The sequence below is a fragment of the Cheilinus undulatus genome, linkage group 13 (assembly GCF_018320785.1).
Source record: "Cheilinus undulatus linkage group 13, ASM1832078v1, whole genome shotgun sequence".
In the NCBI taxonomy this organism is placed as follows: domain Eukaryota; kingdom Metazoa; phylum Chordata; class Actinopteri; order Labriformes; family Labridae; genus Cheilinus; species Cheilinus undulatus.
In genome coordinates, this window is record NC_054877.1 from 30,192,438 (window position 1) to 30,480,795 (window position 288,358).

At 39.6% G+C, this 288,358-nt stretch overlaps 4 protein-coding genes across 4 annotated transcripts; 3 read left to right on the plus strand and 1 right to left on the minus strand.

Annotated features, from left to right (window-relative positions):
• The first annotated feature begins 12,924 nt into the window (after nucleotides 1-12,924).
• Nucleotides 12,925-16,128, plus strand: LOC121519675 (C-C motif chemokine 5-like). The gene is made up of 4 exons (XM_041802487.1): nucleotides 12,925-13,007; nucleotides 13,100-13,220; nucleotides 13,758-13,835; nucleotides 15,396-16,128. Exons 1-4 carry the CDS (start codon nucleotides 12,926-12,928, stop codon nucleotides 15,538-15,540), a joined length of 426 nt encoding a protein of 141 aa, XP_041658421.1. The 5' UTR covers nucleotide 12,925; the 3' UTR covers nucleotides 15,541-16,128.
• A 12,756-nt stretch (nucleotides 16,129-28,884) lies between these two features.
• LOC121519677 (C-C motif chemokine 2-like) lies at nucleotides 28,885-29,714 on the plus strand. Its single transcript, XM_041802488.1, has 3 exons — nucleotides 28,885-29,041; nucleotides 29,178-29,286; nucleotides 29,398-29,714. Exons 1-3 carry the CDS (start codon nucleotides 28,897-28,899, stop codon nucleotides 29,531-29,533), a joined length of 390 nt encoding a protein of 129 aa, XP_041658422.1. The 5' UTR covers nucleotides 28,885-28,896; the 3' UTR covers nucleotides 29,534-29,714.
• Nucleotides 29,715-37,397: 7,683 nt separating this feature from the next.
• Nucleotides 37,398-38,591, minus strand: LOC121519819 (eotaxin-like). The gene is made up of 3 exons (XM_041802820.1): nucleotides 38,375-38,591; nucleotides 38,163-38,277; nucleotides 37,398-37,906 (listed from the first exon to the last, which is right to left on the minus strand). The coding sequence occupies exons 1-3, from the start codon at nucleotides 38,439-38,441 to the stop codon at nucleotides 37,651-37,653; spliced, it is 438 nt and encodes a 145-aa protein (XP_041658754.1). The 5' UTR covers nucleotides 38,442-38,591; the 3' UTR covers nucleotides 37,398-37,650.
• Nucleotides 38,592-72,180: 33,589 nt separating this feature from the next.
• Nucleotides 72,181-234,450, plus strand: epha4b (eph receptor A4b). Its single transcript, XM_041802821.1, has 20 exons — nucleotides 72,181-72,352; nucleotides 103,096-103,160; nucleotides 113,721-113,921; nucleotides 117,026-117,133; nucleotides 119,269-119,620; nucleotides 154,809-154,964; nucleotides 161,325-161,660; nucleotides 164,313-164,425; nucleotides 167,473-167,635; nucleotides 171,782-171,890; nucleotides 194,440-194,507; nucleotides 199,402-199,527; nucleotides 199,691-199,876; nucleotides 208,937-208,945; nucleotides 218,009-218,061; nucleotides 223,754-223,963; nucleotides 226,736-226,885; nucleotides 227,035-227,228; nucleotides 230,179-230,319; nucleotides 230,544-234,450. The coding sequence occupies exons 1-20, from the start codon at nucleotides 72,235-72,237 to the stop codon at nucleotides 230,641-230,643; spliced, it is 2,958 nt and encodes a 985-aa protein (XP_041658755.1). The 5' UTR covers nucleotides 72,181-72,234; the 3' UTR covers nucleotides 230,644-234,450.
• The last annotated feature ends 53,908 nt before the right edge of the window (nucleotides 234,451-288,358 follow it).

Here is a 288,358-nt window from a genome sequence, read left to right on the forward strand (position 1 = left end):
TACTCCTAAGGAAGTTGTGTTTCTCTCAGTTTATTCCTAAATGTCTACACAATTTGCTGGCATTTTTCCTTTTGATCAGGAGTCAGAAGTTTAGGCACACTTATGTCAAGTTCAAATTTTCATGCAAAACTTTACAAACTCTTTTTATCAATGAGACCATTTCTGCTTTCATTGTTATACTTACTCTTGATGATTTCAAACAATTTGTTCATTTTTTTTGAATGTATTCAGAAGTTTTTGATGTGCATCGGTGTCCAGAATGTTTGTCTTGGACATCCTCTTCACAAAATCTTTTGTGCCATACAGACACACATGCATGTTACATACAGTGTTCCCAATACACCTAAGTTACTGTCCAAATAGAATTGGCTGCTGTTTTGTTCAATTTCACAAAAAATTTCAAGTTTATGCATTTTTTTTTCAACTTTTAAGCTAATAATTTTCTGACGCGATAAACAGTTGAACTTCACTCAATAGCCAGCAGTGGTCTTATGGAAAATGTACAGCAGTTGTGCCTAAATACCCAACCTTTAATATAAAACCCCCAGTGTGACTGTTTACCCTGTGGTGTCATCCTCATAAGCGCAGTCTCATTATTTAATATCCATACCTTGTATTCATAGATACAATAACCAGACAGAATCATCTATATTCAATAGCATATCAATGTATTGTCTTTATCACGTTGATACATGCAGACTAACATCTATATCTATTTTAATTATGCCTAAAATTCAATAATACCATGTCTACAGCAACAGATGATCAATTTCACTGGCAATGACCTCACCATCAGCAAGATGCAGTCTGACAATGATTTATTTATTCATGAAACTCAAACAATTCTCCCAAGTCAGTGATGTTTAACAATTGCTGACATCAGTATGGGAAGCTTGGGGGATGCGCTGTAGCTCCCAGGCACGATAAACCCCCTTAGGGCCCTTCAGATAGAAGGAAAGGGAGAAATAGAGAAAATAGATGGGAGGGAAGGGTGGGGAGTGTGAGAATGAAAGGGAATGAGATGGTCAGGTTTGAATTTATGGAAACACAGGAAGAGGAATGCTTAAGATATGGTCCTGCTCCTGAAACTCTGCTATGAGCACCACTCAGAGTAGACCATTTCATATATATAATTTAGATTGCAGGGATATACTTCACATCTATAGTCTATGTTCGGGAAAAGCAGAACCTTTGATAAACATCCTGGGGGGGTCTGTCACATTCATTAGAGGCCAATCAGAGCAACAAGACATGAGCAGCCCTGGTAAGTAGACAACATAACATGAGGTCAACAGGTTCTGGAGCCTGTTGGTGAATCAAAGTCATGCCAAAGCCGGTCAGGAGAAGAGCAAAAACACTTATTTTCCACCAAGTTTGCTCATCTTTTACGTAAGAAACGTTACAGTTCTGACAAAATTGCTGCTATAGGTTTACTGATTTGCAGTACAGTTAAGCCATGTCTGTAATTACTACACACTCCCAGAGTGCTGGTCGGGGAGAGCAAAAACATTTTTTCTTTCAGTTTGGTTCTTCACTCTTTTTGAATAAAAAATTCTGTTAAGTCTTGTAGAAATCGCCATTAAAGCTACATCCAAGCTAGTTGCTTCACCAGCTGACATTGTTTACCAGCTTGCAGTAGCAGTAAGCCACGCCCATAGGTACCACCCAGCTCTCCTCAAGTGATGCTCATTCGTCTATCACTTCTAAGACCAGGCATAAATGTTTCAGATCTGTAAGATGATCTGCCAGATGACAGACATGGAAGCTGGCAAATCTACCATCTTTGAAGGTTAATACTCTATGCTTCAGAGAAGTTTTCACTCTTTCTGCTGTTGATTATTCTGACTGCTTTCAGTGCGTAGGCTTAATCTGTTAGCTTGGATAGGTTTTGCTGCCATCTTACTAGTGACATTTGCAATGGCATGTTTATGAAATTAGTCATTTCATTAAGTAAGAAAGAAAGCAAAATTTATTTGTATACAGTAGTGCATTTCACAGACATAAGTCACACAATGATTTACAAAGACAATATCCAGAGAAAAAACAGGGACAATAATGCAATCACAATAGGAATAGCAACAAGATAGAGAACACAATTGCAAAATTAAAAGATATGTCACACATCTTCAATGAAAAAGCAAAGGCTCCAGAAAGAGCTCTGCAGTACTCAACATGACGGTGGAGAGGACTCAGAGACTCTGTCACCAGTCTGTACTGAGAACGCTCTGTTAGAAAGATTCAAGGAAAGCACTCCAAAGCTGTTCCTGAGATGCCTGTCTAACCCTGAAGCCTTTTTAACAACAAGCAGCAGTCCATAGAGTTGAAGGCAGAACTAATGCAATGACAAACAAGCAAACTTTCAATACACATGAAAACTACATGTCAAAAAGTGTCAGATTACGTTAGAGATACCATTAGGTTGCTCATACATCACCAATAAAATTACATTCATTGCAGTAATTGTATATGTTGAAATGACCTTTGATAACATCTGCATCACACCAGTGAAAGATGCTGTTGTGACAGACAAGTAGTGAACGGCGCTGGTCCCAAGCGTGCCGGTGGCAACAGCATAAGATGCTAAAGTAATGGCATATATGCCACTGAAACAGCATATGCCTCCGGTGTTTCCCACAAGAATAACACTGTACTTGGGCAGTAGAGATGGCCATCCCACCCTGCCTCATTCAGTAAATTGATTTTTTTGTGTGTCTGTGGAGGGATTGTATTTCTCTATCATAGCAACCTATACTGTCGGACTGTCTTGGTGAATTTTCAACCTTTGAATACTTAGCTGTTGTTATTAATCAATATCCTGGACACATTTGAATTTACACAGCATGTTACCGGACCCACACATAGGCATGGACACACCCTCGACCTGGTTCTATCTAAAGGTCTCAATATAACCATAACAATCACTGATATTCTGGATATCGCACTCTCAGACCATTTTTGCATCCTTTTCAATATGACCTGAAATGACAATGTGGTCAGAACAGTTAACAAGCGTTTCATTGGTGAAAACGCATCTCATATGTTCATCCAGCAGTACAGAAGTCATAATTTGCCCATCATGTCATCATGCAGTCATGCATGTCATCATGCAGTGACATGATGGACAATTTCAACAGTACATCAGTGACAATATTGCACCCATGAAAACTAAATAATCAACAAAAAAACAAAGGCTCCTTGGAGAAACAGGGAAAGAGCAAGCGTGCTAAAAAGATCCTGCAGAAAGGCTGAAAGAAAATGGCGAAAGAGCAAACTGTATGTACATTATGAAATCTACAAACATACACTAATCACCTACAATAAAGAAATCAAAACGTCAAGACAGCAGCACATCTCAAAAATGATCAGTGAAAACAAAAATAATACCTGCTACCTGTTCTCTACAGTTTATAAACTAATTAATCCCACCAGATCAACCCCTGCTGACTTTCTCTCCTCAAACCAGTGAAATGAACTTGCAATGTACTTCAAGGAAAAAATTACCAAGACCAACATGTGCAATTTTAAACCTGTGAACATTAGTGACCTCAAGGAATTTATCAAACACCTCAGGTTCTCTTGACCCCATTCCTACAAAATTATTTGTGTGTTTCATGTAATGTTACAGTATCTACTCTATATTATGCATCTCTTCAGTCTGGTGATTTCCCCATTTCTCTAAAGCACGCCATTATCACTCCACTAAAATGACAAGCTTGACCCATCAATAATTAGCAACTACAGGCCCATCTCCAACCTTCCGTTTGTTAGTAAAATCATAGAAAATGTCATCTACAATCAACTACACAACTACCTAACCCATAACAGTCTGCATGATGTCTACCAATCAGGATTCAGAACCAATCACAGCACCGAAACAGAACTGGTCAAGGTTATCAACGATTTAAAACTCAACGATTCAAACAAACTCTCCGTCTTAGTGTTATTAGATATAAGCCCCACCTTTGACACAGTTGATCATAACATCCTACTCCATAGACTTGAAAATTCCTCTCAGGATCTGCCATTCACTAGTTTAAATCATATTTGAAGGAAAGAACATTCTCAGTTTCACTTGGCAATTTCACATCAGTAAATTTCAGTCTGGACTGTGGGATGCCACAAGGATCAGGTCTTGGTCCACTGTTGTTCAGTCTTTACATGTTCCCACTTGGTTCAATCATTTATCAACATAATGTCTCTTACCATTCATATGCCGATGATACACAGCTTTATGTCTCACTCTCCCCTGGCAATCTCAATCCCATAAATCACTTGGTCAAATGCATCGATGAAATGCACCACTGGATGTCACAGAATTTTCTTCAGCTTAACACTGAAAAAACAGAAATCCTGCTAGTTGGTCCACAAAAACAGAGACAAGAACTCATTTCACTTTTATCTTCATTTCCTTTTAAGTACAGTGAGCACGTCAGAAATCTTGGAGTTACCATTGATACAAACTTAAACTTTCAACATTATATAACTGCCATCACCAAAACAGCCTTCTACCATTTAAAAAAGATTTCCAAACTTTGATCATTCATTACTCAATGTGATTCAGAAAAACTGGTCCATGCATTCATATCCAACAGATTAGATTACTGTAACACTCTCTATGCTGGACTTCCAAAAATGACAATAAATCGCCTCCAACTATCCAAAATGCTGCAGCCTGCATTCTAACAGGAACAAAGAAAGTAGAACACATCACTCCCATTCTGAAAAATCTCCACTGGCTTCCCATCCAATATAGAATTGATTTTAAAGTGCTTCTTCTTGTTTATAAATGACTGAATGGTATGGCACCCCAGTACATTTCTGACATGCTCACTCACTATCACCCAACCAGATCACTCAGATCTTCAGGTATGGGCCTTCTAAATGTGCCTAAAGTAAAATGCAAATCAGGTGAAGGTGCATTTAGCCACTATGGTGCTGTTCTATGGAATAAGCTGCCAACTGACCTGAGGTCAGTGGACACTCTTAAGTTCTTTTAAGAGTGGTCTGAAAACACTGCTTTTCTCTTATGCTTTTGACTGTTAGATAAAGTACAATATAGTAGCATTTGCCTGTGTACTCTAAGGAGTACCCATGACTTGCACTGTATGTGTGTGTGTGTGTGTGTGTGTGTGTGTGTGTGGGTGGCTGAGTCGGAGGGGTGGGGTTCGCTTGAATTGCTGATTGTTTTTTTTTGTTTGTTTTTTAATCTTCTGTAAAGCACATTGAGTTACACCTGTATGAAATGTGCTATACAAATAAAGTTGAATTGAATTTTGATAGTATCCATCAGCAGTATGATGTACAGATGCTAAAATAACATCAGTCACCTTTCAAAATGTTTCACTTGATAGTCCATAATCACAGCCAATGAGATGTTTGTGTGAAGGATTACTGTTGCTGAGGCAGCACATCAAAACAATGGAAACAATTTCAGTGTTTGAAGAAACAGACATGTTAATTTACTTCTTTTTCAACTTTAATATATTCTGTGATAAATATCAATGGACTTGACAATTCTGTCTTTCCTTATAAAACCAGCCATGTTTATCAGGCACTGTGGCGTGTACAGTTATAAAAACTCAATTCATTGCCCTGCACTAAAATTAGGACTACAAATGATTGTTGGCAACTTTTTCCATGAGGAAGACTAGACTAAGACTAGCTCAAATCAATCTTGGATAACTAACACTGTGACTAAAGTCATTTTGCGTTCTGTCAAAGACAATAAAATGAGATTTAAATATAATTTAATTTTTTCATTGGACATTCAAAATACATTTTATTTCTTAACTGAGGGTAAATCTGTCAACACAACATACACTATATTGTCAAAAGTAGTTGCTCACCTGCCTTGACTCACATATGAACTTAGTATCATCCCATTCTTAATCCTCAGGGTTTAATATGACGTCAGTCCACCCTTTGAAGCTATGACAGCTTCAACTGTTCTAGGAAGGCTGTTCACAAGGTTTAGGAGTGTGTTTATAGGGATTTTTGACCACTGATGTTGGACGAGACAGCCTGGCTCTCAGTCTCTGCTCTAATTCACCCCAAAGGTGTTCTATCAGGTTGAGGTCAGGACTCTGTGCAGGCCAGTCAAATTCATCCACACCAAACTCTCTCATCTTATCAGAGTACAACGCTGGAATTCACTGAGCTCCTGAGAGTGACCCATTCTTTTCCAAATGTTTGTAGAAACAGTCTGCATGCCTAGGTGCTTGATTTTATACACCTGTGGCCATGGAAGTGATTGGAACACCTTATTTCAATTATTTGGATGGATGAGTGAATACTTTTGGCAATATAGTGTATCTAGAGCTCTTCTGCCTCTCAGCTTTAGAAAGCAGGGATCATGGGTTTGGCAGAGTGTGCAGAGCACACAAGTAAGATTTGGATTCAGGCTAGAGAAATAAATGTTCTGACCAAAAGTTAAGACCAAAATGTAATCAGTTTCTTCAGACTAAAACTGGACTGATACGCTTTTGAGTTTTCAACAACTAAAACTAGAAATGTCCAAAATGTGACTAAAACTAATGAACATTTTATCCTTCAAAATAAGACAAAAATAGCTGTTAAAATTAACACTGACGAGAGGATATTATTTCCCTGTATGGTTGATCTACTGAAACATAAAGTCTTGATTTCTTTTAAGGTAAAAACAAGAGGAGTGAGAATGGAGTGGAGTTCAGATTATAGTCTATTCATGACTAAGTGAATGCTTGTGGTAGCAGTAAGAGCAGAGCTTCATCTTGTTACTTTATTAACACAACACTACAGCACCAAACATTTCTATAAATATATTCCATCAGATGAGTATCTACACTATCACAGGGAACATCATCAAGATTTAATTGTTAAAAGACAGCACTTTTCAGCAAACAAAGCCGTTCACTGCTTACTCATTACTGATTCCTGTCCTGAGTTTGCTCTTTTTGCCACTCCATGGCATGAACTACAGACTCCAGCTGACTGTGACAACATGCTGACACCCTCTATTAATTCTTTGAGTAAGTAATGGTGTTTCAATATGAACACACAGTAGAAAAAATAATGTTTTTATGCTGTTATCACTTTCTAATGTATCGTTTAAGATTTTAAACTGATCACTTTATGTAACTGTTTCATTAGCTAACATGTCATTTCCTTTCTAGGACATTATTTAGATATATAATCTTTCTTTCTTGCACCAAACACTCCAGGAAACAGTATAACTAAATAAAGTTAATACTTAGAGAAGCATCTTTTTTCACTTCATGCATCCAAAGTTGTTTTTTCTTTTGGCTTAGTGGATTACAAAAATTGGATATGATTTATTTCTCTCTTATATCAGGTCCTTTTCTCAGTTTTGAATCACAAATCACATGATAAAAAAGGGACACAGCGAAATGTTCAAAAGAAGAACAAAGTCTGTGCATGAGTCACAGGGTAAGAAATGATAGTGATGAGATTTTGTGTTTTGTGGAGGATTAGCAGGGATTAGGCTGTAAACAAGATGACTGTCCAGGTAATCATGTCACCTTTAACTTGATCACAACAGGTCACACAAGCATATACACACAGTGAGAGAATGAATTAAAAGCCATGATCTAAACTGTCCCTGAGCTTCTGAAAATACTGAGACCCACTGGTCTTTGTGGCATGGTTTCTGCTTGCCTTGTTAAATATCCATCAGCGGCTCATACCAACACTGCCCCCCTATGGATGAAGGAGGCAGGGAGAAAAGATTGCTGTTTGACACCGTCAAACATAGCATGGGTTTGTGTGATGCTGTGCTAAACTGAGATATGTGTGGGCCGTACTTGCCAAGTGGGAGGGCAGAGGAGGTTTCGAGGAGGCCACAAGTTGGGCAAGTCATTACGGGAACATAATGAGTCATGATCTCTGAAACCGTCACGAAATGACAGAGCCCAGAGCGGTCACAACTAATTAAGGCCCACAAGATCAGACAAGGATATGTTTAAAGGCTGTAACAAACAAAACTACACTCTTAAGTCTAATTATAAAGGCTTAATATCAATATAGATCACACCATAGTAATTTAAATCTGAAAGAAATCAGAATGAAAACAAAAATAAAAAATAATTGACTATTAAGCATCCTTTTTACATCACAGCCAAATGTTCAAACATTTAAATTATGACCTGAATTCAGCAAATGCTCCATTCAGAGAAGCAGTAGGGCATCATTTTATTATGTTATTCTATTTCATTTAATTTATTTATAAAAATTAAATTCAACAAATTTAAGGAGAATCTGCTCCATGTGATGATTTAATGTGTTGAATTCAGCAGATGTCTAAAATGAATAAATACAGCAACAAGACAAGCAGCCAAAGCCTCAGGTCACAGTTCACCAAAGTCACAAACAAACTAACATCTTGTGACAGCAACGTTTTTTTTTTAGTTTTTTAACCTTATAGATAAACTGAGAAACAAGGAGAGAGTCACGTTTGTTATTAATAACCCTGATTGTAGAACTTTTCTCCCTCCTGCTCCTGCACCACAAGAAACAGGAAGTACCCTGTCCCTTTGAATTTACAGATACAGTGTGTCTGGATTATAAAAGAAACAAAAACGGACATTTTCTGCTCTTCAGATGTGTTTGAGTCTAAACACTCTGTTGTTTGTCAAAATCTTGAGGGGGATTTGTGTAAAATTGGATGGCTAACTAGCTAGCTTTGTTGTTTAATGCACTGTTGATTCAGATCTGTGTGCTAATGTTTTTGACTAGACGTCTTGGTAATGAGCCTCGGGCTCTCTGAGCTGACGCCAACTACAGCTAGAAATCCTCTTTTGATGCAATAAAGCTTAGACCTGCTGCCTTAACTGAAAATGGACAGAGCTTATATTTTCTATCTTGGATTACTCAAAGCAGTTTCTCACTACTTGTAAGATTTACCATTCCCAAAGTTATGCCAGAGAATGTGATGAAAAGTGGCTGTCATTATTAAAAAGATACCATTAAACACAATTGCAGCGTTTCCACATGGACTGCCCTGGCACCTGGATTTCACTGAGAGACTGTGGGAATCACACAAAATTTTGAATTCCCACAAGTCTCCCTCTCATAATGTGGGAAAATCCTAACTTCACACTTCTTTTTAAAGTGCCACCATGTCATGTAATGAACGTCTGCATGGTTGAGGAAATTATAATGTGTCACAGCAGATGAGCGATGGATCATTAGACCATCAGCTCTTTTTTTCTCCCTCTCCTCACACATTCGTCAGGGCAGGTGTGAGCGGAGGTTACTGTGTGTCATTGTAACGTCCCTCAAAAAGAGGATGCAAGCCTGCCAGCGTGCAGCCTGTCCAGGTAGGCTGTAGTTGCTAACATCAGATGTGTGATTGACAAACTAATCCATAATCACTTTAATCCCCTCTCTCTGCACTCATTTGCATGCGCACAGTGTCACATGCTCTGCATCCCGAAATGTTTCGGTCCGTTTTAAGTCATAAGCAAGGCTGGTCTTCGAGCAGGCCGTTGACCCACAGGAAACATTTCACAAGTTGCAAACAAAGCATTTTATTAAACATACTGCTGCTGAGAATGCATGTACATAAATAACAAAGGGAAACCTTAAACTTAATATTGATCTATAATACAATAACTGACTCTAATGGTAATGATGCCAGTCATGTTAATCAGGCATAAGAAACTGAAATGATTAGGTGATAAGATGATACAATGTTTATCAGATGTGACTGTTAGGTTGACTGTTGGAGGTCAAACTCAAACTGAGAAATTACACCAAAAGTTATTGTCAAAACCCTCACTTTTGTGTTAGTTTTAGTGACCCCTACTAACAAAATGTTGCATCTTGTCCTGTATTTACACACTGTTTGTGGATGAGCAGTGATCTCAAACTGAGTAAAAACATTCAGCTGAATTTTATCATCAATCATATAACTCACTTTGAATCCTGTCTCTGGAAATTGTTATTTAAGGCCTTTTGGTCTGTGTGGAGTAAATTTTAATTTGACACTGACAGACACAGAAATAAGCAATAATCAATTTATAATCTTTTGATGGCTTTGTTGGATTTTAAAGGCCAAATAGAGGCATCAACATTGTATCAGTCTGTTTTTTCATAAAGGTGTATGAGCTTCCAAAAAAATCCACCCCATGTGAAGAATTAAGGAGGAAATCTACAGAAGAGGATTAGGGAGAAAATCATTTTTATGCAAGTCGAGATTAAACTCAAAATAACGAGAAAAAAATCAAAACTTGCTATTACAAACAGTGGTTCTTAGACACTATGTGTTTATGGGCTAAAGAGGAATAATCTCTTTGTTGTTAAGACCAATCATGAGGTATAATTTCACATATTCATCGATATAAGGCATTAGGCATTTTGTAGAGACAGTTACAATTCTATGTTATTGTCTTAAATACTCATACATTAACAAAGGAGACACAACAGCTCCCGTCTCTCTTCCTCTCCATCAGGTGACAGACCCAACCTCGGTAATGGGAGAGCGATGGGAGATTGATCACTCGTTGATCACCTCCATGACCATGTGTCTCATACTGACGAGCTCAGGAGAGCGAGGATGGACGCTGTCTGATACAGGAAAGGCAGCTGTGATTTTATGGGCACCTGACACGCTTTCCCAGGCCTGATCCAGCTCACATACTGGGCACCCAGGACCTGGTGGGCTGATCCAGATGCCGGGACAAGCGTGTGCATTGTGTAAGGGGTACCTGGAAGGATACCTGTAAAGATGGGGCATGGGCCTGGCGCAGGCCTGAAGGATGGCCATCAGGAGGCCAGAACAGTACAGGACCAAGGTTGATGCAGCAAAGTGCCAAACCGGAGTATGCTCATGTACCTGGCCTCACATAACGTGCTGTAACACACACATAAGTGTGCCTAATATAAAATAAATATGGTTAAAAGTATTTGAAAAAGCATGCATTCAAATCAAGACACAAATTTGGCCATTCATCATTTATTTTTCCTCTGAATCCCTGTTTAAAATCTGACAAAGTTACAAGCATTGGCAATTCAGTGGCAGGTGAATATGGATGTAGAATTGTCCTCAAACATCCCTTCTTCATCAATCAATCAATTGATTAAATCCATCGTTCCACCTTCTTGGCTATGGAGCAGAAAATTTGCAATCAGATGAAAACATTTTCATCTCTCCTCTTTCTTCCTCTTTGACCACTTCAATTTTTAGTCTTCATAAAGTATACCCACTTCAAAATAAAGAGTATACCCAATAAAGAGTATCTGAATTAAGAGTATACCCACTCCTACATGCAGTACCACACCACTGGAGCCGACTATGATACAGCGCCACCATCAAGTCACCATAGTGCCAGAATTGCAGCTAGAAATGACAAACTGACCAGTTGCTATCCTTGATAAACTGTGATATGATTGGGGACACTTGTCAAACTCTGACGAGAGCCAGGGATGGTATGAAATATGCTGGAGAGGGCTGCCTTGCAGTTTTAGATGCAGGTCTGCCTGTTCAAGGTACTCAGAACATCAGGTGTTACCTATGAAAGCTGACTGTTATAAAGTCTTTAAACTAGAACATAAAAACTGTCCTCATTTTTTCATAGACATGGCCATGATTTAATCAGGATAATCCAGACCTAATTCTTGAGGGTGGTACAAGACCCCTCTTCTTGTTGACTCCACAGTAGCCCACAGATTATCTTAACCTTGCCTAGAATTAGTCATTATTTCTTTTAAGGTACTATGGGGCCGAGATGTCTGATGATTGGCGGCACAGGAGGTAAAATAATCCACACGTTTCTGGCATGTAAAGACGCCTATTGCTCAAAGCTACTGTTCATCTGTGGAGACCTTGGAGACTCAGTCAGCAGCAGCACAGCCTTCACGCTTTGACAGCGAGCAGCAATGTTTCTGAAGTGCCCTTGAGCCAAAAACAAACAATCACCGTCAGCCGTAGTGGGCCCAATCTCCTGCCGCTGGCCTTCACACTCTTTGATTTGTGTGTGCAAAGGGCCAAAACCACATGTATTTCTCCTGAGTATCACCCTGTGTAGCGTACGAATAAAAACGCTTGTTTCAGTCAATGGCGAGCTGTAAATGGAGTGACAGAAACCCGTGGTGACTAGACAGAATCCACTCATTCATGAATGCTGCTTACACGCTGTTTACTGTTACATCTAGTCATTTAGAGGTGCTACATGAAGTTTTGTGACATGTACAATACAATACAAAGCATTTACAACTCCAAGATGTTGTGTCTATCTAGGTCGGCTGAGCTAGATTTGGAGTCGTCAGCTTTCTGCGTACTAAATAGGTCATGCTAACGAGGAGGGGGTTTTGACAAGCTGCTCATACTTCATCAGGCCTCACCACAAAACAACCTCGAGATTGCTGATTATGTTAAACACCCCGACTGTAGCTTTAAGCTACAATGCCAATTTAACAAAATGGATATCAGAGTCCTTTTCTCAGCAATAGAAAATAGATGAAGCAGAAAAGGGCAATATTTTGTGCAGCAAATTTCATATAAGTGTAATTATGCATGCATATGCACTGAGAGCTAAAGATGCAGTAATATACTGCAGCAAAGGAGAAATCTAAATGAAGTGCAGAATGTGTGGAGGGGCCTGCACTCTATATGAAGAGCTTCACAGCGTGATTATTAACCCAGAAAGCATAAATATAGATGACAGCCCAAGGAGACTGTGCGAACCCTAATGCATCAGTCCACAGTGAAACTTTCACAGGCCCACACAGACATCAAGGTGGAGAAAAATGGCACAGGGAGTTTTTAATTTGTGATCAAAGTGCAACTTCTGCATATTCTGCTGCCATGATGCAATAGTGGGCTTCCTGTCCTCAATTTAGGCACCACGGGTTTTTAAAAAAATGAGAACTACCTGGAGTATAAATATAGGTGTGACTGTGTTTTCACTAAGTTCTTCTTACCATCGAGATGTCTGCAAGAAGTCTGATCGCCGTGACAGCCGTTCTCCTCTGCATCGCTCTGGGTCTGGTCAATCCAGCTCAAGCTGCCAGTAAGTTTCATCACATTTCCGAGCTCACAATCAAACTGAAAATACAGGATAACGTTTTAGGCTCATGTGTGATAAATTATTTTTATGTGTAGGAGTTTCCAGCAGGTCCATTCCTTGTTGTACAACATTCAACAAGAAGCCAATTCCACCTAAAGTTGTTGTTGGCTACAGAAAAATACCTGCAACTAGAACCTGCCGCATGGAGGCGATCATGTAAGAGTCTTTACAATTAAACCAAGTCCAGTCAAAATCACCGACTAAAATATGGGAATATCACTGTCCAAAATTGTCAGACTTTTGTGAGACAGTTGGTGAAAACTGATTGCGATATTGGATTTATCACAAAATAATCAGAAGAAACTGATGATTGAGTAGAGGAATAAGTTCTGATGCTGTATCTGCAGAATTCTTCTGCCATTTAAGTAAGCTATGTGATAAGATAAACACAACAGTTTGCTAAAAAATTCATAACTTTAAACAGCCTGTTATTCAGTCTGAGCCAAATCTCCATGCATTGTGTTTGCATACTGTCTAATCTTGGATACACAGATGCACTTGATAAACTTTTATTACTTGGTAAAAAAAAATGGTAAAATGAAAATGATATATCAGGTTTCTTTATGTTTTTTCAAACTGTTTTTTTACAGCATTTTTAAGTCATAATACCAACATGTACTGACACATATATGTACATTCTATTAAAATATAATACTCTATGTGTGAGTCTTAAAATATGCCTCTATTTTCTAGTTTCTACACCATAAAGGAGAATGTGATATGTGCAAGACCAGAGGATGAGTGGGTGAAGCCAATTCTGGAATTACTCAGGTATGACTCTACCGCTCCCTTTTAGGTGAGACAAGGCAAGGCAGGGTTACTAAGAGAGCATAATTCATACACAAAGCATTTCAAAGTGCTGAAAAGATTTACAATTAAAAACTTTTATGATATAAATGGCATTAAAACAGCAAAAAAGCATTAAAATAAATATAATTAAGATTAAAACAAATACTTAAAATAAACTCATCAAATTGGACCCTGATAATTATTCAAAGCCTGGTGCATTTTCACCTGGACTTTGACTCAAAGTCCGTTCGATCTTTGTCAGGCATAGCCCTAAGCTGGTCTGAAAACGCCCTGCAATAGTGGGGGACAATGCATTCACAGCCTTAAAGTTTCATATTATGGGTGCCGGTGTAGCTCAGTAGGTAGAGCAGGCGCCCATGAGCAGAATAAAGGAAAAAAAGATACAAAGAAAAAAAAATTTAGAATCAGAATTTAGTGGCTGTAAACTAGGGTTGCACAAAATTGGTTTTATACAATAACTGATAAATGGTGGTAGAGCTGCGAGAGGAGCTGGTGGGAAGACAGTCTGCTAGCTGTTTGGAGCTTCATTCAGAATGTTCATGGCATGTTGGGCATCCTTGGGTGTGTTGTGCCCTAGGCAAACAATGGTTGTCTGACTGTTTAGTTGTAGTTATAGATTATATAGTATATATATATATTTTATATATATTTTGCTGATATTTAAGATCCATATAAGATACACACTGCCAATAAGTATTTCCAATACATCAGCTGTAAATATTACAAGAAATTGTTCATATCTGCTGGTACCTAAATTCAACTTTTTAAACTAATGATGATGATGATAGTAATAATAATAATAGGCTGCATGGCAGCGCAGGGGTTAGCGCTGTTGCCTCACAGCAAGAAGGTCCCTGGGGTCCCTGTCTCCCTGTGCACGTGTGGGTTCTCTCCGGGTACTCCAGCTTCCCCCCACCACCAAAAACATGCTCATTAGGTTAATTGGTCACTCTAAAATTGGCCATACCCCGCCTCTCCCCAATGACAGCTGGGATAGGCTCCAGCCCCCCGCAACCCCAAATGGGATAAGTGGTATAGAAAATGGATAATAATAATAATAATACTAATAATAAACAATGTAACCCTAGCATCATAGTTACCAAACGAATCACATCATAAAAACCCAGGATCATATCAAGTCATTAAGAAAACCTAGAAAGATAAAAATCCAGCAGAAGAATAAAATAAAAATTACACTAAAACCCAGAATATCCTAGAAGAATCCAGGCAACACAGGGACCCAACTACATAAAAAGTGATCAAAGGGCCAAAGATGTAAGAGCATGTAAGATTTTAAGAAGACACGGAATAGATTAGATTTGCTGGCATATAATTGTTCATCCCCACAACCTAATTCTCTTTTTAAGAATTTTAAGAATTTTTTTTAGCAGTTATTTGTCTTTTAATCAAATTAATAAGTAAATATTACCGTGTGTCGGGTCTGTCAATAATACTGAACATAGACAATGATGGCTTTAGCTTTTTGAGTAAATATGGATTTCACTTCCTTTCTCCTTACAGTTTAAAACTGAGGAAGTTGGCCAAACCCGCCACTGATGAAACTCAGACTGAGAGAAGCGTAACTCCAGCAGTCCATGATGGAAGTGGACCTTTTTCCAGCACCACCGACATCAACACCGACAGCACTGAAGGTTTCTACTTCTAAAAAGGAAGGATTTTTTTTTTCAACAAAAATGAAACCAGCTTGGATTCAGTCATACTGTGGATATTATCTCTGCAAAAGTACAATACTGCTTTATACATTTTTATTCTTATACATATCCAGCATTAACAAGTAATCCCAATTTAAGGGGAGACTGGGGAGAGCAGATGTGAGCATGTTGGTTTAGCTTATATACTTCATCTGTGCCAATAGTTAGGTTTCATCCACTAGTTTTTAAGAAAATTTTGCATGTAAAAAGTCCTAATTAAAAACACTTGCCGATGTAATGCACAAGACAATCAGGCTGCAGACTGCTATTCTCAGACACCTGCCTCTGCAGATGACAAGCTTTCAGACTCCACCACTGTCAGGACAGAAATGCACACAAAAACTTACAAAACAAACAGAACAGACACCAAAACTTTGTAAAATAATCAGATCACACCTCTGATTAGGATTAGGGTAAGGGTTAAGGTTGCGGCAGGCTGGGCTACGAATGGCCTGAACAGTAAAACTGAGCATTTTTGTTGATGACTTTAAGCCTTTTGCATCAAAAGTAAAAAAAAAAAACCCTCATCCTTCATGAAAACACACTAACACAGATATCGTAGCTAAAGCTAGCCGCTGTTTGTGTAACTACTTCTAAAATGGCAAATACCTCATACCAGCAAATAATGTCACTTCTGAGAGCAGCAGTCTGCAGCCAGATCCCTCTCAAGTAATCACCCTGAAGTTCTCCAAAACTCTCAATTTCCACTGATAAAATCCACCTGCTCCACCTGTTGACTCCTTATACTTGCAGAACGACAGTGTACGGAAACACAAACAAACTTATATTTTATTTTGCAGAATGTCTGAAAATGTTTTTAAGTTGTGCAGTACATTTGGATGGAACCCCCACTATTCAATGCAAACCTGTCTGCTTAATTACCATGATTTTATACAAAGCCTGTTTTTATTCTTCTGCTTGTTCAATTTACTGTGCTAAAATGTGCAATTACAATCCACATAAATAAAAATTTAGATCATAATCCAATGTTGTCCTGATTAATCTAATGGCATTACACTATCTCACTGAAGTGTGGCATGTTGTTTTTCATGAAGCTTCTATACTTAATTCATTATAAACAGTGTGTAAAAACTGATGTTATATCATAATGTTAAGGAAAAGCTCCTTATCACCACTGAAAGACTGTGCTAAATGAGCAGGCTGCTGCTCTGCACGCTGTGCCTCGCTGGCGTGACATGTTTGCATGGTGTACTCTGAAAAGGATGCTGCCAGCACATCTGCTCGAAGGTGTCTGAAAACTTCTCGATGAGCTGTCCTGCTCCCTCGAGCTCATGCAAATGCACAACATGACTGACAGGGAGGCTGTCTCTTGTGCTATTTCAGATCAACACCCCAAGGGGTTTTCGGCTCCAGTCAGACAAGGTGACTCCCTCAATGACACACTCCTCTAAAGTCAGGGAGTGCCATTATGTCTCCACTAGATGGCACAATTGATCTATAGAACCCCACATCACCAGGTCTTGATCATCAGCTTATCAATCATCCAATAATCAACAAGAAAATAGAACATGTACAGAATAGATAAACACATTTATTCTTATCAAAACAAAAAAAAAAACAGTCAATTGTTATAATTTAGTTCACATGTTAAACATTTTTGTATCATCTACCTCTGTTAGGCAGAAGATTATCATACCATAAAATATTGGAACAAATAAATACAGTAAGAAATAAATAATAAATACTTGTTTTTTAAACTAGAAAGATCTTCAAATAGTATAAGTTGAGCTAAGAAGTTGTTTTAAATTACATTTTTAAGAATGTTTTCAAAGGGCTGAGGTTGTTGAATTAGACCTCGCAGTTGTGGCATTGGCAGATGTGGCAGATGTGGTAGATACAGTAGGAGCACCATTATTCTTCGCTCTGCGTGCCTGCCTGAAAAAACACAAAAAGAGAAACACAAGTTAGAACATCAATTCATGCTGTCCTGAGCAAACCTGATTCTTCATGACTAAGAGGAGAAAGGCCGACTCACTCAATCTCCTTGATCTTGGTGAACACCCAGTCCTCCTGGAAGTGGCTGCACACTTCTCCCTCTGCGGTCTCAAATCTGCTTAGACAAAAATAAAAACACCAATCACAAACTCATGCCTAGTTTTAAAGTAGATTTTTAACAGTGTACAACTTCTGATCATCTTTTCTAGTTGAAATTAGTGTGTGATTCTTACATGACTGCTCGGACACATGGAGGATTCCTCCTCTGGATCCTGTAGCCCAGAATCGGAGCGGTGACAGGCTGGATGCTGACCTCTGTGCAGCACTTGCCAACCTTAATTGCTGGTTTCCAGAAAACAGACAAGGATAAGTCATTATGAATGTACATTTCTTTTGCTTTCAACATTAAATCTTACTTAAAACCCATACTGTTGGCTTTGATTCACTTAAAAAGTAACAAAAAAAGCTCTTAGCTGAACAGAAGGTTCATTCTAGTTTGGAGGATTTAATATAGAAGACTTACGAGCTGATGCTGCTGAGACCAAAATCCCAAAAAGGAGAGCGAGGCTGGCAAGTCTTGGGATACACAGCTGCATGGTCACTGAGATGTTCCAGAAGTTCTCCGCAGTAGCTGAGGGTTTGATTTAGTGGATGAAGATGACTGATTTACACTGACCAGATGGCTGGCTTTTATACAGTGAAAAGAGGAACCAGGGAAAACTGACCAGACGTGTTGCGACTGAGGGCTTTCTACGGACTATCTGTTAACAGGAAAGGACGCACTTGGGTGCCACGGAAGTCCATCATTTCCTTTGTTCAATTACATCATGACTCATGGACTCATGAAGAAACTACGTATGTTTCTTGATCTCCTTTTACCATCATCAGTAACAAGATTGCAAGTCATATCTAGGTGATTACCATCATTGTAAGACTTTTTATTTGGGTTTTCTCTTGTTGTTTCCTTTTGCAGTCCAAAGACACCATAGCCTAGTGGCTATCCTGCAAACATGGACTACAAGGCTGTAGTCCTTAAAGTGGGCAGCCTGGGTTCAACTCTCACCCTTCGTTGAGCTATATTTAACGCCCATCTACTGTCCTGTCTCTACATTCAGGGCAGGTATGAGAGCATATGCTGTTTCTGCACTTTGCCATGTCAACCTTGGTCCTGTAGTGCTCTGGCCTCCTGATGGCCCTCCTCCAGTCCTGCACTAGTCTCATGCCCCATCTCTCCTGGTATCCTCCCAGCTACCTCCTCCACGACACACGCAGTCTCCCCTGGCATCTGGACCAGCCCTCTGGGTCCTGGGCACCCAGTATGTGGTGAGGTGGATCAGGCCTGTGAAAGTGCACCAGGTCAGTCAGTCTCCTGAGCACGTCAGCAATAGTCACATGATCTTGCCAATGAAACCCAAAGATGTACCAAAGAGAAATCATCACAAAGGAGTCCAGTTGGTGCCACTGGCCATCAGTCAGCACGCAGGCTTTCGCCCACATGCTCAGGTACTCAGAACAGTAGATGCTCCGTAATGTCACTACATCAAAAGTATTTAAGCCCACAAAAAACACGTGTTAATGTGTAATCCTTTCTGCTCATGGCCCTCCAAATCTGATCGTATCCACACTGGCCAATGCTGTGGTTTCCCTGAGAAAGGTTAATGCCCAAAACCAACAACAACAACAACAAAAATTCATGGCTTACATTAGGAGGTACATCATAGTAAGCATTACAATAACATCTACATCTTTGGATTAAAAGGGACTTAATCTTTAGCCCCTTGAGGTAGGACTACTTGTGGTCACCAGATATGCTTTGAAGTATTGTGATGCAAAAATGGTCAAATACATTAAAAGAAACACGCGTCCTGTTCTTGTAGTGCTACTTTAACAGTTTTGTCTGTTTTTAACCTACTTTGTTTAACATAAGCTCCATTTGATTGTGTTTTACATTTTGGCAGTCAGCTACGAATCCTGCTGATGTCAGCAGTAATGTAAGGAAACATGCGCTGGTCACTCCCAGTGTGTCATCTTTCTCCTTTTTTTCTCTCTGATTTCTGTTAAGCTGACTGCTGTGCTCCATGCAAAAGAGGAAGGAAGGGGATCCTTCAACTTTCAACCACAAACCACAAATTTCCGAGCATCCGCTACCCAGATTTGGTCGTGTCCTTGCATGTTCCTTCACTGCTGTTACAAGTCTCAACTTGTTAAAAAGTGACCTCTGTGATTTTAAAACTAATCAACCTATTTAAAAAGTTGTCTTCTAAAGTAGAAATTTATTTCACAATATATTGAATATCTGTTTAACTAAAAATTTAGAGGGCAGAATTTGTGTATGCCAGTTTTCTCTTGCTTTTTAAAGTCTGCCAAAACCCCAAAACTGCCAAACAGTTAATAACAGACTCAATCAGCCAGTAAAATCAGGCTGCCAGCCTTTTTCAAAAGACATGAGGTGGTTTTAATTTGATCTTAACAAGTATTTTGTTCAATGTTTGACTGTAGAGCTATAAACAATCACAGCTACATATTTCTAAAATCTCATGAACTAATCATGAAGGCATTACTGAAACTTTACTCAATCTCATGGCAGACTCAAAGTGAAGGGTTAAAAAAGCCTTAGTATCAGAGTTATGAACTGCACCTAAGTATTGAAAACCATAATTTTTGTTGCAGAATTCATGTGACAAATCCAATGGCACTTGATAAATATGTACAGTGCAGTGAAAAAGTATTTACCTCACCATGTTTGACTGTTGGTATGATGTTCTTTTATCAAATGCTGTGTCGTTTTTTTGCCAGATGTAACGGGCCGCACACCTTCCAAAAAGTTCAACTTTTATCTCCTCAGTCCACAGAATATGTCTCCGAAAGTCTTGGGGATCATCCAGATGTTTCTTGGCAAATGTGAGATGAGCCTTTGTGTTCTTTTTTGTCAGCAGTGGTTTTGGCCTTGGAACTCTCCCATGATGCCATTTTTGCCCAGTGTCTTTCTTATGGTTGAGTCATGAACTCTGACCTTAACTGAGGCCCGTGAGGCCTGCAGGTCTTCAGATGTTGTTTTGGGTTCTTTTGTGACCTCCTAGATGAGTCATCGTTGCACTCTTGGATCATTTTGGTTGGCTGACCTCTCCTGAGAAGGTTCACCACTGTTCTCGGTTTTCTCCATTTGTGGATAATGGCTCTGCCTGTGGTTCCCTGGAGTCCCAAAGCCTTGGAAATGGCTTTGTAACCTTTTCCAGACTGATAGATTTCAACCACTTTGTTTCTCATTTGTTCTTGAATTTCTTTGGATCGTGGCATGATGTGTTTCCTTTTGGGATCTTGTAGCCTACTTCACTTTGTCTGACAGCTTCTATTTAAGTGATTTCTTCATTCACCAAATCTGGTGGTAATCAGGCCTGTGTGAGGCCAGTGAAACTGAACTCAGCTTTCCAAGAACTGTGGTTAATCACAGTTAACTCATGATTTAACAAGGGGGGGAATTACTTTCCACCTGGCCAGATAGGTTTGAAATTTCTCCCCCTTAAATAATTAAACAATAATTTAGACACTGCATTTTCTATTTTCTTGGGTTGTCTTTGTGAAATATAACAATTGGTTTGATGATCTGAAACATTTAAGTCTGATAAAAATGCAGAAAACTCAGGAACCAGAAAGGCAGCAAATACGTTTTCACAGCACCGTATATTGTATAAAAACAATACAACACCAGGGTTGACACCAGTCAAGTTTTTAAGACTTGAAACATTTTTGTAAAAGCATTAAATGCAATGCAAGCTCCACTCGTTATGCGTTAGTCTGGCTTTCTTCTCTTATAAACTTTTTTTATAAAGCATTTTGTGGTAATACTGTATAACCAGAAAAACCTTGAGATAGTTTAACATTATCAAAAAAAAGTTTCTGTCCAATCCTAGTCCATGCCCACCTTTATGGATTGAATAAACTGGATTCTTACACAATCCACAGTAAAATAATCTGTGTGACACACACCTACACCTTATAAACTAAAAAGAATGCGACTGTATGCTTTTACAATGTAAGTAAACTAAGAAACACTGTTAACTTGTGTTGTTCAGGCACCTTAAAACACAAAGTCAGTTGAGGCTTTGTGGTCAAGCTGGCAGTGTCAGCTGATTATTATTTTAAATGGAAAGACTTTCCTGTATGTGTTTTTTTCTGAAAGAAGCAGAAGTGTTAACTAGGAATGAGGAAGGAAGCATGAAAAATGTGATCCGCTTCAATGAATGCAAAACTATCAGCAAAATTTGAAGCTTGTTACTTGGTCTTGAGTGAGAAAGAGGGTTCTCCTTTTAACGATCCCTTCACACTTTCTATTTGACATTAACATTGCAAACTAAGAAATAAATTCAGTTAAAACCCCAAACTGTTTCATGTATGTGGAGAAAATTCAACGTAATGCAACTAAAATATAAGAAATACTGTATGGTAGAGCAAGCTAACTTAAACATGCTTTTAGGTTATTTTTAGTAGCTTTTACTTAAGTTTACAACATAAATAATAACAAAGGCCATATTCAGTGTTTTAAGTACTTACCTGAGGATCAGTTGAGAAGTTTTAGTCTTTGAGTCATCCCTGCCCTTCATTGTGTCTTTTTTATCTCCGTGTCACTCGGGCTTTCACATTGAGCTTGCTCAAATCAACCTGAATAAGACATAAAACAAATCAATTCAATCCATTTTTACTAATCAAACGGTGGCATAAGCAACTGCAGGAACTATACTTCTAAAATAATCTGACTAAGTAACATGCAGCTCCATTTCTGTTACATAAAGTCTTAGTTCAGTCTCTACAAATGCAAAATCTTTCCCTCACTCTAACAAAATATTTCTATCAGTTGCTTTAACCCCTTTACAGTCATTTCCTTCAGCTTTCAATCCTTCAAACAAACCACTGTGCTCAAAATGTTTCAAAATTACATTTTTGTAATTTCAAATACTGACCAAACTAGTGTTTGGAGTCTTTCTCTGCTCTAGCTTACCTCCATCAACTTCTTGCTTTCTGTCTCAATGGCAGTGTTGCCAGATACAGCTGATAGTTTCCAGCCCAAATCCTGTCCAAAAACCGCCAGAATAAACAAAAAACTGCCCAATAATCAATATTTAGTGTTTTTTTCTTTTGATGAAGGTACAAAACTCCATAAAAGTCCACTGACAGCTTAAGTACACCAAAAATAACTCCTATAAAGACAAGCAACAACAGTCAACCATCACAACATACTGATTTCAGGTGCACCACCACCTGCATCTCTATTCCTCCAAAAGCGGCAGATCTTAGGAAGTTCAACAACATAACAGAATTAATCTGTGTATTTCATATCATCAATACAGCAACTGGTTAGGGTTGTACAAACACTCCACTTTCAGAGAGATAAATAGACTTATCATAATTATTATAATTTACAGGTGACAGACATGATTGTATTAGCTCACCTTTAGATGCTGGGAGTTGCTCCTTTAACACACTGATGAAGAGCACAGAAACATCTGATAATAACAGCTGTCTTCATCAGCGTATGTGGCAGATGGGTGTGCAATACAATAACATTAGTCTAATTCATAACTCCTCTCATCAGAATGTTTTGCTAGCTATAATGTGCATTACTGAAGCGTTCGACTTTTTGTTTACTTTATCAGGACCCCCACTCTTCCTATACAACAGGATGTTTTCCAGCTTTGTATAAGCTTTCGCTAACTCAGTGCAGGCTACTGTGGGCCGTAGCCAACGCCAAAAATAACAAAATTTGCCGTCTTTATAGGTCTCCGAGAGTTTAGCTCTCAGACACGCACACACATAAAAACACAACACGGCACGACATGCACAAAACTATCCCTCGCTCGCTTGCGCGCGCTCCCTCCCAGTCACATCACGGCTCCTTCCATTGAACTCTACAGGATACTCAGAGTGACTGACAGGCTTCAGAAGCGCTGCAATAAGTTTGATACATTCACCGACATCAAGGAGAACTCACTTACTGTCATAACTGTCATTTTACTTAATTAAACAAAACAATTAAGGATGTAAACAAGTCTGTTAAGATGCAGTTAAAAACCCGCCTAACTTAAGGAAAACCAGCACTAATTATATAAACCCGCCCGAGCCCATTTTTACCCACACAAATGGCTGTAAAACCGACCAATTGGGCGGAAAACCGCCCAATCTGGCAACACTGATGGCTGATGTCTTTGAATGTGCTAGCGCCCTCTGCTGGAGACCAGATTGTACCAAACATCTATGAATAATGAGAGCAAGTTTCAAACTACAGGTAAGTCAACAAATGTTCGCTAGCTCTACTGTGCAATGTTCTGCCATTATTTTAGCAAAGTGGGCCAGCCATGATAGCACTTAAGAACTTGTCAAACTTGTTATATGCAACGTATGCAAGTGTGTTTATGCTAATGACTGCTACTGAAGCTTCCATTCAAACCCACTGAAAAAGTTGTCCTATAACTATATTTTTCTTAGAACTGTATCATTTGAACTTTGGTAGTTTGGTGCTAGCAATGTCTTACCCTGTCCTGTTTAGTTTCTTATTTTTATTCAAACTATGATTTTTTTTGTTTTTTTTTCTGCAACTTTGTTTCCATTGGGCTATGTAAAAAGCAGACGTATACTTCTTTTTAATACATCTTTTTTCACCTGCTTTACAAATTTCCCCAAAAAACATTAAGTTAAAGATCTAATTGCACTGTAATTTCATTATTTGCCCAATAAATAAATTTAAAAAATAGTGAAAAATTACAAACCCCAATTCCCTAAAAGTTAGGATGCTAGATAAAATGTAAATAAAAAACAGAATGGAGTTGTAAATCCTTTTAACCTGTACTCAGTTGAATATAGCACAAACATTTGGTATTTTATATACAAGGTGAACAATGTTGTGTTTTTGGTAATATTCTCACATTCTGAATTTGAAGCCTGCAACATGTTTCAAAAAAGTTGGGACAGGAGCACGTTTACTTTTATGATACATCACCCTTTCTTCTCACAGCACTGTAAGCATCTGGGGACTGAAGACACTAATTGCTGAAGTTTTGAAAGTTGAATTCTACAGGTACATCTTAAAGTTTTCAACAGTGTGGTTTTCCTCATGTCATATTTTTTGCTTCATAATGCACGATGCATTTTCAATGGGAGACATTTCTGAACTGTATCCAGACCAATCCAGTACCCCACTCTTTTACTGTTAAGCCATGTTGTTGTAACTCAGGCTGAATGTTACTTGGCACTGTCTTAATGAAATAGGCAGATATGTCTGTGAAAAAGATGTTGTCCAGATAGAAGCATATACTGCTCTAAACGTGTAACTACCTCTACAGATGTGTTACCCATGTCATGGGCACTAATATACCACCACACCAGAAGATGCTGACTTTTGAACTTTGCGTTGACAACAGTCTGGTGGGTCTGTTTCTTTTGGATGTTGTTAACAGCAGATGGTTTTCACTTTGCATTGTAGAGTCTTAACTTACCTTTGTAGATGAACCATTTTCCAGAGTGTTCCCAAGGCCAATTTTAACCCAGAGTTACGTGCAGGATCTAAGGTCAGGGCATCCAGTGCTGGTCTTTGGTCTTGCCACTTACATGCATAGATTTCTTCATAATTAATGATATTAGCCGTTGAGAAATGTTGTTCATATGCTGTCGTACTATTTTTCCACTCAGTCTTTCACCAGGTGAAGAACCTCACACCATCACTGCCTGTTTACATCTGAGCCTTTCAAGAGTGTTTCTTTTACACCCAATCATGGAACTATTACTGGTTATTAATGACCCTGCTTACCTATGGACTGTTCCAGGTGTTCTTTCAGTATTCTACAACCTTCCCAGCAATGTTCCCTTTAGTTTTTAAAACTCCTGAGCCAGCATTCAACTCCCCTGAGCACCTACTTCAGCAATTGTGGGCAACATCTGACACATGCACTACGTCATATGGCAGCACCAGTGCATCACCTCTCCAACAGCAAAATTCATTATTACTATAATGATAAGTAATCATCTACAGAGCCTTTAATTAGCTTTTTGACTTTATGAACTGGGAGCTGGGGGTGTCTGGTCTGCCCCTCAATTTTATCTTTATGAAAAAAACAGACTGATGCAATGTTGGTGCCTTTATTTGACCTTTAAAGCAATAAACACCATCAAAAGATTGTTGATTATTTCTGTGTCTGTATTTAAATGCTTGTCAATGTCAACATTTTGTTTACAAGGGTCACCAAAACTAACACAAAAGGTTTCTGACAGTAACTCTAACTTTTGGTATCATTTCCCAGTTTGACTTTGACCTCCACCATAGTTTCATGTCGGATACACACAGTCATCTCCGATCAGCCTGGAATAATGTTATCACATTTTTCATTTAAGTTTCCAATATCTGATTATCATGACTGGTATCATGGCCATCAGTGCCATTTATAGATCACTATTAACTTTGAGACTAACCTTTGTTATCTATGAGGGCATTTTCCATACAAACAACATAAACATAGAATGAACAAGGTAGTCTGGGAAAAAAAACATCATAGAAATAGACGTCATCACCCAGCTCATTCTAGTTAAAATATTTGCATGACATTATATTACACATATACAACACCATTATTATTGCATGAGATACCTCATTCTTTAGTTTTAGCAACTGTTCTTTATTCTAAAAGGTCTTTCGGGGTTTGATCACAAACAACTTGAATCTACTCACCTTTACTTCGACTTCCAACCCCGCACACATCTACCTCATCTCTTACTGCCCGCTCTCCTCCTTCCTCTCAGTCCTGTCTGCGTGATCTTTGACCATTCTCAGCAGCAGTATGTTCAGTAAATGTCTTTATTTCCAGCTTGTGAATTGTCTCTCGCGGGACTATGGCGTCTGAAACATTTAAAACATTTCAGGATGCAGAGGGCATGACACTAAGTGACAAAAAATGATTGAGGAAAAAGAGAGATTATGAATGAGGAGCACTGTAAAAAACAATCTTTAAGTTATTATTTTATGTGCAATTTTGCTCCATAATGAGAGTTACACCTCCGGGAATTCAATATTTTGTGAGCGAGTCACGCAATCCAGCAGCCAAATTCAGGCCCTAATGTTTACTATTCAAGTCATGAATTTCACAATTTGCAGTGCATATTAAAAGAAAAAAGCGAAAAGACGTGTCTGGGATATTTGAGTGTGAAACTTTCTTCTTCTCTTTAAAAAGGGGGTGGTGGGCTATAAAACACCTGAGAGGGAATAGGAGTGGGAATCACTAGTGATCCCATGATTTTTAGGTTATGATTGGGGGTGGGACAAAAAATCAATAAACTAAATTATCCTGATATTATAATATTTTAAAACGCAGTATTGATATTTTATTGATTTATAATTTACTTTGATGGTGTGGCAGTTTGTGGTGTAATATCACCCCCTGGCCACCAGTTGGCGGCAGGCATTGGACTCTTCCCTCTTCTCCCCACAAGACCACAGGGGCCCTCCAGTCTGAGCCAAGCGGCAACCTCTGGTCCTGAAAAATGAAGCCAATGCAGAAGTGCAAAAAATTGCAGTACAGCGAGTGTCCACTTGAAGCTGGCTGCAGGAACACTGGAAGTCCCGTCTGGACACATGTTAAACAGCCAGTTTTTACACTAGAAATAAACTGGTTTACAGCCTGGGTCAAAAAAAAAAAAACCCAGATGTGTCTCATTAGCTAGTGTCTTATGTGCTCTCACTGTACGGGGGGTGAATTTTTTTTTACCACGATCATTTGGATTATATTTAGCATAAACCTCACTTCACAGCGTTTGGCGCTTCTCATTTGATTGACAGATAGCTCGGCAGGCAGAAGCTACGTTTCTGTCAACCAGAATTCTAGCTAGCTAACTGACAGGAAGTTGCGCTTGGTGAGCAGGCCATTAGGTTGATCCAATGTTCAGTTGAGACCGCGATTTCAATATTGAAGCCTCCACGGATTGGCTTCAAGAGCCATTTGAGTCTGCTTATTGTAAGCAGACGACTGACATCACAAGGGGTTTGTCCAATTCTTTCTACAGTCTATGGTCTGAGCGAGCCGGTTGCTCGTGCCTACCCCGCAAAGTGACTTCTGCTACATTCGTAGCAGATATGTGGACTTATTTTGGCTTCCAAGTTCCAAAACATTAGAGACAGTACAAACTCAGGCATGAGTCAAGTCATTTGCAAGATATGCCACGCCCAGAATGAAACATTCAGACAACACAACGAATCTGCGAGGTAGACATCATAGCGATAGCATTACAGCTAACAGCTAACGTAAAACAAGCTTGTTAAAGCTACGGCTGGTTTCTACTCGTGCAACCAGTCACTATTTTGTTTCATTTCTAAGGATTTGCGCTGTCTTAGTGTCTTTAAGAAGGATGGCTTCCATAATACAATTTAAAAAATTGTGGCCTGTCATGTCATGCCCTCCCCAAAACACAGTCCATCAGTCCTTAAAGCTGGACATGAGGATCAGCTTTTCCCATAGTCTCCCTCCACAAGCACCTTGATGTTATGTTATGACATAAAAACGGATAGAATGTGAAATATAAAAGTTTGAAGTCTATATTTGTTCTCCTTTTCTTTAAGAAAAATCCCAACAGCATTTTAATTCAGTGCAGCAAATGTGTGTGTAAGAGAGTGAGAGAGACAGCCGTGAAATAAATCAGCCTAAATTTCAGGTCAAATCAAAAGGATTCCTTCCATGAATGACAGACCATGTAACAACCAACCTCGTGTGTTTCAATGGAACAAAAAGAACCATGGTTTTTCATATCCATGCACAGCCTGTGTGCATCTGTGTATGCTGAGTGTGTTAAGTTCCGTGCATTCAACTGTCATTACTCATGGTGAGGGGAAAGTTTTTTTTTTCTACCTCTGCATGAACTGGTGGTTGCAGAAAAGAGTATGCTAGCACTAGTAACACAAAGAAACCTCAAAAACCTTACAGTAGAAAGTTTCTGTAGTAGAAAGAGAGGCTCATAATAGACTTGAATTAAAAGAAAGAAGTTACAAACTAATGTTTAATGTTTACCCTCTGTGTTTCTATAAGGTACGTTTAGAACAGATTTGTGTAGAAAGGACTAATGCAGATTCCTTGACCCTTTTTAAAGTCCTGCTGCAGAACAAGAGAGCAGGTATTTTTCCATGCATCGATGTATATTCTCACAAAAGGCTTTGAATATGCAAGACTTCATCCCCCAGTAGTGGAAAACATATCAACACCCTCAGACCACCGGAAATTAGTGAGTAGAGGGGCGAGGATCACGCTTGGAGGAAATATGAGCGCTACTTTCCACCGCTGCTGATCTGTGGGTGCATCATGCTAAGACTTGCAGCGTGCATAATCATGTCATCAGTGTCGGTGGGCTTTAAAAGGACTAGCAGTGTAGACTCTCTTTCATTTCTAATACAAAGACGCACAATGACAAGTCTGAACATATTTGTCTTGCTATTTCTTGGAACCATCATGCTGTCCACAGCCTCAGCTGGAGGTAAGATCATTATGAAGATTTTCAAAGTCTTTGTTTTACTTATTTTGGTGACATGTTATTAATTATGTGGTGTATTATTCTATCTATGACTCTGAAAATGTGTTGATGCTAACAAAAGCTATTTTTTTTTTTAAAGGTGGCACAGCAAGTTGTTGCCGAGCACTTACATCCACTCAACTCCACCGAGATCGACTACAGAGTTACTACAAACAGCACAAGTCAACATGCCCTATCGACGCAGTTGTGTAAGTCTGAATTTCAGCATAAAACTAGATATTTTTTTCTTTATTCAAAAATAGTTAACTGACTGTATTTTTTGCTGGAATTTTGAATAGGTTTACCACTGTGTTTGGTAGGAGGATCTGCTCTGACCCCAGACGAATGTGGACAAAGACCAGCATGGCCTACCTGGATGGGAAGAACAGCGTCCTACATGGACACCACCGGGCAAACAACTTCCATCCTAACACAGAAAGACCACACTTAAATTAGTCTAAATAAAAGGAAATGTTATGATCAGTTTGATTTATACAGACTCTGAATGTTGTCTTATTTTTCTTACCTCATTCTTGTGAAGCTGAGATTTTTTAAGGATTTATCAGTTTTAATGATCAGATCGAATGTAAATATTTGAACTATGTGTTTCTGTTATTGTACAATGACGCTCAGTGACTTTATATATTAAATGGTCTCAATGTTAAGGCTGCTTTCTGTTGGTTGTCAATTGACTACATCTAGATGCATCATCTGCTCTTTGTTCTCCCTATTTCACCTCTTTATGTCTTTTATATTCACTTAAGGTCACACAACACACACTAACCATGACTACACTTTTGAGTGAGCTCATTCTGCTCTCAGCACAGAGACAGATTAGAGGGATTCTTGTGCCAGACGGCATCCAAAGAATCTCATAGGATATTAAGAAAGTGAGCACTGAGATTTAATTGCATTAAAAAAAGACGTACCAGACAGTAGAAATATTTAAAACATCTCTGAAACTTCAGTAGAAGTATGTGATGTGATCAGCCATACATCAGTATCAAAAGTGAAAGTATTCAGCAAAAGTCAACGTCTCCTTGGACAGCAAAACTGCCAGAAAGGCACAGGTTAATTTGTTGTACCTCCTAGGAAGGCTGATGTACAACTGTTAAAGGAAATCAGTCCACTACTAGACTACTGAAATGCCTGATCCTGCAGTCACTTGGCTGACATCTCTAGAGCAGGTTGCAGAAAATGCTCCTAACACTGAGCTTTAGTTATTTCAAACCAGCATCTAGACAACCCATCTGGATTTTGTTTAAAAAAACATAATCTTTACTTATCGTCAAAAGTGATGCTATGATGCACTCCATAATGTTGAAAACAACAACATAAAACTCCCAACTCACAGTGAAATACAACTCAGACATTTCAGTCAAAAAGCTTTAGTTGTTCCAGGATTACATACCTGACCCAGTTATATCCACCATGTTTGGAAATTATTATGCGAATGATATTTTGCTCTGATTTTCTTAAAGAGTTGATGCAAATGACAGTCAGTATAATTTTCAAGTCATCAACCGTTAGAGCATAATTCAGATTTTAGATTTTTCAAAAAAAAAAAAAAAAAAAAAAACTCAAAAATGCACTGTTCCAAATTTTTATTCACAACAGAGTTTCAGAACATTTTATAGGTTGGAAAGAACAGAAAATGGTCATTTGTTGAATTTGCAGTATTAGGAGGTCATATTTACTGAAATCAAAAGCTATTTAAACAAAAAACATCTTAACAGGCCAAATTACATGTTAACATAGGACCCGTCATTGATATCACCTTCACAATTCTTGTGCTCTTCCCAGAGCTGCTGTTTTGATGTGAACTGCCTCCCACCCTCATAGATCTTTAGCTTGAGGATGCTCCAAAGGTTCTCAATAGGGTTGAGGTCAGGGGAGGATGGGGGCCACACCATGAGTTTCTCTCCTGTTATGCCCATAGCAGCCAATGGCAAAGAGGTATTCTATGTAGCATGAGATGGTGCATTGTCATGCATGAAGGTAATTTTGCTATGGAAGGCATGATTCTTCTTTTTGTACCATGGATAAAAGTGGTCAATCAGAAACTCTATATACTTTTTCACACCTTCAGGGACCCTAAGGGGCCTACCAGCTCTTTCCTCATGATTCCAGCCCAAACATGACTCCGCCACCACGTCGCAGCCTTGTTGGGACATAGTGGCCAACCACTAACCATCCACTACTCCTCCATCTGGACCATCCAGGCTGGCACGGCACTCATCAGTAAACAAGACTGTTTGAAAATTAGTTTTCATGTATTTCTGGGCCCACTGCAACCATTTCTGCTTGTGAGCACTGGTTAGGGGTGGCTGAATAGTAGGTTTATGCATGACTGCAAGCCTCTGGAGGATCCTACACATTCAGGTTGGTGGGACTCCAGAGGCACCAGCAGCTTCAAATACCTGCTTGCTGCTTTGTGATGGCATTTTAGCAGCTGCTCGCTCAATCCGATGAATTTGTCCGTCAGAAACCTTCATCATCATGCCTTTATCTGCAAAAAAACCAAACTAGATTTTGCATCATGTAATGAACATCTTGCAGACGAACACACCACAAATTACTTATGGCCACATGCATGAGACAACCACACAACTAGGGCCAATCTCTTTGTTTTAGGTACTGTCAGCAACAACATTTCAAAAAACTAGGATAACATAAAAATGCATTGGCATTTGCAACAGACTGACCTTGTATATTATATCAAAACCAACACCAACTGCTAGGATAAAAAGCTTGAGCCAAAACCTTATAAACTGAAAAGAACAGAGAAATCTGCAACACAAAACACACAAATGCCATTGTGGTCACTGCGGTTGCTTATGTATGCTGACAATGACTTGGCACAATCTAAGAGCATTAAAACAATATGATACGCCCTACTAGGAAGCAACATTCAACACAAACACCAGGGTTTGAGCAGTTTTCTAACTAAAAATGCTGAGCTTTTTTTTACCCAGTTTGGAGAGGTAAACTATATATGTATGTATACATGCACACAGTACCTTATCACATAGTATGCTATAATTTTAATATACAAATAAAGTTTGTTAACCATATGAACCCACTGATCCATCTCTAATCACACACAACCTTTAAAGGGCAATAATGAAACATACTTAAAGCCACTGAATTAAATGTCAGCCCCGACCCTTATTAATAAAACTTCACGGCTGAGTCACTCCCTGTCTTTTCAGTCTGATTAATCTGGTTTTAAGTTCCACTTCTTGTCATGGCTATGGTGTATCATGGTGGGCTTCAGACTGACCATGGTGGAAATTTTGGGGACTTCCACTCAACATGTTTCCATCTACTGGTGGTGTTAACAGTACAGGGTGTGATTAGGGACTGTGAAACAAAGTGTTGCAACATGTGGGAAGAAAGAGAAAGTACATTTCAGTATCTGTGTGTGTCTGTGGTAGGGTTATTGAATGCATACTCAAACCACAGTGCAATGGTTTTTCCCCCCACCCATCGGCTAAACTAATGGCCCACCATTGTTGCTGTGTATATGCTGTTCAGCCCACAAGAATAAATTAAAATGTATTTTAAACTTTAGAGTTAACCCACAGCTGCACTGCATCTTCACATGGTGGTTATTTCCCCCTCAGAATCCAAAAACTACGATTTTATCATTATGCTTCATGTTGGAAATTGTTATCAGTGGGAACCAGACAGACAGTTTTCATCTAAATTCTCCTCAAATGGAGAGCTGCTTGATTTTCAGGGCTAGTGAAAATTTTAAGGAACCTCAAGCCATGTTTAAAAGCATACCATGTATAAAGGCAACACATTACATGAATCTAGCTTTAAAAAATAAACAGCCAGCGTTAAGCCTGACATGCCAGATAGATGGCCTCATACGGGCTGTAACTGACATCTTTCTGGGCAAATCCTAGTCGTTGTTTGGGAGCAGCAGAACCTTTCTTCGGATGAACGCTCTATATTTTCTGTTCATTACAGGCCAGTCAAAGCCACAAGATAAATGACATAGTGCTCTGGAGAATAAGCCTAATAACACAAGCTCAGAAGGTAACCGCTACTATCAGTGGAGCCAGTTGGTGAATGAAATTCATGCTGAAGCCAGTCAGTAGAAGAGCAATGGCATCTTTCCCCCAAAGAAAGCATTCAGGGCAGGTTTTTAAAATAAAGAAATATCCAGTTCTGATAAAACTGCCACTATAGCTACATCCCTGTTAACCTTTAAGTGGTGGAAGCTTGCAGTCCAACCAGATCATGCCGCTACCATTGGGTTCTCATCAAATAATGCTGATTGGTCCATCCATTCTTAGATTGGGCACAAATTTAAGACTGAAGCTTTTGAAGATGGATCTGCCTGATGATAAACATGTAATCTGTAATCATGTAATCTTTCATTCAATTTAGATCTTACAAAACTGTTTGCTAAGTAATGTAACCCAACAAGCTAACATTTTTGTTAGCTTAGATTTTAACCAATAGCCTACCTGTCTTACGTGACTGTTAGCTAGTTCATATCACCCAGAAGCAAACAAGCTAAGGAACATAACAGCAATAAATTCATGCCCTCCCCATCATGTTACATATTCAAGCTAGCTTGGAAGCTAGCTTGGAAGGTACTGGTTGTTGACGTATGGTGTTGTAGCTCTTAAGTGTGTTAAGTGTGAAGTAACTTAAATCTTTTTCTGGTGACCCACTATTTACAAGGTTCAAGCCATCAAGACCCAACATCTTTGTTTTTATGCTAACGGCTGGTGTTAGCTTTGATAATGTTAACTCCAGACTCAATCTGGCCCTGACCTAGCTCCTTCTGTTTTACAATCCTGGAACAATGTGTTTCTTCTTATTAGCAAAGCATCAATAACTGTGACGTTAGCTCTTTTGCCAGTGGCTGGTAGAGCCTTGTTGTTGTGTGTTTTATTTTGTTGAAAAGGGTCGGTGTTATAGGGCAGAGCACCTCATGTGGCTATAATGTGTATCATAAAATTAAACTCATTTGGTGACCCCCAGAAGGAAGGCTGCTCCAGTGCAAATTGTAGATTGTAGATATTTTTTGGTATCCTGTTGATGTGTTCAAATACAGTAACCTTTACTACACTCTATATTTTAGTCAAATCAGTACTGCACTGCTAGTACAGTAGGTTCTTACCAATACAGCTGGAGACTGTGATTCAAGTTGCTTTGCCATGTTTGCAAAGGATAGTGGGTCTTCCTCAGCTCAACTTTGAGCTATGTTAGCCCAGTCCTCAAGTAATTTACGTAGCTGTGGTCACAATAGTCATTCGCCATTGATCATTACACATCTGTGAGACTCGTGGGAATATTCAAATGCTTTGGCTTTGTTCAAGTGGTGGGAAAAAACATTCTGAATGTCTACCAATAATCAGCAATCAAATAAGATGAAGTCAGAAGCTGTGTGGTGCAGAGAACGGTGAGTGAGATTGCATTTCCCTCTTGACAGGTTAACCACAAAGAACATATCCTGTGTATGAACACATCCTCCCACCCACACATTCTTACACATACACCCATCTGAAGTCACAGGAAATGTCCAACCATATCCCCAGTAAGAAGATTTATTATTCAATGCAGTGATGCTTATGTGTTTCAAATTCATGCACAGTGGTGAAGGGGTTGGTGCTGTCACTTTGGCAAGAAAGTTCTTGGTTCAAATCCCCATCGTCCCTGTGCACATGTGAGCTCTCTCCTGGTACTCTGGCTTCTTCTCTAGATACAGGATGGTTCTGTGTTGAGTAAACTAGCCCCTCCCATTCCATACAGCCCTGAATGTCTCTGAGTATATTGCAGAAGCCCACAAACATGGTTAGGGTTTTGGCCCTGTAGCTGTAACCCTACTTGTTTGCTTTCTCATGTAAACCCATGCATCATCTTTCTTTTAATGAAATAAAATCCCTTTGACTTGTAATTCTGCATGTAACTGTAAGACAATGAAAACACAGAATGCGTCCAACAGTTGGAATTTTTGTAAAATAAAGCCTCAGTTAAAAAAATGACATGCACAAGTCCTTCCTACAAACTGCTCAGTTTTGTTATTGTTACACTATTATACGGGGCATGTATCATAGTGATATTTGCTTTAAAATGGATAACATTTCAAACTCAACTTTATATATATATATATATATATATATATATATATATATATATATATATATATATACAAAACAGTGAGTTTAAATGCTTCAAAATTTTATTATTGGTCTGTCAGAGGTGCTGGGATGTTTTTATTTAGTTATTGCCAAAAGAGGCACTGAGCTGACAGGAAATCATTTCAGATGGTATCACTATGAGCACCTGTCACATTACAGTTATACTGCCGGCTATCAAAAATGCTTAATTAGAAAAGCTTTTTGAAATATATTTACTTGTATGCTTTCAGCTGCAGATGTATAAAGTGCATTTAAGGTTGATCACTCTGCAATACTGCTTCAGTGCTTTGTGTTGTATTTAGTTTTCTAAGAATAAAGGAAAAGTCCCCTCCATGTCTTATCTGATGAATGACCGCAAACAGGCAGAAAGACGCTCAGATGGGTATGCAGGAAGTGGTTTTAGTTTCATGGTGCCACCTGGTTTCATGTAAAACCAAAGAGAAAGACAATCATGTCAGTGCTATTATTTCACCACTTACTTTACTAGTAGACTCTTATATACTTCGTGGAAATACGAGCGCTGTTCTTTTTTAATCAGTGTTTTCTTGTGTCTAAATGCGTCTTTTTGCCATGGAAAACCTTTAGTAAATTATTAGCTGCAAGCACTCAAGCTACAACTGAAAATTTTAAAAGAGCACACAGATTTAGAAAAGGTTGTTTAAAACTCTCCATTCGGCCCAGTCCTCTTTGTTCTGAGATATAGACTATGGACTACATTGCAACATGACTCTGAGCACTCAGAGTCTTTTTGTTTGTTTGTTTGTTTAATTTTTTCTCGTGTAGTGCTTCCTACTTACTCCTAATCCTTGAATACCTGCAGTGGATGGATAAACAAAATTGTGCTTCCTTTGACAAATAAAAAAAATGATAAATTTTGTGATATTTTGGATGAAAATGTCATGTTGACCACGGTGACTAAACCCTAATACAACAAATTAACTATGTGAATTTGCTATGTTAAACTATATGTATAGTTTTATTTCAATTATAAAATGGCTGATGGAGAAATGGTGTTTGACTACAGGCTATAATATATTATTTTTGGTGGTGCTTAATTTATATTAGCACAGCATGTCAGGATCAACTGTTGTGTGTTACACAGAAATGTACAGGGGGTTTCTGTGGTGTTCTGTGTGTGCGTCATAGTTTGTTGGAAGGATGTTGTGATGTGTGTACTTACAAAGACATCAGTTTGATTAAATCAGTAGAGAGTTTGTGTGTTTGTAAGTATCTTAATGATGGTTGCAACCATGGAGTCAGAGTCCAAACAGGACTTAATTTATCATAATGCTGACCAGTGTTGGGAGTAACTCATTACTAAGTTACATGTTATTGTTACTTGTTACTTTTACAGCCGACAACTCAGTGATAAAGGATAGCAAACATCCATTTCAGTGGACTAGGTGACCGGACCATAGGCACAGCAGCACTCTGGGAGAAAGAACAGTGGTGCTGCAGAGACACAAACCTGCAGTCACTGAAATGTACACACAAACTTTGGCTGAGCGCTCGAGCGTGAGCTCTATAAGCTCATGAAGTACCAAGTTAAACCACACACTTTGGCTAAACTAGTTTCCAGAGAGCTGGTCGCTACAAACCCAGCTAATGAAAATAGAGGCAGAAATGGGTGGCAAATGAGGTAAGATGGGATGTAAAAATAGTAATTATGGGTTAAAAGTGGACCGGAAAGGTGGTAAAATGGGATTTGACAGGACCCAACTCCTGTATGACAGCCAGATCCTCTTTATTCATTTTTGTTGGTGTTACAGACCTAAAAGGCCTAAGAGGTACATAAAGAAGACGTTCTGAATCAGAAAGACCAGCTCTTACTATTACTAAATGATCTGGACCACTAAAATGAGATGAACTCTCATCAGGCTGGACTGACTGAAATGCGAGATGTGGGTTCTCTGCACCAAACCAAACCAGACCATTTGAGGAAATGCTAATGTCCTAAAGTGTCTCTTTTGTTCATCTGTGTTGGCTTCCTGTGTGTTCTTTGTTTGAGTGTAAACCCACTCCAAGCCATCAAACCACTCAAATTCCTTGCATTGTATGTGTTATTATACAGTATTATTTAATTTTTTTATGACAACATGATATGGACATAATGTTTACTAAAAAATCAGACTCAGACTTACTTTAATCAATTCTGTGTATTTTATTATTAAATCTCTTGAACAGATAAATGAAATTGCTGTAGATTTACATGCACACATTCATAACAATAAGCTTGAGTTAACATATATATTCTAAAATAAACTGTATATGATGTGATCAATAAAATAATATATATAAAGTCTGCTGTTTCTGCTGTGTAAAGTGTCTTTGCTACTGAAACTTCAGATCAGGACAAGTCCAATGAGAGAGAGGAATACTTTTTGACTGTGTTAACCATCTTCTGATTCCTCACACACATTTTCTCTGACCATTCCTTCCTCCTTTGCACCTTTTCCCCTGTCCTCTTCTCCCAGTCCTGTTTTTCTTCTGTTTGGCCTTCTGTGGTGCATCGGCTGATGCTGGTGTGATATCTGCAGACCCGTCTTCCTCACTCTGTGTCTCCTGGAGCAATGCTTTTGTCTCCCTGTCCACTTTCTGCATGGCTCTTTTAGCCCAGCCACTGTCAGGGTCAGAGCAAAGCGTTGTTCCTTTTTTTGTCTGAAACCTGCAAACAATTTTAGAATTGTTAATGAAATTGTAATTACTTGTTATATGACATTTATTTGAATAATTAGTCAATTCTAAGGAAAATAACACGCTTTACTGGGATCAAGCCATGATGATAATCATTATAATTCAGATTCAAAAAGGATTCTTTAGCGTAGTGGTTCTCAACTGGTGGGTCAGAACCCAAAAAAGATGAAGCTATTTTCAACAGATCAAAAGATAAAAACTAACAAACAAATATAAATAATACTTACAATACAGCTCTGATTGGACAAATGCCCCCAGACTGAATGGTGTAGTTCATAACTCGCTTTACTGGGATTTTGGTGGTGGACCATACCTCACAGCAGTTTGTCACTGGTCCAGGGACTAAACATGATGGTCGAGGAGAGAAAGATTAATACATTTCATTTACCCTGACAGATTCTCAGTCATAACTTTCATAAAGGTCTTTGGCAGTACTCACCTGCATTGACCAGGCTGATCCAGGTGATAAGGCAGAAAAGAGCGACGGACACCAGGCTGAATCTCATCTTTAAAGTGAAAAGCTTTTTATCTATGTATCTATGAGGATAATTGTTTTCAATCAGGATCAGCTTGGGCTGTCTGCTTCTCTAGTTGTCAGAGTTCCCTCCGTCTTTCTGATCAATCAAGTTGAGATCTTGTCTCTTTTAAAACCCTACCCCTTCCGCCTCTCCCCCTGCTTCTTAACAGAGACGACTGAGGGGAAATAATTAGTTCACCTTTCACAAACCAGAATGAGAAACGGACCCCCCACCACAGACCTGCCCACATCTCAACCTTTACAGCTGAAGCATCACTCAAAAGTACAAACCGTCATAGAGGGTTTATGTGTGTGCTCACATAGCAACACTTTCCTTTACACCACCCCTGAAAGCCACAATGAGCCTCGACTTTTAGTCACTGCTAGTAACAAAATGTGTTTTAGCTGAAAGGTGAGTTTAGCTCTAAGTAAACGTTCATAGTAGAATGGCTTGACCACATTCAATTCATATAAACTATTAAAAGAGAGTGAGTGAAAGTGAAAGTTCAATCACACTTGGTTCAACAGCACTGTGTACCTTCACAGGTAGTATAAGATATTTCAGGCTTTCTCGCAGCATTCAAAGGTGTTAAGAGACTGTCAGATAACATGTAACTTGTTGCAAATGTTTAATTCTGGGGTGGTTTAATGCACAAGCTAGAAAAGGCTGCAGGCGAGGGGCTCCATGTGTACTTGGCTTCTAGACTGGCTCAGAATCAGAATTGGGTTTTATCTCCAAGTACATTTCCACATACAAGGAATGTGACTTGGTGTTTTTGGTGCAGAACATATGATGTAGAAGAAGAATACAAATATGATAACATGCCCACAATCATAACGTTTTGATCAAATTCTTTCTGCCGTGGTAGAGTTTTTGCACTAATTTGGCAACAGGTGTGTGGTCAGGACTTCTTGGTCAAATTTTGATAATTTTTCTGTGATTTTTCGCACTTAAATCTCATTTTAGTGACAGATCAAAGGTCAGTAAGGCCTGTGTATTGGCATAAGTGTGCATGAAAAGAAACATTTTATTTGTTTTCTTCCCCCCCCATCAGTGCGGATAGTTTAGAAACAGAGATCTTAGTAACATTTTGGACTTAGTCATTATTACCTACTATATTAGAGTGCTTATTGTTTTTTTTTTTAAATTGTATTAATTATTTGAATTTGTATTAATTGAGAGCTTGTCAATTTAAAGATAAAAAATCACCCTCATCATGTGTCAACATTTAACTTTGTGTTCCTTTTTCCTTCCTTGCAAGCTCAGCAACAAAAAGATTGGCCTTAAATGAAAGAAAATACTTTTACAGTGGACAGGAGAGGTACATTTATTGCCATGTACTCACAAATGTTCAAAGATTGAAAGATTAATGTATTATTTCCAAGCAACATTGTTCGTCACTCAATTTAAAGTTGTTATCAAGTAATGCAAAAAAAAAAAAACCCTGTATCTACAAGAAGGATCGAGCTGAACTTTTTTTTCTCTGATTTCTTTTCGTCATTGTTATAATGGATAACATTAAACCATATGAAGGGGCTCAACAGTTATTGACTACTAAATTCCCTTGTCATTATCATTGTAGGGTGACAGCAGAATTTCATAGTAAATACAAACAAATATAAAAACAAAATGCTTTGCTTGCTCAGTCTGGTTATAAGGCTTTCACACTTGGGCCTGCCCCCGAATCCACTTGAACTTGAGCCCAAAGTCGGGTTCGTCTTGATCAGTGTGCAAATAAACCACGCCCAGGGCCCGGGCTCACATGGGAAGGTGGTCTCGGGCACAATTCAAATGGACTCTTGCACGGTTTGGATGAGATGTGAATGCAACCATGTCAGGATACGGGACAGGGTGTCCTATCAGGAATATCACGTCATCATAAAAACAAAACTTCTTTCCCCAGTGCAGCAGTTTATTCACATTTTTCATTGATAAAAAGTGGAAACATCAAAGTCAAGTAAACTAACAGTCTGTGACTATGGATGAACACAAGCTGAAGTCAGTAAGATAAGATGCAAAGGTAATAAAGTCTCCTGTCACCTCGTAAACTGCTGTACCTTGGCGGTGCAAGCACATTTAATCCACTGAGCTGCACGTAGATGTGTAGATGTGTAGAGCAACGTTGCTGGCATCCTAAAAGGTAATTTTAAACCATCCATGTTGGCAGGATGGATTTCTTTGTCAGGATAAAACATAAACAATCTTGGAAAAAAAGTAGAAAAAAAGGTGGGTGAGTGCTACATGGGGTCAGAGTATCCAACACTGTCGTCAGGATCAGGTGCACTTCAGGAAATGGACGAAAATATGGTTTACAAAAAGGGGAGCGATGACTTGCCTGTTAACTTATTAATAAAAGTCCGTAGTATAGATGGCAGTCAGAACTGAAAGCCTGAGGCACTCTCATGTTATAAAATCCTTTATAAAACAGGGAAATCTACGCGTTTCGATAAAGGTGGTTCACTCTGGTTTATCTGCCCTAGGATGGTGTGGGTGTGTCAGTTGAAGGAAGCCACACCCACTCATATGAAATACAGAAATACCATCCTCTCACATTTTAATAAATACTTCTGATCAGAGCGCAGCTGCCTGGCTCTGTGCCAGAGCAGAGACAGAAGTTGGGGATTAAATTCACTGTTTTCTGGCACAAACATGTCTTTTAATGACCTGTAGGCCACCGCGGCCGATAGATTTGGGAAATTTACCTCCCACTGAAAAAAAACACAGCATGTAGCCGGCTGTTAACTTAAACCCAAGGCAGTGACATCAGCTAACAACAGACTGTACTGGTTTTATATTATTGTAGTCTTAGCAGGGTGGAGACCTTTGTTTATTTGCCTGGCTCAGATAAAACCAAGACAGGAAAGAGGTGAACAACTTCAGTCACACATAAATCTCAGAGTTCTCACATGTTTCCAGCAACCTTATTCAAGCATATCTAGTGTGTTTAGACACAAGGTTTGGATTTCACTTTACAGGGACTTTAAAGAAAAACTGAAGCTAATGGAGGAGTTTGTGTGTGGGCCTTGTGCAACATCATTATACCTACTCAACAATGACAGCAAAAATAAACACCTGATTGGCTGTCCACCTGCTGTGAGGATGGAAAACAAATGTTAGCTCGCCCTTGAGTCCTTCTGTCAACAGCATCAAATCCTTGGACACACAAGCGCTGTGACATCCCGAATGTCTGGTCATTAAAACCGCTGAAAACCTGCCTTTACTGAACATGAAAACACACACAAATACACACAGAATATAACACAAAGGTGAGCGGTAGCACATACATTCCTCTGCACTTAACTTCCTGTCCTCATCATTATCATCCCTTTGGCAACCTATTCGTCCGAGCAGCAATGCCTGCCCGGATTATTTGTTCCTCTTTTATTCATTAGTTGTTGTCCTGGGCAGCAGCCCTGGCTGTTGGTTGGCCGACAGCGCAGCTGATAGAAATTAGTCTCCTGATAAAGCCAGAGAGTGGAACATAGCGTCGCAGGAAATTACAATCAATACTGACTCTCATATCCTCATCCGATATTGACCACAGATGGGAAAGAGAAGCACATATTGGAGGCCTGTGCAGGCACATTAGGGCATGCTAAAGAACATATTTGCATATGGATGCTCTTTTTAAGGCTGCGTTTACTATGGTGAATGTTTAACAGACCCCTCATTGCTGTGAAAAGAACAAAAGGGCAAATCAAACTTCTCTCTTGAAAACTTTCTGATCACACTCCAACTCATGCATGATTCACACCCCCTGAATCCTGGTTAAAGCCTCTATGAATCTTTGATGCTAAATTTTAACATTAGATAAGGCGCTTTTAGGATCAGGCTAAAGTAGAGGGAAGCATTTCCTGATATGAAAATCACAGCAGGGTAGTACATTATAGCAAACACACATTTCTACAGGCAGAGACACATTGTGAGTGGCGTGTCTCGAATTAGCTCGGTAATGAAAAGCAGCGTCTCATCAGATGGATATGTTTGACTTTGTCTGCTCTCCCTGTTTAATAAAGAATCCGCCCCAGACAGATCAAGGTTTAACTTCATCCTTAATCCAACACTGAGCAGTTTTATTGATATATTTTGAAAGATAAAGATATGAGTCTCTTTTTTTTCACTGAGAATTATGAGATCTAACAACCTGATTAACTCCCACTATCTCATTTCTGTCTGTGTACACATGCTGAAAAGTTCATCCTGAGATAGAAAAAAAAAAAGAGAGAAAACTTCCACAAAAGCTGGGTATGGTGTAAGAAAGAACTGTGTGTCTGCTGTTTGAGTCTGTGAGATGCTGGATTCTCCACATGATGGGCCAAATGTCCATCTGGGGATGGGCCGCCGTAAAGAGCAGTGCACTTCAGGTCGTCTTAAGAGACGTGTTGGGAAGAGCAGAGATGTTTCTGATATGTAACAGCGGAGACATGCACGCCAATCAATACACCGACCTTTGTTGGAGTGATTGCATGATGTGTTGCTTTGCCCCCTGCACCAGTGCCCATCAGAGGTCCAACAGACATCAAACATTGGCGTTCCTTGTTTCAGCGGGGAAGATAGAACCAGTTTTGCTCTTGTTTTTCTTTTATTTCACCTTAGGAATTTTATTTTTGTATGCTCATATCTCTGTACTGCACTTTTCTTTACACATGAAAACAAAGGATACTGCATAAAAACAGAGCTAACTTCTTTGACAGTTCTTTAGCATAATAAACCACATGGTTAGCCATGTTAGCTGTCTTATATTTGCCTGAAAAATATCCCAAAAAGCTCCAACAACAAACAAAAGTTTCAAAGTCGAGGAGCAGAGCGACTGAAGGCTCCAGAGCCTATGGTGGTCAAGTGAGCGGGTGGGACAGTGAGGTAGAGAGAGGAAGAAGACCTAAGAGCCGAGGGGGTGCGAAAGGTCAGACAGGTATGGAGGGAAGAGGTTATGGATGGCTCTGAAGGTCAGGAGCATCGGAAGAGACGGGAAAGGAGTGTGATTTGAATGATTCTAGTTGTATGAACTGAGTGTGGCCAGAGAGATAGGATTTAAACTAGGGGTTCTCAGCCTTTTCAACCCGTGACCCCCAAAATAAAGGTGCTAGAGATCGGGGACCCCCACTGTACCTGAAGGGGGTTGAACACAGCCATGCACATTCAAAAAAAGTCATGTGCAGACAACGCTGTCCATAAGGGGGTATAAATGGGAGAGCTTTCTTGGGCCCAGCCAAACTGGGGACCCATGGAGGTCAACAAAATTATGGTCTATTGTGAAGTTAAGCTGTGATATCCATATTTTATATTTAACCTGAAAAAATAACCACTCTTATCAATGAAACAAATCTCTTTTTTAAAATAATTTGTGTAGTATATAGCCTTCTTAAAAAATGTAAATCTATTTTGTTAAAACAATACAATACAATACAATAACTTTATTTATCCGTGCAGGGAATTAAAAAGGAATTAAAATGGAATTAAAATGGAATTAAAATGGCAAAAATTGTGAAAAAGTGGTGAAATTGGATCTTAAAAGTGGCAGAAATGGGTTAGAAATGGCAAAAATTATATGACAATGGCAAAAATAGCAGAAAAAAGGCAAAAGTGGGTTACGGTTGCAAATGGACATACATAGTGGTAAAAGGAAAATTAAAAAGTTGGTGAAAATGCTTTAAATTGGCCAAAATGGCATGGAATTTGGTGAAATGGAAAGAAAATGGATATAAATTGACAAAATAGTGGTAACTGAGGAAGAAAAAAATTGAAGAAATTGGTCAAACTGGCAAAAATGGGCATATCAGATAGTGAAATGTGGTCAAAATGGGAAAAATTGGGCATAAAAGTGGTAAAATGGGGTTAATAGTGGCAATTATGGGTCAACAGAGGCAACATTTGGCTTATGTGGCAAGAATTGGTTTAGAAGTGGCAAAAGCAGGCAGAAAAAAGTGGTGAAAAGGGTTTTAAAAGGTATAATTAAGTGTTAAATGGCAAATTTGTGGAGAAAAAAATGATAAAACTGGTTAAAATTTGGCAAAATTGGTGCATAATGCAACAGTGGAATTAAAAAAATATTCTTAGTTATATTAGGGAATCTGGAGACCCCCTTTTAGTTTCTTGTGACCCCCAAGGGGGTCGCGACCCCAAGGTTGAGAACCGCTGATTTAAACCAGTGCAGAGGTGTGTTTGTAATCCTGATTGAAGCCAGTCTAGCAGGATGTGATGAGAAATGGTGTCAAAGGCCGCACTCAGGTCAAGGAGGATGAGGCTGGTTAAGAGTCCGGAGTCAGCTGCCATGAGGAGATCGTTGGTGATTTTAACCAGGGCTGTTTCTGTGCCATGGAGTGGGCAGAAACCAGACTGGAGTTGTTCAAAGAGGTGATTTTCAGATAAGTAAGTGTGGAGCTGAGATTCGACTGGTTTTTCATGATAGGTTAAAAAAAAAGAGTAACATCAAAATGAATGTAAGCCTGACATGCCCTTGTATTTTGTGTTTTTCCTTTAAAACAAATATGTATTTCATTGCTTTTCTCTGCCCACTTCATGATCAATAATGTGAGTATATTAAAAAGAGCTGTTACATCATGTCTGTTATTGGCTGCAGAAATACAAATTATGGGTTGTGAACTAGACTGTAGAATGGCAGCAGAGACGCATTCAAAGGCAGACAAACAGTAGGAAATCTGAACAATATCATCTACATGTAGGGTGTCACAAAAGGGTTTTGATTTTTGCAATGCAAAAGTACTCTTATTTATTACTTTTCTCACTTTGTCATGCTGTAACATAAGTTATTTTATAATGGCATTAATCTTGTAATGTAACCAGTTGCACATTTTAATGTGGGCCCTGATAGAGAGTGACTCACTTTTGGATACAGCCTCTTGTGGTCACTTCAGGAACTGCAGTCCTTGGCTTCATTGCTTTTTTGCTCTCTTCAGTGGTGTGCAAACATAAACACAAAGATATTTATGCCTTTCTAAAACCATCAAGATGTTGATCCCCCCAGAATGAGGGTCTCCTACCCCTTCCCAAGGGCCTCTATAGATGGATCTTGTGTATTTCCACTCAATATCAAGGGATGAGCAAAAATCCCACATGGGGTTTTAAAATGTCATTTACTTTCCAATTAATATTTCAATTAACAAAGTCATTTCCAATTCATTCCCTGAACCCGTTGGAGTAGAAATGAAACTGACCTCCTGCCCCGGTATCAATCTCCTCTCTATTGACCCTCCACACAAAGCTTCAATTGTGGATCAACCGTCCATTTAGGGCAGGCGTCAATAATCGACTTAAACCGGGGGGCTGTATTACCATAGACATTAGCATAGTGAGAGGGAGTGACCCGCCCCGTGCCTCCGGCTTACGGTCCAGAAGACACAGGAGCGCGTAAAGTCTAATCAATAAGCGCTTTAATTATGGCGGTGCTCGGGCCTGCAGTTCTTCACGGTTGGGAAACGAGCAATACCACAGCTGATCCAGCATGATCATTTCAAACGGAGAGGGGTTTCACCGCCTCAGTAACCTGTCTCCTTAGGCCAGGGCTATTATAGACAGCAATTTGTCCAGCCCTCTCCTTAGATTTGGTAAAATGGGTCGATTAGTGAGGCGGTGGTGGACACTTCTTTCTTTTGTGGAACTGCTTTGTGCTGTCAGAGGGGAGAGGGCTGATTCTCTCTTTTGTTAAAGGTACGACACCACTCTTTTTGCTCGTTCATTTACCCAGGTAAACTTTTAATGGTTTTAAAAAGAGGATTAAAGTTGTTCACAACCTCCTATTAAAGGATGTTGGGGTTGAAAGAAAAATCAGTCTTACACTACTCTTTTTTACTTCTACTGTTATTTTACCTATCATATTTTTAAAGATACTTAGTGATTTTTGTTTTGATATTATTCAATCTCTCTCTAATACCGGTGTGTTTATTCCAGACAAGAAGCTGGAGCCAAGAGAAATAAGCTGGTGCTCTTTCTATTCTGATTTAGTAAAAGAACAGCAGATAAATAAGCTTAAGCATAAACATAAGCTAGATCAGGCTCTTTGACTGATAAATATAGTATGTGTTTGACTGTATGTATCATGTCTACAAATTAATCTAGAGTTATTTTCCAGTCCTGGTAAACCAAAGTACTGCTAAACAGCTCAGCTAACAGCTAATGCCACTACAGTGTAGCCTCCATTCATGGTCTCAAAAAAAGCTTACAAGGTATTTTGATTGCTGTGCTTTTCACAGAAATGAATGCTTACTAAATGGATGTTTACCTGAGATGTCTAATTTCTCTGTGTAACAACTTAAAGAAAATAATCTCACAGGCATCTGATTTGCATCATAGCACTGTAAATGTTAATGCTAACAGGTTGTTTGCAATCACGTGATCCATAAAAAGTCCATTGAGAGTCAGGTAGTGGGGGACAGCTATTAGGAATGAATGGGAACGGAGGTAAGTTAGTACTTAACAGTTCTAAATGGACTTGTACACTGCAATTACCATGAGAAAATTACTTTATACACTGATGATCCCTACACTTTACAAAACCGTGATTTTTACCACAGTTAAATATCACAGCTCCTGCAGAGAGCGTCTGACATGGTCTTTCAGATGAAGGGAAAAAAGAGTCATGAAGAGTCTTGTACTGAGCCAAGAGGGTAGCTGAGCTCCTTAAACCTATCAGAAAATCATCATTTTGTCTCAAACAGCTTTCAATTGAAACAGTGATACACTATCAACCAAACAGACCTTGCCGGGTAAGAGAACGAGTGATGATGTGCTGTTCACCAATGAGACCGTACCGCAAAATGGCTTTTTAATGTTAGCCGCAGTAGCTAGCTCCTGTTTGAGTGCCAGTTTCCTTTCCTTCGTCCCTCTTTAATCCACACTTAAAAGAGCCAAACTGGTAACTTATGAAGAGTCGTTTGAGAGCCAAACAACCGGTTCTTCCGAGCTGAGCCAAATGATCTGGATCTCAAAAAAGAGACAGATTTACCGTCACAACGATTTCCCATCGCTTTGCAACAGCAGACAGCACCCAAGTGGCTCGTCCAGGCTTTAGAAAGGCTTTTTTAAGTACTGCACTCTGCCATGTCTCCATAACTTTTTTAAAACATGTTTTTTCTTTTTACGTGAATATTTCACCACCTTTGTGACACAAACAAATCTTAAAAATGAAGAATGAATGGTGGAATAGTCATACACAGCTAAAAACAGACTTTTTGGTAGCTTTTCTCTATGTAGAAATTACTTCTTGCCCCTAAAAGGGTGTTTTCTGCTGCTGGGTGACATCTCCTGTAAAGAACCTATAAAGCTAATGTTGCTGCCATAGATACATACAGATACATACAGAGAAACATATAATTAAGTCATATAAATATATAATAATGGCAAGCAAAAAAACACCAACATATTATTGGAAAATATGCTCAAAATAGTATAATAAATAAAACTGAACTAGTCAAAAAAATAAATACAGATAAATGATTTCCTCAAATTATCTGTTCTCCCCGTGCATGAGTGGGCTCTGTCTGGCTTCCCCCCGTGGTACAAAGAAATACTTGCTGGGTTAATTGGTAACTCGAAGGGTGCTTTCACATGTGCAATGCTTGGTCTGTACTTTTGGACTTTTCAGTATGAAACCTCCCCCGAACATGGACCAGAGCAAACAGCCAGTCCAAGAGGCAGTCTCAGCCCAGAACAAACTGAGCCACCATCCAGTCTATGCCCAGTGTGAGAGCTTTATTTTGAAAGGTTTGGGCCTTCATAGCAAAGACAGGAAATGACTACATGAGAACCAGAAAAAGGAAATCCAACACCAAAAGAAAAAGAGCCATGGAAGCATAAGGAGAGAAGAGGACAGCAGATGTTTTATTGACATTAAGACTGCTCCATTGGTAATTATTGCGAACAGTTCAGGACTTTTGAAAATATTTATCTTCAGTAAACTAAGCTCTTGTTCTGAACATGTCTTGCAAATGTTGCTCATAAAAAGCACAATGGGAATTTTTAACTTGAGATTGGACGGGAAACTAGCTGAGATTTGCTATGAGACTTGGATATTTAAAAAAGGCTCTAAAAATAAAGCTTTTTACATGAATTATGCACTGGAAGAGTGATACATCATCAACTTGTGTTCCTCTTTAAGATGAACATTTTTATCATATGTATCAGTTATTCTTGGAGGCTTAAAGCAGCAGCTCTGAATCTTTAAATTCTCATTATGTGTGCAAGACAGGAGCTTTAAAGTTTAGCAGAGCGTCTTTTCTCTTCACCAGCTGATTTATGCTCACAGTGATCACCTCTGTGTTTTCATTTTCCTTTGTAAACCTTTGCTTCAGCCCACTAGATGGCGTACTCCCCCTTCACTGAGTGAATGGAGCACCTCAGCCTGGCAGGCTTTGAGAGAGTCATCCAAATCCAGTCCTGTGGTCTACACTGTGAAAGATACAAGTGCTGCTACCCTGAGGCTACAGCAGACATTATTCTGCTCTCTGTGACAAGACAGTAAACTGTGAGGTTCAGAGATTAACTGACAGTCAGCCTTTGGTAAAATATATGTATGTAAAAAGTTCTAAATACAAGCTGCTTGTATGACATTGTGCCTACAAAAGTGTTAAGAAGCCAGACATGTCTTTTCACAGTCAGGTGATGAAGCCACATATTGATTTGTGCGTCTGCTCGTCACTCATTTGTCTCCCTTTGGCGATGGCATTTCAGTGGACACTGTGCTCAAGGAATATTATTAGAGGAGGGATCAAAGAGCCTGTGTCCCTTTTAGACCACTGATTTCATTCATCACTCACTGCGGCAAGGTCTCCCTCGCTCTTCATCTCTCTATTTATTTGTCTGCTTTGATCTTACAGTCCATATCGCAACCTCTTGCTTCATGTTTCCTCTGTCTTTTAGCTTCCTGCGCCTGCTCGCTCTCTCTCTGTCTGCTTCCTGTCTGTCAAGCACATGTCCAATGATTACCCCCTTTTCATCCCTGCCACAACCACTTTTTCTTGTCTTTCTGCCCATGTAGACCCCCCACCTTTAGAAACCTTCAGCCTAAAGCCCTTTCTTCCCTCCCCCTGACACCCCGCCATTCGCTCCTCTGTTGGGTTAAGCAGGGTCATATCAAAGCCTTAACGCCTAGATGAGTGCATGCTCTTGTGTGTGCGTGCAGGAGAAAGCACGGTCCCTCCTGCTCCGGCTAGATTATTCTAAGTTCCTGACCTCTGGGCGCAGAGAGGGGCCTGTGTTTGGAAACACAGTCACTTGTCTTTGTCTCCTGAGCCCAGTGGGGGAGCCTCTCTTGTCAGGCAAGTCCATGGCAGACTGGGCCAGTCCTGCCGCTGCTGGGTCCCTCCTATGGCACCTTCTATACATTAATATGCCGTGAATAAGCAGACAGCTGGCTGGGCAGGCAAACACTGAAACACTAAAACACACGCAACAGAAGGAGTTTGGCTTGTAAGCAAAAACATTGATCCTGCATCCCCTTGCTGTGAGTCAATCTGGCCCCAATAGCCATTGGAGTGTATCTGCTTGATCTGATGTTTCCCGATAAGAGAGATTCCTCCCAGGGAGTGTGTATGTGTTTGTGAGAGTGTGTGTAAGAGATATTGATTGTTGAGTGACATGGCAGTATAGATTCCAAGCAGCTGCTAAGAGTTTAAATGAGGCCTAAAACGAATCATTAAATCTCTGTGATAACGTCAGAGGAAACTCTGCTAAAGTGTTTCCCTTTTTAACTCCCTGAAGTATGTGTATGTATTGCATTGTTTTAGGGGGCTTTTCAGATCAGAGGTAAGAAGATGATAAGATCAATAACACTGCCTTTGTTTTGGGTACACTGGCTTAGGCCTTGTAGGTTCAAAAGCCCAGCTAACTTTGAACCTTATATCACTTAGTCGAGTTCCCACTTTCCTACTTTTAGTCCACCAAGAGAAATGTAAAAGCTAACTCCAAAACCCCTACCATGCTGATACAGACCCCTTACTGGTGCAGGAGATCATTCAACACATATGGTCAATTTATTCACTAACGAATATTACGAAGAAATGTTACTATATTTGATAAGTTACTGAAAGAAAGATAGTGAATATTTAAGTAAAATGATGAAGTATTTTTTTAATTTCTTACAAATCAAGGCAGTCTTTCAATACCCTATCCAATTTTGATCCCTACAACCTCTCTGTTTATGAATGGATTCCTGTTTACTAAAATAGATAAAAATAAAAGTAAACTGTTTAAAGGTCACATATTTTGCCCCTTTAAGACAAGTTTATATTGGTCTCAGAGGTCCCCAAAACATGCCTGTGCTGTTTGTTTCTGGAAAAAAAAAAACCCTCCAGTATTGGATTTTGCATGTCTAAAAACCCCTCTGTTTCAGCCCTGCTCCGAACGAGATGTTTCTGTGTCTGTGGCTTTAAATGTATCATGCAGTGTCATGTCATAGTGTACTCTATATCATATCACACCATATCTTATCATGTCATAAAATACAGTATTATATCGTATCGTATCGAACTGTATCATATCGTATTGTATCGTATCGTTGTATCGTTCGTATCGTTCGTATCGTTCGTACTGTACTGCATCGTATCGAACCATATCAAACCGTATCACATGGTAACGTATCGTATTGTCGTATCGTATCGAATCATATCGTATTTTCGTATTGTATCGTAACGTATCATATTGTTGTATTGTATTGAATCGTATCGTATTGTATAATACCATATTGTATCACATTGTTTTATATCTTACTGTATCTTATTGTATCATATAGTATAATGCTGTATCATATAGTATTGTGTTGTCATATTGGATTTCATTTTATCATATAGTATCATATTATATGGTATTGTAAAGTACCAGATGGTATAATATTATATCATATATTGTATAGTATCATATTGCACAGTATCATATCACATTATATTGTATCATATGATATGTGTTTTAACATTTTGTACCATATCGTATGGTAAAATAAAGCTAACACACTTAGTTGTAATCAATGGGACTATTTTTTTTATCATATAGTATTTCATCATAGTTTATTGTATACAGTGCCTTATAGTGTCATGTTATATCCTATTGAATAGTACATAGTGGGTTTTATTGTATTGGACTGTATCATTCTATATGTTGACATAAACTGTTTCATATTGTATCGTATCCTATCATATTATGATATTATTTGTATGGTATGATACAGCATTACTAAAGTTCTATGGCTGAGTTTTTAAGTCAAAGATGACATGTGACATATTATTTAATAAAGCCATCGAACAAAATCAAAATCTAACCTTTATCTTGGTACTTAGGTTGCTGATGTTGATGTAAATCATGTAGTCTGGTCTCACAGCCTCACTTTTTTGTTTGCTTTGCATTCATTTCAGTGACCCATCCTTGTAATGCATGTGGTTCATTTTCAAAGCTTTCTATTGACTCTCAGAAACATTAACTGGGAATGATTGAGTTAGCCGGTACTTTTTCACCACAACATCATTTAGAATGCAGTTCACTGATGTTTGAATGTTATTTCTGTTAGGGTGCTCTCTGACATTTTTTCTTAAATGGTTAATTCACCAGTTTTAATTGAGGGCTGGGCAGGGTGTGATGTGATGGAGTATTTAAAACATGATCTATGATAGGAACTAGAAGCCAGAATTTCTCAACCTCAGTTGCATTAGATTTAACTTTTTTTATAATGAAATGTCACTTGAATGATTCCCTCTACGTAATGAAAATGCAGTGCTAAATAACACACTACTGCTCCAAACTTTCTCCCCCTTCAGACAAGTGCAAGTGAAATCAAGTTTATGGGTATCATTATTGGGATTATAGCAATGTTTATCACAGCGTGGTGGAGTTATTCAGCTTCCTTGATAGACAGAATGTTCTGGATTTGAATTTAAAGATGAACCCTTTCCTGATGAAGTCTGCTGCAGTCCTGGCATCTATGTGAGGCTGAACTTTGAATCCAATTCTGACACAAGCTACAGTGTTCAAAATGACACTGCTTAAATGCAGATGAACATGTTCTTTATCTTAGCCCCCCCCCAAAAAAACCCCTCTATGTCAGGCACTAATTTACGATGCAGCTTTTGCCATTTTGTCTCCTTCCGCCTTCGTTCACTGTTATCCTCTGATCAGATGTGTGGGTCTGCGGGGTTCTACAGGAATTATAACACTACACCAAGCAAAAACAAAGATAATATGAGTGATTTCGACTCGAGTGATGGTGATGTGCCGTTTGCAGTGGATATGAGAGGACAAATTTGTAATACAGGCGAGCCAACGTATTTTCTTAGCCCATTTTTACGTAAAACTCGTTAAAATATGTGGATGAAATGTTCCCATCCATAGCCACTATGCCCCGGATCTCTCTGAGTTCATAACAACCACAGGATCAACTTTCACATTTATCCCTTTAACATGGGAAAAATGGTCATAACAAATTGTAAATTGCTGTTTAAATTGGCAATAATAGGTCAACAGAGAAAACAATGATAAAAAGTGGCAAAATGTTTTTTAAATTGGCAGAGGGTGGAAAAGGTGGTGAAATAGGAATAGAAAATGCAAAAATGGCTATGAAGGGGCAAAAATAAATAAAAAATGTTGTGAAGTGGAAATAGGGATTTAAAATTGGCAGAAATTGGCATAGAAAGCGGTGAAAGGAGGTTAACATGTGGGAACAATGAGTGGAAATACACAAAAATGGTATGAAAGTTGGAAAAAAGGCAGAAAAGAAGTGAATGTGTTTAAAAGTGGTCAAGATGGTATCAAAGTGGCAAACATGGCTGGAGTAGGTGGTAAAATAGAATTAAATAGTGTCAAAAATGGGTTAAAAGTGGTAAAAATGGTCATAACAAATTGTGAAATGTAGTTAAATTCAGCAAGAATAGAGGCAACAGTAAGCAGAAAGTGGCAAAATGGTTTTAAAGTGGCAGAAGTGAGTGCAAAAGGTGGTGAAATAGGAACTAAAAAGTGCCAAAACGGGTATGAAGTTGCAAAAAGGCATTAACAGAGGCAATAAATAATTGACAGAAAGTGGCAAAAAAAAAAGGCAAACATTGGCATAAAAATTGGTGAAAAGGTTAACTGTGGCAATAATGGTTCAACAGAGGCAACAGTGGGCGGAAAAGGGCAACAAAAGGGCAGAAAAAGAGGTTGAAAGGAGGCAGAAATACATTTTTTGAACATCAGCCAACATTTTTTCACCCAATAATAGTTTGACACACTTTTCAGATCCAAAATGAGGGAACTTAGCCGAATGCATGCTGGCTGAGGGCCCATTCTCTGGGTTTGTTTCTGGCCCAGCCGAATCTGTGGGCAGACCTGACAATGCCAATATTGAAATTTCATCCTTTCTCCATATAAATTACTTTTTTGAGTCTTTATTAAGCAGAGGACAGAAGAGGCTCTCAGGCATGGGGGGGGGGGGGGAGAAATATATCATAGGAGTCTTTGCAGCTCTTCAGAACAGGATATGAGACTCAATGGAGGATTTTTCCAAAACATCTCTAAATGTAACATTTCTGAGGAAGATTCAAAGACCTGTAAATAAATGGCTTCTTTCAGATTTCTATTGCCTCACCAATATTTTTTCTGAAAGGCTGAGATGTCTCCAGGTGAGCATTTACAGGAACACTGTGAGCCTTGCTTAAAATTGGATTTTCAATGGGTGGTCTTGATAATATCTCAGTATTCACACAGCATGTCAGTGCTGAAAAGCATCAACCTCCCTCTTCACATGACTCTATGTGAGCGTAGTAACACCAGAGGAAACATTCAAGGCCACTACAGTCCGCCAACACAGAAAAGAAAGACCTCGTGGTTCTACTTTCATTCACAGTCACCATACAGGGCAGGTTTCTATATGTGTTTCTGTGGAGGAGCAAACACAACCACATGCACAAAGGCGCACACCTGCAGGAGGTGGAAGTGCTGTGGTTGTGGGGGGATTAACCACAGGTAATGTAATCAGAGTGATGTGTTTATGATAAAGAGCGAGACAGGAAGAGGAGTATAAAAAAGAGGAGGATAAACATGACGGCTAAAAGGTGGAGGAAGCATGGGGAAGAAATGTACAGAGCAGGAGGAGGCGGGAGGGGTAATGTGAGAAAAATGGATGATGAATGATGAGAAAGTGAGGAGAAGACAGTGAAGAGGAGGGAGTCTGCCTGTCAATCAGATTATGAGCCAATCATTTGACAGAGGATTGCTTTGACCTGGAACCTGGCGGATCACGTTTGCTCCGCATCCAGAGAGGCACTCAGCATCGTTTCCACACAGTTGCATGGAGATAAATGTGTCTCGCTCGCATCCAGTCTGGTGTTAAGTGCACGTATTAGGGAGTATCAGCATCCATGTATGTGCTCCATGTGTGTGTGTCTGAGTGTAAGTAAGTAAGTGAATGAGTAATGAGTGAGTGATGGATGGACGATAATGCACATTTAGCCCCTCTCACCAGGGTTTAGTTGTCATGCTCAGCTCACATGTACGCACTCGCTCAGAAATGTGTTTGATAAGATGTCTTCCTCTCTCATTCATGTGTACCAAACATAAATCTCCTCTCTGCTCCTTTTCCTCTTCATTCTCACCTCTCACTACATTTATCTTCCTCCATATCCCCCCCTTTTTTTTGGACCTTTGCTTCTCCCTTTCCCTCTTTATCTGTCCCTCTCACCCTCGCTGCCTGTCTCTTAGTAATGGAGCTAATTTGTTTAGCACACAAAGAGTGTCTGTCCATTAGCGCAGGCCTGTCCGTGCCAAGAGAGATGGTGACAAATCACACCAACGTGCGTGTCTGTTCTGTGTACATAATTGTGTTTGGGTGAGTGAGAGGGAAGGTGGAAAAGAAGCTGTACTCTCTGGAAGTGTTTATTTAAAACTAGGATATACTGGTTAGGATCTTCATATTTAGATATATCTTCCATAAAAGCAGCTTTTAGTCACTTAAGGTCGCTAGTTTTTTTTTATTTTTGCAAACACAAGCTAATTTTCCTCCTGACGTAAAGTACACCTGCACTTCATTTTATTAAGTTATGTAAGCATCTGAAAAAGCCCAGCCGCCTTGTTTGTACCTTTAAATTCATTTATTTTCTATTTACTCTTAAGTAGTCAAAGTAACTTAATGCAACAAGTTACTTACAAATCATGAAATTAGATTTCAACTGTCCTTTGCTCAAAACTTTGAAGCCTGCTTCCTACTATAAATAAACCTAGCACAAAAAGTAAGGACATTAGTGTCTGGTAGATTATTTTTTTGTTGTAATAATGCTTTTTGGCAATAAATCTTATACCACTGGAAAGCTAGTTGATGTCCCTTTAAATGGTGCCCTATTTGTAAGGAACATGCGTTTGTGGGATGAGCAGCAGAGCTGAGTATGTGGCTTGCTCCAATGCCAAACAGTTTATTTTGCTGTTGCTACTGACTGTTGTTTTGAGCTTCTGGTCCCCCTAGGTGCCTGATTGTCACCTCTTTCTCAACACCTGTGAGCATGAGCCCTGCAGTTGTCAGTGGGTGTCTGCCCCAAGAATGGACATGTCCTGTTCTACTGGTCTGGATAAGGCAATAAGGCAACTTCAAACTAATGTTCAGCGAAACAGTTATTTAGTTGCGGCATTATTTGGAGTGACCCTTAGTCTCATCTTTAAACTGAAGACCAAGTTCCATATAATGGGAGATGTCAGAGACAGGCTGAAAAGTGGGCATCCCAAGAAGATGACATCTCAAGAAGGCCATTTCCTCACCCTGTTAGCATGAATGCCGGCCTTACACAAGAGGACTTTGCTAAAACTCTTGAAAGGCTCTAAAAAGACTGACACCTGAGACCCTCTCACATCTAAAGACAGTTTGTCAGCAAGTCATTGAGTTTTTTGTCTCAGACTGAGATTTTGCAAACACTGGTGGTCACCACCTACAAGACTAGAATATGATTCCTTTTGAGATTATTTCCCATCATGCATCTGGTTTGAAATTCACACCAAAAATTTATGAGCAGAGGATAATATGTGGAAGGAGATCGAGTTCCCATCTGAGTTAATATCTCTTACAATCCAATGTTTTTAAGTCATTTGCATCGAGTAGAAACGAAAGGAAAGTTAAACACTGAAGCAACTTTGCATTTTACTGCAACAACCAAGGAACTATCCCGGAAACACTTCAGAAAAAAAGTACTGTATGAAAACGTGAGTCGTCTCACCACAGAAACAAACTGATTGGGCTTTTACTTTGAAAATCCCAGTGGTGGTTTACCGTACCTGTCATGTCAGCCAATTGACAGACGAGGCACACAAACACACAGATGCAGAGATCTGACTGCAGCTCTGAGCAGAAAAGTTTTTCAATCTTTTGAGTTCTGAGCGGACATTCAGTGGCTCTAGATTGATCTAAACTCACGTTCATATTTTGAAGAATGAAGTGAATCAATGTGCTCACGCATAACACCAGCCCCCATTGGTCATGGACGGTAGTTGCGTCACTGAGAAACACTGTTTGCATACGACCAGACTTAAGACGTACAACAATACCAAACACATTTGATATTATCACAACACCAAGACTGAAGAAAGACCCAAAAAGGGTCAAATGTGGGAAAAAATGCAGCAAAAATGGGTGTGAACTGATGAAAAGGCACAAATAAGTAATTTGCACAAGGAAAGGCCCTGACTGGGAATTTGCGGTGACTTGGGGGATTGTCCGTGGGTTCCATGGTGGCCCCACCTGAAATTGCCCATGTGAACTGCAAGTGTGAATCAGCCCATCAGTGACCCATGTAGGCCCCATTAAGAGATCCTTGTGATTTCCCATGTTTACTAAGTAGGGTCTATCTTGGATTTGATGGGGCTTACATTCACATGGCTATCACAGGTAGGGCCACCATGGAACCCATGGACAAACCCACATGGGACCCATATTGTAGCCCGCATATAACCCATATGGGGCCCACACGGACATGCTGGCTGGGTGTGTTTGTCAGGGGTCCAGTCAGTTCTGTGGCAGGCCTGACTTTAGCAGGTAAAGTACAGCAGGAAATATACTTTGACATTTCTAATATGCCTATAAGGCTGATGTTGGTCCATGAAGCAGTTTTAATTTGGTGGATCCACACCAGCAGGCTGTCGATGTCTATAATAACAGGATAGTGCCAAAGTATATACTAGTACTACTATACTACTGTAGGTAGCTACTATAATGATGTTTGTTAAGCTGATTTGATTCCAGGATGGCGTATTATATCACGTATACATACCTGTGCTTTTGTTTCTCCAACATGTCAAAATGTTGTCTTTAAAAAGAGCTTCTTATTGCATTCAATACTGTTCCCATTGACTGAAATAATGGCCATTTAAGGCAGATATTTCCCTCAGCAGCTGTCTCATTCCTCTGCTCTCTGGCACTACACTGGGCTGAGGATTAACTGTCACTACAGCATGAGCAGCTACAAATCCTAATAAGATTGGAGACCTAATGACATCAGTTCTGTGTGATCCATATGTATGACAGCGAGGCCTAAATCCCTATTCATATTCTCCGTGATCTCGGCCAGCATATCGATGTGAAGCACTAAAGCAAGCACAGAAATGATTGAGCTCTGAGCAGGGCATGCCTCCCCTCCTCTCTCACTCTGCCAACAGACTGTCTCTGTTTGGGTGAACTCCAATTCGTCATGATGAGTCCATACTTGCTTTTATCCCTCCATCCCTCTCGCTTTTAACGCCTCTGATATGATGTGACACTGGCTGAAGCACATGACATAAAAGTCCTCAAATGCTCCCAGATTTTTTTTAGAACATTCAAGATAAATCTATGAAGGTTAAAAGACAGGTTTTTCCTTATTTAAGGGAAAAAAAAAACTCAAAATGTTGTCGTTTTAGATTCATTAGATTAGATTTTGTTTGAATTGACATGTCCTCTCCTGTGGTTAATCTGCATGTAGTTTCGTCATTGACAAATAGATCAGCTCTGACAGGAATGTGATACAGGAAGGGAAGGTCGGTTTTCATTGATTGTTAAATCATTCCTCTGTTTGAGAAGGACACGATTGAGACGGTAAAACACTGACTGCTCTTCCCTCCTTATAGGCTTTACGGTAAATATCTTTCCTCTGGGCTCAGCCAGAAGCCAGACAACATTCACTTTGCCATTGAGTCAGCAGTTAGTCTATGTGTGTGTTGTCTGTGTGTGTATGTGTGTGTACCCCCAATATTTCCTCTCTAGCAACCACAGGGAAATCAGGTGCAGAAAATACAGCCTAGATGAGAATAGACTTGGAACGGCATGAATACCCCCTTTTCTATCTTCCGTCTGTCTGTTTGTTTTGTTTTTTTCACCGTCTGCAACACAGGTGTCACTCTCAAGGAGATCCTCCTCCCCTCTCTCTTTCTTTGAGCCTCAAGCCGGCAGAATTTCCTCCCTAAATAACCATTTTTATCTTGTTTTCCCTCCCTCCGTCCCTCCGTCTCTTCCTCCCTCTATCTCTCTGGATGAATGGCCGTCTGTACCGAGCTAAAGAGGTTTTTTTTGGGGGGGGGCTCCAGAGACTCGATGTTGAGATATTTTGTGGACAGTATCTATGAAGTCATGCGTTTTAAGATTGGTGGCTAGAGCAAAAATGTTAACCTCACTCTGGTGTGAGTCTAAAAATACAGTGCAGCCACAGAATCTAAAGCAGAAATAGGGGAATAGGTGTAGCAATTTGTGATGCCTAGCATAGTCCAAAAGTTTTTCAAAATAGAAACAGATGTTGAAATTGTGAGGGTTCCCATACATGACAATAAATAATGCTTGCTGCAACAGTTTTATTCATTTAGTTTATAGACTGTAAGTTAATGGCCAAAGCAGCCCACAATATGAAAAGGCTAAATGGGTTCACTCAGACTTTATATTGATGTCATTCTTGCAGTGTCCTGGTAAAATATCCCTGTAAAGACAGGGTGAGCTGATACAATCAGAAGAGGAAAAAGTATACAATTATTGTACTCAAGTAAAAGTGCAGTTACCCTAGTTAACGTTTACTTCAGTAATATTAAAAGTACTGATCTATAAATCTACTAGAATAAAAATAAAAAGTTTTGAGTTCATTGTTTACTTAAAGTACTGAGTCCTGAGTGGCTACTGAGGAGTTGTACGGTAAAATAAAGTCTTTCATTATTGACATGAACAACAAGACAATAGATCTCCAACCAGGTTGTTCAGGTGATGTCACAACTCTCATAAAGTACAATACAAAGCAACATTGCCAGTGTTAATTAAACTCATATAGAGTCAGATATAACACTTTAGAAGTCTACATATAGTTACACGTTTGAAAATGTTATATATTTGACAGCATGACAGAGCTGTAGTGAAAATCTGTGGTAAGGAGGGTCTCTTCTGAATAGAGCAAAACAGAGAGTCAACCTCATAGCAAGGAAAATCATACTAAAGAAGAATACGAATTTGTGTCCTTTAGGAATGCCTAAAGTCACAGGTGTATGCTCTAACTCAGTGGATAACTTCACTCATGGTGCACACACGTCAGCAAAAGCAGCAACATTGAACATGAAGCATGGCCCAGAACCCCAGTAGGGATCACTGTACAACAGGCATTATCTAAACACAGCTAAACACATGTAAAAAAAATCAAAACACTGCCCAAAGGACATGATGGGGGACTCACCCACGCATACTGACAGACTTGAAAGAGCTTAGATCAGTTGACCTTTTACAGAGCTGAACTTACCCTGGTGGGTCAATACTGTCAAATGACTCCAACACTGAAGACCATTTTACTCAGATTTTAGTCAAAATTACACTTTGGAAGTTTAAATCAACTCCAGGTTTAACCCTGAAATTTCAACACTCTGGGATGTGATGTGGAATCATTCAAAAAGCACAAATACCCCCCAAAAACTACTCAATTACAGTAATTTGAGTAAATGTTGTTAGTTACTTTCCATCCCTGGATACAATATGATAAATGCAATGCAGTGCGATACCTTACCACACCATACCACAAGATATGTATATTATACAATATGATGGCACATGCTACATGATACTCAATACAATACCATACAACTGGATATGATACAATACAAAATTAAATGACATGAGATGCAATATGATACAAAACGTAAGAGAAAATAGTGCAATATACAACATGGTTTGATACATGATACCATACCAAAGGACATGAAACTGTTTTGTTTCTTTGGAGAGAAACAATATGATCAAAAGACCACCCCAAATTTTCCGATTCTATTCGAGAACACTGAAAATCCTGACTCTAAAAAAGTCTGATGGCTTCAACCTGACTTTATCCACGCTTTTTCTTTCTACTGTCTTAGTTAAATGTCTATGTAAAGTAAGGTTACACTGCAAATTATTTGGTGCTTACCAAGATTTAAAAACTTAGATTAAGGTCATGAGTGCAGTAATGATATGATATGATACAATACATGAAAGAATAAAACAATACCATTCAACATGATCTGTGCTAAATATTTTTGCTGAGGCTTGTAGTGAGAAGTTTTCGAACATTTCAAGATTGATGATGACATGAATGCTAACCTCATCCTGGTAATGTAAGAGTCTAAAATTATGGTTCTATACATCCTCAAAATCAAAAACAAAACTAAAGAAATATGTTAACATGTTAAACCTGGCAAATGCAAAAAGAGGTTGTAAAATTGTGAATCCCTCCATCTACAGTACATGATATTATCAAAATATTCGGAGAGTCTCGCAAGAGACAAGCACAAGGGACAAGGCCGAAGGTCAGTATTGGCTACTCATGATCTTTGGGCCCTTAGGTGCATTAAAGCAGACACGCTTCTGTATTCCCTGTATGCATATAAATAGGCCACATACAGTAATACCTGCATGGACTAAGGAACACTTCCAGAAACCACTATCTGTCAACATAATTCCCCATGCTATTCACAAGTTGCAAGTTAAAACTGTATCATGCAAAGAAGAAGCCATAGAAATGCTGGCTATCGTTTCGTTCCACATGACAATCCACATAGTGCATGCCCAAAATCTGCCTGATTATCTTGTAGTGTGTCCCCGCTTAAGGAGATTGTTTGTGTTTTCGTAAATGGAGGCCTTGGATGGGGGGGTTGATGGAGGAGTTCTCTGTCCGCGTATGCAACCGAGACAGGAAGACAGACGGGGGCAAGGAGGGCTTTGTGCACCAGCCCTTTCCCACACTCCCTTTCACCTTTTGTTGTATGGCAGCACCGCGGCTCTCTGACATGACGAATCGCTCCGGCTGCTTAACTGAGAGCTGGAAGTAGAAAATTGAGAGTGTGGAGAGGAAGAATGATGTACGTGTTTCCACTGGAGTGTACTGTATGTGTGTATGTTTTTGTCCCTTACTCTTGCTGCCTGGGACTTCCTGCGCCTCCCATCATCTATCCTACAGCTCTTGGCTTGTCTCTCTTGGTTCTGTAGGTGTAAATGTTTGGAGATCGACATGGGCAGATTCCACAGCGGATGAACCATGCACACACTTGCACACACAGTCACACACACGCTCATACGCACACTAATGCCTCTGCCCAAATGCCAGCACCAAGCTGTTGCCCATAAAGCGCTCAGGATGTCACAATAGAGACATTACCACATGAGTGAGTGGCTCTGAATAGGGACGAGGGTGTGTGTGTATATAGAGGGTGGTGACTACGGGGGGAGTTCCTGGCAAGGCAGACGACCCTGTCATCACCTCTGCCCCTTGTCAAACAAGCCCCCGCCGTCAATGGCACATGCATGCAATTCACACACACACACACACACACACACATACACTGGCACAAACTCTGCTGCCACATCTGAGTTTGATCTCTGCATGCTTACAGTCTTTTTATTTTCCTAGATGGGAGCTCATGGTAAAATCTGGGGCAGGAGGGAGAGAAGAAGTGTGGCTGATGAAGAGACCCAATACAGATAATCACAATGAAGAGAAACTCTCACACAAGCAATGCACGCCTAAAATTTCCTGGGTTGGCTCGATGAGTAACCAAAAATGCAGAATTTTTTTACATCAATGGACTTTTATCTACCAGTAAAACATCCAAGTAAAGGTGGGTCGGGGTGAAGAGTGAATGCAGCAGGTAAATGATTAATACCATACCATGCCATGCCAGACCAAACCAGTCCAGACCAGACCATACCATACCAGCCCATACCGTACCGTACCATACTTTTTGAATAGATTAGTCTTTGTCATTCCATTGTACTTGTAAAAGACTATTCCATTCTTTCTATTCAATATGAATTGATAAGATCTGACAAGACATTACAATACTGTATAATATGACACAATGTGATGCAGTACAATATAATATAATGTCCGTTGTGGTTCAGGAAGTGGTGGACAACCATTAGAAATAAATGGAAGCAGAGGAAACTAAAGCTAAAGCTCTAAATGGACCTCTATGCTGCAATTAACATCTGAAAATGTATACATTGACTATGATCCCTACACTTCACCAAAAAGTGATTTTTGCTACAGTTTAACAGATTTGCCTACCATGGGGCCTATCAATATCACAATTACTCAGTCCCGCAGACCTTCTAATGTCTAGCGTTGTCTAGTCAGATGAAGGGATACAAGAGTTTTTTGGTGTCTTGTTCTGAGCTAAGAGGCTATCCGAGCACCTTTAACATTTAAAAAAAAACTTGTTTTGTCACAAACATGCTTTGATTGAAATGATGATATACTTTTAACCGAATAAACCTTGACTAGAGACCAAGTGATGACGAGGAATGAGCCTGTGCTACGAAACAGCTCTTGTTTGTTAGCCATGGTAGCTAGCTCCTGTTTGAGTACCAGTTTCCTGTCCATTGCTGTTATTTAATTCACAATTAAAAGCCAATCTGGTACCAAAGGAAGACTCATTTGGGAGCCAAAAACACAAAACAACTCTACTGAGCTAAGCCAAATGAGCTGGATCTCTTTAAAGAGACGGATTTCCTGTCACAACAAGAGAGACTGGAGATTGGTGAGATGGACATCAACTGATGAAACATGGGAAAGATCCATTAATGAACTAAACCATGACAAAACCGCACTGAACCAAACCGGACTGCTTTGTGGAAACAGACCATACACGAGCACTTGTCCAGGCTTCAGATGGAGGCTTTGCTTTTTAAATTCCTGTCTGCTGCCTTTTTTCCATAACCTTGCAAAGCAAATGGATTTGCCTGTTTCCTTGTTTCTTACTGGCAAATCCATCTTGCAAAGCACCCGTCTGAACTGTTTGGGCCTGGTTAGAGAGTGACAGGACCAATCAGCGTCTAGGGGCAGTACTTTCAGGCGCGGCAGAGTCATGATGCATGCAAACAGCGAGAAGAGGCCGGTGCAATTATGGCGGAAGAGATTAGCGTCGATGTTGCTTAAGCTTAAGCAGAACTTGATGACATTTCTTCGTTAAAAGAAGAACAAAGAACAGCAGTGAATGAGGGTTTTCTTTTCAAAAACGACAAAAGTAGTGTACTGACATGTCTACAGTCGCCATGGTTCATATAATGCAGTTCTCTATGGAGTCTACTCCTAAGGGGCTATGACGTGTTTTGTTGCTCTCATTGGCCCGTGAAGATGTGACACACAGAACGTTTATCCAATCACCCTCCAAGTTATTTTTCAAAGGCTCGGCCCTTTCCTAAACACCGTCTATGGAAGGTTTTCCAGATGGATGTGTGGAACAAATCCATCTGGCATGTCAGGTTATCTTTTTCTGTGAGTTTTTAAAAACTTGTGGCTGGGCTCAGCCTTAGAGATAGAGTATGGAGTTCAGACATTCGGAGGGAGTTAGGAGTAGATCCATTGCTCCTTCACATAGAAAGGAGCCAGTTGAGGTGGTCCTAACATCTGATCAGGATGCCTCCTGGTTTCCTCCCCATGGAGGTATTCCGGGCACATCCGGCTTGGAGGGGACTCTTGCTGGAGGGATTACATAACCTGTCTGGTCTGGGAATGCCTTGGGATCCCAGGAGGACTTGGAAAGTGTCGCTGGGGAAAGAGACGTCTGGGTGGACTTGCTTAGCCTGTTATCCCTGCGACCCAGCTCTGGATAAGCAGATGAAGATGGATGGAGGTATGGATGGACGGTTTTTAAAAACTTTTACAATTTTTTTTTTTTTATTTGCCTGAATATTTCACTACTTTCAGGACACATATTAAGCTTAAGAATTAATAATGTTTATATTTTCGCACTCTGAACGCTTGGCATAATCATAAACATGGTCTTTTGGTGCAGAAATCACCACTTGCCCCCCAAGGGTAGATCTCTGAGAAATGTCATCCGCAAAGAATCTATGGCTGTTTGCCAGAAAGATCAAGACCTGCCTCAACTCCACTTTTTCAATTAGAAACATCTCATTATACTTATTTAAAGCCACACTCACCTAGTAAGTCACATCTTGTTTTATCTGTTGTGTTTATGATGCAGAAATGTACTTTACAGGATTAACACAGATAGAGTCTGTATTTAGGGTCATTCCTCCTCCTCCTTCTGCTTAAGCTTGCTAAGTTCATGTGAAAGGAAGTCAATGAAAGTCATCAGACCTTCATGAGGGAAAGTGGCAACAGACTTAGAGAGTAAAGTGTGTGTAAGCTCAGGGCAGTCCTGCTGTTTATCCTCAAGTGCACTAAGAAGAATCTGCAGAATTTAGTTTTGAAATTGCCAAGACTGTATTGCAAAACTGGGGATGTGAATAATGGCCGCCCAGTCTCCAGATAACTGAATGTTTATGCTTGTTTCCAGGAACACAGTGTCATAACAGCACGCCCCACACTTTTTTCCTTTTTTATTACTTCAAGCTCTCTTTGACTTACAAACTAAGGCAACATCAGTTGGGTCCATGAGGGTTTAGCACTCAGGCATTAGGGTGGAAATTTGGACTGGCTCAAAGAATAGCTGACCCATCCAGGCCAAGCAGGGTGAAGGGGTGACAGTCTAGGGGTCGGAAAAGGAGGGGAGTGAATGAACGAGGAATTCTTTTTTCAAATGAAAGTGAAAGAGCGAGGAAGAGATCAGCAAATTCTTGTGGAAACAGCCCAGCAGAAATATGTGGATAAAAGCAGAAGTATTTGAATACTGGTTGTAGGCTACTGTCTGTCAGATCTGTCACTGTGCGTGTCTGAGTGCATCCTCCAAATGTCATTATGTAAAAACAGTGCCAAACGCTGGCGAGACCGCTCTTCCACAAGGCATGCCGGATGTGTGTGTGGGGGTGTGTGTGTGTGTGTGTGTGTGTGTGTTTGGGTGCATGCATGCGTGTGTGGTAGAGGGAGTGACAAGGGTTTAAGGGGCCGTGTCACGCTGTCACTGCTGGAATGCATGACAGCGATGTTTTGTCACCGAACGGATGAACGCAGCGTCATGGCAGCAGAAGAAGAAGAGGAAGAAAGAAAATGGAATAGGAAGGGGGAGAGGAAAGAAAGGGAATACTATTTTTTTCTTCCCCCTCAACTCTCAATGAGGAAATTAGGTCATCCTAGTAAAGCCATTGCAGGGAACAAATCATCATCATAATTGGAGCCTTAACAAATCTGTGGAGGTGGCTGCTTCACACACGCGCGTGAGAAAAAAACACACAAAAAGCTGATACACACGTGTGCAGCTACACACACTGCCGAGAGCGTGTAAAACAGAATTTCAGCATAAATCAGGGGATGTTTGACAGCTTTATAGCTCTACCAGGAGCCTCATTTGGGACAGAAGCGTGATAGAAGAACGTTACTCGTGGTAAATATAATTGTGGTCATGATCCTAACATAAATCAAAGCGTTGTTACATCATAAAGCGCTAAACTGCAAGGAGAAAAATCCCACTGTTTTAGGGACCTATGGCATCTCTTTATTCTATTCTATCAACTGTGAGCAGCATTCACAGCAGGAGACATTAGAGAGAAGATAAGCTCTGATTTCACCCAGTCTACATTTTATTCCTCACACAAACTGTGCTTGCCAACGAGGAAGTATCTGCACCCAGCCAAGAAATAGTCTAGAGCCTAAGCCAACAAAGAAAAAGAACGTTTAATTTGCATAGACCATATAAAGATGGATGTAGCCTCAGTGATGTCACTTTTTCTCTCCTGAGGAGCCTTCTTGAAACCAAAGGACTTGGTATTATAACCCTAGTTTATACTTGTGTACAGTTAACTTGTGCTGCTCCTCTGAAATGTTTTGCCTCCTCCCCTGAAGTCAGTGTGCTTACTGTAGTTGTGAGTGTGACTGTTACTAGGTGCTGTGGCTGATTGCTTGTATCAAGAAAGTGCTGCTGCCTGATTGCATCCAGACATACATCACAGACTTTACATTTCAGCTGCTGCAGTCTGCTCACCTTTCTCCTGCTATTTCCATGACGCCAGCATCTCTGTGATTTGTACCTGTATATTTATGAGTTGTAGGCTCTGATTATTCAGACTTTATAAACTGATTGGTTTGTGATTTGCTTGATTTTAAAACCTTGTAAATATATTCATGTTAAAGACTGAGCTACTCTCAGACTAAGTTGGAGCTTTTTTGTTGTAATTTTTAGACTGCTTTACTCTGAATTTACTTGCCTTTCTGGCTTTCTTGGCCTGGATGAATGGGGCCATGCATAGTGCCCATAGTGCAACATCCCCTACAACCAGGGACGTAACAGTTATCACACTGAAAATGCAGACTTCAGCCAACCAGTTGCTCAGCAAAGATTTTAGAGTTTTTCTCCTGGAATTTGTGCCCATTCACTCTGTAGAGCATTTATGAAGTCAGGCATTGATGTTGGACAAGAGGGCCTGGCTTTCAATCTCCGTTCCAGTTCATCCCAAAGGTGAATAGAAAAGGGTCTTGCCCAAACTGTTGCCACAAAGTTGGATGTATAAAATGTCTTCAAGAAGGTTGCCCTCACCTGGAGATAAGGGCCTGGCCCAAACCCTGAAAAACAGCCCCATACCATTATCCCTCCTCCAAGCTTCACAGTTGGCACGATGCAATCAGGTAGGTAATGTTCTGCCAGCATCCGCCAAATCCAGACTTGCCCATCTGACTACCAAACAGAGAAGCCAGTCCAGGGTTAGTGTGCTTTACATCACTCCATCTGACGTTTGGCATTGATGTGAGGGTTGCATGCAGCTGCCCAGCCATGGAAACCCATTCCATGAAGCTCTCACCACACAGTTTTTGTGCTTACATTAATGCCAGTGGAAGTTCAGAACTCTTTGGAATCAACAGAGCGGTGGTGACTTTTATGCACCATGCATCTGCACCCCACTCTGTTATTTGACATGGTCTTCTGCTTCGTGGCTGAATTGCTGTTGTTCCTAAACTCTTCGACTTTCTCCACTCACTCTCAACAACATTATCTACAGCTGTCAGAGCAATGCTTTACTAAAGGGTTTACCCGGCTTACCTTTTGTCAGTTTTAATGGTGTTATATTTGTGTCTTCCCTACCAACATGTGATAAAAGAGGTTAAACCCAATGACAGATACTATCACAAGAGAGTCTGGCTGCAGACCACCTCTCTCAGACACCTGCTCTGCAGATCACTGCTGTCAGAGACCACCACTGTCAGGACAGGAGTACAAAAAAACCTTTCAAAATAAAGTTGAATTAAACTTGTGGTTAGGGTTGGGGTAAGGGTATGAGTTACGACACCAAAAGTTACAAATTATAGAATCCTGACCTGCAGAACCTTATTATAAAACCTTTAATATAGTCGACTAAACACTCTGCTCACAGATTAAAACCACCATGAAAATATTCTAATGAAGCTAAATCTAAAGCTAACTAACCTAGGTTAGCTATGTTAGCTTCATTATCTTATGCTACATTGGCTAAAGCTGGTGTATGCTAAAGCTAATGTTGCTAAGGCTAACATAGCTAATGTAACTTTTGTTACTAAAGCCAATGGTAACATAGCTACGTTGACTTGCATAATAATGTTAGCTACATAGCAAACGTTTAACTACATTGCTAATGTTAACATAGCCACTGGAATATACGTTATACCAGCAAATTTCATCACTTCTGTCCTGATGGAGCTGGTGTGTCTCACAGTCCTGATCTGCAGAAGGGGCGTCTGGGAGTTAAACCCCTCTCAGTACTACAGGGATGAGCGGCACAGAATCCTTTGTATGAACACAAACACACATGCACCACTCCAGTGGTTAAGCGAGAGGTAACACTTCCCTCTTAAAGGTATTCTGTCTCTGCGGGGGGTAGAGGTTTCAGAGGCTGTGTTGCAGAGAAAGAAGATTGAAGGGTTGACCTTGCACATCCTCTCCTCCTCGCACATTTCATATGACAGGCTGCACATGTTATTTATTCATGTTTAAACACAATCTGCACAAGGCAAGCCAACAGTGAGATTCACACACACACACACACACACACCCACACACACACACACTCACACATTATTCCTGATGTCCAAACTGCATTCAAATACATGTAAAGGCTGAATAAATCTCCATAAAGTGTTTGATTGGGATCTGTTGTGCATGTCAGTGTTGTCTGCTGTTGGAAGCTTTTGCAGGAACCAAATCAACAACGAGGACAGACAGAAAAGCAAGCCTGAGCTGACACTAATCCAGTAATTGTCATGTGCCTGGGCTGCCTATCAAAATAATTGACAGTTTTTTTATACAGTGAGACAGAAGTGTTTATCCTGGTGCTACAAGCCTTTTCTGTAGATCCCAACAACTCTGCATCAGTAATGACATGGATGGATGTGTTTGGTTTTGTTTTACCCAAAAATATAGTTTCCACGGATTCCACAGTTTTCACTCAACAGTCTGTATTTCTCTAATTCAAGCTCCTGTGAGGAACTTTGAGGGTTTGTGCTGATTTTTGCAACCCCTGTGGACGAAACAGTTCCTTTATCTATGTGCCAATTTTCTGCCACTTATTTTCTGTTGATGTCATTAAAGAATATCGTTTTGTTCACAAATGACTTGAACATGAACTTTTACATTATAATAAAGGTTATGTGAGGGAAAAACTTTTGAAACAGACTGAATTTGATACTGATGTCTCTGATGACCCACAAAAGCAAACAATAACATCAGCAGTAATATTGATTATTTCTATAGCCTTTAATAATTTCTATGCTTGGAATCACTGCCGGAGGGTGGGGGTGTCAGACAAAGTGTTTAGCTGCAAAAGCAAAATACACCCACCAATACTGTCCATACCACTTGTTCTGTTAAGATTCACAGGGGCGTGAGCTGATCCCAGCACCTATTGGGCGAGAAGCATGGTACACCATGGACTGATCACCAGTAGGGATGCACAGAAGCATCAGTTTGATATTCATAACTGCTGATAAGGCCCTGTTGATAAACATCGGCCATCAGCAAATAATTTGGCATGGATGCATATCAATAGCTAAGGTTCATCTGTCATGTCCAGTCATTCTAAAACTGGCCTCTGCTATAACTCTGTATCAAAGAGTTGTTCTTTTATTACCCCTAATTTCCACATACTCCATCTGCACAGCGTTCTGCTCGCCAAGTGCACCCAATGCAAATTGTTCCCTTTCTAGTCCATCTTTACAGTTCCACTGCACACACTCTGATTTCTCTCTGACACATGCCAAAAGTGCCAATCCGCTCTGCGTCACTCGAGTTACACACCAGGATATCAATACTGTGTATTCATTTATGTTATCAGTGTATGTGTGTTGGATCAGTGGCACTGGTGCTAGTCTTGGTGCCACTTTTCATCATTTTTTTTTACATTTACAGATTTTTGCCTGTTTTTAATCCATTTTTGTTACATTTTAAACTCTTTTTGTCACTTTTTCCAGCTAATTTTTGCCACTACTAATACGTTTACCACTTTAACCCATTTTAAAGCCCTTTTTCCTGCCTGTTTTAGCCACTTTGTACCAATTTTTGCTATTTGCTGCCTATGTTTTTTGTCAGTCGACCCACTTTTTGCCACTTTAAACACATTTTGGCACTATCAACCCATTTATACCTCTGTTAAATCCTATTTCAGCACTTTTTCTGCCCATTTTACCACTTATCACCGAGTGTTCCCTCTGTTAACCCATATTGTTCACCACTAACCCATTTTTAACACTTTTATGGCTTTCTTGTCAATTTTTAACAGCATTTTCATAGTTTTCATAACCATTTTGCCCCTTGTAACTGCTTTTAACCACTTTTTCTGCTTGTTTTAGCCACTTTTTTAACCAATTTTTGCCACTTTCTGCCTTTTTTTGCCTCTGTTAACCATTTTTTGACACCCAACAAACATTTCTGCACTGTAACTAACCCTATGGATGGGCACACCAAACTTAACAATTAGGAAAGTCATGACAGACTTCATAGCATGGCCATAATATACACAAACATCTGGATGCTGCAAAAACAGAGAGCACTTTAACAACTTAAATGGAAAACCATTACATTATTCTGTAAAAAAAAAAAAAAAACATGAAAAAAAAAACCCATTAAAATACATTAATAGTGGCATTGGCAAAGAGTGGCAACAATGGATGGAATATGTAACAATTTGTTGAATATTGCACAAATGGGCAAAAGTGGCAAAAATGTAGCTTTAAGTGGCAAAGAAATACGGCAAACATGGGTGAAAAGCAGCAAAAAAAATGATGCTGGCAAAATGGCAAAAAAGGGCATTAAGTGTGACAAAAACTGGACATAGTGCCAAAAAAAAAGTGCAAAAATTGACCAAAGGTGGCAAGATAGTGACCAAAATGGCTAAAAAAGGCAAACATGGAATAAAGTGCCAAAAAAAGTGTGGAAGAATGGATGAAGAATGGAAAATCTGGGATAAAAGTGTGGAAAAGAGGTGGCAAAAAAAGCCTGGAAAATCTGGGATAAAAGTGCCGAAAAGAGGTGGCAAAAATAGGCCCAAACCGGAAAATCTGGGATAACAGTGCTTAAAAGTAGTGGCAAAAATAGACTGGAAAATCTGGGATAAAAGTGCTGAAAAGAGGTGGCAAAAATAGGCCCAAACTGGCAAAAGTTTGTGTACAGTGGCAGAAAAATTCCCAAAGTGGCAAAAACGGCAACAAGAATCAAAAATGAAGGAGCACAAATGGATGGAAAAAGTGGTGAAAATGGGTTAAAAACTAGCACAAATCAATAATTCCAACATCAGAACCCAGTACTAGTTTGACACACTTTTCAGCTCCAAAATGAGGTAACTGTTAGCCAGAATGCTAGCACCCATGCCAGTGATGTATACACATGCATTGACATCATCAATAAATCACAGCTTCGGAGGGGCTCAGTCAGTTCTGAGGGTAACCTTGCCAGGGCTGACATATAAACCATCAGGCACATTCTGTGGACATTTTTATTGTCCACAGACTTTTTGTGATCATCAAATAAATTAATTAAGTATGAAAAGTGCTTAATCACCAAATCCTATAAAACGTTGAGTACTGTGCCATCTATTCCCAGTCATTAACACTGAAGCTAAACTGTGATGTGTGCAAGTCCTTGAAAGGGAAACAAAATGCTGATTTTGTCCTTGAAGCTTTAGTGTAGTTCATGTTCCTAGGCATAAACATCTTTGTCTTTACATTCAAAATTATGTTTTTAAATTCTATGAGCCGAAATGTGTAGTTTTTACAGTGTAACCTCGCGTGAGGAGTCACCAAAGGCTGCTCCACCACCCGAGAGTCTGTCAGCTGATTGACACGACTTGGCTGACTGTGGATCCTCCTTCCCTCTCTCTCTCGCTCTCCCGTCTTCCCCTCTCCTCTCCTCTCTGCTCTCTCTCCTCAATCGCAGGGCTGCGCTCACCGACTCGACACCGCCGACAGGGATGCAGCGAGGGCGCAGCGCAGCCTGAAAAATGGCACCACCACGCGTACTGTGGATCTATCCATCCTTTCCCCTCCTGTCCTGCTTGCTTCTTCTTTTTCAAGCGTTGTCGCTGAGTCGAGCTTTACGGAATTACCCAGAAAATGAAGGTGGGTGCCCTGACGGGGTCGTGTGTTGTGTTGTCTTGTTGTGTGAGTGCGCGGCATTGGATGGGGAGCCCGGGCATCCCGCGGTTCCTCTCGCCGGGGAGGGAGCGCTCTAAGGCGGCGTTGACTCCCATTAAGTGTTCGGCTCGGTTATGAATCATGCATTAAGAAAAGCGGAGAAAAGGGAGGGAAAACACAGTTGGTCACGTTTTTTTTCTATTCCGAGGATATTGACATTAAATTTGTATGACATATACACACAGGCAGCTCTGCCATGCTGAAGATAGAGGACCCTGATGTGGACATTTTTACTTTCTGACGTTTCATTAATCCGCAGAACTATTTTTCTTCCTTTTAAGTCGCCTAACTTATCATATAACACAATTAGGCCTGAACAACATTGACATCTCTGCCAAAATCTTTCTTAATTATAGATATCTGTATTAAAACACTGTGGACTGCTTCAGTCTGCAAATGAGGAGCAGAGATTACATGAAATTTGTCACACGCTGCTGCTGAGCCTCTCTCACTTATTGTATTAACATTGATGCTCAGCCTGAAATGAGCCCATGCATCCAGGCACTAACTACTCCTGACTGCTTGCTAGGCTGAATCATGGAGGGTCGGTTTGCTTAATTTGGTGGGAAGTGGCACTAAAAAGAGCAACAAGCAAAAGTTAGTGGGATATCAAGGGTTGGCTCAATTGTGAGCAACTTCGAAAAATTTGGAAGCATTTTGTTTTTCACCCAGGAAGCCTCTGTGTTCGGCAGAAACAGCTGTTCAAGGCGGAAGGACACCTAGCCAGTAGCGAAGCTTGTACTGCCACAGTGCTAAACTCAGAGGCTTTCTGGGGGGAAAAATAAAACACTCCAAAAACTTGTGAGGTAGCGTACAGTTGAGTTAACATTTTTTTTTTTTGGCCATTTTTACCTTAAACTTGATAAACTGTGTGGTGAAACTGTAGCCATCTGCTAGCTTCTCTGTTTGAGGGGGCAAACCCTCTCTGAAACCACTGGAGGCTAATGCCCCTACTAGGATCATGGTTATTAAGCACAGTAACTCATCAGTTTTTATTCAACTTAAACACTATTAACAAATGAACATAAATGGGTGAAAAACATGTCAAGCTGTAGTATATAAGAAATATGAAAAAAGGAATAGATAGGCCAAAATATCAGGTATGAATTGAGCATAACATGGCATGTGACCTATTATGTTCAGTCATGGTTATCTTGTTTCCATGACCGTGGGAAGCCAAAATTGTGATTGAAATCAAGACCCAGTACTAGTTATTGTTATATCAGAATTTACCTTTGAAGGGGTACTAGTTCAAAAAGGATTTTGATGCTTGTCTTGATAGCATGGCACAAAAAAAGAAGTCATTCCCCCCTTCATTTTTTGACTTCTTGTTTTCAGTCAACAAAAACTGCAGTGTTGCTGGTGTATTTGTGCTCTGTAGGCATTCTAAAGGAGTTTGCTTGCAATTTTTGATGGACCCTATCAAGAATATGTTTCTCTTTTTAAATGCTTTGGTCCTTTTTGATAATCTTAAGTCAATAAAGTGACAGAGCTGGTCACAAATGTCGACTTCTTTGCGTCCAAACTCTCCAAATTAGACCCACACACTGACAGACCACACAAGCCTCCCATGATACCTCCTGTGTGTTCGTACACATGGCGCTGAATGTATGTCACAGCCCTGAAGAGTTTGCACAGAACAAAGGAGGCTCCTGAGGATAGATAGGGAGCGAGAGAAGGAGGAGGAGTGTTTTTGAACAGCAGGAGACGACATGTGAGGGAGACACGGTGCTGAAATATTTATTAAAATGAGCAGGAGTGATGAAACCGACTGGAAGCTGCAGGAAACTCCTGTTGATTTAGATAAACAGATGAGAGGGGGGCATCTTTATCTGTGTTTACATGAGATTTCCACAGGTGACTGAAAGGTTAGAGACAGGTGTCTGACTCTTTCATCCTCTGCTTATTTCTTCATCCTGCTGTGTCACTCTTTTGGCCTAATTGGCACCTTTCAGTCTCAGCCTGTGCGTGCATGCGGAGAGTATGCGTGCATGTGCCCCCAATGGGACAGTAATCCATGAAAGCCATTTTTGTCCGCTACGCACTCTACATCGTGCCTTTATACCTTTCGGCCCTGCCAGTTTTCCTGCTGTGACTGCCCGCTTAGCAGAGGGATTGCTCTCTTTTGTGGCAGTGTGTGTGTGCGAGTGCGTGCCTACCTTGTGTATGTCTATGAGTGTGCATATTCTCCACCCACGCATCTCTGTATTCGTGTTATTCCAGGAAATCCTCCCTCTGAGTCTGTCTGGTTGCAGAAGCGGGGCTGTCATAAAAAGCTGAGATACAGCTCTCAAGGCTCAATTAAGAACACAGGCCCTTTGATAGAGCTGATACTGTTTGCAAGGGAAACAGTGTTAAGCTGTCAACAAGCTTAGTTTACTACCAGAGCTGTTCATGTGCACCAGTATAGTCAGTATTTGTGAGAAATATAGCAGTGAGAGTGGACATTTTTTGGAGAATAGGTGGCCATGCTTGAAATTGCTGCTAATTGCAGACAAGGGAACATGAGATGAAGTGGAAATGGGTTCATTCAGAAGCTGCTGTGATGAAGAGCCTCTTTTAAAGGTCTTTGTTGAAGAGCAGATAGAGTAGTGGAGGAGTTTTAGTGTACCAGCAGAGGGAGCCCTACACCCCATTCTGTCTGCACCCTGAGGGCACACTGATGTAAGAGCAGGGTGGGTGCTCACAGGTCTCCCACGGTTCCTTTTTGTCCCACTGTCCGCATCCCCAACTCTGAACACAGAAACACAGCATGCGTCTCTTTTATATGTTGTTTTTTGCACCTTTTGTCCTCCTTTCCTTTTTTTTCTTTTTGCATCCTCCTCATGCAGAAGCCGGCTGGGGAGACGAGCATTCTTTCTATTTTCAGGTCTTCCCACTGACTCTAAATATACCCCCTCAATCCTAGAAAAAAACACGGGAGCAGCACAAATAGAGAGCTGTGCTTTCTTCTACTGTGAGTGTATGTTTATTAGAGTGTATAGAGGTGAATGAAGGATTTAAGTACAGATTCTGCCTGAGTGAAGAGTGCCAATCCATTTATACTTAAATTAATAAGAAGAGAGGGCTGACTTTTAATTCTAACCATTTAAAGCTTCTCTGAGTAGATTTTTTCTTGATATTAAACAGGCTGAGATGAATTCTAATGCTTTGAAATGACCTACAAAAGCAAACAGGATTACTACAAATCAAACACACTATTACTACATGTTTTTAGAGTATTGTAGTCTTGTATGTTGCAGGGTCGGCGCCGCATTAAGTGATTTCTAAAGCAGATTAAATTTTTTTAATGTGTCTTTTTTCCATCTCTTTTTTAACCACAAAGTGTTATTTTATACTCTGTCAGAATAATTTGGTTTAAAACTAAGTATTAAAAACATAATGCTCCATTAAAGGAGTTCTGTGGTGTCTGCTTTATTAGCAGTATCTGACAAAAATACCTCAAGTGCAACTCACAGTGACTCTTTAGTGTGAAAAACATGCTTTTAATAGTGAGCTGATAAATGCCTCATCTGACAACCTACTGTTGGGATGACATGCATATAGAATTACTCATGAGAATAATCTCTGAGCCTGTCTTGTGTGCTTTTTTAGGTCACAGAGAGTGTTAACAAATGACTTGTATATACATATAAATATATCAGCACATTTTAAAAGTAACTTTTTCTGTTACATCTGTTGATAAAAGAGTTAGAGTATTTCTGCCTAACTGAATATCAAAACCCTTTAACCTCACGTTCCACTTTTCGGTTGTAAAAATGATATATAGCAGTACGCCTGTTTTTGAGTGTGCCTAATTTACAGCCCATAATCTGTAACACAACAGCCTGATAACACCACTAACAGATCACTGGCATCTAGGGCTGTCAATATTTATCTACAGTCCCATTCGAATTTCATTTAATATTTTTTACAGATTTCAAATTATATTTGAATATTTATGCACATTTTATTAACACGTATGTAAAACGTTCAGTTGCTTCAATCACCGTGTAGTTACACGAGGCGATCCACGTTTTCTGAATCAAGAACAGAGTGTTTTTTATTCACTATAGTCCCACCCATGGAGAAAACTCTCCGCCCTGACGGAGGTGCCTGGGATGCACAGGCAATGGTGTGCCAGCTGGGACAGGAAAGGATACCTAGACCCGAATGTTTTCCACCACGACTAGTGAAGTCTCACTTGCCAAATGACCACCCTGGCGATAAACATCCCCAAACATCTGCAATGGCGGCCATTGCTGCGCCTCCATGTTTTGGTGTGCAAACTTTATAGTTCATCATGTCACGTCATGTGACGAAACATTTGGTTCCTACACCTACATATGGGTGAAGCAGAGGCCAAAGAGAGAGGGGAGAGACACAAGAACGATTAGAAACAGCAAAAATATGTAAAAACACGCTCAAATAGTAACTTCAGCTTTTGAATATGAATGAGTATTTAAATATTCAAATTATATTCTAACCCCGAAATTCATTCCAACAGTCTTACTGGAATCTCTATTTTTCATTATTTTGATTTTTTTTCATAAATCACTACTTTTGGTCACTCTTTCATCTGTCAGTGGGTCTAACAAATTTCAAGCCAATAAAGATGCCTACTTTTGAAAAATACATATGTTTTTTAAATTCCCTGAAAAGTAATGATTTCAGAGCTATGACGTTTTGGCCTGACACCAGCGAGACGTAAAAACCTTTACAGCTCTTTAACTTGCTCACAATCTGATAACAAACTGAGCAGAGGCATACAGAATCATAAAAATGCTGTACGTGATAGTCGTGCATAAGGGGACGGCTGCACAACTGTTTCAGTGACAGAAAAACAACAGGGGCTTTTAAATTTACATTTCACTGTGATGTTGTTCTTGCCCCTTTCCTCCAAAAATCCGGCATAAAGAGGAGAATCCCACCGTGTAATGCTGTCCTCTTTGCCATCTCACTAGCTCAGTATGCTAGTGAGATTCGTGCACAGACACAGTTGTGTTTGCTTTCCGTTGCTGCGTGACAACACAAGAAAGAAATTAGGGATTTTTTTCAGTATCGGATCACTTTTATGAACAAGGTAGCTAGGAACGGATTACTTGAATGATAAAAATAGCGTGTTAAGCTGCTCGCTATAACAAAAAAAAAAATCTTAGAACTCTAACGGACTTTGCAACGATAATCCTCAACACTGGTGTGGATAATGTGTCGTGACAATCATCCTTAGCTGTGAGAGCAGAACAACATGGCAGCCACAAAAAATCATTAAAATGACGGAACACGAAGTTAACATGAGACATCACAGCTCAAAAAAGTAATTGGTCAGACTCCTCTCTTTCTCAGGTAACACTGATCTGTATCATTTGCAGCTAAAATGATCACTAAGGCTTAAACATACAGACTGGAGATTCGGGTTTGACTTAAGTTACAGCTCTCATTTATTTACGAATTTAAAGCTCCTCTGTGGAGTATTTTTTGTTGTTATGAAACAGGCTAAAATGATCACCAAGGCCTTCTGTTGTATAAATGTATGTATAAAACTGTTGTTTTATACATTTTTATCATTGTTTTGCCTGAAAGAAGTTTCCAAAATCGCACAGGAGCTTTGAGCAGTTTGTTTTTTCCTTTGCTTTATGGTGGCTGTTCATTTTCATTTCTGTCTAATCTAAATGTGTACATATTTTATTCCTTTCAACAAGTATCAATATTAATACTAAAGATGAGTGATATGCTTATATAAACAAATTATCCCGGATAAGTCGAGGAAAAACTACAAACTGTGTGAAAAATATGGCCCATATTATAGTATGGAGGTTCCTTTTAATCTGTAATTGGCCTTCAGTACACCCTCACAGGATTGGCCTCAGGGTGCTTAGAGAGAGGAAACTGCTGTATTGCTTTGTAAGGTTAACATGAGGGTGAGCAGTTAGTGCAGAAGCAAGCATATGTAAAGCTTGCCCTCTTTCTTATGATTCACACAAGATCCTGACTCTGGTATAATGTTGGGTCAAAGGTGGCCTCTGGTTTAATTGCTTTAATCTATAATGGTTGCTTGTAGTTATCGGCAGAACCATACCTCATTAAGTGTGTGTCAGCGTGTGTATATGTGTTCGTCTCAGTTCTCACACGAAACAACCGTGACCTTGGACAGGAGAGGATATAGATCTCGGTTCTCATCAGGGAGAGACAGCAAGCATGAGCACCCTCCTGTTATTCTTTTCTACCTCCTCCACTTTAATCCCCTTCTCTATTTTCTATCAGCCTCCATCTCTCTCCCTGCTTGTTTTTTCCTCTTTAGCCTTCGTTTTCTCTTCCCTCTTTTTCCATTTCTGACCTCCAGCTGCAGTGTAACAGTTGGACAGGAACCGAGAGCCATGATGGAGCGGCTATTTGTGCTTAACCAGACCCTTAAACACATGGATATATGTGCGCATGCATGCACACCCCCACACGCACACTCATGCTATCGTAATGTACGGCTGGGGGGCAGTTTGTCGGTCTTGGTCCAGAGAATCGTGTCACGTATTCCCGGAGCTTCCTGATAGATGGAGTTATAAATACAGCTCAGTGACAGAGAAGGATTCTGCTGCGAGGGCTTCACCTCGTGGATTCAGCATGTGGGCGTGGGTGGGTGTATGTGAGGAAGAGAGAGAGACTGGAATTACAGATAAAAGACAAAATACAAATCCACAGGAGAGAGAATCTGTGAGACAAAGGAAAAGTGTGAGGGGGAAAAAAGAACAAAGACACAGATGTTATAAACAGAGAACGCTCTATTGAGCAGAACACCCAAAACAGCACCCATGGAGCTTTAATGATGTGCAGTATGTTTTTTTTTTTAATATATCCCAGTCTAATGTATTTTTTCTGTTTTGGATTTTGTTTTTTCGTTGTTACTCGGTGTCAATAGATCGATCCCATGTTAATGTATATGCTAAATATGGATCGTTTAGCTCAGCCATGTTTAGACTTTACAAAAGGAGAAAGCAACTTAAAGGTCATCTTGCAACCATACTATCAATGCACATAGAAAAAACCTAACAAAAGCCTGTACAAATTTAATTTTTTAAATACTCTCTTAGTTTTTATTTATTTTCTATATTTAATTTGTATACATTTAAAGCAAAGATTACCCAAGTCAAATTTCTTCTTGCTTCAGCATGCTTAGCCAATAAAGCTGACTCTGATTCATCTATCTAGGCAACCCAGTGATGGTTTTTTGGAAGGGTAGAACATAAAAAAACTCTGAGGGTGTTTGGATGAATGTTCTCTCTATCATAGTAATTACGGGCCAATCAGAGCAAAGATGTGACGTTGTAGGTGCACTCACCCAGGAAGTAAACTACAAAACCCTTTCATTGTGGTTCTTTGCGCTTCTTTTAAAAAAGAAATGTGGTCCACTTCTCATAAAACTGCCACTATAGCTGCACCAATCATAATCTCTTCACCAGATGCCATGTTTTCAGGCTTGCAGTACACCTAAACTCCACCTGTAGCTACAGCCGTGTTCTCCTCAGATGATGCTGATTGGTCCATTGATTTTCTGACTAGGAGCAAGCATTTCATACCTCAGGTTTGCAATATGAATCAGTTTAATGACAGACATGGAATCTGACCAATCCACCTGCTTTGCAAGGTTATGGAGCCTTGTTTAGTGATTCTTGCCGGTTTGCTATACAAGTCAATTCTGGTGAATTACCCTCCATAGTGGGAATCGCCAGAGACAATTTGATTCAATTCAATAAGATACACACTACGAAACGATACAATATGTTGCTGTACGATACGAAACAAAAAGCAATACGATATGAAACCATACAATACGAAATGATATGAAATGTTACCTTTTCTCAGGTTAAAAGGTATTTTGTCCCATCCCTGGTTTTACTGTAATGTTGTAGAAAGTAGGGCTGGGAAATTAATCGCAAATTAGATTAAATCGCAATATGGCCTGCTGCAATTTTCTTTAATTTAAAATGTGTCAAAATACCAGTTTAATACATCAATTTTTGCAGCGGCAGAGATTTTATGCACATTATGCAAGCATTCAAGTGTAAATTTTTTTATAATGGTTTACAAAAATCCTCCTTTTTTGTGTTTCAAGTTTGTTTTTCTTAATCAAATTGAGGGACATAACAATGGCAATGCCTTTGAACAAAGCAAATGACATCACATTTGCAATATGACCAAAACTAGTTCGCTCGCTCTGTCTAAAACTGATAAAGCTTCACGAAAGTCATACCCCACCTGTGATCATCTGGTAGCCAGCCGCACCTCTCCCACCCCAGCCACCTCCTTTATAGCTTAATTTAAAGCTTGTAGCATCCCCATATTCAGATTCATGCTAATATGGATTAATTGCCTATGGAAATAATTTCATTGTTTTCAATACACATGGTCTTACTTTTGGAATTATTTATTGCTTTAATTTGTCGAAAAATACATGAGATTAACCCAAGAATATTTGCATATTAAACTGCAATATTTGTGAAAAAAATTGCAAAATTAATGTGGAATGTAGAAAAACAGGCAAATATCTCAAAATGCTGCTACTCCTAATGAATTTGAAAAATGAGACATATATATATATATATATATATATATCTCAAGTGCTACATGAAAAGAAAGGTGGATATTTAAGGTGAAAATCCACCATTTTTCCCTTAGAGTTCCTGTGTTTATTTTAATCGTCTCAAGCCTCCCTGATTTGCTTTGCATAATTACAGCTGAACACATTATTGCAGTTTCTAGGTTGTCAATTAGGGTTAACATATGTCTTTACCAGCTTGAATTGAGCTCTAACAGTCTTTGGTTTTTCAGGCTTGAATGGTTTCTGAGTTCATTAAAGTCTAGAGAAGCTTCTCTGATCGCTGTAGTGAAGTTTTAGAGGAAAAGGGCCCCCGCCATTTCTCCTGACCCCTTCCCCCTCTGAACAACTCTCTAACTGCTGGTCAAATCACTGATCACTGGGCCTTGACTGTTTCTACCCACCACTCGAACTTATTCTCCCGTTCTCCCTCGAATCCTTCAACTGCTCCTCCTCAATCCCAGATCTGCACCCCCTCTGTCTTGACCTTTAATTTTGCTAAATTGAATTTGGTTGTTTCCCTACCTCTCCCCCTCATTCTGTTTTTCTCTTCTTGTTTGCTCTGTGGACTTGGCTGGTGCAGCTGCTGTGAAAGGCTGATTTAACCAGCTTTATAAACAAACAGCCGAGGATTTGGGTCAGTGGCAGATAGAGTATGTGTGCTGACCAGTGCTCCCATCTTGTCTCTGCTGATGACCAACTGTGGAGGTATATTTTGTTATAAGAAGGGATGCTATTACTGCAGATGCATGGGGAAGTAAAAGATGGTGTTCAACAATGTATATACAGAGCAGATTCATAAATGTGATATTAGTTTATGTACATCTACGTATGCTTTTCATGACTAAAACTGCACAATATCTTCTTTTTCAAGCTGTAAATTACTGTCTTTTAAAGTCCAGTTGTAAGAAATAATCTGTCTATGCTGTAAAATATCTTGCTTGAGAGACAATAGCACTGAACCTTTAGCATTGGTCGGTGCTCTTTAAGTTTACCTAAGCTAACAGCTTCATATTAAAGTGTAAGAAAGACTTTACTGTCTAGGCTGGAAGGTAACCAGACATATTCCTCATTTGCAAGATAGGCCTAAATGTAAAACTCCACATCCCATCAACTTTGGTAAAATCAAGCCAAATACAACAAGCAGACTTATTTGGACTGCAAAAATCTAGAAAGAGACAGAGACTAACTAAAGACAACCTTTCTGTGCACACAAAATATTAGCACTCACTGTGCTTAGTTTAAAGGGAGGGTGCTCCACACAAGAAAAAGGAGCACATCACGGCATAAAGCATAATAATGGTTACTTTGATTATCTTGTTTTAATGATTGTGAGAAGCTGAAATAATAATCTAATTTAAAACTCAATAAATCACCCAGCACTAGTCAGCTGCTAATTTTTTATCAAATTTAGCTGTAATGAAAAAACAAGAAAGTCTGGTGTTAGACTATTCATCTCTGATAGCCAATCTCACAGACTGTTCATCTGAGAAAATTTTATCTCAAAATTGAAATAAACGCTTAAAGTTTCACAAAAAATTGCTTTAAACTTCCACTTAGTGTAAGAGTAAGAGTTAGAATACCAGAAGTTAAAAACTTGACCTGCAAAATCTGATTACAAAATGCTGAGCAATACTGTAAACAGTCTGCCTGCAGGGAAAAGCTCCTCCTTCATGAAAACACTAACACAAAAAGCGAAGCTAACGTACATTCCTTAACTGTGTCAGCTGTGTGATAACAATTCTACATAGCTATGTAGCTGACAACCTGAAGCTAAGCTCACAAAGCAGCTAAGCAGACACTTTATCTACATAGCTTGGTGAGCTGTTGCTACATTTGCTAGAGCTCATGTTGCCAAAGCTAACCTAGTTATAGATAATATAGCCACTTAGCTAATGCAGCTAAAGCTTAGCTTACTAAGCAGCTGTGTAAACTACTTAGCAAGCTGTGTAAACAGTCAGTGTGAGGGGAAAAAAAGTGTGTCCTCCATGAAAACACTTTAATATAGCAGACGTTACATATGTAGCTTGCTTAGGAAGGTAAGCTATATAGATAACATAATTACTAGGGGTGGGAGAAGAAAATCGATAAGGCATAGTATCGTGATATTTTGTCTGGTGTTGTATCGTCTTGTCAACCAAGTATCGGTTTTTACAAATAATTGCTAAAATGAACTGATGTCTATGATAATGGAAAAATAAAATCAATTGTTTGGGCAATCGTTTGTCCAGTGAGGGCGGCAGAGGTGAAAGTCATAATGCAGGAGAAAGTTAGTACAACAAACATGGCAGGACCAGGGGAAGGACATTAGGAAGGCAAGCAGGACACAAATACATATAAAGATGGACATGACACATGAGGTTTGCAAGGAGTGCTACATGAACACAAAATACTGTGGAAATACGACAAACATGAGGGCAAGACTAATGCAAAATCAGCTAAACATTTGAAAAAATGGGGCCACTAGTGATTCCCACCCCTAATAGTTATGTAGCAAAGCTAAAGCTCACAAGCTCATTGATATCTATACTAACAAAGCTCCTAAGCTAATTTAAGCTACATAGCTACGCTAGCTTTAGCCTTGTGTGATAAAGTTCATGTTGCAAAAGCAAACTTAGCTAACTTCACTTATGTAGTGACGTTAATTACGTAGCTAGCATAGCTATGTAAGCTTTAGCTAAAACTAATGTAGCTAAAGCAAGCTACCATATGTGTCACCACTTCTAAAACATGTCTGTACATAATTTACGCCCAGATTAGACCTCTGACCTTTTTCTGTTTCATTCATGAAATGTAGGGTTTGAATGTGTTTATTTCATAATATAACTGCCAGATTTTACACCACTCTTCTGACCAGAGGACAGTCTTGTTTGTATCTACTAACATGATTTTTGATTGTGAATAAAACTTTTTATAAGTAGCTTTTAAGTTTCTTAGCTACCTTTTTATGTTCCAAATTATTCGCTTTATATTTTCCTCTTTGTCGTATTTATTTGTTTACCTCTTTTTTCTTTACATTTTTCCTGTCAAATTCAGAAAAAACATTCCTAACATTGCACAAACATTAGCTTAAACATAGACCTATGTTGGTTAGCATAGCCAATATTGAATGCAGAAAACAGGTTCAAGCTAACAAATGTTGCAATGCTAGTTTGGGTTGTTTGGCTAGCATTTGTTTGACAGTATGCTATCTTTTTAGCCTCAGTTTTTAATTCCTCACAATACAATAAAAAACATAACGCATGTGGAAAATTAAAACCAGTTTGACATAAAAATAAATTGCAATACCTTTTTAACTAGCATAGGGTGTTATCTGCCTTTGAGGTCTCTTGTGGGACGTCAGTTGCACCTATACAACTACAAAATTCAAGAAAACATTGCTTGTATTTCCTTTTTCTTGTCGGGAAATTTAAATAAATTAATCATATAAATTCATAAATTGACTTAAATAGTAGAAATAAAACTAAATTGTAATAAATCTTATGTATCTTGATACATGTCATGCCATGAATTGACCATCTCCTCCTTCATCCCTATTTCTGAGCTAGTTATGCTTGAACCTCTGCTCTATTTGATAGTGCTGATATCAGGGAGAATTGGTTGAACTTTGATTGACAGGGGCAGCAGGGTGGGCAGACAAGCAGCCAGCCAGACAGACAGCCATGGTTGTTGTGTTTGTATATGTTATATCAGTGTTTACCCACAGCAGCAGACATGTCAGAGCACACTTTTATCTGACATGTGATTTGCTAACCGTCTTCACTGTTGCAGCTCACCCCTGAGATCCCCGTCCAATTTACCCTCCTGTGACCAACCACTGTGTGACAGATGTGTGAGTGCACTTGTGCCATCAGCAGGAATGTCAAAAAACTAACAAAGCACAAAAAGGTTACAAAGAAGGCCAAAGAAAGAAGCACACCCACACACAGAGACTTAAAAGAAAGAGCCTCCTGGAGAATAAGCCATCCCGTGTCTTATTAAGAAAAAACTTTATCTTGCACTCTTCATTCACTCTATTCACTGCACAAGCTTTTTTAATTCACTTCTTTAAATGAATGGTGGGATGCGTCACAGTTCGAGCATGTGTGGAGGCGTATCTCTATCAATCCTCAAGGTCTCTGGTGTGCATGCTCATGTGTGAGTGTGTTATGGTCAATAGGACTGAGTCTGTGTTTGTTGCTCTTTGGCCTTAATGAGTTGCTGGTATACTGGTGGATGACGCTTATTAAAGAAAACAAGTGTATGAATGTGACTGGGAGTCATAGTTCAGCCATGTAAGCAGTCAACCACACACATATGCAAGCACACACATTCCTGAGTCTCTTCAAGCGACAAACTAGGGCAGTACTCCTGTCACAGTCTGTCAGAATGGCATCTTTTCTGTTCTGCTAAAGCTGCCAGTATATATGAAACAGCAGAGTAGGCTAATGTACTTCCTGTCACGGAGAGAGAGGGGATTGGTCTAAAAATGCAAGCTCAACAATGTACACTCCACACAAGAATGTTTTTACAAAAATTCAGACATTTTTTTACCATCTGCTTTTTGGGTTGGATTTGTTTTTAAGCTTTTGGAGGTCATCAGTCACCCAAAGTGATGTTCACAACGTGGATTGGCACATTGAACTAAATGGTTGGGATGTGCAAAAATGTCAGGATGCCAGAAAATAATGTTGAAGAAACTATGACAACTTTAAACGAAAAAAATTATAACATTTTGAAGAGACAAAACTAGGTGAAAGGTGGCAAAAATTGATTAAAAGTGGTAAAAGCAGCGACAAATGTGGGTTAAAAGTGTCATAAGAAGTGGCAGTAATGGATGAAAAGTAGCAATAATGGGTTCATAGTAGGAAAAGGGCAAAAATAGCAAAAAAGCAAGAACTGGTTAAAAAAAAATGTGGCAAAAAGGGCCAATAAAAGAAAAGGTTCAAAGTTGGCGAGGAAGGGTAAAAGGGGGCAAAATTGGTCATAAGTGGCAACACAGTGGCAAAAATGAGTAAAAAGTGGCACAATGGGTTAAAATGGCAGATAAGTCAGAGAATAGTGTTAAAAAAAAAAAGCAAAAATCAGTAAAAATGACAAAAATACACACCATACTGCAAAAATGGGATAATAATGCCAAATAGAAGTGGCAAGAATTGGTTGTAAGTTTCCAAACAGTGGCAAAAATGAGAAAAGAGGGGGGAAAACAGAAAAAGGGTTTAAAGTGGAAAAAAGCAAAAATTGGTGGACAACATGGTGAAAAGTGGTTAAAAGTATTACCGTTTTTTCCGGACTATAAGCCGCTACTTTTTTCCCATGCTTTGAACCCTGCGGCCTATACAACGATGCGGCTAATCTATGGATTTTTACATAGATTAGTTACAGCTAACGGCCACTAGAGGACCTTCTAAATCTATGGATTTTACAGGTTACGGTCCCCCACCTTTAAACTCTATGGGCTCTATGGCCGGCCCACGTCCCCCACCTTTAAGAGGAAAAGAGTGAGACAGGCAGTTCGCGCGAACAACGAAAGCGAAAGTGGAACCAAATGCAGTACGAGAGACAGAACGAGAGCAAGACAGACATTACGAGAGCGAGACAGTTTGCGCAAAGGAAGTTTTCATGCACAAACCCTCATTATGGAAAACAAACGAAGAAATGCATATGATGCAGCTTTTAAGATAAAGGCAGTCCATCTGGCTGTCAAAGAAGGAAATAGAGCTGCTGCACGTACCCTTGGCATCAGTGAATCAATGCTGAGATGTGGGAGACGCCAGCATGAAGAACTGGCTCAATGCAAAAAGACGAAAAAAGCTTTCAGAGGTAATAAAAGCAGATGGTCTGAACTTGAAGACTTTCTTGAAGATTGGCTGAACACACAGAGAGCAGACGGCCGAGGTGTTTCCACCATGCCACCGTTCCACCTGCGGCTTATAGTCCAGTGCGGCTTGTATATGTACACATTTGTTTTTTTCCCTAAATTTAGCTGGTGTGGCTTATATTCAGGTGCGCTTTATAGTCCGGAAATTATGGTACAAGTTAATATTTCCAACTTCAGAACCCAATAATAGTTTGACACACTTTTCAGTTCCAAAATGAGATAACTGTTAGCAGGACGCTAGCACCAATGCTGCTGATCTAACCCACATGCACTGACATCATCAGTAAATCACAGTATGGGAGGGCCCATCCTCTGGGGTTTTCAGGGGCCCAGCTAATTCTGTGGTCCTGGTTATGGTTCATCTAGATAATATGACAGATTTTAAGTTATGATGCGTTTATGATTTGGTGCATAAAATGACTATTAGGTGAAGGCCAGTCACATGCTGTCTTCAGTTTTAACCTCAAGGCAAGGACATTTGTGTTTTTGCAATGAACTTGAGTAAACAGAGTTGTTCAGAGGTGAAATCTGTCTAACTCTCTCAACGGGACGTTGTGGTATACAACAGGAAGTGACACAGGTAATTAAAAATTAAGTAACTTTTGGACCATAATTTATGGTCTCTTATTTTTTTAAGATAAGATATTCCTTTATTAGTCCCATGAGGGACAGCATGCCGTTAGACACACAGAACACAAATTTATGTATGCGTGTATGTATATGTGTATGTGTCCAGCTTCCACTGGAAGCTGTTGTGGAGTTCCAGTGACACTGTCCATGATTTGAATTCCTTCTGGCCTGGGACCTCTGGGTTTTTTTTGGGGTATTTAAGGATTAAATCTATCTTAGTACATCTGACATTTAACATTTTTTTATCCATTATTAAATCCATTTTTGATTATTGGTCACCTTAGCCACTAATGTAAATCACCAGTGTTGTCCCACCAGAAAGCTTTGTAATGGGCTGCCAACCAACAGCAGGCTGTTTTGTCATTGTTTCTTGCGTATTTCTAACTGGGCGTAACATGCAGGACTTTGCCTGAATAGCTCATAATGGACAACAGGGAGACGGCAAGCCTGTGATGGGTCCCTCTTTGTCACTGCAGACAGTAAATGCTCTGAGAAATGGCTCAAACAGCCTTTATGAAGAAGCACAATTACTTCTTTGTAAATATTTGAATATTTTAAAGATTTTTTTGTCATAAAATCCTTTTTTTTTTTTTTTTTACTTTTTGTCACAAAGAGGTGGGAGAATAAGGCTGTGCCCAGAAAAGTCTTAGTTATTATTGTTTTCTGTTCCACATATAAGTACCTTTGAGTTTGATTTCAATTTATTTTTGCCTTTTGTCTTTAGAGTCCCGTAAGTTTTTCTAAAATTTAAGAGACTTGCAGCACACATATTCTTAAAGGGGACATATTATGCAAAAATCACTTTTTTCAGGCTTTACTAACAAAAATATGTGCCCTGGCCTGTCCACAATCCCCTCAAATACCAGAAAAATCCAATCCCCTAATGATGTCATGTGGGGAGTTAGCACCGCCCCCAGGTTTGGTTGGCCCTCCCCACTTCTTCTGATCCTCCTTTCAGAGCTTGATGGTTTAAATCACAGTCAGGTTGTTAACTTTGGATAAAAGTGTCTGAACATCCGGAGTGCTGCATCCATTTCCTGAGAAGTGCGTGGTCAGGGGCGGAGTCAGACAGCTCATTAACATTTAAAGCCACAGACACAGAAACGGCTCATTCACGAGAAGGGCTGAAACAGAAGGGTTTTTAGTAGGGGTGTAACGGTATTTGTATCCGTCCTGTACTGTTGAGGTACGGCCGTCACGATTTGGTGCACGCAGTAATATGACGAATATGTCTGAGTGAGTATTAAAAAAAGTCAAGTTCACTTCAACCCAGGCGACAATGAGCCTTAAAGCTGCCAGCAGATTTCACACGGCTTTAACCTCTTTATCCTCCAAGATGGGCTATGAAAAGTTCTTCCAAACTTTGTAGTAGGTCCCATTGGTTAAAAAAAGTAATCCAGTGCTGAAGTCCGTGTTAAAATCGGCAAAAAAGATGCAAATTTGCATAAACGAGCTAACTTGCGACTGTGTGATGATGCATTCAAGTTGGCTGGGAAATTTTAGTGTTTAAAGAATGAGTCTAAATATGTCAATAAACAATGGAAATAACCTAGTTATTAAAAGATTTATTTACTTATTAATATTTTTAATCATTGAAGAACTTTTGGAGGGAGGTTGCAGCATTATTTATAATTTAAATGTAATTTATTCAGCCTATTTATTTTAATACAATTTAATTACAAAATTAAAATTAAATTTTATTTATCTGCTTCAATCACTGTACCAAAAACCTACCGAACCGTGACTTCAAAACTGAGGTATGTACCGAAACCGAAATTTTTCTGTACTGTTACACCCCTAGTTTTTAGACATGCAAAAGTCCTATACCGGGGTGCATTTTCAGCAACAAACTTCACAGGCATGTTTTGAGGACCTCTGAGAACAATATAAACTTAAAAGGGTCTATAACGGTAAAATATGCCCCCCTTCAAATCCCAGGTTGTCCCAAAAAAGGATGTTTAGAGCTTGTTTTACAAGTTTTTTAAGACAATAAAGCCAAGTTAGACAAAATGGTTAAAATAGTGTAGGGCTTGAAGGGTAAAGAATAAAATATTTGCCTGATTTTCACAATACAGCTTAGTTAATGATTTAAGACTTATTGTCTCTTATTTATTAGACTATTTGCATTGTTAATCTTGCTGAATTCGCTTTATTTATTTTTCAATTATCACTTCAATTAAGTTAACAAATGTAATGAATGGATGATCAAATTGTGTAATTCAGTTGTCTTTACTGTAGACTCTTAATGCTCTACTGGAGTTGTTTTTGTCCTGCTCTGTTTAACAACATAAAAGCATGTTGTTGACCAAATAAGGAGGACTTTTGAGCGCTTTTCATCAGGTTATAAGGTTCAGAAAACCTCATCATGGTATCCCTATCCTTGCCAATTGTAATCACTGCTGCCTGACTCCTCTCAGTGGTACTCATGACATGAATGAATGTAAAGAAGAGACACCCTGACTGATTGGGAATTAATTGTGATTGGCCAGTCTTTGTTAAAAACACTGTATTTACTGATCCAATCACCTGTGGTTAATACTCTGATGTCAGAGGACATTCAGTTCTGCACATCCAATATTTATGTTCCCCGCGGGATTTCTTTGACATGTTATCAGATAAATACTTCAGGTTCTTTTTGAAGGATAGTCGCTATTGTCCTCCCACTGATGTGCGAGCATGAGTGTACAATCGTCTTGTTTTTCGTTGTTTTATTCTTTTCAGGGACCACTAGCATCACTTCTGTTGTTGCCATGATTGACACTCCTCGACCCTCCACTTCTGTGACCTGTGAACTCACACACAGTCATGATGACAGCATACGATGATTAGTCTACTCTTGTGTTGCAATTGTCAGACAAGATATGGCAAGATTTTTACTGCATGATCTGACCTGGTGCCTTGACGAAAGATGGAAAAAACAAAAAAACATGCAGTCTGATACTGCCATTAATGACATTTCCTTAAAAGTCATGAATTAAAGTCACTGACTAGTGTGCTCATGCACCAGTATTGTGATCCCAGATTCATTATTGTCTATTTAAATGTGAAAGGTGAAACAAATTTATTCATGGACCAGTGTACTGTATATTGAAACCACTGATTATTGAAGAGGAAAGTAATTACGAGCTTTGATGCTCTTTTTTTATCACTCCATGATTTACCCTACTATACTGCAGCCGCACATTAAGAAGAGATAATTGAATTTTTTTGTTGTTTGGTGTCATAAATCAGCTTTAACCTTCAGTGATCTGCTCCAGTCTAATGCTCATTCAGATCTCCATGTGCCATTTTTAATCCATACAATTCAGCCCAACCCACAAATTTAATTTTGTGTTTGTCCAAGTGTGGAGGATCAACATAACATTTCCCTGAGCAGAGACGAGAAGTAGGAAAGTCGGGTTAATCGAGCTGAATCAAAGAAGAATCAGGATTAGAATTTAATTTAAATCCATTGAATTATTCATAGACATGTTCAGTTTGCAGACAGATATCAAACTCAAAAGAGAATAATACTTTCTTTTCCTCTGAAATCCTACTAGATCCTTCTGCATCCCACATAAAACTGTTATTGAAACATGAAATTAAAAATATTGCAAATTGGGATGTGGCTGCTCCAGGCGAAAACACATCCTACGCTCTCAAACAGCACAGTAATAGTCTGAAATGGGAGGTGTGAATACAAATGTGAGGAGTTTCTGCAGTGAAAACATTTCTATTATAACCCCACCTGTGTCCACCTTAAAAGGATTTCAAAATAAAGCTTTTATTTCTGGGTGTAAAAGGATGGAAGTCTGATAGTTCACCTGAGAAAGGGGTTAATGCATGTGTTCAATATTCCCTCTTTAGAGAATTATGTCTTAATGTAGGACGCTGGATAAAAGCATTATGGAGAAAAAAAAAAGAAAGGCTTGTGTATAAAATAATAATGGGAAGCTAAAGTCACTCGAGGTAAGGAGAGGAAGGACGTACACTAACGCGCAGCTTTGATAAAAATAGTCTGAACAGAAGATGACAGCGCAGACGGAGAGAGAAAACTGGAAGAGAGGAGAGAAATTGAGAGCCTCTGGTGGTTTGTGGATGAGTGGAGTGACGACTGATGAAAAGACAGCGAGAGTGAAAGACTCAGTTTGTTCCTAAAGTTCAGAGCTCAACTCTTCCCACTCCTTCATCCTGCTCTCCGTCCGCCCGTTTGTTGCCCTGACAACACTCTCAACTGCACTCTCAGTGGAGTGGAAGCAGGGGGAGGTCTGTGTGTGCAGGGCGGCACTTAACACTGAGATAGTGTGACTGTGTGTGTATGTGTGCTGCAGTTACAGCTGTTTTATTTATTGAATTTGGCAGTCTGAAAAGGTGAGCTGCTAGCATACAGTTAAACTGTACTGAGCTCTTTTACTAGTAAAGACTTAAACCCAAGGTTACTTTTTCAACTTAAAACCTAAGTACAGTTTATAGATATTTATTGGTGACCAGTGAAGGTCCAAATCTCAACATTAAAGTACATTTGAATATTTACAATCCACATTTTGTGTTAAAAAATTATGCACAGCAACTGCCTTCTACAGGTTGAAATCAGCTACTGTGAGGGAATTTTTCTATTGGCTGAGTTCCTTTTTCTTAAGTTGCAGCCTGATGCTACAGTTGAAAAAAAAAATTCTCATTAATCTACACTCAGTACTCCAAGGCACAGTGTAAACAGAATTGATTAAAAATAAAAAACTGAAATATCACATTACCAGAAGCATTCAGACCCTTTGCAAAAAGACTTCAAAATTCACTTTGGTGCTTCCCATTTCTTTCAATCATTGCTGAGATGTTTCTACACCTTGATTGTAGTCCACCTGTGGTAAATTGAATGAATTGGACATGGTTTGGAAAGGCACACAACTCTCTATAACACAGCTGACAATGCATAACAGAGCAAAAACCAAGCTATGAGGTCAAAGGAACTGCCTGAGGCACAGGTCTGGAGAAGACTACAAAAACTCCTGCTGCACCGAAGGTTCTCAAGAGCACATTTGCCTCCGTAATTCTCATATGGAAGTAGTTCGTCACGACCAGGACTCTTCTAAGAGCTGGTCACCCGGCCAAACTCAGCCAAAACTTGGCCAAAACTCGGCCAAATCAGGGGAGAGTTGCCTTAGTAAGAAAGGTGTCCAAAACCTGATGGTCTCTCTGACTGAGCTCCAGAGATCCCATGTGGGACGAAGTTCCAGAAGGACAAACATCACTCCACAGATCTGGGCTTTATGGCAGAGTGGCTAGATGGAAACCTCCTCAGTGCAAAACACATAAAAGCCTGCTTGGAGTTTGCAAAACACTCCATGTGAAAGCTAAGCTCTTTTACTAAGGCACTTCACCCTGACTACTGCAAGTATTTTCCTCTGTGTGTCGTCTCAGACACATGCTTCAGGAGGTTTATGGCTCATTAGCTGCACTGTTAGCATTAGCAGCACTAGCTCTGTCGGTAATGTTTACATTACTGTGGCTGACACACTTACCTGTCTGTGGAGTCTTCAGTTACTCAGCCTGGTTTGTTTTCCTAAAAGAAAAGTTTAAAGATTCACTGTGGATTCTACAATTCCAGGTAAGAGGAAGCCTTACCCCACGTATCTGCTTACTGTGCTAAACTAATGTAGCTTACTTGAGGAGCGGTTCATATTCCCAAATTCACATCATACATACATGTATTGGGTGGCGACTGTGGCTCAGAAGGTTGTAGGTGTGAATATTCTGCTAACTGACACGGACAATAAAAATAACAGGATCTGTCATCCAAGTTTCACATCAAAGACTGGTGTACTGCATCAACGAGTGACCATGTTTACTGGTGACGACACAAAATACATATGGGATGATAACAAATCTAGAAAGAAATATAAAGTTCCACTACCACTTGCTGTTTTGAGAAAAACTTCATTAGACCAACGCATTTCACCTTATGGCCTTCATCAGGGTGGCCACAAGGCGAAACGTGTCGTGATTTCCCTCAAGACTTGTTTCATCCTCCATGCACCTTAGAAGTAGGTGAAGTTTATTCCACATATCCCTTAGTCATGGATATTGAAAACTTAAAGAGCCACTTTGTTTAGTTTTTCATTAAATTCATATCTTTTTAGAATATATTAGAAATAACAGAAAATGTTCAGTCTTTCAACAATGTTGCAACTATAACAACTGCTGACACTTTTAGCTGAAAAGTCACTGGTTAGCACAGTCACGTAACAACAGCATTGTTTCTAATGGGGGGTTTGAATTATGATTGTTTTTTTCCACTGACAAATTTCTTTTAAATATTTTTAAGGATTACTTTCATGCTGAAATAATTTGCAATTTAAACAGGAATTACTGTTTTCTTTATTATTATTGTTATTAGCTGAAAAAAACAGCAGATGTGGAAATTATCACCTCTTTATAAGAAATGGGGAATGTGTTGTGAATCGGGAATCTATTTGATTCAAAAATTGATTCTGAATCAAACTGTGATCCCCAGAATCAGAATTAAACTGAGTTTTGAGATACTTAAAGATTCATATCCCTTTTACTACTGACCTTTTTCTTTTCTTTTCTTTTCTTTTGGATAATGGCCATGAGCAAGGTGTGCCGTGACACTCATAATGCTTCCTATGCTAGAATCTATGCATCAGAGCCATGCTTAAACACACTCCTAAGTACAAGTTGATAGTAGCACACTTTGCATGGGAAAGTTCTTATGCACTTATTACACAGACAGTGCATATCCAGCAGTGAATGAGGGCCTGGGAGCTTTAAAGATAAATAAACAAATTCCTGAGTTTGCATGCAGAATAACAAGTAAAGATTAAAAATTGGATCAAAACTTAGGATTCCAAAAGTCTTGCAGTCTTGCAGAGGTTTGCTATTTTACTATCAGTAACCTGTTAAGTACAACCAGCTCAGTACTGTGGGACATTTTTTTAAGATACCTAAAAAGGATGATCAGCATCTTATTTGCATTTCTTGCTATTTTTCTTTTTACTCTCTATTACCTTGATGACTGTAAATGGTGGTTGTCAGCATTTTCTTGTGAGGGGGAATGTAATAACTTCTGGGTGTGTTGGGAAATAAAAGCTGGAAGAAAATCTGTTTGGCTGATGTTATCGTTTTAAATCTTTGTCTTTAAACTTGGAAATAAGAAAAAGAGATACACTCGTACATGTATATGAAAATGTGACAGATAGTCCCTTTCATTCTAACAACTTTACAGCTCCAGTGTGTTTGGTTCTGCGCTAAAAGGAGCTCATTATGTAGTTGCATATTGTGCTCTATATTGGGTCTGTGTGGTGGTCTTATTGAGCAGTCTTTCTTCGTGCAGCCCTGGCACCATCTGAGGGTGTGTGAGTGGGTTTTGTGCCCGAGTGAGTGAGTGTGTGGAAGCATCCTGGTGTCTTTGTGCGCCAGTCTGGCTGTTGGCAGCGCCGTTTGATTCTTGGCAGGTGGATCACAGCTTTCTCGCAGCCCAGCTGAAGAAGTGGAGACCGAACCAAAGAGAGAAAGAGAGAGAGAGAGAGAGAGAGGTAAAGAGACGAAAACAAACAGAGAGAGGAGGAAGAAAAAAAGAAAGGAAAACAGACAATGCGAGAGTAGACATCCCAGAGGGAGGAAACAGGAGTGAGAAGAAAAATAGACAGACACAGGAGTAGATGAAGAGAGCAAGAGATTGGAAATACTTTCTGCACATGCTTCTATACGTACTCTGGCTGTGGTTTCAGTGTTTTACGGTGTTGCTGCAGAAGTTTCAGATCTACCGATTCCCCCCTTCACTTCCACCTCCTCCTCATCTTTCACTCTCACAATGTAAACCTCATAGTTTGGCGCTAAAAATCAATAAAACAGCATGTCTCTCAGGGAGTGAACAGCTCTCACAGTAAGCAGGTCACATTTGCATGGATTAGTGTATTCATTCCTTGTGAAGGAAAGCTTGGGTTAAAATAGATATATGTACCTTAATGTGTTTGTGAGTAAATTTGTTTGCAAGGCTAAGGGAAGCCTGGATTATAGAAAGATTTTGTGTCTGTGTTGTCAGTGCTGAACTCAAATTTTGAAGCTCCAGGATGGATCATATGTCATGTTTAGCACATAATAAAACAGGCTTTTGTGTGTGTTCATAAGTATTTGCTTGTCCCCGTGTGTAAGAGAGAGTGGTCATCAGATTGAACATGAGCCTGGTCTGAGTGACTGATTGATGATCCTGGGGTTTTTATTCTGGACCAAAGCAGGCTCTGGCTTAGATTTCACACAGACACACACACACACACTTTCACAGTGTAGCCAAATCCCTGGTGAAAGCAAAGACAGAGCCAGAAGAAAAACAGGGTGTTGCATAAAAAGACTAATGGACAAATAGATAAAGGTGTGGCTTTGTTGTCTTTGGGGAAGATATATTTATAGTTTTTTCCTGTTTACTCCTTGTTTTTGCCCCCACACACACACACACGCACAGGTACAGGCCCACATACACGCACATACCTGTGCTCTGTATATGCATACTGGCTGTGTCAGCAGACAGGAAGCTATAGCTAATACATAATTGATGAGTGGAGTCATTGATTAGAAGTGATAAGTGGTATTGACAGGAGGTGTGAGGAGGATGCAGAAAGTGTCGATGTGTAGCTTTATGTATGTGAGTGTAACCCCATGGGATCCAAAATGGTTTTAGAATATGTAATGGCCTCTTTAAGATTAGCTTACTAAACAGAATTTAAAGGTGAGTTTCTGCGTGATGAGTGACTCCAGACTCAGAAAAGTAGCCTTAAATGATCGGTTTACTATTGCTCAGTTATAAAAGCCTAGGGCTATATGTGCTGTTGTCTACTGTTTGTTTTTTCTTTTTTTTTTTACCAGTTTTGAAGACAGTGATCAAATTTCAGAGTGATACAGTGAAGGGAAATTAGGTGAAGCATATCTGCTTTGAGAATGAAAAACTTTGTTGAATGGGGATAGTTAAAGCAGGAAATGAGCCAGCAGAGAAACATGAATCTAACAGTGTTTTCTTTTCTGTGTGTATGTACATAGTAGCCAAACAAGTCAAAATGTGTCAGTCATTAATCCGTGAAGATGCAAAAGAACACATTTTCTCAAGACAGTCTGGCTGCATCCTGTTCATTTCTAACTGCCTCACTTATGTCCGTTCATCTGGGACGCTCTATATCTCAGAATGGAAATACATGCTAAAACTTTTGAAATAAAATTGTCCTAAACTTATGTTTAGAGTTAGGGTAGGGTTAAGGTAATGCTTAGGATACAAAAAGTTAAAAGTTAAAAACCTGACCTGCAAAACCTGATTACAAAAGGCTTTAAAGATGAGTAAACAATCTGCTTACAGGAAAAAGCCTGTCCTCGCTAAAAACATTCAAATGCAGCTGAAACGGTTTACATAGCTCTGTTATCTGTGTAAGCCATGTAGATAATGGCGATATGTAGCTAACAGAGCTAACGTAGCTAAAGCTCCCAAATCAGCTATGTGAGCTATGGATCTTCTTTAACTGCATAGCTAGTTTGCTACATTTTCTAAAGCTTGTGTTGCTAAAGCTAACTTAGCCATAGATAAGGGAGCTATAGCTTATGTTGTATGAAGCTATCTAGTTTTTCTGTGTAGCTGAGTTGGCTTTAGCTTTGTTGGTTATAGCTAACTTAGCTATAGTAAAGGAGCTATGTAGCCAATGTAGCTAAATAGCTAATGTAGCCAAAGCCAAGCTTACAATGTAGCTACGTAAGCTATGCAGGTATGTTTCGATGTAGCTACATTAGTTTTTAGTGGTGTAAAGATAATCCGATATGTTCGGTTAACCGATCTTGACATCAGCAATCCGAGTGCATCAGTGAGCCTATCCCAACTGTTATTGGGCGAGAGGCGGGGTACAACCTGGACTGGTCACCAGTCAGTTGCAGGGCTGACATATGAAGACAGACCTCACATTTACATGGATGCCAATTTAGAGTCACCAATTAAGCTAACAAGCATGTCTTTGGTGGTGGGAGTACCCGGAGAGAACCCACGAATGTAAGGGGAGAACATGCAAACTCCACTTAGAAAGGCCCTGGAAGCGAACCAGGGACCTTCTTGCTGTGTGGCAACAGCGCTAACCCCTGCGCTGCCATGCAGCCCTACATAAAAACCCTAAAACAAAACAAAACAAAAATACTAGGTGAACCCTGTGAGGATTTAGAAAACACACATATTGGCACTGCATGCTGCTAGCTGGCTAGCTAGCAGCTAACACATGTAGGCTAAAGGCAATAAATTGCTTTTCTGTTGCAAATAAAAACAAATAGTTAAGCTGTCAGATCCACTAATGTAGGCTACTAAACATGATATTTCACAGAGTACTGAGATGTTTTATCTAAATGTTGTGTTGTTGTCTTTATCTGTGATTTTATCTTTTAGCGAAGCTGCAGTAGCTACTGGAACACATTTCCCAAAAGGGACATGTTAGTATTAAGTATAATAGTATTAAATATTAACATTAAATGTATTGTCCCATCACTTTCAGTTTTACAGGGACAATTTATTTGTTAAAAGTTCTTTTAAGTAAAAAAAAAAAAAGAGAGATCACACTGAGGTCTGACTATAATCAAGACAGTAACACAAAGACATTATTTACAGGGATGTTGGGAAATTTTTAATCGGACCAGAGAGCACCCATGGTAGTGCACTCGCACTTTTAACATGTGGCTCCTTTTTGTTGGTTATGCAACCACCACTCCCTCTGTGACAGGCTGTCAGGGTGGTTGCTGTGTGGTGTTGTGTGAGAGGCTGTTGTGTTATGATAAATGTCCTTTGTGCTGGTTAGCTAGTATGGCTGTTTCTATCCATTCCTAGCCTAGGGTATACAACAGTGGTAAGGTCAGAGAAAATCCCTCAAAGCAGCCATCATATGATCTATAGAGTTACATTAGCTCTATAGAGTGAAGTGTATATTAGTTTCACCTAGGAAACTGCAAAACTCTATTTCCTGACTCAGAGAAAAAAAAAGTCCAAGAGCGCTGCTCTGGTGTGCTCCAGTAGCACTACATGTATGATTATTCCTGTAAGGACAATGAAACTGGATCTCTGTGGGATAATAGCTTTTATGTGCCGAAAAATCCATTTAACTGCCCTGTACTGATTGAATGCAGGAAAAAAAAAATCAAAACACATAAAATCAATGGTTAGCCTTGATATGAAGAGATGTAATAGAGGAAAAGCTCTGTTTTTGGGTAATTTGCAGATGACCAGACCCTTTAATTTTCCTAGTTTTAACTCTGTTACACTCTTTATGAAACACTTGAAGGCCATATCACTGCAAGTGAATCAGACAAAATTATCATCTGTATGTGAAGCAGACAATTTTGCAAAATTTAACCAAGTTTGATAATAACAAGCTTTTATCTATGGGCAGAAATAATGTGTACAGTGTGTGTTTGTCTGAAATCACATATTATTATACCATTTTGTCCTATTTCTGTACTGCACTCAAATACCCATGAATTGAGCAAATTGGTCTAAATGGTCTTTAGTGTGTGTGAATACACACATGAACTGGAGGCTGCCTCTGACCTTTTACTGCTCAGCACCTTTCCTCTGCTTTTTCTGTCTCATCCCTCTCATAACATCCAGCTCTCTGTCTCTCTCTCTCTCACCTGTGCTGCCTCCTTCTCTACTTCATTATGCCGTGTGGAGCGTTTTGTCAGTAGCTGTTTCTTCACACAGGCTGCAGGCAGACTGATTCAGTATGTGTGCCATTATATGGGCATTCACTGAGGTTGGCAGCATTTTAATTTTTTTGACTAAGTGAGATAGTGGTATCTTTTCTTTCTGTTGTATAACTTTAGAAATAACAGAATACAGTGAATTATTCCAAACAGATGTAGTTAGTTTTTATTGAGTTAGATATGGGATATTAGCGTTTGGATCTTACAGTCATAAAGTAAGTAATTCAGACTGAAAGTCTATTTTTATCTTAGGCCCACGTTATGAAGAAAATGTGTGTCCTCTAAAAGATGCCTGTCAGTATGAATCAGTCCTGCCCAAGAGAATGTGAGTGTGAGGATATAGGAGCGCTCATGCCTATGGAGTTTGCCAACAACTATTGGAAATTAAAAGCAAGAAATTAGCCAATATTTGCTGCTTAGAACATTTATTTGTGTTGCTCTGCTATCAACTCAGATTTTGTTATCCTTTCATTTGAACTAAAATCATGCTGAAGTTCAAAATTCTGGTATTACAAGTTCAGTGTGTATGCTCTCAGACACAGCATGGTGTGCCTCCCTACTGTCATGGAGTGCTGAGCTGTGGTGAACAGCTGGTGTTCAGTAAGAGCTGATGAACAGCGTGACTGTCAGGGAAAGAGTTAGAGGGGAAAAAATCATGAAAGAAGGGTTTATTGTTTTAACAGTACCTTTTTTTAAACATAAGTCAGACACACAGAGATGCTTGTAAACAGACACTTCCTTGAGTGATCATTCTCATTTGCATTCAGGAAGAGGAACCTCTTTTACTTTTACTTTGGAATAGTTTTTCCAGGTCACTGCTTGTAAAAATTGACAGGAATTTGAAAGTGTGCTTGTTTAAAGTTATGCAGTCACTTTGAATTGTTTTCAGGTCAGCGACTCACCCGTCTGATCTGGAATCTGTGGGTTGAATGTGTGCGTTGACAGATTCCCATACAGGAACCTGAGGCCTTACTTACGTAACAATGATTTCAGTCAAAACACTGCAACCTTTTGTTTCAGTGTTTTGTGCTGAACATTCATATGAAAAACAAAAAATTTTGAAACAGATTCTGTTGTAGTTGTTATGTAAACTGATAATATGGCGTTCCCTCTGAACAGGAATTCACACATGCATATTATGGTTCCAGTCAATAGCCATGTGCAAGTAGGAGGACTACAACAATAATGGCAGCCTCCTGAGTTCTCTTTAAGCTGCTCACTTACAGTCAACTTTTATTTAAATGTAACCTCTATTTAGTCTTCCACTGATCCAGGCTAACAATTCAAGGCTTTCAGACTGCCAGCATGGCTTCATCCAATGATTTCTAATGCCAGTATGTTTGGCTGATTTGTTGGCTGTAAAAATATATATAAAAAAATCACATCTGCTGATACCAATATTAAACTTTGCAAGCTAATATCAACTGATTCCAATATCATGCCGATAGGATCCCTTTTTTAAATCTTGATTTTTTTTCTGACTCAGTTATACAAAGAATCAAGCCATTTGAAGGGAGATTTATTGAGGTTAAAATTATGAGGAAAGACAGGAGTCACTCCACCTCATCTTCCACACAAATGTTAATGTGTTTTTGTATCTTTACACCCCACCCCTTCCTAGATGGATACATGCTTCACAACAAAGCCAGATCACCAACTCCTCTCCTGGCATCTTTGCTACACTGGTTTAAGTTATTTGTGTGGGTTGTTATCATCATGTTATCATCTGAAAGTGAAACTTTTTTGGAACTGAAAACCAAAAGAACTCTGTTTTCAGTGGATGCTTTCTGTGTAATCTTTGCCTGAGAGAGAGTGAGAGAGAAGAAAGAGCCGAGCAGCAGCCTCTGCAGATGGATGCTGATTAAATATTGATGGTCAGCGGTGTTGAAGGCTTGATTACGACCTGGCTGAGCCAAGGCCTCAACAAACACACACAGGTGGAGAACCTTACTTCAGGATCTGAGCAGGTTTTCATTATGCCGCCCCGCTGGTCACCTTCCTCTCTCCCATTTCATTCTCACCTTCCTGCTTCCTCCCCTCACTTCCTCCTGTCACACAGAGATCACATACAGGGACTAACACATGGAAGTCACAGTCAAACCTCCATTCATCACACTTATTCACTTTGTCCTTGATTCTTCTATTTGAGTAACACTCCTACAAAAACATTGATTATGAAACTGTTTTCAAGTTAAATTGTAAGGTTTTATTCATCAAAAAAAAAAAAGGAAATGTACCAAAGATGCACCGAATAGGAAAAATCTTCTAAGATTTCTCTTGGTGTCTGCACATATTACCATCTAATGACTAAGGCTGGATAAGAAAAACTCTTAACACAACTTTCTTTGTGGCCTTTACATGCTGTTGAATAAAATGACAAAAGAAGCAGATGTTTGACCTATTCAGATGCAAAAATTTTGTACAGCACAGAGATTTCGAAGAAAAGAGAAGCAGACTGTTATGCAAATAATTCGACATTAATTCCTTAATCTGCAGGGTTTATCCAGAATGCCCTTGGGCATTAGACACTTTTGCACCATGGGTGAAGTTACCCACCCAGTTAGAGAAGTCCTGCCTGTGGGAAGCATCTTCAGTACAGCATGGATGATGTTTTGAACATGATGGAAAAGCATTTCCTGGTTCAGACCGAGTCAGTCATACATTGTTATTTGTAATCACTCAGCCTGCCTTTGGTGGCATGAACATTCATAATTAAAATATGCAAGAGACATTGTAGAACTGTGTAGTACTATTTTCTCAGCAAATATTACCAACATTTTTAGGTAAACTGTTTCTGCTAATATTTTGAGCTCTGTTACCTTATCTGGGTTTCTAGTAAAGCTTGCCACTGTCTTTTTTTCCCTGAAAGAAGCGTTGAAAGTTTTAAAGCCATCTTTCAGGACCAAAGGGGGTCTAGTACCGTGGTAAAGTGGGTCATTAATGTGTGTCTGGAAAAAAAAGTCCTCTCAGAAATTCTATGATGGACTGAAGCCTTAAGCAGACATGCATCCATATAGTATATATATTTTTTGCTATTATACCAGTATCATTAGCTTAGATGTTAGCTTAAAACATCAGCTTTCTGTATCTGCAGATAAGAAATTTTCTGCTGATATTTACGGCAGACCTGCTGGCTGTAAATTTGGGACCATTTGTACATTATGTTTGTGGATTCTATCACAGACCGACCTATACTGAGATGCCTCTATCACTGTGGTACCACCACACCATTACATCTCTAATCAGTATCAATATCTATGTTGGCTTAAAGGAATTTATAAATATTGGCATAGTGGATATCAGCAAAACATAGTATCATGCAACTGTATCATGGGATAACAAAGCTGTGTTACTTTCGAGATCACCAGAAAACAACCAAAATTTACTTGATGTCTTTGTTGATGTGCTTTATAAGCATGTTTGTTTTGTCCATTGTCTTTGTTCAATCATGTATTTTGTTCCATCCAAAGTCAAAGCTGCAGCTATATTGTTAAGTATAGGTGAGTGGTTGAAATTTTCAGACATTTAGGTCACGATTTCTCTTGAGGATGTTGCAGGCGGGTCCTGAAGAAAGACCAGCTGAAATTCACTGGTCTTTGTCCTAAATGTAGCTGTAAAATAAACTCTTGCTTCAATATATTCTAAGGCTGTTTCATTGACCGCCTTTGTGTCCCGTTGAGCGTTAACAGCTGCAGCACAACTGCAGTGGTCTTATAGCTGAAATGATAGGTTTGTGGTTCCAACAAAAGACATCCTTGAAAAATTATGAGAGAATCTTGGAGTTATCCATGGTTAAAATGATGCTGTGAAGATAGAAATTTCCTCATAAGATGCATCAAATTAAGATGGACTGTCACTTCTAGTTGACATATTTCTTCTTTCTCTTTCGTTTTTCTGCAGTTACGTTGCTGGACTCCATGTCAGCGCTGGCTGACCTCGGCTGGGAGGCTTATCCAAATGAGGGGGTAAGTGTACACAGTACAACTCACAAACACACCAAAACAAGAAATTACCCTGTCTTTATGCCTGAGCTGGCACTCAAAGTATAAATCTGATTAAAAGTAGCGGGTTGTGTTGACATGTTGTATTTTCAGGGACTCAGCTCGAGCTGTGCCACTCGAATGTATGTGTTTCAGAGAGCACAGGGTTCTTCAGCGCTTCATGCTAAATCGGGAGTCTGCAGGGGGAATTTTCAAATTATTTCCGCTGCGCTGAAACGCCGTAGCAGTGGAGCCTCCATTTATTACGGGTTGCGATTTTAGTGGAATGATGTGGAGGACAGGGTGGAGGGGCAAATATTCTTACATAAGAGGAGATGCTCTGTGTAAATGTTGGTGTTACTCGAAGGTGTGCTTTTGTGTGAATGGGGGCTTGCATAACTAGCCCCTTTTTGCAGGTGTGGAGACTGAGGGAGTGTGGAGTGCAACCAGCATGCATCAGGAAATGACAACAGAGACGTGAGAGGAGAGGAAGAGGGCGAGAACGCAGGGAAGAAGAGCGACAGAGTGCATTCAATAAAGAAATAAGAGCGGGTTCTGTATGTCGGGAGCTGCTGAATGCCACTGAATTAATTCTATTTCCCCTTGAGTCACACTTCCTCTCCACTATTCAGCGTCAGTGTGTTAAATTGCAGAATGCCACACGCGGTTTCATGCTTGTGTGCAGCAGAGAAGTGAGCAGAGCTAAGCGAGGTTGTTTTCTCAGGCAGGCGAGGGTATCAGGTTCACCTTATTGAAATGCTCTGATTGCACGGCCATACTGTGGATGTTTGTTTACGTTTTGTTTTCCACCAAGGCCCTTATAGAAGACTGAATTTGTTCCATGTGTGGCTCTGCGGAAAGATTGAATCTTATTTTGAAAATGCAAAGTGTACACAAGTTACTTTTATTGAGAGAGGGAGGGTTGTGAACGCACATGTGTTGTTAGTTTACCCTCAAAGAAAAGAGTTGGCTGCAAGTCAAACATCCATAATAAACTCCATCCGCCATAATATCTTTTTTCATGAGCTGTCAACAACGCAGGAATCTCTTCCGTGAATGTGCCAAGACATTGATGGGAAAGAACAACTCCTCTGTTGAATAAATATGACAAACAGATTCCTGATAACACAGTGTTGACTGAGAAATTATCTAAACAAAAAGTGTTTTCTTCGGAGTTTCTTCACTTTGAGGTCAGGCACAAGCTGTATCAGCCGCTTCATCTGACCGCAGAAATGATTCAATTGGTTAAAGATGGTGCGGTCTTCTCTGTCATAGTAGTGCTTATTTAGTCTTGTGGTACATGGAGGCGATGATATCTTTCTCCTAGATAAACACAGTCCCCATGGCTGTGTCTCATTCAAGTCATTGTAAGTTAAAGAAGGAAATACAGAGGGATAATTTGTTACCTAAATAAGACAATTTTACTGCTGTGACTCTGTCACAAGAAGTTTTCTTATTAAGAAGAAAAGTAAGTAGGAGTAAAGTGGAGAAAAGGGTCAAAGTGAAGAAATAAAAGATTCAGCAACATTCAAAACTGTGACACATCGAGGATGGGAGATTTTTGGCTTCTCAGGAAGCAGGACATGACCCGAAAGGATGCTTATTATAAATACTATATCCAAACTAATAATATCGTCACATTACCTCTCAGATTCTTTTGAATAGGGCTGAACAATTTGCAAAAGTAATCTAATTGCGTTTTTTTTCCCCAATATTGCGATTGCTATTTAATATGTGGTTCTTATTAGGTTCCTCACCTTCTGCACTTTTCAACAAATTCAGGCAATAAATCATTCTATATTATAACCTACAATCAGACAGGAACACTCATAAATTTAACCATTTTATTGCAAAATGGATATAGATTTCAACTTGGCAGAGGAGGCTCTGCCGTAGAGATGCTCCCTGGGTTAGTCAAGCAGCATGCCTTGACTTTTCAGTGAGTGCATGGTGAGGAACCTCCATATGAATGGATACATAAATGACAATGTGCATTGAAAACAAAGAAATAGTTTTCGAAGCAATTTATCTACAGTAGCATGAATCTGAATATGAGGGTGCAACAAGCTTTAAGCTATAAAGGAGGCAGCTGGGGTGGGGAAGGTGAAGCTGGCTATAAGCTGACTGCAGCTGGGGGTATGAACTAATGACAAGCTTTATCAATATTGATAAAATTAACTTAAATCAAAAAGTAAGGAAATTTTTGTTTGGTACATTATTTCTTTGTTGTAACAATGCTTCTTGGTAATAAATCTTATACCATTGGAAAGCCTGTTTATTACCCTTTTAAATGATGCCACATTTGTAAGGATCATGCGTTTGTGGGATGAGCAGCAGAGCTGAGTATGTGGGTTACGCCCATGAAAAATGTACCAAATCTTCTCTGCCAATGCCAAACAGCTTATTTTGCTGTTGCTACTGACTCTTGTTTTGAGCTTCTGGTACCCCCAGGTGCTGCCAATCAGGTGCCTGATTGGCAGCACCTGTGAGCATGGGCCCTGCTAAAGTGGTAAGTAGGTGCCTGCTTCAAGAATCGGCATGCCACGTTTGACTGATCTGGATAGGGCCTGTCAATTGGGCAACCTCAAGCTGGTGTTCCGCAAAACCAAGTTGCAGCATTGTTTGGAGTGAACCCTAGTACCATCCTTAAACTGAAGGCCAAGTTCCATATAATGGGGAATGTCAGAGACAGACCACGAAGTGGGTGTCCCAAGAAGACAACACCCCAAGAATACTGTTTTCTCACCCCGTCAGCAAGAACTCTATCCTCCAAGATGACAACGCTCACCCCCACAGAGCAGGGTTTATCAGAGACTACCTCCAGGATTTGGGAGTGGAGAGGATGGAATGGCCTGCCAGCAGTCTTGACCTCAGCCCCAAAAATTAAGCAAAGGCTGTTGTTTAGTTGGGTCTAACTTTGTATTGATAAAATTGTAAAGGCTGTCAGTCTTTGACTTTTTTTTTGTAGTACCTGGTGTCATAAAAATTTGTTTGTTTAACATCATGTTTTATCAGTGATGAAACTTCCATGTGGGTAGAAATCCCCTCTTAAGAAAGCAGTGGTAGTCCCACTCTTTTATTTCACACCAGCAGATGATCAATAGATGTCATGAAAAAAAAACTTGTCTTTATTTCTGCACCCCCTAATCATAGGTCATAGATCAACCTTCAACATGTTATTGCTGTGGATATTGTGTTAGTAGAATTGCTTTATATTTGAGTGACAAATGTGTTAGTGAAGTTTCAGGACTGATCGATCAGTCCTTAGACAATTTGGATGTGACAGATCATCAGCTATTCATTTTCTGTAGGGAAATAATTGCTCTTGATCAGTATGAGATTTGTAAGAAGATCTTAAAAGCTAAACAACCTAAAAAGACAAACAACTGAATCATCTTTCAGATGCATATCGCCACTTGAAATTGATTGTAGAATTTTGCCTCCAGGTGTTCAACAGCGTCTGTCTGCCTGTCTCCCTCTCACACACTTGCTGGTGAGTCAGGAAGCGAGAGCTGTGGGAGGTGTGAAGACAGGAGAGAGGGAAACTGAGGGGTTAAGTAGATGTGTCCAAACAGAGAGTTTGTTTTGGCCAAAAACTCTGCTGTGATGTTTGCATAGTAAGTCTTTTTCCTGATTATTACCTGCTGATTTAAACATTGGCTTCCCTTGACTTCTTGCGCAAATTTTACTTGAAAACTGGCAGGAAAGGTACAAATGAAGTCAGAGTTAAAAATTTGGCTGGTTGGCCTCAGTTTGTAGAGCAAGCACCCCTGTGCAGAATTTATAGACCTAGAGTTCAGCTGTCCCATCAAATAAAGGCAACAAAATCCCAATTTTGTTAAAAAATGCATCTTATCTGGAAAATTTTCACTGTGCAGAACATGTGCAAAAAGGATATTACACTGTCAGATGTACTTGGAAAAGTACTGAAACAAGTACTAAAAGTATGCACCAGTGGAACAAGAGCGAGAGAGATAAGTGTCGGGCTGAGAGGGATAAATGTGCCAAGGCTGTGGGAAGATCCAATGTTTCATATCAGGGGGATTATCTTGTTGACCTTTAATCCTTCAACTTCAGGATTGTTCCCGGTGAGCAGTAATTCCCACCAATCTGAGCCCACTGTCTACCTGAATTAGTCCAAAACCACACTTGACCCCCGTAGGTCAAACTTAATCTGAGCCGTGCTGGGCCGGATGTGCCTTAGACTGAGCAGAGCGACCCACTTCTGTCACCGGGCAGGAGGGGGGTTGGTCCTTGTGCGGGACACAAAACAGATACGTCTTAATGATGTTTGAAAATGGGAGGCCCCCAAAAGCATCCCCACAGCCCTCATTACTCCCCCCTTTCCTCCTCCGTCTCTCTTCATCTTCCACGTCTGTTTCCCCCTCCTCTCTGTAAACCGAAGTTTGGAGGCCAATTACGTCGTCTTCGTAGGTGTACCCATCAGATGATTGCAGTAGGAGGGATATTATGTTAAGCCGGTGAATGGTTGAACTTAAACCTCGATCCGACATCTCTGCTTCACTTCAAAGCAATCAAGCTTCTCCGTGCTGATTGGCCGAGTTGATTGAGGGTTCAGGGAGGAGGCGGGTTTCATTCTGAATGTTAATTAGTCTTCAGACTGGGCCGACACACGCAACCACTATGTGTTTGTGCTCAAACTCTTCAGCCAATCCAAACATCATCGCTGTTATGTTTCTAGGCGACTTTCTCTCAAGCAGCCGGTGTATCATTAGCAAACACTGGTTGTTTTGGTATTCGAAAGCACACCTGTGCTTTTACACAAAGCAAATGTGACGATGAACAGACATGCCAACGAGGGAAATAAGTCACACAACAGGAAGTGGCAGTAATCCAGCCACTCCAAACTCTGCCGACAAAGAAATAAACAAAGACATCATAAAGCTCGCTTTATCCCTCAATGACTATTCCCATAAATGCTTTAATCACCGCTCCCCGGGGACGCAGATTTGTGTGTTTATGTGTGTGTGCGACCGTCCTGTGATGTCCGACTGGTCTCAGCTCAGCACAGATGGATCTATTTAGCTGCCAGGCGCGCCTGTAATTTACCAACACTCATTCCTCTACCTCCTTGTTCTCTTCTTTTTACTGCTATTTTGTTTCTCTCATTGAAAAGTGCAAAGTTGATCACAATGTCGGGCAAGACTCCCACGATACCTCCTTTATGTGACGAACTCTGAGCTGGCTTTCAGGGACGTTTGTGTCGGCTGCCTGCAATCTTCTGCCTCCTTCTTCCTTTTCTTTTTTATGCCTTTTTTTGTGTCAAGGCTCCGATTCAAAGGGTAGATATTTCAACAGAGGAGATTGAAAGCATCTGAGAGTAAGAGGGAGAGAGAGGGATTGTGAGTCTTATGTGAGAATGTGTTTTTTTTATGTGGGTCTGTTTTAGTGCTCAGTACTTGGAGGTGAAATGCGTCAAGCTTTTGCCGGGTTGTTGGGCCGTCACATCAGATTAACCTCAAGGTTCCAACTCAAGTCTGGACTCCACTTGTTTTAAAGTTTCTCTTTGCCCTTTTTTTGCTGCTTTCTTGTGCTATTTGTCGGCCTGTCTTTCTTTTACTCCTCTCCACCTGGCAGGTCATGTGGTGTTTGACTTTCACTTAAATTTTGGGACAAGCTATAGAGGAAAGGTGGATTACCTGTGTTATTCATAAGCCCAGAATAACATCCACATGTTTTTACAGCAACTAATAAAAACTGTTTAAAGGGAAAAAAGAAAAATGTAGTTTCTGATCCTTTGCTACAGTAGCTTGAAACAAGAGTGGTAGCACAGATCACTTCACGCTAGCCTGAAATAAAGCTGTAAAAATCTTGTTCTCTTACATTCTTTACCAAAGTATACAGTGCCTTTAAAAAGTATTCCCCCACTTGGATGTTTTACCCTTTTATAGATTTTATAAATCAATCATTATCCATATAATTTGGCCTTTTTTCACCCAAAATACAAAAAAAAAAAAAAAAAAACATTTTATGGCACATTGAAAACAGACTTCTACAAATTAATGCTAATTAAACAAAAATAAGTAACGTTAAATAAGTGACTGAAAAATTTTTCAACCCCTTTAGAGTGACTGACCTAGTGATTGTAGTATAAAGACCCCTGTGTCTGGAAGGTCCAGTCACTGGTTATCATTTGTCCTGGCTAACATTACACCATGAAGACACAGAACACTTCAAGTAGCTCAGAGTTAAAGTTATTGAAAAGTGTAAGTCAGATAGATACCAAAAATCCAAGGCATTGAACAGGCTCCAGAGTTCAGCCTAATCCATCACTAAAATGTAAGGAATATGGCACATGTGTAAATCTGCCCAGATCTGGCCACCCTCAAAAACTGAGTGACCGTGCAAGAAGAAGAATAGTTAGAGACCACCAAGACACCTATGACTACTCTGAAGGAGTTACAAGCTTCAGCAGCTGATACAGGAGAGACTCTGCATTCAACAACTGTTGCCCTGGTAGATTTCGCCAAAAGGCATGTGGGAGACTCCATGGTCAAGTGGACGAAAGCAGAGCATCATTGACAACAAAAGGACACTGATTGAGTGAGAAACTGAGTAAAGGAGGAGCTGGGGTGGAGGAGGCTTTCACAGAGCAGCTTAAAGAGGGGGCGGTAAAGTGTAGCAAGGCTAGAGAAGTTTAGTTATGGCAACATGAGTGCAATTAGCCTATAGCGTGCTTAGAGGGGTTGTGTGAAATTAGCTGATCTCAGTTATATGGCAGTGCTCGACTCTGTGGCCTGCCTTAACTAATTCCCGATTTTACACGCATGTACTTTAGCTTTATTGTCCCACTCATTTCTTATCTGTTAACACGGAGTAGGATGGCTATACTGGTGCAGTCTGCGAGGGGGGAGGTCTGACTATTTTGGCTTTAGTCTATGAATGTTATTGACTGTGAAACAACCAAAATATAAAGATGTGTCATCTATTCTCAGAGCCAAACCGCAGAAAAGTTGTCCCGACAGCCGTATCTGCTACATGAAAAGTTAATCATAAAGAGCTGCTAATCTTGAAGTACAAGATCACACTGGTATCTGATCTTTATTCAGTGTTGGTGGATTTTCCACATGTATGTGTCAGAAAATCTCTACACAGTTTATACTCATACCTGAATATGTGTATGAAGGCATGGGCTGTAAGGTAATGCATGCTCATCACTGTAGTGCTCACAGCTTCAGTCTTATAGACGACAGGAGCTCAGAACAATGATGGTGGTCCTCTCATCCCTCGCCACAAACCAGGACTCATCCAGCATGTGTGCGCGTGTGAGACATCGCAAATGTGTGTCCAAGAAAATCCAGTAAGCTCCCCCTTGAATGGATCAGATATCTTGGGACACTGAAACCACATTGGTTTATTTTCCTTCTCTTTAAGGAATAGAAATGTTCTTTCTCTCTGAGTGTGCGTTATGATTTGTGTATGCGAGCGCATGTGCATGTAGATAGAAATGTTTTTCTGCTCATGCGAGAAGTGTTCTCAATTACTGCCTTAGTCAGAAGTGGAAACAGATGGCAGCAGATGACGGGAGACAAAGTAGCTCTGTCCTACCTACTCCTTCTCTCTCAGTTTCACACACATACTCTCCTACCTCTTCAGCGCTGAATCACGCATACACTTCAGAGAAAACATGCCCGCTCTGTGCACACGTGTTGCATAGACAAAGACGGCCCTTCAGTCATCTTGACACAGATCATCACTCATATTCAGCCAGACATGAAAACAGAACATGCTGGTTTAATGTTGGTTTGCACGAAAAACCGCAGCTCATTGAACCTGGGCCCAGTTTCCCATAAGCAATATTTGGACTGAGTCCTCCTTTGTCCATTGACTGGCGATGAAATCTGACGGTCACACAGCAGAGAGGTGCTGTTGTCAACCTGCTTCTGTGCTCCTGAACGTCACTCTGCCGTGGTTGCATGGCCACTTAAGGTTTAATCTGCAATGTGTGTTTTAGTTGAAAGGATTTCCCAACTGATGTTCCCCAGCAGCCATTAACACCAAGTTTATATGGAAAAAAGAAACAAATAAACTGCATGTTTGCCTGCACAGGGTTGATTTGCCGGTCATTTGCTCTCTGTTTTGATGTAGTGTTGATAATTCTATCAGATAGATTATCTCTGCTCTGTACCTGATGTTTTGAAATTGACTGGATAATCTGTGCGTTTCTGTGTGTGACATTCTTTTGGGTCGATTTGCTCTGTAAAGATTGGTGCATGCTGAAAAATGTCTTGGTGTGTATCTCAGGCAAAGCAGAACATAGTGGAGTAGTGCTTCCGGCATGTGTCAGAGACTGACCCTGGCACATGCTGTGGAAACCCAAAGCTTGACTTGAAAGCGAGGGATTTGTGTGGTACTGCACAACAAAGATGCTTGATGCATTCTTAACTTTAGGTTAAAACTGTAGCCGATCCTTCTGTGGTTAAATTTCTTTCATTATGCTTCTTAGATGTTAGTTTCATTGAGTGTCTGGGACTCCTGCTCAATGCAAACATGTAAGGAAGGCCTTTTTTATTCTGTTATGAGGAGCATTGCAGTAGTTCAAACGTGTAGAAATAAAAGCATTAATTACTCACTTGAAGTTGTTAAAAGATAAAATCGATTTTATCTTGGATAAAAGCCTAAGATTATAAAAACTGGATTTTGCAACCATCCAGGCTTCAATATCTGTGAGGTAGTCTATCGTATGTTTTATTGTGCTGCCATTGTTTCCTTTTAAAGGCAGGTATATCTGCGTATTATCTGCATAAGGTGGTAAGATTTACCCTGTTTTTTTTAAATCAAGCCCAGATGGAGGAGGTAAAGAGAGAACAGGAGTGGTCCTGATGACGCCAAGGGACTCCACAAAGAGGGGCAAAGTCACAAGGTTTGATCTGAAAAGATCTATTTGAAAAATATGACCTGAACCAATTTGGGACAGTATCCTTGAGTTTTCAAGTTGAGCAATGAGAGTTGTGATCAACTGTGTCAAAATCAGCTGCTAAATCTGAAAGCATTTAAAGAGCAGTAATCAATAAAAGGCATAATTCTCCAAAGATAATAATGTCAAATTCTGTCAAATGCAAACTTAAATTCCAATGTGTTAACTAAAGTTAAGGAAATACTTGGGAAACAGTCAGAAAAGAGCAGTGTTTATTTTACTTAGTTAAATTTTAAGTGTTAATTTGCTAATTTTAGCAGCACCACTAGCCTTTGCCTTGTCCTGCAGATTGACATCCACTAGAGCAGTGGATCTCAACTGGAGGGTCAGGACCCTTAAGTGGCTCACCGAGCAGTTTTCAATGGATCATGAATGTGTCTGGAAAAACAATGGTGTCAAAAAGTCTATGAAGTATGCATCCATACCTTTAATTCTAGTCTGTTTTATTGTGATCATGGGTAGTTTTAAATGTTTAACAGTATTTCAACTCATTTATGTCCTTTTCTGGCAATTAAAAACTGCTTTTCCTGTGTTAATGAGGTAATTTCTCAAGATCTCTGGCAAATTGCCCAAAATTTGCATGTTATCATGTGGAAAGGGTTCGTAAAACAGGTCGAGCAATACATTAAATATTTTCAATAAACTAAATGAGCATTGTTGAAAATTTCTGGAAACTTGGGTTTTGATTTGTCATTAATGAGTCTGGTGGCTTCTGAGGCTAGACTAGTTAAAAATCACTGCAAGACTGCGTTGAATACAGTTATTCTTGCTTCTGTTGAAGGACTATAACCGATTATAACCAGGCATGGCCTACATACAGCTTTTTCCCTGCTGTTTCAGATAAAAATACTGCCAAATAGCAGTGTTCCAACAAGGTGTTAATGGTGCTATCTGTTCAGCACGCTCTGTTGTGATGCACAAAGGTTTAGTGCACTATGGCAGCAGCCACTAACTGCTACTATTGGCAGGTGGCACGGTTGCAGTTTGGACAGAGCATTTTTACAAGGATTACAAGCCTGGACTGATAAAAAACAAGAATTAGGTTAACAGACTAATAATGCTGGCACCGGCCACCAAAGCACTGACTTAAATGATAAAGCTGGCCAATCGTGTGCATTCCAAGCATTGACTGAGCATTGGAAAAAAAAACAGATCTGAGTGTCATATGAGCAAAAAAAAAAAAAAAAAAAAAATCAAATGTGGGTCGCTTTTTACCAGCTGCTTGAACATAACGTCCCTGCAAAATCTGTGGGGGGGGGGGTTATTCCATCAAGCTTTCTTTATTTTTGTATCCTTTCTACATAACATTTCCATATTAGATTTGCTGACAGTCTTTATATGCTTTAGTTTGTTTTTCTGTTGTATAAAGGGTCTGCTGATGATCACATGCTCTGCAGAAAAACAGAGAGGGTTAGACAGGAAACCTGTCTGGTTTAATTGTCCAACTTGTAAATGATTGTAGGGTCAAGGTTACATCCAATATATGGATGTAAACTGGAACTTGTATGGTTTTCTAAGTTTATTTTTGCTCCATCTAAGAGCTTCTAAAAAGTTATTCATGAATTCAACCTTCCGCTCTTTCTCACCCTCCTCTGTCTCTTCCTCAGTGGGAGGAGATCAGCGTGATGGATGAGAGGAACACCCCAATGAGGACCTACCAGGTGTGTAACGTCATGGAGGCCAACCAGAACAACTGGCTGAGGACGCGCCACATCAGCCGAGAGGGAGCGCAGCGCGTCTACATTGAGATTAAGTTCACCCTGAGGGACTGCAACAGTCTGCCCGGGGTCCCTGGTACCTGCAAAGAGGTGTGAACCCACTTAAACACACTGAGGATAATACACGACATTTAACCTTTAAACACACGCACAGTTTGGTGGAAGACAACAAAGTCTCCACAAACTACTCTCTGATTTGTTTTGTTCTCTCTTGGTGCGCGCGACATTAAGTTTTGACCGGCTCCACGGGCACTCCAGTAAAGCTTTGTGCATTGTGTGATTTTCTGCAGGAGGAAAGTAAAAAAAAAGAGACACATTTCTGCTCTGAAGATCAATAACACAGGAGTCAGTTTTACTCTGAACATGGTGAAAGCAGACATTTTGAAGTCTGGGGTTTGTCAGGGTAAAAATCATTTCTGTGTTCTCAGACTTCTCAGTACTCTGGGCCTTTTGAATAAAACTGAAGGTTTTATTCAAAGAGCACTGTTCAAACAGAGTGACTCAAAGTGCTTTGGTGGTTAAAAACAAAGCGGTAAGAACATCATTAGACAAAAGAGATTATAAACATGTTAGCTCAGTGACGAGAGCAAACAGCACTCATGATAAGCTTAAGTCTTCCCCTAAGATCACTTTGTAACATAAAATATCAGAAAAAGTCTACTTGTAAGTTGTACTTGTTGCTTTTGTTTGACTTAAACCCTGTGAGTTGTTTTCTGCACAACCTTTATTAAGCCTAAAGCTACGCTCACATGGAAATGATTCACTGAATAATATATTTTTTTTTCAGTCTCAAAAAAGTTCAGTGTTAAGGAGATAATGTTTTGTAATGTGTAAATAGATCAGCCAAAACAACTTAAAACGCTGTAGTTTCCATGCCAACTAGTCCTGAAACAGGAAGTTAAATGAAACAAGATGCTTCTTACAGAGCAGTGGCGCGTAAAGATTTGGCTAATAAGGGTGCAAGTCACTTGTTTAATCACGATACAATATCAATATCTCCCTAACAGAGCAGCTGTCCTGCTTGAACCTAGTCGAGTTCAGACAACTTTCATTATAAATCTAATGTGAGTTCAGTCTGTGTATCAAAAGAGGCATGCAGCAGCGGACTTTCCCTCTCCGCTATCATAGAGACTGTATCAGACAACACTTGCGCTACTTCAGCTCATACCTGAAGGGAGTGATTTCTTATGCTGCATGTATACGGATAAATTAAGGTGAGAGCCCGCGTCCACAAAGCTAAGAGGAGTGGATATCTTCTTTCCTTCAGCTGCTGGCTTGTTGAGGACGCTGGTGAGCAGAATCTGTCAACAGGTGTAATTTCTAAATAAAAGCATAGCTTAAAGATGGTTGTGTTAATCGATCTCTGATAATTAATCAACCAATCATGTATTAATATACTGTACATCAGTGGATTGCTACTTTTTCAATGGCTAATGAACACTAATGCAGTGTTCCCCAATTAGTTTTCCCTTAGGGCCAAAATATGTTAAGGAAAGGAAGCCAAGGGCCAGAGGTCTGATTTTTTCCCACCCATGATGCCCTTTAAATATTTTTGATGTGTGCAGATATTGTTTCTTCTAAAATCACAAGATAATAAAATTTATTCCTGGTAACAAACCAGAAAAATAATGCACTCTTAAAACAATATAAGCCCACAATACAACTATTTAATGCAAAGTTTAGCCATGTAGATTTTACACTTGCAATCCACAACAAACTTGGATTAAACTGGAAGCATGTAGGGTGCTAAAATGCAGCTTTAAAAAAGAAACAAACCTGCTCTGTCCAGTCAGACTTAAATCTTACCTGTTCAACTTAAAGTCTTTACAAGCTGGCCGTGTTTTACTTGGTTGCAGAACGTCTGTGACTTAAATTCCCCTGTTATATGAATGAGTGTCTCTGTCTGCTATTGTAAACTAGCCTCCTTTTTGTCAGGCGTGGTTAGGGAAATTTTTAAAAAAGAGTCTATATTCATGCCAGTACAGTGATGTGTCAGAACATTTATGCTCATATATCCATCATTTTTCTTACCTTGAATTCGCCGGTATTCGTTTCATCTTTCATTTCTTGTCATAAGTTGGCAGATTGATTAGCCAGAGAACATTTTAGGGCATTACAAATTGGAACAAATTCACCCTAAAGCAGTCACGACTTTGTTTCTTGTACTTAACATGCCGACTAAATGAACAAATTATAGTTAAGAACACCGCTCTACATTTTTAATTGAACCTGTCTGATGTCTAATTTGATGTGATGTTTTGAATACAGAAAAAAATTGATAGCAAGACATACAGAGGGAAAAAGCAAAAGCAATGTGTAGCAGGAGTCTACAGATGGTATTTTGTTCAAAGATAGGGTTGTGAAGTCTATGACACTAGTTCACAATAGAGCTAATGAAACTAATGTTATACATTAATAGAGAAGGTTTTTCCTCTGTCTACATTTCACAGACCATTAAATCATGTCCCAGCGTTCTTTTTACTGTCATGTATGCTAACATATACATCAGTGTCCCGCCTGTAATAAAGGCTTTTGTTTCCTCTGTAATTGTTGCTTGATAAAAAATCAATGCTCGCTCTTATCTTTGTTCTGTATTAGAATGCAGAGCAGCAAAAGGGCGTTTTACATCTTTTTTTAAATTTTCATTATTCTGTCTTTTCCATTCAACACAAACACACAGATGGAAGTTCCCTTTGATGGCTCATGAATAGATAAATAGACGCGAGGCAGGGAGAGAATGACATGAGAGAATAGCTGCACAATGAAACAGACGATGCTCCAGAGGCTTCTTTTGTGGCTCCTCGTATATTTTAACTCCTAATATAATTTTTTTTTACTGTTCCCTGATCTCTCTTATCAGCCCTGCTCCTCTGTATTCAATCCTCTCTACTTTGTCTGGCCACTGCTCTCTTTTCACTCTCATTACATCTCCAGAATAGAGCAGTGGAGATAATACTGTATGAGACAGTATAGAGCTGAGCAGCAGACAGTGTTTCTGACTGGCCGTCCAGACACATGGACTGTGATTGAAAGAGGAGCGGTGGAATCACTGGAGAGCTGTGGGAGTCTTGTTAAAATTTCACATCGAAATCACTTTCCATTTTCCTCTGTCCAGCTCCAATCTGCACGATTCTTCTGTGTCTGATGTGTTGCATTTTGCACAGTTTGAAATGTGATTATTGTTTGTTTTGCAGACGTTCAACATGTACTACTATGAGTCCAACAACGCAAACCTGTGGTTCATCAAGGAGAGCCAGTACGTCAAGATCGACACGATCGCTGCAGATGAAAGTTTTACACAGGTATGGAATCACACAGTGGTGTAGTGCTGGGTATAAACAGGTGTACCCACTTTTAAATAATTAGTCCGACCTGTAACTAACAGAAAACACCTCACAACAACTCATAACGTCAGACTTCAACACCAAGCTATGATGTGCAAAAATGTCAGTATGCCAGAAAAGAAAGAAGGAACTGAAATAACTTTAGTAATTGAGAAATGGACAATAAAGGTGAAAACTGGCAAACATGGGTTCCACAGTGGCAAAAATGGGCAGAAAAAGAAGTTGAAAAGTAGCAACACAGTGGCAAAGATTTTTAGAAATTGGATAAAACTGGGGAAAATGGGTTAAGAAGGCAAAAATGAGCAAAAAAATGTGTGAAGTGGTAAAAATGGGTTACAGAGGCAAGAATGGGGAAGCAGAGTGGTAAAAATAGACAGCAAAAATAGTGAATAGGTGTTAAAAAGCAGCAAAAATAGGTCAAAATTGGAAAAAACTGAAAAGTGGTAAAAATTGGCAGAGGGGTGTGGGGGGGAGGGTTACTCAGCAGCAAAAAAATGAGTTCTAAGAAGCCAAAATGGGATTAAAGTGGCAAAAATTGGTTTAAAGAACAGAAGCAGTTGGTGAAAGCTGGTGAAAAGCAGTTAAAATGGTTTAAAATATGATTAAATTTGTCAAAAGTGGGCATAAAGCAGCAAAAATTGATGTAAAGTGGCAACAATGTGTTACAGAGGCAAGAAATAAACAGCTAAAGTTGCGAAAGGGCATTAAAAAGCAGCTGTGTTTAAAAGAGGCAAAAATGGATAAAATGTGGGAAGAATGTGGAAAAATGGGCTTGAAACAGTGATGAAAAGAGGTTTTAGAGTGGTACGAATAGGTGATTTAACATCAGAACCAAATAATAGCTCAACTCTTTGGCACCAATGCAACTGATCCAAGACGTATGCATTGATATCATTGATAAGTCACAGCGGGGTAGGCACATTCTGCAGGTTTTTCGGGGTCAATCTGTCAGCAGGCCAGACTGAGACCGTGATTGGACCTCTTCTCACGATAATTAAAATTTACTGTAAGTAACTTTATTTGTACAGCACTTTCAAAAACATGTTTACATTGTGTAGGTATGGACAAGTTCGTTTGACGTACAGCTCCATGACCCTGTTAATATTGAAACATGTTTTGTTCGGAGGACTTGTTGACATGTTTCAATTTCTATTGGTTCTTAGACTCGATAACATCATAAATTCTCACTGGTTCACTTATTGTCAGCCTCTCCTGGTCTTATCAGCCAGGGTGATTAAAAGACTATGTGGATTTCTAGAGCCTCTAAATCACCCCAAGCATTATCTTGAGGGTTATATATTTTCTATAAGATGAGCATTCACTTGTTGGATTTTTTTCAGACATAAACATAGATATGGATGTATCTGTAATAAGCCAAAATAAGTTAGCAAATAAAGTTAGTTGACAGATATTTTGGGTACTGCAGGCTCTCATACTTAAAATTGTAATTTATAAATGTTTAGTCATACAGCGTGGTCAGTGTTTTTAGTTCTACTAATACTCATTAGGTATTCTTTTTCACTCTGCCTTTTTTTTACTAGAGGCAAATGTGTACCAAAGACTACATCATTTCAACTGTATTCTCTAGGTTTCAAGTTTGACAGAAAATTCCAAACTTTATTGAAAAATATAATCAATGAAAAACAACAATCTCAAGAAGGTAAAAGGTCCTTGAGATGCCAAAAAGAACAAAAGATGGGCAGCTTTGGGAAGATAACCAAGCCAACCAAGTGTTGGACTTGGCTTCTTCTCTTAAATCTGCCTAACTGAGATAAACTTAGCTCAGGTAATAAAAAAACAAAAACAGAACTACCAGCAATCTCCAGCCCAAACTAAGATAATGGAAGCCAGCAGTCTAACTATGCATGGGGACAGAAAAGAGAAAACAAGAAGAAAGAAAACTTTTGGTAGAGGAAAAATCAGGTCATGTCCCATGATCATTTCCCCTCTCCCCAATCATTATCGAAACAAATCAGACCCAAAATTCTTAGTATATTGTTTCATTCACTCAACCATTGTTCTGTATATTTTTATATTCTTTTATTAAATTTCTGTTTTTTTGCTAAAAGGTATCTGATGTTCATTGTCTGCAGGTTGATGTCGGTGACCGTGTGATGAAGCTGAACACAGAGGTGCGTGACATCAGCAACCTGAGTAAAAAAGGTTTCTACCTAGCCTTCCAGGACCTGGGTGCCTGCATTGCTCTGGTCTCGGTCAGAGTCTTCTACAAGAAGTGTCCCCTCACTGTGCTGAACTTGGCCCAGTTCCCCGACACAATCACGGGCGGAGACACAGCGCTGGTGGAGGTCCGCGGTGTTTGTGTCAACGCCTCGGAGGAGTTTGAGGCTCCAAAGATGTACTGCAGCGCTGACGGAGGCTGGCTGGTTCCCATCGGGAGGTGTGTGTGCAAACCAGGCTTCGAGGAGAACAAGGATGTGTGCCAACGTGAGTGGGCCGGGGGTCCGTGGGGGGTGTGTGAGAGATTTATTTTTAAACAGAGTCACGCAAGGACAAAGCAAAGAGAAAAGAAAGGAAACATGCGCTGTGGTGTGGAGTATTTTCTCTAAAGCTTATGTGTGTATTTGAATGACTTTACTGTGACGCATTAACACCTGAGTGTGTGTTTTACAGCATGTAGCACTGAATGTACATGCCTCATAAAACGTGGCCTTGGGAAATGAATGAAGCTCAAGTGCAACAAGATGACATGTGACATTCCTCTGCAGCACCAAAGAGCTCTCATAAACAAAACTCTGCAATCAGATCCATTCTGCTCTCTGTGGCGTCAAAGTGGGATTCAGAAATATGTGTGTCTTTGTGGAAGTTTTCTGGCACTCAAATTCTCATCAGGATTGAATGACAATGCTTCATGAAATTCTAAAGGTTCACAATGATTTTATTCTGTCTGCTGTCTCACTACTGCTGGATCTCACAGCAACCTTCGACACAGCAGATCATAAAGTCCACTGTGTTGGCAGCCATGCCACTGCACCCAAGTGGTTTACATCTTTCATTTTCCTTAATGATCGGTATCTCTTTTCTGTGGGATCCCACAGGAGTCTGTTCTTGGCCCGATTCTTTCCCATCATATTTGTTACCACTTTGGTTGATTATAGCTAGGAACAATTTATCTATTCATTGTTACACAGACGATTTGCAAATCTATCTGCCAATGAAGCCAAAAGACAGTGTTGCACAAAATTCTATCCTCGACTGCAAAATTTTCTTCGCTTAAATGAAAATAAACAATCAGAATTTATTGTGTTAGGAAGGTGTTGTTAGGTCTGGCTTTGGTGCTTTGTGTTCTAGTTTCAAACTCTCTGAAATCTGGGACAAATTTCAGGCAAAACCAGCTTTTATCAGTTCTCAATGATCAATCTTCTTGCCAAATGCAAATGTGCAAACCTGGACACTTCCAAAAAGTGCCCAGGTCAAAATCTAAACACTGGGGTCAGTTTCTGCCTCTAGGCCCTGAAATAATCTCCCCTCTGAGTTGATGTCATCTCTGACTTGGGCCTCTTTAAATCAAAATGTAAAACTTATTTCGGCCAACAATCTCATGCTGTAGTTTGTTTAAGCATTTATTATGCAACATAACATGTTTGGCAACAGACTCTGACTTAATCACTCCTCAGATTTTTACATACAGAATTTAAGGAGTGATAGGGTAACAGATTAAATCTCCAGTCAGATCCAACAGGTGGATGCTGGGGTGGAGGTGGGTTGAAACCATGAGCACAGTGCTGCAGGCAATTGCTCTGCAATCATAAAGATTATGATTGCAGAGCAGAGGAAGAGACCGGAAATCTTGCAGCTTAAATAGTCCACACATTTTGGTCACTCATAATAGGACTGTTGATGAAAATTTTTAACTTTGATTAATCTCAGAAGCTTTATAGTTAATTGTAATTGATGTATTTGTTTAAACTGTATTTGTTTCATTTTGGATTTTTCTAAGTGTAAATGACTTCCTGTTTGGATACAGACCGGCTTTTATTGGTAGATCAAACATGAACTTTACCAAGGAACTTGTCATGGATTGAAAGGGAAATAAGGGAGCAGTAAAAGCTCCCAGTAAAAAGGTAAATGTTTGATAAGACAAGGTGCAGATAACATTTGACTTTTCCACTGAGTTCTCAGAACATTTCTAGAGTGAAATGAGACGTTCAGGAGAGTACTGGAGGTATTTTACATCACTCTGGCTGCAGGTGGACACTGATATGGCTTAATCACAGTGTGTTGAAAGGGACAACAAATCAAGTGATTGATCACAATTTCTAAAAATAAACGTATTAACTGTTGACCTTAATTAATTGCATTTAATGCCTTAATGCTGACTGCCCTATTCATAATGTGCGTACAGTCTGAGTAGGTGCAGTTGTTGTAATGAAAGGGTTGGACTATCTTTGAAGCATCTCCTCTTTTTTTGCATTTTCTGTGTTTTTCAGAGCTGAATATCTAATTTTCCCTGCTGAGTAGGGGAGGGCCGTACGAGTGTGTGTATGTGTGTGAGGAAAATGCTTATTGATGTGTGTTTCAGTCGTACAGGGAAAAGGAGAGGTATGCCTTAGGAAGCAGATTATTGAATCGTAGAATCTGCAGATGGTTTGTGCAGCGTGTGTGTGCGTGTGAAATATGTGTGTGCATTTTGGTGCGCAAGTTGTATTAGACTCACGCCATCACCTATCCCTGCAGGCTTACTTCCTCCCCGAAGAAAGAAAATGGATTCTTAGATATTCATCACTGCAAACTTGGAAATCGGTGCACATAATGCAATCTCAGTTGTTTTGGAGGCGCAGCAGCCAAGACACACAGAAAACTTGGCTGTTGGGCCTTAGAGACGAGCGAGCGGGAACAGAAGCTGTACTCTACAGTCTGCAGGATGGTAATGTGCACAGATTGTAGAAGAACTCAGAGTGCATCTCAATAACGAAACGCCGACTGTTGAGCTCCGCGTCTGTCTTGTGAAAATGAAATGCTGTCCTAATTTTAAAGAAAAACTCACCTTTATGAAATAAATTCCTCAGCTACAGAAAGGAGGGAACAAAAATATAGTTTTATAGTTTACTAATCAAATCCCTGTTTTCATATATCAGTATTTTCATGAAACAAATGCACCACTCTTGTCAGATTTTCTTGCTGATTTGACTCACCACATTCATATTAGGGCTTACGTCATGATTGAGAGTAAACAAAAGGGAAGTTGATTTGCAGGAAAAGTTGGCAATAAAGCAATAGAAGATGCAAGGGGAATAATAGACTTTTAAGAGATGAAAATTGTGAATAAACATATCAATCCTGTGAAAAACCTTTTAAGAAGCAGTTTTACTCAGATTATCAGATATTGAAAGTAAAAATTTAAAGTTGTCTTGCAATACATCACCTACTGCAGGATCCCATTTCTATGATATTAGGGCATGTTGGCCTCCCCCAAGGTTACCCCTTATCCAATACTGGCCTGTCCTGGAGGAAGTAGGTTTGTAATCCGGCAGCCTCAGAACTGTATCTCTGCTTTAAACAGATGACATGGTTCTGTTGGTCTCTTCAGCCAGTGATCGAGGCGATTTGCAGCAGAGTACAAAGAAACTGGAGGGTCAGCAACTCCAGGTCCGAGCTCATGGTTCTCAGCTGGAAATTGGTGGATTACTCCTTGGTGGGGAGCGAGTCTTTGCCCCAAGTGAAAGAGTTCATGTATACTGAGGTTTTATTCACGATTGAAGGTATATTGTATCAGCAATATTGCAGACATTGTAAGGGAGCTGAGTCAGAAGGCAGTGCTTTTTGATTAACTGGTCTATCTTCAGTCCAACCCTCATCTTTGATCATAGCTTTGAGTAGTAAGAGTGAGATCCCAGATACAAGCAGTCTAGATGAGATCCCTCACGAGGGTGGCGGGGCTTAGCTTAAGAGATGGGATGAGGAGCTTGAACATCTGGGGGTACTTGGAGTAGAGCTGCTGCTCATTCCCATACAAAGAAGACAGTTGAGGTGGTTCAGGCATCTGATCAGGTCGCCTCCAGGTACAGGCCCTCCAAGCATGATCAACTTGGAGGAGACTTGGGGGAAGGCAGAACTTGCCGGAGGGATGAAATATCTACGTGGTCCAGGAACACCTCAGCATCCCTGAGGAGGAGCAGGAAAATGTCTCTGGGGACAAGGATGTCTGGGCCTGCTGCCACCACAACCCAGCCCTAGATATATGGACTAAAACGAGTGGACTGAACTACATTTGAATATCAGAATCAATATCTGTATTGATTAAAATAATCTATAAATTTGATCGTATCAGACATTGGTAAAAAACAAGTGTTGTGCATCCCTATTTATGATTTTCCTGAAGATAGCAATTAGTGCTGAATCACCTTATCATAATATTGTCATGAATGTAGGACCCATACATGCATATTGTAAAGTAATGCTTCATATCACAAGGTACCAGATCGTATTGTATCACATTTTATTGTAAGGTATTGCATCAAGTGTTGCCAACTTAGCAACTTTGTCACTATATTTAACGAGTTTTCAGACCCCTCTAGTGACTCTTTTTTAAAAAAGCAACTGGCCCCAAGTCTAGCAACTTTTCTGGTGTTATTGACAGACTTTTGGAGACCCTGAGCAAAGCAAATACTGTTGTTACTCCTCTTAGTGAGCAGCATTTGCTGCCGTGGACCCCTTTCCCGTCCCAGAGCACTAAAAAAATACTTATTGTAAATGTTATGGTTGAAAATGTTCATGCATTACTGTGATTTGTTGTAGGCTCTTAAGTTAACCATAAGGTTTAAAATGAAACCAAACTTAAGAAAACCAAACTTATGAAAAATAGAATGATAGATTTTAAAAAACCTCTGCGAAAGTATCTCTTTTGAGTCATTTTTGCTGGTCCTAAGCCCAGATAAAAGAGGAGGGTTGGAATTATGACATAATCAAAACAAGAATTGACAGAAGAAAGCTAATTTGTAGTTCTAAACATTTTTAGGGTCTTTTTTACTCTTTTTTTTTGTCCCTTTCATTCCTTATTCTTCTCTCCTACAGTGTCCATTGCTTTTAAATGTATATGGACAGCTATCCAATTAGGTGACGACATCATTTAGTGACTTCTGGCGACTTTTAGGACAGCCAATTGCCACTTTCCTTACTGAGGAGTTTGCACACTGCATCATATCACATCGTATCATACCATATCCTATTGTACCATACCTCACTGTACCTTATTGTTCTGTGTCATATGTTTTGTTTCATATCATAGCATATTGTATCATATCGTACAGTAAGGTTACGTATGATATCCCATGGTAAGGTTACATAATGTATCATATCATATCGTATTGCAAGATGACAAATCCTATTGTATCACATCATATCGTTTCTCATTGGATGGTATTGTATATAGTGTGTTGCACTGTATCATGTATCGTACCATATCATATCATGTCCTAAAGCAGTGGTTCTCAACCTTTTCAGCCCACGACCCCCTAAAGCTGTCAGAGATCAGGGGCCCCCACTGTACCTGAAGGTGGTTGAACAGCCATGCACAATTAGGAATAGTCATGTACAGACAAGGCCGCCCATACAGAGGTTTTCTGGTGCCCAGCCAAACTGGTGGCTCATGGAGGTTAGCAAAATCAAGGTCCTTTGTAAAGTGAAGCTGTTATGTACTGTAAGTATTTTGTATTTAACCTGAATAATAACCACTCTTATCAGTGAAACAAATATCTTTATTTATTCATGTGTGTAGTGAATAGTCGTCTTAAAAATGTAAATCCCTTTTGTCAAAAAAAAAGGAATGAAAATGTTTATAAATTGCTAAAATGGGTTAATCATGGCAAAAAAATGTTTGAAAAGGTGGTGAAGCTGAATTTTAAAACTAGCAGAAATGGGTTAGAAGTGGCAAAAATGGGCATAAATAGTGGTAAAATGGAGTTAAAAGTGGCTGAATTGGCTTTAAAATGATGAAAAAGGGTAAAAAATAATGGAAAAAATTGGTATAAAGTGGCAACTGAGTGATTTAAATAATATTCTTCATTTTTTAGGGCATCTGGAGACCCCCTCCGAGTGTCTCACAACCCCAAAGAGGGTCCTGACCCCTAGGTTGAGAACCACTGTCCTGAAGTACCCCATGATTCCTACATCTTACCAGCAGTGTATTTCACTGTGTCACATCCTTTCTTTTCTTAAATCAGTGTGACATAGCATAAGTAGGATGACCTCAGTGATCTCCATGACCTCATCAGTCCTCTCCCTTAGTTAACCACTCCACAGAGAATAAATAAAGCCATGTAAGCACCTTTAACAAGCTAGTTTTAACTCAGTTAAAGCCTGTGTGTGCATTTGTGTTTGTGCTGTAGTTGTATCTTAAGGTAATTATTGCAGGTCAGAGGCCAGGATATATATGTGCCCCCTGTCCAATAATCTATAGTCAGTGCAGATGAGGATGTCTCTATATGATTGAGGCTAAACAGGTGTCCACTGTGTGTGTAGCCCGGACATAAAATTAAAGGAAAGGTTTTGTTTTTTTGTCATTTGAAGGCTTATTTTCTGCCAGAGCAATTATTCTGGAAACAATTAACTAACATTTTCCAATAAGTTTTAATTCCTTCGTGGTAAATTGAAGCGTCTTCCGCCTGCAGGGTCGTCTGTGCCACCTACTTGGTATTAGAAAAAAACAAAACATTTTTTAGAGGGATTTTTGTAGGGATTTGCATACCAATTACATATAACTGAAGAATTACCATCCCACGTATGTCAGCCTAACATACTTGAGAATTACTGTTAAAGTCTAACCGTGGAAAAACAGTGATCTTTTGTTGCAAACAAACGTGAGGCATGCACTCCACCATCCTACACGTACCTCCCCATATTGTTCCCCGCTGCAGCCTGCTTTTAACAGAGACATGAGAAGACACAGAGAAGTACAACAACCTTTGGCGTCGCACAATAATGTGTCCCTAAGAGAACAAGGGCCAAGCTTTTAAAGCATCCTCTCAGCGCTTGGCGTCAATGCCTAACAAAGGGTTCCTGCCCTGACACAGTCTGAAGGTCCTCCATAGGGAAAACACACGTGGCTAATGCATTTGAATCACCCTCTCTCTCTTTGGCTCGCTGTCACACAAAGAGATGAGGGGGTGAGATAGGGGGTTGAAATCATCATCATCATCATCATCGTGCAGGTGAATGAGCCTATTAATGGACGCTGTGCGTTGTTCTTTTTGTGCACGGTTTTCTTGTCCATTTAGCTACTCTGAAGCTCATTGTGCTCTTGTTGTACACGAATCTTCTCGTAGTGTTTCGGCCCCTTTAGCCTCCTCTTTTGTCTGTCACTCTCTTTTTTCTCTCTCTCCCCATCTATATGTTCCTCTCTCTCTCTCTCTCTCTCTCAGTGTGAGGCGCTAATGGAATCATTACTAGCCTCTCTGTGTTAGACAAACACCAGACACCTCCAATTACAGCCTTTTTCTCCACAATCTCTGCCTCTTTCTCCTCTCCTCTGCTATTTTCTAACCTTGCTCTGGTGTCTGCTTCTATAATGGGACTGTTCTCCCCCCCTACAAGCCCCTCATTTTTTGCTCCTCACCCATCTTTTCTGCATGCTGTCTTCCTTTTTCACCTCACCATTTTTCTTGCTGTCGTTCCCCCTCCCTCCGTCTTCCTTGTAGCGCTCATCTCCTCTGTCTGTACTCGTTAAACATTTATAGATCACGGGTTCATCTTTCTCCTTTTCTATTTTCCCGCCCTGAGCTTAGCTCCTATTCCTTTTTAAGAGTGCGCGTCTTAATGTTGGACAATTGATTAGATTTAACAAGAGGGCTTGTTTTATAACAAAAGGCATGTAGCTTAAATGGAAAGTATCAAGATTAAATGTTGAGGAAGAGGGAAGGATCTGATTCATGCTACCTTTTTCATTACAGCTTATCAAAAAAAAAGTATCAAGACATACTGACAGAAGAGAGAAACCACTGCTTGGTTGTCGTATGGGTATTTATAGAATACCCAGAACCAGTTAACTGTCTGGTCATTTCTCAATTCTTACTGAATTCCCTGTCAGGCTCCAGATCTCAAGACTCTGGGGGAAAATGGGTCACAAAAAAGCACAAGATTTGTTTTTGAAGGGTTGTGAAACTGTTCAGGTAATGTAACTGTCATTATTTACACACCTGGAATAAAATGTGCATGCTCTGTTAACTTCTTAATTTGAACCAAAGTGTGACCCATTAAGCATCATAACAAGTGATCAATCTTATTTGTGTTTTTAAGGAAGGATCCAATCTAAATAGAGCTGGAATAGTTTTGTGGAGTTTAAGAAATATATTGATTCCTTTGTAATTTCCTTACAGGAGCCAATTAACTCACTAGTCAGGGTTCACTCTGAAATATTATTATTAATTCATCTACTATCTATTTATCATATATTATCCAGACTACACTGATATTAACTACAACACACAAAACTAAAATTTGTAGCTGACCTGCTGTGCAAAAACATTTTTCCCTGTAAATTACAGTGGAGGGTCCAGTAGGTAGATATCTCCCTGTGTTGAGCTTGTCCCAGTGTTGACAAACCTTGTTTTTCCAGTGAGGGAGACACCGCCCCAAACCATCACACTGCCTCCACCAAAGATGTTACTCTGTCGCTGTGTTTGCTGACACCAGCACAAACAGGCCTGATGGCGAAGGGCAGTCATGCCAGGCCTCCTGGCAGTCCTTTGAGACTGGAGATTCGTCATCTGTTCCAGATTACCTGGGCAGAGAGCCGTATTGTCCTGCAAACTTTGACTGCTAATTTGTAGAAGACAGCCTACGGTTCCTGAGTAATGAAAGGGTGAGGAAACGGTTTTCTTGGGGTGTTGTCTTCTTGGGATGCCTACTTTGTGGCCTGTCTCTGACATTCCCCAGTTTATGGAATGTGTCCTTCAGTTTGTAGATGGTAGTTGGGCTCACTTCAAACAATGCCACAATGTAGGTCACCAGAGCTCTTTGTTCTGTTTTAAACAAACTGGTCTGTTTTCATGGATAGTCTGGTTCGTTTGGAGCTCATACGAATCCTGGTGTGGAACCAAACAAGCTGACTCAGGTCCTCTTTGGTGTGCTTGAGGTGTGAAAGCAAAGTGGACCAGCTGGTGAACCAAAGGAAGTGGCAGAAAGCGTAATGATTTACAGATATATCTACAGTATGTGATTTAATACGCTCAAATACGTGCCAGTACCTGCTTGGCATTTGGGTAACCATGGCAACAAGTCATAATCTCTCACTCACATTTTAAGTGGCCTTCCTCTTCGGTGTTGAATCATTCTTCTTGTGTAGAGAACGTCATGCTGGGGTGTTAATTTTACTTAGAACCCTTGGGAATTATAAAATCTTGTAAATAGTGTTAGATTCAACACTATAGGAGCTGAATTAACCCTGATGATTTTGCTGTGCGCTCAAGGGTCCAAAAGGTAACTTTGGCAATTCTGGATCAGTTACTTTGGTACTTTGCTCAACTTTTGACTGTGGAAATGCAAAAATTGTGCACTTTACTAAACAAAACAGAGCCATGCTTTGTGAAAATGTGGCCTTCATTAGTCAGAACACTCAGGGCTGACATACAGTCAAACAACCAGTCACACTTAGAATCACACCTACAGGCTACAACAATTTCAAAATAAGTCATCGCTAATGTAACATGCAAAATTAAACTTTTTTTTTGTCATTCATTTAAATGACAAACTTAATTTCTAGGAGCCTTCTTAAATACACCCTTTAAAATTTTTTTGGGCACATATTGATGCATTGATGCCTTTAATATAAAGCCTTTTTTTTAATAAAAGAGACTGGCAGCACAGTTGGAAGCAGCCGTCACTCAAACAGCATTGTCTGGTCTATTTTTAGAGGTGGATTAATACACAATTGGTTCTCTATTGAGTGTACTCAGCAGGAGAGCATATGTGGGAGTAACTTCAAACTGTGCCCATGTTTGTTGTAATGGAAGAAACATGGCAACCAGAGCAACAGTGTGACTCATTGATTTGTCTTTAATGGTTTTTGGACAGCAAAAGGAGCGCCTCGGCACAGAGGAAGAAGCTTTATCTGGGTTTTGCTACCCAGAGAGTACTTTCTAGGATCAAAGTAAATTTGGTTGTGCAGTTTCGAGGGTTATATGACAGAAAAAAGGAGAATATACTGAAAGTTATTTAATTCAGAAAAATCCAGCTCGAAAACGTGCTTCTTTCCTGCCTTTTTCGTGCACCTTTTTATTTTCACTGCTGCTCCGATCGCTCTGCTGCTCAATCACATGAAATCATTCTCATCTGCGCCGTCACTACTAGAGTTACATAATCTCTCTCTCTCTCTTATTCTAGCTCAAACTCACTCTCCCTGTCACTTACATTTGCACGGCTCCGTCAGTTCTCCTCTGACTCTCTCCACTCCATGCAGAGGCCTCTGTCTGTGCAGCCACAGCCCCCCCGCCTCGTCTCGTCCACTCTCTCCACTTTCTCTCTCTGTTCCCTCCGACACATCCCTTTCCACCTCACACGCCCAGGCCCTCCCCTGCCGTCTCTCTGTCTCACAGCTGGTAGGAGATGTAGTGAATTCTCCTCTTAAAACCTCTCCTGCTTTAAGCCCAAGGGGTACACGCTGAAGGGCAGGAGCGTGTGTGTGTCCCATCCGTCTGTGTGTGTCTGACAGCACCAATTACTGCCTCAGATGCCGGGGAGATGGAGGAGACGGAGTGGAGAAGGACAGACACCTGTCACCTCCACACAGGTTCCCTCACCCTCATCTCCTCTCTCTCTCCTTCTCAGCAGGCTAAAGGAATATAGGTCAGCTTCACATGTCTGTCCATCAGCTTAACCTGTTTCACAGTGTACTTCTTTATGCTTCTATCATATCCATTTGACTGTTTAATATCACATCATATAAAGCAGGATCAAAGCTTAAAAATGAAACTTTTCTAAGTCACACCCGGCTTGTCGTACTGACTCCACTTAGCTCTCCTGCTGTTCTTTTCACTCTACAAATTGGACAGAAACCAGAGTGTGAATCACTGAGGAGGAAGTCCAACATGCACACCATCCACTGTGAATTGTCTCATCAGCTTTGTGTTTGTTTGGAACGTGTGGAGACAGACACAATGGATTTTTGGACCGCTATGTCTGGGAGAACATTTTCATGAAAGTCGAATAATGCCCGTTCTTGTATCTTGTGACAGTGAGATAAAAAAGATTGATTTAATCTCCTGCTGTGTGGTTCCACATTGACAAATGCACTTATTGTTTGAGTTGTAAAGCCTCTTTCACGGTGTGCCCGATTTTCCTTTTAGTTCAGTAAAAGCAGTTCTATTAATTTCTGTTTTAGTAATGACAGACTTTCCACCATAACGGAATTTTAAGCTGAAGTCTGGCACTCACTTAAAGATTTTAAAACTCTTTTTCTTTTCCTTTGTTTTTCTTAAGATATATTACGTGCCTTTATTAGAGAGGGAGAGAAAGGGCAGTGGGGTAGTGAAAGAGACACAGGAAGGACTTGAACGTGGGCCACCCATTTACACAGGGTGCAACATAAGCACCCTAAAGATTTTTTAACTCTAAAGAAGAGTTGTGTTAATTTAAAATCCAAAATTGCTACTTCAGCTCTATTTATCTGAGTCAATAAAAACATTTTGTTTTAGTATTCTTGCCATTGTACTCAAATTATGTGACAATCAGTCCTTAATCTGAAAGTTTCCCAGAATGCCTTTGGGGATTACACTCTTTTGCACCAGGAGTTAAGTTGCCCATTGATTAAGAGAAGTCCTGCCTGTGGGGACCTCCTTCAACATTATGAGGATGTACTGAACTCTGTAGAAGTGCACTTTCTTGATTAAATTCAGCTTTTGGTCTTTCACTGTGAGATTGAACAGTTAAAGGTTTTTTAAAGAAATTGAGTTAAATTAAAAATAAAAAACAGCTTTTTCAATTCTATTTTTCTGAGATAATAGAACACATTTTTAGTTTTAAAGGTCACATATTTTACCCCTTTAAGACAAGTTTATATTGGTTTCAGAGGTCCCCAAAACATACCTGTCAAGCTTATTCCTAAAAAAACACTCCTGTATTAGATTTTTGCATGTCTAAAACCCCCTCTGTTTCAGCCCTGCTCAGAAAGAGCTGTTTCTGTGTCTGTGGCTTTAAATGTTACTGATCTATCTGACTCCACCCCTCTCAGGAAATGGATGTGGTTTAATAGATGTGGCTCGGGGGAGGCCAACGGAACCTGGGGGTGGTGTTTACTCCCCACATGACATCATGAGTGAAAATTTTAGAACGGCTTGTTTCAGCACACATTTTCTGAAAGGTGGAGAAAGAGAGAGGGGTAGAGGGAATGGATTTTTCTGATTCTTGGGGGGTTGTGGACAGGCCAGGGGCACACATTTTTGTTACAAAAGTCTGAAAAAGTGTATTTTGCATAACATATGACCATTAACTTTTTTTGTAATTAGTCTAAATTTAGTTAACAATAAACCCCTAATTGCACAATGCCTTTGGGCATTAGAAACTTTTGCACCACTTGTGAAGTCACCCACTGAGTTAGAGAAATCTCACTGAACATGATAGAGGAGGACCTCCTGGATCAGTGTGCCTCTTTCAGTTTCACTAGTAGTCCCTTCAGTTGGCCTTTCTTGAGTGGTATAAATGTTTAAGATTAAAGTATATGAAGAAATAAGGGTAAGCTGCGATTGGCTGTGGGAGCTGGGATACGATAATTGGGATCAGGTAGCCGTCAGCTGATCACAGCTTTTAATCTGTCCTTCGTAAAGTAACACCATGCTCTATTTTTCTGAGATAGCATTAAAATTCTGGAATTTTCTCAAGGAATTACCTGAATTATCTTGGGAAAGCAACCTATTTTTTTACGAGTAATAAAAATAACTTCTCACAGGAGAACTAAGTAAACTGGAATGTACAAATGCATATCTGCTTAATACTCCCATGCGTTATGGACATTTTGCCGCTTCATCCTTCCAAGGCAGAAATTTGCAACCCACCCAAAACAGCTCTGCGACCCATTTTAGGGTCCTGACTCACCAGTTGACAACCTCTTTTTTCATAAAGCCGCCTCTCAGTGTCTCTATCAAAAACCTGGACCCCTCTCCAAGGAGCTGTATGAAAAAAAATATTGAGATTAATGACAATTTTAAGTGTTCACATTGATTTAATCCTGCTTTTGTTTTGTATTAGTTTTGATTTTATCTGCATCTTAACTGAAACTCAACTGTTAAGTCACTCTTTAAATAAAATCCACCTTGGTGCCAATAAACCTTACTACATAAAACCCTACATCTAATCATCTGTGCAGTAATCTAGTGAAAAACAACTATTTTAATTTGAACAAGTGTTGTCGACCATTTCTTGGCCCTGAGCTGTATCATCCTGAACTCATGTTTTTACAGTTGGGTTGCCAGATTTTCAACAACCGTGCCAGTACAGAGATCAAAACCAAATCTGTGCTCACTGACTGTATCTGGCAACTTCACAGGAGTGTGGGCCAGATGATGAATGTTGAGTTATTCCTTTAAGGCATAGCCATGTAACCCTTAAAGCCAGGAAAACATCACACAGCTTGAGCTCCTTACACTCCAAACCACAACTATGAGATCATAACGTTTGGGCGGGATAACAGGAGTGCTGTACAATGTCATTCTCAGGAGTGGTGAAAAAAAATATATATATATGGAAACGCTGCTGAAACGATGAAGGGCAATTTGGCTTTGTGTCTGCCAAGCAATGCGATCAAAGACTTGCACTCAGACGATCAGACCTGAAGGTGACCACAGCACAGCAGGAGACAATTTAATGTAAAGGCTTTGTTTGTTCTCTGCTGGAAAACTTACAATCTGAGAAGAAAAATGTAAGTTATACCGTTCCTGTCCTCCTGCAGGGGCTCAATCAGGATGTGCCGACGACTTGAGCACTAGCATGAACAAAGACACACTCTGAAACACACAGACACACACAATAGACTTTTATATCTCATAAGAGGATTGCAGCCTGTGTTCATAATGAAAGGTTTGAGCCGGGAACAGATGTAGGAAAAGACTAATCTTCACACCTGTGAAAGAGATTGAGCTCATTTACAGAGGGCTGAGTGTAGGTGTGTGCGCTGAACACTCAGTAGGGAACCTGCTTTTCTTTATTGCCTCTCCAACACAGAGGTCGATCTCTGCCTCCAGCCTTGCAGACGAGGTGTGTACAGTTGGTAAAGTGAGCATTTTAATGTTGATCACACACAGACTTTTGAAGGTCAAGGGCTCCCTCCTGCATGTGGTACGCTCACACACATTTTCATTTCTTTGCTCTTCTCTTAGTGGCAGCTCAGGGAGCTGGAGAGCGTAAAGGTGTGGGTTGGAAGAGAGTGGGCGCTTGAAAGACAGATTTAGACAGCAGGTCAAGAGATTTTAGCGGGTGCCCAGTGCATGCATGTGTGTATGCATAGATTTTGAGTGTGTTCAACATGGCTGCAGGCATTAGGGCGTGAAGCTGTGGAAGTGTCAGCTAGCAGGGTGTTATTACGAGCCAGATGTTCTTAAAGGACAAATACATGGGTTAAGTAAAGGCCTGTTTGTCTGCCTTTCAGTTTGTCTACCTATCGCAATGATCAAGTATTAATATGGACGGAGTGGCAGCAGCCCTGAAGTGAAGCATGACTATTACATATCCCTGCTAAATGGCTGCAGTTTAAGTCATTAACATCTTCTTCTCAGTGTTAACAGATTGGACATGGGTTGATCTAGAGTTTATATTCTTGCCTTATACATTTCTCTCATACCTGGATTCTGACTGGCGCTTTTACTGGCATTTGGTGTGCTTTCAAAGCCCTGATCCAGCTCACCGCATACTGGGTACCCAGGACACGGTGAGCTGGTTCAGATGCCTTGGGCAACTATGTACATCATGGAGGGGCCTGTTAGAGAGATGAGGCATAGGCCTGATGCAGGCTTGGAAGAAGGCAATCAGGAGGCCAAAGCAATGCAGAACCAAGGCTGACGAGGTGAAGTGGCGAACAGGCATATGCCCCCATACCTGACCTGCCTGGGATTCTGCCATGATTATTGCTGTCAGTCATCTCAAAAATTAATCTAAATAATTACAGTATTTGCAATTATTTAATCACAATAATGGCATTCAACATTAATATGAGAAGGACTGCAATACAGTCCATTATCATTTAATCAATCAATCTTGGTTTGTATATCATAATAACAACTATATCCTATTATAATAAAGATCAGCGTTAATCACCATGAGCACAGCACTAGCAGTATTTAGCCCTGTTACAGTGGCAACATAAACTTTCGCTTCAGTGGACAGAAATGTTGAGCAGACCACACTCATGTTGACGGTCCTCTGCTGAAGCTACACTGGAGACGGTAAGGGCTTGGGTGGGGTAGGGGAGGGAGAAATGCAGGAAAAGGAGAGGGACAAGAGAAACAACAAATGTAAAACAAATTTATCGAATTTGTGGCCATGAACTTGTCTCCATATTGTAGGAAATTGCAATAACTTTATTGATGATGGTAGAAGTACATGAAAAATCAGCAGCAACAGCTTTGATTGATAGAAAACAGAATAATGCAGCATTAGCATTAGCAGCAAATATGGTCATTAAATAGAGATAACCATTATTGTTAATTATATTTTAGATATAAACTAACCTGGTCATGACTGCGGGTTGAAACCAGCTGTAATTGGGCAAAAAGTGAGGTTCACTCTGGACTGATCACCAGTAAATCACAGGACTGATATCAACACTCACACCTACCACAACGGGCAATTTAGAGTCACCAGTTAAGCTGGCAAGCATGTTTTTGGACTGTGAGGGAGAGAACACATGCAATGCAAACTCCACACAGAAAGCTCTGTCCAGTGAGGATTTAGAAAAAGAACCTTTTTGCTATGCACTAACCACTGTACCACCATGCAAGCAGATTAAGTAATAATAATGATTATAGAACAGTCAGAAATTTGGGCTTCTTAATTGCATCTGAAGTTTTACAACCTTTTTAAACAGTGACGTAGATTTATATTAAAAAAAAAAAAAGACTGTACATCATAAATAGATCATGTAGATGTAGTTTGCATAACCCTCAGCACCTAACCCAGTACAATACAAGGAGATTGAGAAGTGCTGTCCATTTGAATACACAGTGAATGTTCCGTCTGACTTCTTTTCATTCTTTGTGTAACGACAGCCATCTTTGTACTCTCTCTTCCGCCCTTTATCTCCTCTCCCTCACATGTCCCTCCTAAACTCCATCCCTATTCCCTCTCCCTCTTCCCATCTCCTCTCTTTTGTGTTTGAATAAATGACACACAAAATCACAAAGGCTTATACCTTCTACACACCACAGTCCCCCGTCTACATACCCTCACAGCTCTGACCCAGATAATGTCTATTCACTCGTAGCCTCCCAGCATGGTGACTCTCACACCGTGGCCAGAGATACACTGAGGAGCCAAAAGCCACCTTTGGAACCTCGGCGTGTAAGCTTCAACGAGGACTTGGAGTTTGAGAAGGACCTCATACAGCCTGGCAGAGTCTGGTGTAGTGGGTTGAGCTGTGAGAACAAACCCTCAGAGAAAAGCAGGAAAAAAGCAGGCCAAGGACTGAGAAACTGTTAACGCATGTTTCAGCTCCTCATATCCTTATATAGCACCGTTCCCCACAGGCAGACAAAGAAAAAGAGAAGTGTTGGAGGGAGAGTTTGTCTCCTTTGGGTACAGTTGCTATTAATTGGCCATGTTCCATATGCTCGGGGATAAACATGTGCGCACTCATGGGAAAGTTCATCATTTTCACCTTGCTGTAGTGTTGAAAGAGTGTTGAGTTTGCTCCACTTAAGATCTGAAGGTTTGGAGGAAGGTGCATGAGGAGGTGTGCAGGCAGCCAGCGGCTCAGCAGAACAGGAAACACTGGAGCAGGAAGGTAGCCATTGACCTCTTCCCTCCTTATACTCCCACGTTTCTGTCTTTCTTTCTACTTTATGGATGGCTTCCAGATGTACGATCAGCCTGTTGCACTGATTGGGTCGACTGCTGCACGACCGTTATAGCTCAGCACTGGAACACAACACGCAGATGTCGCCTCAGTCAAATTTGTCCAATTTGTTGCTACTTTGGTATGCAGTACAGCTGCACTATTGTTCTACAGCCAAAGGAAAATGTACAGAAAGTTCAAATACAGATGTTCAGCTCTAGGGTTGGCCAGAACAAAGAGGAGTTACACAGGAGATTCTGCAGATTACAAACATTTAGACAAGCAGCTGCAGAATCATTGTTGTCGATGGAAACACCTTGAGAATGAAGCTGAATACACCTGCAAGATATCCATTATTACTGGTAATGATCGGTGTGTGAGAGAGAGATACTGCATGAACATAAAGCGACAGCTGCATGCCAGTGATCTGAAAACAACAGGAAGTTAGTTATTGTGTTTTTGGCACGCTGATTTGGCCCGCTTATCAACTCTGTCAGCAGTCTGAGCTTCAACAGAGGCTGTGTCAGCTTATTGAGGCTATTAAGAGAATTTTAAACCCTCAGTGTTCAACTGACAAAACTTATGGACTTGAACTTGTGAAGTGCTTTGACATCTCATATTCACACACAGATGGTTGTGATGGTAGGTAAATGGCCCCAAAACGAAACATTATTGATGCATTCACCATCCAACAGCATAGGAGCAGAAGCCTTTGGATGTTCAGTCAGTATGTTTACATGCACTTACAACAAGTGAAGTTTTTGTGTTTATACGCCAGAGACGTATGGTCTGCAGCCAGATCCCTCTAGAAGGAGATGGGGATCAAACTCAGACTTCAGGTTGAGAGTTAACTGGCCCTACCACTGATACACAGCCACTCCTCCAGCTCTGAAAACATGAGCTTAAAAGCTTGAGTCAGAAATAAAGGTAGTGTCAGCTGCTACAGGGCTAAATCTGTGAGTATAATTACTTTTCAAGGCTGCTTCGTAGGCAGAACAGATAGATCTGATCCACCTGTCAATAGTTGTTAGTTAAATGAAAAGCTCCAATGGTACTGATTTCATAACTGAGAGTACAAAAGTAACACACAGAAGCAATTTTTCCAAAGGGTACGCTTTTGTGTGTGACACCCTTGACTTACTGAATGAGTGCAGCAGTGTCAAGAAGGCATGTAAGAGGAGCACTTCATTCCTGTTCCATCTGAAAGGATAAAGAGCTTATTCTTTATACACTATATATACAGTGCTTAACAAATGTATTTGACCACCCTAACCCTAACCAAAGTAAGGTTTATGCCACAGCTGCCCTAAATTAACAGCGTTGTAATCATCAAAATCATTTGTTAGGTTTCTGCAATGGTTAATACACCAATATATAGAAGCTCTTTAACCCAAATGATATTTTTAATGCTAAATTATAATTATTATTGTTATCCATGAATTTTCAAATTTACTGATTTACAAAAAAACTGAAAAAATAGTAAAGCACATTATTATTTCTTTCTATTATTTCTTTCTTCAAATTATAGTTATTTACTTGCATTCCTGAACATAAAAGTTAGTTTTAGTGGTTGAATGTTATGCTTGATTAATTTCTGACTTCTCAGAGAAGCCCAGTGGGCCGGCCCAAATTTGGGTGAATTCAGTTTGAAATCCCTCATTCCTGTTCAAAATGGTAAAACGTGGAGAGCTCACTGAAAATGAAAGGGCCCACATTAAAGCACTTCATGATGCTGGATGGTCTTTGAGACAAATATGACAAGTGGTCTAATAAATTTGTTAAGCACTGTATATATATATATATATATATATATATATATAAAGAGAGAGAGAGAGAGAGAGAGAGAGAGAGCAATGGAGCAATGTTTTTATGTATGCCAGCCCACTGTGCTCCACAGAAAACAGTTGCAGGCACATACTGTATTTGGATTTTTACTTACTCTGTTGCTGTCTGACCAAGTGATTAATTCTCCTGCTTACTTCTGTGTATCTTTAAGTGCTCCAGCTGCGTGAGTGTTTGAAGCATCTTCCTCCCTCCCACTCTGCATTTTGCAAAGAGAAGACCTGCCCTAATCTGCCTCTGATTGGCTCTAAGTCTTAGCTGACCAACTGACAAATGCATCGGGTATTAACCAGTCAGTGGCAGAGTAGGACAGTAGGGATGAAAGTACAGAACAAATTGCATCCTGTATTGACTCAAAACAGGAACTGTCAAATACAGGCTGTATTTTAAGGGACGCTTGGCAACCCTACCAGCAACGCATACCACTCACCTGCTAGAGGTCCAGCTGCCTTTTCTAATTACTTTCAAACCAACAACTCTGAAGTGTCAATCATTCTCCCTTGATTTAGAAGTATAGATTTCTGGTTCTGATTTCTCATGTTGCCATCAGTTTGGCCTACAGAGTCAACCTCTGCCCACCCACAGATATAAGGCTGAGACACTTGTGAGATACATCAGTGTGTGTGTGTGTGTGAATGTTTGTGAGTGACACTGAGTAAAAGGCATGGGGCCCTCTTTCCCTCCTGTGCCTCAGAGAATGAATTATTGAGAATGATGAACTGAAAATAACGTTGGTGAGAGGAAGAAGAGGAACACTCCTACACTTATACTCTGCCAGTCACGAGGCCGGATGATGCTGGTACGTTTATTGCTGCACCATAAATGTGTGTGTGTCTATCTGGGGAAATATGTGTGTGTGTCACTGGTTTTATATATGAGCTGTGTTAAAGATGAACAACAGTACAGCTTGTCAGAAGTAAAGCTACAACATTTTGAGATCACCAGTATTCTCTGGCTGCAGTTTAAATCATACACTCTGCCTTCTCCATGTTAGCAGATGGGACAATGATCAAACAATGAAATTATGATTCTTTTCAGAAATGGTTTTATATCTTAAAAGCTAGTTCTTATCATGCTGATTTATACAAAAGTGTTCACTTTTATATGAAGTTTAATGAAAGTAGTTATCTACCAATAGTACCATTTACAACACACCTAATAGCTAATGTACTGAATTACAAGACAGATTTCAGTGCTTCATTCAGCACCTCGCCTCTCCAACGTGATCCCTGTCACTCCAAAGGAAAGGCACAAAGTATATTATGTGACAAAGTTACACCCGATTCCTTTACTTCTATGTTCTATTGGCAGCTTATTTCTGAATAATCTACAATACAGAGACGGCTTTTATTCAGCTGTCAACTTTGAAAATACGTTTTTTTTCTCTTTAAAGTATTGATTCAGGCACTGCCCAGGCACCAGGACCTTTTAAAGTATCAATTTAGCACCGATATTGGGAAACAAACAGTGATATCCAATCCTAACATCAGAGCACCCTGCACTATTGTCTTCTTTAAGCTTGAACATCTGTAGTTATGGTTTGTTTATTGTTTTGCATTTAATTTTAGTCATAGCTGGCCAATGAACCTGATTCAGATTTGTAAAAAGACCATTAAAATAAAAATTCATAGCACTTGTTTCTTTGTGCTAGCTGTGTTAGCACAGTGCTAACAAGGTAGCAATCTGATTACAATCTCCTAAACGAACAACCTGAAGAGAATGATGACTACACAGATACGCTGTAAAGCTAATATCAACTGAAAAAATATGTAAAAAACTATATTAAGCTATTGTTTTCCTACTCTTTTAGGGAAGTGGCAAATAGTGGCAAGGTACACTGGTGTACCTTAAGACAAGTCTATTTGTGGCTTGGGAATCTGTACAACCATATGTTATTACTACCCCTATGTAATATTTGCATTTGAGTAAATATGAGCGAATAGACTCACCAGGAGGCCGTCATGTTTTGGTCCACACTGGTAGTGTGACGTCATGTAGCCACAGTGCTCCTCACTGTTGCTATGCAGAAACCCTTTTTCAGATTGTTTTGCTACTTGCAGCTGTTGTTGCGATAACAGCTTTCATACCAGGCACGGGTTTGCTGGGTGTTGGTTTTGTCTCCCTGCTGTCAAAGCTCTGTCAGTCCTCCTAAGTTTTACCTCAGTAAACCTCCTTAGAAGTGACTCGATTCTGTGTATAGTAGACGTGTGCCAGTAGCTTTTCAAAATAAAAGCATTTATGTACAAACAAAGAGAGTTTCTCTGAAGAAATAATAAAGTGTCCTTTTACTTTGAAAAGTGCGAACCGGAAGTGGGTTTTTTTTTTTTTTTTTTTTTGTACTGTGTTTATCTTTACCCGTAACATTTGGAACCAGAAACAGAAAGCTTCATAAATAGTCTAAGTTTGGGGAACAACTTTATTAAACAGGCGCATTTTAGCTCGTAGCCTTCATCTTGTTCATCAAGAAACACATTTCAAACACATTCTACCGATGTGGACGCACATATTTGCTACAACAAGGTTAATATGGCTCTGTATTTGGCATTTTCCTGTTGGGTTTGACTGAGAACCGTTCGTGGTGCAAGAAAAAAATAGAAGAGACATCACAGCGCCAGTGTGGACCAAAATATGGCAGCCTCCTGGTGAGTTTTTAAACCCAAATTACTCAAAAAATATTGAGTTTTTTAGTTTAGTATATGAGGGATACAAATATCTATCCAACAAGATGAACTTGTGTGATCATGCAGGGTTGCTTTTAAGGCCAGTGAGCTTGTGCAAAAACAAGAAGAATCCATTTGCACAAGCTCACCGATGAAAATATTCTGTTAGGGGCTCCATCAATGATTTTGTTTACATATTCATAAATCATCAGATCATCTTGTTGAGACACATCATGATTAAAGTGTTCATAATTCATCTGATCAAGTGTATTCAGCTGATTAATATTATATAAACATGTCACAGTAGGTGTCGTAGGTGCAGAACCTTTGAAAGGATAAATGTCAGGTTAGTGCTTATCACATGGGAGTATTTTCTTACTTTTGTCGTCCATTTTTATATGGTTATAGAAGGCGTGTAAGCTGTGTGAGTGCCAGGGGACAGGATATGTGAGGTAATAGGGAAACCTCTGTGTGTGTTTGAAAGCAGAAGGTGAATCTTTGTGTCTCTTCAGCCTTTATTCTCAATAACAAAATGGACTATCACTGAATAAGTTATTCAGAGTGCGAACCAAACTCCCAACAGACCTGTTCTATAGGGCTGTCATGCTCTCTTTCTCTCTCTCCTTCTCTCTCTCGCCCATGACCCCTTTCACACAGACAGAAAAACACACATGCACCTGGTATCTATTTAATCTGTTTTTAGACTCACAGGATAATCATCCCGCCTCTAAATGAGTGTGCCATCAGCTTAAGTTACCACCAGAAGAAGTGCATTTGTGTGCGTGTGGATGTGTGCTTGCTTTAATTGCTCTGAAATTGAGCTCTCACTTGGTCACTCTGATTTGTTTTTTAAGGGTTTGTGTACGCGCGCGCGTGTATGTGTGGGTGTGTGTGAGTGTGTGTGTGTCTGTCAGCAAGAGAGTAAATATTTGTGCAGGAGCTCTGGAGAAGGTCAGGGTCAACGTATGACAGACAGCCCACTGGGAAATAAGACACACATACAAAAGGCAGACGCACACACAAAGTAGAGACAGAGAGGGCGGAGACAGAGATGTGGAAATAGACAGACGGAAGGGTAAACAAAGTTAGAGACAGACAGAGAAAAAAGATGGACAGAATGAAGAAGAGGACAAGCTTCATTCTGGAGTTCCTCTTGGCCGCTCGCAGTAATTGGCTGGTATCCAGAGGACAGAGAGTAGATCAGGAAGAGGCCTGAGTGTACTCATGTGCTTCATGTCCTAAACATCAACAATCATTTCATATCTGCTCTGTGTCTGTGTGTGCGTGGGCTAGAAAAGTAATAAGATGCTGTAAACACAGTAAGGGTCTGTCCTGAGGTGTCAATCATAGAGGCCTATGTCCTCAGTTTGCCCGGACATGCTTCATATCTCTAGTCAGCTCTGCATCCATGTGATTCTGCCTCATCTTCCTCTAAGGCAAAACTAATTACTGCAGCACAGAAGCATGTTTTCTTTAAAGCTCCTGTGAGAGGTTTTAATCTGATAATAAAACAGTCTGGAATTACTACTGGTGGCTCCTTTTGAGCTATCACAGGAAACAACACTATCAGGATGAACACTGACTATCTATATGTCTCTATTTCTAATGCTTAAAACGCTGCTGCAGGGTAGGTGTCAGACAGAGTGACTAACTGAATACTGCGGAAAAACAGCTTTTATTTACATTTCAAGGCGAATATCTATAAAATGTGATATGTTTGCATTTTAAAACTTAATATCACATGTGTCATATCTTAAGTTTAGTTAAGAGAAAACAGTGGTGATGTGATGATAAGTTTGGTTTTTTACCAGTATTTTTCAAACATAAAAAGTCAAAAGAGTCAATCATGTTTATTTAATTCTTCTGCATTTGCTTGACTGATGTTTGTAAATATGTTCATACTTCTGATTAGTCTATTGTTCTCCATAATTGACTAAACTAGACAATAAAAAAACTACATAGTTTATGGTTTTGTTCATTTACTGTACAAAAAAGACTAATCACCTCCCTTATATATTTTTACCTTTTATTGATTTTATAGATCAATCAAGGTTGATATAATTTGGCTTTTGTTATTAAAGAAAAAATAAAAGCAAACTCTTTAACGTCAAAGTGAAAACACATTCTATAAACTAATTTAAATTTAAAAAAAAAGATACGTAGTGTAAAAAAAGTGACTGCATAAATATTCACCCCTTTGAATCAGTATTTGGTAGGTGAACCTTCACAGCGCTGAGTCTCTGTGGATAGGTCTCAGTCAGGCCTGTTCATCTGGACACTGCTATTTTACTCAATCTTCTGTGCAAAACTGCTCAAGCTCTGCCAGGTTGCACAAGTCTTGGCCTTGAACAGCCTTTTCAAGTCCAGCCACAAATTCTCTGTTGAATTGAGGTCTGGTCTTTGACTCGGCCACTCCGGCACATTCACCTTGTTGACTTTAAACTGTTTCTGTGTAGCGTTTGCATTATGCTAGTTGTCTTGCTGACTGAATCCGATTTTCAGTATTTTGCCACTTTCATTTCAGCCTCTACCTTTACAAGCCTTTCAGTGCTAGCTGCTGAGAAGCATCTCCACAGTATGATGCTGCCACCACCTTGCTTCACAGTGGGGATGGTGAGTTTGTTGTGATGTGAAAACCAGTGTCTTGTCTGATGGCCAAAAAGCACAATTTTGTTCTAGTCAGACCAAAGAACTTTTGTCCACTTGACCATGAAGTCTCCAAAATGCCTTTTATGGAACTCTAGTTTTATGTGCCATATTCCCTCCATCTCTTCATTATGGATTCAACTCTGGGATATTCATTGCCTTGGATTTTTTTTTAGATCCATCCCCTGACTTATACTTTTCAATAACCTCTTCTCTGAGGATCTCGGTGTGTTCTTTTGTCTTCATGATGTAATGGTAGCTAGGAAGACTGATTAAATAGACCCTTCAGACACAGGTGTCTTCAAAATAAAATCACTTGAGGCACATTCACTGTTGTGGCAATCTGCCTGGAGAGGTCTCTGTATGCATGCTGCACGCAACCGCAACACGTGAATGAAATCAAGACTAATCAACAGGGCACGCTGAACTCAAACAAAGTAAGCCATGCACCAGTCATTTGGCTGATGTGAAACGGAGCTGAGGACGGCAGAAGCAGTCTTTAAAGACACACGTCACGCTAACGGATAACGCACGGAAAAAGGACTTTGATCTAAAAAGGGCTACCGGTTTTTAACCTTCATTCTCTGATTCTGTTTACTGGCTATATAAATGGAAGTTCGAGTGAAATCCTGTGTCTGGTCAAGTCCTTCCTTTGTCAAGTGTGGGAAGCCATGACGTTGTAAAGACACTTGACATTCACTGCACTCAGGTGATCCCCATTTCACTAATTGTGAGACTACTCTCACAAATTGGCTGGGACTCTGTAGAATGACAACAAAAACAGGGTAAATATCTATGCAGTTACTTATTTTACCTTAAATATTAATTTTTAATTGACATTACTTTAAAGAAATCTGTTCATCATTTCAGTTCTATAACCACTAAAACACTCCTCACAGGAGCTTTAAAAACATGCTACATTTTTTTTTTTTTTACATATTGGCATCACCTGTAAGTTGACTCAGGTGGGCTCACCTTACATTACCACTCTGTTTGCTGACAGTTGAAATGAAAGGGTCTGAAATTTGTAAAAATTGTGCAAATGTACCAAAGAGACAACCTTTCATTCTCAATCTGCTAATTAAACCTGCTTAAATCCACGCATTTATGCTAAGTAGCTCTGCAATGCAAATGAGGTTTGCAGCAGACATTTTCACAGATAATTTAAGCATGTGTTTCTCTTTTTAAAACCACCAATTAGTATCTCTTATTTGCAACTGTGTTTAATTTATGCTCATAAGTAAGCAGTTTATGATTTCAATTAACATGGTAACTGTTTTGAAAATGTCAATATCTTTTTTATAATGCTCTGATGAAATTGCATTCAGTTTTTGAGCCCAGTATAAACTACTATGTTGGCATTAGATCACTCATTTTTTAAACAGCATAGCAAATAATGTCTTTGTGTTTTCCATCCATGCTTGTAGAGCTACAGAGTTAAAGATTTAACAGAGACTGTTTGATGATATTGTTGAGGTTTTAATGATTATTTGGTTATTATTTATATAATAAATAGAATTATTTATCAAGATTAATAAATTACAGGGCATCACCCTAAAGACAGGAAACAACCAAAAAGGATTAAAACCATCTTCGAATTAAGATATAAATACTGTTATTATATTTTTTAGTTTACAAATATAGGTATTCAAATAAATAGAAGATGTGAGGTCATACACTGACTTTCTCAGCCCAGCAAAATATTAATGTGTATGCACAATAATCTCAGACAAGTCCTCTTTTATACTAAAATAGAATTTATGTAACAAAGCATCAATAAGTATCAATGACACGTAACTAAATAACCTTTATGAAACTTAACTACAACAAACTATTTACAAAGCAAAGCATGGAGAACACAGGTGTGTGTTCATGTGTGAGAAAGAGAGAGAGAAACAAGAGGGAGAGAGAGAGAGAAGATGGCTGATAATTTGAAAAAATGTTTGACTAGAACCAAGAAAACGATATGGACACCACAAGGTAAATCAACAACACATAAGCAGATAAAAGGACAACAAATGCAGCCTGCAATGAATGCACATGAAACGCTTTCTACATCTATTCTGCCTGGATCAAAGCCTCACACTTGTGATCACAGAGTGTCATCAAAGTCTGATGTGCATCCAGATCCAGAAGTGAGTAGAGGTCAGTCCATTAATGTTCCTTCCACAGTTCCAGCAAGTTATAAGTCTTGTGGCATCAAGCCTCAGCTTTAGGATGAGAGCAGGGCTCGTATCATTCTTCTGATGCGGAACAAGAGTTGCTGTGTCCTTCAGATACCAGTGGGCTTTCTGCAGAACTCCTGTCCGAATGGTTTCAAAAGACAGAAGAAACTTGACCATCTGAAAGCTGACCGTGCCTAACATCCAGGCAGGGTGTGAATCATTGAAAAACCAGAGGGGGGACATTTAAAGAAAAAAAGAAAAAAGGCATCTTGCAACTGGCCTTTAATCTATAGCCAGGCGCTGTGAGCCTTCAAGCCTAGTCTCGCCTGGTTTTTGAGTTTGCAGTGTGTAGTCTGTGAGGACACAACGGCCGACCTTAACAATACAACATTGTTATAACATCTTTTATATATTTTTTATATTTGATGGTATAAGTCAGCTCCTCCCCGGCCAGCCCGGCAAAAGAGAGAGAGACAAACAGCACTGTGCATGGAAAATGACTAAGAAGTGAGAAAATGAATCAGCTGATCATATTGTCAACATGTCATATTATAGTCTGCATGAGTTAACATGCAGGCTTGTTGAAACTGCATGTATTAAACACATAGAAAAATAGCAGCTTTGCATTATAGCGCTAATAACATCATTTAAAATTTTACAGCAGCTGTGGGACAACACAGACAGCAGCTCTATGCCATACGATCACCTCTCAACTTCCAAACAAGCACGATTACAGAATATAATTCTAATTTTATCACAGTTGATCACAGATGAAATAAAGCCTACCTTTACATGTTTACTCAGCCACCTTACACAGCCTCACGGAGCATCTTTTCAGTTTTCTGAGCCAGTTAGTCCTCTGTACAGTTCGTATGAAGTCCATTATGTCTCTTTAGTTGCACTAAACTGTTGAGATGGTGGTTTTTTTATGTCAGTTTGAAAGATGAAAATTTGTGCTCTTTAGAAATGGGCATGATTTTGCTGCTGCAAGCGCTTTGGGGTCAAAAATTTGAGTTTTCATGCAGTATTTCAATTTACCAGCTCAAGACTTTACTGGCCTTGATGCTGGTTTTGAAGAGAGGTTAGCTTCTGATCTGGTGATTTTGCTTCTCGCTGAGTTTAAGAGGAGATTGATGTTCTATCAGTCTGTGATCATGGCTCAGAAACTTCTCTCTTTGCTTCGGAAGTCCTTCCTCCTTTAGTAATGTACGTTTGTGTCAGTAAACCGGGCTGTCATTGGAGTTGAGTCAGGAGGCAGGGATTGGATGAGGCTGTAAGTGCTGATTGATTGACATGTCTGTCAGCTACTTGTTGTGCTTACAAGAGGCAGACGAAGCGGGGAGAGCTGTAATATGTTACTATGTATAATTTCACAAATGCAGGTGCGCCAGCGGTGCATAAGCGTGCCCATGGCCCAGCATTCAATCGGAGCAGAGGCAGGGATAAAACGCATCCCTCCTGCAGATGAAAATTTATCATCAGAGGGGGGATATCAGAACCAGAAGGGAGGAAATCCCCCCTATCCCTTCCTCGCAATTCGCACCCTGCATCCAGGTGAAGCCTTGAGCCAAAGGTACACAGTATAAGGCAGCTGCTCTTCTGCTTTGCAGATAGTGGAATGGCCAGTGAAAGACAGACATCATTGGCATTCTTAAAACTCTAGTGAGCTCACAGTTTTTAACTCTGTAGTAGAGATACATTTAGGTTTGGAAAACTTTCCCACACAACAAAAACAGGTAAACAGTCTTGGTCAGGAAATGTGTGTATGTATTGCTGTTTGTGTGTGTTATATAGGATAAGTAGTGATGGTGAGCATTATGGTATTAAAGGTTGTTACGAACTCCAATTAGGGATTAGAGGTGCTCAGCAGGGGGCGACTCTGATTTTGACATCTCTATTTTACTCAATACACATTCACAAACACATTTTAGCACATGCTCTGCTTTCGATCAATGAAAACACACCAAATACACAGGTACATGTTACTGCCACTTATTAGCATGGGCTTAATGCTGACAATACTGACTCAGTTAAGAAATTCATGCAAGTTGGGTACTTCTGCAGACTTTTAAAGTCATGCTAACACCTATAGTGTATTGATTTGAATTACATGTTTATATCTGAATGTCCTATATTTCACCCAACTGAATGGGTGTATGTTTTTCACATATATGTCATATTGTTGGCATAGCATGAAAACATGTCAACTCGACTGAAAGCATGTTTTACGCCTGTGTGCACAGGAGCACAAACACACAAACAAACACACATGAAGATGCGACCCTGGCGGCAGTAGAGGACGTCACTTTCAATCCTGTCAGATATCTCCGCTGATGCTTGATGTATCAATTTTTAAGCAGCTCGCTTCAACCAACGCCTGGACGGCCTACACACTCTCAGGCTGCCCTGTGCTCCAGGAGCTGTGGCACTCGAGGGGTACAAGGAGGTTTCCATCTTGAAAGCCTGTTGCCATGGTGACCATTATGGAGCTCATCTCCCGTGGGCCAGCGAGCTTTACACAACTTCCCCTCTGAAAAGAACACACACATACACTATACCCCCCAACCAGTCCACAAATACACACGGAGTTCTCTCCTCTTTCGGCCCTTTATGTCAGGGCCGGCGGGGAGCCAATGTTTGACTTGAAGCGAGTGCAACAGAAAGCACGAGAAGAGAGCAATTAACAGTTAAACTAGCAAGAGCTGCAGCAAGAAAAGAGGAGCGAAGCCCCCCCCCCCCAGCCAGGCAGAGGAAGTGTTTGTTTCAGAAAAGTGCAGCTGCTAGGATTTTGAAAAAGTACAAATGGGCTTGGTTGAAAGTAATTAGATTGTAATTATTTAGACTACTAGATTGAGTTTTTTCATGTCTTTGTGTTGAAAGCATTACAGGCCCTAACCTTCCAATACACTCCACTCAGTATTCATAAAGCGTGAAAGCTGCTCCTAAACCTAATTTAAGTACCATGTTACCCTTAACACTAAAGCCCTATTTACACTGGATTTAATCTCATGAAAATTTTCCTGAATTAGCTGTATGTGTAAATGCAAGCAGCAGAGGTTTTCACCCTGACTTTACTCTAAACTTCCCCCGCTGGCCAGTAGTTTTTTCCCTCTATACTGACAGGTAAACTACAGGTAAACTTCCTGCTGTGAGTGATTACTGTGAGGGATAAGTGTGAAAATTCTCTGGGTAGATTCTCTGAAGAAAATGTCAGGTCTGCATGTGTAAATAGAGCTTATGATTTAGGTGAACTTATTAAGCAAAAGTCAGCCTTGTCACTTGCCTGAAAGCTTTAACTAAAGCCACCTTGATGAGCTGCAAGTGTGAATGTCAACAACTGAATTTTTCACCTAGACTGTAGCCTCAATGTCCCTGCTAGCCATGTAGCATTTCCCCCTACCTCCCTGCAGCAAAATTTCCCATTGTGAGGGTCAAGTGTAAACTAGCAATTCAGGAAATTTTCTTAGTAGCTTACCCTGAAAGCAGTGCATGTATGAAATTAAACGCTGTGTATAAAAATCACAGCCAACACAGTCAGTATGCAATTATTTTGCTCTGTATTTTCCCATCAGATCCTTAAATGTATATTATCTCCACAGCCAAATTTGCAATAAGACCTTTTAGGATCATCCCTGTTTGATATAATCAACTGTAAGTGATATTATTTGGAAGTGGAACCGTTTAGGAACAACAGCAACTCAGCAACCACGCAGAACACCACGTTAAATCACAGATCTGGACAAGATTGTCCCCCAGGATTTTTCTATATTCATTTTACCCTCTACCTTTATAAGCCTTCCAGGGCTTGCTGCCAAGAAGCTTCCCCACGCATGACGCTGCCATTACCATGCTTCAAGTAGGGATGGTGTGTTTGTGGTGAATTTGGTTTCAGACCATTTTGGTCACATCAGACCAAAGAACTTTCTTTGACTTGACCATGGGGTCTCCCACGTGGCTTTTTGGCAAACTCTAGTGGAGATTTAATGAGTTTTCTCCAACAGTGGCTTTCTCTTTGCATCTCTCCTTTAAAGCTTTGACTGGTGAAGAACCCGGCCAGCAGTTGTTGTATGGTGGCCTCTCTCACTAGCCTCCTTGCATGGTCACAGACTTAACTGGGAGATGTTTGGTGCCTTGGAAATTATTTTGTATCCATCCCCTGACTTCTAACCTTTAATAAACTTTTCTCTAAGTTGCTTGGAGTGTTCTTTTGTCTTCACATTGCAATGGTAGCCATGAATACTGATGAACCAGTGACTGGACCTTCCAGACACAGGTGTCTTTATACTACAGTCACTTGTGGCACATTCACCTCACTCAGGTGATCCCGAGTGACGTACCTATAGCCTCTGCAAATAAAAGCGACAGCTTATGATGGGGGGCACCATCTAAGAGATAAAGTGCTTTATACCCTTGATAAAAACAAGAGATTCCCTCTTGCTGAAGTTTTCTGTAATGCTCTATTTATGACAGGTTATTATTACTATTTTTAAGTAGACCTAATTTAAGCCTTGAAGTGGAGCACAAGTAGCTGAACTAAACCAGCTGATGCTGTTTGGTTTCTCATTCAAACGCATTGGGCTGTTCTCGTCTCAATCATTACGTGGTGACTGAGGGTGTGTCTGGAGTAGCAGTACTATATCATATCTAAGAGCTATCGATTGGCATAAATACACTAAGTCTCTCTGGTGACCAGATGAATATTTAATAAGACACTGGATCTGAGGCCACTGTTTGTCTTTAGAAGAAACACGCTCACACATATCCTGTATGCTGAACATGACTGTCATGTGTTACTTTAAAGACTATGCAAATATAGAGTTAACTTAAAGTCGTTCAGCTGAGTTTTTGTGACTAAACTTTTGTGCTGTGTATTTATGTGAGCGGTGTCTCACTGCCTAAGACTTCTTGTCCTTTTTTCATATTCATGGTAAATCATTAATCATAAGGGAACCAAGTCAAGTCACACATTTCCCATGGGGGAGACACGAGGAGTAGCTTGAGGAGCAAAAAAGAGGCAACAAAAGTGGGAGAGAGGGAGAAAAGGGGAACTCTGAGAAATAAAGAAAAAAAAAGAGGGAGAGCGAGGTGGAAAAGCAGAGCAGAAAACAGCAGATCAGGAGAAGGAAGCGCCACTTTGAGCAGCCAAGCCGCCATTCTTGCGGAAAGTTTTGTTTGATTAGGCAGTTGTTTGGTGGCCAGGCCTGGCATGGGCCGCCCTGTCTGTCCTCTAGCAGCGGGGTCTTTTGTGCTGCTGTGGCTGGAGCCAGGACTCTCCGGATGAAATGTCCCCGGAGAAAAGCTGCTTTTCCACCCCGCTCCAACAGCCAAGCCAACAGGAGCGCACACGCACAAACACAGCAACACACAATGATGCACATTCTCCAGCCGAGCACATAGGCACCCATTACCTTGGAAGCTGACAGGAAGAGAGCAGAAACCCTTTGAGAATTATCACTCCCTTTACCTTCTTTCTTTCGTTCCCTCTCTCTTTCCCTCCCTACACATACACATCTCTTATCCTGTGTTCTTTCCCGTCTTTTGGGGATTGTGCTAGTGGACTTTGCTCCCCTATGATGAATGATTTGCCTAAAAATATCATCTGTATGTGAGCAAGCACAGCGTCCAGGTGGAAGAACTTACCTTGTGAGTGAGAAATCGCACTCCTTTTAGGGCACTTTTCCATTCCTATATGTGCAGGTTAACCCAACATGTGTGTGTGTGTTGTGAGCGTGTGCGTTAGTGTGGTAATTTACAGCCTTTCTGGGACAAGTGACGTGTAGCTTGATTAAATCCGTGACCTTCACCGGCAGCACAAGCAATCAGCAAGCGAACACACGCCCTCACACACACTCGCTGCATACTTAACACCTTCTCCCACACGGGCGTGAGGCACACGAACATGCAATCAGCACCTGGTGGGTTCTATCGCATCATTGATCCAACCTATCCGCACATACACCCACAGAGAAGCTACGAATTGTATTTGAGGCAGCCTCATTTTCCTTACATGAGGTTTAGTGCAGTGTAATATTGTTTACCACAGAGAAAGAAAAGCTGTGCAAGAATGAGAACAGCAGGCCTATGAATGTATAAATAAATACATGCGTAATCTATATTCAGATTCCTAAAGGGAAGTCAGGAATTCCATTTTACTGCCTTGGATACATAAGGGATATCACTCAAATCCCCAATCTATTTCAGCAAGCTGCTGGTGTTGAGCTGTAGGTAGGTAGGAAGGTAGGAAGCCCGGCTCTCCCTCCTCAGTTTATGACTTCATATAATGACTAATATGCAGCCACTGAAACAGCAGCAGCAATAGTCATGTTATTGTGATTATTGCTGCCACTGAGCCTGTGTATTTTTGTTCCCATGGTTGCCTGAAGTTTTAAAGCTTATATAACAGGACTGGCAGTTGATCTGTTGTTGCACACTGTTATCGTACTGTAAGACCCCGTGGTTATACGGGCCCTCAGCCTGATGCAGAAGGATCTTACGTGGACCTAATGTCACAATACATCAAATCAGACTTTGTTTTCTTCTTCTTTGCCATGGGTGCTGCACGAAAACATCTTAGGACCTATCAGGATCTGTTGTAGCATAACTTCTCTTGTCATTTTGTGTTCTTTTAAACATTTTTGTGTGTATCTGTGTACTTTTATAGTCTGACAACTTCTTTACCTCACAAGAGTTAAAACTTACCTCACCAGAATTATAAACCTTGAAGTTAAAGTAAAATTCAAACAGCAGTGACACCTCTTTCAATGCCATAGCTGCAAAAATATAAAGGCAACCAGTGTAAAGACATTGTTCTTTGTATTTGCATATTGCAAGAGAACTCCTGCACACCATCTTGATTGCATGAATAAACAGTAAAGAGGGCATTACATACAATTCTGATAAAACCCCCTTGAATGTTTTTCCTTTTGATTGATTTTATTAATCAATCATGGTCACTATAATTTGGCTCTTTGGCAAAAAAAAAAAAAGGTAAAAGTGAAATATTCCTCAAAGTAATGTGCAATTTAAAACAAGTGACTGCATAAATAGGCACCCCTTCAAGTCAGTATTTAGTAGATGCACCTCTGGCTGCAATCACAGCACGAAGTCTTTGTGGAAAGGTCTCAATCAAGCTTGCACATCTGAACACTGCAATTTTTACTCTGCCCATGCTCTGTCAGGTTGCTCAGGGATCAGGCGTGAACAGCCCTTTCCAAGTCCAGCCACAAATTCTCCATTAGATTGAGGTCTGGGCTTTGACTCAGCCACTCCAGATCATTCACCTTGTTGTTTTTAAAGGGATACTTCATAGCGTGGTGAATGTACAGGTCACAACTTGTCCACGTGAGCGTTTTGGAGTTGAGTTGGAGTTGCTGAAAATAGCTTGCACTGACAACTGAAGGTAACGAACCTATTACTAAGACAATAGGAAGTATAGCAATGGGCAAATTTGCCAAAATGTTGACATATCCCTTTAAGTGACCCTTTTTTTCCACTTTAAACCTATTTTGCCACTTTTTAATCATTTTTCACTTTATTTTCCACTCATTTCTGCATTTTGTAGCCCGTTTCCCCCTTTTTCAAACTCTTTTAACCACTTTTGGCATCAAATTTTGCCACTTTTAACCAATTTATTCCCCTTTTCCACAATTTTTCTACTTGTTTGCCCATTTTTGCCTCTTGAAGTAATTTTTGCCACCGTTTCTCCCATTTATTAACCTTGCAAAGCAGATGGATTTGCCCGTTTATGTGTTTCTTACTGGCAAATCCATCATGCAAATCTCCCATCTGAACCATTTGGGCCTGGTTAGAAAGTGACAGAACCAATCAGCATCAAGGGGCAGTACTTTTGGGCGCCGCAGAATTATGATGTATGCAAGCAGCAACAAGAGGCCGGTGCAATAACGGCGGAGGACATTAGCGTGGACGCTGCTAAAACGTTCGTTTTTTCAGAACTTGACGACATTTCTTCATTAAAAGAAGAAAAAAGAACAGCATTGAACTGTTTTCTTTTCAAAAACAACAAAAGTCGTGTACTGACATGTCTACAGTCACCATGGTTTGTGTTACACAGTTCTCTATGGAGTTTACTCCTTGGTAGCGGCACACCTCGGTTTGGGGCTATGAGGTCACGTGTTTTGTTGCTCTGATTGGCCCGCAAAGATTTGACGGACAGAATGTTCATCCAGTCAACCTCAGAGTTTTTTTCAAAGGCCCTGCCCTTTGTCTGATATTGTCTTAGTCTGATATTACTTTAAAAGTGGTTTAGTTCAGTGTACCATATATATTGTCATCATTACAAATATAAAAATCAATCTGCTTTAAGAAAAGGGGTTGACATTTAAAAAAAGGCTTTATTGTACTACAACATGAATAAATCACATTCATTTTTGGCTCTTTGATAAGACTGGTCACCAATCAAGTTTAATATAAACCATTTAAACCACATATTCACTTTACAATGGACCATGTGCTGACCTCCTTTGGCTCCTATGTTTTTCTGGGCCCCAGAAAGCTCTCCCCTTCACCCCCCTTATGGGCAGTTTTGCTGATACAGAATGGAAATTGGTCAAGAAGAGGGGTTGGTAGTTTTTCTGATATTTTGCTGCCAAAAACACAACAAGACAAAAGAGAAACTTAACCTAGGTGCCCTTGACTCTTGTACTTGTACAGGGGCTTTTTTTTGGGCTGTGATTTAGGCTTCTTCTATCTGATTTCATACTTCTGCCATGGTTACGCCACACCAGTAAAATGTCTCGCCTCACCTCCGGCTTACCTGCAAAGTCTGTAGATTCAAGTCGTTTTTTGGTAGTATGGGGAGTACTTGTACTATTTCCATTTTAATGTTTTCAGTCTTGATGCATTCAAGCCTGTAGTGTATTCTTGTTGCCTTGTGTCTACTTTAGGCCCGGGTCACTGTGTTTCCAAAGCTGTGCAGTTTCTGTGGTAATGTTATAGCAACTCACTGAATTATCTCCAAAAATAAGACCTAAGTCACATTTAACAAAAAGATTCTGAAGAACAGATTTCTGGCACAGAGTCAAAGGAAACAGTCTCCAAAGGGTCGTAACTCCAGCAGGAACTATTCTGAGACCAGCTGATCTGGCTTCTGGCCGTCATTGAGCTCATAAAGCAGCACAGACTTCTTAATAAACTCTTTTTAATCACCTCACTTCAAACACCAAAGCAGTGGGATCTTGGCCTCCTTAAACCCTTTAAAACAGCTGACCAAAATGTGACATGTTATTTCCTAACTCTTGTGTTGATAGTGAAGCACATGCTTGGTTGAAGTGGCACAGTTTCTAACCCTGCTTTTTTCTGGTGCCTTGCAGCGTGCAGACCTGGTACCTACAAAGCTTCGGCCACAGATGCGTACTGCACCAAATGTCCTCCTCACAGCTCGTCCCCGCAGGAACAGGCTGACGAGTGCGTCTGCGAGAAAGGTTTCTACCGAGCTGAGAGCGACCCACGCTCCATGGCCTGCACACGTGAGTGAAACAAACACAAGCGGCACATTTCATCAGCTACAAGCACAATGATACAATTGGGAGCCAATTTCATACCATATTGTGTAATCACTGCTTTCACTATAGTCAAATATTTGCATTCTGCTGCTCTGGTTTTTATGTCATAAATGGTATTAGGTACCAGTGATTGGATTACATGCTGTCTAATTCATTGCCAGTTTATTCCTGGAACAATTTCTCTAGCTGCTCGCCATTATATTCATTTTTACCCATAATCCCTCCATGCATTTTCCTTTTCTTCAATTGCTGTTGGTTAACACAACACTTGAATGCACTACCCAGTAATATGTGAAGCAGTGGTTAGAATCCACTGATATGAGATGAGAACACTGATACGGGGATACTCTGGTAGAAATTTGATGATGTCTCATATTCTTTGTGCGCTTCACACACAGAGCCAGGGGGATCGGACCGCATCCAGCAGAAACAGAGGAGAATAGAAAGGATAAGAGGGGAGGATTGAGAGAAAGAAGGGGACAGGAAGATGGATTGTGATAGATGCAAGGATGTGGGGGTGGGAAAGGACGCTGACACGGCGGGAGAGAGAGATAGAGCCGGGGGGGGGGGCAATACACAATCATGCACACAGGACATAGCACAAGCCATTATCGGGTTATGGTAGATTACGCTCATTAATCGTAGGAGCAGGTGAGATGTGTAGTGGTTGGTGTTATCAGCAGGAAATGAGTAACGGTTGATTCAAATTCGTATGCGAACCACTGTTGAAGCGCACATGCTGGTGAAGAGCACCTTGGAGGACAGAGAGGGCAAAAATGAGGAAATAAGGTGAAAAGGTGAGAGAATTAGATATGGAGAGGGATGGAGAATGGCACTTAAAGACACAGGCGAGGAATAGAACAGCAGGAGGAAATTGAGGACAATCAAAGGCGTATAATCTAAGTGTCATAAAAGAACGATCAGTAACGATCATGATGGACAGTGAAGTGTGAGGAGGAGGGGGGAGGGAAGGAAGAAAAAGACTGAATTAGAGAGATCAGTCAGCATACCCTTTAGGAGATATATGACAGACAGCTGCAATTATCCCCAGCATGGCCTCCAACCCCCCCTACGCCCTGCCCAGCTTTACCTTCAGCTTTCCTCTCCTTTAGAGGGGCCCACCACTGGGAAGGCTAATCAGGAAAGTCCTAGGCTCTGCAGGCGGCCCCCTGGGGCCCCCCTGCTCTGCCAAGTCCTGATGAGATGTCAGGCGTAATGGGCGGCTATTGAAAAATCTACATATGGTTGAGATGCCTGCATGATGTGGGCAGCTTTAATTGGGGTTATCTGTTTAAAAAATGGCCATAGGCGGAGCAAGGGGGTGGTTTATGGGGCTAAAGCCCAGAAAGTTTTCTTAAAAGCCAAAATCTTCCAGGTTGGTTAAAAGTATGTTGCTTTCAGTGATATGATAGATATATTAAAAAGAAATAATAGCTGAACATTTGGGTCTTGCTGATCACATGAAAATGTCATTTTAAAGCCAAACCTCAAAAAGCCTTAAAAAACTTATGCATTCACTGCAATTTAAAAAATATTTTTAACGTTTTTCTAAAAATGTACTGAATGAATAGAAGTCTGTAACCCCAATTGTAGCTTTTATTTTCTTTATTTGAAATGCATAGTTTCATTTTTAAACTTTATCATCAAATTCCTGCCCTACTTATGCAGTGTAACTTCAAAAATTACTTCAGACATTTTTAGGTGGCAGAGGTAAAACTATTGAACTTCAACCTGGTGTTTCATGATTCCAGAATGATAGTAACACTTTTAGAAACTAGAAAAGCACTCAGAGAGCGCAGACCTCTGCCATCAGCCCTATCTCCCAATAGTGAAGAATCCTTTAAAAACATTCCTGGATCCAGATGGTGATCCGGATGACTCCCAAAATCTAATTCGCCGATTACTCCCTCCCTGGTGGGGTGGAGACACAGTGAGGCAAAACATTGGCTTTGCTACATGTGGACTGTCATGGCGGAAGCACCCATGGTCTCACCGTACGACTGAAAGTCATGGCAGAGGGTGAATATTCCCCTATTCCTCCCAGTATTGTGAGTATTCTCGCTACAATTCGCTGTCTTGCTCTCTGTTACACTCTGACTCGTCTCCTCTACTAGGCGTGTGTCTTTCAAACTCTGTAAACACCAAAACTTTGAACAAGTTACTCATGTCCGCCATCTCCCGGTGTAAAGTGGTAACAGCGCAGACCTCCACCATTAGCCCTATCTTCCAATAGTTCAGAACCCTTAAAAAAATTCCTGGATCCAGATGGTGATCTGGATCAGTCCCAAAATCTAATCAGTTCTTCCTTATGCCATTTCTGACATTTCTGCAAAATTTCATGAAAATCCGTCCATGACTTTTTGAGTTGTGTTGCTAACAAACAAACAAACAAACAAACAAACCCACCCAATCACATAACCTCCTTGGCGGAAGTAAAAATGATGTACGCAATGAAGTATTTTTTTTAGCTTGGACTGAATTATTTTTGCTCTTATGCATAGATTTTTAAGCATATTGAATTTAAATTTTTGTTTAAAATTTTTAAAAAAGTGTAAACAACTGTCCAATGAGGACAAAAGTTTCTAGGGAAGTAGCCTCACTGAATGCTCCTTTGTTTGAGCTTATCCCTGGATATCTAACACGCCTGGCTCTGCCCCTTATCAATGTCTACTTTGATCAAGTGTTTTAGGTGTTTGAGTTGATCACATTGACCATCCTTATAATGTTTCCTCTCCTTTCCTTATCTTTTTTTTCCCTTTCTGTACTGCATTAATGTCTTTGGAGTGTTTAAAAAATAATATTTAGGTCATTTTATGTTTGTTTACTTACCAGCGACTGGAAAAAAGGCCTGAGAGTAATTTTATAGCTTAGTAAGTAAGCAAGCGTATAAATCAATAATTAAAAATCAGGGTTCAAAGCATCAAGTTTGCAATTGCAGGAGTTTCAAAAACTTTTACTTGCCCTTGCCCTCACTTTTAGTGCGTACTTTTACGCAAGATTTGTGCCAGCTAATAAATCCTCTTTTGCAATGAATCTACTAAAGCATTAACAATGAAAAGATGCAGACAGCGCGTGTTTTGCCACAGGTTGAGTGGCACATCAGTGGCAGCTGCTCTGAGGTCACCAACACCACAATGACAGAGTGTGACAGAAAGACAGAAAATGACAATTTTCAGACCGACTTGCCTGTGCAGAGACATGAGGCAGAGCGCACTTTATAGATTGGAAAAAGAAAAGGAAAAAATACAGCGCACACACAGTTATACCACTGCTGTTAATAAATCACATGAAACAGAGAAATAGTGCTAATTTAATACCTACTCTCATTTGGTGTTAAATTGCATCACTTTTAATGCCTGATGTAGTTAGAATAAGGTGCGTCTGAGCGAAGCAATTTTGTGCTAAATTTCAATACTTGTCCTACCTAAATTTACATACTTGTAAATGGAATAGGGCAGTTTGTGTGTATTTTGTGTGCAGTTTGCATGTATACCCCTTTGCATGGGGTCTGTGGATCTGGTGCAATTTATTTTGTCATTTTCACAGCTTAAAATGTACAAAAAGCAGCACTATTCTTTAGTGCATCTGCCTTTTTGTTGTAGAAGCCTATTAAGTGTCCTCTGACCAACATGAATATTTTGAGAATTTTACTGAATCACACTCAAATTTTCAAGAAGCCATGTTCAATTCCATGCCCCCAAGCTGTTTTGAGTTCTCTTCAGTTTTTGTTCTCTGATGCATGTGCACACATGCACACAGGGAGGCTCAAATTTGACTTCAACTGGCTCATTTTATTGTGTGTTTGCACAACTAAGTAATCAATTCAGAATGGGAACAAAGAAAAGTATGCATAAATGAATGAATTTATGACTCTTCAACCAGAGATAGAGTGACCATTTGTGCGTTTATGTCTTTGCTTCCTTTTAAAATGATTAGTGACACTTTTGGACTCAGTCAAACACTAATCATTTCAGCTGAAGCTCAGAGTAATATTCACTGATCACCTAAATCATAAAATGAACCTGACTCATGAGAAAATGACTCCTGGAACTTTCTATAGATCACTGTCCACTCTGAATTTATAATCTGCAGCAGAGCACCAAGAGCATCAGTTACATTTACATGTAATAAACCTCACTACAGCCCAGATTTGACTGTTTATTATCACACAAAAACTCTAGTCACTGTCTATTTCATAGCTTCTAAGTGATGCATGGTTTCACTTAATTCATTTTAAATTAAATCAGTTTGATTTCCGTAAGACAGAAAGTGCAGTAAGTTGGCTAATGAACATGAAGACAGTGTGTTAAGAGAAAGTGCATTTGTGAAATGGTATTTATCAGTTGGGGCTGATGAGGGTTGATGTTAAAGCATAGATTTTTGGCCTTTTTTGACAATGTGTTTTGTCTAAAGCACATGGCGCAAAGAGCACGTATGCCTGGAGTTTGCTGCACAATCTGGGCATGAAGCCAAGCACGAGGGGTAAAGAGTATGGATTTTGTGCCTTGATTATACAAAGCTGTGTTTCTGGCATAACATTACTCAAACCAATCATAGCGACAACTCTCATTCCCTTTAAGAGAAGGAAACTCCTCGAGAATTTACATTTGAATCTTAGTTTCTATTCTTTAATAAGCCGAACTCAGAAGGTAGAACATGTTCAAGGTCAGGGGTGTCCAAACTATGGCCTGGGGGCCAAATGCGACCTGCGGTCCAATTTGGTTGGCCTGCAGCCAATCCTAGAAATAAAAATAAAAATGGCCCACATTTGAACATGAAGCGTGTGCTTGACTATATTGAACTTCATAATTTCAGCACAAGGCAATGCTACCATGCTAATTTTGTAAACAGACATTTTGACAAGAAGAACTTATTGATGTATTTTTTGTGTGGCTAAATTGAGACAACACTCTACAGGGTAAACATCCTGCCAACTAAAATGATAACAATATCTTATTTTCTAACTCCCTGATGGGTTACAGCAGCAAATGGCGATAATTAGGAAGTTAGAGCCAAGCAGGGCCCCCTGAAATTGGATTTGCCCCCCCAAAAAAACATGGAAATGATTGTCTATTTGCCTTTTAGGCCATAAAATTGAACATTTAGCGTCAGTTCAGGCAGGTCACTGAGTCGAGCACTGCCATAACCACCCAAGTCCTCGTTGGCTGATGGCCAGCTGATTTTCTTTAAGCATGCTTTTGCAAATCACTCTGTTTTTTCTTCATTCAAACTGCTCTTGCCTGGCCACACTCTGTTGTTCTCTCTGTAAGCTGTTCTTGCAACCCTCCTCCACCCCAGCTCCTCGTTCATTCTGCCTCTGACTTAATCAGTATCATTCTGTTGTCAGTGAATTAGTCATTTAGGCACACTCAGTCACTAAGCATATCTTAGCCTACACTATATTGGTTTATATACCTCACCTTGTAGATATTAAAGTGGCACCAACATCCTTATATATTTCTGTACGTGACCGTCAGTGGAAAAAGTTTGGAAACCCTTGTTCTAGGTGGTCTAAGGCTGCATCAGATAGGAATTTACCAGCTCTGTGCCTGAGCACCCCTCATTTAAGACAAACACACCCATGACCACAAACAGGAGCACAAGTTAATTTGCAACTGAAACAATGTGAGCTCTTGTTATAAAAATGAAAGCTACATCAATAAACATTACAATGTTAATCTCCAGACACACTGACAGGAAAAGTTTGGTTTAATGTTACTAAATTAAATGTATTTCTCTCATATCCAGAGCTTCCACACAGTTGAAACAGCAGTCCTTATAAAACCAGGGTTAAAATTTTATTTTAGATACTAAATGTTTATTCAGCTCCCTCTGGAGAGTTTTATTTGTCTTGTTGCATTCTGAGAGTTAACATTACAGTTATTTTGCTGTTTAAATGTCCCATGATTTTTGCTGTAGTGACATCACCTCACACTTGGAAACATTTTTAACAGCTTCTCTGATCTTTGAAAGCTCAAGAACACATTTATGAATCAATACAGGCATCCAAAATCACCTGCACATGCATTGCTCTGCATTGAACTATTTGATGCTTTTCTGCAGCAGAGAGATCCTTTTCTTTCCCTTATTGCTTGAAACCTGTGGCCTGCTTGATAATGTGGGATGTCCTTCTTAAGTAGCTTTCCTTTAATTGGGCTCACCTGGCAAACTAATCATCACAGGTGTGTGAGATTGATGTCAATGATCCAAAGAGTCCTGAGACACAATACCATCCATGAGTTTAATTGAAAAACAAAAAAATGAAAGTTTATGAGACTAAAATCCAATTTACAATAATAATTTGGAATCTTTGTCTTACCACAGGTCCTCCATCTGCTCCTGAGAACCCTATCTCCACTGTAAACGAGACCTGCGTCATGTTGGAGTGGTCCCCGCCCAGAGACACAGGAGGCCGAGGAGACGTCACCTACAGCCTTCACTGCAGGAAGTGCTCAGGTGATGGCAGGAAGTGCACGCCCTGTGGCAGCAGCGTTCATTTCATTCCCAGACAGTTTGGTCTAATGTCGGCCTCCGTCCTGGTCACTGACCTGCAGCCGGACTCCAACTACAGCTTCACTGTGGAGAGCCAGAACGGTGTGTCGGACTTAAGTCCTACACCAAGAGGGACAGTCATCATAAATGTTACAACATCACAAACAGGTGAGAGCATACACACTTACTCTGTGGCAAACAATAACACCTAAATCCATGAAGTAAACATGTTTTTACGTTCATCTGCCGAATAAAATGTCTTTAAAGAAACAGGAGATGTAAAGAATTGCTATTACAGACCCACTCTCTGAAAACTATATAAGGATGGTGGGGCCACTTTCATATTCCTCACCTTGAGGATATTTAAAACCAGTAAAACCAATGTAATGTAGGTTAAGATATGCAAAGTTATTGAGTAGGCATAAATAGCTTGTTCACTGCTGACAAGGCAAATAGACAATCATTTTTAGGATTTTGGGAAGGCCAATCAGATTTCAGAGGGCCCTGTTCAGCCCCGGCGACTACTGGCTCCGCCCCTGAAATGTTACTCGTTCTGCTATTTGTTGCTGTAATCCATCAGGAAGTTATAAATAAAGATATTGCTATTATACTGGTTGCAAATGTGTTCACTATTTACAGTGTTGTCCCAATTTATTCACAAAAAAACACAAATACATTTTTTTCAAAATGTTTGTTTACCAAATTAACACTGTAGCACAGCCTTGTGCTGAAACTATGAAGTACAATACGGTCAAGCACAATGTTAATGTTCAGTTGTGGGCAGTATTTCATTTGATATCAAGAATTTGCAGAGGACCAGTCAAAAAATGAGTGTGGGCCGCATATGGACCCCGGGCCATAGTTTTGACACCTCTTACATAGAGCCTATTTGTTTTAGATTTCTGATTGACACTCCTTGTGATTAACACACTCTTGATTGACCCCCCAAGAACCTGTGAACTCAAACACAGTGGTGACATCAGCATACGCTGAGTGGTCGCGATCACACTGGTAGTGTGGCTGTCACCCAAGATGGGACAACATTTTCTTAGCATAGTGTGACATGGTGCTGTCATGAGCAACAAACAAAGTCATGTGGTCTGAGCTGGCCTTTAGACTCATTGTAGAACCAGATTTATATAACAATCAGATCCGCAAACTTTAGAACCTCCAAAACCTCTCTAAGCTTTTTTTTCAAAAGCCTGAAACCAACTTGTTGTCACAGAAAAAACACAGTTGTCCCCACAAGATAAGTTAAATAAAAAAAAATGTTACTTATGATTCTGGAAAATGAAATAGATTGCATGAGTGCAGGTTGTGTTGGAGCTCCCATAGATATCTGCATTTGAGTATTTTTAAATTTCAGTTCAATTAGCTTTATTGTAATGGAAAACATCAGTTTAATCACCAAAGCAGAGTACTAATTCATTATAATAATAATGATAACAGAAAAAAAAATTAGAATTGGTATCAAAAATCTGGGTTAAACTTACAAATTATGGCCAAAAAAGTATAAATTATATATTTTTTCTTTAATGTGTAGACAATTCTGTGGTGTGGTGTTTAAGGTTCTTCTTTGGTCACATCAGCTCCCATAATGCTCTGCAGCATTTGCACACTGTTGCACTTCACCCAGCAGATATGAAAGCTTCAGTTTTTTGTTCATGCAGGTAAATAGTTTTTGTTTGCTGATGAAAAGTAGAAAGAACTTGATGTCCTTGTATGAAGAACAGGTGGTTAGAAAGTGCTGCTCTGTTTCCATCTCCTCTTGGCTGCAGTGGGTGCACAGTGTTTCCTCTTTAGGGATCCAGCTTTGTCTCTCATTGATGCTGTTGTGTTCTCCAGGTCTGTACAGTCACAGTGTTTAAGTATTCTGCAACTTCATATTCCCTATTCAGGGACAAATAGCGATCCAGTTTGTTTTCTTTTTCACTCAGTTCTTGCCAATGAGTTAAATTGTTTTTGTTGTTGAATTATTTGATTTAAGCTGATTGGTTTTGTGTTAGGTGAACAGAGTCCCTGTACCAGCTGTCTGAGTAGAAAGCTCTCAGTAGTCTCTCTGGAGGTCAGGGTTTTGTTATGAAGCGTGTTGGGCTTGCTTTCTTTTAGATGAGAATTAAATATAAATGCTTTTTTTTGTATTTCATGTTATTTTTAAAGCTGTCTTTTTATTGTAGTGTTAAAAGGTACTTTTTTTGCACAGCTGTAGTGTCACTTTTTCTCTGCATCACTCTGATGACACCTCTACATGTCTGCCTACACACATAATCAGGAGTGCATCTCTCACAGTGTGGGATTGTGGGAAATTTGTTCAGGAGAAGTGCATATGACAGGGTGCTGATGACTAATACTCCTTGCACTATGGATGTGTGTGTAATAACAGGAGAGGGAGCACGAGAGAAGGGTGTAGGAGGCTGTTAACCTCATTAAGATGTCACATGTGCTACATCAGACTAAAGTCACATGTCACACATTTATGCACGCACAACACAAATTTGTGACCCAGTGAGCAAAGAGGCGGTGATCAGCTGCTGAATTTTGGGGTTGCATATCAGAGTCAGCATCAGATTACACATTGCACGCACAAGTCACACTTGGAACACTGTGATCACACGTGTATAAATCACCTTGTAAGCTCTCTAATTAGCAAATCTACACCAGAGTTCTTTTCATAGCACAGAAGGGATCTATCTGAATTTGTTTGGCCTCACAGCCCCGTCACTTAGGTTGATTTTTTTCATGTATTTCTCACATGAAGTTGAACTTTGTTGCTCTGTCTTGCTTTTTGCATGATTCCCCTCCTGTTCTTTGTTTCTACAGTGAGTGTGGTGCTGAAGGAGAGGCGGAGCAAGGGCAGCGTGACTTTGGCCTGGCAGGGTCCAGAGAGACCCAACGGAGCGATAGTGGAGTATGAGGTCATCTATTACGAGAAGGTGAGAGAGACGCACACTCATTTTTAAAGGGCCTCTCCACCAATTTTTAACTGTAAGATCAGTTTAGCTCCTTTTAGGTTATTGGTGTTAAGCCTGTGTTGCCAAGTGCTGTGGAACAACTTTTTATCCCGAAAAAGGTTTGTATTGAGAAAAGATAAAAATATGAATAAACCAAAGACAGTACGAACACAGCTAAGAAACCTCACTTTTTTCCGCCGCTTTCCTTCAAACAGATAAAAAAAAAAAAAAAATGCTAATTAAATTGTCAGGACTAACAAGTACATAAAAACAACATTGACACTTATGCTTTACAACCACTTCATTAGGTACACCTATAGTTCCACAGTGCATTAGAATAGGGAAGAAAGGTGCTTTAAGTGGCTTTGAATGTGCCGTGGTTGTTGCTGCCACACAGGCAAATCTGAGTATTTCAGAAACTGCTCATCTCCTGGGATTTTTACACACAACCAGCCAGTCTCAGGATTTACAGAGAACGGTCCCAAAATTGACAGCAGAGGTCAAAGGAGAATGACCAAACTATTAGCAAGGCAACAGTGGATGATAGTGACTTATTGGACCCTCTTAAAGCTACTGGGTTTTTGGAGCACACTGCTGGTTGGTTTGCTAACTATCTGACTGGTTAAACTGGAAGGTGTTACCTCTACACATTGAAAAGAGGGCGCCAAAGGTTCAGTAGAGGGCTTTCTGTTTTTTACTATCTATACAAACGGCCTTGGACTTTGTCCACTGTGCGTAATATAATCAAGAAGTTTATAACCCATGGAACTATGGCTAATCTTGCTGGAGGGAAGAGAAAAATTGACAAAAGAATGCAACGCAGGATAATTGGAATGGTGGATAAACATCATCAGTCAACTTCCACACAAATTCAGGCTGTCCTGCAGCCTCAGGGTGCAAAAGTGTCAGCTCGGACCATACATTTTAATCTGAATGAGATCAAGCGCTATGGCAGGAGACCGAGGAGAACCCCACTGCTGACAAAGAGACATAAAAAAGCCAGACTGGAGTTTGCAAAAATGTACCTGAGTAAGCCTCAGTCCTTCTGAGAGAACATTTTGTGGACAGATGAGACTAAGGTAGAGCTTTTGGGAAAAGCATGTCATTCCACTGTTTACAGAAAACTGAATGAGGCCTACAAAGAAAAGAACACAGTACCTACAGTCAAACATGGTGGAGGTCTGAAGATATTTTAGAGCTGTTTTGTGGCCTCTGGCACTGGGTGCCTTGACTGTGTGCAAGGAATCATGAAATCTGGAGACTATCAAAAGATTTTGGGCTGCAGTGTAGCGCCTAGTGTCAGAAAGTTCGGTCTGCGTCAGAGGTCATGGGTGTTCCAGCAGGACAATGACCCGAAACATACCTCAAAAAGCACCAAGAAATGGTTGGAGACAAAGCGCTGGAGAGTTCTGAAGTGGCCAGCATTGAGTCTGGATCTAAATCACATTGAACACCTATGGAGAGACCTCAAAATTGCAGTCGCAAGAAGGAACCCTTCAAACCTGAGAGACCTGGAGCAGTTTGCAAAAAAAGAGTGGTCCAAAATTCCAGTTGAGAGGTCTAAGAAGCTTGTTGATGGTTATAGGAGGCATTTGGTTTCAGTTATTTTTTCCAAAGGGTGTGCAACCAAATATTAAGTTAAGGGTGCAAATGATTTTGTCCAGCCCATTTTTTGAGTTTTGTGTAAAATTATGTCAATTTTGGCTTTTTTCTTCTTTTTTTTTTGTGTTGTTCCAATGCACATAAATGAAATAAACATGTGTATACAAATACATTTGTAATTGCAACAATTTCTGGGAGAAATGGTGTATTTTTCTGGAAAAATTTCCAGTGGGGCCAACACTTTCATCCATAACTGTATCTCATTTTAACAGTGAAGTGTACGTTTTTAGAAGAGCTTAATTTGCAGCTATTTTAGAGGATGGCGGTACAAAGACTGTGAGTAATGAGATACTGGTATATCTAATATAGAAGTGCCAATAAGAGGAAGACTCTCTGAGCAGCAGCTGAATCATTAACAGCTCTAAAATAGGATGTTATCTGGAATGGCAATTTATTGTTTTTACAGTACCTTGTTGGGTTTATCAGCAAAGACTAAAAAAGGACAAAAATGTTTTTTATATGTTAAATGAGCTGTAGGCATGTAAGAAAGCTCATTTTCATATTTTTACACAAAGTAATGCTAGTTGTTGCCATAAATACAGAAATACAATGCTTTATTTCTGGGACTGCATTTTTAAAGATCAGGACAGCACGTTTCTGCGCTCTCCGCTACTCTACATGTTGTATGAGCATGGAGGATGTGAGTCTAGCCTTAAGGCACGTCTGTAATGACTTCCACATCACAAACATCTCGATGTCTAAGAATCTCTCCGCCCCTCCATCGCTGTATCCTCACTCCTACTACTCACACTAAGCCAATTAAGCACACATCTGTCTAACAAACCTCCTAAACCACAGCCAAGGTGATGAAATTAAGCCTCCATTTATACGGTTGCATGTGTGTAAGCAGGAATTAACAGTAAAACAGTGTTAATCCGTGTGGTAGAGTGTCTTCTATTAGGTAGGGTATCAGCCTCTTTGCAGGGAATCAGCTTACTGACAGAGGCACTTGTTCTTTATTCATCCTCCTATTTGTAAGCTCATACACCTACAACATAGTTGAGCATTGAAGCAAAGCAGGACTGCGGTAACCACATATTGCCCCCGAGTGTATAGAGGATAAGATTTGGTCCTTGGCAGATGCTCATGTATAAATGCGAGTAAATGGTCCAGAGATGAACAAATGAGAGTGCAGAGACAGACGTAGCCCCTGGAGACATTTAAATTAAACAATTTGAGCTTTCTATTTTTCTCAGACTTTCCTTTTTTTCCTCCGTTCCTCTCAATACCAAAGTTCATTGCTCTTTATGGCGCCTTTAGAATAAATCTATAACTCTCGCCTTTTTTATCGTTAACCACTCTATCCCTGCGACTCTTGGTATTATCCGCTGAACTTGAAATTGATTCTCTCTCTTTACTCCCTTTAGAATCAGCGGGAGCAGAACTATACTGTGTTGAAGACTCGCTCCAACATGATGACGGTGGACGGGCTGAAGCCGGGGACCCTCTACGTGTTCAGGGTCAGGGCTCGAACGGACGGCGGCTATGGGACCTATGGAGGAGAGATTGAACTGGAAACAAGCCACGAAGGTAAAAGGATGCTAGATGAACATCAGCTGTGTTTTTATTTTCCGTTCCTGTGTAATCTGACTGCTACTTTTCTGTTAAGTCTATTTTGTTTTCAGCTCAAAAATTAGAAGTAGCTGTGCAGAAAATAGGTGACATGCTAGTTCTTTAAAAGAAATCCCCTGTGATGCCACCACTTATCTTAATTAGAGGTGAATGCTAACAAGAAGCACAAAGACTGCAGAGAAAAGAGAAGTGGGATATTACACCACAGATAAGTGAGAGTCTGATTCATCCCTCCTGTGGTTTAAATCAATCCACTGGATGGTTATAAAATAGCTCACATTAGTTCAGTTGTCAGACAGAAAAACCTCACTGGTTGTTGTCTACGTATCTGTGACAGTGATTTGAAAGAATCAAAGATTACATATCAGGGAGAGGCAGACAACCCGATTTCCCATGAAGGAAATAGAGTTAGCATTCCTTGATCTTGCAATTTGGATTTACACCAACAAGTGGAGTGAAACCTGCAGAATATCAGGAATTTATTAAAAGAAGAAAACGGGGTTCCTTACACATAATGAAAACAGATTTATCAGGTATTTTACAGCCTTTCAGCGAAAGACTTCGCATGATATCTCACTATCTGGACTCTTGTTTTTTGTTTCCAAAGAAAATAAATTACCAAAGGAAAATATGTCCTCCATGCTTGCAATATCTGAGAAGTAAGGCATCATGTTTTCATGTTATTCATCCTTCCATCTGGGCCAGTATCATAAACACAATACCTCATGATCCCTTGAGGGATTTTCTTCAAATTGTGCACAAATGTCCACTCTGACTTAAGAACCAAATCATTCAACTTAGAATCCTGGATCAGGGCCATCAGGTCTCATGCTCATGCTTGTGGATGTAATATCTCAGGAGTGCTTTGAGGCATTATCTCCCAGCTTTCCACAAATGTCCAGTTTTTAAAAAAGGACAGATTTGTTAGATTTTAGAAGTCACGGGTGAAGATCAGGGTCATTGGGCCTTATGTTCATCCCTCACTTGTCTCAATTTCTCAAATATGCTTTAAGGGATTATCTTCAGGTTCTTTACAAATGTCCAGTCAGACTAGAATGAACTGATATGATTTAAAAGTTTAGGTCTGGTTCATCCCTTACACATATACTATATGGACAAAAGTATTTGGCCTTACCTGTTGATTTCTGAATTCAGATGTTTCAATCAGACCTGTTGCCACAGATGTACAAAATCAAGCACTTTGCCACACAGCTGCAAATATTTGTGATACAAAATAGGTAGTTCTGAATAGCTTAGTGACCTCAAGCATGGTACTGTGACGAATGCCACTTTTGAAATAAGATGGTTGTGATATTTCAACCCTGCTCCATATTTCACAGTCAGCTGTACATGATGTTATAAGAAGGTGGAAGCGTTTAGGAACAACAGCAACTCAGCCATTAGGTGGAAGATCATGTAAAATCACAGACTGGGGTCAATGACTGCTAAGGCACATAGTGTGTTGAAGTCCCCAATGCTGAGCTGATTCCGTAGGTGAAGAGTTCTGAATTTCCACCACCATTAATATAAGCACAAAAACTGTGCTGCAGAAGCTTCATGGAATGGGTTTGCATGGCCAAGCAGCGCGCAAGCCTCACATCACCAAGTCCAATGTCAAACATCGGATGGAGTGGTGTAAAGCACACAGACACTGGACTAGAACGTGGTGAAAACATGTTCTGTGGAGTGATGAATCACACTTCTCTGTTTGGCAGTCCAATGGGAGAGGTCTGAGAACATTACCTGCCTAACTGCACTGTGCCAACTGTGAAGTTTGGTGGGCTGTTTATCAGGGTTTGGGCTAGACCCGTCATCTCCAGTGAAGGGAAATCTTACCAAGGGCCTTTTCTGTTCCATAATGACTGTGCCTCAGTGCAAAAAAGCAAGTACTCTAAAGACATGGTTTGATGAGGTTGGTTTGGAAGGACTTGATTGGCCCACTCAGAAACTTGACCTCAGCCCCATCCAGCACCTTTGGGATGAACTGAAATGTATATTGCAAGCCTGGCCTTCTCATCCAACATCGGTGCTTTACAGAATGAATGAACATAAATTCTCACAGAAACACTCCAAAACTTTGTAGAAAGCGTATTAAAGTACACGTATTCAAATTCAATGTCCTACATGTCCTGTTGGTATAATGGCTATAGGCAGATAGCTTGATTCCTGCCTTCCAACAAAACTAAGAGAAGTCCTTTTTTTTTTCATCTTTCTGGAGGTTGTCCTGTCAGATTTTCTTGTTGTGAGGTGTGTTTGAGTGATCGATCTGCTCAGAGGAAAGTTGAGGATGTGCTGAGATTGTAAATATTTAGCATTTTAAATATTTATGATCAGATATCCTGTTGTATGGGGAAACCCGAAGGACAGCCAAGCCTGCAACTTGTGCATTTTTTACCTGAACAGAACTATAGCCTATTAGGGAGCAAACTAACTGGAGAGGGAAGCACAACAGCAGAAGAATAGCAGCTTCGACCTGTACAGCACGTTTAAACATTTCCACAAATGAATCCATAGATTTTCTTCATAAAGAGAAGTCCAGAACAATCATGAGTTTCTCCCATGCCTCATCTACTGGATTTGTTACACTTTGACCATGAGAGATTACAGCTGAAAATGTGTGTTTTTTTTTTTATTAAGCAGGACTGTTGCTTGTGAACGGAACCTTGTTTGTGTGGGCTGTTTTGGTCATACACTATAGAAGAGGCTATTGCTGTCTGACTTGTTTGATTTTTTCCTGAATTATTATTAGTTGACCCATTGTGGCACATGGGTCTTTTAATTTGTATTCCTGGCTACCATTACACCATGAAGACAAAAGAACACTCCAAGCAACTCAGAGAAAAATATACTGAAAGGTTGAAAAGTCAGGGGATGGATACTTAAACATTTCCAAAGCACTGAACATCCCACCAGTTAGAGCTTTATGGGAGAGTGGCACTTTTGCAAAGAATAATGTAGAAATATTGCAGCCTGACTCAAATCTATGCTTGGTTTGATCCAGGCTAATCAAACAGCTCTGGTCCTGTACTTTTCTGTATCTCTGTCATGATGTTTTTAAGCTCCCTGTCTCTTGTCCTCCCCTTTGTTTTCTGTCACCCACTTTCATTTTCACTTCATTATGTGCTCGAGGATTTTCTGCTTTAGAGGCTCCATTATGTGCTCTTCAAAGAGAACATTGATTCCCAGACAGGCTGGCAGACTGGGATAAATCAGTAAATGTAAAGCACTGTACTATAGATCATATGTGTGGCATACAGCAGGAACACATTAGCCTACTAATCATTCAATAATCAATTGAAGTCATACAGAGATGGTTTCTGTTAATGTAGAGTAACCCATGGACCTATGTTGGGTTTGAATGCCTTCAAAGAGCATGTTCACATTCAAGTTCAATGCTTTACATACAGGAGCCTGTAGCAATCATATCAAGGTTATCCAATCAGATCAATGCTATTGATTGTTAAAGAAGAGTGTGTATGTGGGTGTCTGTAAATGTAATAGGAGATCAATGCCTATCTGAACCCGCCCAGGGGCGTTCATTTGCCTCCTCGACACACACACATACTGATATTTTGCACATATACACATAGACACACGTGTCTGCTCATGCTTAGCTAAGCCAGATAAATGGGGTATTTGTTTTGAGTAATGGCTCGATTGGTGTGGCGTAAAAATCGATGCATCTTTGCAGAAAGTTCTCGGCGGCAGCCTTGTTATGTGCAATGTTAACATATCCATTTGGACAGCGTGGCTGAATGGGAATGGCTTTCACGTCCACTCTCATAGGCTCATAGACGATGCAGAGAGAGAGAGTGCTTTTCATCAAGGACCTCACTTACTATTCAATCCACCTCCCTCGCTCTCTTTTACTCATTTGTTGCTCTCTCTTTTTCCCTCTCCTTCAACCTCTGTCTTTTATCTTCTTTTCTATTGCCATCATATTTCATTCCCTCTCCCTCTTGCCCCCCTGCCACATTCACCTTGCTGTCTTTTTTACTCTTTTCCTCATTTAGTCTTCTCTCCTCTACCACAGAAAGTGTCTTCAGCTTCTTTCTGTACACCTCTATCTTTTTTAATGCAAGTTTTCTCTTTGTTTCTCTACAGATGTTTTTGCTATCGGGGATCCCAACCAGTCCACGATTCTGGCCGTGTCCATCGCTGGGGGAATCGCTCTCCTTATATTCCTAGTGACGTGCTTTGTTGTCAGCGGAAGGTAAAGACACGCTAATGTCTTCTATACATAGTCAGTCTGAGCCGTATGCACCTGAGTACGAGGCTGAGCGCAGAGATAGAGTGCAGCTCTGGATAATCATCCCCAGCAGGGGTTTCTTTTAATGCAGCTTTTTTTTTTTTTTTTTTTTTTAAGTTGCTATGCAAGTTTTTAAGTTTACATTCAACTCTTTAAACATTCACATCTGGATGAAACTACAGTTCATAGGCAGTACTGTGCTAATCAAGGGGGGGGGGGGGGTCTACATTTTACTGTATGCACTACCAGAACTTAGGTTGAGGTTAGGTTTAGGGTTACAGACTTATGAGTTCAGCACTGATATAGATTTTGTATCAGAGCTTGTGGTTTGTGGAAAGTTTGGAACACAGTCTCTGATTGGCCAAAAGACTCAACCTCAGGCCTCGGAAAGTAGCCAAGACAAAAGCAAAGGCTTTCGATATATAGAAATAGAAATCAGTAATAAGAGTGGATTAACTATTGCATTTATTCTTTTAAATACACTGTATTTCTTCTACATATTCTATTATACCTGTGGGGAAGTCCGAGTTTTGACTCTGTCGGTAAGAAACATCACACCTAAAGGTCTGAAATACTCCCCTGCACAGTCAGGTACCCATGGTAATTCATTCATAGAGACAAGTTAGATTACATATCACAGCTTTCAACAACACACTAAATTGTACGATAGATAAAAAAGTTAAAGTAGGACTTTTTTTGTATTATGAATATCATCAAACTCAGGCATTAATTTTGTAACAAAAAGCAATGGAGTCTGAAATCAGGCCACATTTTTGGATGGGCAGCTTCTTGTTGCTTGGTAGATTGTTACGTAACCTTGCAAAGCTGTTGGTTTGGGCAGATTCCATATCTGTCATGAGGCAGATCCATCTTGCAAAGCTCCAGTCTGAAATGACCGTGCCAGGTCATATTACAAACGGACCAGAGAGAGTCAATTGGGGAGAGTGAGGCGGTTGCTACATTTGGGGTTTAGTCGTACAGTAAGATGGTAAAAAATGCCAAGTGATGTAGAGATGAGCTTTCATGTAGCTAGAGCATTTCTGGACATTTCTTAATTTATTTTTTTCCTCAGCCTGAGTTTGTTTTTATACTTGGCTCCACTGATAGTTAACAATGACAACAGCTACATTGTCAAATTTATTCTCCAGCGCTGCAAATTCCCACTGCGTCATATGTTTCGTTGCTCTGATTGGTCTGTAATGAACAACACAAGCAGAAAGGTCGTCCAGTCTTGCTCTGTAATTTTCGTTTTTACATTTGAAATAATGCCACTCTCAAATTGATTGGCTAGTGAGGATGAGGTGATGTTAAGTGTGGTGATGCCTCAAAAGTGGGACATTTTAGGGTTTATGTCGCCACTGTAATGGGGTTAAACACTGCTAGTGCTTTGCTCATGGTGATTAATGCTAGCCTATTATAATTAGCCTCATCAGAGAGTACTATCTTAACCTGCCCTCTTTGTAAAGTGTCTTGAGATAACGTTGGTTATAAATTGGCATCAAGAGAAAGACCTGAGAGGAGTGGCGACAAATAACTTTAAATTTTTAAGCTTTTTTTATGCTTAGGACACTAAGGGCTGAAAAATTAACCTGCATCAGTATTGTATGAAAAAAGTTGCTGCCTGCATAAGAAAGGTAGTAGTGCGTGGTTCTTTTTGCAGGGAGGCTGGGAGATTGCCCTGATGGTTTAGCAAGCAGTTGACTTTGCCTGAGTGGTTGCAATCCCCACTTCTTTGAGGGTTTGATTTATGTGCCATACATTTGCACCTAAAAGGGTTAATTTACCACACATAAAAAGAAAGAGCTGAACCTCCCACTTCATATCTCCCTGAGGGATTACATATGTGTTAGTGTGCCACAAGCAGCCCCTCCAACTCTGACATTTCTACTGCAGCCAGAGCCAAACTAAAGGCTGTGTTATTGTGCACAGACTCCCTATGATCACTCGCTTTGAAGGTTAGGCTGCTGCTAATGCCCCGTCTCAAAGAAGGCCAAAAAACAGGAGAGGAAGAAGATGAGAGGGAGGAAGGAAAATAAAAGAATACTGATTGGTGAGAGGGCAAGGAGATGAAAGGATGGGAGTTAGGGAGAGGGCTCTTTGGATGGAGAAGAAAGAGACAATGGAAGAAGAGGAGGGGAGTAGAGGAGAGGATAGGAAAGGGATGACAGGCATCTGTGATTTACCTTGCCTGTAACTAAATGTTTATTCTCTATGAGCTCCAACTAGATTAGCCACATGTTAAGAAACTACACATCAATGCAGACGAGCGCACGCACACTAAAAACATTAGTATTGATTGAGGTGATTGCTTATCAGGCTGAGTGCTCTATTCACTATTGACTAGGAGGAATGTAATCAGTGCAGACAGTCCACACACACACAGACACACATAGGGAAGGTTATTTTAATCAGAGGGGAATTATGAGGTTGAGCATGTACAAAACAACCTGTTAAACTCAGTGCGCTATGAACACACATGGCGACACAAACACACTTGACTAATCAGGTTTCACAGGCCGAGGAGGTGTTAACTAGCTTTTACTGAGGAGTCGATGCGCTCCCATCAATTCCACGTCCCTCTCTTCCTTTTCCTCCCCATGTGTCTCTATCAATCCGTGTTTTTTCCCTTTAGAGGTGGGGACACTCCCAAGGAAGTAGTGTTGATTGCTGCTTTCCATTAAACAACATCTGTACATCTGTCAAAGTGTGTATGTTTGTGTGCAAAGGTGGAGTGTGTTTGTAGCCGGGGAATGAGGCGAGGATCAAAGCTGCATCACAGGAGAGAAAAAGAGGGTGGAGAAGAGGAAGGAGAGGAAGCTCAGAGGGGAGATGGATGGACAGAGGTGAGGTAAAGGAGAGACACAAGTGGAGGATAAAATGAGGCAGCAGGGATGATAGACTGAAGTGAAGGAAGAGTGGGAGGGGAGTGTGCATCTAAAATATGCTAGCGCCACTTGAGAGCTACATTTCACGATGGTGTGAAAGAGAAAGTGATGGAGAGGAGGAGGGGTGGAGAGAAGAAAGGAGATTGAAAGAGAGGAGGAGGAGGAAAGAGGAAGGGAGAGGTGCAGGGAGCGAGATGAAAAGGTAGATTACAAGGAGAAGTGATAGGTGGGCGATTGCACTGTAAGGTGCAATAGGAGAGTCATACTTCAGGTTTGGATGCACTGGGAGAATCTAAAGGGAAAAAAAAAAACATTCGTCCACACCTCCATCGTCCAATCTGTCAGTCATTCTCTTCAGCTTTCTCCGCTTCTTGTCTTATTTTGGTCCTTTCTTCCTCTCCAGCTTTAATTTCCTGTTCCGTTCTTGAAATTTTCATTCGTATGAAACCCTTAATGTATCGAGAATCTGGTGTATTTGCTGAGAGTGACCCCTTCAGTGTTGACAGAGATTAAACCTAGAATGGAAACTGACATTGAGAGTCGGCCCAGGTTGAAATGATTTCCCACCAGACCTTCGTAAAGCTCTTTTTTCCCCCCTAAATGCCAGCTGTTTAAATCATTTCCTCAATAATCACTGGAGAGAAGAGCTGGGGGGAGTTTTTTGTCTTACAACCATGCACAGTCTCTTAAGTCTGCAATCATGACTGGGGATGTGAAATATTTAACAAGGCAGCTGAGAAAACTACAATACGTTTTACACATCAAACAATTGTGACTGCTGATTGTTCTTTAACTTGTTTTATTGACCACTGTCTCTTTGTGATCATGTCATTTTTAATAAAAACAAGCAAGGTGACCTTGGTGTAATGCAATGAAAGAGACAAAATAGAAGCATAACATACATATGACAATTTTACGAGGCCTTTTACTACCTACAGCTTGAACATGAACTGGGTTTCTTACGCCACTCTAAAATTCATGAAAGAATCGCCCTACTTTTCAAAAGTTACCCAGCAATATGATATTTAGGATACTTTCCTCTGTACCTCTTCTAGAAATAGCATCTGCAGGTTGCCCCGTGATGCTGCGCTGCATTCACAGTCCTTATTTTTTTCCCAATCATTTTTCCTTTGAGCCCCCCACTTGTATCTAAGAAAACTTAAGGCCCCCCAGTACCAACACACAGAAAATAGTGATACTTTGTGGGCAAAATTAACATAAATTTTTATGATTTTTTCGTGTAAATCCAAACAAAGTAGCCCTAAGTGCTAATTCTTTACCTAAACACTATTATAAGAATATTTATCAGTGCTTTACCATGATTTCTGTTAATTTGTGCAAATCTAATTTGAACAACCTCAGGGCAGACAGAGCGTCGAACCCCCTCTAAGTGGGTCCCAGACCCCAGGTTGGGAACCAAGGCTTTACTGTATTATAAGATATCGTATCATATCGCATTGTTTTTTATTGTTTCACATTCCATCACGTCCCATCCCATTGTATCGTACCATACTACATGGTATTGCCTACCACTGTGTTATACTCTATCATATGTTATCATATTACCATGTATCACCTCATATTGCATGGTATTGCATGATATGGTATACCATTTTACTAAACTGTGTTGTATCATATCATATATGGCATTGTATTGCACGGTATCCTATTGTATTTCTGCATTGCATAGCATTGTGAGCATTTATGGTACTTCACCCAGCAGATATCGACGTTTCTGTTAGTTGTCCATCCTGGTGAATTATTTTTGTTTGATGGTGAAAAGTGGAAAGAACTTGTCCCTTTATAAAAAGTGGTTAGAAATTGCATCTCTGCCTCCACCTCCTATTGGCTGCAGTGGGTGCACAGTCTGTCTTACACAGTCACAGTCAGCAGTCTTTTATCACATTTTCTCTCTAAGTCAGGATGCTTTGGTTTGTTAGTTCATTTGCTAGTTATGTTATGATAATGACTGGTTGGTTGTAATTTTTTTATGTGAAACATTCTCTTTTTTGCCAAAAGTAGTACTAAAACGGTTGAAAAAGGATTTTGTTTTTGCAAGTTAGACAGTGTGTGGGAGTTTACTTGGAATTTTTGAAGGCTCCCTGCCTTTTAATTGAAACATAATCACCTAAACCTTAAACCTATATGAAATGAGGTTCTTGCTAATGTCATCTGTGTTGTTTGAATTCACTAGTATCATATTTAATGCTGACCATGGAGGAGAGGGGAAAAAGTATGAGAAAGTTGAAACAATTCTCACTATCATGAGGCACCAGTGCATGTCTGACTTGCATTAAAGGAGGTCTACATCTTTAAACATGTACTAGGTTAAGCCACAGTCATTTTGTTCACCTAGATAGAGAAAAGGATCCAAACCGGGCTCTCTAATAGTTAGCTCTACTACAGAAAACTCAGCAATAGCCTTGCACCTCTTTTACATTGCAGCCTCTTAAGAAGTCTATAAACACTGAAAGATGCTGATGTTTTGTTATTTTTATGAGGCTGGTTTTAAACTTAAGTTATTTATTAATCGAATAAACTTACAATCAAAGTTTACATCTTTCAGATTGGAGAAAGTTTCTTTTTGATGAACTGTTCCCACCCCGATACCATCGTATTGTGAGTTTGGTATATTGTTGCATCCCTAATCATGAGAACATCTTGAACAGCCTGATAGTTCTTTTTTTTTATCACTGAACTATAAAACAACTGCACGCCCATACAGTCTTCTCTTGCTCAGTCACACACATACCCACGGTGGCACACACTCCCTCCCAGCAGCCTTTGCTGGCAGTGTACGGAGCAGCTACGCCTCATAAACGAGCTGATTTGCAGGCCATTCTGTTCTGTCCTGTTCTCATTTAATAAAGTGCTGTTATGCTATTGTTACCGCAGGAGGGGAAAACATGAAAAAATGTCCTCAGAAGCAGCACACCGCTGACAAATCACGCTAGTTAATGCCGTGTGTGTGCCATTATTGCTCGGTGAGTACATGCATGTGTAAAGTTGGTGCTTTTGTTCTCCTGAGGGTGCTTTGGCAGGCTGGCAGGTGCGAGCGATGGGAAGCTAGCGAGCGACTGGCATAGCCTTGGATTCAGCAGATGGCCTTTCACTCAAAATGCATCCTCCCCTTTTGGTCCTTGCTTTCTCTCACTCCTTGTTAAACAGCTTCTGCCTCCCAGCATCTGTGTGTGTGTTTTGTCTGCAATCTGATGATTCTCCAACCATCTTCTTCTCAGAGTAGCTGCAGGCTTTGGTTGTGTGCCAGATTCCTGTGTGTTTTCCTATGTTTTTAGTGTTGTAGCTTCAGTGAGGAGTCAATGGGAAGTTATGCCATCCATGTGAGGCCTGTTGTTGTGTTTTTCTGTGTTGTTGTAAGCTGTCTCATCTGTTATGGATCTCAAATCCTGCCTTTATGGAGTACATCTGTCATCAGAGCTGGAGACATTCAGCAGGGAGTTAAGAGCCGCAATCTGTTTAGAGAAATATCTGAAAATATGAAAAATAATAAGCATTTGATGCAAAATAAGACATAGAGATTTACAGTTTTCTTTGCAGGGTCAAGATTAAAAACAACAACAACCTTTGATGATTCACTTTTTATCCCCTGGAAAACTTTCCAAAGACGTGCCTGCTTTTTTAAAGCATAATAACAACCTTTTTCTTAAGGGAGTTTTGAATTATACAGATTAAAAGGCAGGAAAAAAGCAACACAGCAGAGTGAGATGTCATTAAAACGCAGCTAATTCTAGCAGAAAGACTTCTCAGTGTCGCTAATAGCTAGCGGTAACAGCTCTACCTTTCCAACACAATAGCACGTCCTGTTGATGTGTGTGTGTATTTGTGCGTGTAAGCTCTTTTACCTCCGCAGCATCTGTTATGCAGCCCAGGGTTATTCTTAAAAACTTAATGACACAAATGAGAAGAGGAAGGATGAAGAGCATGCGCTGATACAAAAAAAAAACAAAAAAAAAGGCATGCAGCAGAGAGAAAAAGAGGCTTGTGAGAAACTGAAAAGCACTAATTGAGGGTAAAAAAGCTGAAAAATATTTGGGTGCATGTGTGTGCCTGTTTGGATTTCAAAGGAGATGTGTGAAGCTGAAGTTAAAAACTAAAAAAATACAGGCTTTTTCGCCCTTCAGTGAAAGAAAAGAAGAAAAAATAGACACAATAAAAGAGCCATGGTGGCCAAACTGTTCTTATGGTGAATTTGGTGGAAGTCGGTCCAGCCTGTTCCCTGTGGGCGGTGTTGCTCTGTTTTCCTGATAATGGTGCTTTTAATGATCTGGCTGCAATGATATTCTGTGTGCACCAATCTGCCAGAATGAGAAGGTGTGAGTACGCGCACGCACACGGCAAAATGATGTGTGTTTAATGTCATTAGACAGATTTGTATGTGTTCCTCGGATGCCTGCGCTTTCAATTAATGCGGCAAAGCTGAAGGGTGTAGCCGAATACGGCTCCGTCTGCAGAACAAACCTCGAAAGAAGCTTGCAAACAAGTGCAATAATAAGAAGCTAGTTGCCGCAGGTGCAGACCTATTTCACACAGGCTTTATGCAAATGAGCAGATGTTGCAGAGATGTCCTAAAAACATGAGAGTGATTCAAGTTTTTAGCACATTAAAAGAGATTTGTGGGACTCAATCAGGTGCGAGCGTTTACGATCCTGACCTAATCAAGTGGTGTCGATGCTGCAGCGTCATTAAGGGAATTAGTTTCACACTGATCTGTTAGCAAATATAAAGATACACTTCACTTAATCAAAGACATGACGCACTCTTTTGTGTCTTACATCCTCTCCTGTTTGACCTTTTTACCAGGTTGTCTAAAAAATAGCAGCATCAAACCAGTTAGCTTCATCTCCTCACCTTTCTCTCCTTTCCTTTCATTACCACTCTCTTTAATGAGCAGGAGCTAAATGAAATGTTTCCAAACAGGGTGTTAATGAAACATGGACAGATTTATTAGTCATAACTCTTTGGCTAATCATTTCCCCCTTCCTAATAATTAGCCCGAGCTGAGTAAATCTTTTTGCAGTACGGTCAGAGAGCACTGAGCCAGACTCAACCTACACAGAGAAAGAAGAAATCCTGTTTATTTCTTTCCCACGGTTTGTTTTTCTGTCATGCTGTTTTGACTCTTAATTAATTATCCAAAATTTGATGAACCTCATAGTTTATTAGCCAACATGTTTTGTTCCCCAGGTTGGTGAACGAGGCCTAATTTTGCAGTGAAATAATGAGACTGAATTTAATCCATTGATTTCTTTCCCCCAGTAATTATTTTTTATTTAATAGCTTGATATTAAATGGAATCACCATTATCATGAGTAATGATGGGAGCAGCGGGTGTGTGCGTGTGAAGAAGAGAGATAGAGGTGGCACAGAATAAAAGATAGATGTGTCATTGCTTTGTGTCATGCTGGAGGGGGTGACTAATGATATACTGATTTCATTTTTCAGTCATTCTGATTAGCAGAGGGAAAATAATGTGGAGAGACAGGAAATGAAAGAGGAGAGGGCAGAGGATGGAGAAAAAAGGAGAGGGTATGTTTATGTGTGAATGAACCCCTCTGACTCTCTAAGTGTATCACTTTCTGCTCTCAGCCAGCTGCCAGCCCCCCTAATCCAATAAAAAGTGGCCGGTCACATAAAACAAGCATGCTTCTAAGAGACCTACACTTTATCAGCCTTTTTCATGTCTCAGGTAAACATTAATCCAAGGTTATTCGCTCCATCTCTCCATTATCTCTCCTCTCGTCACCATATCATTGCTTTGTTTGGTCACTTTCTTATTCCCACTTTGTTTCAAGGTGATTCCATCATCAATATTTACCACTCTATACTCTTTCTGTAGTGTATAATTCAGCTTTGCAACCTGTCCAGACAAAGTTTCTTTTTGTTTGATCTTCTCTTTGAATTTCTCCTTTTTGTCACTGTGTGTTCTTCTTATTTTCTTCTTCCTGCCTCTTATTCACGCTCCCTTGATTCCTCCCCGTTTTTTCTTCTCTAGCAGTACATTTTTAAAAGAGAACTGTTTTGATCTGCAGGCTTTTATGGTGTTAAATTAAGTGACAACTGTCAGTGGAGAGAAAAGAAGACTAGACTAAACACTAAAATGCCACAAGCTGCAGTCCCAAGAATGGCCAAAGGAGGCTGACTTCAAAACAGAGTAAATCCCAACAGACCATCATGTTTAAATGGCTATTTTTAAAACAGGAACATAGATGTTGTCAGGTTGTTATTAATACAATTTGGGACTCTATCTCCTTCATATCAGCTGTTAAGATCAGAAATCTATTTAGCAGTACTTTTAAATACTTCAAATTAAAGGTCAGATTTTATGCAAAATACTTTTCAGGCTTTTCTATTAAAAATATGTGCCACTGGCCTGTCGAAAATAGATGCTGGGCAATTAATCACAAATTAGATTAAATCGCAATATGGTCTGCTGCAATTTTCAAATCGCAGAACTTCCAATATTTCCTTAACTTGAAATTAGTCAAAATAGCACTTTAATAAATCAATTTGGCACAGATTTTATGCACATTGTGCAAACATTCAAGTGTCAATTTTTTTATAATCATTTACAAAAATCCTCCTTTTTGTGTTTAATGTAGGTTTTTCTTAATCAAAATGAGTGACATTAAATTGATAATGTCCTTAAACAAAGTAAATGACATCACATTTGCAATATGAGCAAAAACAGCTCATTCTATCTAAAACCAATGAAGCCTAGCGTTATTTCACCAAAGTCATACCCCAGCTGCATTAGCTGGTAGCCAGCCTCACCTTCTCCACCCCAGCCGCCTCCTTTATAGCTTAAAGCTTGTTGTACCCCCATATTCAGATTCATGCTACTATGGATTAATTGCTTTGGAAATAATTTTGTTGTTTTCAATACACATGGTCTTATTTATGGAATTATTTATTGCTTGAATTTTTCGAAAAATACATAAGTTTAACCCAAGAATAATCCCATATTAAATCACAATCGCAGTATTTGGGGGAAAAAATCGCAATTAGATTATTTTTGTAAATCGTTCAGCCCACGTCAAAACCCCCCCTAAGAATCAGAAAATCCATCCATCCATAGCTCCATAGATAACAGGCCTAACTTAGCTGAAGCTAAGCTTAAAAAGGAGCTACATTAGCTACATAGTTATGTTATCTATGCTGCTACATTAGCTTTAGTTATGTGTGCTTAAGCTTACGTTGCTAAAGCTACCATAGCTATATTGGCTTATGTAGTAATGTTAATTAAGTAGCTAGCATACTGTAGCCGTGTAAGTATTTAGCTATAGCTGAAGAAGCTAAAGCAAGCTACCGTTTGAAGAACTACTTCGTAAAGGGTCTATAAATTTTTTTAATCCTGGAGTAGACCTCTGACCTTTTTCTGTTTTATTTAAGAAATGTGTCTTAGTCTGTAAAGTTTGCTATGTTGTCATTTCATGACTGTAATTGCCAAACTTTGTCTATGAATAAAGTTGAATTAAGAAGAAAATATTTAACTGGAAATACATTGTTCCAGCAAATTACAGCTATTCTGTTCTGAGATAAGCGGTGTCTCTGATGAAGGATTTGTGAGAGGGGCCATATGAAATGTACGGTCTGCAGCCAGACTGTTTTGTAAAATTCCTCAATATTTCTTGTACATTATAATAAAAATTGTAAACAATTAAACCTATTTCCTACAAATATCTTTCCTTATTTCAGTTTATAAGTTATACTCTTACTTTGCCATTCCATTCAGTTTATTTGTTAACAGCCAAAATTTGCATTCAGACAGTAATCAACTGTAATAGAAAATATATCTTTTGGAATTTTTCTCCATGTCATTATTAATTCATTAAATGTAATTTTCTTGTCTTTTTTCTGCAAGATTGGCAAATATAAACTCTGTTATGTGAGTTATGCTTGGTACCCTAAGAGACAGGTACCAATAAAGTATAACAGTGCAGTTTTTTTTTGTTTTGTTTTGTTTTGTTTTTTTGTACCTTTCCTAGTGTTTGCCAGTGGAAACAGAAAGTTGTGTACTGTACCAGTCCCAACTGGACCAAGTGACTGCTTTGTGTGACAGGCTGGTGCTGCTAGCCATTTAAAAAAATCATCTAGGCTTAACATAGGGCTGAGAAAGTGTAGCTTGATAATTAAAAGGGTGGCATCACAGTCTTACTTGTTAAATATTCCAAAATTTGATAAGAGCGTAACAGAAAGAGCACCAACATATATGTGATGGTAGGATAAACATGCCATTACTCAACAGGGATTAAGGTCAGGGTCAGAGAACTGTATGGCCCGAGCAGCCCCCAGAAACTCATACCATGGCAGAATTCTTACATATTGTTGTTTTTATCAGAGAAAGTAAACATCAGTTTGACTCAGGGCTGTAAATGTTTCTCATTCTTTATAACCAGGAGGTTTGCTGAAGGGAGAGTTAAAATATCAAAAGAGCTGGAGGCTACTAGACCAACACATGAAGGCAGGCACTGATCTTCGATGCACATTTTTTTCAACCTTCGGTGTAATTATAGTGTAAGGCTGGTCAAAGTGTGTTGCCCTAAAAGCACTTGCAATCTGATTTGCCTACAGAAAATAGTGGAGCTATTATATTTGGTTATAAATATTCAAAATCCAGAACTTTTATTCAACAGAATGTGTGAAGTGAAATGCATCATTGCATACTGTTGAAGAACTAAAATCAGGGAAATATTAGCACTGGTTTAGTTTTTTTGGTCAAGCAGGGCAGGATGTACTGAGGTTCAAGTCCTTGATGACCCCATGGGGTGTTTCCCCACTCTGTCTCCCCATATCTCCTCTCTCTCTCCTCGGCTGCCCTAAGGAGAACACAGCACGAAAAATAAAATTAGAATTAGTTACATAATAAATATACATTATTTAAATGCTGAAAGCAGATCTTGTAGATCTAAGTGGGCTTCTTTATTTTATACTAAAATATTTTGAAAAATAAACAGTAATGAACACACAAAATCGATGACTGTGTAAATGTAATGTGAAGGATGTGATGTGAAAAGGGAAGATGAGTGCAAAGGGTGGACAATGTGGAAGACAAGACAAAACATAAAAAAACAGAGGTTAGAGTGAATCATACTCATGACCTGAAGGGAAATATGTCCAGCACATTTCTTCTTCCAAAAACTGAGTATGCTCAACAACAATGATGATGTCTACATGAACAATTTCTGTCTTTATTCACCCCAATTCCCAGATTCATGTGACTTTGCATTCATGTGCTTTGGCAGCATCAGCTGAACTCAAAACTTTCTGTCTGAATTTGAGTCTTTGTTTGCCAAGTGTTTATGTGTTTCTATCTGTCTTGAGTGATGGACTGGCAACCTGTCTGGGTATTTTTCTTCTTAACACTCACTGGAAAGAACGGATCTTACTTGATTTTCTCTTTCAACTGAGCAACAACCTCCTCAAGAGGGGAGTCAATGCAGGAAAGCAAAAAAGATTCAGTTCCTTGAGTGACCACTGGAGGCTGACTGCAAAAGCAAAGGAATTCCTATTAGAGACCACATTAAAATGCTCATTGGTACATATCTACATTAAACATGAACATGTCTACACCCTGATTTTAAAGATCAACTAGGGATCTCAACAGTTCATTTCTCTATCAGTTCACACTCTTCAGGGATAATTTTTTTTTTTTTTTTACAACTTCTCCAATTTTTATTTGATTTTGCCTAGAGTGGAAGCTGCCATCAAATTTGTGTCTGTGAATGGTGAAAGCATGGGAGTTGTAGAGCAGTTCACTAACCTTGGCAGCATAACCCATCAATGCACTGACTGCAAGGCTGAGCTCAACCTCAGACTTGGGCTTGTGCACGGGGTGATGGGTTCCCTGAGCAATACATTTTGGTGTTCCTGGTATCTGAGCATGCAGATGAAAGTCGGTCTCCTCAGGGTTTGGTCCTCCCAGTCTTACAAAGACTATTGTGAGGCCTGGACATTGACTGATGGCTAGAGGCGCTGGCTAGACTCCTTTGTGACATCTTCTCTTCAGTGCAAATTTGGGTATTGTTGGGATGACTGTGTGTCTAATGCGGACTTGCTGAGAAGAGCAGGGATGGGAAAGGTCAGCTGCCTGACAAAGGCTTTTACGGGCCTGATCCAGATCACTGCACACTGGGTGCTCGGGATCTGGTGTGCTGGTCCAGATGCCAGGGGCAACTGTGCACACCGTGGATGGGGCAGCAGGTAGGATACCTGAAGAGGTGGGGCATGAGTCCGGGGCAGGCCTGGAAAATGGCAATCAGGAGGCCAGAAGCAACATATGCTCCCATACCTGACCTGACCAGTCATGTTGCATGCTGAAAGTGACGTTAGTGTATACCCTCTATAGGTAGGGATTGCATTTCTGATATGGCATCTCTATTGTAACCAGTGGGTGAAGTCACTTAGCCGATGCCTGTGTTTTATGTTAATGTGTAATGGTATTGCCATCATTATTTTTATTAGTGGGTTATTCAAGTGCTTTCTCACTCAGGTTTGTTGCACCACTCTATCCACTTCTAATCCTCTCTCTCTCTCTCTCTCTCTCTCTCTAACTAATCAGGACAAGTCCTGCAGCCAAACTGCTGACTGACACTCTCCTCTTTGTCATCTGCTCTTAATCTGTCCATCACCTCTCTTTTCCTTTCTGTTACTCCCCTTCAGGGTAGAGCTCTGAGCTGATTGTTGAGAACACTTTGTAGGTTCTCATCATGTTTAATTCTCAGCCTATGCAGCCGGTATTGAACACATCCTTCCCCCCTTTTTCTTCTCTTATTTGCTGGCATTCCTATTGTTTAGATTCTACATGTCCTCTTTCCATTCCTTGTCACTCTCTTTCTTTTCTGTTTTTTTTTCCCCATGTAGCATGCTTTCTTTCCTTTTCTTCTTTGTGTTAACCTTTGAGTTTCTCTCCCTATGGCTGCCTGCCCCGTGCCCCCTTGCTCTCCTCCTCCATCTGATTGCTTGTTAGTTGGTATGCAGGCATGGACCCCTATTGTGTGTTCTTGCCTGTCAGCACTCTCTTTTGCCATCTCCCTCTCCACCACTTTCTGTTTCTTCTCCCCTTCTTTCCACCTCTAAGTGTCCACTCTTTCTATCCAAAAACGGTGCAAAGAGAAGCAAGCAGAGGACAGGGCCTGCTGGGAAAGAAGATCAAATGGATGGAAACGTGAGGAACTGAGAAGAGGGATATGGGTTATTGGACAAGGAATGTTTTTACTTAAAGGAAGAATTAAGAAAGAATATAACACCCAGGAGAGATAAAGAGCAGCAAGAGAGAGGAAAATGGGGGAGGGTCTACAGCGACGGTAATATATGGATGGAGTTCTGTGAAGGTGGAAGCTCACTAGCAGAATGAAAAATGGGTCTCGAGTGACAGAGTATTATATTAAAAAGTAAATTGATATGCAAATGTGGAGTGTGTGGCTTTGGAGGACAGGGATAGCCTGTTGTCCTCACTGAAGTGGAACAGAGAGAGGCAGGGAGAAAGGTGAGAGCCCCGGCCCTGATAGTGATATCGCACTCCATTAAAGTGTGTGTATTTGCGTGATTGGTGCAGGTGTGTGTGCTTTAAATCTGCATGGCTGTGCAGCTGTGTGTGTGGGATGAAACTGCAGAGTATAGTGCGATTTGATGGCAGCTAAATGGAACAATGATTCCTCCCCCGGTGACAGATCTGTGCGAACTTCACACTGCAGTACGGCTGCAGAAAAAAGCAGCCAGTGGCAATGCAGGAGGACGATTGTATCTCATTATTGTTGAAATGTCATGAATGCTCATGTGGCAACCAACTAACAGCTCAACAAGAATGTATAATGACTGAATGCACAAAACTGACAATGTTCTGGTATCATTATCATACCCAATAATCAAAAACCTAGACTGGAGTGAGCAGAAACCAAGGGCCCCTCTTATAACGCTCAAAACTCGTATCTCCAATCTCAACACTTTTCAGGGAATAAAAAAAAATGTTGTATTTTTCAAAAAAATTGAACACTGAATGGTTATTGTCAGCATCTTTCTGACATTTTTTACTGATTTAAAATTTGACACAACCCACTGACAAATGTAAAGGGTGACCAAATCATGAAAAATGGAGATAGAAGGCTTTGGACCAACACCAGAGATAAGTAAAACAAAACATTAAATTGTTAGTTTTTCACATGGATTGTATAAAATTTGATTTTAGCCTCAGTGATGCACTATGAAGCTCAGTGATGGTGGACACCAGGTTGGAAACACTGGCTCCAACCATCTTTACTGGTCAAGAAGTTGATAAACAGGGGGAGATAAAGCAGACTGGCTTACTTTTGTGTTTGCTAAGACCCACCCAGCTTGTATAGGTCTATCTGGCACTTTTCAAACAGTACAATTAACACTAACAAAGGTAACAATAGGCATCAGGCCTTCATATACAGAGAGTGGAGTCCTTGAGGCACTTGATTCTTGATTCCAGTGTTGTTTGGTGAATGTGTTCCACCAAGTTCTATATCAGTGTATAGCACTTGGAAATGTATAATCAGAATTTATTACTGTTGCAAATGGTGTTCCACAAGATTTTGTCCTTGGTGGTCCTGATATAAATTATATTGTTTCTGCTGTGTCAAACCCTAAAATTCATCTTTATGCAGATGAAACCATTTTGTTTTGCATTGTTGATCATGTATAGTGTGCTGTGCATTCTTTTCAGAGCTTTTTTTCTGATTTGAAAGTAGGCTTAACCAAACACAGGTTAGGTTTGAATGCAGAGAAAACAAAATGTATGTTCTTTTCCAGGGCTAAAAGTATTTGTAGAGCTTCATCTCTACTACTAAGGTGGCATTAATTTTGAAAGAGAGACAACATATGAATATCTCAGTATTTGGACAGATGAGAGGATTATATTTAAAAATCATATTTCTATTTGATAAGTAAACTTGGACAGTCTGGTCCTTTGGAGCACCTCTTCTGACTGGCTTACACTCCAGGTTACTAGAGATAATTCTGAGCTCAGTAGATCTGCTTTTAGCATCTTTGCACTGTTTGCTTGGAACTCACTACCGAGCACTTTAAAATCAAATGTACTTGTTTCTATGGGTCATTTCAGATCATTAATTGTTAACTTCTTAACAGATTGAATGTGATTGACTCTGGTGTTCAATTTCTAATTGATTTTGTGTCTTTTTTAAAGTCCCTGTAAAGTTATTAAAGAAAGTATTTTTTTAGGTTTGTTATATGACAGACCACTGTTTTATAAACCATCAGGACTAATTTCATGCATGAAAAACATCTCTATGTTTATTAATTAAGCTACAAAATGCTTTAAAAAATTAGGCAGTAAAATCTGCCCTAGGATTGTGTGGGTGTGTTGGTTGAATGAGCTGAAGCTACACAACTCATGAGAAATACGATTCTCTCAAATTAAAAAAAATACTTTTGATCAGAGCGCAGATAGAAGTCGGGGATCAAATTTACTGTTTTCTGGTACAAATCTCTGTTATGCTACTTTTAATGACCCGTAGGCTGCTGTAGCTGATATAGATTTGGGAAATTGCCCTCATAATAAAAAAATCCAAAGCATGTAGCTGTTAACTTTCAGTTAAGGCAGAGACATCAACCATATTGAGATGAAATGCTCACTGATTTTATATTATTGTAGCATTAGGGTAGCAGGGTAAGTCCCAATCAAGACCGGTGATGTCATGGGCTCATATGTTTGCCCTGCTCAAATAAAACAAAGCCAAGAAAGAGATGAACAACTTTCTAACAGTCTAAATAAAAAAAATTGGTCACACATAGATCTCAGTGTTTTCACATGATTAAAGAAACATCATTTTAACATGTCTAGTGGGTTAAGACACAAAGTTTGGATTTCATTTGACACAGACTTTAACTTATTTCTGTATCTTTATATTCTTAAAATATGTTTGACATATTTTAGATATTTTTAAATATTTATCATGCACTTTAGTCTTTTATCTGCTTGGCATCGTTGTAAATAAGGGCTTGCCCTCAGTGATTTTCAGGTTTAAATAAAGATTATTATTAGCCGTCCTATCTTAATAAAAGAAAAAAGCTAACAGTTGAAGGTCAGTAATAGCACTGCACCAAGTGAAGCTTAGTCTCCTGGCAAACAGCTACAAAGAACCAGTGCTGGTCAAAAAAGCCATGGCCCTATTATGTCTAAACATGCAGAACATTTGGCCTTAATACAGGCAAGATAGATGAGTTTTTACTAACATTTCTTAACAATAAAGAAATGTCCTAGAGAGCCCAGAACTGTTTTTGCTCCTGCTTGTTATCATGCTGCTCTCAGAAAATATTACAATGATACTTCTTGGCTTGGATGGATGGATGGATGGTTGGATGGATGGATGGATGGATGGATGGATGGATGGATGAATGGTTGGATGGATGGATGGTTGGATGGATGGATGGATGGATGGATGGATGGATGGATGGATGAATGGTTGGATGGATGGATGGATGATGGATGGATGGATGGATCTTTTTTGGACTTTCTTTAGTGCAAAGTAATGCGTGTACTGTGAATTTGTCTGAATGTGCATCACAGGTGCATCTACTGGCTGATGAAATCATTTTCCTTTTCCGACATAGATCTAGTTATACAGATTGTATATAAAATCCCATATAAAAAGATTTGCACTATTGAGTGAACAGGGTGGGATTTTGGACATAGCCATTGTTACTTACAACTTATACAATAGGGATGTTCATTTTATACATTTGTGCAACTATGAAATACTTTTAATACTGAATAATTTAGCTTAATTTCTGATGAAATTGTTTAATTAAGCCAATCCTCTTTTTACGTCCCAAGAATTTTCAAAGAAACTGGTCACAGATCATTAGAAAGCTCTGTCTGACTGGAATAATCTTCCTTGCTCATTGAAATCAATCACCCCTCACCATTGCTTAAGTATTTCTTTATATTCATATTTTAGAATAACATGCTCATGCTTTTAATTTGTGTATGATGCTCCTTTGACTTATTTGCATAGCTACTGACAAATTAAATCATTTAACTGTTTCTATTTTTACCGTTATTGTGAACCTATCGATCATCTCAGTCACTGCTTCTAATGGTTTGGTACGGTTCTGATGGTAGAGGAAGTAGGTGGGATTGGGTGAGTGGGTGTCCTGTAGTTCTATTAATGTTGTGTCTGTAGTTTTGGAATGCTGCATCTCAAGGGGTTATCCTTTACCCCCCCCCCCCCCCTTTTTTTTTAAATAAACCAATCAAAGTTTAAAAAAAAAATCCCTTATTAGGAAGAGGGTAAAAAAAACAAGAAAAAAGTTGCTTTCCTGTCCTTTTTCAGAGTTACTCTGAGATTTTTCCTCAATCCCTCCCAGGATTTGACTCCTTACAAAGATTTTTTCAGATAAGTGAGGAGCTGTTTGAGAAGATTTGACTGAATGTGTGAGTATAGTGTTGTTTGGATTACAAGCACCAAAAATGCTTCTAAATACTCAGGAAGCATGACTTCCTGTAGAGAGCAGACTGTGGCCCAATATTTCTAGATTGTGGCTAAAAATAGCCAAGAGTAGTGACAATGAAAGAGCCAAAATGTGTCTTCTGAACTTAAATTCATTTGACAATTGCAATGACGGCATTCAGATGTCCTAGTGGTTAGGTCGCTCCCCATATACGTGACCTGGGTTCAAGTCCGGACACACTCTCTCATCCCTGTGTCTGATTCAATAAAGGCAAAAAAACACATATTAAAAAAAAAAAAAGAAAAAAGAAAAAAGCAGCCAAGGCAAGGTATCAAGTAAGTCTTCACAGACATGGAGAGTGATAATAGTTGTGAAGCCAAAGGATACTCAGGTTTGTCCAAATTCTGCTGTGCATGTTGGCCTCAGAATTAAGACCTGATCAGCAGGTGCTGAGAGGAAACTCATACTATTAAAGCTTCTGGTCAAGGTTCAGGAAAAGGTTAATTATGCTTCTAATGACAGTAGTAGGTATTTTAGTAATGGTCTCTCACAGATGAACATCCAGTCTGCACTATATTAAAGAAAACATATATTTTATGCATAAGGGCTGTTAATTAGCATTGTCTAGAAAACAAATTGACACTCAGCTGTACTTTTCCTCTAAAATAGCAGCCAATTGTTAGACATGGGATTACTGGAGATTAGCATAACTCATGTAAATGCATGATTACCCTGTAATTATTTCTTGTGATTAGTTGCTTTTGCACTCAAGCAACATGTAAGTACTTAAAAATGTGTGAAATAAACAAACAGTTAAACAAAATACTGAAATATTTAGAAAATGGACTCCACTTGGAGTCCTACATCTCTACTTGGTGAGTAACAGGTTTACAGCATTAAGTCAATTGTATTAAAAACTATATGGGTTTCAGACCCACTCACAGACAGTCACAGCTGTCAGGGGGAAACAAAAGCCACAGCCATGTCAGGTTTGGTTCCATGTTTAAGACTGCAGCACTAATGATTCATGACACTTCTAACTCGAGAGGAGAAATGAGTCGCTCTGTAATTACTATGGAAATGTGTTCATTTCCCATCAGACACACTCTCGCATATGCAGCCATGCACCCGTGGAGACACACACTCACTCACTAAGGCAGATATACAACCAGCAGTGATGGCGAAGGGTTTCGAACGCGTTGTTTTGTAGAAGCTGCATGTGTGTGTGTATTTGTGTGGGCGTGTACGTGTGCTCCCATGGGATTATCACAGTTGGAGCAGAGGTGCGACCCATTCCCCATATGTTCTAAACACATGCCCCAGAGCACCGTATGAGACAGAGAGTGTGTGTCAAGGGGGTAATGATAGTCCCTCGGTGTTTGACTGGCTTGAGCTCAGCTGATAACCAGGTGGGGCCTTTCTCCCCCCTTTAAAGGAACATTAAGACCCCCACTCTTTATTCCCAAATACCAGCAACCGGTCTCTACCCCTGTGTGGGTGTGTTTGTGTCTGTGTATCCCCAAGACAGCCTATTGATGTCTGGGTTTTGCCATGCATTCAGCTGTGTAAAATCAACACAAGGATTAAACACCAAATGACTTAGATTTACTGTGCCTGCCGAGACCCAACCTTTCTCTCTCATTCACGCACAGAAGGATTTACTGAGTTCCTTTTTTTCACTCTTTATTCCTTTATTTCATTATTTAATCAGCCTGCTTTAACTTTTCTCTTGTCTTTTCTTTACTCATTTCAATATTACACCATCAGTGACACTCAGTCTTTGTGTATCCCACCTTTTTGGCTGGTTTTGGCTGAGGTGTGTCTACCAGTAATTCTGGTTCTGCTCAAGGGTTCTACCTTTGAATTATTCCATAGTGTATCCTATACTGTCTCATACCATATGGCATTATATCAAATCATGATGAAGTTGAAAAATGTATTGTATTGTACCATGTGGTATGATACCATATCATGTTTTAGCTTACCATATTGTGTCATACTGTGTTAAGCTGTATCCAGTCATACCCTATAATAATTAAACATACGATATCTCACTGTATTGTATCAAACCACGGCATATTGTAAAATACTTTCCCTCTTTTTGAACCTTACCATGCGCTACCTTACAGTAACATTTAGTACAGTAATTCCCAGCCTTTTTTCCTTAGGGTCCCCTCTCATACCTAAGAAAAGCTAAGCTCCCCCAGGGACCACTTGTAAAAATTAAACGTTAATTTTAATCATTAACGTCATTAAAATCAAAACATAATAGGCCTACATACACTTGCTCTTGACAGAATATCTATGTATAAACTATCCATTCTTATGATGGTCTATAAAGGCCACTCTAGAAAAAAAATTAAGTAGATGATCTGTTTCAAGAAAAAACTCAAAATTCTCAAGTTTGAAAAACTGTTAATCACAAGGGGAAAAAAAATGGACTTTAGAACTTTTAAATGTACCTGAAATAAAATAGAGGATTTTTTAGAGTACAAAGGCAAAAGTACAATTACCGTGTCAGTTTGGTGTCTTTTAATGTTTTTTTTTTCCTTTTTTCTTTACACTGTTGTTGATTTGTGATTTTAAAAACATGACATTTTTGAGTTTCTAGTGTCAAAATTTAAGACTGTTTAAACTTGGAAATTTCAATTTTTGTTCTATTAAACGTCCAACTTTTTAAACTCTGGAATTCTGAGTTTGATTTCTTGTAATTATGCAACTTTATAATCTCAAAAAAAAAAAAAAAATCCGAAATTTTGACACTTTTGCAAGACATTGACAGATTATTTTCATTTTTTCATCTTTTAGGTTGGTCCTAATACATAATGTTTCTAATCATGGTTTTAGAAAATATATATGTCCCCCCCCCCCAGGTTGATAAGTAGTGATTTTGTATCGCATTGTATCTTGTAATGTATGGTATTTAGTATCATTGTATCATTTCAGATTTTTTTGTGTGATACTAACTTGCAATTTGTGCTCATTTGAATAACTGACCAATTCTTAAATCTTTTTGGCTTTATTAAACTGAATGTTGTTTTTTGCTACTGATTGCCAGTCTCTAACTGCTAATCAGCGTAGCCTCAGTTTGGAGGTAGAAAATAACTGTATACTCAAATTTCTGTAATTGAGTAGTTTTTTGAGTGCATTTTAAATCAGTTCTTTTGTTTCTACTTAAGCAAGATTTAACCAGAGTAACTGTACTTTTAGTTGAGTACAATAGTGTACTTTTTCACCTCTGCTCATATAGAAAAACAGACTGATGTGTTACCTGTGTTATATAAATGGGACTAGAATTAGAGTGGAGAAAGGAAAAGCCTTGCACAAACAGCTTTGTATTTCGTGTTTCTCTCCCAAAAGTAAGTTTAGTGCGCTAAATCTCGTAGACAGTTTTATTGCTGATTATGGCTCTTAAACACTGCTTGATGGCAAAGCTTACAAAAGTGAAAAGAAATAACCCTCAAACATGGCACAAACCCACAGCCACAGACCAGCCGCACTCCCCCCCTGTGAGGTCTTTAAACCAAAATAAGTTTAACACTTCCTCACAGCTGGACAGCAGGATGGAGTTGATCAATTTGTCAATACTGTGTCTCGATTGTTGCACTGACCCGTGCCCCAGGGTGTGTGAGCATGGGGGTGAGAAAAGGGCAGGATGCATGTGTGTGAGTGTGTTAGACTCATAAAAGTCGTGGTTTCCAGCCGGAGGGGCAATACATGCATAAAAAGAGAGGGTGTTTTCTGCATTGATCTGCCTGTATAAGAACATCTGTGGCACTAACACTTACTCACACACTCATTCACACAACCTTGGGCATAAAAGCTGAGAAAGAAGCGTGGAATTGGCAGGTAGAATCAGTGAAAAAGAGGAATAGAAATATTTTTTTGCTCCAGGCTTGTCTGATACAGAGGAGAGGAAGTGTGCAGACAAAAGGAAATATGTGTGCTCATACACACAGCTGAGGGCTGTGCTCAGTGTAGCACAGGGTTTCTTCGAGATACTCAGATTTAATATAACACAAAAACACCTGAGTGCAATTTCACGAACACGCTCGAGAAATATAGGATGTGTGATCTTCCTCAGATGTGCTGTAAAGCTACACTTCTATCTGTGAGGGGGGAATATATATAGGTTTTTATACAGGATCATAATCCAATTGTGTTTCTGTTTTCAGGCACTGTGGATACATCAAAGCCAAGCAGGACCCAGATGAAGAGAAGATGCAGTTTCAAAATGGTCGAGGTAAAAACACACACACGCACAATAACACACCATTGTTGCTATTTTTCAGAGTTTTGTTATTCAAAATTATAGTATACCCGTTGGATATTTTACCCTTTTACTGGTTTTATAAATCAATCGTGGTCAATACAATTTGTTATATTTGGAAAAAAGTAATACAGAAAAGTAAGTAATACAGTCAAAGTGAAAACAGATTTCTAGAAAGGAATGTCAATTACACAAAAATATGTCATGAAAAACTGCAAACTGATCGTGGAATCCCAAACCTTTCTTTACTTTTTAAGCAGAGACAAAAGGTGAAAACATTTCAAATTGAGGGAGGTGACTTTGGGTTTGTTATTCATACAAGAGCCCAAATCCCAGGCCTCCCAGAACTATTCTATCATCATGTTTATGAGCTGAAGTCTTCATCTCACACCTGCCCAGGTGCTCAATTTGCCAGTTAGTTGGAGGACAAATTATAATTTGTTTTTACTGGGATGCAAATCTTTGCCCCTCTGTTCTTCTCACTTCATTGGTGTTATGAAATCCTGCTAACAGTTAGAACAAAATATTTAATTCCCTCAGGAAGTACGAATTAAAGCCAATTTAACAATTTAAGTGATTTGAAAAATAAACAGAGCTCTGTGTGTCTGCTCATGCAGGAGAAAAATCAGTAAAAGCTAGACTGAAAACGGTCAAACAAAAGCAGCAATTTAGTAGGAGTAGTAGTAGTTTTTTCTCTTCTGATTGTGAATAATTAGCCTGCATTTCATTCAGCCAAGTCCTCTCCACTTTCTCTTTGTCTTACTGAATGTTTTGTTCTTGAATTGAAATTCAGCTCAGTGAAATGCTCTCTGTTTAATATAATTTTTCAGGGATCAAATCTGTTGGTTAAATCATGAAAATAAATCAGTCCATAACACTTTATGGTTGTAAGCCCTTGAATGAACCAGGGTGCATGAACCAAATACTTTGCCAAATTGTGACTGAGAGAAGTGTTTAATATTCAGTTCTGGTGGTGCTGCTTGCTAGTGTTAGCATGTTAGCTAAACTTTAGGCTGCCATCTTGACCAGTTAGATGTTCAGCATGTGTGTACAGGTATTTGACATTTCCTTCATATTTAGTCCCCATGACATGATTTCAGAGGTGGAGAGCTGTAACTGTAAGATGTTCTGGCAAAGCTCCTTAAACACACCTATCTAAGTACCTGGCATAAAGCTGACATCATTCTCATTGAAAGTAAAAGGAGTCCCAGTAGTTTGAAAAAGCTGAGCTAGAGCATGTACTGGTCAGAAAATGTACAGTATTTATATCATTAAAGACCCTGTAAAGTGAAAATAAATCTGTATTTAGGTTTGTTGTATGATAGGTCACTGTGTTATGAACACCCACGTCAAATTTTAGTCAAATAAAACATCTCCAAGTTTATAAAATTAAGCCTCCAAATAATGAAAAATGAGGCTGCAAAATCTGCTCCAGGATGGTGTTGGCGTGTCTGTTGAATGAGCTGAAGCCACGCCCACTCAGGAGAAATATGATCCTCTCAAGAAAAATGCTACAATCTGAATTGAGGAAAGCACTCACACCATTATCCTGCCTCTTGACCTTTTGTTGACCTTAGAAGTAGTGACAAAGTCCTTTTTCTGGCTCAAATCTCTGTTTTGATGCTTTAAATGATCCATAGACCACTGCGGTTGGTAGATTTGGCAAATTTACCTCGCAGTGAACATAAAAACAGCATCTAACTGACTGTTAACTTTCAATGAAGGCAGTGACATCAGCTAGTAACAGACTGTACTGAGATGAACTGCTCAGTGAATTTATATTGTAGAGTTAGAGGGGCGGAGTCATTCCCGCCTGTGGGCTCGTGACATCACAAGCCCACATATAGGCCCCGCCCAAACTAAACCAAGCCAGGAAAGAGGTGAAAGACTTTTTAATAGCCCAAATCCAGAATTCAGTCACATGTAGATCCCAGTGTTCTCACATGTTTACAGCAACCATATTCCATCACATCTAGTGTGTTAAGACACAAAAATTTGGATTTCACTTTACAGGGTCCTTAAAGTCAGCGCATTGATCAAATCATGTTGCACGTTCCCGATCTAGGGCTTCGTTTACTGATGCACTCCAACATCAAGAGCAGTTCTGATTGGTTTATGTACAGGCCGAATCTAAACCCTAGCCCCCACCTTCAAGGACAACAGCCCCTGTACATACGCCAACAAAGCGAGGCTACCAGCGCCTCTAGCAATTAGTTTTTAAACCTGAAGTTAAGATCATTATGCACCTACACTGGGGTTGTCACAATACCAACATTTTAAACATTAATCCAATTCAAATTCAAATCAAAAAATCTTGAGACATGTTTTTTACCACAGAAAATTTTCAAGTAATTTCTTGTTTCAGGTTGAAAAATTTAGAAGCATACTTCTATACACAGTCTAAACTGCACAGAGTCCCATTTTAAACCATGTTATCTCAAATGTCAACCCATTATATAGATAGTTGAACAACCTGTGAATAAGAATGCACCACTACTTTCCTCTCTCTGGATTTTGCACATGGCAGCTTTTGGTTTGACTGGAAATCTGTAAAAACGTCACATTTTTTTAATGCCATAAGCCATAAAATAAAACTGAGGTTTTATTATTTAAAAAAAAACAATTGTCTTGAAAAGTTTCAAAGTATTCCAAAAATTTTGGCAACCACTACGAACACACAAACAACCAAACTTCACACCTAGTCACATATAAATAGGCAGAGTCAATGTGAAAACAACTTCAATGTCTGAAGTGAACTTTTCCATAAACATTATTCATACTTGTATTTTTATCAAATAGAAACTGTTAAAGCTAAAGAACAGCCTGAATCTGTTACATACACATCTCAGACCTTGTATCAGTCTCCACTGGTAAATGAAAACACATTGTTTCACACATTGTTACATAAATGTTTGCTGGCAGAGCAAGACTCCTTATGGGCTCCTGTTAAAATGATTCATTTTAACACCATAGCTTACAAAGGAGGCATGCGTGCCATTATGTAATTATTTGTAATGTCACTCAAACTTCACTCCCACATGCAAGCTTAACCCCTTAGAGCCTGTTGTATCATATTGGAGACATACTTTTTTGATACCTCCATCCAATCAATATGACCAATAAGTTACTAAAAAAAAAAACCTTCTGAATACAATCTGATAAATGATAAAAATGCCCTCAAGTGGATTATCAGTTACCAAAAACACCTAATGTATCAAATGAGACACAAAAAATATATATGTTAAATTTTATGGAAATTTTGATTTTTTTGGATTTCAGTAGAAAGTTAAAAAATCATTTCAGTCCCAAAAAATGAGAATTTTCTGACTATAATTTGTGTTTTCAGGCTTTAATGGAATGACTGTATGAAAAGTTATTACAATTTTTTTTCCTTTTGTTGTGATTTTTCATGGAAATAAGACCTGATCAATACAGTGTCATTTTATGTACATTAGTTAAAGCTCCAATCAAACAAGTTTACTTTTTATTATCTGTCTATAGAGGTTATTTCAATCAGATCTAAATCTGATGAAAGTCATGAACTCTCCAAACATGTGGCTCACGTTGGTGTTACTTGAAGGCTACTTTATTAACCATTTCTAACAATATTCAAGGTTCCATTTTGTCTACATCAAATAGTTTTTTTTTTATTTTTTTTTAGTAGTTTTTATTTTTGTTTCATTTTAATCTTTTGTTTAAAATTTCAGTTTAGTTTTAATTAGTTTTCCTGCTGGGTTGCTAGTTCAGTTTATTTTTTATTTTGCAAAAATGCTTTGTTTTAGTTTAGCTTTAATTAGATTTAGTGTTTCAGTTTTTATCGATTATCTGTCAGGGGCGAGATCCAAAAAGTCCCTTCATTTTCATTTAATTTATTCAATTTCGATGTTTGTATACAACTTTAGACAAAAAAATATCATCGTGTTTCTTCTCCAATCAGAGGGGATTTTACTCTTTCCAGACTTGGGCATACATGTCAGTCAGTATGCTGCTGTCAAAGACTACAACTAAGAGATTTTGTTTTTAATCTAATTTAATTTTTCTTATTTTTCTAAGCACAGGATTTAGTTTTCGTTAGTTTTCAGTTTTTTGGATAGCTTCATTTTTATTTAGTTTCAGTTAACTGAAATGATTTTTACATTTTAGTTTCAGCTATTTAGTTAGTTTAAGTTAACTATAATAACCTTGGTCCACATGATCACGATCATGATTGTAACTTCTAAATAAACAGGTAGCCTCTTAGAGAGCAGCTGATATAGCCACTCAAGTAAAGAATTAGTGGGACATCCTCTGTTAACAGCCTGTTTATGTGACAATCACTGGGAGCAAGTGCTGCTCACAGCAGAAATGCACTAAATTCAAATCTGCTAGTGGCTGCCTCAAGTGTCATGCTGGTGTATCTGTGATGGCAAAAGTTTGGCCTATAGCCTGTACATTTGTATATTTGTTACAATGTCATTTAGCAGGCGTTTTGGTTCAAAGCGACATACATGTGGGACAAGTGTTCAAGGCATTAAAGACCTTGCCCAAAGGCCCATTGTGCCCCAACCAGGATTTAAACCTTCAATCTCCTATAACACAGTCAGCAATGACTGACTGCTGATGGTGATATTAATTGGTGGTATGACATGTACCAGGTCTTGTGATTGACAGTGCAAGTCCTACATGACTATCACAAATAGTGTCGGTAAAACAGTTTGTAATTCAGTCCTACAGTGTAGAAATCAGCACCAGCTCTGCCTCAGTAATGCAATAACACTGCATCTTTTTAAAGGAAATGTAAAAGCATTCACTTTGCAAAAGCTGGCCATGTTTCAGCACTTGATCATTTATCTTTTTTATTTATTTCTCCACTTTTTTTCTCATCCAGTAAAGCTTCCAGGCAGCAGGACCTACATCCATCCTCACACCTACGAAGACCCGAACCAGGCTGTCAGGGACTTTGCCAAAGAGATCGATGCTTCCAATATTCGAATAGAGAGAGTCATTGGCGCTGGTAAGTTGGCTGTGAAACAGCAGTGGATGATATTAATAACTCAAAAATCTGTAAAACTTTATGTGAGATTTGAAGTACTTTTAAGATGGTTGGATTGTTATGTATGTCTCTATTTTGCAGTCTCTTCTCAGTCTTATATACTGTGTTTGGTGTGTGTGATTAGGAGAGTTTGGGGAGGTGTGCAGCGGCAGGCTGCGTGTTCAAGGAAAGAGGGAGATTTATGTGGCCATCAAGAGCCTGAAGGCAGGATACTCAGACAAACAGAGGCGGGACTTCCTGTCCGAAGCATCAATCATGGGCCAGTTTGACCATCCCAACATCATCCGGCTGGAGGGGGTCGTGACAAGATGTGAGTTCTGAACAAAATAATACCTCCACCTGTGTGTCTGAAGTGTCTGTCACATACAAAGAAGAATCATTGGTGATGAAGATAAGACTTGACCCTGGACCAGATAAAAGCACCATTACCATGGTAACACAATGACGAAGCATGGCAGTGTGCATGTGAGTGGGGCTGTCTGCCTCTCAAATGTCCACTTGTTTGCTTCATGTGATTGTGTGAGGCAATTACCGTGTGTATGTGTGTCAGTGTGTTTTCATGGATACAGGTCTGGTTCAACAGGATAGCTGATTTGTTATCGCTCTGCCTCGCTCTCTCTCTCTCTCTGTGTCCATCTCTTGTGTCATGTCCTTATCTCATGCTCTGCTTTCTCTCTCTCTGTCAGGGTCTCTCTTATCCTCTCATTGAATCTCTCCACATTTCTCTCCCTTTCCTTCATGCTCTCTGTCAAACTCTATCTCCTCTTCTTTCCCTTGATCGAGTTCTTTTTCTTTGTGCCTACAGTAAACCGGATAATTCAAATTTTCTGAGTGTTTTGGTCTAAACACCATGTTATGGTGGTAGTTTCTGATGTTACAACTCACTGTAGCTCTTATCTTTATAGAGACATTCATAAAGCCCACCTCCTCCATGTTATCAGACTGGAAACGGGTCAAATTATAAAACCAAAGTACATTAAAAAAAACTCAAACATGGTTTCTCATGTTAAATTCTGTTCTTATCATACTGATTTCAATGCCATTAGAAATTTTGGTTGTTTTTATTTCTTAGTTGATCCTATAAAAAGGGTAAAATGCTATGATTGACAATTCTGATGACAAATATGACTTTTGGTGAAGGGCTGGAACATCTACTAATCTACTAATCTTCTGTGGTGACAATGGCTTCAATCTGTTTCATATCCAACCAAATTACTTAACCAGCGCAATATGTCACATCAGTCAAGGAGAGGGTTGTTTTGTCTTCACTTTTATACACAGTAAAAAATGGAGTGTCAATTGAACTCTTAGAGAGTTGAATTTAACCCTGTTTCAGATAACATTTGGTCCCACTCAAAATTAGAGTAAAATTTACTCTATGGCCAGTGTCAACTTTTCAGAGTTAATTCTACTCAATTCATTGTCAAAATTAACAATGAAATGTGTAAAAATATTTAACACTGAGGTTAGTTCACACTGTTCAGAGTAATGTGATTACACTTTATAGAGTTAATTTTACTCCAGATTTAGTTTTTAAAATGACACTCTAATGTGTAATAATATTTAATTTTTATTTCTCTACAGTGTTGTTTTTTTACATCCAGGTGATATAATGCTATATTACTGAATTGCTGTGATCTAACCTACTAAATGGAAATAAAACAAACAAGAGTACAGTACCAGCGTGCTTTAATGCTCACCAGATGAAGCAATAAGGAACAACAAAGACAGCTGTGTCGTTCACTCCATATAACATCTGTATGTCCAACAGCCTGGGATACTGCAGCCTGTCCACATGAAAGACAACTAAACTTGCTTTCTCTTTGTTACTTCATACGTATGGAAATGTTCTTGAAAAGTTACTGTAAATAAAGGCAAAGTGAGCGGCAACATTTTTTCATGTATTATCACAACTGACTCAATCTGGTAAAGAGAGGCATTTCACATTCAACTGTGCCACAAATAACCAAATGTGGGCGGTAAATAAAACCATTGTGTTTCACCCAATTTACTTTCATGACTTGAACACTGGAGGGCACTTGCATTACCTTCACAATTTCAGAACCTCCTTTTACCATCCCTAAAGACACCATTTTCTCACCATTTTTAAATATACACACAGACCTTGAGATAACATGGGAGAAAACACAATGTTTATTATTTGTAGTAATAAAAGAAGTAGGTTGGTCAGTAGGAGGTACCAAATCTCCAAAGAGGAGAGGAGCATTCCTCAATAAGCACCGTGACTGAGCTGCATTCAGTCCCAGATCATTAGACTCTCCGCCTAAATTCACAGCCACTGGCCTATTGTTTCTCTCCATGAATCCATAATCAAAACTTTGTATTCTTGAATTCAGCTCCTCCAGTGTAACATGTTGTTCTTTAAAATACAAAAACAACAGCTTCAATTCGTACTGGCCCACCCCTTCCAAAATGTCACACATCACATCAACTGAGAAGTTCTCAGTTGTGTGAAAATATGTCAATGAATTCAGTAAGCTTGACCTCTTCACTCCAAAAACATAAGGAAGAGATGGATTATGAGCCATTTCTTGACAGTGAGCAGTGTGGGTGTCTTTTGTGCGCAACATTATTTTGGAAGAATCCTCAGAGAATTATGTTTGAAAGTCATCTTTTTCAGCTAAACAAAATCTGCAACAGTACCTTGCACCGAAAGACTCCACCAGACCAAACAAGCTATGTAAGCCTAAATTATCACCAGTAACCTGTACCACACTGCCACGAACACGACCACCATACAGGGGAATCTCAATACCATCTTTTCTAAAACTTTAATGTCTCAAACAACAGGAGCAAGAACTTCACTAAAATCGTACCGTTGAAGATCTGTGCATGAAATAAGGCACACAGAGGTATGTTGGCCAAACATGAATTCCATTTTGGAGAGAAGTTTCTTAAGATAAAATATATTGCACCTAATTTATGAATACCTCACTACAGGATTTCCAACCTCAAAGTCATTATAGAACATTTGTATTTGCACTGTGTGCTTTTCAGTTGAAAACAGCGGGTGAGTCTTAAATAAAGATCCATCACAAATATCTGTAAGCCTCGAGTCATCAGTGTCTGAACTTCTCAACATTTCTGCAATATACTTACTTTTAAATATCGACTCCAATGTAGATAAAATTGGAACATACATGAATTTATCTCAAACAACTATCTGATCATATGTTCCAGTCTTTTTATTTCGCCGTGTGTCAAATCTTGAGCCAATTACACATTCAACTGGTTCTACAGTTTCCCACTTGCTTGATAAAAATTTTGATCGCTTGTATTCTGAAGTATCGTGAAAGGATTCTCCAACTCATCAAAACATGCTTCAACTTTCTTGCATGTTTCAGTTTCTCTTTCATCACTAAATACATGCTTCATGACAGTTCCTTTAGCGTGCTGATGGATATCTTGAACAATCTCTTCCATGGAAATCACTACAGAATTCACTACACTTTGGCCTACAACTGCTGCCTTTAAATCAGAAATTATAGCTGCACAATTATTTACAAGGTCTGCTGAAGGTAATGTGGACTCTGCCTCTACATGGTGAGATGACACGTCAACATCAGTGGCATTATTTGTATCAAGAACACTTTGGTGAGGTGAAAAATCACCTTCTCTTACAGAATCAAATGAACCGCTTACATGGCACTTGTTCAGGTGCTTTCTAAAACCAGAAAAGCTACCAAAAGAACGTGAGCATCCCACTTGGCCACATTTAAGATGAGGAGTCCGGCCGGTGCAGAGACCATGAATAACCTTAAGGTGCTTTATAAGGCTGTTTGGTCTCCCATGGTCACCTCTGCAGAGAAAACACTTCATGGTTTGATCTCAGCAGACACTAATGCATCGTTCTTGCTGGCAGTTCTGCAACTCTGGGAGTTTCCTTTGTTTCCCCAACATCAATGTTGTAAATAGTTGTTTGCAGAAAAGTGAAAAAGTTGGCCAGGGAAGAACTGTACGAGGTACCAAAGACGTAATGGGCCTTAAAGAGTTCGTCGAGGGCTCCCACTGAACCTATTGCCTAACATGGTAGTGCACACTTGTCAATGACTATGAAGAAGGTGTGGGTGCTGCTTCTTGCAGGCCCCTGAGCGAGGAGGTAGGGCTGGGTGCTTTGGCTGATGTTATTGAGATGCTGCTGTACACTGGTTCCAGCCTACAACCAAACAGCAAACAGCAATATTTAGTGACCAACCTCTGACAGTAGAGCACTGTACATGAAACTGAGGTGATGAAAAGCATGTTTAAACTCTTCACACTTTTATGTATTTGATGAGGTGTTCCACAGCCTGACATGCCGACATCTTCCCTGGCCTCTTCCTTCCCTGTGCAGATGGTGGCAGGAGATGGAGGAGCAACAAGATGGCAGACATGTCACTGTCCCAGCCTGCAGACCAACAAACATCAAGTTAGCATTAAAACAAGATGATATATTTGTCACATCCACAATTACACATAGTACAATGCACAGTGAAATGTGTTACTGTGCCTGTTTCCAGAAATAATAAAATAAAAGACAGTGTAAGATATAAGAATATAAGATGTATAAAACATGAAACACTTATGCTACATGTACATTAAACTGGCACAGTTCAAACAAAACAGTCCCAGTCATACCATTCTCATCCACAGCAGCTGACTCAGCATTCCTCATCAAATCTAGGAGCTCTGTGGTCAGCACCAATCCATAGCTTTCTGTGATAACTTTTGCCTTGAAACCTGGTCACTTTTCCAAAAATGTGTTTGCCGTGAGCTCACCAAACAGCAGTCTGAAATCTTGTTCTATCTGTAATGGCAAAACAAAGTACATAGACAGGAGAGATGAGAGACACTGCGTGTACGATGCCCACTGATGTGTCCCCACATTTGTGGACTTGTGGAATTATTTTCTGCTTTTTTGAGAACTTATTATTCAGGTTTCCATATTTTGAACAGTAGAGGGCAGTAGAAGGCCAGGAACTGCCCCAGAGGCAGAGATTTTCAGGTGCTTCTGGCTGGAATTTCGTATGCGTGAAAACTTGACTGAAGCAGCCGTGTCCTGCAAACGGTGACTTCTTTCCAATTTTCTCAGGTCAGTCTGGTCTCAAACTTCTGTTATAGTGACTTTTGGGTTATTGTTAAGTAAACATTCTGTGTATATGGCACAAGTAAATAGATGTGACGCTGTTATGTAAAATGTGATGGTGGCGATACATTTAGTTACTCTGTAGTACAGGCAAAGCTAACATTAAGATTTCAGTGGCTTGTATGACTCTGTTTTATGCTGTGTCGTGGCATAGATAATAAAATGTGTGTGAGAACTCGACTGAAGTAGCCGTGTCCTGCCAATGGTAAGACATTTTCTCAGTTCACAGACACAGATACAACTGCATCTGCAACCGGTACCCATAACACATGCTGTATGGGATATTTCAGTGATTCAACTAATGAAGATGTCTTACCAGTCCTGGTGTGTCGAGAAAGCGCAGGAAGACTGAGAAGACATCTGCTGCGTTCTTTTCATCGTTGACTATTGAATGACGATACATGAAGGTAGCTTTCATCTTCTCACGGACGGTGTCTTCATCAGCAGAGTGTTTCACAACAGCAGTAGCTGCTTCCACATCCTCGTCAGATAACACTGTCAGCAGTGAAGGGTCTGGGTTGACCATGGCCTGGCCCACCAACTTGAGACAAGACACACTTTTATTGAGTCCTGCCTACACGATTCATCAACATCATATGTAACTGATAAGTAAACTTACTCTTGGGAGATTTGCTGGCAGAGGCGCCTCTTTCCTCTGCAGTTTTTCTTTGAATGGTCTTCAACCGCCATGCAAGGTATCCAGAACCGCTCTCTGGATTGTAGTAATGTTCCTATGTAATAAAAAACATGCAGACTGACTATGCTATCAACATTTCTAAGGGCAATTATGTGTGTTGTAAGGACTATTTTACTTACATATCCATGCTCTGAATATGGGTCTTCCAGATATGGAAACAGAGCAACTATCCCCTGTGCGTACATCACCCTGACACTTTTAGGGGGGATGTCCTAATGTATGAATTCAATGATGACAATCACTCAATGGGACACAATTAAAAACAATCCAATACTAACAATATTTCATTATAGCCTATGTATGATTCTTACCCATGTGTTTGTGTCATCTCAGCAGCAACTATGTTGATCATCTGTCTTCTGGTGGCATCTTTCAGGGCTTTGGTTTTTGCATACTCTTGCATGATGTGTTCACTGCCAGGCTTTGTTGTGAGGATTTTTTCAATCAACTTAAATGGAAACAAAATATACAGAAATGTTTAAACCATATGTACAATGGGAAAATGATAACATAAAAACACTCCCCATCAAATAGAATGAAATCGAGATTAGACTTAACAACAATGTCCACTACCCACCTCTTTTGCCTCATAGTTTGTGTGGCATGACCTTTTAGGTTGACTTCCTTCTTCAGGAGGGTCACACACTGTGAAGTTCAGAATGAGAGTATCTTCAGATGCCACTGAGCATGATGATGATGATGACAGAGAAGCATCTGTGCATTAAGGAATATGGACAAAACAGAGTCAAATTAAATGGAAGTGTTATTACTCCCATCCCAACCTATAAGTTTAATATGAACACATTTGTGAATGGTCAGTGCTTACCAAGTTCTTCATTGCTCAGCATGACTCAGAAGGTTCCGGGTGACTCCTTTACTATTTCTTCAAAGACCTCTCCATCAACTTCTGTGTCAGATTGGTCAAATACCTTCATATCTGGCTGCCTGCCTTCCGGTATGTTGAATTTTAGGCACACTAAAGTAAAGGAAGGAAAAGGATGTTACAGAAATTGTAACAAAACTTGAAAGACCATTTCCTTCTGATGAGAATCAGAATAAAGGCACAGCAGAAACAATTAGCAACTCGGGTAGTTCAGAAAGAATGATTTATGATGAATTAGGTGTATTAACCAAGTAAAAGCTGTGATATTGTTTTATCCTGATGTACTCACTAACCTTCCTTCATGAAGGCATCCAATGTAAGGTCAGACAGCCTAACACTTCTGCTCCCCACCGAACGAAACATGCAGCAGCATATTCTATTAAAATAAACAAAGGTTAAAAGAAAAAAGGAACCAAGAACCAAGAAAAAACAGTTGAACAAAGAGTTACCTGCTTACATTGTTCTATAATCTGAGCCTACTTAACTTTTACACTCACTTTTAACTTCTTGATTACTGTGAACAACAAGGCAAAGTTGACATAATTGAGATATGATAAACAAATCAAAACATTTATTACAGGGCTCTACTGAATGGTCAATCGCTGCATTCTGCGGTCTATTATTTCTGTATAACAGACCGTTGTTAAGTACACACCGACTGCTACGGACGCCCTCTGATCAGGGGAGCACAGAGGAAAGAGGTTAAAGAGGAACCATGCAGGATTTTTGGCTTATGGTTCATTTTGACCTTAATTAAACAGCTTCAGAGTCTGTGATGTTTAAATAAATGACTCGTAACTTGTTGGAGGGAGAATGGAGGCCTTCCACCTAGCAACATGGTTTCTGTGGATTCTGTGAAACAGTTAGCGATGCCTAATTCCATTGTGATTTGACAAATTTTTATTTTCTACACAGATGGCCAACAAGGAAAGGAAAACCTGTGTAAAACATGACTTTATTGGTCATAGAAAACAGTAGTTACTGATATTTTTTCATTCTTTTGTTAAGAAGTTTAAGTGAGAAATTCTTCGAGCTGAAACACAACACACTTTTTTTAAATGTGCAAACTAAGTTTTCAAATTAGGCTCTGGATTCAGCCATTGAACTGTCTCTTTCTGTCCCCTGAGGTTCCTGTTCCTCTGCTGGCCTGACACCTTGTTATGCAGACATTTGTTAGAGATCTAGTGACAAACAGAGACAGTAGTTACAAAGAAACAGAATAGTAAGCAAGGAGGCAGACAAATAAACCGTCGTTTCCGCCCCCCTCCCCCCCTCTCTGTCACACCTATGAAGATCTTCAGTCCATCACACACCACTGCTCAGTGGCACTTAGGCCAACAATAAAAGAGCAAATGCATATGCAAAGGCTTTTACCATGAATATTAATAATTCATAAAGTTAATTGGATGTGTTTTTTAAGCTTCATGAATATTCAGTGCAGTGCATATTAAGAATGAAACCACACTGCATTTCTTATTCATTGTCACTCTCTTTCTCTCTCTCGCTCTTTAACTGCTCGATGTTGGCTTTGACCTTTGGCGAGCAGGATTGAGGCAGTTTGTAGAAGTGCTAATGCACAAACTAAATCAAATGTGTTCTTTCTGTCCCTCTGACAGGCAGACGTGTAATTATGGTGCTTTCTTTTTTGGCAGCACGCACACTATTCTTGTTGAAAATACCAGAATAAAGTCAAGAATCACTGCCAAATCCTTGAAATTTTGTTTCAGAGGACAATAAACCTGACAGTGAAATAGCTAAGTAGCAGAAAATTGGCCTGAAAAGTAACTTACTTAAACATAATAAAGAGCTTTTTCTTTGCTCTGTGAATATAAAATAATGTTTGTGAGGGTCGTTTTTGTATTGCACGCCTGTAATGAGTGTCTACTTTTACATGCGTGTCATTGTGTCGCTCTTCTCACCTGCCTTCACGGCACATTGAGGAGCTGATAGAGCCCCTCAGAAACAAATCACACCAGCGGAGCAGTAATTTCACAGGTCACAGCCCAGGGTAGCGCCAGCGTGTGTTAGAGCGAACGAGGGGGTGAGAGTTGAGATGGGTCAATAATTCCTCCAGGCCTTTTTCTCAAGCACCAGCTGGTCCCTTCACACCAGCCTCGGTCTAATCAGGAAGGCTGACCCTGACTGCTCAGGGCTCAGGTGTGTTGGATTGGTTTGTGTAGATTTACACAGAAGTAGAATCGGCAGCTGGAGGAGAACTATTAGTTGGAGTACGAGAAGTAATTGCTGTCGTCAGAGGTCTGAGGTGGAAGAAAAGTCGGTAGTAGTTAGAGAGGATGTGGATGTACAGTAGAAGTTGCAGTGGTAATAACGTCAATGGAAGTAGAGTTCTTTAGTCAGTTTTAATTTGGAAACAAACAGAAACTAAGTAGAGTGACCTAAAAACACTTGTTTTTCTTCTTTTAGCAGAGAACAGTGCCTGCATATCTGTTAAAGTATACACTAAAGGCAGGGGAGCGGTACTTCAGCTTAGCATACACCACATACCAATTTGTTGTGCAAATTGGATTCTAGTATCATAAACATTCATTTTTTTTGTTTTTCAATCAAACTCATGGTATTGTGTCTCAGGGCTCTTTGGATCACTGAAATCAATCTCAGACACCTGTGATAATTAGTTTGCCAGGTGAGCCCAGTGAAAGGAAAACTACTGAAGAAGGATGTTCCACATTATTAAGCAGGCCACAGGTTTCAGCAATATGGGAAAGAAAAAGGATCTGTGCTGCTAAAAAGTGTCAGATAGTGCAATGCCTTGGACAAGGTACGAAAACATTAGATATTTCTTGAAAACTTAAGCATGATCATCGCACATCATCCGTATGGTACTATTCATCATGTTAAACATTTAGACCTATTGTATAGCCTTGTGGTACATGTAAGACAATGGCAGTGGTGAGTCAAATACTGACATTTTTTATATTCATCAATGATATACAACTAGTCTTCTGTTCATGTAAAAATAGACGCCTGTGACATACATAAAGATGTTCATAGAAGATCAGTGCAGGATTGACACTTTAAAAGAAATGTGACTATTAAGATAGACTCATTAATGCAGATCTACACTTAGAACAGGAAACAGTAATAGAAGTTTTATGAGTGATATTTATTTATATGGATTTCAAGACTGTGTTGTTGGACATATAAGAATGTCAGCATCTTTTAGTAGTTATGATGTTAGGCTAGAACAACCTGGATGTATCAGAGGAAGGGGAATTCATGTCTGTGGTGGCTGTACTGATTTCTTCTCATTTTGCACCAGGGTATTTTGTATTATGTATGTGCTAAGGCACCTATTTTGTGCTTCCATCTGCATTTTCCCTTTTTCACTACCTTTTGTGTGTGGGTGTGTGTGTCTCTTTACCCTGCTTAAAACCTCATAAAGCCCCCCAGCCCCCGCCGCCAGCCACTCTAATAACCTACTCCGCTGTCTGTCACCTGATTGTTGCTATTGTCATGCTAATTAGAGCACCACATGCAGGAAAAAGAGGAAAAAATAGATCTTTTTTCCCCCTCTATCTGTCTCTCTACACATCAGGAAAGTGCAGCAATCTGTCCCCCATCTCCGCCCCCCTCCCTCTCCCCTCCATCTCCTTATCTCCCCTTCATCTCCCCTGTCCCTCATTTTATCCATCCGTCTTTTATGTGTTTTACAATCGCTGCAACAATCGGCTCATTTGGAAAACCCTCAATTACCGAGCTCCATCTCATCTGCCCACGTCGCACAAACACACACAGCCGTTCAGAAGCTAACAGACACACATAAAAAGCAGCTCTACAAAGGTGCTGTTGAAACTGGAAAAACCACACATCTTTCCAAGTCATATTCTGTTTGAAGAAGCTGGTGATTAGTTTAAACTGTGTGTCTTTGTGCGCTGAACAATAAGAGTTTCAGTGTTTCCTGTCAGACTGTTTGAAATTATTCAGGCTTTTTGAATATGTATGCAGATTTGTAAGATTGGACTCAAGAGACAAATGAGGAAGTGGATCAAATGAAGAGGAAAGGTGACGATGGGTGCAGGATGGAGGGAAGGAGATAGGAAATAAGAGCAAGGAAATGAGAGAGGATGGGGCTTGAGAACAAATGAGGGCTGAAGGGGGAGATGTGCGAGGAGATTTGAGTAGAAGAGGGGCGGATGGACGAGAGGAGAGGAGAGATGAAGGGGAGACAAACGTGAGGAAATGAGAGGAGATGAGAAAGCGAAGAGAGGTGAGGAGAGGAGTGGAGATAAGGTTATTGAGTTTGTGGCTCCACCCCCTTCTGCATCATGGAGCTTCCCAGAACAGAGATCTATCTGCTGTGTGTGTTAAAAGGATTGTATCACTTTGTTCAGAGCCTTAACATTAATCAATACAGCAGTTATTTCATTTTCTCGTTTGTACCTTGGGTCGTCTTCATTCAATAACACTGTAATGTGGCCTGCGAGTACACACGCACAGATAGCCGCTCATAATGCAATTGTGTGGATGTATACAGACTCTTATCATACGTTAACACTCACCTACCCACAGAGACACAGCCCCCTTATAATGAAATCTTCCAGATATTCTGTATACACTTTATCTCCTTTATTTTCACTCTCACAGTTAGTCATAGAGCATTCTCCATTGTAAAGATGTTCAAAGCTGCCTCATAATGAAATTTTTTTTTGTCCGAAGCAACAGTATTCTATCTTACAATACTGGTTTCAAAATCAATAGAACAGTACTGTACCTTTTTGACAGGAAGAATGGCGTCTACTCCATTACCGCAGAACACCTCGGTTTGCCTGCTTTCAGCACTGTGAAACTCAAGCACCATGGCTGCAGTTCTATCAACAGAAATGCATAAGCTTTTAACCCCCTGTGAGACCAATATTGTTATAAACAACAGGAAGAGGCATTGGTTACAAAAAGTTAAATAGCTTTTCAATCATAAATTATAGCCCCTGACTTTTTTTCCCACTGGTAGGCCCCCAGTTTGCCGTTCTAATGAGGCTATCCATGCCTTCATAGTCCTTACGGAGGCTTCTCTAGTGAGCCTGGAACTCGGGAGATTTTCCGGGGTCTTTAAAGATTAAATCCACAACAGTAATCCGACATTGAACATCTTTTTATACATTTTTTATATCAATTTTTAGATTGTTTCTCTACTAGAGGCTAATGCTATCAGCCATGTTGTCTTTTATGTATCACACAAGGCATTGTGATGGGCTGTAACAACCAATGGCAGGCTGTTCCATTGCGGCGGAAGTTTTGCGAAACTGCACACACTAAACCAGGAAGTGTTCTTCCATCATGTACAGGACAACAACCATGCTAACACTGATTGTGCTTCCCACAGATGGGACTTCTCTAACTGAGTGGGCAACTTCACTAATGGTGCAAAAAATGTATAACGCGTATATTAACAGCAATATAGACTCATATCTCAGTGCATCACAGACAAACACTTAAATGTCCAAAAATACCATATTTCAAGTGAAATTGGAGTTTAGAAAACTACACTGGATTCAAGTCTAGCACACAATCCAGGGGTCATTTACCTTTATAGTCTTCTTCCTCTATGTGGAATGCTTATACAGTCCCCTTATGATATTTTTAAACTTCTTGTTAATATCACACTGCCATCTCTGCACCAACTTGATTTCACCGACCACAAAATGATTTACAGAGAAATGCAACTTCATTCCTCTTTTTGTCAAACTTTTATCACTGGAATAAACAAACTATAAAGAAGGAAATTATATATTTTGTGGCATTTGTCCAATTTAACCACATTTTTTATGAAAAGTATCTTTGGACATTCAGACTTAGTTTTTCCTTTTTTTTCCAATCCAGAATCAATGCTGAAAAAGTGTTTCGTGCTCAGCCTGAAAGATCCCAGACATTTACTTCTCTCACTTAATGAAGAGCTGCAAAAAAAGGGCAAAATCCTCTCTGATCCAATCCAAAACATACTCCACCTGGCAGAACATCAATACCCAATTTGCACACACAAACACACACTTACACACCAATCCATACACTCTGCGAGCGGCTGTTATTTTGCAAAGGCGTTGAAAGGAAATAAATGCGACTGAATATGAACATGATTAGTTAATTACTCGCTTTCAGGAGGACACTGAGGAACGCTTGTGGTTGTTTGTCGAAGCTGAGTTGAAGAGGTCCCGTCCCGTCAGCGTGTGGATGTGATGTCGCAACAAGAAGTGAAAGGAGTCAATGATTCTGTCGAGTGTTTGTGCAAGCACCTGACAGAAAGAAGGCAATATGAGCTCATGCGCAGGGTGGGCGCATGTGTGTCAGGTTTATTGGTTACCTCTGTTATCTTTCAGAGTTGCAGGGATAATTCTGTATGGCAGGTGTCCAGATGATGGCCAGTGATATCAGAGTGAATGTGAACTCATGCCAGGCTCACATGGAGCTCTAAGCCAACACAACAAGATGAATGTGTTTCATTGTGTGTCTCTTTTGACCGCGGTTAACACCTTGAAGCTGAAGGTAATATTCTCCTTCACTGCTAACACTCACAGGATTAGACACAAATACAAACACATCCACACTGGCACAGACATGTTGTCCAAACTTATAATTGGTTTTCAGACATAGGTTTATAGCTTCTTTGGTCTACAACCTTTTTTCATCTGAGAGCCCACTTTTACCTGTGTAACATCTACTACTAAAGTCAGAAAAGTGCAGAGACTCTCTGCAACACTTGTGGTTTCTATTTGAATGCTCTGCAAATATTAAACATTCTTTCTATAAATACAGCTGAAGGAAATGCCAATTAGTGCATTTCTATCTACTTTCTATCAACTGCACAGCAAGAATGCTACAACAGGTCAACAGGTTGAGCAGCAGGTGGCGCTGATCATTAACCCTGCAGAAGAAGAGGGTTTAATGTTGCATTGCTATTGTTATTGTTATTGTTAGCAGCCTATATTTTGCAAATCAGTGAAACCATCTGCTTCATACAACTTGCAGTAAAGCTTTGCAGCACAGAACACTGCATTGTACAGTAGCAGGAAGTATGACTGTCAGATGATTTTCATTTGATATTATGTTTGTGAAATGAATGCTTAGAATGCTCAGGTCTAAGAACAGAGGCAAACCATAGCCAAGCCAATGGGTAATAGTGCAAAAATGAGGCAGCCGCTAACAGTTGAAAGTAGTGAAGAGACAAAAAAAAGGAAGGTAGATTTTATAAGTGGAAATGGAGAGTTTTAGATATCTAAACCTATGCTCTTGGTAGAGCTCTAGTAACAGCCTTTAATCTTACTTCTATAATTGGCAGCGTGTCTTTGTGTCTGTCTGTGTTAATTTGCATGCCACCCTGTTGCACCAGCTGTCCTTGATGACTCTCAGAAGACTTCGTTGGTGTACTGATTCAAATGAGGTGCCATAAAAAATCCTAAGCATGTATAGATTTTCCTTAAAATCCAAAATTGTTGCACCACTCATGTCAAGAAAGGAAACTACGCTGGGCTCATTAGAACTGAGAGAGGAAGTGACAAAGCTGAAGAACAAGTGGACTTTGTTGAAATGCCTACAAGCACCTGGGCATGCTCCACGATCCCTCATTAAAGTGAGCTCTCTTGAAAGCGCTTCTTCATGCTTAAATCAAACATGATAACACAGGAGAGGTGTCACATGTTGGCGTTAGAAATCCTGGTTAATTTGCTGTTATTTGTCGGTTGTAGTTGGCATGGCTGTGTAAAAATGTTCAAATATGTGTCTGCCTCTAATGCAGCAAACGATGTGATGATTTTTTAATACACCATAATAAAGTGTGTCCTCAAAACTTCGTAAATAAGTCAAAAAGCACAGCTGTAATGCTCCCCTTATTGTTTTGTAGGCCAATCAATGCAAACACGCACTGGCATGCAGAGACGCTGAGCAATCATGCAGTTATGTGGAAAGAAAACACCTCTTTCTATGCAAATTGTCCTTGTTGCATTAAGAATATAATGATGAGGTTGGTAACAGCAAAGTAAAGATTAGCCTGCTGTCTGAGAGCTGTTGGTTTTTATGATGCTCAAACTTTCCAGAGATTAGGAGAACAGTTCCACCTATGCATGACTTTAAAACAAATGATAGTTGATGTGTATATAAAGTCAGTAAAGTCTGAGACTCCCAGCTGCTTTTTTTATCCATGTGTAGCACCGTTACGCATGACAAAGATGTGACAGTTGTGGTTGTTTTCTTAGAGTTTCTAGTGTTGTTCTTTGTGAATAGAGATTGCTGTTTTTTTAAGTTTTTAAGTACTTTTCAGCATTCATAGTGTGCTGCATGAAGGGAAGTTCCATGGAAAGTTGCCGTTAACTCCTGAAAGACACAGTAGGGGCCCTCCCCAGACATGATTACATGATTTAAACCCATGCACACTAATGCCTACCTCTGTGTAGCATTCTCCCCTAGTGTGGTGGCACTCTCTTTGCTGCCAGCTGAGGCAGTGGTACTACATTGTATCCTTTACATTAGTGGAAAAACCTTGCTTTTCCACTTCCTGTAGTAATAGTATGTTTTCTGCTTTATCTTGGCATGGCATCCCCTCTAGTCCATCATAAATTCGGTGTTCAAGAGACTTGCTGATCGTACTGAATGCCTTACTTGAGCTCAGCTTGGGATAAGCTGATCCATCGAGCCAGTGGAAGTTTCTGCCACATTGTTTTGTTCAGACATGGACAAACTTGGCAGGAGCATCCCCCATTCCACTGAGCCGATAGGTTATTTGTATTAGAGAGGGTGGGAGGGCTGTGTATTTGACTGAAGGGAAGTATGAATGGGGTTAAAATCTGTACACAGACTTCAGTTCTTTTCATTCATGGCGGTGTAGTTTGAATATGACATTGGGACTTGTATGACTGTCTTTTCTGCAAGGGTACACCCTGAATAACATTTATGCATTCTAATTCAAATGGCGTGCATTTTCTGAGACACAATTCTGTATGGCAGAACAAACACACACACACACACCCACACACACACATCTAGGGAGAGTCAGACCTCCTCTCAGTCAGCATCACTTCCATCAACTGGTTTATCAGTGGATGTGAGAAACACACACAAACATAGGTACGTTTTCTCCTCCAATCAGAGCTTAAATCAGGAGGTCATCATCGCTCCATCTCTACAGCTGGCTGTGCCCTGAAACCAGCCTCCTCTCTCTCACACAGAAACAGACTGCACACAATCCAGGCCCTGTGTGGAGATAAATGTGACCAGCAGTCCTCACCCCCAGCAGAAGAAAATCCAATTCTCTTTCACTTTTATCCCTGAGACTAATGTTACTGTCAAAGACGACACCACCGCCAGAGACCAGGCCACTCTGTTTGTGTGTGTCAAAGTGTGTGTGTTTGCGGTGGCGAGATAGTGAATTCATTTAAGGTGATGTATTGCTGTCTTTACCTACAATCTCACTGTAGGCCTCAGTGGTGTTGTTCCTGCCTATCCCTGACATGCCTCTGACCCCTCCTCTTCCCTTCTCTCCTTCTCTCCTCCTTTTTTCTTTGCTTTATTTCTCTCATTTATTGTTCTTTCTTTACATTTTCCTTGTTCTTCTTGTCTTCCTTTCTTTTCTTTTTCGCCTTCACTACTTTTGTTATATTGATGTTTCCCTCCACACCCCTCAATCTTTGGTTTCCATCTATTTTGCTGTTTTAACTCCTTTTTTTAAGTTATTTTCAATTTTAAAAAAGCTTTACCACTGATAAAAAAATCAATTTCAAAGGATGTAAAGGAAGCAAAATGGAAGACATTTGTGTTTTTTAACCAGGAAAAGACTTGATGAAATTTTAAAAATCTTTTTGCAACTGTCCTCGAATTTAGAAGCCTTGAATAAAGAATCTGTCTGGTCAAAATGTGGGAGTTAACTAAGTTTGAAACACTGGCACCATTTTAAAGGGAAATAAACCGGCGTTCCAACAGAAGCATTGTTACAACAAATAGATTATCTACCAGGCAAAAGTTTCTCACTTTTCTTAAGTTCATTTAACTGTGATTAATCTCAGAATTTTATTTCCTGTTTGTAGAAAAAATGATTTTATTCTGAAAGAAAAGGAGCTCTAGCAATTTGAAGATTATGACATGAACTTAACCACAGAAAATAAACCTAGTATGGATTGGAAAGGAAATATTGGAACAGTAAAAGTTAAATGTGATTTCGCAAGGTGCAGACGACTTTGGATCCCAACATAATAGGCCCACATACACTTGTGCTTCACAGAAGATTCATGTGTAAACTACTGTCTATTTTGTTCACCCTAGAAAAAACAATAATGAAGAGGAGCTGATTATTTTCGAGAAAAAATACTTTTCTTAACTTATTGGAATGTTTAAAAAGCCATTCATTTACAATAAAATGAAAACAGACATTTTTGACTGAAACAATCATAAATATAGGCGAACCAAAATGTAGAATTTTTTTAGTTTATAAAGTCAATAATCCACCCACTGTTTCAGTTTGGTTCCTTGTATCATTTTACATTATTGTTCTAAATTTACAGTTTTAAAAATTTGAAATATTTGAGTTTCAAATGTCAACATTTAATACTTTTTTAACTTGGGTATTTTTAAAATTTTATCCTAAATTTTTTATTTTTTTAAACTCTGGAATTCTAAGTTTGCTTTCTTGTAAAAACATAACTTTATAATCTAAAAAAATCTGATTTTTCCCCCAAAAATTCTAATATTCACTCACAATTTCAATCTTTTTAGGCAGGCCAAAACATGCCGTCATACATTTCATTTCTTATCCCAATCTTTAAAAAATATATACATCAAATTTTGACTATGTCAGAGCACCCCCCCCCCCCAACTGCCTTACATCAGCATGGCTGCAGGGAGACATTGCAATGGCTTCACCAAAGTGTGCTAAAAAGGACGAAAAGCATACGATTAATGCAATTTTAGAAAATAATGCACTAATTTTAACCTTGATCACATCTTCTTTAGTACACGACAGTGTCATCAGCATCAAATAGAATGGATACAAAAGTTAAAATACACGGGGAAAGTTTTCTTTTCCTTTTTCTTGATGTGTTTCCTTTTTAGTCTATCATTTTTTGTTGTTTCTTTGTTTCTCCTCAGCATCTTTGAGGTCTGATTGGAAAAATGCTACCTACTCATCACAGCTGACATGAACTGTGTTTACAAGCCGTGCACACAAACACACACATCATCACCATTGCACTGCTTGTTGCGTGTTTGTCTGTGATTGGTGATGCTTGGCTTTGGGGGGGCTGTGACTTCAGAGACCCCTGTAAAACAGACCCAACTGCTGTTTCTTGGTTTGCGAGCATGTGTGCATTTGTGTTTTTGTGTGTGGTTGCAGGTACTTTGTTAATCATTTGTAAGGCCGACCAGATGCCATGCAGGGGACCAGAGTGCACGCGGCCTGTCACTCACGGGCCCTTCGTCCCACAGGCGTGCACACAAACACACAACCATGCAGGTGCAGGTGCACAGCGATCCACACAGCCCCCCCATCCCCTGAGGCTGATTAGTATTCATGAGATCTCAGGAGCCCCCCCCCCCCCCCTTTCTCATACACACATATTGTGGTGGATTGGTCCATTCTAATTATCTCCTGGCGTTTATGGAGAGGCCTGATTAGAGGCTGTCAGTGTGACTGATGACGACATGCCATGTTATCCCCCAGAGAGACGGAGAGGAGGGTTGGTCACAGCTGTGGACTCTGCTGCCTCCCCTCTGTCCTCAGCTCTTTACATAACCGAGTTCATGGAAAACGGATCTCTGGATACTTTCCTCAAGGTGAGTCGCAGTTTGAAGGAACACAGCAATCACATTTTCCTCCCAAGGTCAGAGCTGCAAGTCTTTATGAAGGCCGTGTGAGAAATGATGTCCCTGCTGTAAAGTATTTGAAAGTGAGGACTTCATTTTCCCCCAAATTGACTGTTCTTGAGAGAACGTTCTTTTACAAAATGTATTAAAGCTACCTCGATGAAATTGTCCTTCATCTACCACAGCTCGGAAATTTGATTTACAAAAGTTGAACAGAGTCGACAAAGGATTTAATCAATGACTGAGGTTAGAAGTATCCTTTAAATTCAGATGATTCGATTTCATGAGCCATATTCTCTCATTACATTACTTAATTATGACCTCAAATGAAACAGTATAACTCAGTGTGAAGAGAAAAAAAAATGTCTGAAATGGCCCTTTATTTCTGAGCATTTAACTATAAGCTGCCAGGCCTGACAAAAGCATGCTTTTTCAATAAAACAGGTGCAAAAAAATCCATCGAGCATTGGGATAGACACCTAAAAGTTGACAATATGAAACAGCTTACAGCTATAACAGCCTGCACTTGTCTTGGAAGGCTTTCCACAAGTTTCTGTGGGAATTTGTGCCCATTCCTCTTTAGAGCATTTATGAGGTCAGGCAATGATGTTTGACTAGAAGGCTTGGCTCGCAATCTCCGCTCGGGTTCATCCCAAAGGTGTTTGCTGGTTTTTAGGTCTGCACTGTTTGGGCCAGTCAAGTTCTTTTACATCAAACCATGTCTTTATAGTCCTTGCTTTGCGCACTAGGGCACAGACATGTTGGAATAGAAAAAAGGCCTTCAGAACTTTTCAGCGATGGAATCAGCAGAGCTTTGGTGACTTTTACACACCTTATGCCTTAGTAGATGTTGACCCCACTCTGTGATTTTATGAAGGATTCCACATCGTGGCTGAGGTGCTGTCATTCCTAAACACTTCCACTTTCTAATAATATCACTCACAGCTGACTGTGGAATATCCAGCAGGGATGAAATTTTCGAAACCATCTTTTTGCACGCTTGAAGACACTGAGCTCTTCAGAACGACATTCTGTCTCACAAATGTTTGCAAATGTAGGCTAGGCATGGCTAGGTGCTTGATTTATACAACTAAATTCAATAATTAACGTGTGGAAAAATACTTTTGTTCATATGGTGTATCAGGATCTTGAAGGGTCATTCCATATTTGAGGGGAAGATTCACAACTATGCCATGTACCTCTGTTTCAAGGGGCGCTGGGCGCTGAAAATCAAGGGGACAGGGTAAAAGTTAGAAATGGGACTGAGCCACAGTCTTAACATGGCGGCAAAACTATTACTTACCACCGTCAATAGCCTATCAATACATAAAAAGTCTGCTTGAAACTGTCTGACATGACCTTGGGGCTGGAAACTAACTTTAGTCCACTAGCTGACAGTAAGCCCTACCACTAGGCTAATGGCACAGTTGAAATAAGATTTGATGTTCATTGAAACACTATAATTGTGTTATAACAGTGTGCAAAACAGAAAAAGGAAAAGCTAATAAAAGTGCAGAAACGTCTCAGACCTATAAGAGTTGACCGGGTATGGATACACACACACACACCCACACACACACACAGATATTAATCGAATAAGGTTTGATACTGGCTTTATGAAATGCACTTAGTGTCCATGATCCAGAGCTGAAACAGCAGCAGACTGCTGACAAATGGCTAATAAAACAAAGAGAAGTATTGCTTTGTGTGCATTATTTGCTCTGTCAGGGGACACAGAAAGAGTGGTCCACTTTAAATCTAATGTAATAATATCAAAGGTCTGTGGTTGTGGTTGCTAAAAGTCGAAATGGCCACCGAGAAAAAACATTTAAAATAACCAACAAATGCCAAAAGGATTCAAAAGAAAAAATAATGACCATCAAAGAAAACAGTCAGCGGTAATATTCAAGGAGACCCTTATCATAGCAGGATTGTTGAACAAAGTAGCGTTTGTAGAGGAGGTGATGGAACTAAAAGTTTAAACTTGTGACTGAGAACTACAAAAGTAAGTTCTAAAAAGCTGATTTTACTCAAGGTTACGACAGAGCCTCTTATCAATGAGCAGATTTTTAAAAATCCATGCGAGGCTGTGGAGGATTGGCTTTGTTATTGAGGAGCCTGCCTGTTACTCAATATGTAATTACACGTATTGATGTTTTCTTAGGCCTTCATGTCGGCCTTTGAAACATATCGGAAACCTAACAGAGATATTAGGCTCATTAAAAAAAATTAAATTAATTAGTGTAAAATCGGCAGGAGGTTTGAAAGCAATTTCAAAGTGCCAATCAGAAGCCTGTTTTTTTATTTAATGGCAGTAGAAAGGCTGATAATGGTGTACATTTTGATTAATTAAAGTTCATTGAAAATTAAGGATGTAATCAGAATCCTAATCAACTTTTATGCCAAGTACTTTCTTAAGTAATAGGAGTTTGACTCAGTGTTTTGGTACAAAATAATAGCATAGAAGAATGAATAATAGTAAGAGGCTGTAAAACAGCAGTACATCTGCAGGCAGGAAGCTTAAATAGGTGAATGCAGGGAAATGTAATGATGCATTAAATTCAGGTTATGAAATCTATCACTTAGGAACACAAAAGCACATTTTTGAAGTCATGATAATTCTTAAACAGCATAAGCAGGACTTTTTAATTCTGAGGCTATATAGTTACTAACAAAACGATGCATAGTTCAATAACCCTGAGCAGTTCTTCAAGCAACATTTTTGTACCCACCAGTATTGCCCTAAAGCTGCCTTTAAATCCCATTTCTACGTAGAATTACTACCAGTAATGCTAGTCAAACCAACAAAACATATGATATAGACATGCAGCAACCTGGGAAGTGAACTACAAACATGAGCTCAACAGGCAGATGCTGTCATTGTTCACTATCAGTGGAGCCAGTCAATGACTCAAACTCATGCCCAAGCTGTTGTGACAAAGAGATTAAAAAAAAAACCTTTCTCACAAAGAGAAGTTTTCAGTGCCCGTGTTTGAGCTTCTTCTAATATAGAAATGCTGTCCAGCTATAGCTGCACTCATGCTAGTTTCTTCACCGGCAGCCACTGTTTACAGGCTCACAGTGCAACTAAACCACACCCACCCACCCTAAGGGTAATGGAAACGCAGCTGGGGTCACCTTTTTAACCATAAACTGTCAACTTCATTTCACCAGTAATAGAATATGAAAAAAAATACTTAGCACTGATGATAAATGACGTTGAAATTTGAAAAGTTAAAAAGATAGGTTTAAAGGCTCGAAATCTGAAAAAAAAAATCTATTGGTTCAAAATGGTTAAAACATGAAATTGAAATTGAAAAGTAATGTTTTTAAAGGCAAATTTATTAGAAAGAAAGTCAAAATCACAAGTTTAACAGGGCAAAATATAAAATAAAATTTGTAATCATGAAATTAAAAGTCAAAATATAATTTGAAATCATAAAATGTGAGTCTAAAACGTTAATTTATGGGATTATGAGGTCAAAGTTAAGAGTTAAAAATATCAGATAAAATACATAATAATTGGTTAAAAAGGTCAAAATCTGACTTAAATTTGAAAACTATGAAACTAATAGCCCAAAATATTATATATAATAAGTCAAAGATTCTTCTTTGAAATGCTCCAAGTGTGAAAAAAAAAGTTTAATTTCTTTTCCTACATTCCTGACTTCTTATATTATTTTTTTTTACTCCTTAATTTTTCAGATTTTATGAATTAACAAGGATATCTTAAGTCATCAAGGACAAGTTTACATTTTTATTCTAGAGGAAATCTGCAGACCTCATACTGATGGGCCAGTTACAACAGAAATGTGATATAATCTTGCAGGCCGGATTCATCTGTTCCAGGGGCCAGATTTAGCCCTTGAGTTTGACATCCCTGTTCTAAATTAAAGAATTTTAAAACATCCCTCTATCAAATACTGTGTACAACACATATAGGGAAAATCTCCCCGAAATAAAACATGTTGCAGCCTGTGTTTCTGGCATTGAAGCAAGATTTAAAAACACAATAACATTTCATCAACTTTTCATCATTTGTCATGAATGTTTTCAAAAAGTTGGGACATGACGATTGACTGTAGTATATGCTTGTACTGAAAAGTAATGCAACAAATAATTTAATCCCCTGGATTTGAATTATCTATAATTAAGTACTGCTTATGCTTGTATAGACTTCAGTCTGTGATGTGAAGTATTATTATAAAGCTGTTCAAACTAAGCCAGAAGTGGTGAACTTCTGTTGTCAAATTGGGATCTCTGCATAAAGCCAGATGTGAAGCTTATTGTGATCGTGGTCTGCCTCAAATTTAAAATCCTCCTGATTCATATGCAGAGTTGTTTGTCAGCCAGTAAAATCACTGCACTGCTCTAAAGCCATTAAGCCTGTGATGATAGGCCCCGCTGCTAAACAGACACCAATCCCATCAGCAACACTGACACAAAATGAAATGAAATCTGACAGATAAAAAATGGCTTTAAAGTCCAGAGACACACAAACACAACGCCACACTCTGTGCGTGTTGTGTGTTACAGTATGTATTGTAACAAGGCTCATAAAGACCGTCCACAGTGGCTCAGTATGATTACAGGATCAGTTTTATGAGAACTCAGCCGTGCTGCTGGCCTCCATATGTGTCTTTAATTATGCTGACCATTTAGTAAGCAGCCGACCCTCAGAAATAACAAAACCACTGTTCAGTCAGAGAAGCTCTTCCTTCCCTACACTGCATTTTTCCCGTCAGCTTTCAGGAACAAATTTTGCCGATCTTGACTCTTCTCATTTGTCTCCTTCATCTTCTCGTCCAACCTCTCTGCCCTGCATTTGTCTTCTCTCTGCTCTCTTTTTTTCTCTGCTCTACCCAGCCTTCCTCCCTTCTTCCTGGCAATGCGATGTGGTGGGCAGATTGATAGAGGAAGTCTGTAGGTTTGTTAGACAGTCCAATCAATCAGCATCTCACAAAACCACCGGCTAATTAACTTACTCCACAGCTGCCGAGGGACACAGAGAGAGGGAGAAAGGAGTGATGGAGAAAGGGCTCACAGATGCAGAAAGATAGATAAATAAATGAAGACTGGAGCAAAGTAACACACAGAGTTTGCTCTCTCTCTCTTCCTGAGATGGATGGACAGAACAGAGAGACAGAGGAAAGGAGAGATGATATAAAGGGAAGAGGGTGACTGATAACGTGGATGACTTTTTAACGGGGACCACTGGCTCAGGGCAGAAATAATTGGCAGAGGAAGGTGAGCTAGGCCGTCATCGATCAACAGGCTCTGTCTGTGCCAAACGCAGCTCAAAACTAAAATCCAGTGAGCTCTGCTCGGGCACACAGTCAGCGTTAGAAAGTTTTGTCTTCCCTGTCAGATCTTATCCTCTGCGATTAGGGATTTTTTTGGTAGCCTCCATTGATCCCTTAGTGGAGAAATTCGTCTTTTAGCCAGCCTGCCCTCCAAAGAGAGGTCAACACAGGATTCAGTCTTGATCAGGAGTGTCAGATGTGCAGATTGCTGATGTTACAGACTCTTGAATCCTGGATTGAACCTACACTTCCTGCTGAGGTTGCTGAATGAACCTGGAGTAATCACTCTACCTCTCTGCAGAAGCATTTACTCTCTCTGCTGTGTGTTAATTCCTCTTTCTTCTCCTCATTCCCTCCAGAAACACGACGGTCAGTTCACAGTGATCCAGCTGGTCGGCATGCTGCGTGGCATCGCCTCAGGAATGAAGTACCTGTCGGACATGAGCTACGTTCACAGAGACCTGGCAGCTCGGAACATCCTGGTCAATAGTAACCTGGTGTGTAAGGTGTCCGACTTCGGCCTGAGTCGAGTTCTAGAGGACGACCCAGAGGCTGCTTACACTACAAGGGTGAGACACTCTCTCAAACAGGCAGAAATGTTTCTCCTGGTACAGCCATTTACCTCTCTAAATGCTTGGATTTAGTCCAATATTGAAACCAACGGCTGCTGAGTAACTGTCAGAGAAAGATCATTGATTTGAAAAAGCCCTGAGGGCAGTGGTAACTGATCCAAATCAGCCCTAGAATAATCAGAACCCATCCTTGATATGGTTGACTCCAAGAAATCCAAATAGGGAGCACACAGGCGGCAACCTAAATGATGGGCCACAAATAAAACAGCAGCAGTCAGAGATTGGTAAAACATTATTTTTCTCAGCTTTAAAAATATTTTATTTTGGACTCCCTCAGGCATCAGAGGTTATCGAAAGTCTATTTGTATCTTCTCAGTTTTTACAAACATTCACAAACAGACCAAGACACAAAAGCAGGCTGCCCTTCATTCTGAGTGAAAGCTCAAACATCTTTTTCTACTAGTTCAATGGAAATCTCTGAAAATAACAGGATAAAAAAGAGATGTAACACATGTAGGGCAAATATCAGAGCACACCAATAACATGTTTGAAATGAAATAAGGAAAATGTTGAAAACATTAGAAAATGCTCAAATTTCCCCGATAATTTACACATTTGACAAAGTAGCTTAAATCAAACTGATGAATAGTTTCTCTGTCATCTCTGACAGCCACTCTAACAGATTGTTCATCTGAGATGCTGTATGTTTTGGAATGGAAGTTATATGATTTTCCAGTATTTCCAGTTTTACATTTTTTTTAAATTCAGCTTTATTCATAAACAAAGACTGGCAGTTACATTCATGAAATAATTACATCACATTACTATGTAGTGTTGTTATCTATAGCTAAGAAAGATTTAGTAACCCCAGCTTTAGCTAACGTAACTAGAGCTAATTCAGCTACATAGGTGAGTAGCTGCTTTGTGTAAGCTTGAGCTACATTAGCTATGTACCTCTGTTATCTACAGAGGTTACACAGCTAGCGGCGCTATATTTTCTAGAATGTTTTCATGGAGGACAATCTTTTTTCCGAAGATTTAAACTTCTTTATCTCCTTTACCTAGATAACAAAGCTGATCATAAGAAAACTCCTCGAGAAAATCCTAAATTTTCACGCCGTCTTGGGGAGAATTGAGTAACATAAATACACCACACTGCAGGGAGGGGTTGTGTGACAATTTGCATTTCCATGTGGATGAAGATGTTTTTGAGAATGTAGTCTGTGTGCCAGTATTATTATTTTTTAATGGAGGAAACCTCAGTTTCTGCTACTTTAACAACATTCATCAACTATTTATAAAAAAGACGCTCAAGTAGCATTACTTGCATTTATGCATGATTAGAATAGAACACCCTTTATTGTCACTGCACAATGTACAACAAAAGATTGGACATTGCATTATCACAACAGGTTATCTGCATGTGGGGAGGCTCACTGATGATGACATGTATCACAACAGTCATCCAAAATAAAGAATGCAAGATAACACCAGTTGCAAAGAGGCAGAAAAATATTAAAAAGCAGGGAAAGAAAGTTGAGTTTTAACAGCAATATCACAACTCAATTTTTGGTATTTCAAAGTCACAATTATACCAGGGTACCAGTGAATTTACCTTGACGGCCACACCAAGTATTGTGCATATATGGGAAACACTATAATGCATAAACAAACTCCTCCTTTCCTTCATATTTTTGCCTACAAAGTCAAATCAGTGTTGTCTTTGCAGACATCACCATCCTCTACAGAAGTCAGAGAGAATGAAGGAACTCAAGCGTCAGTGAGTTAAACCACCACGGAGTAACTCATCCAAAATGCCCACGAGGAGACGGCATTATTCATATTCATAGGAAGTGTTGGGGATGTTATTTTTAATATGGCATTAGCATTGCCCTGGGAGGAGTGTATCAGCCGCTGACTGCTCTATTGCAATCACACACACACTCCCACTGATGTCAGGAGACCTAGATGGAGAGCTGCAGGCATTGGGGGAGTGGGGTGCGGGGGTGAGGGGCAAGAGGGCTGAGGTAGAGATGGCGGAGGGGAGTGGGTATCAAATAAGACTGAGATTGAGGGAGGCAGAGAGACGGGGGAGAGAGAGAGAGAGAGAGAGAATCAGAGGAAGGCAGGGGGAGGATCCGGTGAGAGCAGTTAAGAGAAAAAAAGAGAGATGGGGATGGCGTGGACAAAAGTACAGTGCCGAGTGACTTGGCAGCTTTGTCTTTTATTTGACTTTGACCAAGCAGAGATGGGGAATGCTAGGTGGTGCAGAGGCAGCTGCCGCATGTTAAAAAGCTGAACCCAGCCCTATAGAGGTGCAGTGTGTTAGTGTGTGTGTATATAAGACAGGAGAAGAGAGGGGGAGAGGGGGCAGGGTATCATACTTCCTTTTGCACCCATACAGTGAGCTTTATTAAATCCTTTTGATCTGTGCATCACAACAAAGGCAGGAGCAGCATGGAAGATAAAATTGACGGCAAAAGAAAGTCAATGGAAGAACAAACACTGCTGAAAAGAAACCCTGTGTTGTGTGCCATTGTGTGAAGTTAATGTCGACTGTTGTTCTTCAAGGCAGGGTGCTGAGAGTTCTCTGCAATCACCAGCTTTTAATCTGTTCTGTCAGCTTGATTTAATATACATCATTTAGCAGCAGACATATTAGAAGTCCTCTCAATATTTACATCACTACTCACAGGATAAAATATGTGGTTTAAGCTGATATATTTGGTAAGGTGAGGATGTGTTGACTGTGTTGTGAACCATCTCCAGGGAGGGAAGATCCCAATCAGATGGACAGCTCCAGAGGCAATAGCCTACAGGAAGTTCACCTCAGCCAGCGATGTGTGGAGCTACGGTATCGTCATGTGGGAGGTGATTTCATACGGAGAGAGACCCTACTGGGAGATGTCCAACCAGGATGTGAGTCACAAACACATACATCATGGTCGCCTCACTGAAACTAAGAGCAAGCACACGTTTTTCCTCAATCTTTGGCTCAAATCTCACCAAATATTCCTTGTTTTGTAGCAATCACTGAGCATGATATATCACCCTTTTTTTCCACATAGGTGATCAAAGCAATAGATGAGGGCTACCGTCTGCCCGCTCCGATGGACTGTCCTGTGGTGCTGCACCAGCTCATGCTGGACTGCTGGGAGAAGGGACGCAGTGAGAGGCCAAAGTTTGGACAGATTGTCACAATCCTGGACAAGCTCATCAGAAACCCAGCCAGCCTCAGAGAGCTGGCCAACAGCTCAGCATGGTCAGTGGGAGAAAGTCAAAAAGTTAAGCTGTGAATTGAACATGTTCACTGACACATCCCACAGTCGTGAGATACTTTTAATCAGTTTATTGGAATGCGCTGAAGACATCACTGCCTTTCACCCACTCTGTAAGTCTCCAGTACTTTGTTAGATTTGAAAATAGGGAAGAAAGGAAATGTCATTTTTACAGCAAGGTCCCATTTTTCTCTTTCTGACCATATTATTATTTGGCAGAGAAAAGACAAATGCTGGCACTGGCCTATCTATAGTCTGAGGGAATAGAAATCACCGGCTAACTGATGGCACAGCATGACAAAGCACCATATGGGACAAACAGAATGATACAATACTGTGCAATACAAATATGTTATTAGATAAGAAGACCACAATAATCATAACTGTTTTAATATCATGATTCAAAAATTCTGATAGTTGATGTATCACAAGACAATTTAATTTGATAAAATGGACAATATAAAATTCTCCAAAAATATACAGTGCAGGATTCATGTTTACATTTTGTTGTCAGTTTCACCTTTCACTTTCTTACCTGTATTTGGAATTATAGGCTATTTCATGGCATGACATCACAAAATATCATACAATAGGATATGATACAGCAGTTTACAATACGATACAGTGGCATATGATATTATATGATACCGCAGAATGCAAAATGTAACAATATCACACATCAGTTCTGTGATAATTGAAGAAAGTTGCATAATGACAAATTATATTTGATAAAGTAAAGATGTAATTAGAGAAAATGTGATGTGATACAAAATCATGCGATACAAAGTGATACAATGCAATACAGTGATCCGATGCAATTCAATACGTTACCCTGCGTTATGCTTGGATTCGATATGGTTCGATGCAATATGATAAAATGCCATATAATACAATACTGTACAGTATGATACGATATGTTACAATGAAATACAATACTAAACGATACGTTTGGATGCAGTGCATGGGTACAGTGTGGTGCAATATGATGCAATATGATACAATATTGTACGATACAATACAATATGATTTGGTACGATGCAGTATGGTGTGATGTGTTGTAATGCGATGTGATAAGGTGTGATGTGATGTGGTGTGACACGATACGACTCAATACCATACCATACAATACCATACAACATGGCATGATACAAGAGGGTACGATGGGATACTACGTGATGGGAAACGATCCGATATGAAATGATACAATACGATACTATATGATACATTACAAAAAGATACGACCGATACGAAACAATACAATATGATACGATATGATATGATATGATACAAAAAGGTACAATGTGATACAATACCTTTTGGTGTGATGCAATACTGTAGAATAAAATACAATACCATACAATACAATATGATATAACATGTTACTGTGACACACAGTGCAATGCAATACAACACGATCCAGTACAATAGGATATGATGCTATGTGATGCGATACCATATGATACAGTATGATGCAACACAATAAAGTGTGATGTGATGTGATAAGAGATGAATCGGTTACCAGAATCAATGATGACCATGATAAAATTTCCCCATGGTTATCATACCATTCATCATTTAATTACCATGAAAACTGTTCATGATAACATCACAGTAAATAATGTCCAGACAGCATGCTTACTAAGGTGAATGGGGGAAAAAAATCTTTTCAGATCAACTGAAGATAGAAAACACATCAGAGAGGGGGAAGCATTGCTGTCTCTCCTCTCTCCCGCCTGCACTCCTTACTGTGACGGTCATGGTGCAGGGAAACAGACAAGTAGGCCTAAAGTAACACTCTAGCTGTAGGGCAATCAATTCCTAAGTTCAGAACACATCAGCATTATGAATCAAATCAAACCAAAACGCAATAGCTGGCCCTTGACTGAAACCCCCCCAAACAAACTCAGACCGTTGGAGTAGTAGCCTATGTACTCACTGGCTTCAGCTCAAAAAGTCCATGAAAAACACTGCCAAACTTTGGAGCAGCTCCCGTTAGTTACAGATATGAATGCAATGTCGAAACATGTAGAAATCCCTAGAAAAGTCAATTAGCTCACTTAACGTGCTGACTGATGGATACATTATGATGTGTTCAATGACAGTAGAAAAATAGGATTAGGAAAAGATGCAGAATTTTTATAAAATACCATATTTTCATGATATCAAGAAAATGAAAATCCAAGTTGACAGGAAAGTTGAATAAAGCCAGTTTATTTATATGCCTTATATTTAGCTGATGTTTTTAACAACAATAGCAAGTTTTAGCCCCTTTCAAAGCCAACAGAAAACATTCAGACTTTATTCAACAGTTCCAAAGTACTAATGAGGAAACAGACATTGTATACCAGAGTCTTAAACATGTACATTACTGACTCTGGCTTTAATGGATGCATAATCAGCATAACACTATCTAGTATGAACGTTTAATTGTAGATTTCATTACTCCTGCTATGCTGTGAATGTAATGTTTAATAGAGTGTGAGCATGCAAATTCATAAACAGAAGACAATTTATTTTAATAGGACGCAAGCAAACATGTCCGAGTCTTTCACAAGTAAGGCTGTGAGTGTGTGTACAAGGAGGGCAGCACAGGGACCAATCATTAATCATACTTACCCACTAATGGCCAGTTTTCAAGCTCAGGGTTTATGTTCACAGTGGATTTGAGATGTCAGCCTGTGTTTTTTGCTAAATTAAAAGGTTTTCTCTCTGAATGCAGAGCCATCACCATGAATGAGTATTAAGTAGCTCTTTAAGAGTGCTGCTAACAGTTCCCATTATTTTAAATGCTCTAACAAGAGGTAGTTTTCACTATTTCTCTCCAAGGACACATGTTTGACCTTCAAACCAGTCAGAAACTGTTTCATTTTTTTTTTAAATCCACTCAGCAGGGTGATATATTTCACTGAGTTGCATTTGCACTTTGTATCCCAGCAGGGAGGACCCGTCAACCCCAGAGTTCAGTGTGAGCACAGTGGATGAGTGGTTGGAGGCCATCAAGATGGGACAGTACAAGGAGAATTTTGCCAGTTCTGGATATGTCAGCTTGGACTCAATCCTCTACATCAGTGTCAGGTACAAACGGCTGGTGACTCATCAAACATTTTAAAGGTCAACGTTGTCAGTAGAGACCAATTTTGTTCCACTTGAGTGTCATTTGAAATTAAAGAAGGTGATTTTAAGTATCTTAGACCAGAGAACCCAGCAGCTACTTGGCATTTAAAGAAGGAATTTGATTTTCTTTCTCTAAATGTGTCATTAAAAATGATCTTTTTGTAATTTCCCTGTTTTTCCTGCAGTGAATTGGCCAAAATGGGTGTAAATCTTGCTGGCCACCAGAAGAAGATTCTGTCCAGCGTGCAGAGCCTGCAGACCCAAGGGACGCACATCCAAGTATAACAGTTTCCACAAAAACACACAGTGGGACAGAGCCAAAATGGATGCTCCTGTGAAGAGTTTCCCCCACTGAAATGGAGTTGTAATGGATACTCTGCGCTCTGGCGAGCCATTGATTTTGACACACTGAGATGGAGACAACATGGACGCTTGACTCCTTCACTACTTTCTTGCCGTATCACCTTTCTTCCCATCCTTGATTTTGATGGGCACTACCGGCTTAAGCACACAGACTTCCAGCGACACAGCCAGAGAGACACATGTCCAACAACAAGTCCACATCTAGACAAAAACAAGGACATTTCACATCATATCAGTTCAGAAAAGGAAGAAAAAAAGATTTTTAACAAATGAAATGACAAAAAAAACATGATTAGAATATAATTATCATCACTGTCTGTGAGGTGTACAGTTGGTTTTTACCATCATTTTGAGTTTTCTGTTTTCAAATTTCACCTTGAAGAGTCTAAAGAGGGTCAGAGGGTGTGTATATGTGTAGATATATGTTTATATGGGCTGTGTGTCCCACAACCGTAGAGATGGACCTAACGTTTGTATTGTTGGTGAGGTTTATTATTGCTCAACCCATTACTCAGTACATGTACGGCCCCTTCCATTGCTCTCAAGCCAATGAACGAGCCAAGAGTCTGGATGAATGTGTGGGGTGAGGGGGAACAGAAATGGACCTTTAGATATAGACAGGGATGTAGATTTCGCTAGCTTTGCTTGCTATATTTGATCAGGACAAGGGCTTCCCTAGCCACTTCAGTCAGACACACTTCCACAGCAACCCTAGTGCACGTTTAGCTATTCTGCCTGCACTTCAGTCGTAACCAAGTGCACAGAAACAGCACAATAAACTTTAAATCTTCCATAACTGACTGTCTCTGCAAAACAGCATCTTCTAAATCAGCCGCAGTATAATGTTGGGGATTTTTTAGCCCTAGAGTTTGCCTTCCTATGTTTCAGGTGTGTTCAGAAAAGTTCAGGTGTTTTGTGAAGAGCAAGGTGGTGCCAAGGTCGTGATAAAGTTGACACTGTTAAGAGTGTGTAGAGTGGTTTTCCAGTGTTGTGCCATGTACAGCTACCTTGACATGTCAGGCAGTATTAAAAAGTCTTGCAGTGCTCTTTCCTTTTATCCATTCCCAAGGCTGGGTGGTGACACAAGACCAGTCACAGTGATAACTGTTTTTTTTCTCTCAAATAGTCTGCTTCAGGAGAAAGAACGGTAGAATGGGCCCTTTTTTGCAAAGATGAAAAATAGTGTTGATTTTCACGTGCACCACAATAAGAGGATAAATTTCATAAATAATGATAACTTATTTGTCTTGTTCTGTCTCACTTTCTTATCAGTCAACCTCTTTCAAGCATTTCTTCTTTCAAACAGGCAACCATGAGATGTGTTCGAAAAAAATGTTTACAGCAAAAGCAAATTCAATGGTTTGTTTGTTTTCACTTGCTGCTTTCACGTTAACGGGGTACGACATGATGCAACCCTCTCTGTGTGCACTGCATTCAAGGCACTGAACCTGCTTTAGTGTATTCCCAATCTCAGTTTTAATATATGTGGTACTCTATAGGACCAACAGTGGCATAAAAGTACAGTATATATGATTGTATCATAGTGTAAAAATGTACAGAGTTGATTTCCAATGTTAGAATGTTTGTAATGATAACAATGATGATGATGATGATGATGTACTTTTATTGTGAAGAAGAGATTTCTGAAGTACTTGTTTAGGAGAAAAGTGAAGAGAGGTGATTTGTTGGCAACAAAGGAATGTAGCATGGTGCAAAGCTTCAGCTTTGGTTGACAGGTGACTGTGACTGCAGTTTATACCATAGTGTTAGAATGAGTGGAATGGACCTTTATTACAAAGACACTAGATTAATTGGTATATTATTTCAACCGGTAATTGCACACAGTTTCTAAGGTTGCATCAGAGGATATTACAAACTGTCAAAATTGATAAAATCCCTAAGGCTAGAATCCACTGGGGACAGAATTGACTTTTGTTCACCGTTCAGACAACCACGTTTCACACAGATTCACTAAAATGACAAAAATTACTGTAGGATGCATGCAAGGTCATTCGCTGGCAGTGTGACAAGAAGCACATGTGCTTTCGTTCACAAAGAAATAATCATAATGTGCATGTGCAAAAAGCCTGCTCCCGTATAGCTATTGGCTGGAACTACAATATGTGTAAGCCCCCATTTTCAAAAGAGATCTCTATAATAACAATTTACATGCAGTTGAAAACATCCAAAACTTTCACAACTTTCCATTTTTAGGCAACTAAAACATTTTAATTTTCATGAACTGCCAAAACTCAGCAAAAGGTTGCAATTTTCAGATTAAATCATTGTCTAAACATGACCTAAAGTGCTACTCACACAGGACTAGTATCACCTGTGTTCTTCTGATAATCTGTGAACTAACTCCCTGACGTCAGTGTTTGGTGTAGTGCATAAGCAAAGTCTGTAATTAGAAGGTCATTCCTGCTGTTTTCATGGTGATTTGAGACGTTGTCTAACATGGAACAAGGGGGAAAATGCCCCAAAGTTGAGGATTCTGCTCATCTTCTGCTCTCACTGTGGGAGTGACAACAATCACAACTAAAATATCAAACGTGTCAAAAATCCATCCAGCTGGTCTGAAACAGCTGGTTTGGCTGTAGTCTGGTCATGTATACTCCATAACAAATGAAGCCAATCTGATTGAAAGTTGACACAACTTTCAAGAGAGGTGCACAACTCTAAAATCATGTCTGAATTGGATGAAATTATCACAGTGTATGAACAGCTTTAAGTAAATATCAATACTGACATGTACAGCTTCGCATCATTCACTCCTCTGCACAGTCTACTGTCACTTTGGGGAGTGGAACAAGGCTTTAAATCTGATTTATCTGCCCTGTTGTTTTGAAATTTGTAAAAGAAAGGCATAAAAATACATGAGGCATACGTTCAATAGGAGCAGAAAACTTCACAACTCAATCTTAGTGTCTGAGTCTGATGGTACATTCTACTCATGCTAACTCTATGATTTCACTCTAGCGGACAACCCTTGACCGCTGGCCTTTTAGATGCCTTATTTACTGAGCTATTGTTCTTTTCTGTTGCCCTATAGAGGCGATTTTAAGAGTAAAGTGTATGTACAGGTAGTATTTATCTGTGTTCTTAAGATGACCTCACATCAACACCCTGGTAACATCCCGTAGACTCCCCCCCAACAGCACTTTCACTTTGATTTCTCTGAACTGAAGAGACATTTTGTTCTGAAAATATGTGATGACTTAAAGAAGCTGATATAGAAATTGAATTGTTTTTATTTATTTGCCTTGGAAGATTTTTGTTGATAAGACAGATATGCAGATGAGGGGTGTGGTTAGCTTACTGTTCTGGCTATTTTGGCATGTGGTTGCAAATTTTTCATGTGTAAGGTTCCTCATGCAAAGTCAGGACAATTTCCCCTTCTTTAAAAATGTATTCAACACTTCCACTGAAAAAATCTGAGATGTCATACCCACACTTTGAACGATTTGTGTCACTAATCACCCTTTCAAGGTCAGTATGTGGGTCGGTTTGCTTGATCCAAACTACAGTGTTTGTCATTCATTCCCCACCGGATCTGTGTTGTAAATGTTCATGAGTGAATCTCATATGAGAATCTCTTCTCTCTATTTCTTTGGACACCGTACAATGCTTATTTGTCCCCATGCCAGTTTCCTCTGCGTTGCTTGTTGTAAAGGGTGTAGGCATTCTAATGTCTTTCATGTTGCTGTAATAAATATGCTAATATTTCTAATTTCTCACCTGAAGCCTGCAGTGTATTTTTCTTTCACACATTCTCTGCCTTTTTTTTCTCTTTTATACACACAGGAAATGTGCTTTTTCATTTCACTTCCACACTGAAATTACTTTAGGACTGCAGGAAGAATAGGAGCAGAATAAAAATTCAAAGTGCCTGTGAAAGTGTTATGAACCCCCCTCACTTAATTAATTCTTTTTATTATTATTGTTTTCTGTGTAACAAAGCCTGAAGGTATCAAATTTTGTTTTGGTTAGTGTCTGACCAGTGTTGCAGAAAATCAGTGCATGACTGGGAAATTCAAGGGGAGTCTCATTTGTCCCCAGCTCTGCTCTAATGGTGATAGCGGTGGTGAAATTCCCATCATAACATTCTTGAATTGTAAAAAATGGCCATTCCTGCAACCACATCTTCATTATCAGTGTGTGTGTGTGTGTGTCTCACTGAAGGATAATTCAGTCCCAGGGGATGGGGAGGGTCAGTGACTCCTGGCCTTGGTTAACCCCTTAATGCACTGGCCCAGTTGCTGTCACTCCATGTTACCGCCATTACACCTCATTTAGCCCATCATATTAGGGTCCATATTCCCCTATCGCTTGCTCACTTTGTCTCTTTTTTCCACACACACACAGCTGGACTGACAAAATATTCAAGGTTTCCTCAATATCTTTCCCCTTCTACTGTTTCCCTCTTTATCTCTCTGCTGGCCTTGTGGATCTCCATTTTTCATCCCATTTCCAATCCATGCTTTGCGTGAAGGTTGCGGCAAGTACTGTGACCTCGACTACACCTTTACCTTCCTTCTCCTCATCCAATTTTCCCTCTTTCCATCTATCAATCCTTCCAGATGAAAATATTCTTTCCCTCTTCTTGGTCTATTTCTTTCTCCCTAGTTTCCCTTCACTGTTCCCATTAGAAAAGCCAGAATCCAAATCTGCTAGAAAGAGCGTGAGAGACCATTCTGACTGGTAGATTATACACTCAATACCCAAACGGAAATACATTGAGATATCCTTTTTTAAATGTAATATAACCAAAAAGGACATTTTTAACTTGTTCACAGAGAAATTTTCAATATTAATTTTCAGATGTGATTTTTGAAGACGCTACCCCTAGCTTTTGGAGGAGCGGGGAAATATTGGGGGAGCGGGGAGGAAAGCATAACCGAGCCTTAACATTCTCAGAACAAGACAGTAACAACTAGTTGTATCTGATTCGATGATGCAACATTCAGTTTTGATTCCCTTTAACAGTTAAATGAAGCTCAACGTTAGTTCATACAGGACATGATAGTCTGTGATCAGCTGACGGCCACCTGATTCCAATTATCCCCTCCCAGACCCCTCAGCCAATCACAGCTGTTTCTCTGAACACAGCGGTGTCTTCAAATCCAGCATACATCTTACTAATCCCTGCTTGCATTAACGCTGATGCACCACACTGCATCCTCCACCCCAGCCTCCTCCTTTATAACATAAAGCTTGTTGTCACCTCATATTCAGATTCTTGCTACTACGGATTAATTGCTTTTGAACTAACCTTATTGTATTCAGTTTGCATTGTCATTAATGTATTGATCCATATAGACATTTCTAGCCATGTGAAAGTCGAGGAATACTGCTTGACAACCCCAGGGTGCATCTTTTGAACAGAGCCTTCTCTGCCAGTAAAACTGTATGATCTTTTTGCAACAAAATGGTAAAAATGTATGACGAGAGCGTTCCTGACTGAAATAATAATATCCAAGTATCATAACACAGCAACACAGCAAAAGACACTTGCTACATCAAAGCCCATTTTCATTTATAATCTTCAAGATTATTTTGATGTCTATATAGGTATTATTATTTTATCATTCTGTTACATTGTTGCTTTTTGTCAATGCTACTTTTGCACATTTAGTTGGACTTGTCTGTACGAAAAGAATGCACTCTAATTATGGTTTACAAAATCATAATGAAGTGTTTTGATGACAGCTAAAGTGTTTTCTGATAAGTTTCTTTCTATAACCAATGGATAGAGGGGATGTCATGAAATGGTCCCCCTGATGTTGCCATTTAAACCAGCCCTTGATCCAAGGCAGTCTGGCTGCAGGCTGTACATTTCTTACAGCTACTCTCTTGACTGTTAATCTCAGACACTGCACATCTCAGAACAGAAATATGCAATAAACTTAAGAAATAAAATCAGATCAAACTTCTCTTTCAGGTAAGATTAAGGGTTAAGGTAACAGTTAGGATACCAACGGTTAAAAATCAGAAACATGACTTGCAAAACCAGAATACAAAACATTTAATCAAGCCTCCTTACAGGACAAAACACATTCTAATGTGACGGGTGTAGCTTACATGGCTCCATTAGCTTTGTCAGCTATGTAGATAATGTGTCGGCTATGTAGCAAATGGAGCTAAAGCTAAGCTGTGTAGCTAAGTTAGCTTTAGCTACATTTGCCAAAGCCCAAGCTGCCTAAGCCAGCTTGCCTAGATAACAGAGATAAGTAGCTGACATAGCTATATAGCTAATGTAGCTACGTAGCTTACGTAGCATAAGCTAAGCTCAAAAAGCAGCTATGTGAGTTACATATCTATGTTATCTACTTAGCTATGCTAGCTTTAAAGCTAACTTAGCTACATTGTCTAATGGAGTAATATTAATTACATAGCTAGCATAGCTATGTCAGCTTTAGTTTAAGCTAACAAAGCAAAAGCAAACCAATGTTCATCTTGCTACTTTTAAAAGGGATCCATGCATTATTTAATCCCAGGCTGAAACACCTGGCGTTTTTCTCTGTTCCATTTATGAAATGTTTCTTTGTCCATATGTTTGCAGTGTGGTTATTTCATGAATGTAACTGCCAGATTTTGTTTATGACTAAAGTGGAATTTTCTTTTAAAAATCTAAAACTGGAAATATGTCGCACAGGCAAATTAAAGCACTTCCTTTCTTAGATATATGATATCTTTGTTGAAAAGTCTGTGTGAGGGATCATCAAAGATGTACAGTCTGCAACCAGATCCCCCTCCCTTGATCAGCACCACAGAGTAGCCCAAAACCTCCTCAGCCTGTCTTGATTAGCATCTATTTATCAATTTAAGAGCAGTAATCTGTACAGTAAAGAACATTGCCTTGGGTATTTCTGGGTAGAAGTGATTATATTTCGTTTACTTCATGTCCAATCTGTTGAAATAACATTTGAATTAAAATACAGAAACTTTTAGGAAAAGTCAGGGACCAGCAGTATTGTAACTTAGTTATACAAAGTTATACATATTTCAAATATGAAAAAAGTCAAAATGACTGTTATGGTCTTTATAGTGTTAAAGGCCAATCTTTATCTTCATGCTTTTGTCTCAAGGTGTCACTGCACAGAGAATGTCACCTCACGTATTTACTTTGGCTAACATGGCAGCTCCCTGGAGCCAAAGGCTTAGGCGATTGATTCATCATGCAGCTGCTATTGGCATCATGTGAAAAGGTCAGTTGTCCCTATGGAGAATACTTTAAAAGGCCATTGGTGACTGATGAGGCTGTCATGTTTGGATCACATACATGCACAAGTGCTATGTATGTGATCCCACTCTCTGCCTTTCTATGTGTTCCTCTTCTATGTATGCTTTTTATGACACACACACAATGTCTCCTGGGATTAGTAATTGGGTCGCTCTGTCATACTGTCAGGTGACAGTTTGAGTGTCCCCACATGAGCAACAGCAGACGTTATAATAACACGGGAGGCCAAACAGCCATAGATCCACTGTGACCTCTGCAGGGTCGGCCATATGTGGTCACGTTTGTGTGAATGTTGTGTCTGTGTCCATAATGCATTGTGAGCCCAAGGCAGATGCTCGGGTAAAAGGTTCAGGTATCAAAAAACAGAGCCAAAAGGAGAGATAAGATCTAAACCAGAGGAAATATTTCATCAGTCGATGGTTAAATTTGTTTAAGTTCCTGCTTTTTCCCTCTTGATTGGATTGCTGGTATCCTCTCCAATCAAACACGGCGAACTTCAGACTAGCTCAGGGTTTTTAGGTTCGCATACACACAAATGTGCATATCAGTGCTTTACTGCCTCATGAGGTTTTAGTTTGCTATCAAAGCGATTTCCTGTCTCAAATTTTCATCAGTAATCAAAGTTCCTGATTGAATTTGAAAAGTGAGCCCGGCTCTATAAATCACATTACATGCCTCACTCCCATCATGCCTGCTTTCATCAGCCACAGGAATGAGACGCCACCCTGGGTGTATGTCTGCATCATGGCCTCTGTTAGTGTGTGTGTTCTTGTGCACAAAAATGGATGTTGACTGAGCAGAGATTTGATCCATGCTATTCCTTTGCAGAGACAGATAAAACAAAAAAAGAGAGAAAAATGATGGAAGGACAATAAAGATAACACACCAGGGTCTGATTGCATGTGGAAACAACAAATCTGACATTTGGGGTACAATTGGATACAGAATAGATTGATTTTATTGCATCAGTGCTGCTCAAACCTTCAGTAAAGTCAGGGGAATTGAGTTTGGTGAAAAAAGCTTGTATTCTTTTGTTGAATTTGAGAAATTGATGAACAGGTAAAGAAATCCAAGGGATTTGAGGAGTCCAAACAAATAACATGAATTCCATGTTTTTCTTAAAACAGCCTTTTTTATTTAATAGAGCTAGGTTCACCTACAACATGTTACCTAAGAGACTCAAAGCAACCATAATTAGCGTCAAAATCTGCAATTTACTAAAAGAACAACTGCTAAGAAAAGTAGACCTTTAAAGAGCCTCATATACTCAAACCAGCAACAAAACAACAAAGAGCATAAATAAGACAAGAAAAAGCTGTTAAGGAAAGCATGACAACAACTATGAGGGGGGAGCAGCAACTACATAGAGGAGAAAAAATACAACAAAGGGGGGAAAAATCTACACAGATGTAAAACAACAAAGAAGAGGTGAAAAGCAATTGCAAAGGCAAGCAGAAAAACAACAGAGGGGTAAAGAAAAAAACAACTACAGAGAGATGCAACTGATGATTAAAGATAACAACTACAAAGAGAGGAAAAAAAGACAGCATTTAGTTGAAAATCAACTACAAAGACACTCAAAATAACAACAAATTGTTGAAAATCAACCAAAAAGACACTCAAAATAACAACAAATTGTTTAAAATCAGCCAAAAAGACACTCAAAATAACAATAGATTGTTTAAAATCAACCAAAAAGACACTCACAATAACAATAGATTGTTGAACATCACTACAAAGACACTCAAAATAATAACAAATTGTTGAAAATTAAATAAAAAGACAATCAAAATAACAACAAATAATTGAAATCAACTACAAAGACAAGCTGTTGTCAACAAAAAAAGTTAATAACAACTACCAAGAGATGTGAAATCATAAAGGGAATAAAAAGTAGGTAAGAAAATATATATATATATATATATATATATATATATATATATATATATATATATATACAAAGAGAGAAGAAATGACAACAAAGATGTCAAAAACACAACTACAAAGAGATGAGGAATACACCAAACTACAAAGACAATCAACAAAGAAGCAAAAATAAAACAGCAAAAAAAAAAAGACAAATAGGTGGAAGTTAAATTACAAAGAGTTCCAATATAACAACAAAAAGATGAAAAGCAACTACAAAGACAAGCAAAATTACAACAGAGATGTGATTAAACAATACAAAAATGACAAAATTGTAAGCAAGAGGTTAAAACAACCACAAGAAGATGTGAACCAGTGTTAATTCGGCAGCGTGTTTTAATTTTAGTCTTAGTCTTTGGATGAAATGTATGTTAGTTTTAGTCACATTGTAGTCATTTCTTCCCTTTTTAGTTTTAGACTAGTTTTAGTCAACGAAAACTCAAAAACATTATAGTCTAGTTTTAGTCCATAAAAAGTCCTCACATTTTAGTCTTTACTTTTAGTCCAAGCATTTATTTTCTTGCCTAAATCTGGCGCCAAATCATGGTAGTGTGTTCTCTGCACCCTGACAAACCTGGGGTCCCTGCTTTCTACAGTTGAGAGACAGCATAGCTACAGCTGCATTGTTTTTTGACAGATTAACCCACAGTGGAGAAATATCAAAGATTTTGAATGTCCACCGAAAACTACATTACATTTTAGTCTGGTTTTAGTCATCTTAACAAAAACTAAACTTAATTTTGTCAGTTTTAGTCATTACAGATCTATTCTTGTTAGTGTTAGTGTAGTTTTTGTCATGGAAAAAATAGTTTTAATCATAGTTTAGTCACAGTTTTAGTCAACGAAATTAATACTGATGTGAGCTAAGAAGGAGTTGAAAACTACATAAAGATGAGAAATGCCAACAAAGATGTGGAAAACAGCAAAAGGGGGGAATGAAAAACAAAAGTAAAGAGAGAAATAAACAACTACAAAGACATACAGAATGACAGCAAAGAAGTAAAAACAGTCGTAGGTGAAACAACAAGATGTTAAATGAGAAAGAGTTGAAAAAACCTTACAGAAATCACAAATGACAACAAAGAAGCGAAAAACAACTATAAAGGGATCTGAAATTACAGTAACGAGTTTAAAAAAAACAACTTCTGAGGCAAGCAGAATGGTAGTGAAGACGTTAAAAACAACTACAAAGACATGTTGAATTATAATAGGAAGAAAAAACTACAAAGACAAGCAAAATGAAAACAAAGAGGTACAAAAAGACTACAAAGAGATGTAAGGGACGAAACCAGTAAAAACCAATGGAGAAAAAAAGTTTGGGACATAGACAACAACTACAAAAGAGCAAAGCTACAAAAAGAGGTGAAAACAAAACAAACTGACATTAAGGTGAAAAGAGGGCAATAAAATAAAAATGGTGGCAAAAAACAAAGGGATGCAAAAAAGAAATAAAAACTGCAACTAGGAGTAAAAGGACAATGAAAGAGAACAACAAGAATACAGAGAAGCAAAGCAGAAAAAAATACACATACAACCAAAGCGAAGAAAAAAGCAAACCAATGAAAGAGCATGCAACATGGTTACAAAGAGGTCAAAACACAACACAGCGTTAACAGACAACCATGCAGAATGAATGAAGCTAAATCACTGCTTAAAAGACAAGCAAAGGGAAAATGAAACTGACATGTCACTTAAAAGAGAATTTGCAAAGGGGTCCATTGTCTTATAGTCTATACCAAGGTTGTTGGTTCCACATGTTGAGAACATACAAACAATGAATGACCCAAATCTAAAAGGTAAGCAGAGAACAGGAGAATCTGAAAGAATAGTGCCTGTGTTGGATGGCTGTCACCACCTTAAATCAGTAACAGACTTTGAGCAGAAGCAGATAGAGGATGGACAGAATATGAAGAGAGAAGAGAATCAATGGTGTTTGAGTTTGAGAAAAAAAAAGGTGAAGAAATACGTGAAGGGGTTTGGAAGGACTGAGATAATATTGACCACATAATCCCTCACAGATGTGGAAATGGCTGTTTAATTCCTGGCAGACATGACATGGTGCACTGCTATTGGATGACTCTAGGGACTCTGAATAAAGACAAACTCTCTGCTTTGATTGCCCTAGTTATTTGACGGTGGAAAGATTATGAAAAATGTAAATTTACTGTGAATATATCAAGGGCACGGTTCTTAGTATTTAGCTAAAACAAACACATACATAGCCTGTATATATTTCTGATGTTAAATAACTCACACAAGGTGATGGTGTGAATGGAAGACTCAATTACTTCAAGGTAAACATACTGCTAATGTCTTCTTGTGCAGAGATGTAAAAGCCTACTTATTCCCTTCTGTGATATCCCATTATAAACGCTGCACATGACAAATGATTGCAGTATGTTGCATGATTTCCTGAGCATGTTGCCCATGTGTGTACATGTCTGTGTGAGTGTTTCACTGTACACACCGTGTTTACGTGTGTTTCCTATCCTCCATAATCAAACACAGCTCCTTGAGTGCCATCAATCAAGCTTTGGTGTTGCAAGAAGAGCCCAGCAAACACAGCGGCAGTCTCAGTGAGCTGAGGCTGAGCAAAGGAGACTGGTTTCTGGTTGGTGGATGCATATAAAATGTTCTCAAAGGTGTAGAAGCGCAGGGCTATGCTGCTAACTGTCTGTATTATGTAGCCCAGCAGGTATGTGGTTACTTCAGAGTTCTGTCTAATGTCTTGGCTGGTCAAACAACAGGCCTCTATTGAGACATTTTTCTGTAACATCAAAGCTTCAAACAATATGGTTCTGATCGGAGCATCAGCCTACAAACTCATTCTTCTTTCATCATCTATCTCTTCATCAGCTTTGTTTCTCATCTGAGGAGGAAGGAGACAAAGCAATGAGGTTGCATTAAAAAGAGCCAGGCATTTACCTCATTGTAATTGTTGCAGACATAAATACCCATCTGTATGATACCATCTGTTAATGTTAGAGTGAAGGAAAACTGCACCATTGTTACATGAAAAAAACACCTTTTATGTGTGTGTGTGGGTTTTTTTTTTTTTTTTTTTGTACAAGTTGCTGCTGTTATTGTATTGTGTTGCTATTTGCAGTTATAATGTATTTCCAGTTTAAGATATATAAAAAAAAACTTTATTCATAAACAGTCTGGCGTTGCCTTTCATGAAATAACCACATTGGCAACATTTCATGAATAAAAATAACCAAGGGGTAAATTATGTAAAGACCTGTTTTAGAAGTAGATACATGAACAGTGGCTCACTTTAGCTTTGTTAGCTTAAGCTAAAGCTAACAAAGCTAAGCAAGCTACATAATTACTGTTAGCAATTGTCGTTACGCTACAGTCGCATATGTAGTAATGAAGTTAGCTTTAGAAACATGAGCATTAGCAAACCTAGCTGAAGCTAATGTAGCTTTGTAAGCTGCATTGATAATGTAACTTCAGAATTATATAGCTAATTTTAGCCTCATTGCTTCATTAGTACAGATATCAATAGCTACATGAGCTTTAGTTATGTCAGCTACATTAGCTACATTTGCTAAATAGCTATGTTAGCTATGCTGCTTACACAGCTAGTGTATCTACATTAGCGATAGAAGCTACTTAAGATATATAAATTGCATAAGCTACATTTGCAATGTTTGAATATTTTCATGGATAAAGTTTTGTAGGTCTGGTTTTTAACTTTTAACTTTGTTATACTAACCCTTACCTTAACCTTTATCCTGACCCAACCTAAAGTTAAATCTGATTTTGTTTTGAGAGTGTAAGCATATATATCTGTGCTGACAGATGCAGCAGCTCACAGCAGTGGTCTGAGAGCTACGGTCTGTAGCCAGACCCCTCTCAAATGGGCTGCGTTTCAATGGTCCTTTAAAAAATAAGTTACTTAATAAGAAAATGTACAGGTGAAATCTGTCAAAAGTATATACACTGCTCAGTTAACTTAAACCCTGCTCAGTTAACTTAAACACACTTAATTCAGAATAAACTCAAAAAGCCACACTCATTCTACACATCCTCGTCATCTTGCCATATAAAATGCAAACACTCTGATGGAATGCCAGCTTTATGTTCTGGTTTTGCATAAAGTCTTAAATTTATGGACATGGTCTCCCTTCTGTCAGAAACCATCATTTTGCCAATTAAGTTGTGAGAATCCAGCAACATCAATGACGTTTTGAAAACATTTTCATAAGACATAAAGGAAGCTCATATGAAAATGTGTCATAATGTTGTCATCAGGAAAAGGCAACAAGAAAGAAGCAGGGACCATTAGCTCTGTGGAGTCTCAGGTAAGTCTGATGAGCATTTGACACTTAATCAATAGAGATCACTCTCTGATTTAAACTAGTAAATACAGTGGACTTGCTCAGCATTTAAGTGTTTTGACATTGTGGTACAACTTTTAAATTTAAGTAGGTTACCTATAATTGTTCAGTGTAGTTTAGGACAGTGTTTCCCAACCATTTTTTCTTGGAGCCCCCCTACATGTACCTAAGAAAAGCTGAGAAGCACCCCCCCCCCCCCAAGACCCAAGAGAGGAGAAGAAGTGACACACTGCCATCAGAAATCAACAAAAATTTTAACTGTTTCACTGAAAAAAAAAACCTTATCAAAAGACCTTTGTGTTAAATACTTAATAACTTTTTTATCATGGTTTTAAACAATATTTGCAAATCTCATTTGGCAGCCTCACAGCAGAAAAAGCCTCGAGCCCCTCATAAGTTCTTTGGCATCTTCCCTTGAGGGGGTCCCGGACCCCAGGTTGGGAGCCAGTGGTTTAGGAGATAGTGTTTTCCCTGCATAAATTTAATACCACATTTTTAGCCCTTTTTCAGTAAATTGAACATTTGATGTGTACCCCTCAGGAATTTTTCTTGAGAAAACTTCCTGTTTAGTCATAAATAAGCAAACAAATTGACAAATTGTTCTCGACAAAATGCTTATATAATAGCACAAAGCCGATGCAAATAACATAACTGGGGATACAAGCAATTCAAATAGGCTGAAAATTTTAATCCAATTTAATTGATGAATTTATTTTCCTCAAGCACAAACTTCACGTCTTTAACTTTTTGTTGTTGTTTTTTTAAGAATTTTCTGCAGGCCAGTTATGGGCCACAGTCGGCCCCCTGGCTGTACTTTACGCTTCAAAATCACCCTGAAAGTCTGGAACAAGATGACATGTACTCCCTTGAATCCTGGCCCACAGAGTTCATTAGAACTAAATTAATGAAGAAAATCCAATATCAGACGTTCTGTTCAAGCAGATGGCACTCCTCCTTGTTCTTTTTCTTCAAAACACAGTGTCATTTTAAGGATGACCACAGGAGCATGAGTACAACACGCTAACAAGAGATTTTATTTGTCCATTAGTCTATTCTGCATTCGTATTTTTTGCCCTTACATGTGAGAGGTGGGCGAGGTGGATAGTGTGCTTGTGTACTTACTGCTCGTCTCATCTGAACAAGCTTCAAGCATTAAAATAATTTACAACCCTTCACACGCCCACATATTGGCAACACAGATATCATGAAATGAGCTGAATTATCAGGAGAAAATTATTCCAGGATCTTTCTCAAGGACACTTCACCATGTGGCCAGGAGATAATTTGAATCAAACTGGCATCCCTCATATGGACAAGTTATCCCATTGGCTGAGCCAAAAACAAGGTGTTGGAGTGGGTTTGAAGGCATTGCCTATTAAAGATGAAAAGTAACTGCAATTTTTTTTCAAAGTGCCAAAAAAAACTTTTGAAAAAATAATCTTTTAAAGTTGAGATTTGAATTAAAAAGTTACTTTATCAGAGAAGACTGAAAACACAGCAACTTTATGCTTTAGACTGAAAATTTAAATTGAAACAATCACCTCAGTAAAACTTTCACAATGTCAGAGCAAATCCATTGTTTTTAAGAGTGGAGCAGTCTCCATGTGGTGTCTACCTGTCGACTACTCTGATGTATAATCTATACAATCAAATGCACTCCTTTAATTCATTTCAGATCATTTTTTTCCTGCAATATGCCGCCTTTCCCTCCTCCATCTACTCCCCTTCCCCTCTGGCCTGTTTGTCATTTAAGTAATGGTTGCCATTGACAAGTGGGCATGTCTACTTGGCGTTGATTAGTGGTGGCCACCGGGGGATTTACTCGTGACATAAGAGAAAATAGAGCATGGATGAGTGCCACTGTGGGTTCTCAATCTGTGTGGGTGTGTTTGGAAAATTACAGGGTGCCTGAGAGGAAGTTTCATATTCCGCGAACGAAAGAAAAAAACCTAACACATTTTAAAGTGCTTTGAATGATGTAAGAACGGACACTCTTATACGTAGCAGGAAGCTCTGACTATTCTCTGAAAATCTGAAGCATTAGAGGAGAACTCAGTGAGGGATCAACCAGCGTGTCTGACAGGATGGTCACTGAGTTGAAGTTGATGAGAGGGATTTTATTAGTCAGGGGTCAGTGACCAAACCCAGGCTTTTGGCTCTTCATATGCATTTTGATTGGCCCACATGAGGCTATTTTTTATATTTAAATGTTAAATGGGATATTTTTTCTAGATATGTTATAAAGTGTATTAGATACATAACTTGATCTGGGGACCTCTCTTTTTACTTGGAACATTACATAAAATCTCACTTAATATTAACGTTTGTATTCCTGAGTAAAACAACCACGCATCTGTAAAGGTTGTGTGCTGCTTCTTATATTGTATGTTTAACCAGACCTTAACCTTCACTTTTGGCTCCAGCATGCCTTGTTTTTGATAAAAACAGAGGCATATATGCTGCAAGTCTGCAGAGGCTCCAGAAGAGGGCACTCATGTTTTACAGATTACAAGTGGAACCTCATAAAAACACATTATGAGCTGTATTTACGTATTTACAGGTTGAGCAAATAAGAATCTATTCTGTACTCGGTTATTCCATGCGCTCTCCATCTTTCTCGGGCGCTGGCGGACCACGGTGCGCTCGCTCAAACTGTCTCTCCCTCTCTCAAAATCTGCCCATTACATCCACGCTCAACTTCTTCGGTGCATTGCTCAAGTTGTGCACAGCATTACCAATTTGTCACAAAGCCAACCAATCAGAGAACTCGGGGGGAGAGGTGTTAAACTCTGATTGGCTGCTTCAGCTCCACCTAGATTGCAGAATCCTGGAGGTATGTCCTTGCTGCTACCTACAGCATGTCTTCTGAGCAAGACCAAAATGTTATACCACAGTCACATGTAAGTAGTTTGTGCCTTGGTTGGGCTCAGAAATAATGCTTTAGTTAGCATCCAAATTTAAGGGCACAGATATAAAACTTTAATCCAGGGGCTGCTGCCCGGAAGCTTGTCTTGGTACAGAAGCTGTTTTTGCATGTCTAACGAGCAGCCTTGGCATCAATTTACATGAAGCCCCGCCAATCAAGATCTAAAGCTGGGGTGGCCTGCGCATGTGCACTACACCATTTGTTGCTCTGATAGCCCATCATGAATGTGACGGACAGAACGTTCCTCTAATCACCCTCTGAAGATTTTCTGAAGTCCTGCCCTTCCCAAACGCTTTCTATGGGAGCTTTCCCAGATTAGTGTGAAATATACTCAGTCGATCTGGCATGTCAGGTTAGCTATTTCCTGCCAACAGGGCTTTATGTTTTAAACCTAAAGGGTCCTTCAATTCTCAACCCACAAACATTAGGGACAGCACAATTACCCCAAAAACTATTCAAACTGCCAAAACTCACAATTCAGTCTGTCATTTCTATAGATATCACAGATAATTGTGGTCAGCCATTTACTAGGTTTTAACCTTGTCTTGTCTCAACAGTGAGCATGCAAAGTTATGCAATGCAATACAGCATCTTGTGCTCACTGTCTGAACCGTTTGGGCCCGGTTAGAAAGTGACAGGACCAATCAGTGTCGAGGGGCAGTACTTTCGGGCGCGGCAGAGTCATTCTTTTCAAAAACAACAAAAGTCGTGCACTGACATGTCTACAGTCACCATGATTCGTGTTATGCAGCTCTAATGGAGTTTACTCCTCGGTAGGGGCGCAGCTCGCTGGTGGCTACATCACGTGTTTTGTTGCTCTGATTGGCGAGTAAAGATGTGACAGAGCGTTCATCCAATCACCCTCCGAGTTTTTTTTTTTTCAAAGGCTCTGCCCTTTCCTAAACGCTGTGTATGAGTGGTTTACCAGATCTGGCATGCCAGGTTACCTCCACCTCAGCTCCTCCTTTATTCTGCTTCTGACTTAATCATTGTCACCCCCCAGGTCACTTTGAACAATTAGACCTCGAGGATCATACAACCCAGGCTGGTGATTTTTGGTTGACATATGCATCATTAGCAAACCTGCAAAAAAAAAAACAGCCTCTTGGATCCATACCAAAATCTCTGGAAAAAACTGGAAGTCCACATGCTTTACCACTTTTGTATACATTATTCTGTGTCCTTAAAAAAAATCTTTCAACATACCAGTATCACACTTTACAAACATCTCATCAGGGCACCCCCTACTGGCAACAGGAAGTGACAAAAATGGGCCACTGACTCTTACTGAGCTGAAACAAGCTCAGGTTTTAAACTGAAATGTTCAATATCTGCCCTCAACACCCACATGTTTCATTGAAGGATGCCATTGGAGGATGGCAAGCAGGACGGCAATTCAAACATAAATTTCATGGTTTAGCTGTAAACATAAAATGTCCAATGCTTTTTCAATTTTACATGATAAATCTCATGCCTGGTGTGATCACATCTACCTATTATCATCTTGCTTTGTCATACAGCCACCTACTGCTGACCGCCAGTACTGCAGCATATACAAAGTGCTTATTATCTCTGACAAGGAGGTTATGTTATTGGCAGGGTTTGTTAGTTTGTTAGTTTGTTAGCAACATAACTCAAAAAGTTATGGACGGATTTTGATGAACTTTTCAGGAAATGTCAGAAATGGCATAAGGAAGAAATGATAAGATTTTGGGAGTGATCCGGATCACCATCTGGATCCAGGAATTTCTGTACTATTGGGAGATGAGGCTGATTGCAGAGGTCTGCCCTTTCCGGGTGCTTTTCTAGTTATTTTTGATTTAATGACAGTCCTAGGAGGTTTTACATGATCTCTCTGCTGTGTTGCAGAACACCATTTCCACACCCTGACATGTGCCGAAGTGCAAGGGCCCTTCACTGCTGCATGCAGCCCTGGTTCTGTCTAGCTGTTTGACTACTCAGAGCACTTTTTAAGACAGGTCTCACTTATGGATTCATAATCACTCTACATTTATAAAGAGGGGTAAAAACTTGTCTAAATGTTTGGAAGTCCAATTAAGCTGACTAAATCTTGTGATGTAGAAACAAAACGCAATAGGACTGCAGTTAGAAGGGAAGAAAATAAACAGAGACAACCAGCAAGACAGGCAAATTACAAGCATGATGAGAAAAACCAGTTGGTTGGTTTTTGTCGTGTAAAACCACAATCACATGGTTTGTGAAATGTCATGGAAACCTTGCAGCGGCTCTGGAGGCACACCAACATATGCACACATACACAAAGTATCCATAACCACATGCAGTAAGCACACACACTGTAATGACTGATGTTTGACCACACAAGATGTGTTCCTAAAACAGTGTGCATGTGCTGACTCAAACTTGACTTGTGGTCTGCTCAAAGACAAATAAAGTCTAAGTTTTTCTCTCCTTGACATTCTCTGTGTGATATGAAGGAATATTTATTGTTAATGACACAGAGCAGAGCCGTTTTTTGTGCATGAGTGTGTGGTTATGTGCACAAACACTGAGCTAAGAGGAGGCAGTTGAGGCTCTAAATCAGCCGTGTGCTTACTAACAGAGGTTTGACCCAAATAACAGAGTAATTTATGAAGGCTTTTAGGCTTGTAGGCAGCATTGGAAATAGAACAGAGAATAATGTGAGCCTGACCGTCGCTACATCACTTCAGTTTATGTCCTGGTCTTTTACTAGGACACACGTCTCTGGTTCTTAATGATACAAAGACAGTAAACACTGTGTTAATGGACGGTGGGTTTACAAAGCTGCAAAAGCAAAGCCATGCGCACAATTACTGGCATGCTAAACACTAAATAAGTGCACGTACAGACAGGCAGAAGAATAAATGAGGAGACAGGACAGTAAATGAGGAAGCTTTAGTGAAAGAGGCAGTTAGAAACATGTGAGAGATGGACAGATAGAGGAGGAGGAACAGACTGAAGCAGAGAGATCATTAGTACTGTGCTGTAAGGCTGTGGCCCCAGGCAGGGTTAGAGGCTGAAATGGACTGTTAGCAGCTGCTGGAGGAGATGACATCTCAGGCAGACCCCAATGGACGAGTTAAGACATCCCCAGAACTCATATATATCTGTGTGTAGGTGTGTTAGTGTGCCTGCATGTGTGTGTCTGCATGCATATAATCCTGTGTGCTACCCTCCGTGCTGCAGCGGGTCATTTGCCGAGGTGTTTGAAGTGGGAGAAGCAGCTCTGAGGATCAGGCTTCTGTCACGGCTGCACAGATCAGAGCACAGAGCAACAGGATGCCATGAGAGCGGTGGTGGAGAGGGAGGAGGAGAGGGTAAAGACAGACAAATGAGACATGAGACCTTTCTATCCTCTCAAGATTTACTTTTTTCTCTTCTTTTGGTGAAAACTGTGCAGCCACTGGAGTGGTTTTAAGTCATTTTGTAAATGGTTGTTGTCAATATGGAGACAGCAGAGTGAAAATTGAATCATGAAACCCAATAACGTGAAAAAATGAAACCTATTTTATACATTAGCCCTTCAAGGCCTTAGCAATTTTTAACCATTCTGTCTTGCCTGGATTTATTGTATTGGTTCTGTTTGTGCCATTATTCAAAGTAGTTCCTGTCTGCAGTGACACAGAGGGCCACCTGCAGCTCGCATTAGCCACTATTGGCAGAAAATATTGAAAAAAGGATTTTAAAAGGATATAAAGATGTTCAGTGTTAGATTTACTGGTGTGGGTTTAATCTTTAAATACCCTGAAAAGTCTTCTAAATTGCAGGCTCACTATAAAAACTTCTGTAAGGGCTATGAAGGCATGGATAGTGTCATTAGAATGGCACAATGGCCTGCATGTAGAGGGGAATAATGTAAGTGGTTAAAATTAATGGTTCCAAAGTTATCTAAGTTTTCTAACCTCTGTCACTTTTACACTACAATGTTGGTCTCAGAGGGTTAATGTAGCAAAGTTGAAAATAAACTGAATTCAAATCATACCCCCTCTGAGTTTGTTGTTCTTAGCTCTGTTTTCACTGTGACCTGGCCAGGGTTCTTTCGGCTTGTTTATGTGTTGCTCAGAGAAACATGTTTCATACATGATCCTTTTTCCACTCACTTTCAAGCCACTGGCCTTGCCGTCACATGGGATAAGATATATATATATTACTGTTTAAATATTGCTGTTTACCTGTTCAGTCTCACAGACAATGGCAGGGATTTCCAAACATTTTCCATTGGGAGCCACATGTAGAAATATATAAAGATGGTGGGGCCACGTTCATATGCCTCACCTTGATATTAAAGTAAGCAAAACCAATGTAATGTAGGTTAAGATATGGGCTCTGGCTACTGCTGGCTCCGCCCCTGGAACATAATTGGTGCTGCTATTTGCTGCTGTAATCCATTAGGGTGTGATAAATTACGACATCTTTATTATTTTGGTATAGTGTCTAAATTTAGTCCTTAAAAAACAGCATTCAATCTTGTTGTCAAAATGTTTGTTTACAGTATTAACACGGTAGTACTGCCTTGTGCTGAAACTAAGAAGAGTAATATAGTCTAGCACAAGCTTCATGCTCAATTAAAGGCCATATTTTATTTAATTTAAATAATTGGGGGCAGGGGCAACAATCAAAAATGGGCGGCGGGCCACATTTGGACCCCAGGCCATAGTTTAGACACTCCTGGCCAATGAGAACTGTTTTCTTGAATGTACAGCTTATCCAACCCCTAGACTGTAAAACACAAGGCAGACCCACTGTAACCCTGTAGTCTCCATAATAAAGTTTCAGGCCCTGTAAGGCACTATGTAAAAAAGCTCATAAACACTGTGCATGTGCACAAGTCTAAGGCACTGGTTCTCAGCTGGTCCAGCCTCAGGACTCACAAGTTTCTTCAGTGATTGATCGCGACCCAATTTTTCAAAAATATTCAACAATGCACATTTATTTTAGTGATAATGTTGCAGTTCCGAACTAGAATGGGACAAAATATATGACCTAAAGAGAGACAGTACAAAACGTACAAATGTCACACCCAATTTCTCCAAAATTACCAGTAAATGTTTGCCCATTTTTCAGAAATCTTGTGAAATTACCTCACAAGAGTGGGAAAAGCAGTTTTGCATTGCACAATTATGAGATAAATGAGTTGAAACATTAAGCAAATATAGAAATTTGCCTATGGTAAAAAATAATGCACAGATGCATGCTCACCAAGGACTTTTCAAAGACTTTTTGCCTTTTTGTTTTCGGACACACATTCTTGATCCACTGAAAACAGCTATGCAACCCACTTTTGGGTCCTGAACCACTGGTCTAAGGGACCTAGTCTTACAGTCCTGAAATTACAGTCCTGAGACCACTCCCTGCCAGCCCGCAGATAGATCCCTCTCACCTTGTGCGTGATTCATGTACACTCGGGCATGGTCTCGGGGAGATGTGAATGCAACTGTGTCCATGTATGGGGTTCTCATCAGGGGCAGAGTTGTATATAGGAGATTCTGAACATCTCCTATCTCTTTAAAAAGATCTTTGCAGCATACACCCATTTTATTCTCTGAGCTACACAGAAGATATCGAGGTAGGAAGAGGGTCATTAGAAATAATAACAACCAGAGTAGCATGCAGGATGTGCTTAACTGCCTGCACTCAGCATATACATACACATACTGCCACCAAGGGTATTGGACTGTACAAGAGTAAATGTGCTCGGGCAACACAGTCACTACTGTGAGAGCAGACCACCAGGCAAGAGGGTAGGGGGAAGAAGTTGTGCTCTTATTTGAGAATGCCCTGGGACTGTGTCTATATTGAAAAAAGTCAATGGTTAAAAGACAAGAGCAGTTCTATCTGTGCTCAATTACAGATGTTTCTGTCTCTGTTGTCAGGGACATTACCATGCATAAAAACCTCATTTGCTGGGAATGTGATTCATCTCTTTGCAGCAGTGATAAACAATACAAACAAGAATGGACGTAGGTAGAAACAACAGCTGGCTTTCATTGTGTTTAACATAGATATTAAGTGAGTGATCACAGAGAGTACTACACAACAAAAACAGCCTCATTTAGCTCATTCACACTAAAAACAAGGCTCAATGTTTTCTCATTCATCAAATTCAGACCAGACTGAGCAGAGAAAATGAGCAACGCTCAGTCAGTCCTCAGCTTCTGTCAGATGCTCTGAAGACTAAAAGTCCATTGATAGAGAGCTGTGAGAATCAGGAGAATGAGCCGTACGTCATGTAATGACATTACACTGCTCTTTTATCACTTGATACACAGTCAGATGATTTACCTAATGGCGTACGCGGACCCATGACAGACAGAGAGGAGGAAAAACCAGAACACAAGGGGGAAGGCAGGAGGGTTGGACAGAAAGATAGAGAGGAGAGCCAATTTGTGCGTTCACATGTTTTTCTCAGACTTATCATCGCACAAATTAGGTCCTGCTTTCTGCTGATAAGGTCAGCTGTCAGTCTCTGCTTATTTAAAGGAGTGGATATGCACAGACAGACACATTTGCTGCTGTATGCACTGGCTGATTTTGAACATGATTTTGTCCTACACTTTTTGTTGTTTAATATGTCAATATCCACTTTATAAAGCCCTAAGGTCGTCAAGATTTTTGATACTTCAATATTCTTTAATACGGTGTTTTAAAAATGATACAAACTCTGTTATCTCAATGAAAAGTATCCAAGCTTTGTAAAAACCACATGTATTTCATAGGACAGGTGTGTAGAAGAGGACTGAATCCATCAGAAAAGAAAAAGAAAAAACTTTCCTCTGCACAAGTAATTCAGCGTTCACTGTTTCCTCTCAGAGGATGTTGGATGAATGTTCTGTCTGTGTCATTGATAACAGGCCGAACAGAGCGACAAAACATGATGAAGTTAGCACGCACGACACAGTAGTTGTTAACTACTGTCAATGGAGCCTGTTAGTGAAACAAACACATGCTAAAGTCAGTCAAGAAAAAAGCAAAAACATCTTTTCAGCACAGAAAAGCTTCTAGTTTGGTACTTTGCTCTTCTTCTAATTTTAATGAGGTGTCCCCTTCCCCCAACTATTGCTACTTACATGCGTGCTAATCTCTTCACTGGTCGCCAATCTTAACTAAACAATGGCACATATGTTCTCCTTAAATAAGGCTGATTAGTCTGTGAGTTCTCTGAGCAAGCATGAATGTTTTCGACTGCAGCATTGGAAGATGGATCTGCATGATGACAGACAGGAATCTGACCCATCAGCCAATCATAGCTCTTTCTCTCATCACAGTGTTCCATTAAAATATGACGTTCTTCTCAGTAATACCTGCTTGCATTAATGCCGATGCATAATGCTGCTGCTGGCAAAGCTTAACCTCCTCCACCCCAGCCTCCTCCTTTATAGCATAGAGCTTGTTGCACCCCAATTCAGATTCATGCAATATCTAATTTTATTGTAATCAATACTCATTGTCATTTAAGTATCTATCCATAAGGGGGTTTCTAGCCATGCATTCCCTGGAAAGTCAAAGCATACTGCTTGACTAACCTAGGGAAGATCTTTTGAGCAGAGCTGTCTCAGTCAAGTAAGTAAGAGTGTTCCTGAATGAACTGTAGGTTTTCAACAAGAGTCTACATAGATGAAGTGAGCACAAAAATTCGCAAATGAAGTAATTTGACGAGAATTAGTACCGGCAAACCAACCAATTCATACAATATGATCAAATAAAATAGAATAGAATCACTTAAGCCACCCCTAATACTAATAACAAATAGAAAAGCAATCGGAGAGCGCAGATCTCCATCATTAGCCCTATATCCCAATAGTGAAGAATCCTTTAAAAAATTCCTGGATCCAGACGGTGATCCGTATCACTCACAAAATCTAATCAGTTCTTCCTTAAGCCATTTCTGACATTTCCTGAAACTTTCATCAAAATCCGTCACTAACTTTTTGAGTTATGTTGCTCAAGAAACAAACTAACAAACCCTGCCGATCACATAACCTCCTTGGCAGAGGTAATAAAGCCAGTATTGCCAGTCATATATTAGACACACTTGTGGGGTGAAACAGTAAAGATGTCATGAGGCTGACTACTTCAGAAATGACTGTTACACATCATGGTTTTGAGAATCTTGTGCTGCCATTTTGCAGAAAAGAGACAAATGTATTTAGAGGTCAAATTTAACCAAGTTTGAAAAAGGTAAAGCTACCAGGACACACTTCAAGTTTGTGTTATATTTAGTTTTTAGTAGTCTATTGTAGTTGTCATGTTTACACATTAGTTCTTCAAACATCCTACTGTCACATTTACGCTCCTCTTACCTACCCCACTCTGTGCTTTTTCAGTCATGCTGCCACTTCTCCACTCTGCCTGCCATCCACGACCGCCCCATCAGCCAACTCAGCTCACCTGTGCACACAGCTGCCTCTGATCTGCAATCAAGCCAGTAAACAAGTCTCTCCCTTCCACTCACACATGCACTCTTCAGCACTTATTCATGAATTTACTACCCATGCAGACCCTGCTTCCCTCTGACCACTGACTTTCCCAGTGAACACTTCAGCCTTTAGGTTTCTTTCCATTCCTTTCTTCTACTGTTTATAATTTTAAGCATGAAAAAAAAAGAAAGCATGAGCCTCTGCCTCTCTCCTGTTACAATGTTTATTCATACTCACTGCTTACCTGTTGCTGATCCTGCTGTTTCTGCATTTAGCCACCTGTCTTCTGCCTCACAACGCTTTTGCCATGTACTTGAACTGTTTTAGTGTGTCTGAGACACCTCTGAGATGAAGTTTGATCTACTGTCTGAAGTCTTGAAAAATTACTGCTGCAAGTCTTCAAGCTTTTTATTTTCCCACGTTACATTACATTGCATGTGCTGCAAACATTACAAACCAAGCAACATTTTATAAATAACGAAGAAAAAGACGAGAGGTCTAATCCGGGATTAAATTATGTATAGACCCATTTTAGAACAGCTTCAGCTACTTTAGCTTTAGTTAAAGCTAACATAGCTACACTAGCTACACTATATTACCAAAAGTATTCACTCACCGATCCAAATAATTGAAATCAGGTGTTCCAATCTCTTCCATGTCCACAGGTGTATAACATCAAGCACCTAGGCATGCAGACTGTTTCTACAAACATTTGTGAAAGAATGGGTCGCTCTAAAGAGCTCAGTGAATTCCAGCGTGGTACTGTGATAGGATGCCACCTGTGCAACAAGTCCAGTTGTGAAATTTCCTCACTCCTAAATATTCCACAGTCAAATGTCAGTGGTATTATGACAAAGTGAAAGCTATTGGGATGACAGCAACTCAGCCACGAAGTGGTAGGCCACGCAAAATGACAGAGCGGGGTCAGCTGATACCGAGGCGCCAACATTGGACTCTAGAGCAGCGGAGACGCGTTCTCTGGAGTGACCAATCGCACTTCTACATCTGGCAATCTGATGGATAAGTCTGGGTTTGGTGGTTGCCACGAGAATGGCGCTTATCTGACTGCATTGTGCCAAGTGTAAAGTTTGGAGGAGGTGGGGATTATGGTGTGGGGTTGTTTTTCAGGAGCTGGGCTTGGCCGCTTAGTTCCAGTGAAAGGAATTCTGAATGCTTCAGCATACCAAGAGATTTTGGACAATTCCATGCTCCCAACTTTGTGAGAACAGTTTGGGGATGGCCCCTTCCTGTTCCAACATGACTGTGCAAGAGTGCACAAAGCAAGGTCCATAAAGACATGGATGAGAGAGAGTTTATGTGGATGAATTTGACTGGCCTGCACAGAGTCCTGACCTCAACCCGATAGAACACCTTTGGGATGAATTGTCCATGACCCCACAAATGCACTTCTGAAAGAATGGTCAAAAATTCTCATAAACACACTCACACAATCCTAAACCTTGAGAAAAGCTTTCCTAGAAGAGTTGAAGCTGTTATAGTTGCAACGGGTGGACCAACCTCATATTAAACCCTATGGATTAAGAATGGAATGTCACTTAAGTTCATATGCGAGTCAAGGCAGGTAGGCGAATACTTTTGGCAATATAGTCTATGTATATCTACAGTATGTAGCTTACACAGCTGCTTTGTGAGCATAGCTTTGGCTATGTCCGCTACATAGCTATGTTAACTATGTAGCTAAGCTAATATAATTATATACATTGACGTACATAACTATGTACGTCAATGTAACAGGGTTAGCTTTAGCAAATGTCACTAAAGCTAATGTAGCTATGTCTAGAACTTACCCAGGTGGCGAGTGTAGCCTCATTGCAAGCTCAGTTTTAGCTATGCTAGTTACATAGCTGCGTTACCTATGTAGCTTATACTGTTAATGGAGCTATGTAAGCTACATTAGCTGCATTAGAATGTTTCCATGGAGGACAAGTTTTTTTCCTGTAAGGAGACTGTTTGCTTGGCTTTATCAAACCTTTTGTGATTAGGTTTTGCAGGCCGGGTTTTTTACTTTTAACTTTGTTATGCAAACCATTACCTCAACCCTTAACGTAACCAAAAATGGAAGTTTAACCTGATTTTATCTCAAAAGTTCTAGCTTTTTTCTCTTCTGAAAGAGATGTCTCAGATGGACCTTCTGCGAGGGTGGCTGTAAATATTTTGTCTTTGTGCTGTTTTTACTTGAATATAGGTTCAAAATAATTTTTACTATGTTCTGTTTTTAATCACATTTTACACATCCCAACTTTTTTGCAGAAATTTGCAGAATATTGTGTCTACAATTGTACTTTGGTACTTCAGGGATCAATGTTGTTTGACTTTAAAATTCTGTTTTTGTGGCAACCTTATGAAGCCCTGTGTATAATACCCTCACAAAATGCTCTTTTGTCTTTTTTATTGGCTTTCATTTCATCACCATGTGTTCCAAAAATCTCCTCTTGTCATTTTAAAGTCATAAACCAACGAGTCACTGCACTGCACATTTATGGAATCACCCTTCTAAATTGTGCAGCGCAACAATGCCTGCAACAGTTAAGTACCCCGTGTGGAGAAATGGGCCTGTATGTAGGTGCCAGCTCTGTCATTCTGACATATTCATCCTGACTCCAGCAGAGAGGGTGCATAAAAGGTATTGCCAAAAGCTGAGCGTTTGTTAAATGAAGATGAATGGGATGGTTTGGATTGAAGGTGATATTTTATTTAGGATCAGACGCTCTCTGTTTGGTAATGCAACAGCCACTCTCGCAACAACATGACAGCACCGGGAAATGGATATTGATTATAAAAGGTTGATGTTTTTCCCCTCCCACATTGTTTTTTTTTTCTCTAACACTCCCTCCACCTCTCCTTTGCTGTTTTGCTTTTTTTTTTAAATAGTCCACCTCCCTCTATGGCTGCCTAAACTGGTCTCCTTCTTTTCCGGCTCTGTGACTGTTGTCAGGCCATAATGTGTGATGTGCTATAAAAGCACGATGGATCGTTAGAGATGATTTTAGGGCCCTGCAGCTGCTGCTTGGGTTTGAGGACATCTGATCAAATTTCAGTCATGTGTGAGCTGTTTGTGTGTATGCATTTGTAAATGTGCATGCATGTGCGTGTGTGGGTTTGTCTGAGTATAAAAGCATAAAAAGTAAAAAGAGCATAAAAAATAGAAAGGGATTCATTTGCATTTGAGAAAGGAGATATTTGCAGAACTAAAGCTGGGAAATAAAATTTCTACATAGATAGTTAATTCAATAAAATGACGGTAAAGTATGCATGTAAGCTTTAATGCAACCTGTGTATCATTTAAAGGTAAAACTATAAAGCACTTGCAAAATTCTCAAACACAGAGGAAGGCAGCATAGAAAGAGAAAGAGAATTACAAACAAAACCCCAATATTTTTGTCACCTAACCACTTTAATCCAGATATCTAAACCTCTAGTAATCCCTTTACTGATATGTGGCTTTAGGGCAGAAAAATTGATCGTGAACCTTACTCTGACTTTTAAAATAAGTTGATATGGAGAACAGCTGACGTTTTTAGAAACATCAGCATCAACTGGAGACATGTCAGTGTCCAGTTTATGAAAGAAGTCCAACATAGGCTTTGGCTAAGTTACACAGCTGCTTTGTGAGCATAGCGTTGGCTATGATAACTGTATATTGGCTTTTTTGACTATAAAGTCCAGCCAAATCCATCCACAAATTCTCTATTGGATTGAGGTCTGTGCTTTGACTCGGCCACTCCAGAACATTCACCTTGTTGTCTTTAAACCATTTCTGTGAAGCTTTTGCTGTATACTTCAGGTCATAGTCTTGCTGGAAAAGAAATCTTCCAGTCTGTTGTTCTCTTGCAGACTGAATAAGATTGTCTTTTAGGATTTTCTATATTTTTCCACATTCATTTTACCCTCTACCTCTACAAGCCTTCCAGGGCCAGCTGCAAAGAAGCATCCCCACAGCATGATGCTGCAACCATCATGCTTCACAGTGGAGATGGGAGTGGAGATGGTGTGTTTGTTGTAATGTGCAGTGTTTGGTGTCTGCCAAAGATAGCGTCTTGCCTGATGACCTAAAAGACCCATTTTGGTCCCATCAGATCAAAGAACTTTCTTCCGTTTGACAATGGAGTCTCCCAAATGCTTTTTAGCTTTTTGGAGATTTAATGAGTTTTCATCAATGGTGGTTTTCTCTTTGCCACTCTCCCATAAAGCTTTGACTGCTGAGGAACCCAGGCAACAGTTGTTGTATGCAGAGTCTTTACCATCTCAGCTGCTGAAGCTTGTAACTCCTTCAGAGTAGTCACAGGTGTTTTGGTGGCTTCTGTCACTAGTCTCCTTTTTGCACAATCATCAGATTGGGGAGGCGGCCTGATCGAGGCAGATTTACGCATGTGCCATATTGGTCCTATTTCTTGATGATGGATTTAACTTAACTCAGGGGGGTGTTCATTACCTTGGAAATGATTTTGTATCCCCTGACTTATAGTTTTAAATAATCCTTTCACTGAGTTGCTTGGAGTGTTCCTTTGTCTTCGTGGTGTAGTGGCTGCAAGGAATACTAATTAACTGGTGACTGGACCTTCCAGACACAGCTTTCTTGATACTACCATCACTTGAGCTACATTAACTGCACTCAGGTGATCCCATTTCACTGATTGTGAGATTACCAGCACCAACTGGCTGGACCTGTATAGAGTTAGGTCACTTCAAAGGGAGTGAATATTTATATTTCACTTATCTTTCCTTTATTTTCATTTTTGTGTAATTGATATTACTTTGTCAAATCATAATGACCATGATTGACTCACAGATTTATAGATATATCTCTGAACTTTTACCTAAAATAGTAGCTTAATGCTGTCAGTGAGACAGGTAAAGTAGGTCAGGATTAAAAACTGTAACAGAAGGCAAACAGATCTATAAAATGAAAGATGCTGAAATGTTGCCTTGAGCAAGAATGACTGCAGAGAAGAAATTGTCTGTGGGTCTGTTGCTTCAGCTAAACGTTTTCATGCGTAAGCAGTCATATAATCCATCGTTAAGATAGAAATATTGATCATAGCAGCTAATACTAACTCCCAAGTGTTGACTCAAACATAAAATAGTTTATCTTTTTTGGGTCTAGCGTTCCTTTAAATAAGAGGTAATAGTCTTTTGGCAATAACCAGATAATAAAAGCAAAGAGATAATACTTCTTAATTTGACTAAGTGTAATTTCTGTCCACACAAAGTGTCACTCCTCACACACAGAAAAACGAAAAAACAGAAAAAGTAAAGAGGACATTTAACATTTGTGAACAATAGTGGTTGAAGACATTAAAATTCCAAAAACATACATGAAACACACACACAATCTCTACACACACTCTGGTCTAGCATTATCTCTCGTGCCCATACAGCCTTATTACCATTCAGCTCTGATGCCGGCTGATAACCTCTCCTGGGCAGACGGTGACTAGGATTATACCTTTTGACAAGTCCAATTAATACAGAGCTAACGACAGCGATCGATAACATTGATTAAACACGACTGGGAAATTCATAATTGTGTAGAGGTGAAAGGTTAATACACCATTAAAGAAGCCTAGAAATCGTTCTTTTGCGGCCTCATTTTTATGTTCATTTTTAAGGGATAATTGAGCCCCTACAGGCCACCTGCAATTATGGCATTCTTGCTTTTTATTCATTTTAGTTGAGGGCAACAGATTCTGTCTACTCATTACAGCAAGGAAAGACATCATTTGGATTAAAATGGTACAAACTACTCAGTGAATAAAGAACATAATAGAAAGGTTTCAAAAAGAGACACTTTTAGTTATTCTTCTGAATGGGACCTTTTATTATTCAATGTTTTGTCTCTTTCACGCTGCTTCTCCACTATGGAGATGTTTAAAACTGGCTGATTGGTTCTATTCATTGTTTCCTTCACACACAAGTTACATAACAGAAGTCAGTGTTAACTTCTAGAGATGCTATGTTAGCAGAAGATGCCATAATGATCTCTGGTAATACTCATTTATGTGAAGCTGTTTTTAAGTCCACCTTGTCAGTTTAAAACAAATGGGAATCTCAGTGTTAAAAAGGGACGCTGATATGAAGTGCAGAAAACTGCAGTTCCTCAAGTGTCCACTTGAGGCTGGTTGTAAAAGCTCTGGAAGTCTCACACAGCCATTCAAAACATGCTAACATTCTGTCACAATAAAAGGGGGGCTGGATGAGATTTTTTTTATTCTGATGATAATTTAAGGCTAAGTTACACATGATTAGGTTTATACCATGGTTCTGGTGAACATTTTTTATTGGCACTGGAAACTCCATTGGTGTCCATTAACTTCTGATATATGGACACCGTTTGAACTTTACAAGTAGTTCAGGTCAAAAAATCATTACACAGTTCCAAATTAATGTGCAGCAGACGTTAGATGATAGGAGTAACCATTGCAACCTGAGGCGGTCATTTTTTCTGAGCAGGGAGTACAGTGCTGCCAGCCTAAGGAGCCTATGGATCAGCATCAACCATCACTTAACTTACATAAATATAATGACAGACTAGAGGTTTAAGACCAGTAACGTAAGACGGTCTTATCTCCTATCCGACGTACGTCTTGTTTCCAGGCTCACCTTAACTCTGAGAGGTGTCGCAAAAACTCACTTCCCTCCTGTTCTAACTGCTATAAACTATTGTCAGAGGATTTAAATAACATAGAAGAAAAGAAAAGAAGCCATTATTTCTCTGTAGAGTCAAAGTAAACACTTCTGATAAACCGGCATGATATTTGATAAATATTGACGTGTCTGATGGAGAATCAGCACCTGAGGGGCATGGAGAGCTCCGTTTCACCTCTGTGACCTCGTAGTGCAGAGGCGATATTATTCTGTTCATTCAAACAGCTGGTCTGCTAAAACTATGCTGTTTATCAGGTTACTGTTCAGGTTAACGTACAGGTTTACAGTCTGATCACAGATGACTCTCTGTCTCACTTGTCTTCATGTCTTTTCATTGATAAATCCGTTAAGAAAGTGTGCTGAGCGGACTAGTTTATTTGTTCCGTTGTGACTTCATATCTATGGCCCATCCTATTTACTAGAGTACTGAACTACATTTACATTCCCTAAGAACGTTATGGGATTGGAATGACTATTCCAGTTATTAGTCAAGCTCACAGGCATTGCTAGGGGAAAGGAATAGTTGTTTTAGTAAAACTTTCTATTTTGATCACAAAATGTATGAAATTATAAATTAGTAGTTTTAAATTTTCTTTTTGTTGGCAAGTGACCATGGTATAAGCTGGTTAATGCCCTTCAAGGTGTCTAATTATCAGGGATTAATGGACTTCCCGGAGGCGACCGTCTGACACACAGCGGAGGACAATTCAGGCTTGATTCCAAATCTGGAGGGCCAAAGTTCCCCATCATGCCCTTGGGCTTGTAATTAGATGTTGCTTGTTGTACAGTGATCCCTGCTGGGGGATTTTTGGTCATCTTTCTAGTGGATTGTTGTTGTTGTTGATATGAGATATATTTGCACCATGAGTGAAGCTATCAAGTCAGTTAGGGCTCCCTCCTGGGACTTTAGTGCTCCTAGAGGACGCATGGTGCATAATCTTATGATGTCTTGTTGTGAGGTTGACCCTCTGCTTTGTTTTTTGCCATAGGAGACCCAACTTGCCATAGATTTTCGACAGTTACTTCAGCTCTGTCATATTGTAAAATATTTAAAACTTTCAAAGTATAGTTTAAGTAGATGCAGTGTGGACCAGTACAGACACTTTTAACATGTTAAATTTTACTTCATATGAGTTAAATTCAGGGTTTCAATTTTCTTGTGTGTTTTGCTTTGTTATGAAAATGTGACTTTACCTCAAAAACCTTGTTGAGATCTATTCTCCTTTTTTGTTGCCATTAAGGAAAGATCATATTTTACTGTACAACTCCTCAGTACTTAAAGTCAACTTTAATTAAGATACTTTTTACTTTTACTTGAGTTAATTTATGCACCAGTGCTTTTACTTTTACTTCAGTGAATTTTAACCAGAGTATCTGTACTTTTACTATTACTAGTAGTTTTGTACATCTTCCATGTCCAACTTTCCATGTCCAAAATGTGCACTACACAGGTTACACCCCCCTACCCCAACCCCCCACCCACCACAGCTTTGAGTTACAAGGGGAGCAATATCACTGGAGGGCACTGATGTTTATCCTTAAATCAGTGTGAGTGGCACCACCATCATTGACAACTACCTGTAATGAAGGTCCTTTTTTCCTTTTTTTTTTTTTTGTCTCTTAACTCAAATATGTCAAGTGTTCAGGTGACTACTGTTAAGTTTATGTATGATAATATAAAGGCTGTACACCTGGTTGTACACTTCTGGCTAATTTCACTGCCTTCAATGCTCTCAGGACACCATTAGCCGAGAACCACTGATCCATTACAAGATGATGTCACTTAGACTGTGTCCATGCTTCATATATTCTTTGGTTTAATGCTAATTTGTTTCAACCCTTAATCTCTGATTTGTTTTGTTTTGCATTTCATTTTATATATATATATATTTCATGGAAACATCAACTTTACAGGAGTTAAAAACAAAAGAATGTTATGAAAGATTTATGAAAAATAAAAGAAAATTGAAGATTCAGCCAGTAAAGGTCAACTTTCAGCCACATAAGGGGTAGAAGCTTTTCATCATAATAATTCCTTTTTTAAACCATTTTTCTCAGTAATGCTAATGTGATGTTAAGAAAAAGCTACAGGTGAGTACTGAAGGATTTCTCCAACTCCCAAGATTTTTCAAAACTCTGATCTTTCTTTTCTCAATGAACTCTTCACCACTTATATCTAAATCTTCACTCTTGTTGAACTCCACTCCTGCAGCTCCAAACGCTCCGAGCAAGATTTCCCCCCACAGTTCTCTTGTCTTCTGTTCTCTGCTCTGAGCAGCTGCTTCACTGCTGAGATGAACAAGATGGAAGGCGAGAACCAGACTACTGCAAGGGCATGCTACCCAGCAGTCAGGCTTTGATCCAATGTCTGAGTCAAACACACTTATCTCCCTTTAGCAACCAGTGGGAGATGACCCAGGTTTACCTCCTACTTCTCTCTCCTTACTCGCAGCAGCAAACGGCTGCAGCTGTGAGTACAATGCTGAAAGAAAAATAATGATGGTAAATCTCACTGTTCTAATACTACTATTAAGTTTTAGGGTGAAAAAAAAGCTTTTGCATTGATGGAAAGGCTTGGTGAGATGTTGTTTTATCTATATGAACACCCATAGAGAGTATAATCTTTACAATACTGTCACATCATTAAGCATTTTACCTCAATGAAGGCATTGAAGCCTCAGCCTTACAAAAAGAACAGCTCTTGCTCCCTTCCAGCCTCCTCTTATATAAAACAGATAGCCAGATTTGTTCCCTGCTGAGGTTGCGTGGGAGTTTTTTCCCCTTGTTGTCATTGCTAGTGTAACATTAGTAGTGCCATTTTCATTTACTGTTATCAAACTGTGGGCGTTCATAAAGAGCTCTTGGTGTGTGTGAGTGTAGTGAAAGGGCTGCAGAAATACACCTGACATTCAAAGAAAGCAAAGTAGAGAGGAGGGATGAATCTATCATCTAGCATTTTCCTAGAATAAGACACACAAACTAACGCTGTAGTTTTAGTGTTTCTTCTGTCTCTACCTTGTTTTTCTATTCTTTTAAACTAATTCTTCACATATGCTTGCTTTAGATGCATCATTTCAATTCATGGTGCTTGCACTCTCATTAGGCATGGGAAAAAATGTATCAACATAGCAATATATCATCATATATTGCTTAAAACAGATTTCCTTGTAAATTTGGCTCAATGCATTACCATTTCAAGACACCTTCAGGTGATGCTTATGATATAAAAGAGGGGAATATACACAGAAGAAGAGTCTGACAGCTGGATAATATTAATCACCACTGAAACTAAGTTTAACAAGCAGCTCTAACAGCCTCCACTCTTCTTGGAAGACTTTCCACAAGATTTTGGAGCATATCTGTGGAATTTGTACCCATTCATTCAGTAGAGCCTGCTGCCACAAAGTTGGAATCATAGCATTCACCAAAATGTTTTGGTGGCAGTCAGGCAGGTAACGTTCTCCCAGTGCCTGCCAAATCCAGACTCACCAATCTGACAGCCAATAAGAGAAGTAAGACTTGTGGTGCCACAGAATACATTTCCACTGCTCTACAGTTCAGTGTCAGTGCACTTTACACCACTCCATCTGATACTTGGTATTAGACTCGGTGATGTGAGGCTTGTATGCAGCTGCTCCGCCATGGAAACCCATGCCATGAAGCAGTTTTTGTGTTTACATTAATGCCAGTGGATGTTCAGAACTCCTCAGCTATGGAATCAGGAGAGCTTTGGTGACTTGCATGAGCCATGCGCTTTAGCAGTCATTGACCCACTCTGTGATTTTACGTGGTCTTTTACTTGTTGCAGCTGAGTTGCTGTTGCCCTTAGGTGATTCCACTGTGTAATAATATCTCTTACAGCTGACTGTTGAATATCCAGCAGGAATGAAATCTACACATATACCTTTGACAGCTGGTCTGATTGCAACATCTAAGTTGAATAATTAAAATGTGTGGCCAAATATTTTTGTCCATATAGTATGCCTTACCTTTCAAAGGGGGTTTTATGGAAGGGTAATAGCGCTTGAGTATCCTTTCATACTATGCAGTAAATTAATGTCTCTAAGCTGGATTGCCAGCCAGTGAATTAAAAAGGAAATATAAATCCTGGATTTTGCTTAAAACAAGGCTGGTTTGGCAGATGCCATTCATATAAGTTAGAATGAGGTGCTTTTTCAAGGGGATTAGGGGTGTCTGATTGGTTGCCACACCTGTTTACAAGGTTGTTATGTCAGATTAAAGTCACTGCCAAGTGCCTATTGCAGGGGTCATCAAGGACATTTGCACAAAGGACAGATTTAGTCTCGACAGAAACTCTGGGGGCCGGACTTTCAAATACTCGAAAATTAAATAAAAATTTTGGTCCGATTCAAATAAGTTATTATTGTAGTAGCATTTGTATTTTCTTTCAAAATGCAGGACATTTTTAGTCTGATATGGCCCCCGGGCCACCTGCTGATGATCAGTGACCTATTGCATTGTGTATGTGCTTTTTTGGGCTGAACTATGTGCATGTCACTGTAGCTGGCCTGGTGCCTTGACATGGTGTTGTTTGTTGATCAGTACTGGCGCTCTCTTGTCTCTTATTGACTTTAATCTCTTGCCCCTGTGTTGAATAGGAGTAGGGTTTGTTGTGAGTTGAGAGATTAATGTATTAAAAAAGTCCTTAAAGTCTGCAGCTGTTTCAGCACCACAGTGAATGGACAGTTCCTCTGCTCTCAGGTGCTTGTTGTCACACCTCAGAACTTTGACTGTTAAAGCAACATTCATGGTTCTAGCCACAAACATACAGATTAAATAGTGAAGAATTTTCCTATAATTACTGAAAAACCTTACATTCCCATGTCCCTTAAGTACGGATTCAGTTTAAATGCAAATGCTTGATTACCATCCAGAGCTGAAATGGCGCTCTAAGCAGTGTTTAAAAAAAAGCTATTAAAGAGGGAGGAATTTAAAAGTCTAAACAATCAAAAATCTAAACAAACACAACAACTAATGGAGCTGTAGCTAGTCCTCTTGTGATGCTGAGTCTTTATTTGTTAGGCGAGAATGCAGCATCTGTTTGAATGGCAATAGTACTTCACACTAAATCATAAGCCAGTCGAGGTCAGACCACTTTAAAGCATTTGAACACAGTGTAACTAGAAGCACAGAATGTGTCATCATCTAAGTGGTGTCTATTGTGCTGATGTGTGTCTTTGTCTGTGGATGTTTTTGACAGTGTGTGTGGGTGTCTGTGGATGTGAAATCCAATGTGTGTATATCTGTGGATGAGCCTTGAGCGTTACTAACAGGGTTTCTTGTCAGAGAAAAGGGCAGGGAGGGTCCAAGAGGTGTCAAAGGGGACAGCGGGGAGCAGACAGAGGTGACTTGGGGAGAGGACTCTGGTGACATTTTCACAGTGGGAGCTGACCATCGCAGCATATATAGCCTTCTTCATCTAATGAGAGGAAAGGAAAGAGGATGTGAGAGGAAAGACTGATGACCACATGCTTAAACGTTCATGGATTTAAAGGTCCACACTCTTCTACACATGAAGTACAGCCTCTTTCTCTGTCTGATATACATTTGTAGGAGGGGATCTGATTCATTCGATCGTTTTTTGTTGTTTGTTTGGCACTTGGTGTTTGAAGCGTAAATACACTCAAAAATTAAATGCAAATGTGCACTCATGCACCAGCCTGACTTTAAACCCCCTGGTCAAACAAAGATCTAATGCAGCTTTCTCAGTGAATTGACACACACTTGACCAGAGGCTGCGGTGAGGCAGTGGAGCACAGTCTCTGTTTAAACCAACCACTGGCACTCTGTCTGCATCTCAATAACAGATGTCCCACGGCTGTCCAGCTCTCACAGTAGATGCTCAGGAATGAATGAAAACTGTTTGTGTCTCTGTTTGTGGACTCATAAATGCATTAATAAGAGTGCATAAAGGTGGGATTTTCATTGTTTTGTCACAAGAATCCATAGCGTTAAATGTTTTCTGTCAGTACAGTCATTTAACCTTTATCTAGTCTTGAGATGTCAATTGAAAGCGTTTACAGTGACGTACTTTTAAACAAATAAATGCAATGCAAAATGTGCAAAAATAGTAATAAACAGACGTAATCAAAGGAGGGCAGCAGCAGTGCATCTTCAAAGTTGGCATGTGATTGTTGCAGCTTTTCATTGAGGTCAACCTATCAAGCACCTGAAGGTTATATTTCTCATTACAAACAAATCATTCTTGGAAAAAATACAAGCATTTCTAATAGATATCTATTATTTGTCTGTTGGTCTGTCAGTATTAAAATCCATATTTTTATTTTTTGTTCACATGTCCTGATCTGAATGGGTCTATCTGTAAAACATTATGGATTTTAAGGGTGCTGGTTTAGCTTAGTTGGTGGAGCAGGCACCCTTATACTGAGACTACAGTCTTTGATCATAGGATAAATTCCCAGTCCAAGTACTGTTTGGTCTATGTCCTCCCCCATTCACATTCTCATTCATAGTTCCTGTCTCTCTTCAGCTATCCTGTGGAATTATATATATATATATATATATATATATATATATATATATATATATTTTTTTTTTTTTTTTTTTTTATTTCACAATGGTACCACCTTTGACAGGGAAACAAAACGTGTCCAGTCTTGGCTGACAGACTGGTAGCACTACAAGTGTGATCCTGACAAATCATGGTTTACTGTTGTTGAAGGTGACGTCATAACTGTGGGACACAAGGGTTGATTAACACATTTGTTGCCAAAAGTCTTAGTAAGACCAAGAGGGTCAAAGACCAAAAGACTCCAAGTTTGGTCCACATGCTCAGATATCAGGAACGCCACATCTTCTTGCTCAGCAAACCCTGACCCCATGTGTGAGTCTGAGTTTTTGGTTTATCTCACCCTCAGTGCGTGAATCGATGGATTATGCTGCCAAAGTAGGTGAACTGCTCTACAACTTTCACTCTCTCACCATTCATAGACACAGATTTGATGGCAGAATCCAAGGCATACCCAGATCTTTGTTTTGGCCCAAGAGATGTGTTTTCCCAACGCTTCAGCCTCTTCATGCAGCAGGTTAAGAGCTCCCACAAGGACATCTACAATCTCCAGAAGAATCACAGCATCATCAGTAAAGTCATTAGTGATCTTGGCATCACCAAATGACACTCCACAGTTTACTGCCTCTCTTACCTGACCCATTATCCAGTCCATACAGGGGCTATGATGTACCCCTGCCTCACCCCAGAATCAGCTGGGAAGATGTCAGAGATGGAGCCACCACACTAAACAGAATTTTCTGTATTAGAATATATGGCAGACGTCAGGGGGATGTAAGATCAGTAAGTCCTCCAGAGGTCACCAGAAGTCAATATGGCCACAAGCAACTCTCTCTCGGAAGTAAGAACCCAAAAGTGACAGGATGTGGTCCAGTGGACCTCTTAGGTGTAAAGCCTGACTGTTTAGGCCACTGGTGTCAACAGTGTCAATGGAAGGACCTTGCCTGAGGGAGGACTGGACAAGACAGCCTGGGTGCAGACCGTTCATATCTGACGGCCACTCTCACAGACTATTAGTCTTAGATGCTATATATCTCAGATAATAAATACATGCTAAAATATTTGAAAACTATGCTAAAACTTTAGGGATTAGTTAGGATAAAGGTAAGGCTTAGTATACCAAAAGTTAATAGTTTAAAAACTTACCTGAAAAACCTGATTGAAAAACATTTAATAAAGTGGAGTTAACATGCAGCTTACAAGAATAAAGCTCATCCTCCATAAAAACACTCTAACACATCAAACATAGCTTACATAGCTCTATTAGCTGCTTAAGCTACATGCTGCTATGAAAGCTATAAATCTATGTAATATGCATAGCTATATTAGCTATAGCTATGTTTGCCAAGGCTTACATTGCTAAAGCTAACTTAGCTATAGATAGATGTTATCTATAGTTGCTAATGTAGTTAAAGCTATGCTCACAAAGTAGCTATGTAAGATACAACGTATGCTCTCTATGTAGCCACCCGAGCTTTAGCTACATTTGCTGAAGCTCATGTTGCTAAAGCTAACTTAGCTACATTGTCTTATGTGTCAACATTTATTACCTAGCAAGTGAAGCAACATTAGCTTTAGCTAAGGCTAACAAAGCTACAGTTAGCCACAATTCACATAAATACTTCTAAAATGGGTCCATATATAATTCAATCCCAGATTAGACCTCTGATCTTTGTCTCTGTTTTATTTATGAAATGTTTTTAATGTGGTTATTTCATGAAATAGTCAGACTTTGTTTATGAATGAAGGTGAATTTTTTTTTTATTTAAAACTGGAAATACAGAGGTATGCTGTGTCTCAGATGGACGGTCTGTGAGAGTGGTCCAGTCTGGACCCCTCTCAGACTTGGGGGTCAGCAAGGAAGATACCTGGTGAGATGGGGCATGGGTCTGGTGCAGGCCTGGATGATGGCCAGGAGACCAGAGCAGTACAGTCTTAATTATCAATTATTATCAATACATTATTGCAACCATATTATGTCCCTCTGTTGTGTGCACCTCCTTTTTTTGACAATATTTATTATCAGTTTGAGACACCTAACATTACAAACTGATACCAAGGTATCAAAAGGTATTGGCTGAGCTAATGTAGAGGCTGAGGAAAGCTTTGGCCTTAGGGATAAAAAGCTGTTTGAGCAGGTTTCAAGTGCTGCTAACACACAAACACAAAGACACACAGACAGAAGCAACAAGAGGAGTCGGTGCCTACAGGCTGTACAGGACACAGGCCAGAGACGAGCTGCGTATTGATCTGTAGAGTTCCAGTTTCTTTGTGAAACAGGATCTGAGGACACGAGCCAGAGCCTTATTTAAAAGTCTCCCTATTCTCATCCATATCTATTGATCTGTGCATACTTTCATCCAGCTTTAAGTAACTCTGGTTGCCCTATTCCATTTTTTCCGCATCTCCTCTTCTCATTCTTTTCTTTGTCATCATTCTCCCGTGGTTGTGGAACTTAAAATCATCCATCACTGTTTCTCTCTCTCCCATATCTCTTACTTTCTCAATTTCCCTTGGCCTTTATTTTAGAACTGAGGTGAACTCTTAAGAGCATGCAGTATTTCCTGATCATGTTTCCATGCAATTTATCACTGAGTGATTGAAAGTGGTGTTTTTATGGATGTTTATTTTCTAATGTAGTTCCCATAAAAGCCTATCTCACTACCCTCAGAATTCCTTATCTCTAAGAGCAAATAAATTGAGCGGATCAACTCGATGTAGCACAATCATATTTAGCGATGACAAGCTGTTTTCAACACGCACGGCAGAGATAACAACTTTGTTCTGTGCTAGATTTGATTGGCTGCGGATGCTGCTGTCAGACCATGAGAGAGTGAAATATGGCTGTCGTTATTGTGCGCTGTCATAACTTGGCCTGTAAATCTCTCCCCGAGTGGAAGAGGAGAGGAGGGAGGAGAGAATTGATTCTCTTGTTGCACTTCATCTTCAGCCTCCTCTGCTCTTGCACTTGGTGACGAGCCAAGGGCCTTGGAAGCCATCTTCATTATGTGTCCATCCACAGGCGGAGACAGTGTTCGTGGCCCCTCCATCTGATGCCATTTTAATTACTCCAGCACGCCATACCTCTTCTACCCCTTTATTATTCCTCGCCTTATTCCCCTGCCTTCTGTCCTCATGTTTTTAACCTCTGCAGATTCTATTTTCTCCTCTCTGCCTCCATCAATTTACTCTCCGCCACCATCCTCCCTTCCTCACTCTCTTCTCCTCACCGGCTCCTACCCAGCAGCAGCGGCAGCAGTAGACCTCCACTGTTAAGCGGGGTACAACTGATAACGTCAACCATGCCGTCTGTGACTGACAGCTGAGTAAAATGGCTGTGGCAGCACACAGAGGCATGGAGAATCCTTTTTTCAAGCTGCACCAGAGTCGGTCCCCGCGCCCATCTGTCAGCCGAAAACAGGAGCGCCGACTATCAGTCACAGCTGACCCCCAGTAAGCTACGCGAGGGACTATTTGGGGAGGAGGGGGGGCCTAAAACAACACAAATACGCATGAAGATCAACAGATGGCTCTCTGTCAATCATTTTTTTGGAGTCTCTCTCTGTTGTCTGTCTTTATTTACTGTGTTATCCAAAATTGACAGTCGAATTTCTTTGTCTTTGGTTCTAAATCTCTCTTTTCCCCCATGGTTTTTCTTTTAGTTATCCCCAGGTGGTACAGCAGCAAATATGACATGAGCTCACTCAGGTGTCACTCCACACTCACAGATTGCTGTCATTATTCTCACTCTGTGCTATTTCACTCCCACTGTAATTGGAGGTGCTGTGACTAAAAGCAGGGTCCTTGATTTCATACTTTGAAGATAGTGATAGCTCACATATTGCTGCAAAGAGAAAGTGTGAATGTGGAATTAGCATTTCAAAAAAAGGAGATTAAAGAAGAAATGCAGTTAAGTGTTGCAATAGTTTGGCTTCTTTCATCAAGAAAACGCTCATTCTAACCTTGTAACATTTTTGATGCTTCAATATTTTTCAAATCGTTTAATAAAACTTGTAAAATGATAGAATCTCCCTTGTTTTGGTGATTGCTAGTATCTGAAAGTACCAGTGTTTGAAAAACTACAGATTTTTTTTTTTGTTGTTTTTTTAACCAAAACCTGCAAGGAGAGAAAAAGAGAGACATGGTCAATTCAAAGTCACTGGTTCGCTGATACTGATTTTTCTCAACTCCTTATAGTGATATATTCATGTCTCATACAGTGAGCAGAGGTGACATTGGAACTGCTCAGTTATACTGACAGTTTCCAAAGATATACCAGCATATTTGTTCAGCTAAGACAAAATAAAAGCTAGCCATTTTTGGTAATTCAAAACTAGGACCGACCCCATTTTGGTTGTCCAAGACTGCTATTTTTCTTGCTTTGTTTTCAAAACTTGTGTCAATATCATTATCACTGTTAGTAATATAGAGATGCATCTAATGATTGTAGGTAATATGTGCAACAATAAATGTCCCAACTCCCAAGCGGTGCTACCATGTCAGCTCATTGCTCCCTGCTGGGGAAATAATTGTAGATATTATTTTAATATTGTTAGCACCAAAGTTTGCTTTTTCCTGTTTTCTTTAGTGTCTAAGTGAAAACAGATTTCTAAAAAGCACTGACAACTAAATTAAAAAACACAAAGTAAAATAAGTGACAGCATAAATATTCACCCCCCTTTCAAGTCAGTATTTAGTAAGCGCATCATTGGCTACAATCACAGCACTGAGTCTGTGAGGATAGGTCTCAATCAGGCTTGCACTGAGATTTTACCTTTTGCAAAACTCAAGCTCTGTCAGGTTGCACTGGAATCTGGTGTGAAAAGCTCTTTTCAAGTCCATCCAAAAATTCCGCATTGGATTGAGGTCTAGGCTTTGACCTGGTCACTCCAGAACTTTTGCTTTATTGTCTTTTGACAATGTAGCTGTGCAGACTGAAAACGATTGTCCTCCAGGATTTTCCTATATACTTTGATGCATTCATTTTACCCTGTACCTTTACAAGCCTTCCAGGGCTGACTGCCTAGAAGCATTCCCACAGCATGATGCTGCCATGACCATGCTTCACAGTGGGGTTGGTGTTTTGTGATTAGTGTATTGACTGATGGCCAAAATGTATCACTTTGATCTCATCAGACCAAAAAACTTTCTTCCACCTGACCTCTGAGTCTCCCACATGCCTTTTAGCAAACTCTAATCCTGATCTGATATGATTTTTCTTTAATGGCGGCTTTCTCTTTGACATCCTCCCATAAAGCTTTGACTGGTGAAGAACCCGGGCAGTTGTCTGCAGAGTCTCTCCCTTATCAGCTGCTGAAGCTGGTAACTCCTTCAGAGTTATCATAGGTGTCTTGATGGCATTTTTCACTAGTCTCCTTCTTGAACGCTAACTCATTTTGTGAGGACGGCCTGATCTAGGCAGATTTGCACATGTGCCATATTCTTTCCATTTCTTTAGGATGGATTTAGCTAAACTCCGGGGGATGTTCAGTGCCTTTGAAATTTTTTTGTATCGACCCCCCGGCTTACACTTTTCAATAACCTTTTCTCTGAGTTGATTGGAGTGTTCCTTTGTCTTCATTGTGTCATGGTAGCCAGGAACACTGACTAACCAGTGACTGAACCTTCTGTTGAATTAGGTTAGTCACTTTTGGAGTGTTTTCCTACCTTTGGGCTATATGTACAGTCTGAATTTAAGTTTCCATATAAATTGTATTGTTTGACACCTATCCACTGGCAGCCAACTCAGGCATTATAAAGAACTTTTCATAAACAACGTCTCAGAGGAGGGTTAAGGTGCTTCACCAATGCCAATGAGGCTGTTTTCTGAATGGCCTCCTGTTTCACACCTCCTCATTATAGAACACACAGTCTGATGTTTAACACCTTGTCGATGATCTGCATGAGCTGTAGAGACATGACTGGATACATAACCCCAGGACAGAGACAAAGAGTCTATCATCTCCTTTATAAATTCATTTCATGTAAACCATAATTCTGCTCGAAAGAGACAAAAATGCACTTTTAGTGAAGAGAGAAAAAAATCAATGTGGCAATTTAATTTAGTGTAGAGAGAACACTTTTACATATTACTGTACAAGATGCAAATGAGATTTCTCCCCTTGAATAATCATCTGTCTAAAAGGCTGAACCTCACTGGGAGGTAATTACGCTGCTCTGATCATTAAATAACCCCTGTTCTCTCTGTCTCCCTCTCACACACGCTCACACATGCATACACTACAACTCTCTCTCTCTCTCTTACACCTCCATCTTTTCCTGCAACAGCTTTTACTATCCACGCTCTAAAATGTGCCCACAAGTTCACACAATCACAGAAGTTTACACAAGTTTCACTTTGCTCGAACAATTTTTTGTGCACAAAGATTCACACACCTCCGACACTCTCTAAAAATGTGGCACATTTGGTGTCAACCACACTTCTTTCTTACAATAAAAGCTTTTTTCAACACTGCCACACAACCTCCGTATGACTGTATCACAATTATACAAAGACTATTGCTGAACCAGGGATGCTCTTTATGCAGTAAAATTCCTCTTCTGTTAGACGACAATAAATTCTAATGAGATTTACTAATACTTAGAAAAATGACTAATAGGCTCACTGAAACTAGTAACTATGACCATGTGTTGGATGGATTACAGAAGAACTCAATATGAGCATATGAAAACATGATTATTCCTCTTTTTTCATAGGCTGCTAAATACTTCAGACATCATTGTCTATTAAGATAAAGCTCATTGATTACGATATAAAAGCTCTGATGTCAGTTAGTCACTGTAGAAATGTTAGCTAAGAAAGTGAGTGTCCTATAAATTTGTCAGAAAGCAGCAATAATAGCCAAGATGACTCTAAAAGAAAAGCTTCTTTAACACATGATCAAAATTGTGAATATGGGTGTGTCGCAACCACGGGTGTGACGCCACTGGGAGTTAGTAAGCCATGAAGTCTTCTGCAGCTATGCAGAGATCATGGAGATCCTCCCAGGACTGTCACTAAATTAAAAATAGCGGGCATAGTGTTCATAGTGTATCACTTCCTGTGACCAGCGGGGGCATTTTGATAAGATGATTGGATGTAGGCATGTTCAGTCTGATACTGTTGTCTTGGCAGAAAAAAAAGAAAGAAAGAAGGAAGAATACAACATTTTATTAGAAGTTAGAATCATTTAGTAGCATAGATGGTATTATTTTGGAATTGAAATGAATGACACTGACATCCTGTTGGTATTTTGGTATGGTTTCAAAAAGCTTTTGTGTCAGTCTAACATGATACATATGTCCACCATGTTTCATGACCTTGGCCTAAACTGGATGCAGGGGCTGCCTTTTTGAAAAATTGTAGGGGGTGCCACTTGGCCATTAGACCATGCCTTTACCCATCAAAATTATCCTGTTCCCTTGTCTTTCCAACATGTGTGTGAATTTTCATGACTCTAGGAGTAAATCCCCTAAAAAAAGAACTTCCTGTTTGATGGCGTTTACTGCATCGTCATGGTGACGGGGTTAGCGGCAGGCCTTTTGATGGCAGTTGGGCACAGGTCTTGCAATGTCGCGTACCAGTTCTGAGGAAGATCTGACCAACAATGAGAAGTTATGATTCAGAAGAAGTTACTTCCTGTTGGCAGAAGGGAGTGCTAGACTAAACTAGATTCTAAAAGTGAGATTGTGTTCAAGAGGGGATCTTCATGTTAATTGACATGAGCACTGCGGAATAATAAGCAATATTTGTTTTAAAAACTGTAAAAAAAAAAATGGGTCCAACTTTGGGCATCAGTCATGGCCCCGCTCTACGATGAAAACTGAAGTTTTTGATACATTTTTACCGCCATCTTTTCTAGATTACCCCGCCAAAAATCTGGAGTCAGTCGGAAAAAAATCTGTAGGATTAGTTGGTTGGTTCTAATCAAAAAACATGTTTTTGTTTCTAAATATATGAATATTTATGATAAAGACAATGTTGATTACAGCTTTATCTTACGTGCACACCTACATCTCACTGAGCAAATCTATAAATAATTATGTAACCATAATCATATAAAAAGCAGATTTTTAATTACAGAATAACAAATGTGTCCACAGTAAATCTACAGACACCACCAAGCAATGCAGCCAATACATTTTTATGTATCGATGTGAAGGTAAAACAGCCACAAAGCATGTCTAAAATATATGTACGTCTCTTCAGCAGATTTAGTGATGGTATTAATACTTTATTTATGTCATTACTCTCACTGTCTCTGACTGCCTTCACCTGTCTCACACTCGTATCACTCCCTAACACCACATCCTGGCACAGCTGACAGTTTCCTTCACTCAGATCAAAGAAATGCCAAACGGAAAGCTTTTTTGTTCCCTGGAAAACTACTGTAGTGTGTCAGAGCACATCTGTTTGGTACAGCTGATTTCAGAGTGAGTGGCAGGAGAACATTATTTAGCGCTCCCTTTACAACTTGACGGGTGGATTGGTGCTGATTCTGATGCAATATATAGATCACAGAGCAGAGGAACATATCACTTTCTCAGTACGGCAAAGACTTTTAAATGTTATTGAGGGCAATCATGGAAGCTCCTGTGAGGAGTTTTAAGCTGGTTACAAAACAGAGTGAAATAAATAGAGATGCCTCTATGTGACCTACAAAAGCAAACAAGAAGCATCAGCGAGTAGATACAAGAATGCTGTTCCACAAATGTGATCAAACAATGCTGACTGTAGTAATAAGATCAGATGAAGATAGAGCAGCATTTATTTTTAGCTTATCAGTTAATGCTGTTGTTTTAAATAATTATATCAGCTGTTGTTCTAAACTCATGAGCACATACATGATACATTAAATAAGAAATGAAAATAGGCTAAAAGGCTTATATATCAATTAAACAGTGATTTTAGTATGATAGTAAATTAATTAGGGCTGTCAATAGATTAACATTTTTAATCATGATTAATCTCACAAATTCCATAGTTAACCTGAGATTAATCTCAAATTAGTCGCACTTTTTTTTTGTCTGTTCTAAATGTACCCTACAGTACTATTTCTCGAGATTTAAATACCCTTATCAATACAAATGGACAAAAATGCTTTCTTTATGCAAATGTTTGTGCATGTCAACAACCCAAAAACAACAACAGCTAAAGTCCAGAAAATTCTCTCGTCTGAGCTCAAAGATACTGAATGCTCCAAAAATATGCTGCGAGCATAACATGGTAAACTCAAGCCCAACAAGCCACAACAGATGGAGATACTGACCTCAATATAACGTTACTGAATAATACCACAATGTAGAGTCAAACTTTAGACTTCTAGAAGTTAAATCCTCTGTTCTCAGCAGCTTAACACCGAACAACAGATCTCATCATCACGCATGGACATAAAGAGCATTGTCAGTGAAGTTTAAATCACTCAGAGATTATTCCTGATCCTTCACACAAAAGCAGAGAATTTCAGCCTCACCTGAGGGAAATAAAGACTCACATAAACATCCCTTTACATCCCTTTAATTACACCACAGATTACTGGGAGAAGTCAAGTCTCTGCTGAGAGCTCAGCAGTAAGGCACAGGCGCATCTGATGGTGTTTCACTGTTCTGATGTGAGTAAGGTGGACATATCTGCCCTACTCAAGAGAAAAAGCAAGTCATTACTTCAAAAAATGTCTGCTATTTTTTATCATATTTTTACTTTCAAACTAAAAAAATTGCCCAATTTTAAAATAAATGCTTACAGTAAGAAATTACTATCATCAGTCCAGTAGATTTACTGGAATGATGTCAATAAACACACATTTGAAGCTGTTTTTCAAAACTCATGAACACACAAAGTAAAAGAAGTCTCAGTGGAGAACTTTTAAGGTGTACTGAGAGGACTTAACCATCTTTTCATTCTTCAGATCATAGAAGAGCTACAATTTTAATCTAAAACCATTTTTTCTTCCTAAATAAAGGAGACCCACAGTCTAATAATGCCTTTTGGCTTATATTATGATACTCTACAGAGTTCATTCACTCTCAGGCTCACCTGTAACCTCTGCTCCCCCATTAACCATGACAGCCTTATTAATCATAGTTAAGATTTCATTCTACTATCAATAATGAGAGTATTCAGTGTTATTAAACATATCAACACAGGCCAACTTGTATGTCATTGGTATATAGTCTGAATTTGAATGGAGTAATTTCATGGTATGGCAAGAGGACTTAACCATCTCTTCATTCTTTAAATCCCAGAGGAGCTACAGATTTAATCACAAACTGTGTTTCTCTTTGTAAAGGGGACCCAGTCTAATGATGCTTATTAGCCTATGATACTTTACAGAGCTCACTCACCCACTGCTTCACTGTCCTCATGCTCATGATGTAAAGTACTGTTCAGAACTTCTACGTATGTTTGGGCCAAAAATTGAGGCCCAAAACATCATTAAAGTGAGGCATACATGTGGCAAAATAGCCCAACTGAAGTCACCATTGGGCAGGAAGGAGGATTGACACAACCTCGATCATGGCCTGAAAACTGGGCATATTACCGGGGGTAAAAAGACTCAGACAAAAGAAATGTTGTGTTGACATGTGCTGAGCTTGGCTCTGAGCTTGCCCCCCAACTCTCAGGGCCACTCTCATAGGCCGTTCATCTGAGACGCCGTCTCTGTCAGAACAAAAATACAAGCTAAAATTGTAAACAAAGTTGAATTTTAAAAAAATCTACCAGTGAAAATATGTTGTACCGGCAAATTATGGCACTTCTGTTCTGAAAGAGGCAACGTCTGTGAGGGTGGCTGTCTGAGATGTACGGTCTGCAGACAGTGGGAGAATGCCCTATGCCAGACTGTCAGTTCAGTCCTGGTTACAGGTGTGGTTTAGTTTGTCTGCACGCTATACATTGGCTGACGGTGGAGCATCCAGCTTGTATGCTATTATGGATGCAGTTGTTAGATCTGGACATGTCTTTATTAAATGAAGAGCAAAGTCCTGCACAAGCTTGTCATGGTGGAAAAGATGGTTTAATGCTCCGGATCGGCTTTGTGCGACTTTGTTTTAGCAGCTGGTTCCACTAATAGTTGGTCACTCTCAAGTGTAGTACTTACCCACTATGTCTTATGTTTTGTATGGCTGATTGGCCCATAATTAATTAGAAAGGTAGAACTTTCATCCAATCAAAGGCTCTTCCCTTCCCAATCACAGACCTTGGATGAAACATCTCTTGCAATGATTTTGTGAAACTGTCCTTCTGGTGTGTCAGGTTAGCTTTGTTCTTTGAATCACATCAGCTGAATAATGTAAATATTTCCTGCTGTTAGGTCAAGTTTCAATCTTGAATGTATAAACATCAAAGTAAAGCCCAAATACCAACATTGCTCATTCACAGAAGATGCTGTTTCAAAACTCATTATGCTAGTTGTCAGGAGAAGGTCAGCGCTGTGACACAGAGCTCCTAGTTGCCTGGAGGAATTTAGTATGGATCACCTTCTGCAACATGCAGAGCTCAATTCCAGCTGTCATCAGGCTGGAGGAGGCAGAAATGCATTACCAGCCGGGATAATACGCTTTATTATATAGCTTATATGCCAGCTCACGGTGCCTCCTGGCAATGAGAGCAGCAATTACAAGGACGCCGATATCCACCGAGTGTGTGAGTGAGTGTCTGCATGTGTGGGTATGCACACACACTCACGCACGCACACACCTGCCAGCATTTACCTCTCAAAGCCAATAAACTCTTAATGTGCTATTTTCAAAGTCGCATCAATGTTTAAAATGCTATCAGCCTGAGGACATGCACCGCTGCTTACTGATGATCTCCTGTACAAGGACATAATCCTTATCCATCCCATGTAATCCAAACACTCTTACACACATATTGAGTTTGATACCACTCTCCTAAAACAGCAAAGTGCCCTTTATTTGGTGAGTCTGTGAATATTTCTCACTTTGGCACAAGTGATTTCAGCAATGATCTGGTAGTTTCGGAGATTCAGCTCTAAGTGACTCAAACACCCAGAAGGCTTTCTCTCATTCAAAAGAGAGCAAAAGCACTAACTGATATCTTTCTCATGTGAAATGTAATTTCACCATGATACCACCAATACAGCCTCTCCCGTGGCGCAGTAACTCTAAGAATTCCCAGCTTTTATATTCCATCTAGCAATAATCCCGCGCGTCTGCCTTCACCCCTAGCCCTGCATGTTCTTAACCCTCCAATAAGACAGCATTATGTGTATTTATAGATAAGAAAACATAACAAAAAGCAAAATCAAATATTTGTCCTGTGTTACCCGCTGATCAGTGATCTCCTGTTTTCATTTTGGTGCTGCTCGCTCCTGCAATCTTTTTGTGGCGTTGGAATAAGAGACAAAGAGAAATGATGATACCTTAAAAACAACAAAAAGCTATTTGCTGTGCTGCCAGAGTTACTGAATATGCTTATCTTTGAATGCTTGCAGGTGAATACTCTGTGTGTTCTTTTGTATGCATGTCCTTGCATGTTTGGGAATTGGTGTTTGTATGTACATACCTGGCAGAAGCATCATCACTTTGCAAGCGATTGTGAATCAGTCCCTTTTCTTTATCTTTTATATTTGAATCAGCTCATATTGAAATGTTATAGAGCAGGATGAAAATAACACGCACAAGCAGACAAAGAAATAACAATGACTGTAAATGATTTTTTTCAAAGGCTGTGGCTCTGCTGGGAGCTCGCCACCGCCTCATACTTGTTAGCACTGATAACTCTGAATCCTGTGTGAATGTGTTTGGCCCCCGCTCCAAACAAGTGTGTCTCTCTGTAAGATCACCACACACACAAACACAAACAGCTAGGGCTGCTCCACAGCTAACAGGTAAACAACTTACAGGAGAAACGGCACATCTTTAGATTGACTAACTGGGATGCTGACTTTGACCTAGGGCTTGATGATTATGGCAAAAATAATAATCACAATTATTTTGATTGATATTGAAATCACGATTAATAAACATGATGATGATGATTAAATAATAGCAATAAAAAACAAAAAAATAAAAATAAATATCCAATCTACATGCACTCCTGCAAAACTTGCAAAATTTGCAACATGCAAAAAACACTAATAACACAGCCAAAAACACAACCCAAAAATACTCTTTGTAGCACACATTAATCGTTTTTCTTCGATTATTATGTTTTTATGCTCATGAGAAGCCAAAATTGAAATAATGATCAAAATTCAATTAATTGTCCAGCCCTACTTTGACCTCTGTGGTACTAAGTGATTGATAGGCTGCGTTCACAAACTTTGGCCCCTTTGCAACAACAAATTGTTTGTAAACAAGACATTGAACATTTTCACATCAGACACATTGAAGAGGGGTCTCGCTGCAGACTGTACATGTGGGATGCCATCTCAGAACAGAAATACACACTAAAACTTAGAGATAAACACAGATTAAACTTCTGTTTATGGTTAGGGTAAAAGTTAGGAAATCAAAAGTTGACATTTTAAAACCCGACCTGCAAAACTTCATAAAACATTGAATAAAGTAAAGTGAACAGGTTGTTTGTCCTCCATGAAAACATTGCAACACAGCAAAAGTTGTTTACATAGCTATGCTAGCTAAATTACCTACGCAGCTAGCATAGTTACGTAGCCAATAGAGCTAAACCTAGGGTCACAAAGCGGCTACTTAAGCTGTGTAGCCAAGTTATCTACGTAGCTACATAGCTTATGCAATGTTTGCTGAAGCTCACATTTCTAAACTATCTTAGCTACATTGGCTTTTGTAGCAATGCTAATTACATAGCTAGCACAGCTATGCTAACTTTAAAGCCAAAGCTAGCCACCATTTATGCTACTTCTTCTGTAACAGGTTAATACATAATTTAATCCCTGAGTAGAACTTTTATCTTTTCTATGTTTTCATTGTGTAATGTTGCTTCATCTGTAATGTTTGCAGTGTGGTTATTAGGGTCAAACACCTACCTCAGAGGAAAGATAGAGGACCCTTTTGTATCTTTAGGGCATTCTTATTATTCTTCTTTCAAATGGTTGCTTATTTGGGGGCATTAACATGCTCAAAAACTCACCAAACTTTGCAGATACATCAGTCCTGAAGAAAAGTACATATTTTGGTAGTCGTGTGTGTATATGCATTCTAAAGAATGTTTACTGCTGCTACCTGTCTTGGATAAACACTCTCGAAAAATGTTTAATCTCAATGAGGTTTCTCCAGTTTGAATAAAATAAAAATAAATATTATCCAATGCCCACACTAGCAAATGCATTGTGTCTGATAGATTAGGTAGTAGTATGTGTGTAGCTGGTTTGCACATCTACCAAGAAGAGGTAAGAAGAAGGAACAACCATGTTTGCAGTCTTTTTTATAAATTGGATATGATGTGTATATGGGCACATTCTACTGATGCTGATGTCACTGTTTGATGTTGCTTGGCTAAACAAATCTACTTCAGGTGATTATATTAACATAGCTAGTTACAATGTGTTTAGACGACCTGCCCCTAAAAAGTTTGGGTAGTAGCAGTTTACATCAAAAACAGATTTCAGGTCAATATGCTACTCTCAAAATCTGTTATAGTTTCAAGCTTTGGAGCTGCAAGTCTCTTGTTTCAGAGCTAACATGCTATTGACACTATTTACCATGGAGTTCTGAGGTTCATTACTCATTTTAAAGTGCTCCCCCATCACTGTTTGTCGTATGAAGGTGTTGGATGGTCTTCTTTGTCCATATGTAGACTAAAACACTGGCATAGTCTTATCTACAAGGCTATTCTCAGTCTCCTTCTCATCTTCATACCTACATCAGTCAGAAAAGAACAGGAAGCTATAATCTCTGCTCTCAGGATCATTTCTTCCAGTCTGCTCAAAAGGTCAGAACTGAACTGGAGAAAAGGGTTTTTGCTGCTCTTTTTGCCTAGATAATTTACAGAAAAACCTTGAAGTTAGTGAGCTGGTCTTTCTGGGTGCTTTAAAGAGAAAGTTAAATGACTTGGACACAGCTACATGTAGCAACAGATGCTTTGTATGAAGTAGTTAGATTGCAACTGATCTGAACAAATACTTAATGTTTTACTTGTAAATTCTTGTCTTTCACGGTATTCATGTGTTTGGCATTTTATTTTTACGGCAGCTGAGTGTTTGTCTTTGTGACTGCTGTTTATCTTGGCCAGGACACTCTTGAAAAAGGGATTTTCTCATCTCAATTATTTTTTTCTTCTGGTTAAATAAAGGTTAATCTTTTTTAATCTGCGATGTAGCTTGGGGAATGAAATAGGTCACAATGCACATCTCCTCAAAACCATGCCGTAGTCCAAACCAGTCATCTCCAAGACCACCTCTTCAAAGGGACAGTGCCTAAACATGGTTTGCTTGTGGTCAAATTGTCCAAATGGTACCAGACTTTGGGGTCAAGTGTACCCAGACCAGAGTCCCTGGTGTGAAACCACCCATGATCATTTTGTTAAAAAGTGATAAAAGCCCAGTAAGATTAAAAGATAGGAATTATTAAAGATCACCAATAACTGTAGCTTTGAAAGCTTCTCAAGTGCAACAAATCAGTGGTTCAACTGCCTTGTCTTTTCTGCTCGACTGCTACTTGGCCTATTTGCTGCAATTTCTTTTCTTTTCATGGCACTAGAAACGCTTTGGGTCTTTGCTGTCACACAAGAAACCTTATTAACTGTAAACTGTGGTGACTGGTGTATTCTTTCAGCATTTAAACACAAAATAATGAATAAAATGTCCCAAAATCTGTGCACAAGCTCATTTAAACCCATCTGTTGTTTTTAAAATCTGCAGAATTGTTTTCCTGCCAAGCTATCAGCCGCACATGTTTTCTTGGGATTGCTCACTTATTATTGCTGTAGATCTTTCAATTTGGTCCTTCTCTCCCTGTCCATCATCTTATCTATTTCTCTCTCCCACTCTTCATCTTTGCAGGTGGTCTCAGAGGTAATTACGAGGGGTTTCAGACAGTGGTTCAGAAGGCCTAGGACTCTCAAGCAGCCGATTCTCCAGATCAATTGCCCTGGACTAAACTGAACACACACTCTCAGAAGCACAGAACAATTAAAGGGTAAGACAGGGGAGAACTCTGCACACATTCCCCTGGACACACACATAAACCTACGATAGCCAAGTTAGCAACATGCAACATGGACATGTCTGTACAGACATGTAGCTCACACAAATGAGGAGGAGTGGTAATCATAAAAATCCTTTGGCGGATGAAAATGTTTTTAAGCCTTCCCACCCTAACCTGACACACCAGATAGACTGTTTCTACATCAACTGCATGGGTTATACTAGTATATCAGATCCGTCTGGGAAACCACCCATAAATCATGTTTGGGAAGGGCAGAATTTTTCCAAAAATTGTAGGAGGGGGATTGGAAGAACATTCTGTGTGTTGCATTCACTATAGACCAAACAGGGCGACATGACATAGTAATATAGTCAGCATGTGCAGCTCCAGAGAGAATTCTACCTAACATGAGCTTGACAGGCAGACACAGTTGTTGCTAACTTGCGATGAAGCCAGTTAAAGAATATAACATGTTGAAGCTGTTCAGGAGAAGAACAAAAACATCTTTACCGCCAAGAAAAGCTTTCAGTATTTTTCTTTATATATATATAAAATGTTCTTTACTTCTGATCAAAACCGTCCCCCATCATCACTACTCATCAAAGTAGTATGATGAGACACGTTTCAATACTGAACAAAGAAATCAAGTGTCCTCTATGTAAGACTATGAGGTACTGACCCAAACACATTTGCCACATCTAAAAATGCTACATGTAAACCCTATTCTCTTTTGTAGCTGCCTGACTTTGGTGCCAAATCATGCTAGTGTGTTCTATGCATCCTGCAAAACCTTAGATCCCTATTTTATGCACTGTGGTGACTATTTATGTACTTATTTTTAAATATCAAGATAACCTCTGTGCCATCGTACTAAAGAAAATCTTCCCCTCCATATTTAAGAGTGAGATGGTATGAAACTGTCTCAGATCGCAGACTCCTTCTCCTTGGGAATAAGGATTTTCACTACTCTTGACAGATTGTTTCTCTCAAACTTACTTCAGTAATTTCCTTAGAAATCTAAGGGCATCAGGCGCACTTTTATAAATGCTGTTTATAAAGCCTGGGCCTAAAGAAGCCTTTACTGCATCATTACATCCTGCACCTCTTTCAACCTTGGTGGTCTAACATCCATACTAAACTCTATCTCTCCTGGTGGTGGTAACTCCCAAGGGGACCAAACTCCCTATTTTTCCCTGGATCTAAGTGAGTCCATTTTAAAAGCAATACGATGCAACACTTTTTATAAACCATCCAGTATATGATAATAATTTTAATTCAGATATGCAAACCAAATTTTGCTTTGCTTATATGAATTCTTTGGCGCCCCGGACCCCAGGTTGGGAACCACTGCAAAACCTAATATGATACGATACTTTTCACTGCTGTCCAATGATACAGAGCTGCTATTGTCTTTCACTTTTATGTTTGTCAACTTCTGATTTGGCTATATCAACTTCTGTCCATGTTACCCTCACATATATCATAAAAATAGCAATACTCATAGTCCTGAAATAGTGACACAGTGAGACAAATTGAAAAATATGCATTGCCCATCTCAGGATGTAACCTCATTTAGATTTTGTACCACCCCTACTAATGAACATGATAAGCCAACATGCGTGCATAAAAAAACACACAAACAAGGGGACATTCAAGGAGAAAGACTGAAGCTACATATTCCCTCTTGCAACCAACAAAACATACGCACATAATAACATGGAAGAGGATTCAGCAGAGCTTAAAGCCAATCTGGTGCTAAAGGAAGGCAGCAGATGAGAAATCTTATTTGATAACTGCTTCAAAAAAAAGCCTACTACTGCGAGGACCCCATGGAGTTGAGTCGAGCGACAGCACCAAACAAACCTTTGCTCCGAGCACAACAAACGTTTTCATGTTTTCTCTTCAAAGGATCACACACTAATACACTCCACAGTCTGCCTTATCAAAGCTCAAAAACTCTGTGAGCGTGCGTGTGCCTGCGTGCTCGTGAGTCACTGTGTTCGCAGTGTGGGCTTGCATGTATGTGTTAATATGCAGGTTTTGCACCACATACACAGTAGTCAGTGATGTGCCATGGGAACTGAATGTAATAGAAAAAGAATGCTGGAGATCACTTATTGGCCTGAACACAAAAACACTAGACTTAAACACTTTTTAAACACTTGATGTTCCAAAAGCTTTCCACAAAGTCAAATGAAGGACACTTTGTGAAACACATTTAACACTTATGCCTTTAGAAATAAAAGCAGCTTAGAGATCAATGGTATGAAGGAAATTAAAACACAGCAAAGACTAGTTTAATTGCTGTTTTTCCACATGGGACAAGGTGAATATATGTGCACGCAGCCAGCATTACACAGCGGTGTATACGGCGACTGAATGCCAAGAAAGTCGTAATGTATTGCCGAGCCCAGTGAATGCACAGTTGGATTCTGGGAAGAGTCTCTCATATGGATCTAAATATAGTCTTTCCTCTCACTTAGTGGACTCTCACTTAGTCTCTCTCTTTCTGTCTCACTGACTTGAACACACACAAACACATATCTTAATAAACACTCACAACTTTTGTCTTACACACGCACAAACGTTTGCCTCTTTATGTGTGTGTGTGAGAGCGAGAGAGTCTCGTGAGAGCTCCAGTGAAGTAGGGCAGGCAGCAGGAAAGTGGGGCGACAGGGGGGCGGGAATCAAGCCCAGTCAGAATATCAATAATAGATAAACATGTTGCCATCAGGAGGAGCCAAAGGAGAAGTAGATGTGGAGAGAGGGAGGGAGGGACCTGAGAGAAAGGGTAAAGAGGGAGGACTAAGGACAAGGAGAGAGAGGAGGAGGGAGCAGCAGGGGAGAGATAGTTGCACTCAAAGTGACAGAGATGCATACTGAGTCAAGGGCATTTGCTTTTAAAGGATCAGTTTACCTAAATTAGGAAAAACATATTTTCTTACTCATGTTAAGTGGTATCTCGCCATGCAGAGAGATTCAGTTTTTTTTGTTCAGGATATATCTGTTTCTGCGGTTTCTGCAGCCATGCTAATGTTGAGCTTAGATGTGCTCAGACCACAGAGGGCTCCGGAAAGGAAACACAGAGCAAGACCTTTACCTTGGTTCAACCTTTGTTGAAATGAAAGGCAAGTTGCTGTGCTGGCCTACAGGAAGGTGCAGTTAACTGCAGCGTTATTGTTACTTCTATTTAAGTGTTCACTTAAAGCATTTGCTCATCCTCCATGCATTCAGCATGTGCACATTTAAACACATGCGTACAATTTTTGCACTGAAATCTTTAGAGGGATATTTCAGTATTTTTGGCTGTCGGCCGAGGTCAGCCCTACACATGGGTCTGTATGTGACTGCCTAACTGGCTGACTGCCTGGGTGAGAGACCCTACTTTCAGAACCATACATACAGAATTACACTATGAGCAGAGTTTAGTTGTGCTGAAAGCTGTGAGTAACGGCTGTCTCCACTGCAGTGATA

Coding starts and splice junctions, on each gene's coding strand:
- LOC121519675 (XM_041802487.1), top strand. CDS start 12,926: ATGTCTGCAAGAAGTCTGATCGCCGTGACAGCCGTTCTCCTCTGCATC. Junction 13,008..13,099: donor CAATCCAGCTCAAGCTGCCA/GTAAGTTTCATC, acceptor TTTTATGTGTAG/GAGTTTCCAGCAGGTCCATT. Junction 13,836..15,395: donor CCAATTCTGGAATTACTCAG/GTATGACTCTAC, acceptor TTCTCCTTACAG/TTTAAAACTGAGGAAGTTGG.
- LOC121519819 (XM_041802820.1), bottom strand. CDS start 38,441: ATGAGATTCAGCCTGGTGTCCGTCGCTCTTTTCTGCCTTATCACCTGG. Junction 38,278..38,374: donor GATCAGCCTGGTCAATGCAG/GTGAGTACTGCC, acceptor CATCATGTTTAG/TCCCTGGACCAGTGACAAAC. Junction 37,907..38,162: donor TGTCCAATCAGAGCTGTATT/GTAAGTATTATT, acceptor AATTGTTTGCAG/GTTTCAGACAAAAAAAGGAA.
- epha4b (XM_041802821.1), top strand. CDS start 72,235: ATGGCACCACCACGCGTACTGTGGATCTATCCATCCTTTCCCCTCCTG. Junction 117,134..119,268: donor CAGATGAAAGTTTTACACAG/GTATGGAATCAC, acceptor CATTGTCTGCAG/GTTGATGTCGGTGACCGTGT. Junction 230,320..230,543: donor ATCCTCTACATCAGTGTCAG/GTACAAACGGCT, acceptor TTTTTCCTGCAG/TGAATTGGCCAAAATGGGTG.
- LOC121519677 (XM_041802488.1), top strand. CDS start 28,897: ATGTCATCAGTGTCGGTGGGCTTTAAAAGGACTAGCAGTGTAGACTCT. Junction 29,042..29,177: donor GTCCACAGCCTCAGCTGGAG/GTAAGATCATTA, acceptor TTTTTTTTAAAG/GTGGCACAGCAAGTTGTTGC. Junction 29,287..29,397: donor TGCCCTATCGACGCAGTTGT/GTAAGTCTGAAT, acceptor TGTGTTTGGTAG/GAGGATCTGCTCTGACCCCA.